Source organism: Rousettus aegyptiacus, unplaced genomic scaffold (assembly GCF_014176215.1).
Source record: "Rousettus aegyptiacus isolate mRouAeg1 unplaced genomic scaffold, mRouAeg1.p scaffold_m13_p_9, whole genome shotgun sequence".
Lineage (NCBI taxonomy): Eukaryota > Metazoa > Chordata > Mammalia > Chiroptera > Pteropodidae > Rousettus > Rousettus aegyptiacus.
The window spans coordinates 27593925-27856292 of record NW_023416312.1 but is presented as its reverse complement, the minus strand read 5'-3'; the positions used below and the strand labels follow the sequence as shown (position 1 = coordinate 27856292).

The 262368-nt window shown below is 36.5% G+C and overlaps 2 protein-coding genes, 1 non-coding gene and 8 pseudogenes across 3 annotated transcripts; 3 read left to right on the top strand and 8 right to left on the bottom strand.

Moving 5' to 3' along the window:
- Window positions 1-19210: 19210 nt before the first annotated feature.
- EFHC2 (EF-hand domain containing 2) lies at window positions 19211-192445 on the top strand. The gene is made up of 15 exons (XM_016166665.2): window positions 19211-19337; window positions 43612-43800; window positions 81777-81927; window positions 96194-96417; window positions 99702-99953; window positions 102133-102246; window positions 102629-102767; window positions 109087-109258; window positions 118009-118151; window positions 120618-120814; window positions 123795-123925; window positions 157210-157407; window positions 159106-159198; window positions 170836-170941; window positions 189339-192445. The coding sequence occupies exons 1-15, from the start codon at window positions 19296-19298 to the stop codon at window positions 189438-189440; spliced, it is 2253 nt and encodes a 750-aa protein (XP_016022151.2). The 5' UTR covers window positions 19211-19295; the 3' UTR covers window positions 189441-192445.
- LOC118608313 lies at window positions 53703-53821 on the bottom strand (annotated as a pseudogene).
- Window positions 63038-66152, bottom strand: LOC118607854 (putative deoxyribonuclease TATDN2). The gene is given in 2 exon segments (XM_036227248.1): window positions 63038-65041; window positions 66147-66152. Coding segments are annotated over 2 exon segments (2010 nt in total).
- On the bottom strand, window positions 66429-66547 carry LOC118608554 (annotated as a pseudogene).
- LOC118607853 lies at window positions 67774-74623 on the bottom strand (annotated as a pseudogene).
- On the bottom strand, window positions 82117-82235 carry LOC118608064 (annotated as a pseudogene).
- On the bottom strand, window positions 85627-85745 carry LOC118608034 (annotated as a pseudogene).
- LOC118608410 lies at window positions 180039-180157 on the top strand (annotated as a pseudogene).
- On the bottom strand, window positions 181117-181433 carry LOC107521707 (annotated as a pseudogene).
- A 56361-nt stretch (window positions 192446-248806) lies between the features above and the next one.
- On the bottom strand, window positions 248807-248925 carry LOC118608072 (annotated as a pseudogene).
- Window positions 248926-262063: 13138 nt separating this feature from the next.
- Window positions 262064-262182, top strand: LOC118608213. Its single transcript, XR_004952974.1, has one exon. It is a non-coding gene; the product is annotated as a 5S ribosomal RNA (ribosomal RNA).
- The last annotated feature ends 186 nt before the right edge of the window (window positions 262183-262368 follow it).

Genomic DNA, 262368 nt, shown 5'->3' with positions numbered 1-262368 from the left:
TTTCTTTGATCCAGTTATTCTTCAGTAGCATGTTGTTTAATATCCACGCATTTTGGTTCTTCCTTGCTTTCTTTTTGCAGTTGATCTCTGATTTCAAAGCATCATGATCAGAGAAGATGGTTGGTATGATTTCAAACCTTTTATATTTGTCAAGGCTATCTCTGTGTCCCAGTATGTGGTCGATTCTTGAGAATGTTCCATGTGCACTAGAGAAGAATGTATAAGCAGCTGTTTTGGGATGGAAGGATTCTGTAAATGTCATTTATGGTCCAGTTGGTCTAATGTGTCATTTAAGGACATCATTTCCTTATTGATTTTCTGTTTGAATGATCCGTACATATCCAACAGTGGGTTTATAGGTCCCCTACTACAATAGTGTTTTGGTCTGTTTCTTCCTTCAGTTCTTTTAGTAATGCTTTACTTATTTCAGGGCTCCTGATTGTGGAGCCTAGATGTTAATAAGTGTTATGTCTTCTTGGTACAATGATTTCCTTTACCATGGTGAAGTATCCTTGGTATCTTTCTTTACCTTTGTATTTTGAAGTCTATTTCATCTGCTATTAGTACCACTACTCACCGCATTTGTCTGAATGCCATTTGCTTGAACATCATTTTCCACCCTTTCACTTTGAGTCCATATTTGTCTTTGAGCTGAGATGCGTCTCCTGGAGGCAGTATATGGCTTGGATTTGTTTTTTGATCCATTCTGCAACTCTGTTCCTTTTTATTGGTGAGTTTCAGTCCATTTAACATTATGGTGGTTGTTGAAATATGAGGTCTTCTTATTGCCATTTTATCTTTTGCTTTCTGATAGCTCGATGTTTTCATCTTTTCCTCGTCCTTGTGTTTCTGTTTTCTTATTTTGGTTGGTTTTTTGGTATTTGCCTCTGATTCTTCTTGTTTTATGTTATATACTCAGTTCTGAATCTTTGGTGTTTTTGTCACCATTACGAATATATAAAGTATAGTTATATATATACACAGTCGCTCATTTTTCTTCTGTGTGTGCCTTATCTCCTTTGCAAATTTGGATCTTTGAATCCTCCCCTTTTCAGTCATTGTTATCTTAATTTGTCCCTATGTATGCTACAAGTTCATTGCTATTTTCCTATAGCAATTCTCTTCTTATCATTTAAGCTTATAATGCCTTGTTCTTAGTAAGGGTTGCACTCCTCTGCTTCCATTTGCCTGATAGTCATCTTACTCTTAATTACGTATTTTTTTTGTCATTTTGTTTTAGGCAAGCTGACCCCTTTCAGTATTTCCTGTAGGGAAGGCCTTATAGTTGAGAATACCTTAAATTTTTGTATGTATGGAAAGGTCTTTATATCTCCTTCATATCAAGTTTTCTACTTTTTAACTAAAAATTATATAGTAACATTGACTGTTTTTCTTTTGATGTATGGTTTTATGACTTTTAATACACGTATGTTTGTCTTATCCTTATCGTAATCAGCATACAGAACAGTTACGACACCCCTAAAACTTTTCATGTACACCTTTATAGTTACACACTACCCCTACCTGTAGCTCCTGATAATCACAGATCTGTTCTCCATCACTACGATTTTATCTTTTTGAAAATGTCATACAAATGGAATCATACAGTATAGAACTTTATGTTGGCTTTACTTACTTAGCAAAAGCATTTCATATTTATTTATAGTGTTGCATGTATAAATAGTTCATTTTTATAGCTGAGTAGTATTCAATTTTATAAATGTATCACAGTTTGCTTATCCATTCACTCAATGAAGGACATTTACGTTGCTTCCTGTTTATGGCTATTATGGCTAAAGCAATTATGAACATTTGCACAGATTTTTGTGTGCATGTAGGTTTTTGAGCATATAAATTTTCATTTCCTTAGGGCAATTACCCAGGAGTGGAATTTCTGGGTCATATGATAAGTGTATAACTTATAAGTAACCCATTCAAACATTTTCTAGAGCAGCTATATCATACTGCATTCACATCAGCAATGTATGGGAGTTCTAACATCACTCAGTTTTTTTCACTTGACTTGTTGTTAGTTATGTTCTCCTATAATATTGATTGGTGGCTTGTTGTTACATAAGTTGATATGTTTTCATGGTGAACTTTTGTGGCCAAAATTCATTTTCATTCATTAGACTGTGATCTGTTGTTTTTCTTGTTACAAAAGATTCGTGTCTTTTAACTATTATGGAAAATCCTTTGAAGTTTGTTTTTTTCCACATTCTCTCTAATTTTTTTTTTCTGGAACTCTATTTAGTATATGTTGGACCTTTTCATGCTTTTATACATGCCTCTTTATTTATATCTCATTCATAATTTCCTGCTTTTAATCTCTTTGTGTTGCATTTTAGGAAATTTCCTGAGAAATGTCTTCTAAGTTACCAATTCTTTCTTCGAATATATCTAATTCCTTAAATTGCATGCTGAGCTTTTAATCTTGTGATAATATTTGTCACTCAAGAAGTCATATTTCAATTATTATTCATATTTTCTGCTACTATAGTGTCCTTTTCTCATTTTTATTTTTAAAATATATTTGAAACATTTATTGTACAGTATTTATTTTGATATAGTTCTCAGAATCTGCTCTATTTTCTTGCTGTCTCACTCTTTGATTCTCTCACCTAGAGAATAAAAGAAAGAAAAAAAGATAAGGGCATCTTAACTTAGAAGGAAATACAAGTGTCTTCCACGATCTGAAAGTAGAGCATTCCTATGAAAACTTTCACAAGCTGAAATGATATAAAACAAAAAAAAGCATTTACTTTAGGACACATCTTCCTAATGGATGCACAAAGATGAAGCAGAGATGTTCACAAACACAGTTCAAACCTTTGGGGCTTGATGCTGAGATGTAGAGTGCAGTTCCTGGAGAAGGAGCTTGGCGGTGCCACTCTCACTGCTCACGATGCGCGCTGCCCCTATGACAGCTCCCTGCAAAACAAACCTGAACGCTATTTTTGGTTTGTGCCTTTTTTTGTTAAAAGTGAAAATTCTCTTCGAATTTCTTGCAGTTAGGGAAAACAGGTACTAATGTAGCTCTCTCATAAAATAGAAATAACATAAAGCAAATGTTTGAAAAGTGGGGGATACACATTGATCAAAGTAAGGAGTAACATGATCCACAATTTGGTAATTGGGAGGCAAGGGAGAGATTTGCCTTGCTCTAGGAAAGGAAAACTTTTATAAAAACATCAGGAAAAATAACATTTCCTTATAGTTTTAATAAATATGTTTATGTGCCTAAATATTAATCTCTCAGCTTCTGTTTCTAATACAAAATTTAAAAATAAATTGGCATTTAGTGAGCACAAATTATGTGCCTGCTACAATACTAAGTGCTTTACATATATTTTTCATATAATTTTCATGACCATCTATTTTACAGATTAAAAACTACAACACAGAGAAGTTAAGTGGTTTATCATAAGATCACCCAACTAGTAAGTAGCAGAGGAGAATTATCTTTTTTTAAATCTTGTCATTTCTATTGAGTTATTTGTCTTTAGTAAATATTAACAGTAATAAAGGAAGCTCTTTCCCAAGGTTTCTTCTTCAGTTCTCTGTTTTGTACCTTTTATAATCTATCAGATAACTTTTTTTTTCAGTTTTAACAGTCATCTCTATGTAATTTACTCCCAAATAGTTTAAGTTCTAACATATTTAAATTCCTTGAAGCACTAATATTAAATATACAGAAAACAAACTGATTGTTGCCACAGAGGAGGGGTATGGGAGAATAAACAGAAAAAGGGAAGGGGATTAAGAAGAATAAATTTTCAGTTATAAAATTAGCCACGGAGATATAAAGTACAACATAGAGAACAGAGTCAATAATATCATAATAACTATGTATGGTGACAGATGGGTACTAGACTTATTGTGGTGAATAGATTTGTAAGGTTTATAAATGTTTATAAATGTTTCAGGTTTTGTACACCTGTAATACTGTAATACTGTATGTTGACTATAATTTAAAAAAAATTTTAATGCTAGAAAACAAAGTAAAATGATGTGGAATTGGACATTGGGGGAAAAATGATGTGAAATTGGACATTGCCTAATAGGCATCAATAGACAGAGCTGTACAGCAGTTAAGCACAAAAGCCTTGGTTGTGGACTGCCAGGATTTGAGTTCTACTTCTGCCACTTGCCAGCTGAGTAACTTGGGGAAGTTGATTAAATTCTCTGTGCCTATATTCTTTTTTATATATATAAAAAAGAATAAAATAAGTTTGCTATTATGTCTCAAAATCATCATTTCTAAAACTGATCTCTTCAACCTCCTCCTAAAAGTACATCTTTCCTCTTTTTACCTCCTTCCTCATTAGATTTGGGCTCCTTCTTGTCTCACCAGACCCTGGAGCCTTGCCATTTTTTTCTTTCTATTCCTTGGCCATCACACTACCCCATGTCTGGATTACTTTAAGAACTTTTTTTTTAATTTTGCTCTCGTTTCAGACTTTTTCTCTTTTAATCCATCCATATAATATACTTTGAATACTTCCTGGCTATCTATGATTCTTTATTAAAATTTTTCATTTTCTTTTTCTTTCTGATGACAAATTACAAAAAATCGAGCTCCTATGTAATAGAGAAAATTAAAGACTGCCAAACTTCTCCTAAGATATAACCACTGCTCATAATTTGGCACACATTTTAATATTATACATGACCATTATTAAAATTAAGCACATATTTTATTTAATATTATACATAACCACTGTTAACATTTTTTGGTGCATGTTTCTACTATTAACAATTCGTGCATGTTCTATGTAATTTATATAACCATTATTAACATTTTGGTACATATTTTATTTGATATCATCTATAAAACTTTTCAAAATTACCACTGAACCATATATGTTGTTGACATATTTCCATAGTAGTGATATAGATGTATATCATTATTTTTAAAAAATTGATTGTATTAAATACTGATTGAGCACAAAAATATTTATGAACATGTGTAAGGTATAAAGAATTTTCATACAATGAACACTCATATTCACACCATTCTGTTTAAGAAGTAGAATATTAGCACTACCTTTGAATTCCTGTTCTCTTCCCCCTCAAATGTAACACTTATCATGTATTTCCATTTATGGTATTCTCGCTTTTCATTATAGTTTGAATATATGTTTGTATACTAAACAGGGTGGTAAAATTTATATAAATAGATCATTTTGTACTTTGTCCTCTGCAATTTCATTTTTTTTCCTTCCTCCACTTTATGACTCTTTTGGGATTGTGAATGGAATGACATTAAAGAAAATTGATATCTTCATAATATTGGGTCTTCCAGCCCATGAATGTAATATATATCTCCATTTATTTAGGTCTTCTTTAATGCCTTTTGATGTAGTTTATCATTTCCTCTATAAATGTCTAGCTCATCTTTTGTTAGATTTATTACTAGATACATATCATTTTTTGATGTTATCCTAAATAGTCTTTTAAAAAGTTAGTTTTCTAGCTGTTTGCTGTTAGCTAGAAATGCAATTGAATTTAAAAAAATAAAACCACTATTTAAAATCTGGAAACATGAAAACAACACATTTGTTGTTTATGGATACATACAGTGGTAGTGAAATTCTATAAATTTGGTTGGGAAAGATGAACACAAACTTCAGGATACTGTTATTTGAAGAGACGGAGGGAATGGAATCAAGGAGAGGCTTAAAGAGGAGGACATTAATGGTATCTATAACATTTTGTTTCTTTTTTTGAAGCAAATATGGAAAAATATTAAGATTTGCAAAGGATGTATAGCAGATATATGATTGATTGTTTTACTATTCTTTGCACCTTTTAAAAATAGGTCATAATTTTAAAAATAAAATATACAGTGTTAACTATCTGCTCAAGATAAATCACTTTTATGGTGGATAACCTCAGAATCCATTCATTCCATCAGTTATTCTAAATTGGATGTTGGAAAGTGGTGTCCATGTGCTGAATCCAACCTCCAGATGCGATTGTTTTTTGTGCCCTGTGATTAAACAAATGAACCAGCAAACATCAAAGATTTTACATTAGAATCTAGATTTATGAATTCTTTTGAAAATTAGAAAATTGGACAATACTGTATTTCCGTGTGGTAATAATCAATTAGATACAAAAGTATTGACTGTCTGTTTTGTGACTGGTGATGATGAAAAATTTCAAACATTTTCAAAGGTAGAGAGGATAGCATAATGAGCTCCCAGTACCTATTGTTGAAATTGACTCATGGCCACTGGAAATGACAAGAGAATTAATATTTTCATGATATTGGGTCTTCCAGCCCAATGTAATATAGACTCATGGCCAATTGTGTTACATCTATTTTCTCTGACCCTTGGATTTCTTTGAAGCAACTCTCAAACACTGTGTCATTTCATCCATAAATATTTTAATATCCATATCTAAAATATAAGTTCTTTAGAAAACATAAGCACAAGATTATTGTCATACCTAAAAAAATTAACAGTAATTCATTAATATAACCAAATAGCCAGTCAATATTCAAAATGTTTCCATTTTCTCAACTATGTCATAGTTTGTTCAAATAGGAATTTGAATAAGGCCCTTATCTTACATGTGCGTGAAAAACTTCTAAAATCCCTTGGATTTGGTAGTGAGATCTAGACCAGCACTATCCAATAAAATTGTGATAAATAAATGTTCTATATTTATGCTATCCAATGTGGTAGCTACTAGCCATATATGGCTATTGAGCTCTTGAAATGTGATCGCTACAACTGAAGAAATGACTTTTAAATTTTATTAATTTTAATCAATTAAAAAATGTTTGCTAATAGCTTTAATAGGATAAAATTCACATAACACAAAGTTTATCTTTTAAAATGTACAGCTCAGTAGCTCTTAATCTATTTCTCATTTAGAAAAAAAGTGCAAGTCTCTGCCAGCATTAATTTAATTTTACATAAACACGATCTTTGAGGCTGAAGCAAATATGACTGGTTTACAATGTGAAAATAAAATATAAAAATTGTTCTTGGAATTATTTCTAAACAGAACTTGTCTCTAATCCTAATGTAACAGAAATGCATGTGATGATCAGTATTTAATAATTTTTTTTCATGTGGTTAATTTCAAAGTATGGAAAAACTCAAAGAAAAACATCTAGGATTTGACATTTTCAACAATAGAGAATTATTATATTTTGTAAATGGAAATACCACTACTAAAAACAGAATATTCTAAATAGAATGATGTCATTTGTTTCCAAAGACTATCAGTATACTAGAACAATGCAAAAATAATAATAAAAGAGAGATATTTCATAGCAAACTTTGAGGGTAAGGTTAGAACTATAATCTGTGAATTATCTCAAGGTAAATGCTGCAGCCCAAGCATCACCTGCGAGTATTTTCGGGGTAAACTGGAAATGGGTTAATATAGTCACAAGTTATACATCGGTCACCATTTATTCCAGAACATTTACAACACTCCTTAAAAGGACCCTGCCCCCAACCCCCAGCAACCTCTAATCTACTGTCTTTATGGATTTGCTTATTTTGGATATTTCATATGAGGAAATCATATCATATGTAGCCTTTTATGTGTGGCATTTTTGACTCTCATAATGTTTTCAAGGTTCAACTGATACATTAGTATCAGTTAATTCATTCCATTTTATGGCTAAATAATGCTCCATTATATGCTTATACCATAGTTTGCTTACCTGTTCATCAGTTGTTTAGGTTATTTCTACTTTTTGACTGTTATGAAAGTGACTATGAACATTCATGTACAAGTTTTTGTTTAGAAATATGTTTTGAATTTTCTTGAGTATATATACAGAGAATACATTTGCGAGTCATATGGTAACTCTCTGTTTAACATTTGAGAAACTATCAAATGGTTTTCCAAAGCAGATGTAACATTTTACATTCCCATCAGCAATGCAAATTCTCCACATCCTCACCAATACTTGTTATTGCCCATCTTTCTGAGTATAAGCAATCTAGTGAATGTGAAGTGGTACCAATTGTGGTTTTGATTTGCATTTCTCTAATGACTAATGAATAATATTGAGCATCTCTTCATGTGTTTACCGGCCATTTTTATATCTTCTTTGGAGAAATGTTTATTCAAATTCTTTATCCATTTTTAATTTGGGTTGTCTTTTTGTTGAATTGTAAGAGTTCTGTTTATATTCTAGATAAAAGTCCCTTATCAGATATGGGATTTGCAAACATTTTCTCCTTTTTTTCTGAGTTGCCTTTTCACTTTCTTGATGTCTTCTAAAACACAAAAGTTTGAAATTTTGATAAAGTCCAATTTATCTTCTTTTGTTGCTGTTGTAGTTTGTGATTTAGGTGTCATACCAAAAAAAACAAAAACAAAAACAAAACCCAGTGCCTAAAACAAATTCAAGATTTACTCCTATATTTTACTCCAAGAGTTTTATAGTTTCAGCTCTTATTTTTAGGTCTTTGGTCCATTTCAACTTAATTTTTGTATGTAGTGTGATGACCGTGTATCAGTGTGTAGCATGGATACAATTTCATTCTTTTCCATATAGATGTCCAATTGTTTCAGTACCATTTGTTGAAAAGACTATTCTTTTCCCCATTTAATTATATTGGCACTTTTATCAAAAATAAATTGACCATAAATTTGAGAGTTTATTTCTGGACTTTCAATTTTATTCCATAGACCTGTATGTGTATCCTCATATTGTTGTGGCTGCAAGCCCCCGAAAAACACATAGACCACCAGAACTCAGTGAGTGAGTTATGGGAAACACTCTTTATTCAGCCAGCTGGGTCTGCCAGGGGTACGTAGACCCCAAATTAAGCAGCCCTGAAATGTAGAGGTACAGGGTTTTTAAAACCAAAATCCCATTATTCATTCTGTCTAAACACAACGGGCTATCTTTCTTCTATTCACTACCTGTCAACTCACAGGTCAGGTGCATAAGCGGGGTTACAGAAGCAGAAAGCTTGTTTAGAATGTTATGTTCCTATGAGTAACAGTCTATGTTCCCATGGACATAGCCGTGCTCTCATGGACACAGCCAAGCAGTAATTTTCCTGCAAATAATAAATTTCTAGCAGTCATTTTTCAGTCATTACAATATCAGTACCACACTGTTTTGATTATTGTATCTTTGTAGTAAGTTTTGAAATTAGGAAGTGTGAGTCCTCCAACTTTGTTTTTCCTTTTTAACATGGTTTTGGTTATTCTGGATCCCTAACATTTCTATATGAATTTTCAAGTCAACTTGACCATTTCTGCAAAAAAAGAGAAAGCATTTAGAATTATGATAGTGATTGTACTGAATTTTTAAATCAATTTGAAGAGTATTGCAATCTTAACAATATTGTTTTCTGATCCATGAAATAAATATATTTCCATTTATTTAGGTCTTCTTTAGTTTTTTTCTCTGATATTTTCTAGTTTTCAGTGTTGAAGTCTCCCAATTCTTTTGTTAATTTTCCCTAAGTACCATAGCAATCAGACAAGAAAGAGAAATAAAAGGCATCCGAATTGGAAAGGAAGAAGTAAAACTCTTGTTATTTGCCCATGACATGATACTATATATAGAGAACTATAAAGATTCCACCCAAAAACTGTTAGAACTGATCAATGAATTCAGGAAAGTAGCAGGTTACAAAATAAATATTCAGAAATCAGTGGCATTTTTATACACCAATGATGGACTTTCAGAAAGAGAAATTAAAACAATTCCATTTACAGTTGCATCGAAAACAATAAAATGCCTTTGAATCAAATTAACCAAGTAGATAGAAGACCTGTTCTTGGAAAATTATAAGTCATTGAAAAAAGAAATTGAAGAAAATATGAATAAATGGAAGCATATACCCTGTTCATGAATAGGAAGTATCAACATTGTTAAAATGGCCATACTACCCAAAGCAATCGATAGATTCAATGCAATCTCTATCAAAATACCAACGGCATTTTTCAAAGAGCTAGAACAAATAATTCTAAAATTTATATAGAGCCATAAAAAACCCCTAATAGCCATGGCAATCTTGAGAAAGAAGAACAAAGTTGGAGGTATCACGCTACCTGATATCAAAATATGTTACAATGCTACAGTAATCAAAAAGCATAGTAGTGGCATAAAAACAGATACATTGATAAATGGAACAGAATAGAGAGTCCAGAAATACATCCACACCTATACGCTCACTTAATATATGACAAAGGAGGTAAAAATATACAATGGAGTAAAGACAGTCTCTCCAATAAATGATGTTGGGAAAATTGGACAGATACATGCAAAAAACAAAAAAGAAAAAGAAGTTGGATCATCTTACACTGTATACAAGAATAAACTCAAAATGGATCAAAGACTTAAAAGTAAGACCTGAAACTATACAAGTTCTAGAAGAAAACATAGGCAGTAAACTCTCTGATATTACTAACAGGAATTTTTTTTTAGAGATATCTCCTTGGGCAATGGAAAAAAACAAACAAAAATAAACAAATGGGACTACATCAAACTAAAAAGTTTCTGTACAGCAAAGGAAGCCATCAACAGAACAAAAAGACAACTGACTGTTTGGGAGAAGATATTAGCTAATGATACATCTGATAAGGGGTTAATATCCAAAATATACAAAGAACTTATACAACTCAACAAAAAACCAAACAATCCAATTTAAAAATGGGCAGAAGACCTGAACATATACTTCTCCAAAGAAGAAATACAGATGGCTACTAAACATATGAAAAGATGCTCAAGGTTGGTCACCATCAGAATGGCTATCATCAATAAATCAAAAAATAACAAATGTTGACAAGGATGCAGAGAAAAGGGAACCTTCATACATTGTCGGTGGGATAGCAAATTGGTACAGCCATTATGGAAAACAGTATTGAGGTTTCTCAAAAAAATTAAAAATGGATATCTTTTGACCCAGCAATTGCACTTCTGGGTATTTATCCAAAGAAAACCCAAACAATAATTTGTAAATATCTATGCACACTAATATTCATGGCAGCATAATTTACAATAGCCGAGATATGGAAGCAACCTAAGTGCCCATCAACAGATGATTGGATAAAGAAATTATGGTTCATATATACAATGGAATATTACTCAGCCATTAAAAAAATGAAATCCTACCATTTGCAATAACATGGATGGACCTCAAGGTTATTATGCTGAGTGAAATAAGTCAGACAGAGAAAGATAAATACAATATGATTTCACTTATATGAAGAATCTAAGAAATAAAAAGAACAAACTAATCAAAAACAGACTCACAAATATAGTGGACAATTTGGTGATGGACAGAGGGGAGGAGGATTAGGGGACTGGGAGAATGGGGTGAAGTGTTAAAGAAGTACAAATTAGTAGTTGATAAGTGATCACGGGGATGGGAACACGGCATAGGGAATGCAGTTAGCATTAATATGATAGCTAGATGGAGGACCAGGGGATAGAGGGAGCAATTGGGGGATCATTTTATGAATTATATAAGTGTTTAACCAATGTACTATATACTTGAAACTAATTTAAATAAATAAATTTTTAAAAATAAAAAAATAAAAAATAAAAATTTTCTTTAAGTATTTAATTCTTTTTGACACTATTGTAAATAAAATTGTTGTCTTCATTTCATTTTCAAATTGTTCATTGTTAATGTATAGAAATACAATTAATTTCTGTATATTGATTATATGCCTTGTAACCTTATTAAACTTGTTTGTTATTTTTAGTGTGTGCGTGTGCGTGCGTGTGTGTGTGTGTGTGTGTGTGTGTGTGTATTCTTTGGGATTTTCTGTACACAAGATCACATCCTCAGTGAATAGAGATAATTTTACTTTTTATTTCCAATTTGGGTGCCATTTTATTCATTCATTATTCATTCATTAATTTGTTCATTTATGTATGCTTAAATGCCTTGGCTAAAACCTCCAGAAAAATGTTGAACAGAAGTGGCAAAAGGAAACATCTTTGGTTGTTTTTTTTTCTTTTTTTTTTGATCTCAGGGAGAAAGCATTCAATATTTCACTATCAGGTGTGCTGTTAGTTGTGGTTTTTCATATATGGCTTCTATTATGTTGAAGAAGTTCCCTTCTATTTCTAGTTTGTTGGTTTTTTTTAAGTCAAGAAAAGTGTGCTGGATTTTGTCAAATACTTATTCTATTTCTGTTTAGATGATCATATGATTTTATCTTTTAATCTATTAATATGGTGGTATATTGCATTGATTTTCAGATGGTAAGCCAACTTTGCATTCTTGGAAGATATCCCACTTGATCATGATATATAATCTTTTTTTATATATTGCTGGATTTGTTTTGCTGGTATTTTGTTGAGGATTTCTGTGTCTCTATTCATAAGGGTCATATATAACTTTTCTTTTTTGTGCGTGTGATGTCTTTCTCTGATTTTGGTATAAGGGTAATATCAGCCTAATGGAATGAGTTTGGAAGTGTTCCTTTCTCTTCTAATTTTTTTGGAAGAGTTTATGAGGGATTGGTGCTAATTCTTCTTTTAAATGCTCAGGATCAAGACTTGAAATATGGATGTAACCCAAGTAAGCACAAAATAATAAAGAGTGTCAGTTTTCAAGAGCTCAGAGAAATGGGGCAGTGATATTTATGAGGCTATCAAGACAAGGGAAAGGAGAGGTAATGCTTCAATGGAGGTAAAAAGGAAGTTCCCGCAGAAATACTGTCAGAGGCACTCCCTTTTGCTGCCAGGGTCTCTCACGTCTTGTAGAAAGGTTCTAGATTGCTGGATGACTTCATTTCTCAAAAGAAATTTTCCCATGGGGCAAATATTTCCTTTCCTATAGACCAGTCTGAGCTTATTCAGAAGTGCTAGCTCTGCCGACCTCTCCAGCATTTTCTTCATTCGTGGGTATGTGTAACACAGATTCTCTGAAAATCAATAACAGTGTTTCCCAGTGTTGGTCCTTACATGCCCCAAAGTGTCTTCAGTTATTTCAGGGGATGTCTTGTAATTCTTGGAACTAGTTTACTTTCAATTTATCTTAAAAAGAGATACATGCCATTTTAGATGTTTCTTTGTGGTAGATGTGTCAGGGGAGACAGAATGGGAAGATAGATGTCGTTGAAAGAAAACACAGCAAAGATAAGTTGCAAGTTACAAAAGACTAAGATCTCAGATCCCGGTGTTTAGAAGTGTTCACTCTGACTGAAATCATTGATTTATCCCTATGTTTGGAAGAGGTCCTGCTACATCAGAGTATATGCTCAATAAATTTGTTAAATAAAAAATAAAAATAAAACTTTATATGTGTATGGGAGAATAGACAATACATAGGGAGTAGCTACAGAAGTACCAAGGTAGAGGTATCAGTATGCTTAAAGGGGTAACATGTATGAATAGGCAGGGCAATAGATGGATATGTTGTGGCAGCCTCAGGTCCTAGATTTTTCAGTCAGCTCTAATTTAAGTGTTTTTTTTTCTGTTACTCCCTTAAGAAAGTAATTCTTATTAGAACTGCTTTTCTGTTTGGAAAATATCCTCTCTGTGGAAGGCAGAGGCCTTGTGTAGGTAGAAGTGGCAGTGATTTGGCAGTGGTTGGTATGTGATTGTGCCATCACAGAGAGGACACTGGACTTGGAATCAGAGGGTGGGAGGCCCAGCTCTACAATTTTCCACTGAGGCAGGATCACCAGAAACATTTATAAACAAATGAGGGAACAACTTGCCATGAAAGAGAGTCAGGCAACACAGAAAAGTGAAGTGGCACTCCACAAATATAAAAGAGAATTGTTGGTTAAGGACTTTAAGTATGTTTAAAATGATTAAAGAGATAAAATAAGCAAGAAATATTGCAAGTAAAGAGCAGGATCCCATTTAAAAGAAAGAACATGTAGATTTAAAAAGAACAAATAAAACTTCTAGAAATGAAAAGTAAGTTTTTAGATTTAAAATTTCAACATATCGGCTATAATCATTTTTTAAAAATGTAATATTACATGGTAAAATTAAAAATGTTCAATTCTTTCCAAGATGTTATAAGTACAAAAACACTAGAACAAAAATATAAGCCCTCCTAAATATTAAGTGATTTATAAATTACAATAGGAAAGAAAACATATTATGAAGAAAAAGAATCAGTAAATATATGTAAACACTAAATATACACATGGTGATTATAATTTAAAAATATATCAGAGTTGAGACCAACAATATTTATCTTACCAATGAGTGTGAATGGGCTTAACTCACCTACTAAAGGAAAAATATTTTAATATGGCTCACAAAGCAAGACCCAACTAACTATATGTGGTGTGAAGGAGATATATCTAAAGATGATTCAGACAGGCCAAAAATAAAGGCATGTGTAAATGGAAATAATAAGTGAGGGCTTTGATCTTTCATATCAGACAAAGTAGAGTTCAGGCCATAAATAATTGAATGTGACAAAAAAGGATATTTTATAATGCTAAATGCCAATTTCACAATGTAGATATAACAATTATGGGAATCTGTGCATCAAATTACTGTCTTTAAAAAGCAGAAACTACAGATGCAAGGAGATACAGATAGAAATACAATGATAACAGAAGATTTTAATACTCCACTCCCAGTGTAGAATAGATCAAGTGGCAGAAATATAATTAAGGATATTGAAGAAGTAAATAACATAATCAATAAAGTAGATCTCATTGCTCTATACTGAACTTAGAACCTAATAATGGAGAATGTACCTTCTTTCTTAACTGCACATGCAATAACCACAAAAACTGATTGAATATTAGGTCACAAAGAAAGCATCAGTAGGTTCTAGACAATGGAAAAATTACAAACAATACTGTCTTATCATGGTGCAATAAAACTAGAATTAAAAACAAAACCCGAAAAGCTCTTCCAACTAAGAAATTTAAAATCTTAAAGAATTCTTGGATGAAAGGGAAAATACAAGTCAAAGTTATGGAATATCTAAACAAAACAAAACAAAACAAAAACAAGTAATGAAAACACTATATTCAGAAACTATTGGATATATTCAAAGTAGATATCAGAGGAAAATTCATAGCCTTAAACACATCAATAAAAATAAAATAATGAAAACGGCTGAATTGTAGCAACTTGAAAAGTGAAAGAACAACAAATGAGCCCAAAGAAAACCCAAGGAAGAAAATAATAAAAGTAAAAGCAGAAAAATAATGAAGGTTAGGAATATAAAACAGTAGGTCCGAGGGACAAATAAAAATCCTGGTTCTTTGAAAAAGGTAACAAAATATATAAACCACTAGCTAAATTAATAAAACAAAAAAGGGAAAAACACAATTACAAAATATGAGAGAAAGAAGAAATAAACAAGGATGGAGCAAAAAGATTAATGTGAGATATAAATGGGAACGGAATGAACCAGACTGTTTTTCGAATGAGTAAAGTGAGTAGCATAAGCACTCTAAACAAGTGAGGGAGGAGAGGAGGGAGGAAACAGACCTAAGTCATTTGGGAACACAGTATTTTGACTAAACACATTAAGACTAAAGAAAAAAACCTGAAAACAAATACTGAACTTTAGTTAACAGGTCTGTTTTTCACAGTGACATGAGTGAGATATTCTGCAACTGCTTTTGCGGTCTTTTAGTATGAACAAATAAGTCAATATTTTGAGGGTACCTGGAATCAGATTTCTAATTGTTTTGAGAAGGGCGGTACAGATGTGGAAAGGGGAATTTGAGCATGTACTCTATCGTGTTGATTGGAATTTGATGTGTCAGTATAAACTCGGGGTTTTACTATATCTATTTCTACATATGTCTATATCTATATCTATCTATAGACAGAAATGAAATCTATATAGCTATATCTGCATATCTATATCTACCTATATCTATAGATATCTCTAATATCTTGTAGTGACAGAGCACAGGAAATGCTTGGAAAATGGTGGGAACAATCAAAAGGAGAGAAGAGTCAGCTTAGAGGGACTCCCACTAACTAAATGTGGGACAATTTTAGTATCAAAATGAATAATAATAGTAACATGATAATCCAGTGAATAAAATAAGAATCTATAGACCATTCTGAATGAATAATGAATGAATGAATGAATGAATGAATAGAGAGGAAGAAAAAAAACTCTTCCTTGTAGTAGAATGCCAGCTAATATATGTAGAAGGAATGACAACCATCATGGTAATAAATGATCCGTGCAAATTCTTCAATTGATGCTAGTAGTTTAATGAGGAACTTGGTATGACAAGTGCCAAAATATTTTCTCACAAAACTCTTATTAATTGGAAAGGAAAAATAGTAACTTTACAGTGGACAAACTTGACATACGCCACCACCTTTACTGAGTAATTAAAGTTACCCTCACCCTTGATGGTAAAAATACATGTTATGCACCTGTTCCTTTGATGAATGAGAAGGACGTAACATTTCTCTTATGGTATTTCTGCCGAAAAGCCATAAACGAAGAGCCATTTAAAAAACCATGAATCTATGCATCAAACTGAAACTGAAGAACATTCTGTCAAATATCTGGCCTATTCTCTTCAACAATATCAAGGTCAGAAAAGACAAAGAAAGATAGAACTGTTTCAGATGAAAGGCAAATGAAGAGACTTGACAACTAATGTGTGATGTTGAATCAGATTCTGGACCAGGTTTTTAAAATTATTATTACCTTTTTTTTTTGCTGAAAAGGACATTTTTAGGATACTTGACCAAATTTGAGAATTTAAGATTAGAAAATACTATTTCATTAATACTAACTTTCTAATTTTGGTTATTGTATTTCAGTTATGTAAGAGACTGTCTTTGTTATTAGTAAATATACACTTAACTATTTAGGGGTAAGGGGACATGATGTCTGCTATTTCCTATAAAATGGAAAAAAATGTGTATAGAGAGGAATGATAAAACAAATATGGAAGAATATAAAACAATTAGGAGAATCTGGGTGAAGGGTAAACAAGAGTTCTTTGTACCATTCTTGAAACTTTTCTATGGTTTGAAATTGTTTCAATTTAAGAAGTAATGAAAAAGAAATATTTTAAAAACATTTGTAAGAACATGTAGAATAATTTTGTTCTATGGATTTTTTGAATTCACATACAAAGTACAAATCATAATGGGAAAGAATGATCTATTTGAGTAGAGTAAAAGGACACATTCATATACAATAAAGAACTCTACAAATGGAATTAAAAGACAAACCACAACCATGAGAAGACATTTGCTCTGCCTAGCATTAGTATCCAGGATATATTACAAAAATTCCAAGTGATCAAACAGAAAAATTAGCAAAAGATATGAATAATGAGTCACAGAAGAAGGTAACAAGCATACGAAAAGATGACCAACTGCACTAGGAATTCGGGAGAAACAAATTAACAATGGTATACCATTTCACATTTATTTAGATGATTGTTTGGAATTATACAATTTAATAATATCCATGCTGAAAGGATGAAGGCAAAAGGGAACTTGCTTCTTTGGTTCAATGATTCTGGAGATTGTTTAGCAGGATCTAGTGAAGTTGAAGGTGTGAACAATTCCATCTTTGGGAATGTAGCCTAGATAATCTTGATAGGAACAGGAGAGGGTTATTCACTGAAGCATTGCTGGTAACTAGTGAAAATTGGAAACAATCTAATTGCTATCAACAGATGACATCAACAGATGACAACAGATGGGTTGTTAATTTGTAGTATAATCGTACAATGCATTTAAAATGAATTGAATATATCTACATGTGTTAATATATAGAAATCTCAAAAACAAAATTTTAGGTGAAAAAAGCAGGTAGCAGAAATTTATAGTGTAAAATTTATAAACACAGAAAACAATAATGTATGTTGTTTATGAATAAAAATGAGATAGAGTCCCTGTCCTGGAGGAATTTGGGGGCACATGAAGAGAGGCATGTAAACACATTATTATAATGCAGTACCACAAAAGTCACAATTCGAGTGGATATCAAATACAGACTGGGAGTGGTGGTAGTGGAGGTGAAGGAACACTTCCTAGAAAAAACCTTCCATGCCTCTCTCCCACACTGAATCAAGCTGTGAAAGACAAGAAGGTGTTACCCAGTTGAAAGATAGAAAAGAAGGGTGTTTTTACTTATTTATTTTATTTTTTATTTTCAAAATCCCAAAGGGAAGAAACCTCAGAGCCTGGTTTGGAAACTGCCAGTGGTTTCTTAGAGCTGGAGTGGAGGAGGGGGGGCAAAAAAAGGGATGGAGGGCATTGGAAGATGCCCCCTGACATAGGCTTTGACAGGGCTAAGGAGTTTGCCTACCTCCTAAAGCAGAGGTTGGGTGAAAGGCTAGAAGAATACTGAAGTAGAAGTGTTACAGGCGTATCATGAATTATCAGAGGATGGCTGTGGAGGAAAGATCAATTAGTGGTTATATTTAATATATGTTTTTTTTAAAAAAGAAAACTACACAAGAAATAATAGAGCCTCAACTGAGACAGAGGAGGTGGTGACTGAGAGATATCAACCCGTCTGTCCAACAAATAGGACTCCAGGAAGGATTAGCTGTAGGTGTGGGGAGATGAATCATGGAGGCTCCTGGCCTGGGCACCTTGGGTGCATGACAGAAGGACAGGGGTCACATTTTGTGCCACCTGCCCCCACCCTTGGCCACCATGATTGGACCAGGAGTGAACACCTTACAAATTTTAGTTCAAATATAAAAATGTGCAGTGGACTGAGGATGGTGGTTACTGCTGAATGGGTTTTCATGGGTGTGGAGGAAGACGGATGAGGTCCATGTGGCTTTGGATTCATCTGGAGTGCTTTAATTATGAAATAAAAACTGATGTAAATGTAAATTACCTGGTATTAATTTCTGTGAGCACATGGGTGTCGTGTTGTTTTCTGCACTTTTCAGGGTATTTGGACTAAATTTAATAACCAAATGGCAAAAAATGTGGTAAGAATCGGAGGAGTTGAAATCTACGAAAGGCTTTTTGAGCTCTGTAAGGGGGTTAAAACAAAGTGGCGGGGTGTGGGGAACGGTTAGTCTGTAGTTAGTCTTTGTATTTGCACAAAGCGTGTGGAGAGAAAAGCCCTGAGATGCCTGCACCCGGCTGAGTGGGTGGGAGCGCGCTGGATTGGAGGTGCGCGTGGGAAGCTACCCGCCTAGCCCCGCCCCTACCCGGTCACGTCTCCACTTCGGCTCTGCGCAGAGCACCTCCCCCACCCCGTCGCAGCCCCTCCCTCTTCGGTGACGTAGTCTCCCGTCTCTAGGTAACGTGGTAAAGGGGGGTGGTCAAACAATGCTGCCGCCGGGCGGCTACTACCTGAGGACCCCTTTCCTCTAGGACGGTTGACCCTCGGACGCTCAGAGCCATGGCTCTGCCTCTACTTCCCGGCTACAGCCTCAACCGCAATGTGAGTAGTGAGATCAGAGCTCGCGACCGGGGTCTAAGGTCCAGGCATGGCCACCTCCCTGGACACAAGTTGAGGCCTCTTGCCGCTGCTTCGCCTTCTGTGAATTGGGTGCAACTTGGATCAACCTTTGTTGGCTGGTGGAACCCTTTTTCTCTGCTTCCTCTTCTTCCTGTCTCTCCAACTGCATCTGGATGCTTTCCTATACATTAGATATATAAGTACAGTCCTTGGAGGTAGCAGTACCCTTGAAGGTGGCAGGACCCTAGAAGGTAGCAGGTGGTAGTGATGGTAACAGTCATCATTGAGCGTTTAAGGTGTGTGAGGCGCTTTACTTTAATCGCCTTACATGGCATTTAATGCTAATAGCCCTTTGTATTAAGTACTGTTTTTATTCCCATTTTACAGTTGAGGAAACTGAGTCACAGAGCAACTCACTGGCCAGAGATACACAGTTTCAGTGGTGAAGCTGGGTTTCTTCCTGGAAAGCTGATTCCATAGCCCAGGAGGTTTTTCATTATCCTTATAACCCTGTGTGAAAGAGAGAAATACAGTTTCTGTTATTAAATTGAAGAAACCTGACGCTTTAAAGGTTGGTAGAGGGCAGATAGGTAAGGGTTCCTTTATTGAGAGAAGCACTCAAACTTGGAGTTTTTTTTAAATTTAGAATTTGGAGGGGTTCATTTCAAGACAAGAGGAAGGTACAAAACAACACAACACAACTATAAAAAACACTTGCGCATGAAAGGACTTTTGCCAATAAATAGCATCTTATTTAAACAACAGCAGAAAAATGATTCAGGCTTTTGTTCACACTGGTTACTGCTCTTTATTTGGGTTTTCCAGTTGTGTCTGTAGGAAGAAGGTAAGTAGTATACCAATGGGAGGGACATAGGTGGAGCCACCTCAAGTTTTTGTATCAACCTCTGATAAGTTTAGAAATGCAGCAGATTGAAGCATTTGCTTTTATGGATTCTGAACAGTGTCTTTGTCTAAGTTATGGGCCTTAAAGTATCAGTTTTCTTTGTAGCTTTGGTCCACTGCATTTTGACCCCTACAGGCAGGCTGATCAGTCCAATTTGCTTCTAGAACACTGGTTTTGTGCATTTCTTGGCTGATGGGTAGGGACTGCCTTCCAACCTAGCATTGCCCTTTGTAAGATTAAGCAAGCTGCACAAATAAGAAAGACCCCTGAGATGCAGCACATAAAAAATTATTCCAGAAGAAGCGTGCCATATAAAAGTAATTGTAATAAAAATGGAAAGTAGAGCCCACAGCTTTGGGCCCAGCAACACTTTAGATTACTGATGCCTACCTCCTGCAGAAGTACCACAGCTCTCACATGCAGTGATTAAGGGTGGTTAGGAAAAACAGTGGTTGGATGTGATATTTTTAAATCTGCAAGGCTATACGGAGCGTACTTTTCCCTTTTTTTTAAAAAAAACTTTTATTGTGAAGTACAACACATATAGAAAAATGCACAATGGATGATCATCGAATGAATATCAAGAAATAAAATATTACTCGCACTTCAAAAGCATCCCCCTTGACTACAGTTGCCAGATTCAGTCTTAAATAAAAACATGTATCCCACATACTGGATGGGACTTATACTGCAAGAGTATTTGTTGTTTATCTGAAATTCAAATTTAATTGAGCATCTTGTATTCTATATGGCAACCCTTCCCTGCTCTCCAAAGGTAATTACTATCCTGGCTGCTATCACTATAGTTAGGTTTTGCTTGCTTTTGAAATTTGTATCAGTGGAAATCTCCTGTGTTTATTCTATTGTAACTGGCTTTTTTTTTAGCTCAACATTATGTTTATTAGGTTTGTTAATGTGGTTTGTACATTTCCATTGCTCTGTAGTATTCTATTGTATGAATATGACTTTTATATACACATTTAATCTTGACAGAGATTTAGTTTGGGTTTATTAAAAAGAGTTTTCTAAAAGCAGATTGGTTATTGCAAGGTTACTTTCTTACAGGAGTTGGCAAGGGCTTATCAGGCAGATTACCAAACTAATGCTGACCAGGAGATTTGAGATTGGCTAGTTTTAGATTCTATTTCTGGGAGAGCTGAAACTGTAAGTTTTATATATTGGATATCATAGTATGTGCCCAAATCAGGTGGCTGCATTTAAAAAATTGTGGCACCAATCTTGGGACTAAATGTGCTTTGTGTTACCATAAAATTAATACTATTTTAAGAATTTAAGAACTTGTACTTGGTTAAAAGATTGAATGCTGTCGGGCATAGAATGGTCAGAAAGTCAGTAAAGCCAAATCTGGCCTTTGTATCACTCCCCTCCCTTCCCCACCCCAGTTACAGAGCCTTGCTTGCTGAATTAAATTATCAAGTGAAAAGCCTTGGCTTCCTGGAGATAGCATAATTACTGGCTGTTTGGGTTTAAAATTATAACACAAGCTTACTTTTACTGCTTTTTCTCAGAAATTAAAAAGGAACTTGTTCCCCCTTAATTTGCTGCTGGTAGTCTTGAACAATAGATTGGTTTCTGCCCCTAGCTAGGTGATGTGTAACCTATACTTCTATCTCTGAAATACAAGAAGTATTGTGCTTTCTATAATATAAGCATTTGTGCCACTGATGACATTAAATTTGATGTGAATTAATTGAAAACATTCGAGAAAGATCACAACTGAATTCCAGATACATAGTATCTCTTTCCAACAATTATATGCTGGATTTGTATTGAGCTAAGAGAATCTCAAGCATATTGTCAAAAATGGTAGGATATTAAAATTAAAAGGGACACTTCCAGCCAAAGCCGAAAATCCTTTCTCCAGCATTTTGGACAGATGGTTATGTAGCTGATCCTGAAAGCCTCTAATGAATAATGAGGAGCACATCTTTAGAGGGTTTATTATAAATAGTCCATTAAGAAGAAAAAAATTGAATTCACAACAGTAAAATAAAACAAATTCAGAGTCTCTGTCTTTCTTACAAAAAGGTGTGGATAATACCTTTACGTTTATTTTGATCTAGACTAATATAAGCCTACGTATTAATATATAGGGAAAATCATTCTTTGGGAAATTTACCAGCGATTTAAATGATAAACAACTGAAAGAGAAAAACACTGAGTAATACATAGTACACATATTGAGTTCATTATGTGATGTTAGATTAATCAATTGAAATTTAGCTCAACGACAAATATAATCATAAAACAATCACTTTCTCTACAAGATGGAGGGTTTTCCCAATCTAAAATTCTACCTACAGATTCCTGGTTATGTTCTTAGTGTCTAATTTCATTGCCTTAAAATGACCTGCCTTAACCTGACACCTGAGGTCATTAGAGTTTGCCACTCACTTCGTGAGATCAATTTAATAAATCATGACCAACATTTTTTTTAAAGGAATAGAATAGAATGAAAATCAGAGTATATTATGTTTGGGAAGGGTAAGTAAGCATTGGTCCATGAAACTTTTGTTTGCGTTGCATGCGTGTATGTGAACTGGGTTGCACCTAAATCTGTTCGTTATTGTGGTTGCAGTCAGTTTGAAAACCAGTCTCAATAGAGCCATCCTACAAATTCTTGCCTGTTTTAAATTTCAGATCTTCAACTTCATTCAAGACCAGTTTAGTCTCTCACTGTTCAAGAAACCTCAACAGATCTTATTAACTATTAACCACTTAAAAGTGTACAATGCAGTGGCATTTAGTACATTCACAGTGTTTTGCGACTATCACCTCTAACGAGTTCCAAGACATTTATGTCACCCCAAATCTCAATCTTTTTACTCCAGAAGAAACTTTGAAATGGTTTACAGGTCTCAGGGAACTCCTGAATAAAAATGGTTTCTGTAGACCATGATATGTTTGTATAATCCATGAGTTGTGGATATAATGATCCAATGATAATGTCTCATTTAGTAAAGAGTAATAGTTTTCTGTAGATTTGTTGATTTTTGCCAACTTATTTGTCCACTCTGTGTGGCTTCCCTTTGCCACAAAGGATATCAACCCTAATGCAAGTGAGAGTGTAGTAGAAGAAAACTTAGGATTTTTTTCTTATGGTAAAATTTCCTGCTTGATTTTTTTCCTTTTTCCCTTATACATGTATGCGCAAGAGTAGTTTTCTCCCCTATTTAAAACTAAAAATGGGTTATAGTTTGCTTTTCTTGAGAAGCAAACAGGTAGGTAAGCTTAGCTTACTTCTCTTTTCATCCATTTAAAAAATTTATAGAGCAGCATAATACATTAAAACAGTTACATAACTGTTTTAATCCAAGATGGGATTAACTTTTTCAAAAAGCAGGCTCAGTTTATTTAATTTAATAAAGGTTGTAAATTCATTTTAATTAATGCTGCTTACAACATGAAAATATATTGACAATGTTAAATAAGTAAAGCTACCAAAACCATATGACAAAGCAATATGAATAAAAATATAGCCTAATACACATTATGATATGAGCCTTAAAAATTAAGTTTTTTAATGACTGATATGATCAGGCTCAAATATAGGCTGTTAAAAAATTATTGTAATCTTGATATCCTTATAGGTCTGTATATACATAAGAATATTCTTTTTTAACACTAAAAATAATTTATTATTCCTTATTATAAATTAATAAATTACCTCTTTGTGATACCTATGCTTATATTTCGCCACATAAATACTCAGTTCTAGGTCATAATTGAAATAAGCCTATGTAGATTTCACTTTCAACTGAAATGAGATTTCTGGCTTTCCTTTTGAAACCTGTTAAACAAGGGAAGCTTTGCTTATACATGTAAGAAGTTGAAAACTGCAGCAAAATGGTCACTGCTTTCCTATGAATGGCAGGATACTTGACTTTCACATAAATTTGGAACTGGCCATAGGTGTATATTTAACTTTAAAGAAATTGCCAAACTGTCTCCTAAAGTGACTGTACCATTTTGCATTCCTACCAGTAGTGAATGAGAGTTTCTGTTACTTCCAATCTTTGTGAACAGTTGGCATTGTTGGTGTTTTAGGTTTTAGCTATTCTAATAGGTGTGTAGTAGCATCTCGTCCTGATTTAAATTTTTATTTCCGTAATGGCTAACAATGTTGAACATCTTTTCATGTGAGTATTTGCCATCAATATATCCTCTTAGGTGAAATGAAATGTCTGTTCATATCTTTTGCCCACCTTTAATCGGGTTATTTCCTTACTGTTGAGTTTTGAGAGTTCTTTATGTGTTTTGGATACAAGTCCATTATTGGATATGTGATTTGCTAATATTTTTTTCCCAGTCTGTGGCTTGAATTTTCATTCTCTTAAAACAAGTCTAGAAAATATGTATACATATTTAAAGATAAAATACAACATGAATCCAAACTGATATTTCCAATGCAAATTAAGGCTCATAGGTTTTTATTTAACTTCTTTGATTCTATACTTTTCTTATATTGAAAATCTTGATTCATAGGATGTTAGTATAATTACTTACTTGTTTTAGCCTATTTGTTGGGGAGCGGAAAATTTCCCCTTACTATTTTTGGTTATTTTTGACTGGTCCAATAATTAAATTGATACAAGACAGATTAATGGGAGAAAAAAAACAAATTTAATTTTGATCATTTGGAGGTCCCATAGATGTGGGACCTAAAGAAATAACCAAAAGCAGGCAGTTTTTAGACAGAAACAATAAATTTGTGAAGAATTAAGAAAAACAAAGAAGCTTTGGTTTAGATACTGATTAGTGAAAAAAGTAAGCAGAGTTTTGTTCACATAGCCTTCTTGGTCCTGAATTTCCTGTCTCTGGTGGGAAGGATATCTTTCTGCCTCCTGACGAAGGGAGAGAACCTTTCACATGGGAGATTTGTTACCTGCTTTCAGGTAGACAGAGAAAAGGGTCAGAGTGTCTTTGTACTGGTGGTTTCTCAAGTAACTTTAATTTAAAATAATCAATATGCCATATTGGCATATTTTAGGACAGCCTTCCCTGAGTCCCATCATACCATAAATAAAAATATATATCCATATACTAGTGTCAATCAACAATAACAACATTATTACTAATAATTTGAGTTTTGAAAATAGTTTGAGATTTCCTTGTAGTTCTTTAGTTTTTAGACTATATCCCACTAGGAACGTACAGTCAAATTAGTAGGCTTTAATTTCATTTAAGTAATTACTGATAGTATGGTTAAGTCACAGTTCAATACCTAGTTAGGTTCATTTTTTTCATTTTGCATTTTGATTTTTAACCTAAAAAATTTATTATAAGGTAAAAATAAAACACTTATGTGGCTTCAGAGTTAAATTTACAAAATGAGGTGCATTCAGACAAGTATGGCTTTTACCCCTGTCTCTTTAATCTTGTTCCCTCCTTCTATAAGTAACTTAAAAAAAAACCCTATTTATTTGGTTTTGGGTTATACTTCCTGTTTTTTTTTAATAGCAAATTCTTAAATATATTGACTTGGTCTCTTATTAAATGGTAGCACACTCTACACATTCTCTTGTACCTTCCATTTTTCCTTTTAGCAGTATATCTTGGAGATCTCTCCACAGTAGTATATAGAGCTGTTGTCCTCATTCCATCAGAATGTGTTCCATTCACAGCTGCATAAGTACTCCATTGTGTGGACATACCATGGTTTATATAACCCATCCCCTTTTGATGTGTAAATGTGTTATTTCCAGTCTTTTGCTATTAGAAATAATACTATAATAAATAGCCAAAGTTGTGCTTCAAAAGAAATCATCAAAAAAGTAAAAAAGCAACTGACATTATGTGAAAAAATATTTGCAAAGCATATATCTGAATAGGCCCAAAGTAGAAACAACCCAAATGTCCATCATCTGATGATTAGATAAACAAAATGTGCTATGTCTATACAATGGAATATTATTGGTCATAATAAGGAATGAAATACTGATGATAAATGCTACAATGTGGATAAACCTCAAGAACATTATACTACAAATAAGATGCAAAAAAGTACATAGTGTATGATCCCATTTATGTGAAATGTGCAGAATAAGTAAATTTATAGAGACAGAAAGTAGATTAATGGTTACCAAGACCTGTGTGGAGGAAGGGAGGAAATAGAAAGTGACTCCTAATGGGTATAGGTTTTCTTTTTGGAATACTGAAAGTGTTCTAAAACTAGATTATGGTGATCATACAACTTTGATGTTATAGTAAAATCCATTTAACAGTGTCTTTTAAATGGGTGAACTTTATGATATATAAGTTATACCATAATAAAACTGTTAAAAAATAAATAACTAAAGAAGAAAACAGTCCAATCAAAAAATGGGCAGAGGACCTGAACAGACACTTCTCCCTAGAGGAGATACAAATGGCCAACAAATATTCGAAAAGATGCTCAACATTGCTAGCTATTAGGGAAATGCAAATCAAAGCCATAATGAGATACCATCTTACAGTTGTTAGAATAGCTAGAATCAACAGGACAAATAATAACAAATGTTGGAGAGGATGTGGAGAAAAAGGAACTATTATACAATTTGCTGGTGGGACTGCAAATTGTTATAGCCACTATGGAAAACAGTATGGAGGTTCCTCAAAAAACTAAGAATTGATCTACTATATGATCCAGCAATCCCTCTACTGGGCATTTATCCCAAAGACTTGAAAAGGCATATCTGAAAAGAAAATTTGCACACCAATGTTCATAGCAGCATTATTCACAGTAGCCAGGACATGGAAGCAACCAAAGTGTCCTATGATAGATGATTGGCTAAAGAAGCTGTGGTACATATATACAATGGAATATTACTCAGCCATAAGAAGAGATGAAATACTTCCATTTGCAACAATGTGTATGGACCTCGAGATAATCATGCTAAGCGAAATAAGCCAGACAGAAAAAGTGAAAATCATGTGATATCACTTATATGTGGGATATAAACCTAAAAGCAACAAATCAACAGGACAAACAGAGACTCATGGACATGGACAATAGGCTAGTGATTACCAGAGGGTAGGGGGAAATGGGTGGGGGGAGTTAGATGGGGTAAAAGGGGTCAAATATGTGTTGACAGAAAGAAATCTAACTATGGGAGGTGAACACAGTGTAAACATATATATGCCTTACTGTTAAGGTGTACAGCTGAAACTTATTGGATTTCATTAACCAGTGTCACCATAAAAAAAAAGAATATAAGCCCTTAAAAAGAAAAGAAAAGAAAGGATTTTGTGGTAAGAAAGTGCTGGGCAAACAAACAGTAGGTGTCTACTGTGCCAGATCACAGGATGGTTTTGATTTAAATATTTTGCCACTTGTTCCCAGTAAGTATTGAAATATCCTTGAATTCACATTTCAGACTGGGCCACTTCTTGAAGCTGCCATTCATATTTTGGCAATGACATACTATTCCAGTGCTATTCCTAAATGTTAATTTGGAGTTCAGAAATTAGAGTAACTCCCTATTTAGGGATTAAACACCTAACTTTGCTTACTTTTATATTTTGTCCTGAACTTTATAACTGTGTCACTTAAGATACTTTTGGCTATAAGTAACAGAGTATCTGATTAACAGTGGCTTAAGCCAAATTAATTATATCATAAAAACTCTAGAGGTGTGGTAGCTTTGGGTTTAGGCAGTGGCTGATGAATGTCATAAAAGTCTCAGATCCTTTTTATCTCTTCATTCTGCCATCTTCAGAACAGACTTTTCTTCTTTCTTAGGCTTGTGTCCTCACGGTTATTAAGATGGTTGCCTCAGTTCCAGATATCACAACTTCTCAAAACCATGTTCAAGGCAAGCAGGAAGGAGGGAGAGGGAAAAGTCTCTTGTCAGAAGACAGTGTTTGCCACTCCCCCAGTAGGCTTGCCCCTTGTATCTTATTAGTTTCTTTGCTACAAGGGAAGTTAGGAATTTGGTTTTTCACCATCTAGTTTTGAAACTTGGAAAGAGAAAAGATAGTAATTAATGGGTGTTGAAAGCTAGCAAACTTTGTCTGCCACAACAGCCACAGACTGAATATCTGTATATCTGTGAGTCTAGATGTTTTCCTCAGCCTTAGCATCCCTTTCTTTAATTTTTTTTGTTTCTGTTTTTTAATTATACAAGTAACACAAGAGTACATTATTATTGTAAAAAATTCAATACCATTCTTTCTTGACAATCTTCTTTTTCATAATGCAAAACAAACCTAATATTCTAGTTAAACTGTCATGATCCTTGTTCTTTGAATGGATTTTACTCTTTCCCATTCCTTTGTTTTTTTTTACTTGTTCCAAGTCCTGACAGCATTCTCATGCCTCTTCCTCTTCCCATCCAGATTTTAGCCTTCTCTGGAAAATACTCCCCCCCCCCGGCAATTAAAACCTTCCCTGAAAAACAACAACAACAACAACAAAACCCTTCCCTGATCATCTCAGCATAAGCCATCTCTCTACATAACCCCGAACATTCATATTGTCCAAACCATTCATTTACTGCCCTCTTGTCTGTATTGTATTTTTTTGTTCTTTATGTGTGATCGTGATGTTCCTCAGCTGGCTGAGAAGCTGTGATCCAGTTGTTCTTTGGGTTGCCCTTCTTTTATCTAGGGCAAGCACCCCTAATAGTGCCTGTCCATTGCCCCTGTCTACCTGTAGCAGCCATGCCTAAAAACTACAGGGGATAACACAGCTTGGGAGAATCACCTCTGGAATTAGCTTCTTGCGGTGCCATCCACAGCTGCTGTGCAACAAAATTTGTATTTCTTATTTTAGCAACAGTGCTTTTGTGGCTTAAATAGGTTATAAGTTTCTCGGGACATGTGGTTTTTACAAAGTGGCCAGGGCAGCATGAAGATGTCACCATGCAAGTTGTGACTCAGCATCTCTGTGGCCCATTGGGAGAGCAGTCTCCCAACAACAGGATTCCAGATATGAACTAGTGTAAATGTAAAGGGATTTTTTGGGCCATTTTCTGAGGAGTTTATCCTGTTCTTACAGTTGTAGAAAGGTCAGAGGCAACTTTGCGTGTAGATGGGGGTGGGGGTTGGCGGGGGTCGGATTCCCCATAGCAAAAGGAAGGGAGAGTTGGGCATTTTCAGTGCTCATTAATCAGGCCCCAGGATGCCTGAATTTGATCTGGCAACTCCACTGCGACAAAGTGACCAGCTTGGCTAGTTGAAGGCCAAACAAATTCTTTGCTTTCCTAACCAAATATTTGGCATCCCAAAGGAGGGATGGTCACAACTGCTAGAGTTTTGCGTGAAATCAGGTCAATTTACATGGCTTAACGATTAATTTAGATTGCCTTTTCTTCACATGAGCTTAGTAATTGAAACAGAGATGTTTGTTTTATTATTTATAGAATCATTTCCATCTCATTTCTGTGAGACTTTAGTCATTTATTGCTCATCTTTGTTCATACTCATACTTAATACTTTATAAAAGGCACCTGAGTGGAACCTCTCCTAGTGACCAAGGAGAATGGACCCTCTCTCTCCTTTTATTGTTAATTGAAATTTTTACTGAGATCATTGTAGATTTACATGCAGTTATAAGAAATAATACAGAGAGATCCTGCGTGCCTTTTACCCAGTTTCCCATTTTGTAACACTGTAGTATAATAGTATAACCAGGATATGAACATTAATATAATCCACCAATTTTATTCAGATTTCCCAAGTTTTACTGGTAATTGTGTGTATATATTTAGTCTATACATTTCATCACATGTATAGGTTACTGTGACTACCATGATAGTGAAGATACAGAATAGTTTCATCATCACAAGGATCCCTCCTATTGCCCTTTTATAATTACACCCACCTCCTCATCCCTCCTCTACCTAAGCATCCCTAACTCCTGGTAACCACTAACGTATTCTTCATTTCTAAAATTTTATCAATTTGAAAATGTTACTTAAATAGACTCGTAAAGTATGTATGTACCTCTTGGGATTATTTTTTCTACTTGGCATAATTCTCTGGGGATTTATCCAGGTAGTTGTGTGTATTGTTTGTTCATCTTTATTGCTGAGTAGTATTCTATGTGTGTACCACAGTTTCTTTAACCATTTACCTGTAAAGGACAGCTGGGCCTTTTCCAGTTGGGCTGTTGTGAATAAAGCTCCTACGAACAACTATGTACAGATTTTTGTGTGGACATGTGTTTTCATTTTCTGGGATAAAAGCCCAGAAATGCAGTTGCTAGATCACATAATAATTGCATATTTAGTTCTTTAAGGAACTACCAAACTATTTTTGTGAGCAAACATACCATTTTACATTCCCAGGAGCAGCGTTTGAATGATCTAGTTTCTCTGCATCCTAGTCAGCATTTAGTGTTGTCACTATTTTTTATTTTAGCTATCTGATAGGTATGTAGCGATAGCTCATTGTGGGTTTAATCAACATTTCTCTGTTGGCTAATGAGTTGAATATCTTTTCATGTGTTTATTTACCATCTGTATATCCACCTTGATGAAATGTCTGTTTATGTCTTTTGCTGGATTCTAATTGAATTTTTTTTTCCCGTTTGAGAATTCTTTATACATTCTAGATACAAGCCCTTTGCCTAAGATGTGGTTTGCATGTTTCTTCTCAGTCTGTAACTGTCTTTTGCAGAACAAAAACATTTCAAATTTTGATGAAGTCCAATTTATCAATGTTCCTTTCTAAGGATTGTGCTTTTGGTGTTAAGCCTAAGAATTCTCTGCCTAGCCCTTGATCCTGAAGATTTTCTCTGTGTTTTTTCCTAAAATTTTTATAGTTTTACATTTTATGTTTAGATCTGTGATCCATTTTGAGTTAATTTTTGTATAAGTTGTGAGATTTAGCTCATGATTCATTTTATTTTGCCTATGGATATCCAATGACTCCAGCACAATTTGTTGAAAAGGCTCTCCTTTCTCCACTGAATTGCTTTTGTACTTTTGTAAGAACCCATTTGAGCATATTTGGGTCTCATTTTGTGTTCTCTGTTCTGTTCCACTGATCTGTGTCCATCCCTCTGCCATTGCCACACTGTGTTTACTACTCTACTAATATCGTAAATCTTAACATTAGGTATAGTGATTCCTCACACATTTTTCTTTGTCAAGATTCTTCTTTGTTTAGGGCCTGTACCTTTCCATATGAATTTTAGAATAAGCTTGTCTATGATTACAAATATCTTTGCTGGAATTGTGATAGGAATTGCATTAAACCTCTAGATCAATTTGGGGAGAATTGACGTCTTCCAATTTATGAACATAATGTCTCTCCATTTCTTTAGGTCATCTTTGATATTTTTCATCAACATTTTGTAATTTTCAGTTTACAGATCTTGTACATGTTTTGTATTTCTTTTTCCTTAGAGTGATTGTAATGACATTGTGTTTTAAATTTTAGTTTCTCATGTTCATTTTTAATGTATAGAAATGTGATTGATTTTTGTGTGTTGATTTTGTATCCTGTGACCCTCCTAAACTCACTTATTAGTTTTAGGAAATTTTCAATGTAAATTCTGTGGGATTTTTTTTTTATATAGATGATTTTATCATCTACAAATAGAGATAGTTATATTTCTTCCTTTTCAATATCAATCCCTTTTATTTTCTATCCTTTTCATAAGGGGTAGAACTTTCAGTAATCTGTTAAATAAGAATTATGAGGGCAGACATTCTTGCCTTGTTTCTGATCTTAGGGGAAAACATTTAGTATCTTGTTGTTAAGTATGATGTTAGATGTAGGTTTTTTGTAGATGCCCTTTAACAAGTAATTTCCATCTATTCCTAATGTGCTGAGAGTTTTTATCAAGAGTGAGTGTTGGAGTTTGTCCAATGAGTTAACTTGTATCAATTGATATGATCATTTCAATTTTCTTTACTCCGTAATTACATTGATTGATTTTTGAATGTTGATCCAGCCTTACATAATAAATCCTATTTGGTCATAGTATATAATTAATTCTTTTTGTACATTGGTGGACTCAGTCTGCTAATTTGTGTGTGTGTGTGTGTGTGTGTGTGTGTGTGAGTGTGTGTGTGTGGAGGATTTTTGCTTCTATGTTCATAAGAGATATTATTTATCTATAGTTTTTTTGAACTGTGGTATCTGGTTTTGTATCAAGCTAATACTGATCTAGTGAAATGAGTTGGGAAGAGTTTCCTCCTTTTTTATTTTGTGAAAGAGAGTGCATAAAATTTGTGTTAGTTCTTGTTTAAATATTTGGTAAAATTTTTCTTTAAAGCCAGCTGGGCATGGGAGTTTCCTTTTGGCTTTTAGTTAAAGATTTAGGTACTTTAAAGATTGTAGGACTAGTCAAATTATTTCCTCTTGACCGAGTTTTGATAGATTGTGGTTTTGAGACATTGGTCCACATTTTCTAAGTTGTTGAATTTATGTACATAAAGTTGGTCAGAGTGTTCCTTCTATCTTTTATTGGCTATATAATCTGTGAAGATATCCTCTATTTCATTTCTGATATTGGTGATTTTTATCTTATATTATTTAAACAAATTTTAAAATTTCACTCTAATTGATTTATTGATTTTATTGATATTTGTAAAGAAAAAGCTTTGTATTTGATTGATTTTCTCTTTTCCTGTTTTATCAATTTCATTGATTTCTGCTCTGCTGTTTAATATTTATTTCTTACACTTGGCTTTCAGTTTATTTTACTCTTTTTAAAATAATTTCTTGAAGTAGGAACTTAGGTTTTTGATTTGAGACCTTTCCTCATTTCTAATGTATTTAGTGATATCAATTTCTCAGCACTGTATTAACTGTATCTCACATGATTTGAAATGTTTTATTTTCATTTTCTTTTAGTTCTATTTAAAAAAAATTCTTTTGAGGTTTTCTCTTTGACACATAGACTGTTTAGAAGTGTGTTTACTTTGCAAGCATTTGGAGATATTGCTGTTGTCTTTCTGTTACTGATTTCTAGTTTGACTCTATTCTTATCAGAGAATATAACCTGTATGATTTTAATTCTTTTAGATTTCTTGAAATTTCTTTTATGGTCCAGAGTATGGTCTCTCTTGGCAAATGTTCCATACACACTTGAAAAGAATATGTATTCTGCTGTTGTTGGGTGGGGCTGTATATAGTTTAGTTCAGTTCTGTTGATGGCCGAGAGGATTGTTGAAGTCCCCAGCCATAATTGTGGATTTGTCTATTTCTCCTTTCAGCTTTATAGGTTTTGCTTCATATATTTTGAGGTTCTGTTGTTTGGTGCATACGCATTTAAGTTTGTGGTATTTTCCTAGTGGATTGATTCTTTTATCATTATGTAATATCCCTCTTTTCTCAAATAATTTTTGCTCTGAAATATAGTTTATCATATACCAGTGGTCCCCAACCTTTTTGGCACCAGGTACCGGTGCTCCAGTGAGAATCTAATGCCTGATGATCTGAGGTGGAGCTGAGGTGGTGATGCTGGTGGTGGGGACAAGCTTCAAATACAGATGCTTGCTTGCCTGCTGCTCACCTCCTGCTGTGTGGCCCGGTTCCTAACAGGCCATGGACCAGTACCAGTCTGCAGCTCAGGGGTTGGGAACCCCTGATCTAGCCTTTTTTAATAGTAGTGTTTGGTATATCTTTTTCCATCCCTTTACTTTCAACTGACCTATGTCACTGAATTTGAAGTGAGTTTCTTGTGAACAGCATGTATTTGGTCATGCTTTTTAAATCCACCCTGAAAATCTGCCTTTTCGATGAATGTATTTAGATCATTTAAATTTCAGGTGATTATTGATATATTAATGCTTATGTCTGATATATTATGTTTTCTATTTTTGCCTCTGTTTTTCATTTCTTGGTTTCCTGTGGGTTACTGGAATATTTTTTTTAGGATTCCATCTTGATTTATGTATAGTGTTTGTCAGTGTGTCTCTTAGGGTAGTTTTCAAAGTAATTGTTCTGTATGTTACAGTATATATATGTGGCTATATTATATAGACTGTGGTCTATTGCTATTAGTGTTTTACCACTTGAAATGATGTGTGGAAACCTCACTTCCACTTAGGTCCCTATACCTTTCCTATTTTGAAATATGATTTTCATGGGTATCTGATTGTTATAAATTTTGTTTCAGTCCTTGCTCTTTTGGGATCAGAGACTGTGGATGAATACATTCAGATTCCAGTCCTAAAACACACTCAGCACAATTACACAATTACCACCCCCTCTCACCCTTGGGTTTCTATCATCCTCTGACCTCACAGCTATGGGACAAGGCTGCCTCTGTCCTCAAAAGTCTTTAGCAATTCACTAAGTATAGTTGGAAGATGTGTTGCCCTTGTATTCTACCTTTCCACTCTGACCCAGGATTTTTGAATCCATAAGTCTTACACTGAGTGTCCATGATCCCTAAAGCCAACAGACTTTGCTGGGTTGGGGGAGAGGGAAGTCAGATGTGATGTGGTTCTGTGTTGTAAGTACTTTGTTTTCTAGTGCCACCTTCTTTGACCATCAATTTGCATCAGATGCTGCTAAAGCCAGTATGTTATTACAGGTGTAATGATCTTGAGTGTTATGAGGAGCTCACTTCAGCCTACCTACCCCTGAAACACACACACACTCATGAACTTCCATCTCATCAACAACTCCCAGTTTCACTTTGAGGTAGACTTTCCTTCATAATATCCATAAAGAAGGTACTGGACCAGATCATGAACTCCTGGTTTTCATCTCCAGATACACTGCCCATGTGTATACAACTCATAACTGCCTCTAGCCTTTCTGTTCTAGTCTTATCAGCGGAACCAGTTGCTCTTCTCTATAAATTCTAGAATTAATCTCAAATAGATCCCTTAAGTCAGTGAGAGTGATAAATTTTACTAATATTTGTTTTACTCAAATTTTGAGAAGAGATTTATTTTTCTCAGTATATAAAGAAAACTACCCTTTAGAATAGTTAATAATATTATTCTGTTTAAAAAAACCATTAAAGCACAGCTTTTAGAAACTAAATTCATTAGTTTGTAATGCTTTCTACTGCAAGTAATGGCATACCTGACCAGTAGAGGTTTAAATAAGCAGGGATTTATTTTTTTCACTAAGCAGGGAGTTTGGAGGTAAGTGGCTTCTCACATATATTTAAAGGCTCAACTGTACCTGAGCCAGAATCTCTAAAATGCTCCCCACCTTCCTGCCCATGATCCCAAGGTAGCTGGCTGCTGCATGTCTAGGCATCATGTATACATTTCAAGATAAGAAGAGGTGAGCTAGGGGCTACATCACCTGCATTTTCCTTTGGTTCAAGAGAACAGGAGCCTTTTCCAGAATCCTAGAACAGACTTCTGAAAAGGAGGCTGAGGAAACAAGTTTAGAGTTTGGTCTTTTTCTGGATTTTAAATTGAGACCGACAAGGGAGAAGGAATTTGGGAGTGGATGTACTAATTAGCTACATCGAGTAGGTGATTTTAACTGACTCAGGGAAATCTTTAGAATTCTTTTTATTGGTTATTGCTTTGAGTTGTATTTTTTAGAGAGAAAAAGTCAGTGTCTTCTGAGGAAGGGGCTACATATCTCTCTAGATCTTATTAATTTAAATTTTACTTTCTACTCTACAGATTTAAATACATTATTAAATATATAACACCAATTTTATTGTTATATTGAGTTGATAGCTAAAAATCATTAGCTCAACACTTTTCCAAGTTAGATTTGGAAAGAGAAAAAATTAGCTTAAAAATATTTGATGTTTTCTTTGACATGGCTTTTTTTATTTTTACATTTGGGGTTTCATTTTGAGTAATTTAGCTTTAGAAAAGAAGAAAAGAGAAAATGAATTTCTGAAATAAATATGATATGAAAAGAGAGAAAAAAGCTATTCATGGAACAGAAGCAAACTAGTCCTAAACCTGATCAGGCGAGAATATCTAAATGATAGTTTTAGGTACTTCTATGTAATAATTCCCATTAGCCTCAAAAAGTAGTTAGAAAAGTATTGTTAATGTTCATTGAAATATTAAATATTAACTGGCTTTCTCCAGTCCCCAAATTTCCAGTAACTGCTGGTGGTCATAAAAGAGTTTCTATTGCACTCTCTAATGTGTCCTGTTTTTAAGGGATTGAGTCTAGGTAGAATGATTTGATCTAATCCCTCCCTTCCAGGTCGTGGTGGTCATTTTCATTATTATCTTTGTCAAAAGCAAAAGTATTTATTCAATGTTGATGACTGAAACAAGGGGAGGCCTATTACTTTTCTCAGCAAGAGCACACACCCACACAAAAACGCAAGGCTTAAGGCGTAAGGGCTCAAGCATGGAGTTTACATCCTATATTCATTGGTTATACTAGTCGAATGAGCTTGGGAATATTACTTAAACTCTGTGCATGAAGTCTCTCCGTAAAATGGGGATAATGATGAAGCATATTTAGAGATTTTCTCTGAGAATTAAAAGAATTTAATTACTTCTAAGGTACTTAGAACAGTGCTATACATGTTAGCAATTATGGCTTCAGGAATGATATTAACATCTCATCTGAAAAGATAGACTTCTAACTCCTGGTGGCCCTAATGAGCTGTCAGATTCTTACCAAGCACCTCACTCTTCCTACCTTTGTCATATAGTTGTTAAGCATCTAGGCTTGGAGTGTAGCCTAGAAAGAAACAAAGATACTCTGATGTGCTCGAAAAGAGAGATTGTAAATGGATAAACAAATCATGCTCATAACTATAGCCTGCTACTCAGTTTAGGTTAGCTTTATGGTTTCTATAGTGACCCTGACAACTTATTGATTATTCATTAATCAATCCAAGCCTGTCATAAAATTGATCTTCCAATCTTTAGCAACACAGAAGGAGTGGTGATATTAGAGTCTAGAATTGGCTGATTTTTTTTTCCAATAGCAGTGTCATAAGTGGGATGGGACAAAGGATGTTGAGATACTAAGGAGCACTGGATCTGTGATCATATATTCCTGATTTTTATCATTTGCTAAGACATTTGCCTAATTTTTTTTTGGACTGAGACTGAGCATCATTTCATAGTCACTAGGGCAAAGGGCAGATTGACATGTGATCCTAAGAAATTGTGATGGCAAACCTCACTTGTATGTGTGTGTTGGGAGGGGCAAACAGTTGAAACTGGTGCCTTGTAGACTTTTACATCATACTGAACAAATCCTTAGGCAATTAGTTTCTAAAGTATTGGATTTTGAATCGAAATTTCAAGTTAATACTCCAGTAGTACAGAAATGGAATTTTGCATTCTATGCTGATTAGAATAACAATAGAAATTGGCATTACTGAACTTTACAGACGTGTGTATGTGTGTGCGTGTGTATGTGTGTGTGTGTGTGTGTGTTGTTGGTTTTGGTTTGAATGTGTAGATTCATAACTCACAAGTCAAGAGTTTTGGAAAGGTTTTAGTAATAGTTTCTTTCATGCTACAGTATTCTTTTTAAGAATTAGGTCTGGCTAATTTTATTTTATTTAGCAAAATAATTGGGAATATTTAGCAAACATCTAGCTAATACTCTTTGGATAGAGAAATTGCTCATCCTTTTAGCAAGAACTTAAACTACTTTCTGAATTTTATATATTGTGGTTTCTCCTTAATTTTCATAGTACTGGTGGACCTTTAAAATAAAAAGGCCCTGTTGTATGGTATTCTTAGTCATTGTGACTAGCTGGACAAAAATGTGCTGACAAGAACTCATAGCATTCATGTATATGCATGAATGGGTTGACAAGTACATCTCATTTGCCCTTTGCTTCTTCCAGTCCCTCTCTTCCCCTTGCTGTTGTGATGTTAACCAAGAAAGGAAGGGCTAGTCTTGCTGAGGGTGCTTCAGACTCAATCCACTGCCTTAGTCTCCTTCAGATATTTCAGAATGAGAAACTCAACCTGTGCTGGTAGAAGCATGTTTGGGAGCTGCAACAAAATATGTAGGCTAAGGAGCCAGGTTGTGGAAGTACTTCATCCTCCTCATTGTTTTTCTTCCTCCCCCCACCCACTTTCAAAGTGAAAGTGAAGCTGACATGAAACTTTCAAGTTATCCACCCACATCTTGCCATCACTCTTTTTTGATACATTCAATCATAGATATTGATTTCTTTACCTGATGTCCACTGTAGCAGTACTGCTCAAAGTGTGATGTGCGTTTGTGGTATTGGGAGTCTTTAGAAACTTATTTAGCAATGTGACATTGCCATGATATCCAAGAGTATGATCAGTGGGCTTGCAAGTTTTTATGTCTTTGTTTTTATTTTAATTCTTGTAATTAATTTTGTTGCATATTACAAAAGTATCAGTCTAAAATGATTTGGGAAAAAAACTGTCAGACTTGCCTGCTCTTCCTTAAACACAATTTGAGGGTCCTTGTTTTATAGAGATTTGTTGCTTTCCATTTCCATTGTCTTCACCCTTGTGCATGCCTTTCTCACATTGTACCTACTCAGCTGTGCTAGCAGCTTGCCTAGTCTGCCTACCTCTAACCTCTCATTCTAATCCATTATTTTTGTAAAATGTCAAGCGCAAAGAAGTGAATTAATTATCTTCCTCTGTTTCTGGCACAATATCATCAGCAATCTGTGCAAGGTCTCTCTCATGTTTTATGTAATTTTATTCCTCATCATTCTTGACCCTCTCATTCCCTCTCCACTTTTATGTGGGCTTTCATTCACATGTCTTTGGTACACATTCTCGAATCTGTATGTGTCCTTGTAAAATATGTATTACATATTGCGTTTTTTTAAAAAAATATAAATAATACTGTGGGCTATAGATTTCCTACCCAATAATATATTTTAAGGATCTGTCTATATTGCCATATGCACATCTGATGCTATGGAATGAATTATGTTTGCACAAAACTTATATGTTGAAGTCCTAATCCCCCAGTGTGAGGGGATTTGGACATGGGGCCTTGGGAGGTAATTAGGTTTTAAATGAGGTCGTGAGGATGGGGCCCCAATGATGAGATTAGTGTTCTTATTACGAAAAGATACCAGAGAACTTTCTCTCTTTCTTTCATGGCCATGTGAGGACACAATGATAAATTAGGAGTCTTCAAGCCAAGAAGAGAGCCCTCACTGGGCAGCCAAATTGACTACTACCCTTATCATGGACATCCAAGTCTCTAGAACTGTGAGAAATAAATTCCTGTTGTTTAAGCTACACAATCTATGGAATTTTGTTACGTCAGCCTGAGTTAATACATGTAATTTATTGTTTCTAAGCAGTGAGGTGAAGTTAACATCCACCATAGTGTACTTATCCATTAAGTCATATTTTCTTATTCATTCCATCAACATGGATAAGTAGGTTGCCTCTAACTCCCCCCAAATACCAACACGTTCTCATACATATCCATTTATTGGCTACTGTCAGAATTTTTCTAAGGTATGTATCCAGGAGTGAGATTCTTGAATCATAGGGAACACACATCCCTAATTTTGCCAAGTAGTACTATATTGCTTCCCAGAATGACAGTTAACTTGCCCATCAACAAAGTATTAGGGTTTTTGCTTCCCCATGTTCTATCCAACCTTTCATATTATCTAGCTTTCTAATTCTTGCCATTCCAAGGCTATAAAATGGTTTTCAGTCCATCTATAACATGGCCATCTCCAACACTCTTTCATTATATTTCATCCTTGCTTAAGGAGAGTTTCAGATGTATATAGTATTTAAATGTGAGGCTTTCTGTAATATAGACCTACTCACATATTCTATTCTATCTCATCCTCCTTCCAAATTTGAACTTATCCTTTTTATTAGTCTCACTCCTCTCTTGCCTCTCACACTAGATGCTGTCAGTTCAGCTACAGTGTATCACTCATAACCCTTGATGGAACACCCTTGCCTTTCCCCCTTGCCTTTTTTCTCATGTTTAATTAATCCCATTCCTCCAGGCCCAAGACAGTATCCAGTTATCCATAGGACCTTAACACTACTACTCCAGACTGGCTGCAAATGTCTATGGGTGGATAAATTTATCAGAGTTTAGGATTACATGAATTTAGGTTCAGATGCAGGCTTCATTAGTTACTGTGTAACTGTGGGTGTGGTAGTCTACCTTAGTCTGCCTGTTTCCTTATCAGTAAAATGTCAGTAATAACATCTATGAGATGATTTCGTGATGGTGAAATTCAATAATATACATAAAGCCCTTAGTAAAGGGTCCAGCTCATAGTAAGTGGTAAAAAATGGTAGCTATATTGTTATTTTATATATCTACATTTTGCCTAATCAGCAAGATCATGGGTTTCTTCTTCAGGGCAGGGGCTAAGTCTTATGCTTATTTTAACTAGTATATCTGGCACAAAGCGAGGAATATAGTAAATGCTTAGGAAACATTTACTGGTTTGACCTGAGATGAGTTTGTGTTTACCTGAAATTACTTGCTTTAAAAGAGGGAATTTGCTTATAAAATTCTATTATTATTCCACCATTCATTTTAACCAGCCCAACTTTTGCTTTGCTATATTGATTTTGGACTGACTTATGGTAACCTGAGTGTGTGTGTGAATGTGTGTGAGTAAGTAGGTATTTGGTGGGGTTGGAAGAGGTGTTGGCAATGGATTCTCAAAGGAAGAGAGCCAGGCTGCAGCTCACCATTCTAACCACTGCTTTTACCTTTTCTCCTGAACCTTTTAAGCTGGGCTGTTAATCTTATCTGCTTAGGGTGGCTTTTGTGGCCCAGCTACCCTGGGCAGGGCTGCTCAGGCTTTTCCCTATTCTTCTGGGCTGCCTTAACTATAAGAGGAAATGAAGTCTTTTCTTTTTAATATTGGGCATTTTATTGAGGTGTTATTGACATATAACATCATGTTAGTTTCAAGTATACAATGTAATGATTTAATATTTATATGCATTGCAAAATGATTAGTACAATAAATCTAGTTAACATCCATCACCATACATCAGCAGTCCTCAACCTTTTTGGCACCAGAGACCGGTGCTCCTATGAGAATCTAATGCCTGATGAGCTGAGGCAGTGATATTAGTACTGGAGAGCAGCTGAAAATACAAATGAAGCTTAGCTCTTGCTGTGAGGCTCGGTTCCTAACAGGTCATGCATCAGCAGCCTGGGGATTGGGGACACCAGTTACAAAATTTTTTTTTATTATGATGAGAACTTTTAATAATTATTCTCTTAGCAACTTTCAAATATACAATACAGTATTATTAACTATAGTCACCATGCTATACAATAACATCCCATGACTTATTTATTTTATACCTGGAAATTTGTACCTTTTGACCCCCTTTAGTCATTTCATCCCCAGCCTCCATGTTCCACTTCTGGTAACCACCAATCTGTTTTCTGTGTCTATGAGCTTTGTTTTTTTTTCATATTCCACTTATAAATGAGATCATACAATATTTGTCTTTCTCTGACTTATTTCACTTAGATAATGCCCTCAAGGTCCATCCATGCTTTCTCAAATTGCGAGATTTCATGATTTTTATCGCTGAATAATATTCCATTATATATACCACTTTTTCTTTATCCAGTCATCATTGATGAACACTTGGATTATTTCCATGTCTTGGCTATTGTAAATAATGCTGCAATGAACATAGGGGGTGCATGTATCTTTTCAAATTAGTGTTTTCACTTTCAGATAAATATCTAGAAGTGGAATTTATAGGTCATCTGGCAGCTCTATTTTTAGTTTTTTGAAGAACCTCTATCCTGTTTTCCATAGTGGCTGCACCAGTTTACATTCCTACCACCAGTGCATGAGGATTCCCTTTTTTCCACATCTTCACCAACACTTGTTATTTTTTGATAACTATTTTAACTGGTGAGAAGTGATATCTCAATTTTGTTTTGATTTGCATTTTTCTGATGATTAGTGATGTTGAACATCTTTTCATATGTCTTGGCCATTCGTATGCCTTCTTTGGAAAAAATGTCTACTCAGATTCTCTGCCTATTTTTTAAATCGGGTTTCTTTTTGCTATTAAGTTGCATGTGTTCTTTGTATATTTTAGAGATTAGCCCCTTATTAGATATATGATCTGCAAATATTTTCTCATTCAGTAGGTTGTCTTGAAATAAGAAAAGGTAAACAAACAAAGGTCTTTTTTGAACTTCCCTTCATACTTCCCTGCCAGTGCATCATGCTTTGCAAGAGGCCATTGCTTTGGCTGTAGATAGGTCCTGCCTAAGTGTTAAGTTTAAGCAACAAATAAAGATAACGATTACTTGCAGAGAAGGAGGCAAGGGCATGAACTCAGAGAGAGCTTCAGTAGTACCTGAAGTGTTTTTTTTTGCATGGCTGTGGGGTACACAAATTTCATCATGATATATATGATATTTATTGTCATATATCATATATTATGGGTATTATATTATCTTGAATTTGCTACTTATCATCTCCATGCTTATATTGTCTATAAATAACACTGTATTTTGAATATTTTCAGGCTTTATATATGTGGAATTATCAAATCTTATGTACCCTTCTACTATACCTACTTTTTTTGCTTGACATCTTTTGAGATTTGTCTATATTGACACATGTGATTTTAGACTTATCTATTAATATTCCATTTTATAAAAAAACACAATCGAGGTATGCTTTCTGCTACTGATGGACATTTAGATTGTTTCCTACTTTTCACTCATACAAACACTGCTTTAACAAATCATCTGATATATAGCTCCTCGTGCACAGCGCAAAAGATATTTCAGGGTGGACTTACTAGGCCATAGGGTACATACACTTTTCACTTTGCTAGGTATTGCCATCTCTCTCCTTAGAGGGATTCTTCTGTTTTACTTTCTTACTAGCAGTGCATGTGAGTTGATGCTGGTCCACAATTTTTCCAACTCTTGATAGCATTATTCAGGCTTTCCCCTCTGCCCAGACCCCTAGAAAAGATGGGAGGCAATTGAGGAAGAGAGAGGGCAAAGTTCTACAATTAGGACAAGAATGTCAGCTCTGGGGAACTTCTTGTTACATTTATTTTAATGAGAAAAAAGATTTTATTCCCTGTTTTGGTGAAAATAGTGTTTAGACTTCTGTGGGGAAACTTAGATTTTTACTCTGAAGTAGAGGAGTTTTTTCCCCTATTTGCATATTTGGCAAATAGGGAGACTAGACTAGTTAGCAAGCTTATGTTCTAAATGTTCACTTGTGGTAATAGTTATTTTTAAATGTTTTAAATAGCATGGAGCATTGAGTTTATTCTTATTGCTTTTCAAAGTTTTGAATTTGTTAAAATGAATCAAATTTGAAATGTGACATAACTTTATGGATAGAGATTGATCATAATTATTTGCCACTCTAATATGCATTTTGTAATGGGAAAATAAGTGATGAGAAATGTGTTTACCTTTTAAAACAAATAAGAAAAGCCATAAAGAGTAACTTTGGTCATTTAATGTTATCTCTTGTGTTCATAGGTGGGAAAGGAGAAGTTCCACAAATCTCAGCATTTGAGCTATTTAAATAATGTTAGGATGCTGCTGAGTGAAGGCAAACCTGGAATAGGTGGAGAACCCCTTCTCGGGGAAAAGATGAAGCCTAAATACAGTGTATTTACTAAAGAAATTGGAAGTGACGTACCGTCCTGGGTAGCTTTTGATAGACAGGTAAGTCACATGACATTGGGAGAAATGCAATCTTAAAATGTTACATGTACTAAATATTAAGTATATTTGAGAAAATAAGAGGCCTCAATATAAATGTTAAAGCTATAAGTCTGAAAAGACACATTTGAGAACAAAAGTACCCTAAACAAAGAGAAGTTATCGCGGCTCCTGTTTCTGACCAGGCACATTGGTTGCAGGAGGCCAAATGTTCACCTTTGTTGATTAATGCTTATCAACCTTTCTCGCATCTTCTCCCCCCAACAGGATAAGCTATCCTTCTATAGATACTGAGAGTCTGGCCAGGTTGGTCAGAGGACCAAAGGGTGACTTGGCAAGCATTCTAAAAGTGAAGGAAGGAAGTATCATTATTAGATAAGAGTCTGATCTTAATGTGTGTGTTTGTACACATAACACACACATATACTGGCATATTGACATTTGCAAAAGGTAATTCATTTGAATATCTTTAAAAGGGTACTGAGGTCAAAGGGGAAAATACCAAGGTGATCAATTATTTCCCATAAGGCAGTTATGTGGATATGCTGTGTTTACTGACAATCCTGTATCACTGTCCTCTGTTCTCTTCTCCAAAAAAGAACCTGTTATTAGATTATTTAGGCTCTGTAATTAAAAAATAATTCAGGATTGGACAAGAATTTAAACCTTAGCATACTATTTATCAGGTGGTTTTTAGTAGCTTTAACATAGATTGATTGACAATACTTTGATTCTAATTAAAATGTTTTCCAGTTTGGTAGAAGTGACATATCCTATGTAATCAGTGTTAGGGACAATCAGTTAGAGCACATATTTTTTTGAAGCCCGGTGCTGACACTTATGGAGATCTTAACAGACTGCAGGGAAGCTTCTTTTCCAGGAAACCATCTCTATATCGAACATGGACCATTACTCTCTCTCTCTCTCTCTCTCTCTCTCTCTCTCTCTCTCTCTCTCTCTCTCCCTCCCTCTCTCTATTATTTTCAGTACCTGGCTCAGTGCTGACCCAGAGTTCAGAATTAATTTATGGGCTGACTTATTTGGATGGATCATGCATGGTTTCCTGTTAATATCAATCTTATAGGTGTTTGGATATCACCATTCTATAATATTTGATTTGGCTAGGGCCAAAGAAAAGATTTCACTTTTACTTCTTGTGTCAAAAAAGAAAATTGAAACTAATCCACTGCTGACTAAGCAATGTTGTAGGCCACAATATATTAAACTATTCTCTTGCATTTAAAGTTGAAAATTCCTTTCAGTTCATGTTTTTCTCAATATGCAATATGTACCTTTCAAGCCTATTTTAGAGCCCTTTAATTACTTCTAAAATTATGTAGAATATTTTATGAAGTTGGAATAATTTTAGCTTTCAACTACTTTAGAAAATGAAGAGCTTCTCATTTTAGGCCTAACTAAATGGAACATAATTCTTTCAGTTATATTATTGGTCAACTTCAATTAAATATTCATTGAGCTTTAAACAAGATGCTAAGACTATGAAATATTTACATGTTCTGATGAGATTGTGAACTACAGGTTGGATCCTGGTTAATATCCATAACAAATTATAAAGTGCTTTCTAGATTCATAGTTCAACAAAACAAGTCAGTACCTGTTAACCATTTTTCTTAAAAATGAGACATTTTCAATTCATTGTCAATTTTTCCAATAGCTTTTAATCATAATAATATATCTAGCGTTACATTCTCAAACAATGCAAAGTAGAAGTAAAGGCAGTTCCTTAAAAAGTATATCAAAATTAATATTTGTAGTAGATGTTCTTGGTGCCCATCCAGATCCACATTTAGGGCCATCCTATCCCAGCTGTAGCAAGTTCTCACATCTATAACCCCTTATGAATGTCACTCTTAGCCATTGGGCATTGATTGCATTATGCAGAGAAACCTGAGAGGTTACACTATCCCCTTCACCACAAGAGTTGGCAGCAAAAGCTTAACCGATTTGTCAAGAGTAAAAAGCTGAGCTTCTTCAAGGCAAGCACCTCTGTATTCCGATATAGGCTCATAGCCCCTGTGCATCTGGCCAAGGCAGATCTTCATGTGAGAATGCATCCTTGCTTGGTTCATTTCCCTTCCTTTAGCTGTTCAATTTGCTCCCTTCCAGTTTCTCCTATGAGTGTGCTGGTGACAAATCACATACATCTAAATCCATTTCAGGCTATGCTTCTGTGTAGCCTAGCCTAAGACAACATCCCATTTTTTTTCCATAATTCTAAAAGTGACCATCAAAATGCTCTGCTGAGGCCAATCATCAAATTACAAGCAGAGAAGATGATAATTGTAGTCACCAAAAAGAGCCAGCATTTATTATCCTATATAGCCTCCATTGCAGACATTTCTAGCTGTTTTATTCTCTACTCCCCTGCCCTTCATTCTTACAGAGAGAACACCAGTTTTATTCAGGCCGGAGAGGTGACCACTTAAAAGCATTCACTTTCCCAGGCTCCCAGGCTCCTTGCTACTAGAGCTGCCACATGACTCATCTGGCCAATGATACATGAGTTAAGGTTTATTGTGTGTGGCTCCTGGGAAAGTTATTTTCCTCAGGAGTCAGGCTCAGCTGACATGTTTTTCCTGCCCACAACTAGGACATAATTTCTAAGGGCACAGCAGACATCTTGTGAGCACAGCAGAAATAAAGAGGACTTAGAGCCCTGCTGACATCATGGAGCTACCGTTTTCAGGCCTGGGCTGTCTCTCTTTGAACTTCTTGCTATATGAGAAAAATCAGCCCCTATTTTAGAGATTCTCAACCCAAGGAGGCCTTTGGAAATGTGTGGAGATGTTTTGGGTTATCACAATGACTGGGGGTATCACTGGGCTAGGTTGAGGCAAGCGAGGCACTTGTCTTGGGTGCAAAATTTAAGGATCCCCCAAAACTCAGTAATCAAGCTAGATAACATGTTACTGTTTTAATGAAATATCTTAAAAATTGAAGGGAAAAATTCATGATCAGTAAAATGTCAACATTTTAAATACAGAATCAGTAACTGCCATGCTGAGCCATATTGGAGCCTGAGGCAAAAAAGGAAGAATCAGTAATACTGATTCTATCTTATTTAACATTTTGACATATCGTGTCCATCCTGAATTTTTGCATTAATTTTGATGTTTTAAATTGCTTGCCCCGGAGCCAGCAGTGACCAGGATGTGCTGCTGCTATTGAGTAGCTGGGGGTCAACCATGTATTTTACATCCTGCAGTGTGGGAAGGGCAACCCCACAGTGGAGACAATGTTCTACCTGAAATGCCAGTACTGCTGCCGTTGAGAAACACACCCTAATTGCTTAAAATCCCTAGTATTGGGAGGATTTATGCAAACAGCCAGGCATAATTTTGCCTCATATTGCATCCACCCCCAAAGACTAGTTTATTTATTTTTTTACTGAATTCCTTAAAATACAAACAAGCACATATTCACTCACACTAATTATCTTTAGTCATCATCCCAGTGCCTCCATGAGGAAGAAGCAAATGTGGATGATTGTTCTCTATAAATGAGGAATCATTTATAAGAAGTGGGGCGGGAGCCAGGGTTGAAGGCACTGGAACTGTCATGTAATGCTAACCTTAAAAATCAAATAGTCATTTATTTTACCAGTAAAAATGAGTTTATTCAGGAATAGCAGAGGAATTGCAATTTGGGACTTGCAAACTATGGCAAACCATAGGCAAGTCCAGAGAATAAAGGAGGGGAGTGTTACTTTATAAGGAAAAGGAGGAAGTTGGGAGGGGTGGTTGTGAGCGAAAGTCCATTGGAGGAGATTGAGAGTTCGTGGTGGTGATGGCTTCTCATTGGCTGAATTGTTACTAGGCAAGGAGAAAATCTTCCTTCCTCCTACTGGAGTAGTAAAGAAAGCCTCTTCCTATTGGGAAGTACAGGTATGTTTCTTCCTGTTGGAGTCTGCAGATGGCAGTGGCCTTAGTATATGAGAGCTATCTGTTCAGGTTTCCTGACTCTGATGATTTTAAATGAGGTTTCCTTTATTCACTTTCACGTAACTCTCTTTGTGATTGTAGTTTAGTCACTTTACCTCTCTGAGCCTCAATTTTCTTGACTGTAATGTAGGGCTTGTCTAGCAGATCTCTAATGTCATTTTACCATACCCAATACTTTAGTCTTGGTTTGTGACATTTAGTCTATGACTAAAGGCAGATTCAGCTTGTTCATCCTAGAACTGAACCCAGACCCTGGATCTCCTGGCATAGGTCTTTCTAATTATACCAGGCACCTTATTGCTTCATTATTAATTGAAATTTGACATTTAGTAGTTTATGCTATGCTTCTGTTGCTATCGTATATGATCTATTATTAGCTGCTGTTATCCAAAAGTCAGACTAGTTAGAAATTTTCAAATGACTGAAGGTTTTTTCGTGACTTTTGCCTGGATGTTAAACACCATTTACATCAACTCTACAATTATGCTCTTATTTTTTTTATTTGTCAGTGGCTTCTAGTTAGCCTAATTTGTTTGCTATTTTGCAAATGACTATTATAGTTAAGTGGCAAGATAAAGGTCGATCCTATGGGTTATGTGTGCCTTTAAAAATGTTATTTCATTTTTCCATGTATTGTAAACATAATAATTATAACCAAAATAACTGACCACAGAATTAGAATTTTAATAACTTTGCATTTGACAGTGGGTTTGTGGTGAGCTGATTATGTAGTACTGTGTGAATTTTGAATTTATTTTGAACAAAATAAAAATAAATTTATAAAATATAATTTGATCTCTTAGGTCACCTTGATTTTTTTAATTGAACAGGTTGATTTATTACTCATTACAGTGAGGGAAAACACCCTGAATCACCAGGGGATGTCTAAGTAAGCATGAGTTAGAAAAGACTTATTATAGGATTTGGGCTTGTGTTAGGTGATTTTGGGGAAGGCTTAAGGAAGTGGGGCCTTGCTCTGGATTGGTTGCTATCAAGAAGCTGAGATGCTTTTACGATTGTGTGTCTTAATCTCACTTATAGTGAGAGAAGACTAGAGCAAAGCTACAGCTCTAATTGGGAGAGAAGCAGCCATCACTCTTGTGAGCTAGGAGAGTGGGACGTTTGACATTTCAAGGCTTGGACAATGTTCATATTCTGTCTGTGTTCAGACACGGTTATGGAATTGTCTTGGTTTTATCTTGATCTATCACAGTCACAGACTGATCTTGTCTGAGATAGGTGTTCTCTGAAAGTGTTCATAAACAATAGGAGAACACCAAGGCCTTGCTGTGGCTGCCACCCCAGCTTGTAGGAGCACCAACGCCAACTGATAATGCCAGACTGGCTCCTGGATATCGGGTTGCTTTTCTCTTTCTCACCCAATGCTAGCCAAAATTTTTAATTTTCCTATAGGGGGATCAAGGAGCAATCAAGTACATTAGAATTTCATATGATTAGCAAAGAACAATACATGAATATAGATTCTTGAAGTTTTGCCTAAAGCCAATTGGGAATGTTATAAAATATAATCAGAGTATATAAAAATAAAATACAATTACAATTTTAAAAATAACTGAAATATGTGTCAGATATTATACATTTAAACCATACTCGAATTTTCAAATGAAAAATTTTCCATAGATTTATGTAATTTCCAAATTGTCTGAATTCTTTAGAATCATTTCATAAAAGACATCAATAATGTATAATTATAACACAATGCAATTGCAATGCACTGCAGTTTAAATCTCATGTTTTACATCACAATTCCATAAATCTTGAGCTATTTAGTTCTAAAGGAGAAATCAAAGGGGTTGCCTGAAATCAAACACGTCATACCCCAAATTTCCAACTATGCATTCTGCATTTATCACTAGGATTAAAACTCAAAATTCTTTAAATTTATGTTAAAATGTTAAAGTTTAAAATCTTGTCATACGATATGGGTTTCTCTGATCTTTTGAAATTCTAAAGGCATTTAATAAAAAATCCCAAAATTTGGAATAAATGTTTTTGGAATAAAAAGAAAGATTTGCAAATGAGTCTCTTATTAAAGAAGAGAGAGTTCTTCTCTCTTTTCTAATACCTAGATTTTATTTATTAGACAAAATTTTAAGACTCCCCCCTCAGGCCTAAACTTTTTATCAATAACTAGGCCTGTGGCTTATTCGCATTAGCTTAAAGTTAAAATTGTCTTTTTGAGCTTAAACTTGAGTAGATACCACTACATACCCATTAGGATGGCTACAATTTAAAAAGACTGACAAATACTTAGTGTTGGCAAGAATGTGGAGAATCTAGAACTTTCAAACATTCCTGGTAGGAATGTAAAGTGATACTACTATTTTGGAGGACAGTTTGGCACTTTCTTAAACAGGTAAAATTACCACATGACTCAGTAATTCCAGTCCTATCAATCTTTCTAAGAGAAATTAAAACATATGTTCACATAAAAATTTATATGTGAATGATATAGCATTGTTATTCATAATAGCCCAAAACAGGTAACAACCCAAATGCCCAACCGATGAATGGATAAATAAAATGTGGTATGCAATGGGAACTATTGAGCAATGTACAGAAATTACTGAGATTATATATACATATACACATACATGTGTATAACAACATGGATGAGCCTCAAAAACATACTAAGTGAAGGAAAGCAGACATAGAAGACTTCATATTGTATGATTCCATCTATCTGAAATCCTAGATAAGGCAATTACATCAGAGAAAGTAGATCAGTAGTTGTTTGGGGCTGGCAGTGGGAGTGGGAACTTTTGGGGGCTGATGGAAATGTTCTAAACTGGAGTGTGGGGATGATTATACAACTGTATAAATTTATGAAAAGTTGTTGAACTATATACTTATAAGAGGCAAATTTTAAAGTGTATAAATTATAGTTATATATATTAGTTTGCTAGGACTGCCATAACAAAATACTTTCACTGGGTGCCTTAAACCACAGAAATTTATTTTCTCACAGTTCTGGAGCTTGGAAGTCTAGGTGTTGACAGGGTTGATTTCTCTTAAGGTCTCTCTCATGTGCTTGCAGATAGCCACCGTCTTGCTGCCTCTTTACATAGTTGTCTTCTGTGCACACTGATTTTTTTTTAACATGAAATCTTTGTCATGTGTGACATTTCAGTTCACAAATTAGGAAGTAGTAGTTGCTATTTGTTTTGTTGACTTATAGTTTAGGCTGATTTATATTCTGTTCTGAATTTTTAATCTATAATGTTTTTGTACTTTCCCCTTCTAAATTTAGACCAGCTGCAAGTTTATTGGAAACATTTAAACATTTATTTACCTTCCTCAATTTTGTATTTTCAGGATTCTACCCTATAATAAACTCATCACTTTGTAACATTGATGGTGGGTGATAGTACAAATACTAACTGTACAATCTGTGTTCTTTTTAAAAAAATATTTTTGAAATCACAAAAATGGTCCAAGACAGTTCCTGTGTACTCTTTCCTCAGCTTTCCTCAATGATGACATCTTACATAACCATAGTACATTATCAAAACCAGGAAATTGACATTGGTGTCATATTAAACTTGCAGACCTTATTTGAATTTCACCAGTTTTTAGATGCACTCATATTTTCTCCTTAGTTTATGGTTCTATGAAATTTTATCACATGTATAGATTTATGTAACAAACATCATAATAAGGATACATAATAACTGTATTTCTTTGGATTTTTATCGAGTCTTTATTTTAATCAACTTTTTCGAGGTAAACCTTATTTTAATATTTCAAATCAACTTTATTGAGGTGTAATTTATATATAGTAAAATATGCCCATTTTAAGCATACAGTTCCACAAATCCCGACAACTGTATGCATCTGTGTGACTACCACCCCAGACAACATATAGAATACCTCTACCACCCCAGAAAGTTCTCTCATGCCCCCTTTCATTCAGCCCTCTGCCATTGCTCTGACTTCCCTTACTGTAGATTAGTTTTGCCGATTCTTGAACTTCATATAAGTAGAATCTTACAGTGTGTCCTCTTTGGCATCTGGCTCACTGTTTGGGATTTAAGACTTGAGGCACAGCTTTGATAATATGTATGTATGTAAACAAGTGCAGCCAATTCATGTAATAAAATACACCATGGCAGATTTCTGGGTATTTGTATAATTGGTTTTCATCCTTTGGATTCATATCCCTGTATTTTTGAATATGCTAGTTCTATTTTTTTTCAAATACATTACTCTCCCAACCCCTTTCAGAGGTTTTTAAACATTTTAAGATGTTGGAATTGTTCATATCCTTATTTTAATTATGCTCCTCTTTAAATACCTTTTTTGACTATGAAATTCATTGTACTGTTTAGTGTGGTAATAGTTCTTTTAATAAAGAATATTCTCCAGTGACACATGTCATTATCATAAAACTTTATCAGAAGTATAAATAATTGAAGGAGCATGGTAGTTTATTCTAGGACATCAGAAATGGGAGGTAGCAGGGAGGGCATGAATGCCACATAATTCAAAGGGAGGCAGAAATGCTTATCTCTTTTCAAAGTTGTCCCATTTCTTTTTCTTAAGCCCCATCTCTCAATCTCCTTACCCTTTTACCTTTCATTCTTTTGACATTTTCTCTATTTCTTTTTCTCTTTCGTTGGCCTTTGCCAGTCTCTTCATCCTCATTCTCTTTACTTTCATCAATTTCTATTCATCTTACATTGTGAGTGCCTTATTTACCTTTTTTCCCTTTCCCTACTTCATCTTCCTCTGCTTCAGGCCTTGCAATTACTGACTTCTCCTGTTTCCTTTTCAGAGAGTACCACCACCACCACCATCAGGGGCTTTTCCCTTCCCTTTGACCCTGCAGTTGGACCCAGGGTTCATGTCTCTCCAAATGGAGTGTTGTTTGAAATGAATTCTATGTACAGTGGTCAGGGTATTCCTTGGGAATATGATCTTCCCGCAATTTCCCCCTACAGGGAAGCTCTGGGTGTAATGGGGGAGAGCAAGGCTTTTCAGTTAAACAGATGGATCTAGAACCTGGATTTACTATTTATTACCTATTTCATCTTTTAATCAACTTTATTGAGGTAACCCTTATGTTTCGAATCAATTTTATTGAGGTGTAATTTATATGTGATAAAATGTCCATTTTAAGTATACAGTTTTTAACCTCTCTTGGTCTTAATTCCTTCATCTGTCAAGTAAGATTAATAAACCCATCTCAGAATTCCTGTGAGCATCAGATGGACAATGCATGTCAAGTACCCTGCTTATTGTTGGTAGTCATGAAGAATTAACTCTCCTCCTTTGCCTAATACTTGGTTTATTTTCTTACATGGGGTAGGGGGGGTGGTGTTCCTAGGAAAAGTTAAGCATAAACTGGGACTATCCCAGTCCTCACCTGCGCTGCAGGATTTTTGCATTTTTCTTTGGCATGAATTCCAGCACATTCCAGAAGAATAAGTTTGGAGATGCCGCCCACAATTGAGACCAGTGAGTTATAAAATGTAGCCATTAAGCTATTGATACTTTGCTCTTCCCAATTGTTCTCCAGTGTTGCATTTGTGCAGTGGATATTAGGGTAGTTTAAAAAGTCTTATTTAAATAAATTTTGTCATGTCTTTTGTTTTTGCAAATTCACTTAATGGCTTTTTAGGAGGAAAGGTGATACATAACTACCTTTATTATTTTATTTTTTTATTATTTGGGACTAATAGAAGTGAGTAATAGACTGCTACAACTGTGTGTACATTCTAATTATTCTGAACTTGTTCTCAAAGATTTTACACTATCATCATCTAGGTTCTAGAAACTCCATGTAGGCCCTTTTATGTTTAATTAAAATGTTACTTCCTTTGAAGTTTGCCCTGTTCTTCCCTCCTTTTTAGCTTAAAATGTAAAATCTGTTTTGAGTGTTTTTTATTTTCCGTCTGGTTCTACTTGCTGATTTTTTAAAAATGCCTATAGCACCTGGTATTCCTAGGTGGTCTCCCATTCAAGAATTAATCAGGCCCAACCCTGCTTAGCTTCCAAGATCAGATGAGATCCGGCACATTCAGGGTGGCATGGCTGTAGACGTGTTGATTTTTAAATCTAGCTTTTCAGGGCATTTATTTTTGCATTTGTGTTTGAATATCAAAAATAAAACTCTGTTTTCAGTTCTGGTCTCATCGGCTTTTAACAGTTAGCTTTATTAATTGATGCTTTGGTTCTTACTGTTATCCTCATTCCATAACAGTAATGTTCTGTGTGTTTCCAGCTTTCTCCTTTTCTCTATGCCCTGCTTGCTGCCAGATTCTTGGGCTTTGGGGAACATAGGAAAAGGAGAAGAGCTGGAGAGAAGTGGAGGGAGGAAGAAGGAGAGAGATACCGTAGACTAAGCTGATGGTGAGGAAATGTGGGACATATGAGAATCAAAAAAGAAGAGAAAGGCATTTTTTTTGAGGGGAAGTGTAGATATGGAGCATAAATTGGATCATCTTTAGAGTTTCTTCAGAGGTCTAAGATGAGACAGACTTTTCAATTGGTGTCGAATTGTCTGGCCTTTTCTTTGAACATACTACCAAGCTGAGACTTGTCCACATTGGCTCATTATTTGAGTTATATCAACATGTTGTCACTAAATTATATATTCGTATGTTCAAACAAGAGAACCACCGTTACCCTCTCTTTGTCACTGATCAGTTGATCCCAAGTCCTCTTTCATCTCCCTCTGAAATCCCCCTTTCGTCAGTCTCCAAGACTTCTGCTGTCATCCTAGTTTGTATCTTTTATCTAGATAGTAGCCTTTTCAATGACATCTCTGCCTTCAATCTGATTCCCTTTATCAGCTACCCACTCTGCTACAGAATTAACTTTCTAAAATGTTTAGAATCCTTTTACCTAACTTTGCACAGCCCAGGGACCTATCTTTTGGCTCTTGAACTTTGCTACTCTCATCTCTTCTGCTCTCTCTTCCCCACTCAGCCCTCAGCCACACAGAACAACTTGCAGGACCCTATGTTCCATATGCTACCATGCTGCTGTAACTTTGCACATGCTGTTCCCCCTCTATAGAGAATGCCCTTCCTCTCTGGTCCCTGTGTGCAGTTCTTCCTCCATCTCTCAGTCTTGAAGATCCATTTTAGAAGTCATCTCCTCGTAATGGCCCAGGTGATTTGGCCCTTCTTCCTACTGAGCATTTTCAAAACTGTTACAATAGCCTGTTTACTCTTCTGTGTGTCCTCCACTGAGCTGGAGTTTGGTGGGGATTTTGTGCTAGTTCAGGAAATAATGGTTAACTTCTGGCCTCTGAAGTTAGGCAGCTTGAGTTCTAATCCCAGCTGTCACATTCGCTTACCTGAGACCTTGGGTAAATTACTTAACCCCCTAAAACAAAGATCACAATATTATCTACTTTATAGATGTCTTTTGAGGAGTAAATGAGTTAGTGTGTGAAAGCACTTAACACACTGCCTGACCCATTATAACTTAGTATTAGCCATTTTTATTAATCTTTGGCTTCTCAGAGCCTAGCACAGTGCCTGACACATAGCAGGTGCTCAGTAATGTATCCTGCATGGATTTTAAAAACATTATTGAGTCTTTCCAAATGTTTTTTAGCTTTATCTCTAATGCAGTATAATTATTTGGCAGTACCATACTTTGTTTTGCAATTATTTGCATGTAGTTAAATCTCTTACTTGACTGTACAATCCTTGTAGCTGGAGAGATTGACTTATTGTGTTATACCCTCCACATAGATCTTTGAACTTAGCAGATGCTCTGTAAATGGGTTGGTCTGTATTAGTTTGGTTTTGATAAAGGAGCCTTTCCATATCAAGTATCCATTTTATGATCTCAGCTATTGATGCACTTGTAGGAATTAAATAATATACTTTGAAACCAGTAGGATAATCCAATATACTGGGTAGCCTAGTTTATTAATCATTACTAGAATCACGGATTGTATTGGAGAATGTAAAAGATATCTAAGCATCTTTCTTCTGACTCTTTGGGGTAGAATCCAGCCTTTTAATATATCTCAAAATGATGGTATGAAGGAGTATTTTTGCCCCAGTTGTCATATTATTTCCTCCGAATATATGTATATACTATTTGGTAAATTTCATATATATATTTTGTACTATTTTTCTTTATATTTTATATTCTAAGTACTATTTTTCTTTTGTATCTTTAACATTGAATATTTGAATATTTGTTTTTCGCTATTATGAAGCTCCATGATTAGCAATGTGATTTCCATTGGATAGGGTGACTCCCTTGTTCTAGTCCAAATTATTTTTCTAGGAAGTCTTATTTTAAACAGTGGATCTGAACTTCTCTTAGTAATATCAAGTATTTTTTAATTGCTTTGCTCAATAGATTCCATAAGGATGTGAAAAGACTAGTTTAAATGTGGTTTTGACAGTGTTTTTAAGCTTCCAGCTTTGCATCCTACACTGATTTATATATTATTCAGTATTTTTATACATTCATTTTCTCTCTAAAGCTCTGTTATATATACATCATTTTCTTACTCCTTTAAATAGTACTGCCCTGCCCTGTGGTTATCAAGTGTTGATTTTCTAATTTTGAAGCAAAGGTTAACCAACAAACAAAGAGTTTAAGTGGTTTGCACCAGTTATATGGTTGATTAGTGATGAAGCTAAAATAAGAATATTTTAACATTCTAGTTGCATCTCTTCTCCCTTTTATGCATTATAAAATCAGGTCTGAAGAAGAAGCAGACAAGTAAAAATAAATTTGATGAATGCTTATGCTGTCCATATAGGTACATTTCATTTTAAACCCTATTTAGTCATGAATATTTGAGCATAAATTATACATTTATGATATTTTTGTAATACATAGGATTATTTTAGAAGTCATCTTTCTATAATTTGTATTTTTTGTCATTCATTTATCCAACTTTACCTTATTGACCATCTCTTGTGTTCAAACTAAATGAGATTCAGATTCGTATAACTTAAATTTTCTTAAAATAAGATATGCCTATTTAAACACAGTATCCATAGGAACATAAATTTATCAAAAAAGAGACGTGAGAGGAAAAAAAGGGAATTTGGAGTGAGTTGAAATCTTGGGTATTGATATTTAGTTGAATCTCTCTACCTTCACAGTCCCAATTAAAATGACTGCAAAAATTTAAAATATGGAGAATAATATTTTTTTTGTGTGTGTGCATGTGTGTTGGAGGCCAGGAGTTCCATCTTCATGCTGCAAACTTTGATGAAGAATTTCCACTAGATACAGTGCAGATGGGATCATATTAAAGAAATATACCAAAACCAATGTTCAATTTCACTTCCTTAGAAAGTGACAAGAATTGAGTTGGGGGTTAGGACAATCTGTAGGGGCTTCTACTTGGTTTACTTCTACAACTATTGATGGATTAAGAGTGTCACTAGGAGGCCTAGAAATTGTCACACTGAGGGAAAAGCAGACTCTGAATTGACTCTGATGTAATAGGTGATACACATGAAGGACTGGCTACACATGTTCTATTTCAGGAGTGACAGATCAATTTATAAAATGTTGATATGGAAAAATTTCAAATTTTTCCTGCAGGGGACTATCCATAGCCCTTGTTCTCTCCCTACTTCTCTTAACATGCTATATATGAATTTCTATCAACCAGCCTCCCACCAAGAGGAGTCAGAACATTAGAATAGATAGTGAAGGATGGGGAAGAGAACCTACCCATCCTATTTTGGGGAAAACACCTGTCTGTATAGACTGCTCTTTGTTTAAGAGTGAACAAAGAAACCCAACAAAAGGTTTCTGAAAAGACTACAACATAAATGGAGGGGAACATAGTATTTAACAGGCAGAGGAAGAAAAATATTTATTTAAAAATATGTTTTCTATAGGGAAATGAATATTTTTAACTTTGATTTGTGCTTTCTGTTGAGTGCAAGTAAATAATAAAATAAAATAAGCAGTTAAAGTAGACTCCGTGAAGTGAAGGCTGGAAGGCTAAAATAGAACAAGAGAATACATTTAAAATATTGCTGAATGAGACTGTAGGCCAAAAAGCAAAGGGAGCTCACAGAAGGAGGAATAAGTGTGAGAAAACAAAAAAATACATTATATGTAGTAAAGAAAAAAATTGATACTGGAGAAAATGGGATGAATGGTGGAAAAGGCAAACTTGAGAAATTCTCCCAAAATGCAGAGAAAAAGGTCAGATATAATAAAAATGAGATAGGTATTGAAAGGTTGGACAGAGCACGGAATGGAGTTCTAATATACAGACAGTTGTTCCTAAAGAACTTGAAGTTAGATTAAAAGCAACTGAGTCAATTTCACATACCATAAGAAATTAATAAAAACAAGACTGACTTTGTGAATTATTAAAAGACATAGGTTTGTAGATAGAATGCCTATTGTGTACTACAGAAAACAACAAAAGAGAGACCAATAATTTGAAATATCCTGGCAATTTTGTGTTAATTTCAAGGATAAAGTAAAGAAATTACCAAGCATCCTGACAGAAAAAGTAGTTTATTCTCAAAGAAGGAGAAGTTGACATCAGTTTCTTTACACTATTAAATGCCAGAAGACAATGAAGCAATGCCTATAATTTTTAGGGTAAATGTTTGTGACCCAGAAATTCTAGACTCAGCCAAGGTATTATTCATTAGTGAAAGCAACAGAAAGATGTTCTCAGATATATAATTTCTCACAAATATTCCATCCACATACTTTTCCTGAGAAAGTGGCTTAAAGATGTACTTCAGCCAATTATAAAGCAGATTAAACAGTTCAACCATGGGAAATTCACGAAATAAAAGGATTAGTGGTAAGCAATAGAAACAGACTTATAATTATAAAATATAAAGTTCAAAACAGAATGTGAACATTTTAAATGTTTAATGGAAGATAAAAGAGTAATAAACAATAATACATTGAGTCTCAAATGCAAGATAAAGATATAAAAAAGAACAATATATTTCTTTTGTAAGGTGAGTTTCAGTATATATTTTTAGAATCAGTACTTGAACTGACAGTTCTCCAAAAAAATAAAGATAACAATGAATAGAGTTAAAATCTCTCAGTAAAGAGGGAAAAAAGCTTATATTTGTATCTTTTTCTCAGACCTGCAAACTCTGCTTAATAAACATATATACTTTGTGTTTTTAACTGTTTTTTAAAAAAAGACTAAGTAAAAATACAGCAGAACATGAATATTTTTTATAGGTTCATGATGGGATCTTGTGGTATGTTAATCTTCAGAGAGTATTGGAGGGAAAACATGCATTTTTAAAAGAAATATGTATATATATATAATTTGGCATAGCTATATAATTACAATTTCATTAGCTAAGATAGTAACAAAATAATGAGTTCAAGGTAGAAATATCCTGCATTTCTTTCTGTTCCTATTTTCATATTTTTGTAATACATATGCATTAATTTTTATGATGGGAAATTAAACTTCATTAAAATAATAATTCCTATAGATACAGCAGAATTACAATTACAGGCAAATTTATGGCATTGAAGGCTTTGTTCTCCTTCCTTCCCAAATTAAAAATAAACTAAGCATTTAACTTAAGGCATTAGAAAAAGCGCGTGCGCACACACACACACCCCTCCAGACATCTGAGAACGGAAGGAAAAAAAAGTCATAAACTTAAAGCAGAATATTATAAATCAGTAATAAGAGCTGATTCTTTAAAACAACTGAATTAAACTTCTAGCTTGTTTGCTCGAGAAAGCAAACAAAAGTACACAAAATAATGTATTTAAATCACAAATTCAGAGGCAGTAAAGTGTATAGCTTATGCTAATTATGAAGTGAAGTGAATATTATAGTAAACATTAACTAGCGAAATTGACTCAAAGATAACAATGCTGGAATTGGCCAATAATATTAGAAAAACTGCCAAAGAGGTACTCCAGTTGTCAGAGTGAGTATCTCTAAATAGTAGGGTTATAGACTATTTTTTCTCACTTTGTGCTCTTTAGTAGTCTCAAAAATTCTATAATAAGCAGGTATTAATTCCGAAGTCAGATATGAATAAAGGCCAACTGACAAAAAAATAATCCCCTATCTCCTGAGACAAAGTGGACAATTTATTCCTTTTTTAGTTTTAAAGGTAGAAGTAGCTGCCTTTCTAAAATTTAAGTGAAGCAAAATACTGACGTGCAGTGAAGACTGCCAAGGTTCAGAGAGCCCGTTAATGGGCCTGAGAGGCCCTGTGACTCTGGGATGACTGATGGCCCAGGGACCACTAACTACAAATTGAATTCCTAGGTCACCAGCTGCCTTCATGGCTAATGCCACCAGAACAGGTGAGTAGACACACCACGTGCCATACAAACATACGAATGCTAAATAATCATTCGTTTGAGGTTCAATGGAATATCCATCATTTTAGTAGAAAGCTGTTTACAAAGTGCCCCAAATTTTGCACATCCGAATTAGAAGATTTTTTTTGAGTGGGTTTTTGTTTTGTTTTGTTTTGTTTTGTTTTACTAGTAACATGAATAGGTGAAATGTTCTGTACTTCATTTATGAAATAAGGAAGATTGCGATTCTTGACTTAGGTCACCTTAGATATACTATACTCAAAAAAAAATTACCCACTCCCATTCCTGAAGAAATAAAACTGAATTATGCAAGGCTCTTTCCTGGATATTAGAAACACTGCAGAGTTTTGCCATAACAAATGTAGAGAAAGAGGAGCAGGTAAGAAGTATTTTCTCCATAGGAAAAGATCTTTTTTTTTTTGAAAAGGAAAATTAATTATATGTATATCCTCTTTATCTTGTTAGATGTGTACTTATAAGTGCAACCATTTATTCACATCCATTTTTAAAATGCCCTCTTAGTAATGTCGCTTTTCTAACACCAGGTAGATAACATTTTGTTCTCCACAGATCTTATGTAATGAGACAGGTAAATGAAAGAGGATTTAGGATACGAGTAGAAATATGAGTAGAAATATGCAACAGCAAGTGTGTGACTGACGTATTTAAGCATTTCCTAATCATTTCCTAAAGAACTTGAGCTCACCGATTTATACCTCAAAATAATCTAGAAATAACTTCGAGAAACACACTCTTGGGTGTTTGTGACTCATGTTAACTATCAAAAGACTTGCAAGATCCTGAAATAAAAAATAATCTGTGGAACTTTGTACAACTCAGTATTCCCCCAAAATGTATGTCCATGGAACCCTCTTTTCTGCAATCCTTTATAGAAAGCTCAGGGCTCCTGTGGGTTGAAGACACACTTTCAGCAATGTCTGTTGAAGGTATACATTAAATGGGAAAAAAACCCTTAATTCAAAACATTGGCTTAGGTTTTGAAGGTTTTCTGTCTTGAAAAATAGAATCAAACTGCACCTTTAACATTACATCAACTTCTTTTGTTCTGCTAAAGGGAAGTGAAGAACTCCAGCTACAGCTTTCTAATACTTCATCTTAAAAGACTGGATTCTTTATAGAGGGGAAAATATGACATACTTAGTGTTATTCACAGGGACTATGAATTGTCAAGTGCCTGGTAAGGCCTGACCTTATTTATTTCTTTTATTATGGATGACATCTAACAGCTGAATATAGGTGGCCTTTAATCTTTGCCTTGCCTTTTGAATTAAAGCGGGGTGCTAGAAATATGGTGGTTTATTTCTCTGTTCTTTTCCTAATATCTGTCCCCTTGTCCAAATAGTCATTAACTCCCAGGTGTTAAGTCTTATTCATTCATATGTTAATTTGTGAGATCTTTGCTGAGTGCCTGCTCTGTTCCAGGCACTATACTAACACTGGGTATATGAACAATGTGAATGGGACTGACAAGCTCGTAAACTTACAACCTAGTAGGAAAAGGTAACCAATGAGCATATAAATTAACCACAGAATCTCAAACAGTGCTGAGTGCTATGATTAAATAAAAACAATAAGCCAAGAATTTTGTTCTGTCAGGTGAGGTGAGTACTCTAGATTGGTGGCCAGGGAGAGAGAGCTTCTCTGTGGACGAGACTTTTGAGCTGAGAACCAAATAGTAAGGAGCCAGCTGATTTCCTTGGATCCAGATAAATGGGTACAAAGGAAAATAGAGAAGTCTGGAGTATTCTGGGCCTTTTTTTATTGATTTAGTTTGAGAATAAAAGAGGCTTTCCATTTTTAAAATGGCATTTCTCAAATCTAATAATGGGACTTCTGAATTTAGGTGTTGCTTTGCCTGGCAAAGTTAAATTTCTTAACTCAAATATTTTAAAATGTGGGTTCATTTTAATTTCCCAGAAAGGACAGCTGTTTGCCAAGTGTGCGGCTGAAACTCTTCTCTGTTTCTGTCTTTCTGGAGAACAGTATTTCTAAGTGGTATACATTTGGGCCTTGTAAAGAATAAGAGCAATTTGAATGAACGCTTGCTGTTAAATTCTGTTTCTCTGAAGAGCTTTGGAAGTATATAACTGTTGGGAGTTCAGTTCAGATTCAAAACTCATCTCAGTGGTGGTCTAAGATTCAACTGACTTAGCCCCCATCACTTCAAGCTCCTCCACAGCCCCCCTTGGCACATTATGACTATTAACTGACAAATTTTTATCTACATCAATTTCCTTTTAGATGAAATATTAGTGTTGGTTTATCTTTGGAGATAAGAAATTGCCAATTGAACAGTATCTGAATTTATGAATTTAACAACCATATGGATTATAGAATTCTTATAATAAATACATTTAGAGAATAAACAGAATAAATCACCTAGCTCACTTTTAAAATTCAACATTCCCTGCTTTTTTTTTAAGACAAGTAGGAGGGTGACTTTTTTTCATCAACCGCTCAAAAACACAGGCTGCAGAAGATAGGAATTTGGATTGGCAAACTCATTGTACCCCATGGTACTCTTTCTTCTTTACTGACTATGCTAGCACAATCTGGTTGGTAGGAAAAACTCTGATAAAGTCAAGATCCCCTTACCTCTCCTCTCATCCCATTGTACCTCACCCTACCATCCGGAAGCAGAAGTCTTATGAAGAGGTTTTGAAGAAAACATCTTGTCCTTGTGTTTTCCATGCCAATGGGTTTGCTGAACACATCCTTGACCTGGGATACAAGGAGAGTTCAAACCATGTCTCTGTTGTCAGGCTGCTGGTCTTTTTTTGGAAGACACCTGACTTGTTCTCTTTCTATTTAAATACTGTAGAAGCAACTAGTGTTCTCACACAAGGTGACCAAAGTCTAGTAGAGTGGCTGATCTTTGATTCTAGCTATCTCTAAACCAAATTTCTGTTGTCAGGCCACTAGTCTTTTTTGGAAGACTCTTGACTGTACACTATTTAAATACTGTAAAGGCGACTAGTGTTCTCACGCAAGGTGGCCAAGATCTGGTAGAGTGACTGATCTTTGATTCTGGCAATCTCTTGAATGGTATGCAGGGCCAGGCCTGGGTGGGCATACTGGCAAAGGCTTTTGGGAACCCCACGAGGAAGGAAGTAGGGAGCATCAGTTTCCACAACAATTCTCTCCAGTGGGATCTTTTTCAGAGCATCTTGGGCTGCCCAGGCAGAAGCATAAGTCAGGACTGCTGTGAAGCCCACATACATGTTGGGAAAGTACTCCAAAAGGGGCTCGATAACTGGGTAACTGTTAGTGAAGCAATGCCTATGGATCTTGTAGTCAGAGGGCACATTTTTTTTCATGATGTCCAGCAGATCTTTGTCAGCTTCTCGGCAGTGGATCACCAAGGGCTTTTTTAGAGACACGGCCAGCTGCAACTGTCTCTCAAATATCTTGTGCTGCTGTGGGATAGGTGTAGTGCACTTATAAGAATAATCCAATCCTATTTCTCCAAATGCTACAGCTTTGGGGTGCCTTAAGGCTCGCAAAAGATTTCTTTCTTGATACTCATTGTAGTAATGTGCAAAATGGGGGTGACAGCCAAAGGCTCCCCAGACCAGATCATCTTTCAACAGATTCTCCCATAGGCCATCCCTTAATGTGCGAGGGTCACAGAAATCAGAAATGCAGCCCTGAAATTCCTTAGGGAAGGAATGGCTGTAAATTTTTCTGAACTTGGTAAAGGTCCCATTGAAAGACAACTTGGCATAGAGCATGTCCAAGTGACAGTGGGTATCAATGAAACCATCCTTTAGCCTTTGCTCCCAGTAGCTCCTTGGAAGGGAACTAGATGCATGTCTTCCCCAAGAAAATGATGGTGTCTCCTTCATCTTTGCTTCTGAACTTCTGGGGAAATTAAGCGAATGAGAATTCTTGGAATGACCTACTTCTGATACCTTCAGGTCTCTGGCCCAGTTTTGGGAGCACTCTGTAGAGTTAGAGGAATAATTACTGAAAAAGCTCCAGCTGCTCTTCCTAGCCTTGGATGTATTGTTGCTTCTGTTGCCCAGGGAGTGACAGAGAGATGGCTTGGGACTGCTGGTCCAGTAGCTGGCATAATCTTGCGAAGGACCACTGTACAAAAGAGGCTGATACTTGACACAGTCAGTGGTGAAGGTTGAAGGCTTTAAAACTGAGAAACCCAGTGAGACTGGCTCCTCTGGAGAGAATCTGACTGTGGAAATCTCATCCACATTAGACCAGTCACTTCCTGAAGAGGGGTGCTTAATCACCACATCCCTTTTACACTTTTGTATTTCCGAATGAGAGTCACATTTGTCTAGAAATTTTAGGGCCGGAGAGTCTTTTTCAAAAATTTCTTCTCTTTGGTTACCAAGTGGCTTCTCACTGGGTTTCTCCTGAGGCTCTATAAACACTCTCCGGTCTTGCAAGTTGCTGATCTTTATCACTATCTTTCCCTTCTCTGCTTTGAACTCTGGAATAGAGAAGGTGAAAGCCCTAGCTGGTCTTTCTCCAGGTTTGGGATGCTCTCTTGTGCTTGGTTTTGCACCAGTGGCAGTCTCTCCCTTTCTTTTTGGCATCGATTTTACCAAGATGCCTCTCATAGCCGTCTCATAGGTTTCTGAAGAGCGTTGGTCTCTCTGTCTATCGCTCTTTCTCTGGACTGTGTTAGGTTCCTCATTGTTACCATTCTGACCCTCAGTTTTGGCTGTAAATTCAGAGTTCATAGAATTGTGGGAACTGTGTTTGGAATTAACTTTAAAGTTGTAGGCATCCTCTAGAGAAGCCATTTCTTCTCGAAAGGGGCTGGCAGAGCACGTAAGGGATGGTGCAGAGGGGATTCCAGAGACAAAAGGAACCCAAAGTACTCTGAATTAGGCAGAGGCTGCTTTGAAGGCTGCTCCACCCACACCTGGGCCTGACAAATGGAAGGAGGAGGAGGAGGAATAACTTTGGTGGAATGGGACCCAGGAAAACTTCGCCTTGAAAGTTACAAGGTACCCCTCTTGGGTTTTCAGGCACCCAGGGCTCCTTGCCTCTCCTTAACAGGATATAGAACTATGAGCTGGCCGGCCAGGGTCACATCAGTGGGTCCCCAGAGGCAATTGTGTTTACTGAGGACCCTACCTGTGTGTCGCTCCTGTGGTATTTGACCTTGTGCCGGTCTGCGACCTTGTGGTGCTCTGCGACCTTGCCGCTCTGCCGCCCTGCAGGCTTATCGACCGTTCCCCTTTCTTTCACTTGCCCTTCACAGTTCTCAGTGTTCCAGAGATGTCAAAGGCTTTCCACTGAGTTTGTGATTCCAAAGTGCTTTAGAAAAGTCACAAAGATGCAAAATTTACCGAAGGCTCGGTTTGGTGTTCAAGCCTACAGTGTGCTTCCGAGATTGTGAAGCACTTTTTTTATATATACAAAGCAACTTCCCGTATATCAAAGCACTTCCGGGATATTAAGGCACGTCCGGAGGGTGGAGGGCGGAGGGCGGAGGGCTGGTGGCGGGTGGTGGACTGTAAAGCTCCTCTATTTGGTTTGGAATAAGCTTGAGATGTCAAAAATCCTTTAAAAGACTGCAAGGTGCTTTAGAGACCACACATATGGACCCCCGAGCTGGGCTTCTGGTCTCCAAAGGCATGTAGGAGGGTGGAATAGAACCCAGTACCCAAGCGGAGGAGTTGAATGCTAGGCACTCAGCATAGCTCGCCCCACCTACCGGTCTGGCCGCCGGAAGCACTCCACCAACCAGTGACCCCACTTCCACCTCAGGTCACTCCACTGCTCTTCGCAGCCAGCTTTTCCCGGCTGCCTCTGGCTCAGAGGCTCACCCTAGATCCACCCTACTTCTGCGGCCCAGCCCGGCCCCCACCAGAGCTGCTGCTGTTGGTTGCCTTTTGTTCCTTTTTCCCCCGCCCCACCCCCATTTTACAAAAACATAGTTATAGTTTTTAAAACATAGTTTAAGTATAAATGCTTTCAAAAACACAGTTATAATCGTATGTTACCATTTTCAGTCGTGTTTTTTTTTTCACTCAACGTTTCTACATATAAGTATTTTTCTTGCTGCAGTTTTCAAAAACACCATATTAGTACCGTCATCATAATCCAAGAGTATATAGATGTGCCATAATTGACCACTTTCTTTTAGGTTCCTACTTTATAGTTTTTTCTGTAATAAAAGAGAATGCTGCAAAGAACAGCTTTGCACATATGTTTCTACATATTTTGGTTTGTTTCTTTGGGTAATATGCCCAGAAATGGAGTTCCTGAGAAGTAGTATAGGAATTTTAAAATGGCTCCTCATAGCACCACATTGCCCCAGAAGAATTGTAGTAATTTATTTATTTATTTATTTACTTATTTTATTATTTTTAATGCCTACAGCACCTGGTATTCCTAGGTGGTCTCTCATCCAAGTACTAAACAGGCCTTACCCTGTTTAGCTTCCGAGAGCAGACAAGATTGGGCACGTTCAGGGTGACATGGCTGTAGGCTAGAATTGTAGTAATTTGACATCCTATGCATGATGAATAATCCTACCAGGTCCATTTAATAGGAGAAACAAACAGAAGGAGTGCTTCATTGTTATTTTAATTTACTCTTACCTGATAAATTTTTAGAGCAAATACTTTTAGTTATTGACATAGGCCCGAATTCTAAGGCATTTTTCATTTTTTAAGGGTATTTTAAGCATTAATTGAAAAATTGTAAAGTAAATTCAATGTCATATTTTCTAAAATTTTGTTAATATTATTAATGTACAAAAATTCAACCTAGTAAATTTAAAGATCTAATTGGCTTTATTGAATAAGTCATGAATTAGACAGCATCCCACCTAGTAAATAGAGAGGTGCTTCAAAAAATTGTGCAAAATAGAAGGTTTTTATAGGCAGAAACTGGGTGGGACAAGAAAGTTGTTAGCAAAAGAAAAGAAAGGATTGATTCAGGCAAGGTAACCTTTCTTTAGGAGAAAAGCTACAAGAATCTTATCAGACAGATTATTTCACTAGTAGTGTTGATCAGAGAATTACAGACTGAATGGTTTAAGGTCACATTTCCTGGGAGGGGCTCAAACTGCAATTAAGTCTTGGTTTGCTGTTTTGGAGGTGACTCCACTTTGGGTCTGTTGTTATTTTTTAATAGTATTTTGTTGCTTTTTTTGTTTATATTTTGGTCTATTGAAGTTATAACTTGTGTTTGTAATCAAATTTTAATTTTTTTCTTCCATAATTGTATTTTTCTCCTATGCCTAGAATGGTTATTCTGTCTTTCAAGGCTTTGACACATTTATAATTGTGTTTTCGAGGGTATAAGGGGTTGATTTATTACATTTAAATTGATAATTTTTCTGGTATTTATCTTGGGTTATACTTTATTTTAGGTGGGGATATACACTGATGCTTTTCCAAGTTAGTGCTTTTTTCACTTATTGATGTGTAACTCCTCCATCATGTGTTAAATTCCTATATGTAATAGAGTCTATTTCCAGACTTTCTATTCTTTTCCACATACGAGTATGTCTCTTGGTGTAGCACTATTTTTTTTTCTTTTCTTCTTTTTTAAAAATTGGTTTCAGGTATACAGCACAATGGTTAGACATTTATATAATTTACGAAATGATCCCTTAGATTAGCCTAGTATCTATCTAGCATTACACATTGCCATTACAATGTTATTGCCTATATTCCCTGTGCTGTACTCTACAGCTCTATGACTGTGACTACTGACTTGTACTTCTTCCCTTCGCTTTTTTAAAAAATATAATTTCTATTTTATTTTTTCCAGAGAATAGTTCTTCAGAGTTAGCTCCCCACATGGGCTTTGGTGGGGGTCGTGGGGCAGCATCTGAAGGTCTAAATTGGGGTAGGGATGTTTGGTCCTCTGGGCCTCATGAGAGCGATTCCTGACTACCTTGCTGTGAAAGGCACAACTCACATGGTAATATAGTTTTACATACAGCTTGGGAAGTACATAAGCATCGAAGACACTTGCTTTGGAAATGACCCTCACAGCTGTGGCCTCTACTATGTTTCAGATGACAAACGTCTTAATGGCCTTGTCTGGGGCATGCATCGGGCACAGTTGGTGCAGTGAATAGGCTGCACATGGCTCCGGCCCTTTTTGGAACGACCATTGTTCCTTAGTTTTCGGGTTATCTTGAAAGCGAGGAGCTGAAAAAAGCTCTTCTTGTCACTTTTTTCACCTTGCACCTCAATCCCTCACCCCTATGGCAACCACCATTTGATTTTCTGTATATGTGAGTCTTTTTGTTTTCTTTGTTTGTTTTGTTTGTTCCTTAGATTCAGCATATAAGTGAAATCATATGCTATTTTTCTTTCTCTGTCACTCAGCATAATACCCTCTAGGTCCACCCATGTCATTGCAAATGGTAAGATTTCATTTTTTTAATGGATGAGTAATATTCCATTGAATATGTGTACCATAACTTCTTTATCAAGTCATCTATTGATGGGCACTTAGGTTGCTTCCATACCTCGGCTATTGTAAATAGCGCTGCAGTGAACATTGGGGTGCATGCATCTTTACGAATTAGTGGGGTTTTTTTTTGGTAAATACCTAGAATTGGAATTGCTGGGCCAAAAGATAGTTCTAGTTGGAATTTTTTGAGGAACCTTCAAACTGTTTTCCACAGTTGCCATACCAATTCGCAATCCCACCAACAGTGCATAGAGTGCCTTTCTCCACATCCTTGCCAACACTTCGTGTTTGTTGATTTATTAGTGATAGACATCTGATAAGTGTGAGGTGAAAGCATATTGTGGTTTTAATTACAATTTCTCTGATGATTAGTGACCTTGAACATCTTTTCATAAGTCAATTAGCCATCTGTATTTCCCCTTGGGAGAAATACCTATTTAGGTGTTCTGTCCATTTTTTAATTGGATTGTTTATTGTTGTTGTTGTTGTTGAGTTGTATAAGTTCTTTATAAATTTTGGATATCAGCCCCTTATACGATGTATCATAGGTGAATATCTACTCCCATTATGCAGGTTGTCTTTTCGTTTTGTTGATGATTTCCTTTGCTGTGCCAAAACTTTTTTTGATGTAGTCTCACTTGTTTATTTTTCCTTTTGTTTCCATTGCCTGAGGAGATAATCAGAAAAAAATTTATTAAGTGCAATGTCAGAGAGTTTACTGCTTATGTTTTCTTCTAGGAGTTTTATGGTTTCTGGTCTTACTGTAAGTCTTTAATCCATTTTGAGTCTGTCCTTGTATATGGTGTAAGAAGGTGGTCCAATTTCATTTTTGCATGTGTCCAGTTTTCCAAACACCATTTATTGAATAGACTGTTTTTACCCCATTGTATATTCTTGCCTCCTTTGTCATATATTGAATGAATATATAGGAATAGATTTATTTCTGGGTTCTCTATTCTGTTCCATTATCCATGCATTTGATGCCAATATCATGCTATTTTGGTTACTATAGCCTTGTTATATAGTTTGATATCAGATAGTGTGATACCTCCAACTTTGTTGTTCTTTTTTTAAGATTACTGTGGCTATTTGAGATCTTTTACAATTTTATATACATTTTAGGATTATTTGTTCTAGTTCTCTGAAAAATGCCATTGGTATTTTACTAGGGATTGCATTGGATCTACAGATTGCTTTAGGTAGTATGGGCATTTTACCAATGTTGATTCTTTCTATCCATGAACATGGTATATGCTTTCATTTATTTGTATCATCTTCAATTTCTTTCTTCAGTGACTTATAATTTTCTTAGTACACTGATTTCTGAATATTAATTTTGTGTCTTGCTACTTTACTGAATTCATTTATTAGTTCTAATAGTTTTTTTTTGGAATCTTTAGGGTTCTCTCTATATAGTATCATATTATCTGCACGTAAAGACAGTTTTACTTCTTCCTTTCCAATTTGGATGCCTTTTATTTCTCTATCTTGTCTGAATGCTGTGGCTAGGACTTCCACTACTATGGTGAATAAAAGTAGTGAAAGCGAACATTCTTGTCTTGATGATCTTAAAGAAAATGCTTTTATCTTTTCTCCTTTGAGTATGATGTTAGCTGTAGGCTCGTCGTATATGGCCTTTATTTTCTTGGGGTATGTCCCCTCAGTTCCCACTTTGCTGAGAGTTTTTAACATAAATGGATGCTGAATTTTGTGAAATGCTTTTTCTGCATCTATTGATATGATCATATGACTTTTGTCTTTTAATTTGTTAATGTGGTGTATCACATTAATTGATTTGTGGATATTGAACCAATCTTGTATCCCAGGAATAAAACCCACTTGATCATAGTGTATGGTGATTCTTTTAATGTATTGCTGGATTGGGTTTGCTAATATTTTGTTGACAATTTTTGCATCTATGTTCATCAGGGATATTGACCTATTTTTTTTTTTTTTGGTAATGTCTGTCTAGTTTTGGAATTGGGGTGATGGTGGCTTCTTAAAATGAACTTGGGAGCCTTCTCTCCTCTTGAATTTTTTGAAATAGCTTGAGAAGAAAAATGTTAATTCTTATTTGAATGTTTAGTAAAATTTACCTGTGAAGCCATCCGGTCTAGGATTGTTGTTTTTTTGGAGGTTTTTGATTATTGATTCAATTTCATTGGTGGTAATTGGTCAGTTCAGAGTTTCTATTTCTTCTTGACTCAGTCTTGGGAGAGTGTATATTTCTGGGACTGTAACCATTTCTTCCAGATTGTCCAATTCATCGGCGCATACTTGCTATTTGTACTTTCTTATAATCTTTTGTATTCCTATGGAATTTGTTGTTATGTCTCTCTGATTTCTGATTTTATTTATTTGGTGCCTATCTCCTTTTTTCTTGATGAGACTAAAAGTTTATCGATTTTATTTATCCTTTTGAAGAACCAGCTCTTGGTTTCATTGATTTTTTTTGTGTGTTGTTTTTTATAGATTATGTTTCATTTACTTCTTCTCTGATCATTATTATTTCCTTTCTTTTATTCACTTTGGGTTTTGTTTGCTGTTCTTTTTCTAGTTCTTTTAAGTGTTAAGATTAGATTGTTTATTTGAGATTTTCATTGCTAACCCATTCACTGTTTAGTAGCATGTTATTTAGCCTTTGTATATTTTTCAGTTTTTTTCTTATAATTGATTTCTAATTTCATACCATTGTGGTTGGAGAAGATGCTTGATATGATTTCAGTCTTCTTAAATTCAGTGAAACTTATTTTGTGGCCTAACATGTGGTCTGTCTTGGAAAATGTTCCATGTTCGCTGTCTATTTTGCTGCTTTGGCGTAAAACACTCTGAAAGTTTCATGAAATCTCTCTGGTCTGGTGTGCCATTTAAGGATGCTATTTCCTTGTTGATTTTCTGTCTGGAACATCTGTCCATTGGGGTCAATGGGATGTTAAAGTCTCCTACTGTGGGTGTCTTAATATCAATCTCTCCCTTTCTGTTGGTCAATATTTGCTTTATACATGTAGGTGCCCCTATGTTGGGTGTATATATGTTTACTAGGGTTATGTTGTCTTTTTGTATTAATCTCTCTATCATTATGTAATGCCCTTCTTTGCCCCTTATTATTGCCTTTATTTTAAAGCCTTTTTTGTTTTATATAAGTATTGCTACTCCAACTTATTTTTTTCATTTCCATTTACATGAAATATCTTTCCATTCCTTTACTTTTAGTCTTTGTGTGTCATTTGTTCTGAAGTGGGTTTCTTGTAGACAGCATATGTATGGATCTTTTTTTTAAATCCATTCAGCTATGTCTTTTGTTTGGGGCATTTAATCCATTTATAGTTAACATGATTATTGATAGGTCCATATTTATTGCCATGTTATTAGTCATGTTTATTTATTTTTGTTTTCCCTGTCATTTTAAAGAATTCTCTTTAACATTTCTTATAATATTGGCTTGTTCATGATGAAGTTTTTCAGCTCTTCTCTGGAAGCTCTTGATCTCACCTTCTATTTTAATTGATAGCTTACTAGAGTAGTCTTTATTGTAGGTTCAGACTTTTCATCACTGTGAATATTTCATGCTAATCCCTTCTGGTGAGCAATGTTTCTGATGAGAAATTAGCTGACATTTTTATGGGAGTACCCTTAAAAGTAACTACCTGCCTTTCTCTTGTTGCTTTTGGGATTCTCTCTTTGTCTTTAACCTTTAGAATTTTAATTATGATGTGTCTTGCTTGGTTTGGGTCCATTTGAGTTCCTTTTGTTTGGGACTCTGCACTTCTGGACTTGTATGTCTATTTCCTTCATCAGGTTAGGGAAGTTTTCTGTCATTATTTCTTCAAATAGGTTCTCAATACCTTGCTCTCTTCTCTTCTTGGTACCCCTATGATGCAAATGTTAGTGTGCTTGATGTTTGTCCCAGAGGTCTCTTAGACTTTCCTTATTTTTTTTGATTCTTTTTTCTTTTTGCTGTTCTGATTGGGTGTTTTCTGCTACCTGGTCTTCTAAATCACTGATTTGATCTTCCGCTTCATCACATCTGTTGGTTCCTTTTGGTATAGTCTTCATTTCAGTTATCATAGTATTCATTTTTATGTTCTCTGCATCTTTTTTTATGCTTACTATCTCTATGTTTCAGTTCTCACTGAGCTCATCTCCTAAATTCATTTAGCATCCTTATAACCAGTGTTTTGAACTCTATCTGGTAGGTTGCTTGCCTCTATTTCATTTAGTTTTTTTTTTCTGGAGTTTTATTCTGTTGTTTCATTTGTATCATGTTTCTTCTTTTTCTCATTTTAGTTGTGTTTCTGTGTTCATTTCAATGTATTAGGTAGACTTGTTATATTCTCAGTCTTGGCTAGGTGGCCCTATGTAATAGGTGCGCTATGTGGCCCAGTGGTTCAGTCTCTCTGATCGCCTACGCCAGGAGCTCCAGGAATGTTGCTTGTGTGGGTTATGTGTGCCTTCCTGTTATAGTTGAGCTTTGATTGCTGTTGGCATGTCAGTGAGTGGGATTGACTCTTGGGCCACCTGGTTGTGAGGATTGGTCATGCCCACAGGGTATGATTTGAGCTGCTGTGTGGGGGCTGGTCCCATATAGTGGGATTGGCCCCAGGAGGCCAGGAGGCTCATGTACCTGTTGAGACCACTTTTTGGGTGTGTTGTTTGTGGGACTAGTTAGGTGGTGTCCTGTTGTGGTCTGATGCCAGCCTCTAGGTGTATTGGTTTTGTGGCCTTTTGGGAGGGACTTCATGCAGGCCAAAGTCAGCCTCTGCTGGTGTAGCACTATTTAACAATTGAACCATTATAGTAAGCTATAAAATCTGGGAGAGTTAGGTCTCCTACATTACCCATAATTTTCATAGTTATATTTAATAGGCTGGCATGTTTATTTTATCAGGTCGACTTAGAATTATTGTTTTTAGTACCGCTAACATGCCGATGAAATATCCACTTGAAATGTGGATATTTATTCTGCTTATCCAGAATATACTTCACTTATCCTCATAGTCAAGTTATTCTATATTTTCTAGTAAATATTTTTAGAGTTTTATCAGGGTCACAGAGTTTTAATTAAAACTAATTTTAAGTATTAAGTTATTTTTTAATTATACTGTGAACATAGTTTTTCCTCTCACTGTATTTTCAGCTGGTTATTGATAGTACATAAGAATATTTTGATTTAGTTGTGGTAGCGCTGAAATATTTTATTTATTCTTAGTTTTTCAGTCTTTGACTATGCCATTATTTTGTCTGCCTATAATGATACTTTTGTCTCTTTCTAATATTTTTACTTCGTACCTTCTTACATTGTCTAGAAAAACATTGTCCTTAGAAACAGTATTAAATAAATGATGTTGGCATGGACATTTTTGTTATGTTTCTGGTTATAGTAGACACATAGTTTAATTAAGTATAATGCTGGATATTTAGGCTGTCGTTTTAAAGCAGATGCTTTTTTAAAACATAAATTTATTCATTTAAATTAGTTTCAAGTATACAGTACATTGGTTAGACATCTGTATTGTTCATAAAATGATTCCCCCAATTGCTGCCTCCCTCCCTTGGCCCTCCACTTAGCCATCATATTAATGTTTACTGCATTCCCTATGCCGTGCTCCCCAACCCTGGGATCATCTATTAACTCTAATTTGTACTTCTTTAACCCTTCACCCCATTCTCCCAAGCTCCCCAACTCCTCTCCCCTTTGGCCATCACCAGATTGTCATCTATATTTGTGAGTCTATTTTTGATTAGTTTATTCTTTTTGTTCCATAGATTCCACAGATAAGTGAAATAATATTGTGTTTATTTTTCTCTGTCTGACTTATTCACTCAGCATAATAACCTCTAGGTCCATTCATGTCACTGCAAATGGTAGGATTTCATTTTTTTTAATGGTTGAGTAATATTCCATTGTATATATGAACCATAATTTCTTTATCCAATTGTCTCTTGATGGGCATTTAGGTTGCTTCTATATCTTGGCTATTGTAAATTGTGCTGCCATGAATATTGGGGTGCATAGATCTTTGTGAATTATTGTTTTGGTTTTCTTTGGATAAATACCCGTAAGTGCAATTGCTGGGTCATAAGGTATATCCATTTTTAATTTTTTGAGAAATCTCCATACTGTTTTCCATAGTGGCGGTACCAATTTGCCATCACATCAACAATGTATGAGGGTTCCCTTTTCTCCACATCCTCGCCAACACTTGTTTTTTGATTTATTAATGATAGCCATTCTGACAGGTGCGAGGTAATATCTCATTGTGGTTTTAATTTTAAAGCAGATACTTTTTAATCTTGTTAAGGATTTACTCACATTTAAAAATTTATGTGGTAGGAAGTAATATGAATTATTACATGTTTGCCTTTATTTCTTAATTTGGAAACATCTTTGCATCTGTGAGGAAAATTCTGCTTTTTGTGTATGTTGGTAGCTTATATCTGTTACTGACTATTGAATTCTGTTTGCTTGTGTTTTAGTTGTGATATTTGATCTGTAAATCCTAAGTAGTGCAATTGCTCTAAAGCAGTAGTTCTCAATCTTGGCTTGTACATTGTAATCATCTGGGGGGGCCTTAAAAATCATAGATGCTTAGGCCCGCTCTGAGAGATTCTGATTTCATTGTATGCGTATGTATGCGTGTATGCTGTGTGTGTGTGTGTGTGTCCATGTCCCAAGTATTAAGAGTTTAAAAAGCTCTACAGGTGGTTGTAATGTGCATCTAGGGTGAGAATTATTGCTCTATGGTTTACTTTTTTATGGTATGTTTATCAGGCATTGGAATTCACCTTTGTAGCTTTCCATTATTTTTGGTATTCTGGGAGAGTTATATAGCATGGTAATTTTCTTTTCCTTGATGGTTTGAGAGAATCCATTAGTCATTGTTGTTAGTCTTTGTTGGGGCAATTTTTTTGGTATCTTTTTTCATATCTTACTTGGTTATTTATGCATTGTGTTTTGATAGTTCACAATTCTTACAGAAAATAACTTTTTAAATTTCTTTTAAATTTTATTTTTATTGAAGTTTAAATAATTTATCATAATAATTTTTATGTAAATTATTATAATTTATAATTTATTATATCTCTCATACACTGTTTTATTTCTGATTTTATTTATATTCTTTTTTGATCATAGCTAGAATCTTATCTATTTTATTTATTAAAAAGTTTTAGATTTATTTATTTTAGTTTTTCTCCTTTCAAATTCATCTGTTTGTGCTTTTACCCTTTTTGAAAATTTTTATTCAGTTCAAAACTCTGACTGCATTTCAAAATTACTTGGGAAGCTTTTAAAAAATACTAATGCCACTTTTACCCACTTCAAGATTCTGATATAATTGATTTAGGTTCGGCTCTGGTCTTTTTAAGTTCCCAATTTGAAGTCCGGGCTGAGAATTGCTGAGCTAGCTCATTTAACTAAGTTAATTCTCTTTAACTCTAAATCTCTTATTTAATAGTCTAAATCCAATAATTTACCCTAAGTTGTAGATTTACTTGTGTCTTATAGGCTTGTACATCTTTAAATTTTATTAGTTTCTATACTTATTTTCGTATTTTAAATTTATTGTCAGCACAATAATTATGTAACCCAAAATTAATTTTAGACTGTAATAAAGAATTTTAAAAAACCCTTTATTTGAGCAGAAAGAGCTGCAGCCTGGGAGACACATATTGTGATCCACAGAGGCAAAGGGAGGCTGTCTTTTACAGAGAAAGTTCCTGCCCAAGCTCCCAATTTGCTCTCTTTTATGCAGTTCTGATTGGACAGGGCAGGTCTCAGTCTATTGGCTAAAAGATGAAACCAAAGAACTTCCTTGCAGTGGTTGACTTAGAGGGTATAAACAGGCAGGAACATAGTACAGGGGGTTGAAAGCTCACTCTGTGGCTTTTCCTGAAATGCAGAGTACTTGAGAAGCTTTTTTCAGAAATGGCTGCTAAACTCTGGTTATGAATTTGGGACCAGTTAGCAAGAAAAGTCCATTTTGATAGATATATTTCATCTTGGGATTCACGTTTATTAGAAGTGACAGTTTTTGTTTATAGTTACATGACACATTTCTAGTTGTACTACTTTCTGATCAATGACTGTAATTTGAATAATTTCTCTACTTTAAATTAAGATTTTTTAAGTTAGCCTATGTAGGAGAAGAAAAATATTTTTCCCTTTATCATTTTAGGTTCTTGGCTTGGTTGCCCCCTGTAATAAAGGGCAGATTACAGAAGAAAAACAGAAGTTTAATAACAATGTACACCTCCTTTATACCTTGGAAATACCCAAGAAAACTGAATAACTCCCAGAAATGGCCCAAGCCATGACCTTAAATACCATTTTTAGCTAAGGACAAAAGAAGATGTGGGATTGGGGCTTCTGAGAGACCAGCTACGGGAGGCTATCGGGCAAAGCACAGTAAACTCGAGTTATTGGCTTTGCACTGCATATCCCAAATATCTGCATAATATAGTTATTAGGCAGATTTAGGTCCATGCATTCTCCATTGACAAGTTTCTAGATCTTCGGTCATCCTACTTTTCCTGGTACAGAGAGGGAGACACCCTTACAAATGGAGATTTCCCTTATAAATATAAATGTCTCTTACAAGAGGGCAACTTTTAGTTGAATTTCAAAGCTTCTTCTTTATCTTCTGTTTTATAAAAATTATCAGCTCAAGATAGTTCTTATGCCAAAGAAGCATATTTTGGGGTTTCATATTCTGCTCCCCATTACATATGATAAATTTCTATAAATATACCATTGGCATGTATAAAGGAGCAATCCTCTATATGCAATACAAAATTTATTGTGGCTTATTCCTTAATTCTAAGACTCTATAATTATAAGAGAAACCATTGATTTAATAATAGCTTTTCAGGAAGAATTAACAATACATTAAATGTATATAAATTTTTATTATTTACTAATTTATAAAAGCATGTATTTATCCTTACTGTTATATACCTTCTTCTTCTTTAGTGCCTCATAATTTAAGTCTGAGCCGTTTGTATCAAATACAACCTAAATATTTTTAACTTAGATTTGTAATGCTGATCTTGTCATAAAATGTTGAGCCTTATCGAACATTACTGGTGTTTTATCTTTCCTAACATCTTCTCTAGAAATTCAGCTGTAAGTTTTTGACTCTTAGATGTTTGGTTCCTGATTCTTTTTGCATTGGTCACACCAGCCTTATCATCTCTATAGAGTCTGTGATTTATTCTGAGAGATTAGGCTTTTGCATTGCCTAGCTTACGATGGACAATCTTCACATAACTATTTTTTGTGTCAGTGCTTCATCAGACAGTAGTCATTTTGAAACATTTTAAATGAAAATTAAGAATGTAAATCGATGTTAAAAACCCAGCTATTTGGGATATGCAGTACAAAGCCAATAACTCAATTGACATGAAAATAAAATTTACTCTTTCCCCACAAGGCTAAATTTACACCTTGCATCGAGTTAAAGTATGTGCCTGTTAAAACCCACTCCTGACTGCTTTGAGTTTCTTTTGGCATTAATTGTAAGAACATTCTGATTTCAGAAATAGTAACATTAAAAAATTTTCCTTTATAATGAGGAAATATCATGTATCTATTACTCAAAGCTAATTCATTTCAGATTTTATGCCCTCTAGGCTATCATCAAATCCAAATGCCTCAAGGTAACCTAATATAATGCAGTAGGGCTTACAGAGGTCTGTGAGGGGACTAAAGATCACATGCCCTGCCAAATGACATTTACATTCCATTTTTAAGAAAATTACAGTAATTATATCCTTTAGGATCTTATTTTATCTAGTCTCTGCTTGACATAAATTATAATGAAAACTTGTATCATAATTATGTTTCTATAAATTTTCTTTTCTAGCAATTTTTATTTCAGATCAGAGCTGGATTCTCTGGTATATCATGTGCCATTGCAATTGGGTCTTTTATCTTTGTGAGATCACTTTTAATTTGTTTGGTGTCTCTTGCCTTGCATTCTACTTTGCTACATTTTACAGTCCCTCTCCCTCATCCTTTTCTATCTTTCCACTTCTACCACTACGATTTTCTCTCTACCTTTTGTCTTCGGGGGAGGTGATTTTCCTTCTGCCTTTCTAGATTCTTGGTTGAGATATCCATGTAGTAAAAAACAGATTAATAGGAAAAACAAACAAAAGTTTAATAAATAACATGTATTCCTCCTGTATACATGGGAGAGACCCGGGAAAACTGAATAATTCCCTGGATTGGTGCAAACCACCACTTTAAATATCATAACTAAAGACATAAGATGTGGTAGGCAGGGGAAAGCTAGTTATGGGAGATTATTAGGAAGGGAACAGTAAAAAGGGTTATAGTTGTTAATACAGATTTAAGTCCTTGCCTTCTCTATTGATAAGAGTTTCTAGAGATTTAGAGCCATCTTTCTCTTCCTGGTACAGAGAGGAGGTTATCCTTCCAAATGTAGATTTCCCTTATGAATGTAAATGTCTCTTGCCAAAAGGTAACTTACTCAATTTTCAGAGCTTCTCCTGTGTCTGCAGTTTCTTAAAAATAACTAGTCTAAAATAATTCTTATGCCAAATAGGCATATTTTGGGGTGACAAATTCTACTCCCATTCACTTTCATGATGGAGTTCTGTAGCGCTGTATTCTCAAGAAACCAGAACATGAAATATCAGTATATACCTCTTCTAGAAATATTGAAGTCCAGCTTCAAATAATGTCTTTTTTCACTTTTTATTTTCATTTAGCATCCTTTATTCTCTTTTAATTCATCACTGGATTGATAAATATTTAATGGTTACATACATACAGTGTTATCAATTGATCTATGCCAGTTTGGTCATTTACGAATATACATTAGTAACATTCAATACGTAGGGACAGATGAGAGCTCTGAATGATCTCTCTACACTTTCCTACCTGATTACAAAGAAAAGAAGTTTCAGGTTGAATACTATTGTAGGGGTGGAAAACTTTCCTCTTATTCCTTTTTAGGTTCTTTGGCTGGTCTAATAATTAAATTGACATAAGACAGATTAACATGAGAGAAACAAATTTTGTACATATGGGAGCCCCATAAAAATATTAGACTCTGTGGCAGTCAGGTAATTGAGGCTTATCATCCTGAGCTAAAGGGGTAGCAGAAAGGGGTAGGTTTCTGGGGCTTCAAAGGGGGAGGACAATTCACAGGAAGATGTGAAGAGCAAATGTTTGGTAAACAAATATTTGCCATGCCATGCAGATAAGTCTTTCTGATATAAAAGCTTTCTCTAGTAATAGCTCTCTTCCTGGTATGGGGCCCTATTCTAAATTATTTTAATCAGTTAAGGGGGAGATAAAAAGTTTTTCTTGAGTCTGCTGGGCCCTGATTGTCTTCAGCTTGAAATAATCTGTATTTCAAAGTGGCACATTCTGGCGTGGCAAATTCTGCTCCCCATCACTACCTTTACTGAAAGCTTGATAAAACCCCAGCTCTGTTGTCCTTTTAGGTGTTCCAGCAACATCTTTTTACCCTCTGTTTTCTTACTGGGATATAATTCATGTAACAAAATTCACAATTTTAATGTGTCCAACACAGTTTGGTGTTCAATTACCTTTTTTAAAACTGAGGTAAAATTTACATAATGTAAATTAATCATTAGCCATTTTAAAGTGTGCAATTTAGTGGCATCCGGTATATTCATAATGTCGTACAACCATCGCCTCAATCCAGTTCCCTAGACATTTTCATCACTCCAGAAGGAAACCCTGTATCCATCTAACAGCATCTTACCAGAAATGTTCAGTCAACACAAATGTGGCAACGTTTTGGTCGTGGATTTAGCTAATTTGTAACTGAAATCAGACTAGACGAATTCCCAGAGAGAGCAGCTGAACATAGGACCATTTCAGAATGAAGCCAAAGGTACCATTTTAGAGGGGATAGACCCCTGCGCTTACTAGATTCTTAGAATCTAATCCAGTAAAGACAGTGACTGGTCAGTATTTACAACTGATCCATTCATTTCGAATACAATCATTTTACTAACTAAAACTTTTTTCTACAATCCTTTATGGTAATTAACAAGGCTTCTTGCATTGATCAGAGATAAACTTCAGAAAGGGCATTTTGTCAGCCCTTTCTGAGGCATGGGCTTCCAATAGAAATTTGCTAAACACTACCAGAGCATATATTCTTAATTTGGGTAAGCGACCACACTTAGAGGGTAGATCGTATTTAACAAACTCACTCATATATATCATACTGTCCATGTTGAATGACCCTAGTCTTATGTCTATGCACAATTAAATTTTGTAACTTTAATTATGATTTTAAAAAATGAGAACAAAGGGAATATTAAAATGGGGCTCTTGGGAAGCCTGTGCCCCAGTCAAGCTTGAAATGGCAACCTAAATCTACTGTTCCCTTAGTTTTTCTCAATTATGATGTCATTCTCAGTGTGTGAGCATGTTGCCATGTTGAGAGTAATTCCGTTGTTTAAAGATACATTTTTTTATACAATATGGCACCTAAACCAAAGGAACTTGTTTCAGCTGATCTTCAACTGAAGAGGGAGTCAGGCCTCTGTTTCAACATGGGAGAAAATGGGCTGTGTTGTATTCACAGTGAGGTACAATTTTACAAAGTGGTTAAGGAATTTTCAAGAGTATTTTTGACTATCTGATTTTTACTATAACTACTTTAGAATCTACCTCTCTTATCTGAGCACCCCCTCACCTCCCCCAGCCTTCCCCACCCCAACACAAACACAATGTGAGACTGGGTCTGGCATTGAGCTAAGCTCTTTGAGGTTCTTGAAGAAATATAAGGTGGGGATCTCTGGAGCACTGGAAGAATTTCAGATCTGCCTGTATTAATTGGTATAAGCAAGCAATCAGCAGAACCAGAAATCAATAAATTTTTTTTCTAGAACCAGGGTAGCTTGGTGTTATTTTTAATGGGTAAATGTGACAAAACTTACATTCTCCTTGTGAGAAAGAATATTATTTTGTTTGTGACACAAACATATATCTCACTGCGAAATTCCAAAGGCAGATGCTAGTGTAGTTTATGGTAGAGCTGAATGAGGATTTATTGCTTGAATATCATTTCTTCATTCTAATAAGATGGTAATGAAAATATAAAATCTTTATATACCGAAAGCTAAATTGTGTACCCATTCTTATAGCTGATGTGTAGAATGGCTTGCAAAAATCTCAACTTTTTTTTACAGTAACAAAAAGCATATAGGCTTTATTGATTTTAAGTTTGCTTATTTTTTAAATCATTTCTTAGTTTCCAATTATGATTCCAACAGGTATTGTCTTTTGATGCTTATGTAGAAGATGAAGTACCTGATAAAAGTCAAGAAAAGTATAGAATAAGATTCTATAAAATCTTCTTCTACCTTGAAGATGACACAATTCAAGTAACTGAACCAGTGGTGAAAAATAGTGGACTGCGTCAAGGTATCTATTTAAAGTAGAGTTACTGTTCTTCCACTTTAAATTTTTGCCTTTAGATCCTGTCTTGCTCTAGCTTTTTAATTAATTAATTAATTAATTAATTAAAAAATTTTTTAGGTGAGGCAACCCTTGGTTGACCTAACAGATTGCAAGGGCCTTGTCAGCTTACAATCCCTTATTTTTTATTTTTTACACCTACAGTACTTGGTCTTCCTAGGTGGTCTCCCATCCAAGTACTAACCAGGCCCAACCCTGCTTAGCTTCCAAGATCAGATGGGATCAGGCTTTTTCAGGGTGGCATGGCCATAGACACTCTAGCTTTTTAAAAAGACCTCATGCTACTGCTTAGGTATCTTACTTATTGGCAGTAGTGAACATAAATATGCTCTTAGTTTATAGTGATTAATAGTGACTTATCAGCATTCTACCCCCCTTTGTACCTCCCTCAATATTGGCCATTTCTTTCATTCTTCTATTACATACTTGTATTCTTTCAGGTGCTACTGTAGTATGAGCAAACTCTCCCATTTCTGACGTTTTTCTTCAAACTATTTTTTTTTTTTTGCTATAACCACATCACTTCCTTCGCAACACCCTCAGGGAAAGAGAGAAGACTGTTCTACTGCCAATTCCAGATTGGTGTTCTCTTTTCTTTCTTGAGTTCACTGCCGTTTGCTTCAACCACCCTCACCTCATCCTCATACCTGTTAACTACAGAATTTGATGGTACTTCAACAGAGGGTCATTGTTCCTTCACCTCACATATGCCAGTCATCTTTATCTATATTCCACTTAGCCAGACAAGTGTTAACTCTGTGATGTGGCCACCAGAGAGGCTAATCCTAGGTTGTATTATTAGAAGCAGGGAGAGGTCAAGGGAGGTGACTGATTTCTTCTGTTTGTGTTATGTATGTATGTCATGTATAAGGCAAAATAATGAAAAGAGATATTTGTCTATAAATGGAAAACTTGGGTATGCCTGATAAATGTCTTCAGGAATCCAAAGATATGTCATGTGGAGAAGGAGTGACCTAGTTTTCTGTATCCTCAAGGGCAGGACCAAGGAGGTCAGAATTTAGGTCAGAAAGAGGAATAATTTTCTGGAAAAGAGCCACCGGAAGTTGTAGTGGATGGCTGTGTATGAGCATGGTCAGGGTTGGGTGGAGAGGTGAAGGAGAGGGGAATCATATGTTTGTTTGGTCATTGATATAGATGGATGACCCTGGGGGCAGATCAGGGGTCATTTTTCACAGACAGATTAGTAGAAGTGTAGGAAGGGAGTTGTGTGTGTGTTTGGTGTTTGGTGTAGATGACCTTCCAAGGCCCCTTTGATCTCTGACAAGCTGTGATTCTTTGGTACATTGTTGTCTCTTTGTCTTTTGGAGTATTGCTATCTCCAGTATTTTAGGCTCTGAAATTGCCTTCTTTGACTATAGTCTCTACTTCTTTTACTTCCTTTATTTGTTCATTCCCATGGCCCTTGTTCTTCATTCTCCTAGCAAAACATATCCTGAATCTGTCCATGTCTCCCTCCTTTTCTACCATCCTAACCCAAGCTACCCTCATTTCTTGACTTAGAGGAATGGAATAGCCGCCTAATAGGTCTCTCTGCTTACATTTTTGCTCTTCCTACAATCTGTTTTCTATGAAGCAGCCACAGTGTCATTTGGGATATTACCTTGGAGCAGTGGTGGCCTCCAAGATGCATGCATGGAGGCTTTCCCAAAGACCACAGAACAGAAGTCTCATGGACCAGATTAAAAATGTATGAATCACACAATGCATTAAAACATTTTAAAATACATAGCAAGAAGCAATGGGAAGGAGATGGCGTAGGTTCACTCACTTAGGACAGGGTAGAAGTGGGTGGAAGGACTATTGTACCTGAATCCTGGGGTAGGGAATAGTCCTGCCTCTCTTTTTCTGCTGCATTAGCCATTCCTGCGAATAGTGTTGTTTGGAAACCAGAGTTGAAGTTTAAGGACCACAGACAGAAGGGTCCTTGGGCTAATGGTACACACTCTATTAGAGAGATGCAGGGATGGTTGGGCCTAGTCATAGCTATAGCTCACCAGTAAGCCTGCTGAATAGTCATGGGTTTTGTTTGTGTTTTTTGGGCAAAGGACAAATGGGGCCAGAATAGGTGTCACCAATGAATGGTTGGCCAAATTAAGGCCCCATGAATATTGAGGACTCATGAATATTTACTACCTTTTGTAGATGAGTATATCATGAATATTTATAGCCCAGGTGCCTCATGTATATTTAATGCATACTGAAAATTAGTTATCTCTTGGTCCTTCCATCCCTTTCTTCCTATGTTTAACATATACATGCTCTACTTACTATTTACTTATTGTTATTTAACATGTCTTATGATTTTCAGCCTATGTTGAATAAACTTTTTACTTACTGACTACTTATCTGGACCCAGTGGTTCCATATTGATATACTACAATGGATTCCAGGGGGAGAAACAGAGGAATTTTGGGACTGCACTTCTCTGAGAATAAGGTTGTGATGAGTCAGTATGCAAAGGATTTCCTTCAGTACTCATGAGATTGAGGTTTTTCTTAGAGCATAGCTTCATTGTGTCTGGATGATGGATGAATTTGGAGCCAGCCAGCATTATCAAGTGTTTTTTGAATGCATATTCTGTGCCATGCACTGTGCTGGGTTTTGAGAAAATGGACAAAAGGAATAAGATATGTCATACTCCTATGTTGTGGAGCTTATAGACAAGCAGGTTAGAGAAGAAAGGGAGTCAGGTGACTAGTCCAAGAGTTTTAGAATTGTTCAGGTTAGAAATGCTGAGTGTCCAAATCAGGACAGTGATGCCAAGAATAAAAAATAAGGGTAAGATTTTAGAGACATTTGGTTGGCAGAGTTGATAGGCCTTGACCAGCTATTAAATATAGAGAGTGAAGAAGGGGAATATCTAATGATAAATTGCCTACTTTGTCATTATCTTATTTAATTCTGCAGCAACCACCATTAGCTTTGACAGGAAAGGAAACAGGCCCAGAGAGGTAATTTGCTCCATCTGAATCTTAACTGATTGCCTGGGAGCTCACTCTGTGGTTGAGAGGATGGTGGTGCTTTAATAAAACCCAGGAGCATGGAGTAAGGACCAGCATTGGAGTTGGAGCTGAGATGTGTTTGTTTGGGTCATGAGGCCTTTGAAGGCGTGTTGGGACATTTGTATAGTAATGCCCACCTGGCAGTTGGAATCTTGGTATGTGTTTTCAGGAAAAAAGTCAAGACTATAGATGTGGACTGGGAATTGGAGGTGTCTAGATCAGGCTCATTTTACATTGTTGGAAGACGGCTGCTGTTGATGTGGAGGTGATTCAATTTTGTGTCTGTACTTGGTTTTGCTAGTGGAGGGAAAAGGTGAGGATTGGTTTGAGGAGGCAATATGAGCTGTCCTCATTAGTCTTTGTGTTCTACCACAAAGACTAATCTTTTCATTTGGAAAACTTATAACTTAATGGTAAATCTTTTAGGAAATATGGAAATGTCTTGATATTTTTAAAGAAGCATTCACAGACTTTTAAGGTTGGAAGTATGACATTTTATTTTATAAAGGGACAAGAGGTCTTTAGACTCTTTTAATTTTTTTTTTAGGTGAGGCAACCCTTAGTTGACCTCACAGACTGCAAGGACCTTGTCAGCTTACAATCCCTTATTTTTTTATTTTTATGCTTACAGCACCTGGTCTTCCTAGATGGTCTTCCATCCAAGCACTAACCAGGCCCAACCCTGCTTAGCTTCTGAGATCAGATGGGATCAGGCTTGTTCAGGGTGGCATGGCCATAGGTCTTTAGACTCTAGAGTCATTTTAAACATGTATAAGGCAATTTTTAGAGACTGAAAATGATGTATTAGAAAAAGTTTGAAGAATTATTTCAGAAAAGAAAGAAAATTTACAACTTTTAATTTGTATGATCATCTCTTTTACCTAAGTGTGTATATTAGGTGACAGTATTACTTTAGCAAAAATATTTTTACATCGGTTTTCACTTAAATGCTTTACTCTGATATTCTCTAAGTTTTATTTATTTATTTTTTTAATTACCTTCCCCACATGGCACCAAATTTACACAAATGTTGGGCTGAAGGTCGGGATGTTCTGAACCTGTGTTAGCGACTTACATTGTTTTTATTATTATTACTTTTTAAAGTGAGAGTTCATGTTCCTTCAGCTCACTGGAATCTGTCCAGTGAGTCTTAGTTTTGTTAAACTGTCCAAGAAGAGAAATGAAATGCAACCTCTATGAGGATCTTGGAAAGGCAAATGGAAGATAGTTATAATGATTTATTTGAAAATAATTTTTATGTAAGTAGTGGGGAATATTATTTATAAAGACTTGGGAAAACCCAAATAAAAGACAATTCTAAAGTCTGTTGAAAATTTCAGAATTTCTGATTGGCTCATTCTGATCAAGACATTTCCCTGCATGAAGACACAGCTCAGGGATCTGTACAGAATACACAGTAATCATGATATGTAACAAGACTATTTGTCAGCAGAGTAGAGATACCTGGTTTTAGTAAGTCTTGCGGAAAGTAAACACAGGTAACTACTCTATCATCAAGCTTTGTTTAGTGATAAACCAGTCTCTCTTGAAATATTTAATATGATAATTTTTGTTAAGAAAGGTTTTTTTTTGGACTCAACACCCTAGAAAATCATTTAAATGCCTTCTTCATGCTCTCCTAAATTAAATGATTGGAAAAAAGAAAACAAGCTTAATGAATTAGTGACTTAGACTTCAGAGAGACTAGTAATAATTGTCCCTTTCAGTTGTATCTTGAGAGGTCTGGGCCTGCTTTTCCTGTGCCTGTTAGTCATTTAGGTGTCACACACTCACTGATGATATTCCTGTCACTTCCATAGGGTTTAGACATTTTTCAAATGAACTCAGAGATCAGATGCACCTGTTTCTTTTTGTGGTGCTGACCATGCAGAAATTAGTGCACTTGTGTGAATTAGCCTCTTTTTAAGTTGCTTCTCCTATCATGTATTTTTTTGGGGGAGAGGGAGAACTTTGGAATAAGCCAGAGACAAAGAGGCATCCCTTAGCATGGTGCCAAAAATAGACATTCAGTTACATTCAGCTTCTAATCAGAACAACATATTTTTAACGTTCATGAATCCTTGTTGGCAGAGATGTATGTGTGTGTTAAAAGTCAAGTCACTGTCATGCTTCAAGGCTTGCTTTCATTTCTTGCCAGAACATCACTCTCTTTTTGGTTAAATGTGTTATATTTATAGAATTTGTTGCTGTTCTATTGGAATGTAGTTAAAACATTTCATTAAGCCAAGAATGTCAGAGGTTAATCACAGTAGTTTTACTTCCAATGTTTAACAGAATAATTGTCAAATATGACCAAGTTTAAACTAATCTATGTTAAAGAAAGGATAATGATTAGAAACATGTCATGATTTTCTGGTAAGGTCTGTACCAGTTGTTCTCAGTTGAGAGTAATCATCAGAATCTTCTGGCCCACCCCAAGAATTTCTGATTCTATAGGTGTGAGGTCAAGAACTGGTTTCCACTTGGTTCTTAGTGTATCCTGGTTAAGAACATTGATTTCCACTAGTGACTTGTTTCATCCTTCATCGAGATAGTATTTCTTATTTTAATTTTTTGTACTGTAAGATAATCTATCTTAAGCAAATGTAATCATAAAATAGAAGTCAGTCATTCATATGTTGTTCATAGTGGGCATATACCATATTTAAGTATTGCATTCCATAAAGTGGATGAGAGGTGTGGTGGTAGGACTGTGAGGTGAAATATGAGATGCCCAGTTAAATTTGAATTTCAGATAAGCAATGAAGAAGTTTTTAGTATAACTGTATCCCAAATATTGCATGGAACACACTTATACTAAAAATTATTCATTGTTTATTTGGAATTCAAATTTAACTAGGCATCCTATATTTCAGTATTCTAAATATGGCAACCCCAGAAGGAGGATCTTGGGGAGAGAATTGTCACTGAATGGAGTGGAGAATTTAAGAGTGGAGGCAAGTCACTGACCTGTGAAGATAGGTGTTTGGTGCATGGTGGCTGCTTGATAAATATTTGCTGAAGAAAGGAAGAAAGGAAGGAAAGGACAGAGAGAAGAGAGAAAAAGGAAAGGAAAAGTAATAGACAAAGCCCATAACAGAATGCAGGCATCAAAAACAGTACCAGATCCTTTGAGGGATCAAAGGAGGAAATACCAGTATCCACTAGAGAAGAAAGCATTTGAGTGGTACCTCAAAAGTTGCTCCAAATAAAGATGCAAGAGGAATGCATATTAGTCAAAAGGAACAGCATGAGATAAAGAACTGAGAAAATGGTGAGGTGAGGAGTTGGGAGGTATTTGTTAGAAGAACAAAGAGTATATAAGGAAAACCAGGTAGGAAGACAGTAATCAAGAGGACATTAGCGCACCTAACATGCTAACATTTGGGGGCTCTAGACTTTGATGTACCCTTTGGTCTGCAACATTACCAAAATGAACTTAAGAATACTTTAAGATAGAAGTAAGAGGTCAGAGTCTTAATTTTGGAAGGTGAATTATTTAAAAGCTGAATTTAGTGGCATGAGCAAAGTCTCAACTGAATGAAATGAAAACGCATTAAACATAAATGGATATATCATCATTTTGATCTAAACCACAGGGAAATGTTATAAAGTTACAATTTGCAGAGTATAATCAGATAGCTGGGACTTAAAAAGGAAGATGTAAAAATGAAGATAAGGTAGTGCTTAAAAGCAGGCATCTGATGCCTGGATATCTATCCAAGTGGTTTTTATGGGGCAGTTAAAAAGGTAAATATTTAAAAATTTAAAGGACAGATATGGAGCTTTTGCTGTTGCTTTTCCCTTTTATAGTGTTATTTTTATTTATATACCTTGATGATCTCAGACACTCTTTAGTGTGTGCCAAAAACACGACATCCTGCCCATTTCTTTTATAATCCAGAACAAATTTCTTTTGGTGAAGTTTCTGCCACTTATCATGGAAGACTATAATCACATAAATACCATTAGAAATTTCAGTCCCTAAAGGATACATTTGAGAGACCCCACAAATATGTTATTGAGAGCTTTCATGTGAAACTATAGATTTCAAATGACCCATGTTAGTTTTATGATTAACATGGAATTGTGACTTTGGATTTCTTGTTATTAAAATTTTCTCATTTAATGTTAGACCTGCCTTTTCTTTCCAACCTATGGATGGTCAGGACTCTTTTGTTGTTACCATAAAGAACTTCCCTGCCCTCTTCTGAGAACCATCTCATGAGAGGAGTGTGGGAGCTAAGATAAGAATGTGGCGGTCTGAGGTATGCAGGCTTCTAAAGGCGGTTGGGGGGGACAGGCAGTGCAGTGATGTTAGCCCTGGAGCAGGGATTGCTGCAGCTGGCAAGTGGGACCTTTCCAGAAATTTTCCCTTAGAGAAGAGACAGGCTATTCTTTTGTAAAAGCAGCTTCATCATTTTCCTTTCCTTTTCATGATGACTGGCAGCTCTTCCTATTTCTATCCTGTTTTACCTGTAACACTCCCCACTCTCTTTCACTTATGTAACTTGTGGCAGTAGTACTATGAGATACAGTTCAGTGCAAACTGTAGTAAGTAAAAGTATTTACTTCTTAGCTTGAAAACCCAGGTTAAAGATCTTTTTCTGCCATTTGTTAGGGTGTGACCTTGGGCGTGTCACTTAACCACTCTGAGCTTTGGTTTTCTCATCCATAAACAATATTTATATTCATTCTTTATCTTCCTCATGGGATTAATGAAGATTAAAGGAGAAAATGTATATGAAAGCATATCATAGGCTGTGATGATTATGATGATGATCATTATTTAAAAGCTCAGTAGGTGGGCCAGTTCTTCCCACCTAGAAAAAATATATAAGTTTTCTATTCAAAGTATTACTGAACAGAAATCAGCACTAACTTGCTTATTTAAATTTTTATAATGAAGTGCAAGATAAGATGGAATTTCTGAAGAAGCTCCTGGCTATTGAATAAATCTTACATATTTTAAAAACCGTGACAATATAAATATTTTTTAAAGTGATACATCATAGTTTCTGAAAATACCTGAAATGCCCATGCTTTTATAGATGTGTAAGTATGCAATTTGTTTTAAATGTCTACTCTTGAATGATTAAATAATTTGCATACTGTTTTCGGTGGCATGAATTAAAAGCTAATTGAAGTATAATTTTTTTGCAGTAAAATTATATCATCTTTTATGTAGTACATTTAAAAATATTCTAGGCCAGCTCTAATTTTATAGTTTTATTATTTTAATTTAATGTACCAAGTAATTAAGAGTTGCTGCAAAGAAAAGAAGATGAAAATGATTTTAGTTAATTTCTCTCAACAGAGTGAAATGATGATTAGAAGAATAATGGAACAGAGCTTAACACAGTTCCTGGCACATAAAGATATTCATTAAATGTTCACTAATGAATAGGAAGGAATAATAAGTATTTTTAGACTTAGGGAAAAGACACCATTCTCAGTGTTATATAAAATATAAAGAAGATTACTTGACATCTTCATACTAAAATACTTCCATACAGTAGTCACATAAGCCAATTTTATTTGAGCCATTAGACCTCAGTTTGCTCTGCTTGTTATTTTTTTTTATTTTATAAATCTTATTTATGTTTTTAGTTTTCAAGTACAGTAGACATTCAATATTATGTTAGTTTAAAGTGTACAGCATAGTGGTTAGACATTAATTTATGAAGCGATTGCCTCGGTTAGTCTAATACCCACCTGGCACTATACATAGTTATTACAATATTATTGACTATATTCCCTATGCTGTACTTTACACCCCTGTGACTATTTTGTAAATGCCATTTGTATTTCTCCTTTCACCTTTTTCACCCAACTCCCAAACCCTTCTCCCATCTGGCAATCACCAGTTTGTTCTCTCTATCTTATGAATCTGTTTCTGTTTTGTTCTTTAGATTCCACATATAAGTGAGATCATATGTTATTTGTCTTTCTCTGTTTGACTTATTTCATTTAGCATAATATCCTCAAAAATGGTAAAATTTATTTTATTTTTTATGGCCGAGTAAAATTCCATCGTATATATGTACCACATCATTTTTACCTAGCACTTAGGTTGCTTCTGTATCTCGGCTATTGTAAATAATGCTGCAATGAACATAAGAGTGCATATATCTGTTTGAATTAGTGTTTGGATTTCTTTGGATAAATACCCAGAAGTAGAATTGTTTGGGTCATATATCATTCCTTTTTTACTTTTTTATTTTATATTTTTCTATTTTATATTAGTTTCATATATATAGTACAATGGCTAGTAATTTATATAATTTATGAATTAATCCCCCCGATTACTCTAGTCATGACACACAATAATATTGACTGTATACCCTATACTGTAATATACATCCCTGTGACTATTTTTTAACTACTAATTTGTGCTTCTTTATCACTTTACCTTTTTCATCCACTCCCCTAACTCCCTTTCCTCTGGCAATTACCATTTTGTTCTCTGTATCTGGGAGTTGTTTTTTGTTTAGTTTGTTTCTTTTTTTTTCAGTTGGCATACAATATTATATTAGTTTCAGGTGTACAACATAGTGATTATACAGCTATATTACTGTGATCACTCCAATAAATCTAGTGCCCCTCCAATATCATACATAGTTATTACAATATTATTGACTATATTCCTTATGCTATACTTACTATCTCTATGATGATTTTGTAACTACCAATTTGTACTTCTTAATCCCCTCCCCCCTTTTCAGTAACCCCTCAATCCTCCTCCCATATGGTAACCATCAAAATGTTCTCTGTATCTATGAATTTGTTTGTTTTGTTTGTTCATTTATTTGTTCCTTCGATTCCACATATAAGTGAAATCATGCAGCATTTGTCTTCCTCTATCTGACTTACTCCATTCAGCACACTACCCTCAAGGTCCATCATGAAATATCTTTTTCTATCCCATTACTTTTAGTTTGTGTGTGTCTTTAAATCTGAAGTGAGTCTCTTGTAGGCAGCCAATGTAAGAGTCTTATTTTTTTTATCCATTCAGCTATCCTATCTTTTGACTGGAGCATTTAATTCTTTTTCATTTGAAGTACTTGTTGGTATGTGTTATTGCCAATCTTTATTTAGACTTTTGATACAAAGTTTTTTCTTCTTCTTAAAGAACATTTCCTTTAATACTGGCTTGGTGATAATGAACTCTAGCTTTTTCTTGTTTGGGAAGCTCTTTATCTGTCCAATTCTAAATGATAATTTTGGTGGGTAAAGTAATCTTGGTTGTAGGTCCTGGGTTTTCATCACTTTGAATAATTAATGCTAATCCCTTCTTGCCTGAAAAGTTTCTGTTGAGAAATCAACTGACAGTCTTATGGGAGATCCCTTGTAGGTAACTAACAGCTTTTCTCTTGCCACTTTTATGATTCTTTGTCTTTAACCTTTTGTATTTTAATTATGTTGAGTTCTGTGTGGGCCTCTTTGGGATCATCTTTTTTGGGACTCTCTGAGTTTCTTGGGGTTGTATGTTTATTTTCTTTACCAAGTTAGGGAGTTTTCCATCATTATTTCTTTAAATAGGTTCTTAAGTCCCTACTCTCTCCTCTCTTCTTATGGTACCAACATTGCAAATGTTGTTAAGCTTGATGATGTCCCAGAGGTCCCTTAAACTATCTTCATTTTTAAAAATTCTTTTTTCTGTTTGCTGTTTTTATTGGGTGTTTTCTGTTACCTTGTCTTCCAAATCTCTGATTCATTCTACTACTTCATCTCATCTACTGTTGTTTCCTTCTAGTATATTCTTTATTTCAGTTATTGTATCCTTCATTTCTGACTGGTTCATTTTATGGTTTCTAAGCCCTTTTTTGTGCTTACTATCTCTTTGTTTATGTTCTCACTAAGTTTCTTGAGTGTCCTTATAACCAGTGTTTTGAACTCTGTATCTATTAGATTGCTTGCATCCATTTTGTTTAGTTTTTTTTTCCTTGAATTTTCTTCTGTTCTTTCATCAGGTACACGTTTTTTTTTTTGTCTCCTTATTGTGGCTGCCTTTCTGTGTTTGTTTTATGTTTTAGGTACATCTACAACATCTCCCAGCCTTGGCTGGGTGACCTTATGTAGTAGGCATCTGTGCAGCCCAGTGACGCAGTTTCCCTGATCGCCGGACCTGGGTGCTTCAGAATTGTCCCTTGTGTGAATTATGTGTGCCTTCCTGTTATAGTTGAGCTTTGATTGCTGTTGGCATGTCAGTGAGTGGGATTGACTCTTAGGTTGATTAGCTGTGAGTACTAGCCATATCCACAGCCTACAAACTGCACTGCAGGGGCTGACCATATGGAGCAAGATTCACCTCAGAGGGCTCTGGTGCCTGCTGAGACCACCCTTTGGTTGTGCTACTTTTTGGAGTAATTGGGTGGTGCTTTGTTGTGGTCTCAAGCTAGCCACTGAGTGTGTTGGTTTTGGGGCCTCTTGGGAGGGGCTCCCTTGCAGCCCAAGTTCAGCTGCTGCTGTGACTGGTATAGGGCTACCTGGTAGGAGCTACAGAGCGATCCTTGTTAGGTCACTGCCTAGCATTGGACCTGGAGGTGCATGGGAGAGGCTATGCTGCAAACCAAGGCTGGTTGCCACCAGTACAGGGCCTGAGGCAGCTCAGCAAAATGCCCAGGTACCTTAAGCCCTGCTACCACCTCCACCCAGCTGCCCATAAGGCTTAGTCACTGAAAGAGCCTCTGGTGATAGGTGAGTTGGTTGATGCAGCATCTCAGGGAGTCCCAGGGTGGGGTAAGTGGTGTTCATCAGGCTAATGCAGGTTCATATTTGACCTCAGTACTGACCCTGGGCTCATTCTGCAAATGTTTCAGTGTACATGGAGGCCAGGTACTGCCTACTGGGCCTACAGTCCCCTGCTAGTTGTCCACAAAAGACTGCAGGGTAGGTTGGGGCTAGCTGCAAGCCACTGAAGCTGCCTTTGTCATTGTAAGCCAGAGCCAGAGTTTTGCTGGTGAAAGAGCCTCCTGTGATGCATGAGTTGGGGTGAGGTCCCAGGGAGTCACCAGGGTGGAGTAAGCAGAATTCACCAGGCCAATCTAGATTCATATTTGGCTATGTGCAGGGAGAGCTCAACACAGGAAAGACGGCACCTGCCTGTAGGCTTGCACAGGAGGAGGGCTCAATGCAAGGACAATATCCGCTGCCCCTCCAGCCTCTGCCCTGAATCCACATAACCCAGTCTCTTCCTGCATGTCTTAGGGCCACAGTCCCTCAGCCAGTGTCCAGGGTGAGTGCCTGGGAGTGCCTGAATCTGTGTGTAGGCCCTTTATGAGTATGCCTGGGTTTCCAACAGCCTGTCTCACCCAGGCAGATGGAACCCCTGCTGGTTTTCACAGCCAGATGTTTTAGGGACTCCTCTTCCCAGCACTTGTACTCTGGGCTGGGGAGTCTGGTATGGGGTTGGGATCCTTTGCTCCTCAGAGAGGACCTCTACAGCTGAGATAACCCCCTGATTCTCAACCATCACACATGGGTATGGGGCCAGTCCATTTTGCATCTCTGCCCCTTCTACAAGTCTTGGCTTCTTCTTTATATCCTTAGTTACAGGACTTCTATTCAGCTAGTCTTCAAGTAGTTCTCTGGGTTGATTGTTCTATAGTTTAGGTGTAATTTTAATGTTGTCATGGGAGGAGGCAAACACAGTGTCTACCTACTCCACAATCTTGACTGGAACCTCCCTTTTATCTCTACCCTTGAGTAGATTCTCAAGCCTAAGTTAGTCACAGATGTTGAGAGACAGTTCTCTATGGTATCTTGCATTTCTGTAGATCTTATAAGCAGAGATGCAGACTGCTTTTTGTTCTGGACTACTTCAAGGATGTTTAGGTAGCGATCAGCTTTGGAAGACAGAGTCTCTTCTTCTGGAACAAATTACAGGTTTGCTCATAGCCTTGGAAGATAGAGGTGGTATCTCCTTCCAGAGCGAGAGACAGACATGCTTACTGTTTGGTCTAATAAAGGTACTGTCTCCTTCTGAAGCAAAAGGCAGGAATGCTTATTGCCCATCATAAAAGATTTGAGTTTCCTAAGCTCAGGTTTCCTCTCCTGTAATGTAGCCCACTGCATGTGCAGGAGTTACCTGGATCTTGTTGTTAACTGTGGAAATTTAGGCGTAGGAAACTGGTGCAAAAAAATACTGATATTCTGGCTACTGGTATTGCTGCAAGTAATAAACTTTTACTTCTAACCAAAGTATCTTGTGTCTTCTGCTAGACTCCATGAAACCATGGCAGGCTAACTCATTAGCTTGTAAATAGGGTAAAATCTCAAACTGTAAACAATTCTTGACAACAGGTTTTAGCAGTGTTTGGGTAAGTTGGTTCGTATGGTGTGGTATGGTTAGCATACTCATCTATGAAGGTAATCCTTTTACTTCTAGTGGCTAACCACCATTTTGGGTATACATTGGGACCCTGGGTCCGTATTCTCAAGAGAAGAAATGAATGGGCATCACAGGGTCAGAAGTAAAAGATGGGATGAGATCCATAAAATTTGGTCCAGAGCATTGGCTACAACTGTGAAGCCTCTTATAACCCTCACTTCGTGTATCTGTGTCAGGGGGCATTGGGTGAAGATAGACAGAGGCTATGGAAGAAGGAGGGTGAAGAGGTTGGTAGAGGAAAGAAGATTCCACAAGGCATCAAAGCAGCATGAAGTCATTCATGTTTAAAGGAGCTATAAATCATTGTGTTGGCACTTATATTGAAGTGTGTTATTTTATTTTTTGAGCCAGGAGTATGAATTTTTGTGAGCACTCTTCCTTGGGGTCTTAGTGCCTTGTTTAGTGTGCTCGCATTGAGTGCTAGTAGGTGAAAGTGAGTGTGCTTGGTCTGGGAAAATACATGATGACAGTGTCTGGGGCATTAGGTCTCATGCTGTTTATGTCCCCTGTCTCTCCCATCCAATTCTTTGTGGTTTGTTAAAGTAAAGTACTTTCCTAGTACCACTTAGGCAACTCTAATAACATGTAAGACTGGTCGAATAACTTTTGACCTCAGAAGTCTCAGCTCCGTCTGGCACCCTCAGAGTTTGAACATTACTAATGCTGCTTCCAAGAACCAGCCCCTTGCCCAGGTAAGTGTTGTGGGAAAGCATATGGGGCTGTTGGCAGAAATGTGCTATGACTTCTTCTTTGTTAGCCATACAATGAAACAATTGTATTTTATTTCACACCACAGGGACTTTTATCCGGCGTCGTCGGATTTCTCTCCCACCTCCTGATGATGATCAGTTTTATACTGTGTATCATTTCAATATCAACATAGACATTGTCTTTTATGGCTGGACATTCAAGATTTATGACTGTGATGTATTCACAAAAAACTTTTTGAAGAAAATAGGAATCAAATTAAACCCCCCGGGAGAGTGTCCAGAAGATCCCTACATGAAGACATGGAGACAGGTAAGAAGTTGATATGCCCCTGAATTCTTGTCTTCAGGATGAGAATCACTTCAGAGAGTTAGTAGATGGTATTGGTACTTCTGATGCAGATGTGAAAGAACTTTTGGGGCCATAGTCACTGGAGTTGCCCTCTCCTCCTTTGGGATGGAGAGAAGGCTGGGTGTTGGCCTTAGTGCAGGAAAGTCTCACTTACTGCCCCCATCCCCGCTTCTCTCCATGGAGAGTTTCTCTTCCAGTCATAGGAGTCTTTAGTGAGCTGCCCACATGGGACAATTTCTAAGAGCTCGTGATTGGTTTTGTGGTCACTGATAGTGTAAGAGTTGGGCCCACACTTACTTAGTTTGTCTTTTCCCATTTAGTTGCCTAACTCTAGAAAAATCTTGGCTTCTGTACTACTCATTTACTGAACTGAGCCCTGAGTACAGCTTGTATCTATTTCTTTCTTCCATGGGATTCCCAGCTCCCTTATAGTGGCATCAGATGCAGAGATGTTCTGGAGGAATGACAAGGGCCATGATTCTGATATACCACCATTATGAAAAGTTGATTGTCTCCAAAGTCTGACCCCAGTTAGTATAGGGAGGAAAGAATCAGTGTTAGTATTATTGTTATCTTTCTGAAGTTATTAAAATTATCCCTTGGCCCAAATTTTATGTTTTTTTTCCTTCAGCTTTATTGAAATATAAGAGTTAGTTGCTCATATTTACATTGTACAATTCAATTATTTTTTTTCAATTATAGTTGGCATACAATAATATATTAGTTTTAGTTGTACAACATAGTGATTAGAGATCTGTATAACTCGCAAAGTGGTCACCCTACTAAATTTAGTACCCCTCTTCCCCCTTACATATTTTTTACATTGTTAACTACTTTTCTTATGCTACACTTTATATATCCATGTCTATTTTGTAACTATTCATTTGTACTTCTTAACGCCTTTGCCCTTTTTTGCTGTTCCCCCAACCCCCTCCTATATAGTAGCCCTCAAAATATTCTCTGTATCTATGAGTTTGTTTCTGTTCCAAATTTTTATGTTTTATAGAAGGATCTGAACACCCAAAAGGGCAAGTATCATGTGGAATGTCATATAACTAATTAATCTTCTTGCTGGGACTTGAACTCAAATTTCTTGCTTCTTACCCTGATTTTTATTATTGTCATTTGTCTTTCTTTTCTCTTTAAATCAAAGTATGATTATACATAGTAAAATACACAGAAATTAAGTATACAGTCAGAGGAGTATTAACAGATGCGTACACCCATGTAATTCACATCCAAATCAATATATAGAATATTTTGATCCTCATCCCTCCAGAAAGCTTCCTTATGCTTTTTCCCCAATCAGTTCCTTTCCCTACCCAGGAATAACCACTGTTCTCATTTCTGTCCTTATAGATAAATTTAATCTCATTTTTATTGTTTCTAAAATTTGTAATTTATTTTCTTGCAGAAAGATAACATAAAATTTAGAATAAAGTTCTCCTTTGGTTTTTCTTTGATCTTTTGTTAAAAGCTGCATGTAGGATCATTCATCTATTCCTGCCCCCTGGCCCCAGAAGAATTATTCTTTAATGTTGTAGGCATACAACCATCCCGAGAAATATATATTTTTGATCCTGGAATATCTAAGGTGAAATCCTTGTGGCATTATACATGTGTGTATTGGTGTGCAAGAAGATTAATGGTTTGGGTTCTTTTTTTTTTCTAAATGCCTTAAATCAAAGAGTCTAGATAAATGCAGTCTTTAGAACCAACAGAGAAAACCTAAAAGAAATGGATCCATATGAATAACCAGCCTTTGCACATGGCTGCACTCATTCACTAACAGTTGGTATTATATGATGTTGATTGTGAATAATGATGCATTATATGCAATACATAGAGCACTGTGCAATTTCATAGGTTTATAAAGAAAAAATCATTTGTGCCAAGAATTGAGAATAAATACCAAGAACAGCCAATAAATGTTTTAAATAATATCCTTTTAGATTGGGAGATTCATTTTAGCATTTATTCCCTCAGGGAGAAAGCTCCTCAATAAATATAGAAATCTGTGGAAAATTAGGAGTTTAATAAGAGGCTTTTATATTGAGTTTAGTGCTTTTACTTCTCCAGTGCTTACTGTCTTGAAATGCAAAGTTAAAATTAAACAATTTAACAAAAACTGAAAAGAGTAAATGGTATGCAATCAATAATGCATTTATTAGAGACCTTATAATGCCAAAGAAATATTTTTCAATTGACGAAAGTAGAGGTCCCATAATTTCCTTAAAATATCAAGGATAAGACTAAAGAGCCTCTGGAAGGCCATTGTATAGCCTCCTGTCTTGGGGTAAGCCTGCACCTAGACTGCCCTGGGCAGATTCAAAATTCTGAGAATTTACAATCAGATTACATAACATGATGTAGGACTACATCTCCTTTGCCACCAAACAGTTTCTTATATAACTATCCTATTTGGCTACATCACATATATTGGGGGCAGTTTTGCTCCAGGACAGGGCTGAGAACATGCAAATAGAGAAGAGTTGCACCAAGAAGACTGCGTAGCTAGTGATTCCTAGGTTGAGAGAGCACAAGCAGTGGTTCTGTGTCAACAGGGGAGTTCTCTATTTGTTCTGTTTCTATTTCTGTGGCCTTTCAGGTTCTTGATATCTAAAGCTTTTAAGCAAAATAAAACCATGAATATATTTCTTTCCTTTTTCCTCCATAGAAATCTTTGGGTGAATAAGAAAGATACATAGACAGGAATTTTCAGTGGAAAGACAAACAAATTTTTTTGACTGAGGTATAATTAACATAGACTGAGATGTACAAATCTTAAGTGTACAGATCAAGTTTGAAAAATATGTACAACTTAGTAAACAACATGAAGATCAAGATACAGCATATTTTCATCACCCCAGAAAGTCCCTTTGTGCCCCTTTCTGGTCAATCTCTTACCAAGGGGCAATTGCTGTTCTAATTTCTGTCACCATACATTAGTTTTGTCTTTTCTTAAACATGAATTTTAAGTCTTTGAGAAAAGTCAGTTTTCAAAATCATTTCAGAAATACATTTTAATGCATTAAAATAATATTTAATATGAAAAACTTAATGATTTAATTTTTAAGGTTAAAACTGGTTATATGTGCATGTAAATTAATGTTGTTAGTTGAAATTTTAAAAAAATATCACAGAATAGCCAATGGAAAAGGTATGTTTATGTTCTTTGATTGTTTGCAACCCAGAAGTGCTTACACCCAGACCACAACTATTACTGACCTTTTCTCTATTTTCAGAAGCTAGACTGCATACAGCCCTTACGTCCTTATGAGTCCTTCGACACCCTGAAACAGTTCCTCGAGTATGATAGGAAGGTTTTGCGTTTCTTCTGTCTGTGGGATGACTCAGCCTCCTTGTTCGGAGACCGTAGAGAACTCATCTTGCTTTACTTTCTGTCTGATGATACTATCGAAATCAAAGAATTGCTACCACACAACACAGGCCGGGATGCTATGCCATTCTTCCTCCAGAGGAGAAAGCTGCCGAAGGTGAGCAATAGACACAGAACCATTTTCCCAGTTCGCTTGTGGTCTGAAAGACTCTAGTCACTCACTGGAATGTCATGTGTTATGACTATGTGATGACAGTTATGTATTATTGCAAGTATTTAGAATGTTTTCATGTTGTTCCCTGAATTAATATACATCTTTGAAAGTAATAAAGAAGGTATGACAAATTGAGGTTGGAATAATCTGGGTTTAAGGCAAGTAAAGGGAAAAAGTTAGATGTAAGAGAAAGTACCTATTTATCATTGAGTTCACAATCAGTCTTATGAATGTAAATGAATAACAAAAGAATTGCTCATGGCCTTGGATGGAGCACTGGCCTCTTGCCTCTGTAGCCTACTGAGGAGATTCCTATGGTGTTGTTCTGGGTTGTGAATATACACACACAAACATGTATATGCACAGGAGTGACTCTTATGAGAGTAGCTACTGGTCACCAACTAGCCACTGGCTAGTGGCAATGATAACTTTTTCATTTCATTTACTATTAAAAATAGTTGTCAGACTGATTTCTATGCATATTTATGGCCAATTGAGAGCTAACTTAACTTGGATACAGCCAGAAACATCACAGAAACAGAATACCTGCGTTAGAATTGTGGTTCTGAACTTAATAGCTGTGTCATCTTTGGCAAGTCACCTAACCTGAGTGTATTTCCTTATCTCTAAAATATAGTTAACAAGGCCTCCATCCTGAGGTAACTGTAAAGATTGAATGAGATAACACAGCATAAAACACTAAAGACATATAAATACCTATAAGGACACACAAAAACATAAAGGCTTTTTCACAGTTCTATGTAATGTTTTATTTCTTATTTAGATAAAGTATTTTTAAACTTATTTCTTAGTGCTGTGGAAGAGGTTTCTGTAACACTCATTTCTAATGCAAACAACCACTGGTTATGTGGTCTACACAGGAGGCTCTCCCAGATTCTCTGAGCCCATTGCTGAAAGCCCTGCTGTATTGCTGGGAGGTGAACTTGTGGGGGAGGTAGGCAGGATTTGTCCCAGAGGGAGCTCTAGGGTATGCATAGCAGGTGGCCAGTAGGCACTAGGGAAGCCTGTTTTTAGAATGGCTTTGAAAAGTTGGCTGAATATAAAATAATAATGATACATCTAACATTCACAATGTGCCTAGCCATCAGTTGCTTCATTTATTCATTCGTTCAACTTGTATTTATTGAGTGTCAACTATATGTCAGCTCTGGGGTTACAGTGAAAAAGAAAATGGATTAAGTCCTGCTTCATGGAGTTTAGATCCTCATGGGGGAGAGATACAGTAGTTGTGGGTATTTCCATGACACTCTCGACATCCTTTGAGGAAGTAAGGAATAAGTACTGTTGTTACTATTGATGACAGAACTGAAGTTCTAGAAAAATACCTGGCCCCAAGGCCTATAGCTAGTAAGTAGTGAAGAGAGAATTTGTGTCCAAATGTCCTGTTTTTCTATGTGACATGGCTTACTTATACCCCATACATCATAAATTCACATGTTTGAATGCATATGTTATGTCACACGTATCAGAACTGATTCAGATTTCTCATCTGTATGCGATAAACTGACCACTGTCAATTATAAGTTAGTTAAAGTATTTCTTGCAGCTCACACAACTGCTCGGACCACCTCCAGTGCATGTGGAACTGAGGAGCATAGTTTCTGTTAGAGGCTGACTACACTCTGTTGTTCTTGCCACCTTACCACCGTGCTTTTCTCAGCCAGCAAATGTCTCCTAATCTCAGGATTAGGCAATGTGCTAAGCAGAGTAAAGAAAAGAAGGCAAAGCATAGTTTCTTCCTCAGGGTAGTTTGTAGTTGAGTGAAGAGAAAAGATGACTGCTGATGAAGCAATTAGAGAACCATAAAAAGTAGTTTAATCCTCTGGTAGGTGCTATGGAGCTTTGGATCAGGGACAGGTCAGTAGGATAGGAGAGGTTACAGGGAAAGATGGAGCTGTATCAGGGCCTTAATGGATGGGTGGAGTATAGACCAGCCTGCAGGAGATAAGGAAGCATGGGGAGAGGTGAATAGAGAGTAAGTTGTCTTGTTTTCCTGCAGAGAAGAACTATATAATGCACATTTCCCACTTGAGCCCCTCAAGAGGACCATATTTTTATTTAGAGGCCATCCACTATACCTTGTTTTGCTTTTGTCTTCCAGTATGGCCCACCTGGAATCTATCAACCAGGTGCGATAACAGATCGAGTAGTTCTCAATTTGTATAGTGGCTTGGCAGAGAACCCAGTGTATGGCTACCTGCTAGATAAATGCAAGGTAAGGAACCTCATATTTTATTGATTTTGCCAATGTGGCATCCCTAGAATCTGAAATGTAGGGTAAGTTACATATTATTCTCTTGTGAGATTGATCATGAATGAAATCGATGAATATATGTGCGTGCATTGTATTGCTATTTATTGATAATAAACATGCTTAAGTGCATATGTAAATATATGCATTGCATTACTATTATTGGGTAGCACTACATTGCTAAAAATGTTTTAAAATATTAATTTTGACTAGTTGTCTTCTGATTTGATTTTTAAAATTTGGTTATAAATGATATAATTGTTTTTTAAAAATTTCTTTCCTTTGAGAAGGGTTATATCTTTGGAGGGTCTGTGGTGCTAATGTTGTGTTCCTTTGTTTTTATTAGCTAGGAAAATCAGAACAAGAGTTTTACAAAGATAGCGACCTGTCCATAGGAACCACCATCAATGTGTGGGGAAGGAAAGTGCTCCTTTGTGACTGTGATGAATTTACGAAGACTTATTATAAGACTAAATATGGAATTGGTAAGTGATACATCTGTCAATTAGAAAATATTATAAACTTAGAATCTTTGTTCCATAGTTAAGATTTTACTTTTGAATTTCAAATGTTAAGCTCATAATAGCTACCATTTATTGAGTATTTGCTATCTGCCAGGCATTTGTCATCTTATTTCTTCCTAACATAAGTTCTAGAAGGATAGGCTTTATCCCCATTTTAGAGGTGAAGAAACTGAGACTTAAAGTGGGCAAACTTGTTAAAGGTCATGCAGCAAGTAAAGGGAGAAGCAAGATTTCAACGTGTTTCCTTGATAACAGAGACTTCTGTTTTCCTTTATAGCCCTTGGCCTCACTATAATATGGATAAATGTTTTGGTCAAGCAATTGAAATGGGAATCTGGATGCTTTTCTTTTCACTGAATTCTTGCCTACACAATGGCTATACTTATTTGCATTCTCTGGAGAATTCTATTGTGCTCATTTGTTCTACCTTTCCTGGGTTTCCAGCTTCTGTCTTCTTTAATGTATCAATTTCATTAAGGTTAGTTCAGTTAAGAATGAAAAACAGTGATTTATTAAACAGCTACTACGTGCAGGTCATTGCAGCAGTCTTTGATGCTACAGAGTTTTTAGGCTGGAAGGGGAGCAGGGACCTACAACATATTACATGGTATTCTGAGAGTCATAGAAACAGATGGAGGACTTGGTGTGAAGCTGAAAAAAACAAACCCCTTATTTGTTAAACCTGCCAGCCAGCTCTGCTCCTTTCCTGGGCCCTCTACCCCAGGTTCCAGACATATGCTGGTGCTAGGCTAAGTAGGGATGGTAGGAGTTGTCAACCCCCCAGATTGAGGTGTGGAGCTGGAGTTGTGGAATGCTTACTCTTCTACTCCTCTCTCAACCTTGGAATAGTCATGCGAGTACAGTTCCCTGAGGGATGAAGTGGAAGCCGGAAGCAACCACAGCTTCCTAAAAGATAAGGTGCTTGTCTCTAGAATGAAATGAGGCCCACCTATGTGCCTTGGTGTCCCCATTGTGTAGTATTCCTGGCCTCCTGGGAATCTTTACATTGTGAGAGAAGGCATACTGAGTGCACCAAGGGGTTGGCATAAAAAAGGCTTTTAATTTCACTCTTTGGTTCATTAAAAGAATTTGTTCCACTGCATCTGCCTGCCAGATTAGTGAAGAGGTGTAGGCATTATGAGGTCATATTGGTGGCCTCTTCTTATTTTATTTTCTAACATTGGTTCTCCTTAGTGGACACAGTTGGGTATATTTGTTTTGGTGACTGTGTTCAAGAGGCAGCCAGGAATGTGCAGATGGTGGCTGTCGTCGAGAAGCTGCTAGTGACCCCTAGATCACCGGAAGAAGAATTCGGTCTTTAATAAATGTAGATGCCTAATTATAATCAATAGGTCTTCAGTGCAGACTTGAAAATTTGCAAAAAAAAATATATAAAATATGAATCACGAAAACATTTACTTGTGTCCTACTGACAGATTACCTTAATATAAAGGATGTGGTGAAGGTTCCAAAATATCATATGATCCTTTAAACATAAAGTCTAACATTTGGTTGAGGCCTGTCAGCTTGATTTTGAGACTATAAAGGTTGCACTTGGGAAAACGAATGTAGTGCTGGAGAGACATGGTTCATTGTTCATTTCTTAATGGATTTGCAGGGATCTTTGAGAGACAGGGTGAATTCACTGGTATACTCCAAATTTAGTTGTCTTCAGCAAATATATCAGCTTCAAATGCCCTATGGTTCTTTTCAGTTGAGCCCTAGTGCTTAATTTCTTTCTGTTCACTTCTTTTGTTCACTCTATAGACTTACTGTATTATATACTTTGTGCCTTCAAAGCTAATATAACATTAGCATTATGCATTTAAACAGAAAATTATGCGAATGCAAAATTATGATGCATTTTATAGTCACGCTGACTTTTTATATTCCCATAATATGTTAAAATATCCCATTTAGCAAACACTGTTATTACACAACATTTCTTGAGTAACAACAGTGTACTTAATGTAACTAATGACTAGAAATTATATCTACTGTGCAGGGTAGACAGGGAGTGAATAAATATTCTCTCATAATCTTTACATTTGCTTTTCCTGACTTTTTGGTAAGGTTAAATTAATATATTTAATGTTACTTAGATAGTTATTTCTGCCATTTTAATTTTGTTTATAATTTGTATTGTTCTAAAATTCATAAGACTGACCAAATTATATGCATTATATTTTGGTATCCCTGATGCCCAAACCAGGAAAAAGTCCCGTCAGTAATTGTGGTCACATTTCTTCCCTTGTCAATAAAGTAGTCAGTAGAATGCCTGGCATCTCTACTCTGCAGCACCATAGGAGCTGACGAGTGGAAATAACATAGCTAGGGAACTCTCTAAGAGGAAGCTAGGGGAACATTCCTAATGCAGTATATAGCCTTGGTGCTTTAGTACTTTCTCTTAAGTAATGATACCCCAACATTTTTGGGGAAGAAAAAAAATGGCAGATAGCCTAAGAGAAGGAGCTGGCTACAGTCCCAGGAAAGGCACATGAGTAAGCTTTCTATTTATATAGAAGCAGAGGGCCTGATAGAATTCCAAGAAATATCTGTACTCCTGTTTAAAACCAATTTGACTCCTAAAAAAGATGAGATTCTTTCATGTATTTAAGGTTTCTAAGAAGAAGGTGGTTCCATAAAATTCTTCCACAAAGCAGCCCAATATGACTTCCCCATTAGGCAGCTTGGCCATCCTGCTGGTCTGGGCTTGCCTGCCATGCTGTAGCATGTTATTTCCTCATATTTCATGTAGATGAACACAGACTGGCAGATGAAGGCCTGTTGGACTTTTCTGTAGCCTGAAGGTTGGAAAATGCTCCAGGGTCTCCAGTAGGTGTTTCTTTCACTGAAGGGTCACAGATTTGAATGTAAACTGTTTGTACTTAGAACTCCTGCCATGGGTTATTATTTCTTTGTCTATAAGAGACTTTCTTATTATTGATTCTCAGTGGCTGGGCCAATCAAACTAGTAACAAGACCATTCATTCCCATTGCCCTTGAACACTTATTAGGTTGTACTGATATCAAGAATGAACAAAAAACTTAAAACACCTTTAATTTTGTGGAGTAATTTTTAACCATTTCTGTATACTTGGTACTAGAAGAAGCAGGACATCCAAAATGAAAGGTTTATTAATCATCATTTGAGCAAATTAGCCATCCCAAGGTACAGTGATAGGGATGGAATTCACTTCTAGTCTTAACCATATGGCCTAACGAACCTGACAATTTTGTCTCTTTTTCCTCCCATATGAAGAGGGTTGAGAATTAGATGATTTCTAAGGATTTTCTAGCTAGAGCTAGAAAATGATGTGATTCACTAATTATTTGATCCAAAAATGAGCATCCCACCAAAATCATTCAACTTGAGTATTGAGTACAAGCAGAGATGGATTTACCTTGAAGCTAATAAAGATAATGAAAATTAAGCTTTAGGGTTCTTCCTTTGCAAGGACCCTAGTCCAAAGCCCTGGGCCTAATTTCTTCTTACTCATTTGGCATTCTTTATTTTGAAGAGCTTCTCCAAAATTATATAAGCTTCAGGCCTCCAAAAACCTGGGTCCATATCTAGGTTACTAGAACATACAAGATGAACTTTGGGGTAATTAAAGGCTTTTCCCAGCATTATTTCCAAATGAGATGACAAATAGTAAATCACTGTGAAGGAACATAAAAACTTTAAAAAATAATTTCAGCTCCATAAATTTGTTTGAACTCAATTAATTGTGGATAGACATTCAATATGTATGTTTTTACAAGTCACTTGGAATTAGAGGAATCAGACTGTTTGAAAGACAGATGTGTCTCAGGATCCAGCAGAATGTCAATATAAGAAGATATTTGGGAAGATGCTTTGTACAAATATGTATACTTTTCCATTTATTCACCAAATATTTTTTAACACTTGAAACATGAAGGATACTGGGATGATGGAAACCAAAGACAGGAAACTTACTCAGGTGCAAGTCCAAAGCTTTGTTAATGCAAGCAGTTACCAGAAAAATGATATCTTTAGTTAGAGTATCCAGAAAGATATATGTGGGGTTATAACAGTCAGGAGTGATGGAATGAAAAACTTCTTGGCTTTTATACACTAGATGGCACTGTGGGTGCAGAGGAACACTAAATTGGTTCTTTTGTTACTTAAATCTCGCAAAAATGATGTTACTTGAGAAAATACGGTTATGAAATCTATAATTTTGTGGAGAAGTATAGAATGTATTTTTAATTATTTTGCAATTCAGTGTATCTTCTTTTAGTTAGACTGCTCAGATTAGTGTGTAGAATTATGCGTGTGTGTATATGTCCCATTAGAAGAAACTGATTATTCCCCAAGAAGAAAGCTATTATTACCCAGTTTTCTAATAATCACATAGAGTCCTTTCTCTGAAGTGAAGGTACTAATTGGTGATGTGTTTCATGTAACAGTTAGCAATGATAGAGTCGGCTGCAATTTTGCCTAATTCTAAGATTTGAACTTTCTTCTTTATTACCAAAGCTTCTCTTTAATTGCCACAAATATAGCAATAGGAGAGGCTCATGAGTCACTTCTCTATCTTTGTTCTGGCCACCCCCTTTCATTGACCCAATGAGAAATTTATTATGACATTCTCTTTGCCAGTAGGTCTTCTGTGAACAGTTTTTGTTAGGATGAAACAATACTCTTTGGGGATTCTGCTTGAGAGGATTTCACACACAGGCTCTCAGGAAGTCTAAAGGAATGTGAACATTGAAACTTTTTTCAAATTAGAATTAGAAATAACATCAGACCCTAAACCTTTTGATTAATCAGTAAAAACAAAAAGTTTCTCAATTTTAAGAATTAGGTTGCCTTGGAATACAAATTGATGCACATTTTATATTTACTTTTTTAATTTTTCAATTACACTTGATATTCAATATTATTTTATATTAGTTTCAGATGAACAGCATAGTGGTGAGAGACATTTATATGATTTATGAAGTGACCCCTTGATCAGTCTAGTACCCACGTGGCACTATATATAGTTATTACAATATTATTGACTATATTCCCTATGCTGTACTTCACATCCCCATGACTACTTTATAATGACCAATTTTTACTTCTTAGGCCTTTTACCTTTTTCAGTTATAGAGGTGTGCACTAAATCTGTACTCTTCCTGATATTAGAACTTTGACAATGGAAAAGGAAGTCTTTGCTTATGTGGAATTCCTTTCAGTCACCAAAGGCAACACCTGTGGATACTCAAGTTTGAGGAAGAAGTAGAAATTAGATTCCATGGGTTGTATTGTTCTGGTTCTGTTTTGTTTTAGGAAAGATTCTGGCATCTGTTTTGCCATTTTTGTGGGACAAACAAGTGATTTGGATCTATTGGGTCAGTGTGTTCTTTGCTGTGGAGAGCACACTTGCTTCTCAGAGATTATACAGCTTTAAAAATGAGTACTTAATTACGAATATGTATGTTCTCAGGTCTTTCTTCTCTCCTTCCTTACAGATGATAAATAAATTAAGAAAACCAATAGTATTTGCCACTTCACACTCCTTTTGAGTAAGCCATGGCTGTTCTAAAAGTTTTATTGTTTGCTTGGTTTGAGTTTTATTTATTTATTTATTTATTTATTTATTTATTTATTTCATCACATTTTAGTACAAATGTATTCTTTGGGGGGTGGCAGTAAGAAGAGCAACATGGAGCAGGGGTTGGTGACATAAAGTTTTGTTTTTGTTTTTTAACTAGCAAGTGAAGTCCCATGGCCTAGAATTGGGTTGGAGGAAAGAGAGAGGGCTGAAAAAGTAGGCACAGGAGGAGGGGATAGTGAGTAGGGAAGGTTAAGGCAAAATAGTCAGGAGTTAGTGTTGTTCGGAAAGGAATTTGATTAGTGAGTGTTGACTAAAGAGAGGAGAGGACTAAATTACAAGTTAAAATATGGAATGCGTGGCATGAAGTTCCAAGTTTGAATTTTCATATCATTGGAAAAATTAGGGATGAGCAAAAAATATTCAGAAATGGGATGTGATGACAAAAGTTAAATGTTTACTTATTTGACATAGACAGCTTCTCCCCCCCCCCTTTCTTTTGAACCAGTGATGATTAATGAGAGAGTTCTGTGGTTTTTGTAAACATGTTTGAAACCTACCCTCACAGGATTTTCTATGTTTTGTTTGAAAGAGTTTAAAATAGTCTACAAAGATCTCTATGTTCATCTTGAAAATATAACAAATCTTTCAAAACAGCCATAATCAGGACAAAAAAAATATTGATGTTTCATTTGCCTTTGTTTTTGCTCTAGAGAACTTTACCTCGATTCCATGGAAGGCTACATCTCCTCCAAAAATAGAAAGGAAATTTCCACCTTATACCGGCTTTGGTTCTGAAGAGGATTCTCTCCGCTCTTGCATAGGCCTCGTGCCCATGCCTCGTCCTAATCTGGGGAACTTCAGGAAGTTCATGGAAAAAGACAGGTGCTTGAAGGAACCATGAATTTGGTTGATCTTTTCCAAATGTGTTTGAGACTTATAATATAGTCCTCATGATGAAACATCAAGGGTAGAGGTCCCCAAGCCCCAGGCCATTGACTGGTACTAGTCCATGGTCTATTAGGAACTAGGTCACACAGCAGGAGGTGAGCATTGAGTGGGAGAGTGAGCTCAGCTTCATCTGTATTTGCAGCAGTTCCTCAGCCTCAGTTCCATCTCAGATCATTAGACATTAGATTCTAATAGGAGTACTGCCAAAAAGGTTGGGGACTGCTGTTCTACATGACCCTCAGCTCATCTAATTTCAAGACCAGGGACATATTGTTATAGCTTTTTAATGAAATTGATTACCATGCAAGTATTAATAGGTTCTTACTCAAGTGATCATTTTATTTTATGTTTTATGAGTTTACTGAGATAGAATTGACATTGTATAAATTTATGATGTACAACATGATGATTATATGTATATATATATATATATATATATATATATATATATATATATATAAATGGTTACCACAATAAGATTAGTTAATGTCCAGCACCTCACATAGTTATGATTTTTTTCCCTTGTGATGAAAACCTTTAATATTCACTCTCTTAGCAACTTTTAAATGTACAATATAGTATTGTGAACTATAGCCATAATGTTGTACATTACATCCCCGAACTTATTTATCTTATAACTGAAAGTATGTACCTTTTGATCACCTTTATCTAATTCCTCCATCTCCTACTCCCTGCCTCTGGAAACCACCAATCTGATCTCTATTTCTATGAGTTAGTTTTTTTTTTTTAGATTCCACATATAAGTGAAATCATACAGTATTTATTTCTCTGTCTGACTTATTTCACTTAGCATAATATCCTATAGGCTCATCCATGTTGTCATGAATGTCAGGATTTCTTTATTTTTTATGGCTTAATAGTATTCCATTGTTTATATATGCATCACATTTTCTTCATCCATTCATCTATCAGTGGACATTTAGGTTGTTTTCATGTCTTGGCTATTGTGAATAATGCTGCAGTGAACATGGGGTGCAGATATTTCTTTGGGACAGTGGCTTCAGTTCCTTCAGATATACTCAGAAGTGGGATTGCTGGATCAGATGGTAGTTTTATTTTTAATTTATTTGAGGAACCTCCAAACTGTTTTCCATAGTGGCTGCATCAATTTACATTCCCACCAACAGTGCACAAACAAGGGTTTCCTTTTCTACACATCTTTGCCATTGAGTAGTTATTTTAATAAGTGTCATCTGGATGTACCTGAAGTCCTATAGTCAGTGGGATGGCCAAGCTGCTTTAATTATGTATCTTTCTCTCTCCTCAAGGTGGTCCCTAGGAAATGGTGTAGAGTAAGTGTCAGCAAACTTTTTCTTAAAGGGTCAGATAATAAATATTTTTGGCTTTGCATGCTGTATGGCTTCTGTCACAGCTGCTCAGCTCTGCCATTGTAGTGTGAAAGCAACCACAGATAGTCCATAAAGAAATGTGTGACTGTGTTCCAATAAAATGTTGTTTATGGACACCGATAATTTGAATTTCATATAATTTTACCTATCACAAAATAGTATGCTTTTGATTTTTTTCCACTGATTTAAAAAATGTAAAAACCATTCCTAGCTCACAGGCCATACAAAAATGGATGGATGGCTGTATTCGGCCCATAGGCTATAGTTCGACTACCGTTGGCATAGAGGCTTCAGGGGTTTGTGTTTTTCAGAATGTTACTTGGCAATTAATATGGTTATTTTTTTCCATCACAGTTGACATGCAGTATTAGTTTCAGGTGTACAACATAGTGGTTAGATATTTATACAACTTATGATCAACCAGATAAGTCTAATACCCACATGACACTATTCCTAGTTATTACAATATTATTGACTATATTCTCTGTGCTGTACTTTACATTCCTGTGATTGTTTTTAATAACTTCCAATTTGTACACCTTAATACCTTCCCCTTTTTCAGTCATCCCATCAACCACCTTCCCAGCTGGCAACTATCAAAATGTTCTCTGTGTCTATGAGTTTGTTTCTGTTGCAATTAATGTGGTTTTAATTTGAGAGGTTTGATTGAGTTCAGTAACCATAGATTCTCATATGGCTGAATATAATTTCAAAAGATTGACTTTCAAAAGTATTCCTGATATATATCAGGAAAAATCTTCCACTGAGTCATATGTATAGAATGTAGGTACTGGCCATGGCTACTTTTTGCTTTTGCAGGGAAAGCAGTCCCTGGAAAAAGAAGTCGGGGGAAAAAGTGGTGGGAAAATGTTGCATATGCTTGACTAGGATGGAAGCTAAACGTTGAAGTCCTGTGTGAGTGAAATAAAGGGTCAGGAGAACCCATGGAGAAAAATGATGAAGGGAACATGTAGTCAGACCAAGAGAAGAAGAAGAAAAAGACAGTATCTTAAATTTGATAAAATTCATTGGGTCAGATGCTGTTGTAGAACATTTTGAAGTAGAGAGAACAATAGATTTGCTATAATTGTAAATATGGTAAAATATATTACTATGAGTTGTATAGAATGTTTAAAAGGCTACCTTTGCTATGACATGATGTCTTTTGTCTTTCAAGAAATAATCCTTTATTTTTAAGGATTTTTAGAGTTTTAGTTTTTAAGTTTTAAAATCGATGCTATTCAAAATGTGGCATCCACACTTGTTAGAAATGCTAATTCTTGTGCCATGCCCCAGACCTACTGAGCATAAGCCCTGGGGATGGGGCTGGTCCTGTGTTTAACCAGATTTCCAGGATTTCTGATGTGCACTAGGCTTTGAGAAACACTGATTTTAATCACATAAGAGAGATACCAGCTCATACTCCATCATCCTCCTGTAGATAGCAGTGTTTACAGTGAGGTTCCAGGGCAGAATTTTTGATGAATACTTTTCACTAACTGCTGTTTTTAAGGGCAGCCACCCAAAGGAGGTGGACAGAAAGACTGTTCCTGTTGTAAAAGGAGAGGGATTTTTCTTACAAGTAAACAAGATGAAACATGATCCAGAGTGTTGCTTTTGGAATCCGGGGAAAACAGTTTCTTGTGGGTAGTTGTCTTAGTCTCTTCTTCTGTCTACACTGCGTCAACTTGCCCACAGAACACTGACTGTAGACAGCATTCCATGTTATTGTCGTTCTGTTGTGGGTAGAGGATGGTGATACAGGAAGAGATGTCTTTAATTATGTTTCTTTCTGTCCACTGCTCATTTTGTGTCAGGAATACACTTCCCTTAAGCTCCTTCCACAGAGTGACCTTGTTTCCATAGTACCTGGCACATTCAGCTGGAGACTTATACATGAGTTTGAATAACCCAAAGTTTTAAAATTGTCAGAACCTAAAGAGGATGATCTCACAAAGCATACAAAACAGTTCCTTAATGCAAATAAATAAACTTTGAATTGAGATGTGCAATTATATATGACATATATTGGTAATATGTATTGCTATTATAATTTTATTGGGTGCTAATTGTTGTATGAGGTTAATGGTGATCCATTATGAGTTGTTGGAAGAAATAGTTTCAAATTAAAACATCTAAGGTTTTTGATGGAATGAAGACCCTTATTGTCTGGGTAAAAATTCACTGTGGCGGCCTGATGGGCAGATTGTCCAGTCTGACTTGGGAGAACCAGAATAATGTTTTTCTTGCTGCACCAGAGTGAATTAGTTATTTTGTGCTCTGTGTGCCCACCATGCTCTAATAATCATGCCTGTAATGATAATATTACTACTAATATAAAGCAATTTGTGGTTATGACATGCTAACTACTTTATAGTACTCAATCTCATTTAATCCTAAAAACAATCTCATAAAGTAGATAATATTAGTGTGCCTATCCTTCACACGAGGAAACTGAGGCTCAGAGAGTCTATACAATTTTCCAACGCTCACACAGCTAATTTTTAGTTGAACTAGGATTTGCATCCAGGGAAGTCTGACTTCTAGAGTTCACCTTTCTTGCCACAGAACCTGTACTTACCACAGTGTGTGGCAATTACTTGTGTAGGTAATGTGGTCTTCCTCCTTGAGGACAGGGACTGGCTTTGTTGCTTCCCTCAGAGTTAGAGTAGTGTTGGTTATATACTTGGGGCTGAATAGATATTTGTTACATAAGGGAAGAAATGAGTGAATAAATGAGTAAATAGAATAAACATTCATCCTTCCAGTTGTTAATGCTGGATAGAAGAGACAGATGTACTTTCCACCAGGAAGGCTATTATCCCAGACTTATGCTATTCATAACCATATAGCTTCCAAAAATTCATGGTTTAATCTTAATCTATGACTTTTTTCAGATATTGTCTATCTGCTGTCATTTTTTTCCTCTTTAAAATTTTTTCCCTCAATAAAAATAAGCCTTTAGGTCTCTCCCAACCACACACATATATAGCACTAGCTGTTTTTGAGGTTTTCAGTAGGTATGTAGCCCTGGATGAGCAATTCATTTTTTTAGTCAACAGATATTTACTGAGTACTGGCTATATGCCAAGCACTGATTTAGAGGCTTGGGACACATCAGTGAACAAAACAGAACAAAAAGCCTTACCCTTATAGAACTTACATTCTAGCTTAGGGAGGTAGAAAATAAATAAAGATAATATGTAAGTATATTCTGTAGTATATGGGAAATATTAAGTACCATGGAAAAAATAAAGAATGTAGTAAGTTGCCATGAAAAGAATAAAGGGGAACTGAGAGTATGGCATTGAAGAGCGCCCATGGTTTCAATTTTAAATAGTATGGTCTGGATGTGCCTTACTGAGGAAATATGTTCTAGGTAGAAGGAACAGTCAGTGTAAAGATCCTGAGCAAGGAGCAGGCTTGGGCCATCCAAGGAACAGCCAGGAGGCTGATACCAGTAGAGTAGATGATTAAAAGTCAGAGTAGACAAATAAAGAAAGGTAATGGTGGATCAGATGACATAGGGCCTTGTAGACTATCATAAGGATTCTTTTAACTTTGAGTGATAAGGGGAGCCTTTGGGACATCTGAACAGAGGAGTGCCTAGATCTGATTTACATATTAAAAGAATCTTTCCAAATGCTTTGTTGAGAGTAAACTATAGAAGGGCAATGATAGAAGTAAAGACCAAGCAAGAGGCTACTGCACTAGTCCCAAGAGAAAAGTTGTTATTGATCTGGGTAGGTGCCACAGAAGTGATGAGAAATAGCAGATTCTGGAACTATTTTGAAGGTTGAACCAATAGTATTTCCTGACTGGGTATGAAGTGTGAAAGAAGAGAGAAGTTAAGGATGACTCCCAAGGTTTTGGCCTGGACACCTAGAAAGATGGAGTTGCTATCTATTGAGATGAAAAATGACTTTCAGTAGAGTAGGTTTGGGGCAAAAGCACAAATCCAGTTTTGAAATAAGTTAAATCTAAATCTATTAGATATCAAGTGGAGATACTGAATAACCAGTTGAATATATGATTTTGGGGTTTGGGAGAAAGTTCTGCGCTAGAGATAGAAATTTGGAAGTCATCAATGTGTGGATGCTATTTAAAGCCTTGATACTAGAAGAAATCACCAAGGGAGTGAACATACATAGAGAAGTAGATAACAAAGTTATTCTTTGTTATCTCCAGGACACCCCAAATTAAGAGGTTGAGGCAAAGAGTAAGAACCAGCAAAGGAGACTGAAAAATAGTAAACAAGGAGGTAGGAGCAAAACCAAGAGAATATAGGATCCTGGAATCCAAGTGAAGTAAGAGTATCACAGGAGTGAACATTTGTACCAATTGCTGCTGATTGGTCAAATTGGACACAAAAATGAACCATTGGTATTGGGGAGATCTTTGTGGACCTTGACAAGAGCAGTTTAGGTAGAACAAACCTGATGGAAATGTATTTAAGAGAGAATGAGAAAAGTCAAGACAGTGATGATGGATAACTCCAAGCTGTCTGTAGAAAAAGTTAATACATAGCTACTGGACCTAGGAATTTATAAGTTGTTTAGGGACAATAGGAATAAATACATTTAAAAAAATCAGCCAAGATTACAAGCCTATACAGTGCTAAATTGAGTACCACAGATTATGATCTGTGCAGGATGTGTGAGTAGACGCTCAAGGAGAGTTCTACTGATTGAGCCCAAATGAATGGACGGTACTCTGGGAAGGCATAGGAAAGAATGAGGGTATGCTCTGGGATGACACCAAGTGAATGCCTAGAAGCAGAAACGAGCACAAAATGGAGCAGTAAATGAAATGGCTTGTGTGACTTGAGTAAAAGAATATGTTATAGGTGGTTATGACAAATAGCTGTTAAGCAGAGTAGGTGGTACAATAGGAAGCAGTGAAAATACTAAAGTTTTTAGAGTGCTGGGAATATTGTGATAGTGTTCAGAGAAGTTTGATAAATTAGCCTAATAGTCAAGAAAATATCTGAAGATACTTGCAAGTGTTTTTCAAAGTGTGCTCTGGGACCACTTCATTAGAATCCCTTGGGGAGCTTATTAAAAATGCAGGTTTCTTGAGATTAAGCTAACTAGTGAGTCCATATCTCTGAGAGTGGGACTCTGGATTCTGTATATTTAACAAGCTCTCCAGGTGACTTATACACAGTAAAGTTTGTGAACTGCTGGTCTAAACAGTTTGTTTGAGTACATTGTACTCCTGATTGATGAGCTCTCTAGAACACTAGAATTAGATGAAAAAATGACATATTAAAATGAAAAATCCACACTTACCATATATACTTATAAATTTATGTGAGTGCTAAGAAGCTATATTTACAATAGCATTCATTTGGCCTGACATTTGGCCTTATTCAGTTGTTTCAATGATATTTCAGGCATCCGTAAAAGTTATGGGTATTTTATTAGAGAGGGTTACCAAATCTATTTGTTACTTATAAATTCAATTATGTACTAGAGAAGAAGATTGACAAGGTATAGCTTCCCCCATGTACCATATGAAGTCTGTCTAAAGTCTGGGAAACTAGGACCTAAGGAAACAGAGCTATGGAGATCTATCTGTTTTTCCCAGACTGCCCTGGGGCTACCCTTCCAAATTGCTGGTTATCATCTCATATGAGGATTCAAACTGGGAATTGTGGCACCATGTTTTTTCAGTCCTGTACCCTTGGAAAATCTGAGAAAGGGGCAGAGAAAAGCACTTTTTGTTTCTGCAAATCGGAAATGTTTTTCGTTTTTTCTTTTCTGTTTCTTTTTGTTGTTGTTGTTAAATCGCTGTAACCACATGGAAAGAATTAATATCAGCACATGAGAATTCGAAAGTGACGACTTCACTGCTTAGAGTTATGACAGAGAAGTGATGAAGTACATGGTTTATTTTATTCTCTGCCTCCTTGGAGTAATGATTTTGATTATCAAAGACCTCCCAAAGAGTTTAGGATTTGTTAAGTAGTCTACATTTTACTAGCTGATATTTACAGATATGCTTCTGCTGAAAGAACATTAATTTCTTCAATGACAAGGCAATCAGCTTTGGGAACTTTTGATTTTTTGGGGAACTTTTGACTTCAATCTCATTTTTAGCCAACTAGACTATTCTATTCATGCATAGAATTCTAAGTGCAAATTCCAATTTATATGATTTTATAACAACTTTCTACAAACATTAATTGAGTTGTTACAATGTAAAAAGGGTTACATTAGACAACAGGTAGTAAGATGTAGTCATTGCCCTCAGAAAACAGACTCATAATGGCTACTTACAATATGAGTGATAAGTGAAATAATATTTAATATAGCATTTGACAGGGAAAAGGTGAGTTTTCCATTGAAGTGAGTTTGGGGATACTTGGGAACTGAGGGATTGGCTCAAGGAAGGAGACGATGTGAGGCTAGAAGAAAGAATAGAAATGGGCATGAGAAAGTAGGAGGTGAAATAGGGAAATGGCTCCAGGCACCTGTGAAGCACACATGCTGGCATGCACGTGCTCAGGAAATGAAGGCCAGGTGCTGTTCTTCTTGCTGACATGATTGTTGTGATTAGGGAACAAGCTTTGTAAGTAGGCAACTACCGTTTAATGCAACTGGTTGCATAGTATGTTTATGGTACATTTTCCCAATGTGTTACCCTGGACATCTAAAGAATAAGTGATACTTCAATACATTGAGAAAATTCCTCTGCATATAGATTTAGAGCCTAAGTAAGAATATGGTTGAACATTTTCAGCTTCAGAGAGTTTATTCTACTCTCTTAAAATCATAACACACTTGGGGGTAGAGGGTGGGTGATATGGGCAAAGGGGGTCAAAAGTACAAACTTCCACTTACAGAATAAGTCATGGGGATATAATAGCTGGTGACTATAGTTAATACTATGATATTATGTATTTGAAAGTTGCTAAGAGAGGAGCTCTTAAAAGTTCTCATCACTAGAAAAAAATTAAGTCTAAGTATGGGAGGTGAATATACAATGTAAATATATATATATGCCTTACTATTAAAATGTACAGCTGAAACTTATTGGATTTTGTTAACCAATGTTACCATAAAAATAAATTAATTAAAAAAATTTTGTAACTATATATGATGACAGATGTTAACTAGACTTATTGTGATGATCACTACACAGTATATACAGATATTGCATCATGTACACCTGAACTTATATAATGTTATATGTCAATTATAACTCAATTTTAAAAATCCATGGTGCACGTTTTGCAGGTTTTATTTCACATACATAATATATGGAAGATTACTTGTATAATGCTGTAACCCTCATTTCTGTTTCATTTAGCTATGGCAACATAAGCAACATACTCCGTTTTTTTGCAAAACTAATCACACATAAATGTGCAGACGTGGACAGGCTGTTTATTATTTCATATTTTCTCAGTGATGACACAATTTCAGTGTTTGAACCCATAGAGAGGAATTCAGGTAAGAGACATCCTTTCATAGCAATTTCCTTAGAACAATTAACTGTCTCTTCATTTTGAAAATTAGGGGGTATAATCTGATTTTATAGCCTAGACAATCTAAGATAGTGACTTTCATTTTTTTTAACCACTAAAATTTATTTGATAAAGATCTCTAAATGGGAACCCAGACATATAAAATTAAAAAAAAAAATGGAACAGTTTTGGTTGGATCAAGACTGGGGAACTTGGTATGCCTCGTTTTGAACATTATCGTCCCTTCCTCTGCAGCCTCTGAGGCACCTCTGTGGAATCCAAGGGCTTCAGAATCATGAGCTGGCTACTGCCAATTCCACTCACATCCAGCAAGGGGGAATCTGTATTCTTCATAGTACCACTTACAAGACTTGCTTAACTATAAGACAAGAATCCCAGATTCACAAATTTAATCTTCAGAGTCCATCTTCCTTTGGTTTTTCTGTCTGTTGAGGCTGTTGCCAAGGTTCTGGCACCCAGGCCTGTGAATGTCTCTCCACTGTGTACTGATACTGTGGCCCTTGCCAAGGCAAGCCATTGATTTTGACTTACCCAATTATGGAATTTCAAGGCTCTGTTCTTGTCCCATCATGTTTAAAACTTTTACTTGTGCTGAAGACACATGTTTGGGAAGAATAATCAGTGTCATGCTGGTAAACAGGCCCTATGAAAAATTTTAAAGGCCCTAAAATTTGTACCATTTTCCCATTTCTGTGGTGTAAATATCCTAACAATGGCTATTTTCAATTTCAAGCAACTAAAGTTTAGCCACTGCCTTGCAAAATCTCTGAAAATTGAACAATCAGCCCTGATGAACTGGTATGAGCCACTTAACACACCAGTGAATAATGAATCATTTGTACAATTAAGTCAGGTTCCACAGTGATTCGAGTAATGGATCAAATCTTAAAATATGAAACAAATAGAGATTAATATAAAATCATGCTCTTAGAGATCAAAAACTCAACTCTATACATCTAGAATGGGGAAGATATGGCCAAGCCAATTACAGCACATATAAAGCAGAAAGGGTGCTGGTAGTCATCTACATGCTTACCAGTTATAATAGCAGCCATGATTGAGTAATTACTGTTGTCTTTACAAGAAATTTACAAGAGGAAAACCCCAAGATGAGGATTTAAAGTACAAGAGATTTATTAGGGGAAATGCTGGTGAAGGAAATTGTGGAAGGAGCTAGAAGACAACCAGAATAGCCATCAGACTGCACTGCATGTCTGATTCCTACAAAGGACAGAGAGAAGAATGAAAGTCTTAGACTGCAGTGAAATTCTAAGAAAGTTTCAGTAAGGCCGACGGGGAGTCCTAGAGCCAAAGCCAAGATGGGAGGAAACTGCATCTTGCAGAAATGGACCTGCCTTCATATCTCTACCTTATTTAGTCATTTACTAGTAGCAACCTGTGGGAAACATGACTTCAGCACAAACTGAGGATAGATTTAAGAACATCGCAGCTGGGACCTTACGTCTTCTATGTTCCCCATCAGTAGCCAACCTAAGAAATACATTTTTATGACCCCCACAAATTTTCCCATTTTATAAGTGAGAATTCAGAGAGGTTCAGAGAGATTAAATAACTTCTAAAGATCATTGAGCAAGCAAGTGACAGAGCCAGGATGGACTCCAGCTGTATTTGGCTCCAAAGCCTAGTCTTTCCATCACCTGTGGTTTCTAAATATGGTAGGAGGAGTGTGATGAAGCTGACTCTACAGGCTCATCTGGTCTCAAGTCGTAGTCATAGGTCTGAAGATTTCAGTTCACTATCAATTAAAAGATACCATTGTCCTCATGTTCACCTCTGCTTGCTGATTTCCAAAAGATCAAAAACCAGATAATGCCCAGAAGAGAGGAAGTGAAATGGTGAGAATTCTGGAAAGCAAGAAATATGAGGCATTGCTTAAAGAAGCAAAGATATTTTGCCTATAGAAAAAAAATAATTAAGGGGACTCCTATTGTTATCCTTAAACAATGAAGTAAGCTCCTTTCCAGAAGCGGAACATTTTACACTTAATCTGCATGTCAGAGTAAGTGTAGGACATCATCTTGGCCAAATGGGTGGAAATAAAATCAAGTACCTAGTCCTATTCAAAAATATTCACAGATGATTACCCTTCTGATGTCCCAGTTCCCAGTATGCTGCTGAGCATATAGCAGGAAATTGCAAAGTGTTTGTTAAAGTGTTTAGATTGGGAATGGAACAGAGAGAGGAAAGAAAAGGTTGGAATGCCATATCACTTTTATCTTTACACATTCACCTAGGAAATCTAATTTCTTCACCCGCTGCCTCATTCTTCCCTTCGGTCTGGGAATAATAGGCAATATGAGTTCACAGCTAAGTTGTATGGTTTGTGCTTGAGTTGAAGTAACTCTAAAGGCAAGTTTTATGGTTCTTTTAAGAATAAAGGCTACTTACCAACTTTTCTCTTTTTCTATAGGGAATGCTGGTGGGAAATTCTTGAAAAGAATGCGTGTTAAGAAACCTGGACAAGAAGTCTTTAAAAGTGAACTATCAGAATATATCAAGGTCGAGGAGCTGTATATTGGAGCCACAGTGAATGTGAATGGCTACCTGTTTCTTTTGCTCAATGCTGATGAGTACACTTTAAAATTCATGGAGAAGAATTCAGAGAAGGTGAGCTTACTTTGTATAATCTTTGACTTGCCTCTCAGCACTTTGCAATCTGTGTTTTTCTTTCTCTAGGCCTTTTCTTCTTTATCTCGCTACCCATTTTACATTGTGCATTCACACATGTGGGCATGAATAATGGATCCGAGTGACTTGGCTAAAGGTCCTGTCACAGAGGCCAGGTCCTGGTCTACTCCGTTTACACGCTGGGTCCTTTGCTGCCTAGCACCACAGATGCCAGGCACAGGCAGGAAGCAGGCCCAGAGTTGAATCAAGTTTCGTGGGTTTTCTGCTGACACCAACAATGTTTTCAGAAAGAAATTCATTAACTATAGGAAAGGAAGAAAATCCGGTGCCACACACTGTGCTGTCCCAGTTAATTGGCACAGGCTTATAAGGAAGGCTAAGACCTGAACAAACAGAAACCTCGAGGGAATTCAATAGTTGCTGGGGTTGCAACTTTCCATAATAGGAGCCACCTGAGGCCTAAATAAGATTTCAAGGACAAATGGGCAACAGTAAGCTCAGAATTTTCTTTTATTTGAATTAAGATGGTAGATGGGACCGTTACTAAAAGTATTATGGCAGTGCTGTTTAGTAAAAATAATATGTTGACAAAATCTTGATTTTAAGTGTGGAATAACTTGGTACATAAACAACGTATATTTGAGAGTCATTGCCTAATATTGAAAAATCTATCTAGAAAAATTTTAAAAACTGCCTATAAGAAATAATAATTATGTGCTAATTATATATACACACACATGGTATTCATTCTCTTTCATTTAAATATAAAATGCTCAAGGGTAAGTTGCTAATATCAGTCTTTCTGTGTATGTCACATCACCCATGTCAGTTTGGTCTTCTGAGAAGCATATGCCAAGACAAAATTAGACATGTAAGAGATATATTGGAAGAAATGTGTATGAAAGATAAAGGCAGAGAGAGCAGGAGTAGGTAGGCAGGCAGATGTGAAGGTCTGAGCCCTAAGGAGGAGAGGGAAGGAAGGAGGACAGGGTAGGAAGAGCCTCAAATGTAGCACAGTTCTGACAAAGTTTTGGCCAGGCCAGCGGGGAGCCCAGAATAAAGACTGCCCATCAGAGAAGTTCTGTGTCAGACAGAATGACCCAGCTCTGGTGCCCTCACCATGCTGCCATGGGTGGGAATAGCCCAGGGAGAGTGTGGTCTTGGTAAGAACACTGCACAGATCCTGAAGTTATAGCACCTGGCGTATGTCAGGTAAAAGTGCTCTTCTCTGCACAGTCTCTCTGATGGTAGGCCTGCCAAATTATCTCTACATTTAAAGTATTAGGAATTTGGATTATTGTCAAATCATGAACCAGTTTCTCTTGAAAAGTTCTGAATTCAGGTGAGAAGCTCAATAATAGGGTAGTTAGATTTCTGGAGACCAGCAGGTTTACCAGGGAAATCTGACTCCACACTTAGAAGTTGAGAAAACTTAGACATGTAATTTCCCTGAGCTTCACTTTCCTCATCTTTGAAATAGTAGTAACAACAATGCCTCTTTCATAAACTTGCTATGAATATTAGATGGGATAATGTGTGTGAAGTGCTTTAGCTCATAACAAGCCCATAACAAGCTCAGTCAGTGTACAATTTACAATAGCTAATACAGGGCAGGTCTATACCTTTATGTAAAATACAGTTGACCCTTGAACAACATGATAGTTAGGGGTGCCAAACCCCTACACAATAAAAAATCCAAGTATAACTCTTGACTCCCCAAAAACTTAACTACAAATAGCTTGCTGCTGACTGGAAACCTTACTGATCCATAACATAAATAAACAGATATTTTGTATGTTATATGTATTATATCCTATAGTCTTACAATATAGTAAGCTAGAGAAAAGAAAATATTAAGAAAATTATAAGAAAAAATACATTTGCAGTATTTATTGAAAAAAGTTCACATATAGTTGGAGCCATGTAGTTCAAACCTATGTTGTTCGAGGGTCAACTGTATATAGCTCATGGATGTATATGTATTTTATTTTGTTTTATTTTTTAATTATAGTTGACATACAATAATGAATATGTATTTTTTTAAGATATAAAGGGCTTTTCTAGTTTTAGAAGATAAAAAGCTAGGACATTACCTGATATCAACATTCCAAGTGAAAAACTGCATTATTTTAAAACTGCCCTTAACAAGGAGATTCTAAGCAGAGAAAGGTTATTATACTCTGAGGAATCTTTTCAAAAGAACTAATAGATCCTATCATGGAAATAGATGAAAGGAAATATGAAAAAGGGAAGGAATGGGAGTTTGTATTAGGTGCCAAATCTCCTGGTGGAAGAGAGGGAGCTTTATGCTAAATTGCCATCAGAGTTCTAATTTTCATATTTAGTCTTCTCATTTTTTAGCTTCTCGCTATAATTATTTGCAACCTTATGCTTTATTGGATTGAATAAAGAGTATTATAGAGTCAAAAACCAAATCACAGAGTAGGAGACACGAACTGGGGGCTGTCTGGAGAGTAGATATAAGGAGATTACAGTGTATGTGAAGCTTTGACACCCAGCCTTGCTCTGCTAAGTGTGTCACCTGGTGGCCAACAGTTCTGGGAGCCCACTCTAAAGATCTGGAGAAAATGAGGGTCCACTCTTTCAATTGTGAATACCCATTCTCTCCATTAGGGTCACCCAACATACTGGGCCAATGTCCAAGAGTTAAAGGGAAGAAGCTACTAAGGGGGAAGCAGGCATTGTTTTCTGATTCCTGTGGCCTGCTGTCCCTTAAGTTTATTTTTCTTAGATCTGGGCCTATGCTAATGTTACTCGATCTGAAGCTTTAACTGAAAATAAATCTAGTCATGTCTTCTCTGTGCTGATCTCTATGGAAAGACATGGCCAGCTAACTTTAGGTTCCTAATGTGAAATCTTTTTCCTGGCCATCAGAAAGATTGGGCACCCTATGTCTCAGGCATGTTTAAATATCTTTACTTTCTTTTCACCCTTCTAGTTTCCTTTCAGCAACCTTGAACTTGCTCTACAAAAGCTGAAAGATGAAAAATCAAAATCCAGAGAGATCAAGCAGGTATTTAGGGACGCTGATCCTGCGTTCACGAAGATGGTCGATTATAATACATTCAGGTAAGCCATTTTCTGCTAGCAATAGTCTGTTTTCACCTCAAGATTGTTGAAAGACCAAAAAGAACAATTTCTTCTCTAATGCTTTCTAAAGACTATATACTTTTTATTAGAAATTGGCATTTTTTTCCATTTCCATATTACTTCGTAGTCAAGTTTTGTTTATTTCTAGTAAATCTCATGTATTTGCATATTAAAGAAGTTTATAGGTGAGAACAGAGGGGCAAAAGCATAGAAAGTCAGTTGGTCACATTGTCTTGTAAATCATGGCATTGAAGGATTTGGGACATGCGGGGAGGGGTGCATCTGAGTGAGAAAGGCAGAAAAAAAATGTAACTAAGATCTGGGCAACAAAGGAAGAATATCTCCCTAGGAATGTGATCCAGTTGGAAAAGATAATGGAAACTTTACTGAGGATCAGAGAAAAGATGATAATATATGAGTCTGTGTGTATGTATGCTTACACATATATGTGTATTTTGAAAGAGATAAGAATATAGAAATCGAGGGAAAAATATGACAGTAGTTAGAAATATTATAAGAAATTATGAATAATAAAGCTTTTCTTTAAGGTAAAGCTGAATTCTAGGACAGTCCAGTGGCTGACGTAGGCAAATTTCCAAACAGCAGATACACAGGGAAATTCAAATTCAGGGTCTTAGTACAACTGTGAGACTTCTCTTAGCCTGAGAACAAAGTGAATGGAGCGTTCAGGAGAATATAAATTAAATCGTAGATGGAGGTCAAAGGGGACTTTCTCTTTAGGCTGAGAATTCTGGCTTCTGAAAACAATAGTGGCTGAAAGCTATATAGGAAACTCAGCTTGATGCAGTCAAGATGTGGGCTAAGAAATGAGGAAGTCAGCCCAGGAGAGGGTGGAAGGGAGATCTTTCCAACTTTGTGCCCGAAGTTGCCTATTGCACTAATATCTAGTGACCTGAGTCCACCATGAGGCACAAGTGTCCCAAAAGCTCATTTGTTGTTTTAGCAAAGCTCTTATTTTTCCAAAATGTTCTTTTGAGAGAAGCAGTCAGAGGACATATTTTTATTGTTTAAAATTGCCAACCTCCTGGGATCAATAAGAATTTATAGTTCTTTGTGATTGTTCATAGTAGTACACATGTCCATGGCCTTTTGCAAAATAAGTGGAGACAGAGTAAAGAACAAAGACAATAGCTCAGGGCATGGACTAATGGCAAGCAGTGGAGGAGAAAACAAATTTCCATCAGAAATGAGGAAGTGGTTTTATTTTATTATTTTGTGTCCTTTTACTAAAGCACCCATTCTCCCAACACTCTAGTAAAGTCTATTGGAAACACTTTACAGAATTTATGGGGCTTTTGGAGAAGGACTTCAGTCAAGTAGGAGATCCAAGCAGGAAAAGTTGTTCTGTAGATGTAGGTCTGACCCCTAACCCTAATTACAGGTGGAATAAAGCAGTGATCCCCAACCTTTTTGGCACCAGGGACCCCTATACTTCTATGAAAATCTTCCGGCACTATCAATCCATGGCCTGAGTATGGGGACTCCTGGAATAAAGGACCATTGCATTATGTGATTGGAGGATGGCCACAGGCATTGCATACTCCGAAATAACAAGCTCCTGATCTTTAGGCCCTCTCCTGATCAAAAATTACTTAAGATGAAAATCAGATCAGGTCATGTCTGGCTTGAGAAACCCTTTAGCGGTTTACCATTGTCCTTACAATAGGAGCCAAACATTTTATTGCAGCTGTCAGGGCCTTGAGTGATGGGACTCTCTGTTTATATTTCCAGTGTCATCACTTTTTCTCCAGCCCTGTCCTCTGGCCTTGCTGGCTGTCACTCAGTTTCTCAAACACATCAAGCTTTTTTCTGTTTCTAAGCCTTTGCAGTTCTCTCTGCTTGGAATGTCCACACCATCATCCTTTTCATGGCAAACTGGTACTCATCTTATCATCACTTTCTCAGATGGACTTACTTTCTGACTCTTACCTAAAATAGTTCACTCACTTATTCTTAACCCCTTGTTAATATTTATCATAATACAACTTGCAATTACTTTACTTAGATATCTGTACTTGGTGTATGTATGCTCGTGTGTGTCCTATCCTATTAGAATATGAGCTTTCTAAGGGACAAGGACCTCAATAGCTTTTTTCACTGCCCTTCCCCCAGCGCTTGGTGCTGGGCTCAGTACATACTATAGTTCCCGAATGGAATAATAAACTACTAGAATTATTCTTGGGGCTTCTAGTTTGGAGGTGGTGGCATTGTCCCCGGATGAGAGTGTAGGCCAGGAGTCAAGATGACCTGCAGGGTCCATATGACATGGTCGGTATTGGGTACTGTGCCTTCTGTGGTTATCCCACAGCTGTAGGTTCCTAGTTTATGGTCTTCATCCCTCTCTTTTGCTCCTCATGCTGACTCCTGGGCAAAGGAACCACATAGTTAGTTGCTATCACACCACACCCTATAATTTAGTGCCTGGCACCTTTACAAGCTAATATTTTTCTTTTATTTATATGTGTATGTATGTGTGTATTTTTTGGCTCTCATCACCAGAACATAACCTCATTGAAGGCAGTGACCTTCTCTTTCTTGTCTTCTGCCTTAGCCTTATTACTTTTCACAGTACCTGGAACTTTATCCAACCCTTACTGCTCTGACTGTCAGTCAAAGGCTGAGTTCTCCACATTAGCTCTTCAAGCTCAGACCATTCTCCTGAACTATAAACCTGGAAATATGAATGCCTCTGGGACATCTCTCCCTTAGGTGTCCCTTAGGCATCCCAAATTAACTCACCCTAAATTGACCTCATTTTTTCTCCAATGAAGTTGCATCTGGGGACACTATCTTGGTAAAGGCCGCCATACTTGTCCCCAGGGCGTAGGCCAAGGTGCCTTTTTTCTCCCTTCTCTCCTATCTTGACTTCTCCCAATCTCTTGTAATTGCACTTCTTAAACTACCCCTCACCATCCCCAGCTTCATTGTTGCAATTCAGCTTTTCATCACTGTTCACTAGTTTTGCCAGAGTGACCTTCCTAAATTTTGATTATGTCATTCCTCTGCTCTAAACTCTACAGCAGTTCTTCATTGCTTTCAGGGTAAATCCCACCCTCTCAGTGTTTCATTTGAGTTTGGTCATGATCTGACCCTCGCCTATACCTCTCCTTGTTTCCATCTCACTAGATTACTTTTGTAGATGTCACCATTTATCGAACATTTATGTTGGGCCAGACATCATGTTAAATGCTTTTCATCTTTTATCAATTGGTAGCCCCCGTTATTTGTTTATTTTCTTGCCTCTGCAGTTGGCTCTTGCCAAGTACAATAGATGTTTGTTGAATAATTTAATGAATGGTCTGATTTCTCAAGGAACATTCAGTCTACAGTTTGCAGCAAACAAGTAAATAATTGATTACCTTGCACTGGGGAAGGGCAATCTGTCTCTAACTATAGGAGAGTCATGGAGAGCTAGGCCTCACACACACAAACCAAGTGATTTGGACAACTCACTCCACCTACCTGTACCTCACTCTTTGTCTATCTAATAGTCTCCAAGGCATGTTCCAGGTGTTAACATTCTGAAACTCTTAAAATGTAGGTTTGTAAACACACTTGTAAAATATTCCCTTTTCAAATTCGTGCGTTGAAGTAGTAGAGTAGGCAGACAGAGACAGGATTGTGGTGTAGGCCTCTGGACTCCATTTCTCTAGCCCCGACTCTCTCCCCTGCTTACATATATCACACTCTTAGTATACACATGAGGACTCAGCCCGGACCTGCTGCTCTGGGCAGTGGTCCAAGCCCTGGGCATTTTTCTTCTCAGAGATTTGCCCCACTTCTCAGGGATACCTTGCGGGTAGTTGCTAATAAACTACCTCTGCATAAGGTGCCAGGGTCGATAATGGATTAATAGGTTAACATGTGGGCCTTCCTGAGATATTTGCCTCAAAATGGACCAGAAATAATGCAGGGACAGGAGAGAAAAGGAGGCACTTTGAGGAGGGAATGTTTCTTTTGCCTTGTGGGGGTTACTAGTTCTGCCTTTAGGCTGGACCTAGTTCTCTGGGACCCTTTTTTCATGGTCTGTCAGATTGGCCTATGAAAGTTGCTGATCATTAGCAAAGAGCATACAGAGACCCTTTCTCAGAGCCTCGATATCTGATGGCAAATTTCAGCAGGGCGTGGGGAAGGGACTAGGCCTGGCAGGGTTAGTGTTTCCAGCAATTGGGAACATGGGCAGGGCAAGGCTTCCCAATGTGGGCCATAAACTCTGAACCACAGGTAGCAGCAGTAACAGTGAGGACCCCATGCCAGGGAAGATGTCCATGCCAGGGAAGATGTGGCTAGTCCCGCCTTGGCCACCTCCTGGAGCCTTGATCTGCGCATCAGAGATGACACCCACTCCATGTAGCCTGTGTGTATTTTGAGTTTCTTTGTACTTCCCTATTCTCCCTACTTGGGCGGAATTCTTTGAAGTCAGGGCACATGCCCAGTTCACCCTTGTGTCTTCCCCAGATACTTCTAGTACTGTTTCTCAGGCCTCAGTGAATGTATTGAATTATTACCCAGTTCCTCCACAGACCCCCATTATCAACTGCAGGGTCAGGAGATTTCCTGTGAACATCCACCTAATAAATTCCTAAGATTTAGAGCCTCAAGAAAATTTTCTTTGTTGTAAAACTAAAATTCTTCCTGAGGGAGGTAGTATAACAAATAGATCTGATTTTGGACTTGTAAATCTGAATCCAAGTCTCAGCTCTGCCATTTGTTAGCATGGTAGCCTGGAATAAGTTGCTCAACAATGTTTTCACCTATAAAATGAGGATAATAATACATCCTTTGTGATTGAATAACTTTGATAATGTGTGTAAAGTTCATATTTTAGCACACTGTAGTACATAGTGGACACTAGAAAACTAAGCCCTTTTATCAATAGTTACAACTTGGTGTCACTGAAAATAGAAATAGGAATCTATGTTCTGTTTTTGGTATTTCAATGAGTTAATGTATTTACCCATGATGAGGTCATTGAAAACATTCTTTAATAAATGAGGTTGAAAGAAACTCTTTAAAAACTTGTAGGCCACAAAGGTGGAAAATAAACATCTTTGGTGGACCAAGGTTGAGAAACATTAATTTAATCCACCCTATTACTGTCCTTTGCTTCAAGGAAGAAGATTGTAATGATCTCATCCTGATTTATCTAGGACAATTAATCTCTTCTTTTATGTGGTTTTGCTTTATCTTTATTTGAACAACTCTGTGTACATTATTTTTGGTGTTTTTATTGTAAGCTATCTAACATCTTTTAAGAAAGCCACTAAGTCATGAATATATATGAAACAAATAAAAAAAGACAAATTCCAAAAGCATTCATTTACTCTCATCAAGAACCAAATAGACACTGACAGTGTTCATAGCATATCTTTGAGATGGGAGCTTCAGTATACATTTTTGAAAACAGCATTTTGAACCTTCCTAAAGGCATTAAATATAAATAATGTGATGTCATAAAAAGAATGCTGGCTTGGGAATCTAAAAGACTGAGATCTTTGATTTGATTTTGTCACTGCCTGATGGTGTTTGTATTGGTGAGGGCTTAGTTTTAAAAAGCAGAATCCTCTCTGGCTAGTTAAGCAGAAAAGGAATTTATTAAAAGGATCCTGGGAGGTTCACAGTATCTTTGGAGAAATAAGCTTGAGGCTAAATTCTAGGAACAGTGCCCAGAAATGGGCTGTAGAACTTGTCCGATGAGAAAATGGCCTCTGTTACCTCTGCACCACCCACAACTCAATGCTACATTTGCTCTTCTGCCAAGAACTTGATTTTACTGCAGCCATCACTACCACCACTATTGGCAACCTTGCATCCGTTGCCACCCCGGAAAGCTGAACTCTTCTGACACTAAGTGTGGCCCATACCTAGCTGGTTTTGTCTGTTAATCCCTTCCAAGTCAAAGTTTTATGTAGACTTCCATGGGCCACCTGGGCTCCTTATGTAAGGATCCTGGGTCACCTGCATGTTTCCAATGCAAGGAAGGCCGGGAAATTGAGGTCTGACTTCCATGTTGGGGTGACAGGGAACATAATGTGGGAATTTCTCCAAATATAGAAGAGTGGTTTCAAAGGTACTCTCTTCATTTGCTGTGATAGCAAATCCAAGCCAAGATGAAGTGAACAGGGAACATAAAATATCAACATTAGGGACTAAATTCCTTGTTTATAACCAAACCAAGTAAAACACTTGCCTAATTTTAGAATTTTGAAAATACTGTTCTGACCCACCAAGCAGCTAAACAAAATACAAAGCCCTCCCCTCCCCTCTGCTGCTTTGGCAATCTATAACACACCTTTCTGAGTTTAAATTGCCTTAAATGAAGGTATTGGATTAGATTCAAATTCCTAGATTGAAAGCTGGCAATTGTATTCATTTGGCTTTCGTTCAATATTTTTAAAATTAGGAGTTTAAATGTAAAAATCTATGTATCTGGTACCTCTTGAAAAATAAAAAAACTGGACCTACATTTCCCCATGATAACAACCAGTTAGGGGTGAGTGGCAGCTACTCAACTGTATTTCTTCCTAGTTTTTTCAATTGCTTATTGTCTTATACCTTCTCCAAGTTATTTTACCTGTATTCTCTAGGTATATACTTGACTAGATAACCCTTGGATTAGATCATCATAAGGTCCCTTCCAGCCATAAAATCCTATTATTTTCTTACCTCAGGGATAGTGTAAATAGGCATTTAGGAATCACCGATTAAAGAGCCCAAAATGGAGCTGAAGACTGATTTTTAAATTAGAACCCGAATATAATTGTGTATCTAAAAATCCAAGATTCCATTTAAAAATGGTTAGAACTATTAAGAGTATTCAGGAAAGTAGCTAAATATAAGAAAAATGTATAAAAAGCAGTAGTTTTAATTTATACCAGTAATAACCACTTAGGAAATGTTACGTAATAGGGGATACTGTTCTCTATAGCAACAAAAATCATGAAATACCTGGGAATAAATTGGATAAGAAATGTATAAGACTAAAATAAACACAATTTCAAAACTATTATATCTGTGAATGGGAATGTACTATTTTAAAAATTCTGATCTGTCCAAATTAATCTAGATTTGAAACAATTCCAATCAGAATTACAGTGTGGATTTTTGTTGTTGCTGTTGTTAGATTTAGTTTTGTTTTGTGGGTTTAGGAGAAGAAAAATTAGCCCATTGATTATGAGGTCCCTCAAGAAAAATAAGGGATTGAGAAATGTTGAAAAAGAGGCATATTAAAGCTTAGATACTAGAATTTATATAGTTTGTAGATATTTGAAAACTGTACAATGAGAGGAATAAACCAACATCAGTGAATTAGAGTATAAAGTCCATAAAAGACCCATTTTTTATGGAATCCATTGTTAGGTATATAGAACATTTCAAATCAGTGGAGAAAGAATGGATTATCAATAAAGGTTTTAGTGACAATTAATTGAGAAACATTTAACACATTTTTAATTTGTAGTAGGGCAATTTCCAAAAACCATAAAGGAAAAGTTGACGGTACTATGGGAAATTTTTATATTTCTCTATGGAAAAAGATACCATAAACAAACTTAAAGACAAAGGATAAATTAAGAGAAATATTAGAACCAATATAAGAACCAGGGGGTTAACATTAAGGATTTATTAAAAACTCCTTTAAAATCAACAGACAAAAACAGGTTAAGGATAAGGATAGACAATTCTCAGAAGAAATATAAATAGCCTTTAAATCTATGAAAAGAAGCCCAATAATGGTGCAAGCTGAAACAACAATAAAATATAATTTTCATGGAATATTATGTTGGCAGCATCTTAAAAGAATAATATAACTAACTGACTGTAGGTGAGCATGTAGGATAACAGGTACACTTATTTTTTCTTAACAGAAATTTAAAATGGTTCAGCATTTTGGAGGGCAATTGATAGTATCATGTATAATGTTTAGACTCCTTTACTTAGTAATTGCACTTTTAAAAACTTTTGTATTCAGAAAATTTTTGACAAGTAGATTGTAATAGTTGTGTGTATGTGTGCACGCACACAATATTTATTGCAACAAACTTTATAATAGAAAACATTTGGAAAAATCCATTACCCAATAGTAGGGGAATAGTTAGATATATTCTATTGAATTAGTTTAAGACGATACTATTTAGCCATGAGAAAGAATGAGATGGACAAAATATGCATACCTGAAGAAATATTCAACATATTAGCCAGGGTTACAAGTAGCCCCAACATCTCAGGGAATTAAATCAACAAAGGATTATTTCTTGCTTACTCTCTATATCTATTGTTGTTGTAAGGGAGCATTTTATTCATAGGAGTCACTCAGAGATTGAAGTTAACAGAACACCCACTACCTTGAATGTACCAATCACTGTGCCAGAGAAAGAAGAGAACTTTGGAGGGTCAAGCTCAACAGATTCTTATCTGGGAAGAAATGCATATCATTTGCATTCTTAATTCATTGAGGAGTACTAGTCACATGGCCCCATCCATATGTTCAGAAGAAAGAGGGAAGCCAGATGTTGGTGAATAGCACTAATGGCTACTATATGTGTGTGTGTGTGTGATGCTGTTTTATATATAAAGAAAAATTCAGAAGTCTGTATAATGTGACCCTATTTATGCCAAAAATCTAAAGGTTATATGTGCATGTATATTTATTCAATATTTCAAGGATTGTATATCCTTTGAAGAAATCCTAGCAGACTATACACGAAGCTGTTAATAGAGTATGCCTCAATCTTTAACTTTTTCTTTTTTTTTAACAATGAAGTAATTGTTAAAAAAAGTTAAAAACAAATAAAACCCAAACAAATAAAACCAAAAAGCCTGGGCAAAGAGCACTAAACATTTTTTATTTCTTGCTTCAGTTTCCAGAATGATCTAATGGAAAATGCTGGCAGAATGTTCTGAGCAAAAGTTAAGTCTCAGAATCATAGAGCAGGGTATAAGTTATTTCACTTGAAGGTCTACTCTGATTATTGTTTAGAGTCAAATAATTTCAATGTGTTCATTAAAATTCTTATGTTATTGGCCAGAATATTTTATCTTAATGTGACAAAATTCTAGAGCTTTAAAATTAAATTTTGGGGTCAAATAGTTTTTATAATTTTCAGATTCTTACCAAATTAGCAGCAAAGTCTTGCCCATTCATTTTCCCCCAATATCTTATGAAAAATGTAAAACATTCAGAAAATGTTATCATTAACATTTTACTATATAGGCATACCTCGGAGATATTGCAGGTTAATTCCAGACTACAGAAATAATGCGAGTATTGCTATAAAGGGAGTCACATGAATTTTTTGGCTTCCCAATGCTTATAAAAGGTATGTTTAAACTATACTGTAGTTTACGTAGTATCATTATGTCTAAAAAAGCAACATACTGTATATACCTTAGTTAAATAATACTTTATTGCTAAAATATGGTAACCATCACCTGAGACTTTATGTATGTATGTATGTATGTATGTATGTATTTCTTGGCGAGGCAACTCTTGGTTGACCTCACAAATTGCAAGGACCTTATCAGCTCACAATCCCCATTATCTGAGACTTAGTCATGATCTTTTTGCTGGTGCAGGGAGGTTCTTTCCTTGATGTTGATGGCTGCTGACTGATCAGGCTGGTGATTGATGAAATTTGGGGTGGCTGTGGCAATTTCTTAAAATGAAACCACAATGAAGTTTGCCACATCGGTTGACTTTTCCTTTCATGAATGATTTCTCTGTAGCACATGATGCTCTTTAATAGCTTTTTATTCGTGGTAGAACTTCTTTCAAAATTGGAGTTAATCTTCTCAAACTCTACTGCTGCTTAATCAACTAAGTTTATGTAACATTCTAAATCTTTTGCTGCTTTACCTTGCGCTGTTATGTTATAGAGATGGCTTCTTCCCTAAACCTCATGAACCAACCTCTGTCAGCTTCAAACTTTTCTTCTATATCTTCCTCACCTCTCTCAGCCTTAATAGAATTGAAGAGTTAGGGCCTTGCTCTAGATTAGGCTTTGATTTAGGGGACTGTTGTAGCTGGTTTGGTTTTCTATCCAAACCACTGAAACTTTTCCATATCAACAATAAGGCTGTTAAGCTTTCTTATCATTTGTGTGTTCACTGGAGCAGCACATTGTATTTCCTTCAAGAACTTTTCCTTTGCATTCACAACTTGGCCATTGTAAGAGGCCTAGCATTTGGCCTGTTTTGGCTTCCTCACTAAGCTTAATTCTTTCTAGCTTTTGATTTAAAGTGAGTGTGACCCTTCCTTTCACTCGAACACTTAGAGGCCATTGTAGGGTTATTAATTGGCTTAATTTTAGTATTGCTGTACCTCAGAGAATAGGGAGACTAAAGGAGAGAGAGATGGGGGAATGGCTGGTTGGTAGAGGAGTCAGAGCACACACATTATTTAAGTTCACTGTCTTATATGGGCACGGTTCATAGTGTCCCAAACAGTTACAATAGTAACATCGAATATCACTGAGCACAGATCACCATAACAAATATAATAATAATGAAAATTTTTGAAATATTATGAATATTACTAAAATGTGACAGAGATATGAAGTGAGCAAATGCTGTTGGAAAAGTGGCGCCATTGACTTGCTCAATGCATGGTTGCCACAAACCTTCAATTTTGAAAAAATGCAGTGTCTGGAAAGCACAATAAATAAAAGCACAATAAAATGAGGTATGCCCGTATTTGCGTTATTAGGAATTTCTCCATTCATATATCCTTCTGCCAATCCATTAATCCATATTAATTTTGATCCATTTCAAAGAAAAATCACAGCCATCCGTTATTTCCCTCTAAATATTTCAACATGCTTACCATTTATTTAGATCTTTAATTTGCTATAAAATTTATGTTCAATAAAATGCACAAACCTTAAGTATATATTTGCTGTTTTGACAAATCCATTTACTTGTGCAACCCAAATCCCTATTAAGACATAGAATATTACCATCACCACAGAAAGTTCACTCACACCTCATCCCAGTCAGTCCTGGCACACATCCTCCATTAAATAAGCTACCACTATTATTTTTTTACACTGTAGATGGTGTTTTCTTGTGCTAGAATTTCATATAAATGGAATTATACATAATATATCCTTTTTTTCCTCCATTTCCTTTTCTTTTTATTTATTTTTTTTCTGGGATTTATTTATTTGTTTGTTTGTTTGCAACATTTTACTTATTTTTCCCCCTATCCACTCCCTTCTGGCAACCACTAGTTCATTGTGCATGATCATGAATCTTTGTCCTGTTCATAAAAGCATTAGGTTTATATCCCACATATAATTGATATCATATGATTTTCAAACTTTTCTGTCTGGCTTATTTCACTTAGCATGATTATCTCGAGGTCCATCCATGTTGTCGCAAATGACAGTATTTCATCTCTTCTTATGACTGAGTAACATCCCATTGTATATATGTACCACAGCTTCTTTAGCCAATCATCTATCGTAGGACACTTCGGTTGCTTCCATGTCCTAGCCACTGTGAATAATGCTGCTATGAACATTGGTGTGCAAATATATTTATGGATATGAGTTTTCAAGTCTTTGGGGTAAATACCCCGTAGAGGGGATTGCTGGATCATATGGTATATCAATTCTTAGTTTTTTTGAGGAACCTCCATACTGTTTTCCATAGTGGCTGTACCAATTTGCAGTCCCACCAGCAGTGGATGAGGATACCTATTTCTCCATATCCTCTCCAACATTTGTTATTACTTGTCCCGTTGATTATAGCTATTCTAACAGGTGTGAGATGGTATCTCATTGTGGTTTTGAATTGCATTTCCTAATAGCTAGTGATTTTGAGCATCTTTTCATATATTTGTTGGCAATTTGTATGTTATCTAGGGAGAAATGTCTGTTCAGATCCTCTGCCCGTTTTTTGATAGGATCATTTTTTTTTTGTTATTGAGTCATATGAGTTCTTTGTATATTTTGGATATTAGGCCGTTATCGGAGGTATTGCTTGCAATTATATTTTCCAATTCAGATGGTTTTCTCTTTACTTTGTTGATGGCTTCTTTTGCTGAGCAGAAGCTTTTTAGTTTGATGTAGTCCCATTCATTTATTTTTGCTTTTACTTCCCCTGCCTTTGAGGTCAAATTCACAAAATCCTCTTTCAGTCCAAGGTCCTTGAGTTTAGTTCCTATGTTTTCTTCTATACATTGTATTGTTTCAGGTCTTATATTCAGGTCCTTAATGCATTTTGAGTTAATTTTTGTTTGTAGTTCTAGACAACAGTCTAGTTTCATTCTTTTGCAGGTGGCTTTCCAGTTTTCCCAGCACTATTTATTGAAGAGGATTTCCTTTCACCACTGTATGTTTTGGCTTGTTTATTGAAAATTATTTGCCCATATAAATATGGGTTGACTTCTGGACTTTCGATTCTATTCTACTGGTCTGTGTGTCTGTTTTGCTGCCAGTACTATACCATTTCGATTAATGTTGCTTTGTAGTATAACTTGAAGATGGGGAGAGTGATGCCTCCAGCCTCATTCTTTTTTCTCAGGATGGCTTCAGCAATTCGCGGTTTTTTGTGCTTCCATACAAATCTGATGACTCTTTGTTCTATTTCTTTAAAAAATGCCAATAGGATTTTAATGGAGATTGCATTAAATCTGTATAATGCTTTAGGTAATACGGTCATTTTAACTATGTTGATTCTTCCAACCCAAGAACATGGAATATCTTTCCATTTCTTTATATCTTCTTCAATTTTTTTTAATGGAGTCTTGTAGTTTTCATTATATAGGGCCTTCCCATGTTTTGTTAAATTTATTCCTAGGTATTTTATTCTTTTTGTTGCAATTGTAAAATAAGTTATTTATTTTTTCTACTTCTTTTTCTGATGCTTTGTTATTAGACTATAGGAACGCTATGGATTTTTGAACATTGATTTTGTATCCAGAAACTTTACTGTATTTGCTTATTGTTTCTAATAGTGTTCTTGTGGAGTTCTTAGGGTATTCTATATAGAGAATCATGTCATCCACAAATAGTGACCATTTGACTTCTTCGTCTCCTATTTGGATGCCTTTTATGTCCTTGTCTGATTGCACTTGCTAGGACCTCCAATGTTATATTGAATAAGAGTGGCGATAGTGGACACTCTTCCCTTGTTCCTGATCATGGAAAATTAAGTTTTTCACAATTAAGTATAATGTTGGCTGAGGCTTTGTTATGGCCTTTATTATGTTAAGGTACTTTCCTTCTATACTGATTTTGTTAGGTGTTGTAATCATTAATGGATGCTGTATCTTGTTGAAGGCGTTTTTCTGCATCTATTGATATGATCATATGATTCTTATTTTTAAATTTGTTTATGTGGTGTATCACATTAATCGATTTGCATGTGTTGAACCATCCCTGTGCCACTGGGATGAAGCCCACTGGATCGTGGTGTATAATCCTTTTAACATGTTGCTATATTCAGTTCGCTAGTATCTTATTTAGTATTTTTGCATCTGTGTTAATGAGAGATATTGGTCTGTAGTTTTCTTTTTTTGTATGTTATCCTTACCAGGTTTTGATATCAGGGTGATATTGGCCTCATAAAATACATTGGGAAGTATTGCTTCCTCTTCGATGTTTTGGAAGAGTTTGAGGAGAATAGGTATTAAATCTTCTTTGAATGTTTGGTAGAATTCACTGGAGAAGCCATCTGGTCGTGGACTTTTACTTTTTGGTAGGTTTTTGATGATCGTTTCAATTTACATTCTGCTGATCAGTCTTTTCAGATTTTGCAGTTCTTCTTGATTCAGTCCAGGAAGGTTGTATCTAAGTACTGGTCCATTCCTTCTAGGTTGTTAAATTTGTTGTTGTATACTTTTTCATACTATAGTTGTATGATGCTTTGTATTTATGTGATGTCAGTCATAATTTCCCCTCTTTTATCCCTGATTTTATTTGTGTCCTTTCTCTTTTTAGTTCAGTGAGTCTAGCCAGGGGTTTCTTAATTTTATTTACCTTCTCAAAGAACCAGCTCTTTGTTGCATTTATTTTTTCTATTTTTTTTTTACTTTTAATTTCATTTATTTCTCCTCTCATTTTGATTATTTCTTTCCTTCTGCGGACTTTAGGCTTCATTTATTCTTCCTTTTCTAGTTTTTTAAGATGAAGCGTTAGGTTGTTTACTTGGGCTTGTTCTTGTTTTTGGAGATAGGCCTGTAATGATATGAACTTTCCTCTTATGACTGCTTCCGCTGTGTCTCAGAAGTTTTGATATGTTGTACTATCATTATCATTCCTTTCTGTATACTTCTTGAGCTCTGTTTTTATTTCTTCTCTGACCTGGTTATTCTTCAGTAGCATGTTGTTCAATCTCCATGTCTTTGTGGTTCTTCCTGCTTTCTTTTTGCAGTTGATCTCTAGTTTCAAAGCATTATGATCAGAGAATGTGGTTGGTGGGATTTCAACCCTCTTATATTTGTTGAGGCTATCTCTGTGTCCCAGTATGTGGTCAATTCTTGAGAAAGTTCCATGTGCACTAGAGAAGAATGTATAAGCAGCTGTTTTGGGATGGAAGTGTCTGTAAAATCAATTTCGCTCAGTTCATCTAATGTGTCATTTAAGGATGTTATTTCCTTATTGATTTTATGTTTAGATGATCTGTCCATATTCGACAGTGGGATATTTTGGTCCCCTACTACAGTAGTGTTTTGGTCTGTTTCCCTTTTTAGTTCTGTTAGTAATTGCTTTAAATATTTCTGTGCTCCCTGATTGGGAGCATAGATATTACTAAGTGTTAAGTCTTCTCATTATGAAGTGTCCCTCAGTATCTTTCTTTACCTTTTCCTTTTTGAAGTCTATCATTTCCAATATTAATACCACTACTCCTGCTTTTCTCCGAATGCCATTTGCTTGAAATATCATTTTCCACCCTTTCTCTTTGAGTCTATATTTGTCTTTGGAGCTGAGATGTGTCTCCTGGAGGCAACATATGGTTGGGTTTTGTTTTTTGATCCAATCTGGAACTCTGTCTTTATTCATGAGTTCAGTCCATTTATATTTAGGGTGATTATTGAAATACGACGTTTTCTTATAGCCATTTTATCTTTTGCTTTCTAGTAGTTTGATGTTTCAATTGTTTCTTTTTTGTGTGTTTCTCTTTTCTTTATTTTGGTTGGCTTTTTTTGGGTTTTGCCTCTGGTCTTGTTTTATGTTATATACTTCAGTTCTGAATCTTTAGTGTGTGATTACCATTATGAATATGTAAAGGATAGTTATATATATAGTTGTCTATTTTCTTCTGTGCGTGTCTTATCTACATTTCCCATTGTGAATTTGGATCTTTCAATCCTCTCCTTTTCAGGCATTGTTATCTCAGTTTGTCTCTATGTATGCTGAATGTTCCGTACTCTCTTGCTATAGCGATTCTCTTCTTATTATTTAACTTCATGATGCCCTGTTCTCAGTTAGGGTTGCACTCTGCTTCTATTTGCCTGATAGTCACTTTACTCCTAATTATATATATTTTTTTGTCATTTTGCTTTGAGCGAGCTGACCCCTTTCAGTATTTCCTGTAGTTCAGGCCTCGTAGTGGAAATTCCCTCAATTTTTGTATGTCTGGAAAGGTCTTTATTTCTTCTTCATATCAAAAGGAGAGCTTAGCTGGATACATAATTCTAGGTTGGTAGTTCTTTTTCACTGAATAGTTTAAATATTTGATTCCATTCCTTTCTGGCGTGTAAGGTTTACGCTGATAAGTCCGAGGATAATCTAATGGATTTTCCTTTTACATAACCATTTTCTTCTCCCTGGATATCCTGAGAATTCTGTCTTTGTCATTGATTTTTGATAATTTTAATACAGTGTGTCTTGGTGAAGGCCTTTTGGGGTTGAGATAATTGGGTGTTCTGTTGACTTCCTGAATTTCAGGCTCTAGCTCATTCCTCAGATTTGGGAAATTCTTGTCAACTATTTGTCTGAAAATGGTTTCTAGTCCCTGCTTCTTTCCCTCACAATCGATAATTCCCATTGTTCTTATGTTTCCTCTCCCGATGGTATCAGTTAGCTCTTGACTTTCTCTTTCATTCTTTTTCATTCTTCGGTTTCTCTCTTCTTCCTTCTGCTTTATTTCTAGATTTCTGTCTTTGATATCACCGATCCTTTCCTTCATTTGGTTGACTCTATTTCCCAAACTCGCTATTTCATTTGTCAACTCTAGCAGTGTATCCTTCACCTCCAGAAGATCTATTCTGTTCTTTTTGAAGGTTTCAGTCTTCTTGCTCTGCTCATCTAGTTGTTTTGATTTTTTCAATTCTTGAAATTGTTGATATGACTCATTTCAGGACTCACCGAGTTTTTTCAGAAGTACCATCCTGAATTCTCTATCATTTAAGTTGCATATTTCTATGTCTGTAAGCTTATTTTCTGGAGATTTTTCTCTTTCTTTCTGAGATTCCTTGTCATCTTGGTTGTCTGTGGTGTTTAATGGACTATTTCTCTGCCTGAGCATTAATAGAAATGTATTCTGCTTTTTTTTCCAGAAAGATTTATTGTATAAAGGTCTCTCTTTAACTTTCTGTGAAGGAGGCGCTTTTCTTCTGGTTTTCATTAGGTGGCGTTAAGCCTCTTGGATCCCTGCTTTATATAAAGCCTTAAAAGTGCCCTTTTATTTTCCGATAGATATTGAATCACACTTGCTACCCTCAGTTTCAGTCCCTGTCAGTGTTAGCAACAGTTTCAGTAGCATTTACTCAGATTCCCCTGGGGCTCCGCAATTATCATCGTTGGAGGATATGTTGGTGGGGCCACTTCTCTACTTTCTGCCCTGATGCCTGAACCCTGCTGCTGGTTGCATGGAACTCTCCCAGGCATGGCTGTTCAGGGAACTCATCACACCTTCTCTTCTCCTCTGCCCCTACAGGGAGCTCTATTGACTGCAAAAGGCAGCTTCTTTGTTCCTCTCAGTCCACTGCCGACACCTGGGGTTCTGATCCATGGTAGCTCTTATGTGCAGATCCCATGCTCAGACATGCTAGTGTGCAGTTTGGCATTTTTTGTTGAGTTTTAGATGTTCAGCTTATTGAAGTTTTAAGGGGAGAGATCTGGGGATGTCTCTCACTCTGCCATGTTTCTCCAAACATCGAAAATGTGTATTTTCTGGAAACTTGCACTTCATCTAATTTTAAAAATTTATCAGCATTTTTAGCTCTATGACTTTTTAGCTCTAAGACTTATTTATTTGATTTGTTTTAAAAAGAACCAGGTTTCCATGTGCTAACTTTTTTTACTTCGGTTTCCATTTCATTAATTTTTACTCTTGCTTTTATTCTTTTTTTCTTTTTTTCTGTGTTTATTTTCTAATTTCTTGAGTTGGGCGTATGTTTTACTAATTATATTTATTTTCTAAGAAATATACTTAAAGCTGTAATTTTCTTCCTAAGTACTACTTTAGCTTTAGTGTGTTTAGCGTTTATTTTCCTTTTATGTAAATATTTCCTAATGTTATTATAATTTTTTTTGGCTAGTTATTTTTCGTTTGTTTTAAAATTTCCAAATGTGTATAGGTTAGCTTTCTTTTAATTCTTGATTTCTGTTTTTAGTTATAGAATATGGTTTGCACAATACTGATTCTTGGATATTTATTGAGACTTGCTTTATGACTCTAGGAATAAACTCTTATTTTCTGAAATGTATTTCAATGTTTAACTGAGTAGGTAAATAATTCTAGATTCATAGTTACTTTCCCTTGACCTCTTGAAGATATCCTATTGTTTTCTACCCTCCACTGTGGTCATTGATAAGTGTTTGTTAATGTACTTGTTCCTCTGTATTTGTATGTCTTTTTTCCTCTGCCTTTCTCTTTGTTTTGAGGGTTTTTCAGTTTCATTACAGTGTATCTTGGGGTTATAATGTAATTCTTTAATTTGTGAATTATTCTGTGCCATTATCCCTTCAGATATTTTCTCTTGTCCATTCTGCTTTCCTTCTCAAACTCTCAGTTTGTTCTCTCTTTTAACTTCTTGTCAGACTTCTCTCTCTTCTCCACATCTTTTAACCTTCCATTCATTCTTTTCATTTATTTTTCATTCTATGCTACATTCTTGGAATTTTCCTTAAGTCCATCAGTTTATTGATTCAATGACTGTGCTTTTTAATTCTTTATGTGCTATTTAGGTTTTTTTTTTTATATTTCTGTTCTTTTACATGACATCTTGTTCTTTTCTTATGCTTTCTCTATGTTTTACCTCCTTGATAATTTTAGATAATAATTTATTTCGTTACTGATTTTTGTTCTATTGTTCCAAATTCATGGCATATGAATCCATCCGTTATATCTGATAACTGTCACTTATAGTGAATTATTTATTTTTATGTTTTCTAAGCTCATCTTAACCTGAAACTTCTTTCTCACTGCAATGTTTCACTGCTTCTTGGGTTGGTCCTTCTGACTAGTTTTTTGTTTGTTTGTTTGTTTTGTTTAAATCCTTTTAATTTGAATTAATTGTAGATTTACAAAAAAATTTCCAACATAGTATAGAGAGTTGCTTTATACTTCTCACTCAGCTCCTCTTAATGTTAGCATCTTACTATAGTGAAATTATCAAAACCAAGAAGTTAACATTGGGCAATACTATTAACAGAACACCTTATTTGAATTTCATCAATTTTTCCACTAATATCCTTTTTCTGTCCCAGGATCCTACCAGGATGGCACATTTAGTTGTTGGTTCTTCTTAGTCTTCTCTAATCTGTAACAATTCCCCAGTCTTCCCTTGTCTCTTTCTTATGACCTTGACACTTTAGAAGAGTATTGGTCAGTTATTTTGTAGAATGTCTCACAATTTGAATTTGTATGATGTTTTCTCCTGGTTGGACTTAGATTGTGCATGGTTGGCAAGAATAATACAAAAACGATGTGTCCTTCTTAGTGCATAATATCAGAGAGTTTATGATGTGAATATGTCTTACAACTGGTGATACTGACCTTGATCACTTAATTAAGGTAGTGTCTGCCTGATTTCTTCATTGTAAAGTTACTTTTATAGTGAATAAATACCTTGACAGAGATACTTTGAGACTATACAAATCCTGCTTTTCTTTAAACTTTTGCCCACTAATTTTGATATTCAGCAATAGAACTTTCAAAGTAGTTTTGATTTTGCCTCTGTAAGTAGGCTTATTACAAACTGGACCTAGTTTATCTTAATTTTGATGTTAGTTTATTGCCTTGGAGTTTTCCACAGTAAGTGGACAAAATAAAGTTGTACTTCAAATTCTTTTTAGGCAAAATATTGGCTCTGAGTTCTATTAGATAAAGTTGTTGTTGTTGTTGTTGTTGTTGTTGTTGTTGTTGTTATTCTTAGAGACTCAGCAGAGAAAAGGTCCATTGTCATCTCTCTTGGCCAAAGGGTAGAATTTATTAATCATTTTACTTTAATTGCAGCCTTTTACAGTTCTAGCTTTGTACACAGGATTCGTGTGTTGAAGTTCCAAATTGCTACCCTTCTTGGCCAGAGGCCTTGTCTCTTGTGCCTGAGTATTAAAGTCCAAGAAGCTCTTACCTGTCAATAGTGTTTGATTTCCACATCCCCCAAGTGCTATCCTATTAGCTTTATACACTTTCCTCTCTGGCTGTCAGCTACCTCTTTGCCTTGGTATTGGAACACTTTCTTTACTTTTTTTACAAGCTCATCCAGGAGTTTGAGTGTTATTTGCTGCCTTGTCTACCATTTTGCCATACACAGTCTTTCTCCCATGCCATATGGAATCTCCAAAATTACACTGGAGAAAATACTGACTAGACACATTATTATTAGGGAATGTCACATTGTCATTAAAACCTATGCTGAAGTGGATTTGGCTTTGCTCATATAGACCTAGTTAAACTCAGTTCCACTATTTAAAAATCTTAATAACGCTCAGACTTTTCTCTTTCTATTTTTGAAGACTATCTGTTCTTATGGCCTTGAGTTTTATGGGATGCTAGAAAAAAAATTCTTGGCATTTTAGAATAAATAAATCATATAATGTCATGCCAAAACAGATAGACTATTTCTTTACATTTCTAAAGAGTGGAAAAAGGACCAACTCTTTTTCTGAGGTTTTGTATATACATATATATTTAAACTGTGTTTCTTTTATTTCTTTTTCCATGATTACATTCTTGTGGGAATAGGTAAATCATTAACAATGAAACTACTATTTCACCCAAAACACAATGTTCTAATGGTTCCTTTTCTAAATGAAGTATTATGCATAAAATCAAGGCAGCTTTGTGGCCATCTAGTTAGTAACAGATGACCAGGTTAATGCCACCCATGTTTTCTTCTTTAATTAGAATCCAAATTTTGTTTTAAAAAATAATAACAGTAACTAAATGCTAATTTTCATTTCCTCAGAAGGAGAATTGTGATGAAAAAATTATGATGTAAAATGAATACTACACAGTAGGAGGGGAATGACAGGCCACCAAAGGGCAAGCCTTTCTTGGTTATTATTCATTATTTGAGTAAATTTTGCAACCCAAAAGTACTGAGTGCAGAAGGCATACCTAATAGTGTAGTGTTTAACCATGTATGTTTATCATTAATTCACTCAATAAACATATATTAGGCACTTACTCTGTGACAGGTCCAATGTGGGTGATGGAGGTTCAGATGAATGAGCTGCCTTGGAGAATGCCAGCCTTATCTCTGAACTTCCATCACCCACCGTGGGACCCAACACCGCTGATTCTGGACTGCTTAATTTGGATCATTCTCTTCACATTCAATTTTGGAGGGTGCTCTCTCCTTTGCAGTCCAACTTTCTCCTACCCCTGAAGACATGGTCCACATTACATTTCTTTTCCTCAGATGTTCCTGATTGCCTAACTCACAGAGATTTCTTCCTCTTTGATCTCATTGCATTTATGGCTGGAGCCACTCAGCAGATATTTTTATTCTTTCATGCATATTAGTTGAAGAATAAGTAGATAAATGAACAGATGAACAAAGGCAGTGCCCTTTGTTTGGATTTAGTTTTCACTCACTTAGTAGTAAGGATTCTATCGAAAGGGATTCCTAAACTGATTTCAGTCTTTCTTGAAGGACTTTTTATTCTGCCACATACTAATGATAATAGTAATAGCTAACACTTTTATGCTGCTTACCATGAGACAGATACTTTACTAAATCTTTTCTATATATTAACTCATTTAATCCTCATAGCAATCCTGAAAAGTGGGTGCTATTATTTTTCAGATGAGGAAGCCGAGGCACAGAAGGGTTAAGGAAGCTACTCAAGCACATATTAAGGTGCAGAACTGGGATTTGTACCAGGCACTTTAGCAGTTTCATAATGAGTTAAGAGTTAGAGTAAAAGTAGCTAAGTTTGACTCCTCATTCTGCCTCTCTAATGCCTTAAGTTCTTCACCTGTGAAATAAGAATAATTCAGGGCACTATTGGAGAGGTTAAGTGAGTTCATATATATTGAACACACAGCCAGTAAATGCCCAGTGACATTAGTTCCATTTACTTCTCACCATCAGCCATGTGGAACTTACACATTCTGAGTTTAGAAAGTATGTATGTGCCCCTGGCTGCCCCAGCAGCTATCTCTACCAACCTTGAGATCTTTGCTCACAATGAAATCTTCTTACTTGACTCTACCATTTCTGAAAGGCTCTCTTCTGGAATGGGGTCAGTTGGAGTAGGATTAAAAACTTCCAGCCCTTCAGTTTTTCTTCTCATTCTTATATGTAGCTTTTAACTTATTTATATTTTTGTCTTATTTTAGAAATGGATTTAAGGTGAGTTACTAAGATGCAAACAATTCTATAGCAAAACATGGATACACAAATAATAAAAGTAGGAAAGAACCATAGATCCAGGGTGAAGCTGACACATAGACAGTATTTACAGACTCTGATGTCATGGGCATTTACTAAAGGCTCTGAACTTCCTATAGGTCAACACAAAATAGGAGACCACGAGTATGAAGCAACAATAAGCCAGTTGCTTAGAAGAAGGAATCCTAATACAAAGCCTAAGAAAGATATTCTCTATTGTCTACTCACAGAGAGGACCCTCTGGTGGCTCTGTGGTGTTCTCAAAAGCATACCCCTAGGACAGCCAGGGGCAGGAGCTCCAGTTGGTTGTTTCTGATAGCATTCCCCAGAATTAAACAATAGCATTCCACCAGACTATTGTTCAGTCAAAGCAGTTCTGTAAGGGCTTCCATCATATGCCCAACTTCCTGAGGTCAAGCTTAACCTGAAGTGTGAAGATACCTCTTGGAAACCTCTAGATGGAGGAGAGAAGAGGAGAATGCAAGAAGATGGAACCTTGGAGAGGGATCAATTATCTATTGCCACAATTTCACTGCATAATAAATCACCTCAAAATTTCAGTGTCACGCAAAAAAGGCATTTATTTAGCTCATACATCTGTGGGTTGTCGGGAGCTCAGTTGATCTGAGCTAGTCCCTGCTGGGGCAGTTCTGTTCCCCATCTCTCATTTTTACCCAAGACTAACCTGGGCATGTCATTCTCATGGAGGTGGCAGAAATGCAGTCAGGGAATGAGAAACATGGAAGATCGCTTAAGCCCTAAACTCAGAACTGACACGCCTTGACTTTGACATCATTTGTATTGGCCAAAGCAAGTCCTGTGGCTGACCCCATTGTCAAGGAACAGGAAAGCAATTGTGCCCTTTTTGAAGGTGGAACAACAAAGTCACATGGAAAGGGATTTGGATATAGTGAGGAGTGAAGAATTGAGGGTAGTGATACAACATCCCACAGAGGGAATGGGAAATGACTGGGAAAAGCTCACTGCCCGCTGATCCCATAGAGCCCCTCTCAGCCCTCCCCAACTCTATTTGTACCTGCTGCCACCATACCGTTTAATTCTGCCTGCAGGAGGCTTGGGCATGAAGTGCTTGTGGCCGTGGCTAGTTATTGCTGCACAGCAGCACCGGGCAAACTGGACCCTGCAAATGACCATTGTGGCTTGGGAAGGTATGTGCTCCAGCACCTGCTAGAGCAGTTCCCTCCCACCCGGAGTGGGGAACATGACCCCTGAAGTGTCAGGGAAGTTAGATTTGTTACTGACAACCAGCTTCCCTATTTTATTTTATTTTATTTTCGCTTATTTTCCCTTTATTTTTTGTAAGCAGGAATGTTAAACTCTTACTATATGAGCATATTTACTTTATTTTTTTGATTTAGAGCCACTGATACTTTATAAATGAAGATATCAGTATTTGGATTTCATGTATTGCTTTTGAAATTGTAATATTTAAGCCTGATGTTCTGTAGTTACACACTAGGATTCATTATATAATATAAGTACAGGGTGTTTAAAATGAGCCAGGAGTAAGTTCTTAGACTGAAAATGATTTCTCTCTGGCGTTGCAACGTTTAAAACTTCTAGCACTGTCAATATTCAGTTGCCTAGGTTGTATCTATTACCTCTGGTGCAGATAAGTGATTTAATCTTTATCCCAGTGCTGCCCTCTCCCAAGCTCAATTCTTTATAGAAGATCAAAACAAATCCCAAAATAGACCACAATAATAAAATGTAAGAAATTTTCCTGCTTCATATTCTGATATGAAAGTGAATCACTGTATTCATTGAAGGGCTTATATGTCTTCCTTTTCTAATTTATTTCCTGGCATAGGAGACCAGTTGCCCCAGTGTCAGTCTGTCAATTGAGCATAAGCCAAATGGCTTACCCTGTGGCCTCTATGTGATTAAGTGGTCCTAGGGAAAGGCCACTGTAAGGGTTGTGCAAATTGCGAACTGCACAACTTGGAACAGCATGCATGAAGAGCCTCTTTTGGAGTCCCTCTGTTGGTAGTTGGCATATTGGGACAAAGCTCCCAGCTTTTACTCTGCCACTTATCCTCTACTTCCCCTATGAGACCCCACCCAAAATTTGACTTGTTAGTGTCCAAATCAAAAGCTTGTCTTCCTCTCTCCCTCCTTCCTTCCCTCTGTCTTTTCATATTGACTTGGCTCATGTATTGAGGATAGACATAGTTGGATTCCTTCTTAACTGCCCTCCCCATCACACATATACACATATATCCATCTGTGACAGAACCTGTGGTATTTGGTGAAGCACAATCACATGCCAGTGCCCAGACTGTTCTAGAAACCTCTTTATAAGGTTGTACAGAGAAAAACTAAACTGTGCAGTATAGTAGAAGCCATGCAAATTCAAGAAGTGATTTTAGTATATGAAAATTTGTTTTTTGTTTATTTTTTTAAGAACTAGTTATGTTATGATCACAGCCAGATGTATGATGGTCTCAGCAAGGGCAGGCCATTTTGAGAAGCAAACAGACCAAAATAGGGAAAGAGTTGTATTAAAATGTACAAAATACATATTTTGCGGATTAAAAATTAAACAGGAGGCACTCATAGGAGACCAGACACTGCAGACAACTTGGGAGTAAACCGGAGAACTATCTTTAGAAACATATCCAGAGAAAAGAAAGGGATTAAAGCAATGAGAAAGAAGACAGCAGAAATGGAAGTTGAGAGGGAACTGGACAAATGGAACCAAAGTAATAATCAAAGATAATTGTTTCAGAAAAATCCTTTTTGAAGCTAAAGAAAATGTGTCTGGAAATTGAGAGGATTCCCTCTGTTCCAAGCAAAATATGTGAAAAGAGATCACTTGGTAAAAATTTAAAGGTCATAGTTAAGGAAACAGTCTTATAAGCATCAAAGCAAAACATACACAAAACAAAGCTTAGAAACACCACCACCAACAGCAGAACCAATGATCTAAAAATCAAAAATCTATAGCCTCAGATAATGCAAGGAGATAATGTATTAAATCATCAGTGCTTTGAGGGTAAATAAATTGAAACAAGTTTTTTTTTGTTTTTGTAGATGGGGATAATATAATTGTTTTTAAATCTTTAAGAAAAAATAAAATACAATTTTAATAAATTCCTCAAAGTAATACATTATTTTATTAAATTGCTCCATAAAATGAAGAGAAAAATAAAAAAATAAAAATTCAAGGGACAACTCCATCTGATCTCAGAAGCTAAGCAGAGTCAGGCCTGGTTAGTACTTGGATGGGAGACCACCTAGGAATACCAGGTGCTGCAGGTGTGAAAAATAAAAAATAAGGGATTGTAAGCTGACAAGGTCCTTCCAATCTGTGAGGTCAACCAAGGGTTGCCTTGCCTAAAAAATAAATAAATAAATAAAAATTCAAGGGAGATATTTATATAAAAGTTTGAGAAAAGCCTATGAAATATCCAATAACAGAAGTATTATTTAGCATTTTGGTTTCAGACGGTTATGTGATAGCACAAAATATATTACTTAAATGAAAAAAGCAAACTATAAAATATATTTACAGCTATTAAGAAAGAAAACACAATTAAATACCCATGCATTAAAAAAAGACTGCAAAGAAGTACACCAGAATGTTTACTTGATTGTATTTTGGTGGTGGGAGTGTATATGGCTTTTCTTTTCTTTTTCCTTGGTTTTTATATATTATCTCAATTCTCTATCATTAGAAACATGTTCCTTTTCTAATGGAGTAAAGCAAATACATTTTATACTTTAAAGTGTGTGTTCAGAAAAAAATAAAAATCTGATTATATTTTTGATATATTTTGATATAAATAAGTCCTGAATTAATAAGTTGATTTTCAGCTCTTGGAGGGCACAGCCCTAATCTTGTGTTCAGCCCATTGTATGATCAGCAAATACCTGTGGGCTTATATGGAGTTGCCCTCCATGCAAGGCACAATTCCACCCTCTCTTGTCACAAGGCTCAGCATGGCCTCTTAAACATCTGGCAACCAGTGAGAAAGTTAAAAACAGAAAGGCTGAGCGAGGTTTGCTTGGAGACAAATAATCCCTGAACACCAGATGGGTGTTAATGAAAAGAAAGGTGATAGAAAGTGAATAACTTTGCTTGTAAATGAAATGAATATTCATTCCTTTCTGCCCACATTACAAGTTAAGCACCATCATCTCGACTTCCATTTGCTGTTACCAAAAATTCTTGATATGATTAAAAAAAAAAACACTGTTGTCTTAGCTTGTTTAAATGCACATTGTACCAAACGGTAGAAGAATTATAGATGAGTGTTTTAACGGGTTTCTAAAATTGTACATCTATGAAGAATATTGTTAATAGCATGCAGAAATCGCTCTTAACTACCTGAAAATATTTAATTTTGTTTGGCTACACTTAAATAGCCCCAAAGTCAAGTACACTAAGACATGCTGGATTTCAAACTAAATAAATCTAAATTACCATGTACTTTCCACTACATGTCAAAACAGGAAAAACCATAGCATTTGATGTGAAATGAAGATTAGAGCTTTAACAGAGAGAAATCTAGAAGCTGTGTGCATTTATTTGGAATAAGAAAACTGGGTCAATGCAAATGTACTTCTCTTTGAGAAGATATATCAAAAAATCAATTTATAAAGCAGATGACTTTGGCAGTAATTATTTATACTGTCAAGATTCTTTAGTTTCCAAAGGACTTATTTCAGGATTCAATGTGCTTGCTTGTCATTAACTTGAGAGAAATTAGAGGAATTTATAGCTAAGGTATTAGGTGCCATTGCCAATTAAAAATGACCAAAATTAAGGTAGGGTATCTTTATATGTAGTAGAGAGTGAAAGGGGGCATCTCATTTGATTTCTAAGAATTAAGTATTTGTGCAGCTTCTCGAATATATCCATTATATAAAGGAAGGCACACCTGGAGTTTATTATTTTATCACTTCAGAGTTAATCCTGGATATTACTATTTAAAACAAGTATACTGTTTTCCTTTTATATTCTTCAGATAAATAATTCCATGATTTCATTCATCAAAAACATTTCACATTTTTTCAAAATTAACTTGCTTAAGAGAAGTAACTTCCAGTTTAATACAACTTGGAAACTATCTCTACTATGGAATGATAAAAATAATTAAAATTGCTATCATTTATTGAGTGTTCATAGTTACAGGCAGTATGCTATAAGCTTTTCATGCCTTGCTAAGTTAACCTTCATTTTCCTCTTATTCAGCAAACTATTTATTATAGAGCGCTTACTGTGTGCCAAAGGCTATTTAAGGTGTTGGGGATTCGACAGTGAACAAAATAGACCAATAGCCCTGACCTTTATTGAACTTCTCTTTCAGCGCAGGGATAAAGACAATGTGCAGAGTAAGAATATAAATGATATACTAGGCTGGAGAATGATGAATGCCACTGAGGAAAAGAAAGCAGAGGAGGGGTTAGGTAATAACAGACTTCTGAAGGATCACACTTTTAAAAGGGATGGTCAGAGAAGGCCTCACAGAGACTATGACACTTGAGCAAATGAGAAGATGCTGTACAGGAGGTGAAGGACCAAGGGAAAGAGCATTCCAGATAGAGGGAACAGCAAGTGCAAATACCCTGAAGTTGGAACATGCCTGGCTTATTTGAGGAAGAGCAAGGAGTGTGGTATGGTGGGTGCAGAGGGAAAGAGAGGGGATGAGGTCCAAGGGATAGCAGAAGAGAAGACATATCATGTCAGGTCTGGTAGGTTATCATGTGGCTTTTCATGAGACTTTGAGAGAGATGGCAAGCCCTCAGAGGGTTTCGAATGGAGACATGACATCTGACTTACATTTTCGTAGGATCGTCCTGGCTCTTTTGGTAAAATAAAATTCTCTGAGGCAAATGGTCTTGGCCAGTTTCACAGAAGAGGAACACAGGCTCAGAGATGTTAAGTAATTTACCAGAGTTCCCATTAGCGAATTAGTGGGATTGGAATTAAATCTAGAACTGTGTAATTTGAAAGCTCACACCTTTCTCACTAAACCATACCACCTCCTAATTGCAAGCAGGTTTGTGACCCAGGCTGGAGTAGATGATTTCCTTAGAGTCTGCAATTACTTCTTTTTCACCTTTTCTCTAGAGTTCCTTGGTTTCTGTGGCGAGGTTACTATGTTGCACAGCCCCAGGGGACACCATTTATACCATAAATATAAAATGTACCCCCTGGAGGTGGGCAGTGCCTAGCTGAAGTAGTCATATGTAACAGCCTTTTTCTCCAGTGAGGTTGAAGAGCTTCGTAAGTGGTTTCGAACTATGATTAGGCTGGTAGCAAAATTTGTTTGGTCATACATTTTTATTGGCCCCACTTTGATGTATTTTTCCATTTCTCCTTCCTCTGACACACATTTCACCAGCTGCCTCTTTCTCACTGTCTGCTGTCTGAGACCACACTAGACTGGGATGTAAGTGATGGTGAGGCAGAGTTTTCTTCTCTGTATGGGCAGCTTAGGCCAACAAGCATAAGAAAAAGCCTGAGAGGGAGTATATAGGATGTGAACAGGGTGCCTGACTTCTGATTAGAGGAAGTGAAACACATTTTATTTGATGAATATAAAATTGAAAGAAATGATAAAGGGCACTATCTAATTGTCATGAAAATTATGACTTGGTTTAATTTAGGTTCAAGCAGATTTTCTTCTAAGCCTTAGATCCCAAGGCTCATACTCTTGAGCCCTTGTTTACATTGAAACTATTTTTTTTCAGTTTGTATGTAAGAAAGTACCTTAAGATTCAGAACTTTAAAATGAAGTTTTGATTTACTATTACTTTACTGGTTGACTTTAATGGAATTACGTTTTCTGAAACTGTTTAGTGCATTTCATATTTTAGAATTCTGAAGTTACCTCAGTATCCTAGAACAGTTGGCATTGTGTTTTGGAGTATTATGACTTTAATTACAAAAAACAGGGAAATCATGGCAGTGTCTTTAAACAAGATTAGCTAAATAATATTGTATAATCTATATAAAACTTTAGTGCCAGGAACATAGTGCAATGTTGGATAAAGGCAAATATGACTTGCCATTTGAATCTTTGAGATTAACAACAGTAATCATAGAACACCAGATAAATAAAATTACAGCAGCTTTTAAAAATGCATTTTCCTTGAATGATTCATCAGGAAGTACTGAGATCAGACTTTGCTCTGAGACCTTAATTCAAATTCACTCTGAAGGTTTAGGTGAGGAAGGGCTATGTTTGATGGAAGCTGGCTTTGTTTTTGTGGCTGCTGCCAAGCAAAAATGGATATGTAGAAAACAAGTTGGTGAGTTAAACATAGAATTAAACACAGAATTACTATATGGCTCAGCAATTCCATTCCTGGGTATATATACCCAAAGAATTAAAAAATAGATGTTCAAACAAAAACTTGTACTTGAATGTTCATAGCAGCACTATTCACAATAGCCAAAATGGAAACAACCCAAATGTCTATTGATGTGTGAATAGATAAGCAAAATGTGGTATATTCATACCATGGAATATTATTCAGCGATAAAAAGGAATCAGGTACTGATACATGCTACAAAATGGATAAACATGAAAATACTATGCTAAGCAAGAGAAGCCAGGCACAAAAGACCATACTGTATGATTCCATTTATATGAAATATCTAGAATTGGCAAATCTTCAGAGATAGAAAATAGATTACTGGTTGCCAAGTGGGGAGAGGGGCTGGGGGAAGGAGTAAGATGGAGTAGCTGCTTCTTCGGAGTGCTGAAATGTTGTGGAATTAGATAGAGGTAGTGATTGCACAACATTGTGTATGTACTAAATACCACTAACGGTAAATTTCATGTGTATTTTACCACAATAAAATAATGGAGTATGCTCCTTTTGAAAGGATTCCTAATTCATGGTGAAGTCCATTAAAAGTTGACAGGGTGGAGTGAGTCCTAAAGAAGGGGCACATAGCAAACAAGGGGGAAAGTAGTGGCAGCCACTTGAATATTAACAATAAAAGGCTTACATTTCCTATTGCGATCCCCAGTGCCAGGACCTGCCTTGCTTGGGCACAGAGGCCATACTGGCAGCTGCTTAAGGGCCCTTGAAGTCCTGCATGACTGAGGACAGTTTTAAGTGTGAGGCAGCTTGTTTGAAACTCTCACATAAAGCCATAGAATATTGAGCTATTTAAAACCCAAGCATATAGAAACCTAGCAGATATAAATTTTAATTGCAGTGAGGCCAGGATAATTTCATTTTATCCAGTGAAAAGGAAAACAAACTTTTATGACCTAGTAGTACTAAAAGAAGTTTAAAGGTGCATGGAAAGTTTCTAGTTATTGCCACACACATTCTTTTCCCTGTTCCTTGGGATTATGCCACTTGTTCTTCTTCACACCATTTTCTACCCTCTAAAGGAAAAAGCTTTTAAGTTTTTTTTCCTCGGATGATGAAAGTAATGTTTGGTTATTACATTTTTTTAAAGTAGATATTTTATATACATATAGAAATCTCAACAATCAGGGATAAAGCTATAGATATTTTGACATGTATTCTTCCAGTCTTTTTTTCTATGAATATACATATACTGGTAGCTTTAGTTTTACTGGAATCATACTGCATTCATCAACATAGCATGGACATCTTTTGCACTAATAAATACAGATCAACTGCACACTTTTCATGGTTGTATAGTGTTCCCTTTATGCATGTGTCATGACTGATTATTCCATGACCAGTGTTCTAAATGAGCTAGGGGCTTTCCTTCGTTTCTCTGTGGTCACTTAGTCTTTTGTCATAGATGGTTGATGACTCAGGGTTTCTGAAATCATTCTCTCTTATTTATGCTGGTTAGTCATAGCCCACAAAACAGAGGTCATGGACAGTAAAGGGAATTAGAGGTCTGTATAAAATCAGCTCCAAACCTACTACCTTTAGGAAATTTTCCCTGACTGAGTCCCACACCATCCAGTCACTCTCTTCTGTATTCCAACAGAAGAGGGACACTATAGAATGCAGGAACATAGGCTTTCATGACATTGGGCATATGCCGTAACATTTCTGGGCCTCAGTATTCTCAACTGTAAAATGGGGATGATATTCAAAATATACAAAGAACTCATACAACTCAATAACAACAAAACAAATGATCCAATCAAAAAATTGGCAGAGGACCTGAACAGACACTTCTCCCAAGAGGACATACAAATAACCTACACACACATGAAAAGATAGATGCTCAGCATTGATAGCTATTAGGGGAATGTAAATAAAAACCACAATGAGATACCATCTCACATCTGTTAGAATAGCTATAATCAACAGAACAATTAATAACAAATTCTGGAGAGGATGTGGAGAAAAAGGAACCCTCATCCACTGCTGGTGGGACTGAAAATTGGTACAGCCACTATGGAAAACAGTATGGGGGTTCCTCACAAAAACTAAGAATTGATATACCATATGATCCAGCAATCCCTCTATGGGGTATTTATCCCAAAGACTTGAAAACTCATATCCATAAAGATATTTGCACGCCAATGTTCATAGCAGCATTACTCACAATGGTCAGGACATGGAAGTAACCTAAGTGTCCTACGATAGATGATTGGCTAAAGAAGCTGTGGTACATACATACAATGGAATATTACTCAGCCATAAGAAGAGATAAAATACTGCCATTTGTGACAACATGGATGGACCTCAAGATAATCATGCTAAGTGAAATAAACCAGACAAAAAGTTGAAAACCACATGATATCACTTTTATGTGGGATATAAATCTAAAACCAACAAACAAACAGGACAAACAAACAGAAACTCATGGACATGGACAATAGACTAGTGGTTACCAGAGAGGAGGGAGAAGAGGGGAGGGGGAAATAGACGGGGTAAAGGGGACAAATATGTGGTGACAGAAAGAAATCTAACTATGGGAGGTGAACACAGTATAAACATATATATGCCTTACTGTTAAAGTTTACAGTTGAAACTTATTGGATTTTGTTAACCAATGTCACCATAATAAATAAATAGTAACATGAACCAATAAAACAAACAAACAAATAATCAAATAGAATGGGGATAATAGTACCTACCTTCTAGGCTAAATAAGATGATCCATGCCAAAAGTATCTGGCAGCACAGGACTGGCACATAGGTAGTAGTACTCAACAAATGGCGAAATTTCTTATTATTACTCAGTTTATTCAAGTGGACCTTCCAGTTTGTGGTTTTGAGAACTCATCTGTATGTTTGGATAGCTCAAATAGATTGTAGACTGAAAAGTTCACATGCCAAAGTGACTTTATAGTGTTTTCCACACCATGAGCTTCCGGCCAATATGACTGATTGGTTGTCTGACCTAAACTGTCTTGCTGCAGTTGTGGGGTCTTCCTGGTTGAATCTGACCTTCATTTCCCATTTAAAAAGGCAAAACAAAGCAAAACAAAACAAAAACTCCAGAAATCCCGTGAAGTGGATGTAGGTGAAATGGAGTTCAACATCATAGTTGTGAGCTTTCCAACACCCTTAAGGACATTCTTGACTAGGAGAACCTAGAATTTAATAACTAGGAGAATTTAATGGTAGTAGTAATGGCAAGAAATATATAAAAGAACTAAAAGCCATTATACTGAAAGACCAGTCTATAGCAGAAGGGAAAATAGAGTCTGGTATTCCCTCATTTATTCATGATTTTCAGAAACTGAATTATTTCCAGTAAGTAAATTTTCTAGATGGTGTAAGCTTATTCATTTAGCTGCTCTAAAACTGCATTTTAACTATTTTAATATAATGATTTCTAATGCGTGTTGCATGGTTTATAGCTTTCATATAGAGAAAATACAATTCAGCCAATTTGTTAGGCTTTGAATCCTTATCATTAATATGTTATTGTTGTCATTTTTTTATGTCTGCCAAATAATCTCAATGTCATTTGCCTTCTAGAGACTCAGGCAACTGTACCCTTACACAGCTCTTTTCACTTTTTTATTTTTTTTCTCTGGCAGGGTGTGTCAGTTTTTACTACAGAAATGTGCATAATTGCTTTTCCCATCTCCAAAATATCTTTCTAATTTACTGACTTATAAATTTTATACCCTAGGAAACCAGAACCCTAAATCTGTTACTATTTTGTGTAAAATAAGATTAATAGGCATCGAATGAAGTCATATATTTAGTGATAGGTTTTTTGACCATTCAAGGACTTAAAAAAATTTACTTCCTCATTGCAGGCTGTTATCTGGTAGAAGTTTGACTCTGCGCAAAATGCCATTTTATTTATAAGCTATATTACTTATAGTTTTCCACTCTAGCACTGGTGTCTTCCTGTTGCTCATAAGTAGAGAAATTAAAAATTATCCTTCTGCTATGCTAATGGAATTTTGGATTTTTTTTTATAAAATGGGATTTGGGGTATTTTTAGTAGAGAGAGAAGTAAAATATTCTTAGATATAATTTCATGAGAACTTTTCCCTTTTCTTTACAGAGACATAGTGATGGCTATAACTGTTGGGAAACTGATAGAACAAGAACTCATAACCATTGCACGTCACTACGGGGTGCTCGAGGACCCATGTCCAGATATTAATAATCTAATTGCAATGGCCCACGAACAACTTAAGAAAAATTTTTTTGAAAATTTTGAAAGACTCATTTATAGCTGTGTGTATCAAGATCGAGAAAAGTACGCTTTTATTTTATTGATTCTAATAAATCATTTAAGTTTCTGTTAACCTGAGTAATGAAGGAATTTAAATTTAATCAAAAAAGGCGAAAATAAAATTGACATTGTCTCATCATACTACACTGTTTAGCAAAGCCACCTTAAATCATTTTTGGAGAATATCTGTGTAAAAATATTTCATAGTAATGGTAAGCTTTGTTTGTTGATGGAATAAGGGAAATCCCTGTATCTTCAAAAGAATAGGATACCCCTTGGCGTTTTCTTTTAATTGGTTTTTAGAAGATTTCAACTTAAACATAGTGAATTAAGATGTTAGAAGGTTTAATTCTGAGATGTCTTCTTACATTAGTTTAGTGATGACTGGGATTTATAAATGTGACTTTTATAATATACAGAACAGGGAATTAGCAAGTAAACTTTCCATAGAATTTCTTTAAAATTATTTCTTGAAAGTAATGAAGCTTAGCATAATCTATTTCTAGTACATTTGTCATGTTTGTACTGAGCTTTATTAAGTCACCATTATAAACAACTGGAGCCCATCTTAATTTTTTGGTGTTCATTTTACTCACAGACCTAATAGTGAGGGTGGGGTGGGGAGTACTCATCTGGAATTAGATAATCTTAGTTCTAACTCTAGCTTCTAATTTTGTTACTATACAACACTGCCATCTCTCTTCTGCATGACCCCTTCTCTTATCCTCAAACTTGAATACCCTAAATATCTTTGAAGGTCCTATAGTTTATCTTAATAGTGAACATGATTTTTTTCCTAATCCATATATATCCTCATGAGTTTTTATAAAGTTAGTATTTTCCCTTGAATCTTTAAGCTTACCTGAGCCTCCTGGAGGATTTGTAACCTCAGCTTTGCTTGATCCTCGCCATTCCTTCTACCCTGGTGGTAACCCTTCCCCAGGGTGAAAAGTGTAGACCTTCTTCATTAAAGGAGTACCTCTTGGGAATAATGGGGCTGCCTGCTCAGACAGCTTTGAGATTCTTCTAGATCATACAAGCTTTAATTCTAGACATAAATATTCTCCCATCATTTTATAACTTCATTGCAAAGAAAGAAGCCCACTTTCTTTCCTGTTGGTTCTAATTTTTCCTGTTGCCTGAAAGAACATTGGCTGGGTGAGAACACTGGACAAACATTTCTGTGTCCCCAGCAGGCTGGGAAAAATGACTGTTGGGCTGCTCTGAAGAAACCATCTGACAAAATTGAGGTGAATGATAAGTCCCAGTTGGAACTTCTAGGTTGTAAGGTTCAGGTCCAAGGAAAAGACTAGAAAAACACTCTCAAGTCATATTATACTTGTGTCGGAGGCTCTAGATGCCTGTCAAATTAAGAGATGTTTTCAAATATCAGAACCATTTTTGACTAAGTGGTCAAGAATGCAGATCGATTGCTTAGAGTGACACTCGTGGCTGCAGCCTTAATAGGCCATACTATCACCAACCAAGAATCTGAATCTTGATGGAAAGGCCTTTGTAAGAACAGAATCTGGTGACTTCTGAAATGCAAAAGTTAATGAAATACAATGTGACTTTTTCTTTACTGTGAATTCCAATACCAATTTTCATGCTTATTTCCATGTACACATTTTTTAACACTATGTATTTTCTTTCCTATAGTATGTAACTATTACTCGAGAGACCCCAAGTATATAAAAGCTCATTCATTTTGTTTTAATCCAGAAAAAATGTATTACCCAGCAAAGACATTAAAAGGCTATGCAAGTCCTCCAGGTTACCTTTGACTGATGATCTTCTAGGAGCCTTACTGTCCAAGTAAGTGAAATCTGCACCTTTCATGGGAATTGTCCTGCATATTTTTGTTTGTGGGACTTCCTGGTTTTACATTTACCTTAAGTTACCTTTGATTTACCCTTGACTGTTTTCATTATATTATTGATAACACACCTTTATTTAACTGTTACAAAAGAAAAAGTTATGATTTTGGATTTTACAGAGTCGATTATGAATTTTTTAGCTTTACAAAAAGTGCTTACTTGAAAGCTTTAAAAATAGGATTTGGTTTAGAGAATTTTTGCACATAAATTTTTTGGAACTGCATAAACCAACTCATGTTATGTAACATTCTTAAAGGAACATTTTTCAATCAGTCATTACAAAGGAATATAGAGGATATATATATATATATATATATATATATATATATATATATACACACACACACACACACACACACACACATATCTATCTTAAAATGACTCTATAACATTTTATCTTTTTAACATTAAGACACAATTGTGTAGACACAGATTCCTGGAATAAAATGAAAATGTACAACTTCAGTTGTTATGAGGATATTAGATGTAAAATTCAGGGCAGATTTTCTGAAGCAGTAGTTCCTGATGGCTAAAGGCATGCTGTGGTAGGACCTAGTGTTATTAGTACAGGACTCTATCCTGCTAGACCACCAGATGTAAAACATAGAGATTATGATGTCACAAAAGGAAAGCATGGTTTACTGCTTTCTAAAACATAGCACTTCTCCTATTGAACCTGACTTTTGACTTCCTGGCACCACCCTCCTTACCACCCAGGCTCTGGTCATGTTTTATGCTTCCTACGGCATTACTCCAGCTCCTCCTCTCATGTACTTACCTTGATAATTATGACATTTTGGGCTGTGTGCTAGCCATTGTTATCTTTGCTTCGAATACATTATCTCAGTTACTTTGTGAGAACAACTTGGTAAGGTGAGAACTATTATCTTCCTCTTTTGCATAAGGATACTGAAATTTAGAGAGATGAGGTAGTTTGCCACAAGTCACATAGTCTAGCAGAAGAAGAGCTGTGACTTAACCCCTGATCCTCTCAAATGCACACCCCACCATTTTGAATTATTGTCCAAAATGACAGTAGATTGGAATATCTTGATAGTTCTACCTCCTTTCTATTGCTTGCATCCCCACTCTCTCCTCTCTATTTCCACAATTTTCACTCTTATTTTGAGCTACATTTCTTCTTGATTATTTCAGGGCCACCACGTTGTTCTTTCTTCCACCAGTCTCTAAATTTTAAAATCCGTCTTTATATACAAAATTTAAATAGCTCTTAAGAGCACAAATGTTGTGGTGTCACTGTTCTACTCACAAACCTTCTGTACCATCTCTGTGCTCAATAAAGAAAGACAAAACTCTTTAGCTTTGAATTACTTCTCTCCCTTCTCCATTGTGGAGCTTAGGGTTGTCAGTTGGAGCAGTGTTCTCAATCAGGGACTAGAATAGGGAGTCTTCACGTGAGACAAAAGGAGAAACCAAAGGAACATGTAAAACTAAATCACATGTGGGAGAACTTAGGATCAAGGTGTCAGGAGGTGAATCAAGAAGAGGGCCAGTTCAGTTGCACGTATGTGTGCATTGGATTGATGTGAGGTTATTTTCTAGACTGTGAGCTCTATTTGCTTTTATTTGCAGCATCGTGAAGGATACCTCAGTTATCCTGATGTAAAGGACCTGAGATAAAGTATGCAGACCTAGAAGTCAGGGTTCTTCAAAGTTACTGCATTCCCAAAGCTCTCCTTCTCATTCCCAATAGTTTAGCCAAATGGGCCAGTTAACATTTCACACGGATACCTCCTGCATTTCCACTTTTTTCACCTTTTCTCTTACTACTTTTTTCAGTAGAAAATAGCTTCCAATTTTCTTCATTTGCCGAAAGCTTGCTTTTCCTTTAGTACTCATTTCAAGTAGCACCACATTTCAAGAAGCTCTCTTGGATTTGCTTGTCTGACAATGATTATCTCCTCCTAAGGAGTCTTATAATACTATGTTTCTCTTTTTGTCCCTCACCTTGTAATCAAGATTTGTGACTTGACGTTTGATCTATTCAGATGCAGAGACCTACTTCTAACCTGTTTTATTTACTGCCTATAAACAAACAGTATATTGTTACATCTTGACAATTTTACCCCTACCTTGTCTCTTATATTCTTTGAATCTACTTTTACTAGCTGTTTGAATGTGTACAAGATTTTTTACCTGCCTGAAGCCCAGATTCCTTACCTCTTGAATGAGATAACAATACATGCTTCCTAGTGGTTCTGAGGATAAGTTGAGATAATATACATAAAGTGCCCAGCACAGCAGCTGGTACTAAGGATTGATTGGGGACTAGGAAAGAAGTTTAAGTCAAGGCACACACTCTGACTAAGAAATGACCTGGAAGGAACCTGTGTCCTCCTAAATAGAGGAAGCCTTATTTGTAACAGTTGGACCTGAATGCCTTTCACATATTAAGCAGTCTTTTAGTCAGGAAGCTGAGGATGTTTATTAGGTTATCTCTCGGTGGCCTTGAGGATGAGTTATCCTAGAAAGTCCAGAATTTGGGAGCCTGGGCTCTGGAGGATCTAGATGTTTCTTATCAAATACTGGGGCCACCAAGTCATCACCCTCTCATTCTCTCAGCAGAGTGTTTTGTCTTTGCCTTTACAATTTGACATTAAAGGCAGAAAGACCAGTCCACAACATGCTTCAAAGTTGTCCCAGTCTCAGAACACATCTGCCACTTAGCCCAGCTTAGCTTCGAAGAGGTCTTCCCTCTGAGCCACTGAGCAGACCGTGTTCAGTCTAACTTTGCCTCTAATTGTGCAGTGACCCTTCTCTACACTCAGGGGAAACTTCAGACTAATCAGATTAGAAAATGTCTCATTCCCATTCTCCTCTCCCTCCAATATGCCCTGACATGATTTGGGTCACATGCTTGGTGTTTTGCATCATTTTCACAGATTCCTTTCACAGACTGCCCTAATTCCTAATGGGCCCATCAGCCTGCATCTTACATTTATATTCTGCATTCTTATTGTTCCCTATAGACCGCATAGGGCTTTCCAGAGCCTTGACCAGACTTTCTTTCTGCACAGCCCTCCTATGGCACACTAAGCCAGAGCCCCTCTGGCGTCTACAGTCTCCCATGGGAGGCAGGCATGGAGTTTTTTGAGGAGTTTGTTGATTTGGTTTAATGCACACCCTGTCCAGGAGCAGTTTTACCTGCCTTGGGATAGGGCTGGACAGCTGTCGAATAGCCGTATAGCCCTGAATTTATATCAGGAGATGAAAAACAACATGGCTAAAGGTTTGAATGCTTCCTTTCACCCAGGGATTGTTACCCATGTTTCTCTTGACCCCGTGTTTTCGTACTATGATTTTTCCTCTACTCCATTTCCATTTCTTGTGATTTTGTAGGCATTTTCCTTATTAGCACAATTCAAGCTGGAATCAGGGTTTCAACATTTTTCTATATCCTGATACCCCAGCCCCCATTACTTTATTCTGTGGTAGCTGGTAGGAGGTCACCTTACTTAGAAATGAAGTCATTTTACTAGTGCATAGAACATCAGATTTAAATGTGCTATATCATGGTACTATTATGCATTAATAATAGGAGTGACACTGTATTGACATAGTGCCAAAGGCCCTAGAATATTTTATAAATCCTTGAGCATATTAAAAGGAACATTTTAGTTGATGGTTGGTATGATTCCTCATTTCATAAGTGCAAACATTGAGGTATAAGGAGGCTCTGTCACTGAAAGAGTGTGCTTCAGGCCAAGATGAGGCTCTAATGGAATTAGAATGACAACTCCCTAAGATACCCTAAATCTTTGTTCCTATCTGAGCTCCTAGGGGTAGGGACTATGTCTTATTCATATTTGCAGCCTCAGGGACTTGTCCTATGCTAGTATGCTGGGCAGGGGAAGAAAAACATGGGTTTAATTTCCACCAGGCCTGCATCTGTAGTCCAACTGCACTGCTGCCTGCCCATATGATCCTTGTAAATTGATTCAACCCCTCTGAGCTTTCCTTTGGATATTAGTATTCCCACAGTACTAATAAGAGATTCTGGTTCTCAAATCATAAGAGTGTAGAGGGTATTCTGAGGTCATTACATTCTGTGTTCCTTGTGGGACTGGGGAGTAGAGGCAGCTTCCTACCCTAATTGCAGCCTTCTGATTTGAGACTTAGAATAGCTGGAAATTCAAGTGTATCTCTTTCCCCAGAAGCTCTGCCCCAAGATAGTTTTTTATGGCTGGCTTTGGGCTCCATGGAATGCCTTAGAATTGGCCTCCCAAGAGCTGGTGCCTCATCCAGAAATATCAGTTAAAATGAAAAAAGTCTACAGGGCTTTAAAATCATCTCATTACACTCTACCCAGTCTTGCCCTCTGCCCCCCTCCCAGAGGCATGGCTTGGGCTCAAGTGATTTCACCCAACAATACCTGGCAGTGAATCTGAGGGTCAAGGGTTGAGCCATGTGGCAGCTATTGTTGCAGTGCTTGGTGTACTGGGAAGTTTTTATAGAGAACCCCCCCACACACACACACACACATACACACATATGCACACACTTTATGTCTTTTAAAATATAAGGTGATTTGTAGTTTAAGAAATTTTTAAAAATCCAAAATTACGCAGACCAATAGAGAACTGACATTGTGTATAGTCCATACTTGGCAGCTATAATCCGCCTCACTGAGGCAATTTGTGCTCGGATCACAATTGGAATGTAGAGGCCTGGCTATTTGAGATAACCAGTTACTCACTGGAATCTTGGCCAATGACATCTTCCCAAGTTCTATGTTTTTATGTCACTATAGTGTAGTGGCCCAGAGCTCCACTTTTTTCTCAAGTGTCTGGTTTTTAAGAATCTCACCAGGTGTTTCAATTTTACCTCTAGGATGGCTGGGTAATGAACTGAAACCAAATACAACTGAGTCAAAAATATGTCTTCATTGTCCTCCTTCCCTTCCAGCCATGGTGATGTAGCTAGCCCATTCCCCAAAGTTAGGAGATGGTCTTTGCAGCAGAGGGAAATGCATGTTGGTATTCAGCAAAATACAGCTGCTGTTGGGCCTTTTCCCTCCACAGATGGTGGAAATAAAAAGATAAGTATTATTCTCCATGGCAAGGAGGTGGGTAGCTTCTGCAGTTTTCAAGCCATTCATCATTTTTGGGAGAGGGAGCAAGAGCACCTGTCAAATGACACATTAGACTCACTTTTAAGAACTCTCACCTATAAGGCATTGGGAAACATGTTTGGGGGTCATTATTATCTAGAGAGGAACCAGAGAAATTGCCTTCCATCTCTCTTCTTCCACAAACACATCCCTTAGTTTGTGCAGGGAAGGAAGTGGTGGCTTGCCCAAGTATCAGAGGGAAAGAAGAATTTATGGAGGTTTTAGGAAAACACTTTGACACTGTAAGCTGAGACTTTAAAGTACGAATTTGGGCTGATGTCTTTAATAAGCATAGAAACACTTAAAAGCCAGGATTAGTGTTGCTCTTTAGGGTGGTCATCCTGGAAGGCTGTGTACTAATTCTAACAATGTTGCCACAGAAAATTCTTTAGAATTGCCTTCACAGCCTTTTCAAAAGAATTTTCTCCAGAGTGGCAAATCATTGTCCTTTGACCATGGATCAGAGTCTTAGAAAGAGCCGAATGTTTGGAGAGGAGCAAAGTAGAGAATTCAAGTGGAGAATCACAATGCTAAAATTTGTGATTAGAAGCACAGTGTGGAGTAAGGTGATAAATTTTCTATACAATTCATAATTTGAAAGGATGGATAGGATTTGGTGCCGGGAGGACTCCATGACGGGTGAATGGGGAGATAATACTCAGAGGGTAAGTATAGGCACTGACTACTTGTTCTCACTCCCCTAACAGTCAAGCCTTTTTCCATTTCTAAACTACTTCCCTTTGTCTCCCTCTCTTCCAACCTGGGCTATTTTTAGACCTGGCGCTCTCCTTTGTTTCCTAGTTTTCTCCCTCTCACAACCCCATCTAACAGTATATATTATAATAGCAAATGAGAACATGAAAAATCTCATATAAGTGGTTCAGGGGAGGAAGCTATGACAGAATTTTGGAGCAGGGAGGAAGACTGGGAGACTAATTGCTCATCAACACGCTCCCAACTCGTAGCTCTCCTTCCTCTTTTCAAGTCTGACTTGTAAGAGTTTACTACCTTGAAAAGCATGTTTCACGATCTCACATCTACTTTTTACAATGAATTTTTTTTATATTAAACTGATAGATGTTCATGGTAAAAAAAAACAGATCATTCTAAAAAGCTTATTCCAACAAAAGTAATTTTAAGCTCACATCTCTCCCCACCTCCCAGACTCATTCACAAGAAGCAGTCACTTTCAGCCCTTCTAGCTGTTTCTTCAAACATTTAAATAGCATGTGTATACCATATTTCTGTGTTTCTCATTTTTAGATACTACAACTAACTTTCTGCTAGGATGCTTGAGAATTTAGCATAAAGTTGATTCCAATTATTGTTGTTTTGAGATACTCTTAGAACATTATTTTTATTCCCGGTGTTCTGGAAGTTCATGATGGGGCCTTATGGTGTGTGTGTGTGTGTGTGTGTGTGTGTGTGTGTGTGTGTCTGTCTGTCTGTCTGTCTATATGGATTCAATGTGCATAACACTTTATGGACTTTTCTGATCTATAGGCCTTTTTCTTTGGTTCTGAGAAATTGTCTATTAATTTCCTCTCCTCCATTTTCATTTTTCTTTTATGACAACTCCTGTCATTAAGATTTTAGATGTCCTGAATTTGGATCTTTTCTCTCCCCAATTTTCTCTTTGTCATTATGATGTAGTTACCAAGGTATTTCCTTAACTTTATATTCCACACTTTGTACTGTATCTATTGACTACTATCATATTTTTGATTCCAAGGACACAGTTTTAGTCTGAATGTTCCTTTTTTGTAGTCTTCTGTTTTTTTTTCATGAATGTAATATATCCTCTTATATCACACCTTTCTTTCTTCTACCTAAATTGTGTTTGTTTCTCTGATCCCCCCTTTTTCCCCTGTTGAAGTTTTAGCTTCTGGCCTTAATGCTTTAGGGGATGAATCTTGTTGAGTGGTGGGTTTCACTGCATGAGTCATCTACTAGCCCTCATTTTCATTAGGTAATCCCCAGAAACTAGAATCTGGAGATCTTTCTGAGACCATTCAGAGTATTGAGAGAAGAATCCTATCTTTTCCTGCTGGAGCAGGAGGTAAGGTGGGATGGGGGGAAAGGAGGAGAATTTAAGCATGGCCATTGGTGTTCTGCAAATAGGAAAAGGGAAGGAAGGGAGCTGAGAAGCCCAGGTTCAATGTGTAATGCTCTCCTCTGATCCTCCATTGTGCTTTATCTCTCCAAGAATGAAAATTATTTAGTTGAATTTATCTGGAGAACAAGCCTTACACACATACAGAGAACAATACAGTGTGGAGGAAGATACCTGAGCTCCAGCTACTCTTTTATTCAGGCTTTCAAACAGTCTTTGTTTTCAGTCCCGCACCTATCTCTTCCTTGGAGTCTGCAAGGGCACCTGGAGTCTGCAGTAGCTGAGCCTCTCAAGAGTTTTGCTGGCCACACTGGTTCATCTCTAAGTGCCCCCTGCCTTAGAGACATTTAGAGTTCAGCTTCCCTTCCTCAGCTCTGCCCTTGGCCTGTTTTCCATCTTGCAAAAGATTTTGATATCTCTTATCCACTCTTGTCTTATTTTCATCTATCTTTGTCATTGTGGATTATTACCCATTTTTATTTATTGTCATTTTGGTGAGATTTTGGTGAAAAAGGGAGATAAATATTTGTGATAAATCTATCATGATTTACTGTAACTCTATCCACTTCCTAAGAGCAAATAATTCTTCCAAGAAGCATCGACTAGTTTTATCCCTTTTAATTGAAAGATTTTTTTTGTTCTTCCTTGCTCCTTTTGGGGTAATTTCCATATCCATGGAGATCCTCTAAAACAGAAATGCAAAGAAAAACTTGGAATATTATACCTCATTAGGCCAACTCTTCCCTGAGGCCTGGCTCTGGGATTTTGGAAAGATTAAATCTGCCAAACACTTTTCCTCAAAAAGATTTTATACATCAATTCTAAGCTGTGTACTCCTTGATTTACAACTTTTAATCTTTCCTGAACATCATTTTATTTGGGAACATCCTTCCCAAATATCCTTTGAAATAAATACATTGAGTCTGACATATCATAAGTTAGGCAAGGAAGAAGGCTGGGGGCCCAGGAGTAACAGGCTAGCATGAATAAATATCGGACTTATTGGTAATATGGTCTGATAATAGGACCTCAAGTAGTGACTTCCAGAAAATTTTCTGTAAGTTCCAGTGCCATCATCCAGGGAAAATGAAGATTCAGGAATGGGGACTCAGATCAGAGGAACTTCAGGGAAGCCTTTCTGAAGAAGCAACATTTGAGTTGAGACTTTTCAGACAAAGGGACCAGAAGGTGCAAATGCCTTTCATTTCTGGGAACAATCTTGGTATTCTCAGATAACAAGAAGGCTAGTGTACCTGGAACATTGTGAACAGGGAGTTTTTAGATGAGATCAGAGAAGTCAAACAGTAGCCAGAATACACAGGGTCTTATAAGACTTGTGTTCTAAGTGGATCAAGAAGTCATTGGAGAGTTGCAAGCAAGGAATTCATTGATGTGATATGTGTTTTAGAAGGATCATTTTGGTGGAGGATGGTCTGCAATAAGGTAAGAATAAAAGCAATGAAAATCAAGATACAAAACTATCACTGTAATGCAAGAGAGATAGTGGCTTTAAATTAGTGAATAGTAGAGGAGTTGGAGAGAAAGATATTTGTGATAGGCTATGGGGTAGAATCCACAGGACTGATTAGTGAATTGTACATGAGGGGTGAGATCTGATGTGATCCTGGATCTGTTTGATAGTTTTTTGTCTAGTTTCCAAATTACTGGAATATTATACTTATGAAACCTCTAGGGTTAAATAAGTGCTTCCTGTAATTGATATAATAGGGATTTACTGACAATTAATTCATACTGTAGGAACAGATAGAGAAACTTACTTCATTGGTGATCTCATCCAATCTCCCAGTCTAGTGACTTTAAATACCATCTATATGCTAATGACTCCTGCATTTCTATTTTCAACTTGAACATTTTCCCTGAACTTCAGACTCATATACCCAACTGCTCATTGTTCATAAGAAAGTAACATATCCAAAACCAAACTGCAGATCTTTTCTCCCAGTCTTTAGCCCCTGCAGTCTTTCCTGTCTCAGTTAGGGCAGCTCTATTTTTCCAGTTGCCCAAGTAAAATCCTTGGAGTTGTCTAGAATTCATTCATTCATTCATTCATTCATTCATGCTCTCTTTTCACCTCCCTCCCCCCTTCCCTCTCTCTCCAATCCTTCAAGAATCCTACACTCAAAATATATTCAGAATTAACCAGTTTTCACTGCCCTCCACTGCCAGCAATATCATCTAAGCTGTCATTATCTTTCATCTGGATTACTGCAAAGGACCGCTAATTGCCTTGCTATTTTGGCCTTGTTCCTACATTCTTTTCTCAGTATATCAGCTGGAGTGATCTTTAGAAAATATAACTTAGATCCTATTACGGTTCTGTACAATGTGCTCAGTGGCTCTTAGTTTTCCTCAGTCTGAAAGTCAAAGGCCCTTCATGATCTCATTTTCTGACCTCAGCTCCTACTAAAGAGTATTAGGGAATACTTTTCTTCAAAGGCTCCATGCTAAATGAAAGTTTCTTACAAAACATCTTTAATTGTTTGAGTTTTAGTTCTTCTCCCAAAACACACACAAAATAAAGGACATAATGGTCCTACATTTTGGCTACAAATATTTCTGTAAACAGAGTATGTTCTTTCAAGGAGTTCATATGACAAGTGAGCCAAAATTTAGAGGATAGACAGTGGTAGTGGGAGCATATTGGAGTTGTATCCCAGAATCCTTGGCCAAAGAAAATGTACACAAAAGAATTACTGAATTCCCTTTCCCCTCTTCCAATCACTGTTTAATTTGTTTAGATTGATGAGTCTGTCACTTTGTCTTATAACATTTAATTTATTGCTCCTAATTTTTATTAGTTTATAAATATGAGTTATTATTTTCTTAATATTTTGAGAAAAAAATGAGAAAAGTCTTTTGACCAATTATGAGTATGTTGTTTTTCTACTTTTATCATCACTGAGTTTTCTTATAATTATCCTCCATTCATCCTCACAATAGTAACTTGTGCATCTCACTTACTAGATGGAGGGGTGTGTTGATTTGGAGGTTTTGAGAGAAAGGCAGAAGCCTAAGGCAGGGTGGAACAGTGCCTTAGTGACCACATTTGTCTTTTTCTTAAAAAAATGGTGTTACATGACCAGTATATATTTAACCTTAAAAATAGGCAGAATGTGGTAAAATTTGGAATAAGTGGCATTGAGGTATTACACAAAGTATTTTGTTTGTGTTTAGGTCATTATAACAATTGTGTTAATATTATTGGGTCTTAACAGCCAAAACTCTATTATGATTAAGGATGAATTTATGTCAATGTACATAATTAGGAAATAGTAGTCAAATAGATTTATTATTTTTTTTAATTTAATATATTTATTTAAAAATCCTCACTTTTTACATGGGATGCTTCTTAGTATTACCAAATGGAAAAATATGAATCACTTGTCATTAATGGAAGGTAACTTTAAAAAAAACCCAAACTAATGTTATTAAAGTCTACCCAAATTCTGTAACCTGAGACATGTTTTATAGATTTATTATTTTTGACCTGTAGTTTAATGGTGCAGGATAATCATTTGTTTATTTTTAATGAAAATAGGCTTAATTTTTTTCTGATTATAAATTTAAAGCCATTCAGATAATACAGGAAAGTCTAGGAAAAAGCAAAAATCTTTCTCTCTCTTCAGAGATAAGTATTGTTCAGTGTATTGTTACTAGACTTTTTTTCTATGCCTTTTTATATAAGTATAAACTTAAAGTAAGATCATAACTCTACTTGCTATTTTATAACCTCCTTTCGACTCAACAATATGTTGTGAACATATATTTCTATTACAGCATGTATAGATCTAAATAACCCCTTTTAATGCCTACATGATAAATGATAAAGATGTCTTTTATTTTTCCTAAAAATATATTAAACGAAGTGAATCTAAGCTTGCCTTAAAGATTTAAAAGGCATGCAATTTAAGAAATATAAGGACATTTTATTTTACTGACATATAGTGTCAACCATATTAGACTTAAAAGACCTTCAAATATTGTTTAAAAAATATAGCAGTAGTCTTAGTTACTGAATAAACTAATTTGTTTCTGTGGCAACTGCAACAGATATTTATTGAACACCTACTAAGGGCCAGCATTGATCTAGGTGCTGGAGATACTTTGGTGAATTAGATGTGTGAGATCTCTGCTTGCAAATAGTTTACATTCTGAAGGGTTGGAAACAGATAAAAACTAAAAATAAATAAGAAAAATATCAAACATTGAAGTACCCCTGATATTATGTTTTTATGGTAGCATTTAAGCTGACATTTTGGTCCTGAATTTTGCAGATTGATTCAAATCATATACAACAATTATATTTTCAGGTTTGAAGACAATAAAAAACAAATCAATTATAAGTCATTTTTCTGTGTCCTGAACTGGAGAAAACATCCAGTGCCTGAATTGGTAGCAATATCGCCCGTGAAAGAGGTAAAATTAACACTTATTTTAAAATCCAGCTGTGGTACCTCCCTTGGACTTTTAATATCTTTTATCTTAAAGTTATTTTTCCATGTAAAATATTAACCAGTGCTTTTGGAAAGAGTGCTTATGTATTTCTGGGTATTTGTGTTAAAGTCTAACTCACTCTCCATGCTGAGTAAACATCTGTTCTATAAGAGCATGACTTTTCTTATGCAGCTGATTTTTTTTAATCTTAGTCACATCCAATTACATGGAAGATAGGATAATAGGTTACAGTTATAAATAGATATAAACACTATTATCAAGGGATTCTGGTAACATCATGAGCCACAAGAGCAAATCTCAAAAGGTAAATATGTCAAGACTCTCTGGTGTATCTGTGGCTATGAACACAGTACAGTATGGGGATGCACATTTCACAGTGGAGCCAAATTTAAAATAAAAATTTAATAGAAAAATGATTGTTTAGGGAAAACAAAGTTCCTATGATCAGATGGTGTTCTCAACGTTGTGGAATTATCTGAATTCTCTAAAATCTCTTTGTACTAATTGCTTTTAAGTAGTGGGTGGGTAGGTGGTGGTTTGTTTATATTTTAACATGCTCCAGAAATTGATTTTATGGGGAAAGTCCCTTGATAAAGCAAATGCATGTAGTTGATACTCCCAGAAAGGAGGCATTTATTCCTCCCCATCAATGCTAACCAGATAGTTTTGGCCTGAATTGGTCTAGTGTCCCTGGGTAGTTCCTTCAGGCATGCAGCTATTCCGAAGTGTCAGGCAGCCTTAGAACTTCCAGATGGTTGGGAGACAGTGGTGGCCTTTGGAGTCGAACAGAGCCGGGGTTGAATGCTGGCTTGGTCACTTATTTAACTCATTTATTTATAAATTTTAATCTTAGACAAATCATGATTAAGTATCCACTCTCAGCAGGTTCCATGCTTTGTGCAGGGGTCCAGAGAGAAAGGTCATTATTGCTTCCTTTGAGGGACCATTGCTGATGGGGAAGTCAATACACTCATGATTTGGCACATGGTGAGATAGAGCCTATACAAGATGTAATGGGATGAAGAAGCTGCTTATAAATTTGATTATGCAGTGGCAGGGGGAAGGCAGGGGCAGGAAGTCTTCTCAGGGGAGGTGATGCTTGAAATTTCAGTGATGAATACTAAGAGTTAACAACGTAGGAAAGTAGAATGATATGGAAAAGGCATTCCCAACAGAGACTCTGGGACAGAGGACAGCATGGCACTTGTGCAGAAACAGAAGGAATTGTGAGGCTGGAATGAAAGCACAAAGTAGAGAAGAATGAGGCTGGAGATAACTACAAGGGTGAAGTTTGAGTATTATCCTGCAGGGTCTGGAGACCATGGACAAATTCCAAGGAAGAAAGTGACATATCAGGAATACACTTTAAAGGGAGCTTGCTCAGGCTGGATAGTGGGTAGATTGGAGAGGGGACATGGAGACAGCTGCCTACATTAGGAGGCATGTGATGTCCCGTCATCACCATAATAATAGTAAAGACTTAAAGCATTTACTATGTGCCAAGTACTGTTCTAAGATCTCAAAATTTATTAGTTCATTTAATCCTCATAGTAACTCTATGAAGTGAGTACTTTTATCATTCCCATTCTAAAGATGGAGAAGTTAGAAAAGCAACAGGGTCTGGTAGAATCAGAAGTTTAACTCGGATTTTTTTCATCGCAAAGAATAAAAAATACATATTTTAATGTAATTATTATTGAAGCTATTGGGTTTAATTAAAATCCAAGATGCCATCACAAAAACAAAATGATACTGTCATTTAGTAACCTTTTAATTCTTATCCATGTAAATGTCTAATTTTTACATATAAAAAGAAAAATGATGGATGGAGTTTATATTCCATCTTTTCATTTATCGTTATAGTATGCTGTGCTGGATATCATCCATTTGTCCCATTAAGATTTTTCTGAAGCCTCCTCTACCCTGCTCTGAGTCCCAGGCAATTGACATTTGTGGCCTGTATCTGTGGGGCCTAGAGCCTTTTGTCCTCCAGTTGGGTTGGCCAATGGGATGCAGTAGTAGGAGAGTGAAGGGTAAGGGGAGGAAAAAACCCATCTTCTTCCCTGCTTCCTCCAACCAGAGTCCACAGCACCTATTTGGAGGTTCTCTCCACAGAGCTACCCACTCCAGGTTCTGGTAACCACTCTCACATGTCCTTTCAGCCTTGGGTGGTGATAATGACTCCCTGATACTACAATGCCTGAGGGATTGAATAATTCCCTGTTGTTTTCCCTAAACATTTCCCACAATTTTGTAAATAGTCACTTTCTTAAACTCTTCTCGAGTTATACAGTTTGCTTATGTCCTCTGTTTCCCATGGGATTCTCAATGATACATGTACTTATTTTTGCTAGTTAGCAACTGCCTTTGTTGTTTCTTTACCTTACTTCCTTCTTTCCTTTTTCATTCCACCCAATCCACCACCCAAATGTTTATTACCTCTATGTTGGGGGTTTCATCATTTATTGCACAGAAGTATAATTATGCCACATGCATTTATCTGCAGGGCGTTTTTCTTATTGAATGATAAATCATGGGAAATTTCTCTAGTTTAATATGTATAAACCTAAGCCATTCTTTATGAAGCATAGTGTGGATAAGGAATAATTTATTCATTTCTATCTGATAGGCATTGAAGTTGTTTTTACATTTTTGCCTCTGAAAACATGTGGTGTCTTATTACTTTAATTTTTATTTTCTTGATGACTATTGAATTTGAATGAAATTTAAGTTCTTTTGATACTACAGCCCACAGTAAGAAAGACATTTTTTCGTATCAACCCAGCATGCATATATACAATGGAACAAAAGTTTTGTGAACCAGTACTATTTTAATTACATGTGGTACAGTATGATCTTTTTTGCTTTCCTTTCTCTCTTTCTTCCTTCTTTTTTTTTCTCCTCTTCCCACTTCTTTCTTTCTTTTGAATGTAGTTTGTTCATGTTTCATTAAGTTGATTTAAGAACTCACAAAACAGTCACCACCCATACTGGAAAAGGAATCACTGCATGGGAAGTTCAGAGATCCACTCTTCCTTTAACTTCCCCTCCCCCATTTCATCTCTTACCTGCTCTGTCGGCTAGGACAGTTAATGAGCTGCAGACTTCAGATGCTTTAGGGAGACAGGTGGAGCAGAAAGTCTGGAACATGAACCTGAGTTTAAATCCTTAGATCTGCAATTGACTAACAGGGTGACTTTGTGTAAATTATCCAACCTTTCAGGTTTCTCCATCTAAAAAATGGAGATAGAATAATATTTCCAGGGTTCCAGTCAAGATGGCAGACCAGGTAAATGCTGTGCTTGCCTCCTCTCATAGCCACATCAAAATTACAACTAAACTACAGAATAGCCATCATTAGGAATTGCCCGAAGTCTAGCTGAGCAGAAGTCCTACAACTGGGGACATATAGACGAGGCCACCTTGAGACTGGTAGGAGGAGCAGAGATGTGAAATGGGCTGATCCCACACCTACCTGTGGCAGTTGAGAATCAGGAGAAATATATTGGCTGTGGATTCCCCCCAGAAGAGTGAGGAGTCCAGGCTCCACACTGAGCTCTCCAGGCCAGGGTTCCTTGGGAAGAAAAGTTCCCACAACTTCTAGCTGTGAAAACCAGCAGAGATTGTGGCTGAGTGAAACGGAGAACTGAGGAAGTCGCAGGTGTTTTTCTTAAGGGGCCTGCTCATGGACTTCTCAGTGACAGACTCCCTTGCTCTGAGCTCCAATACTGGGGAAGCTGCTGAAAAAGTGCCAGGGACAAATGGGGAGGAACTGGGTTGACTGGCTTTAGGGTGAGGGCTGGAGTGGCAACTTTCTCCTGACAGAAGTACTGGCAGAAACTATTGATACTTTATTGAACTCTCCCCTACCTGGTGTACAGATGCAGGTGGACATCATATCTGAGTCTCCATCAATGTAGCTAACACTAATCACCTTGCCCTAGTGATTCCCTGAGACCCCGCCCCTGCCAACTTGTGGGCCCACTCAAGCTGCTTCCAGTAGATTTTCCATACAAACCGCCTATCTTGGCTCATGCTGCAGATTTTCCTAAGATCTCTCAGGGTTCATAAAATGTAAACAAGCAGCATCTAGCCTTTGCATGCCCTGTACCTCTTGCTGAGCAGCCCCAAGCCTGGCACTAGCAGCAGCCAGCATTAGATTATGGCTTGGGCTCTTGAGGCACATCCAGTCCAAACATGGATGACATCCATCTGCAGATTACTTAGTGGCTCATGCCAAGTGGCCCCAGACAGGGCACAGTCTGCAGCTCAACATGGCCTGTGGTAGGGCCCTCTTAGGAGGTCCTGGCTGGCATGCTTGGTGGCCAGCTTCACTCTGAGCCAGAGCACCACTCAGAATTACATACCTAAAGGGCTTACAGGGCAGACACCAGAGCCCTGTTAAAGTGAATTTTGCCCTATAGGGTCAGCCCCTGCAGAACAGCTCCTCCACTGGTCATGGGCAGTCATTACAACCAATCAGCCTGAGGGTCAATCCTTCCCATTAACAAGCAAACAGCAACCAAGGCTCAAGTACTACAGGAGGGCACCCACAACCCATACAGGGAGACATACCTGGAGCACCGGCTTAGGTGACCGGGGAAGGCTGTGCCACTGGGACCCACAGCATACCTACTACATAAGGCTACTCTAGTAAGATCGGGAAACATAGCAGCCCTACCTAATATATATATATATATATATATATATATATATATATATATATATATATATATATGCAAACATAGGGAGGCAGCCAAAATGGGGATACAAAGAAACATGTCCCACATGAAGGAACAGAACAAAGCTCCAAAAAAAGAACTCAACGAAATGGAGACAAGCAATCTACCAGATGCAGAGTTCAAAACACATATTATAAGGATGCTCAATGAATTTAGGGGAAGAGTAGATGAACTGAGCGAAACTTTTAACAAAGTGATAGAAAACATAAGAGTGGAGATAGAAAACATAAAAAAGAGCATCATAAATGAAGAATATAATAACTGAAATGAAGAATACCTTAGGAAGAATTAACAATCAATTAAATGAAGTGGAGGAGCGAATCACTGATTTAGAAGAAAAAGTAGCAGAAAACGCCCAATCAGAACAACAACAATAAAGAAGAATCCAAAAAAATGAATATAGTTTAAGGGGCCTCTGGGACAACACCAAGCATATCAACATGTGCATCATAAGGATACCAGAAAAAGAAGAGGGAGAACAAGGAATTGTTCAAGAAATAATGCCTGAAAAATTCACTAACCTGGTGAAGGAAATAGGCATACAAGCCCAGGAAGCTCAGAGAGTCCCAAACAATTTGAACGCAAAGAGGCCCACAGCAGGACATATCGTCATTAAAATGCCAAATGTTAAAGACAAAGAATCTTAAAAGCAGCAATGAAATTGTCACCTGATTTCTCAACAGAAACTTTGCATGCAGGTCAGAAGGGATTGGCAGGAAATACTCAAAGTGAGGAAAAACAAGAACCTACAACCAAGATTACTCTATACATTTAACCTATCATTTAGAAGGACAGATAAAGAGCTTCTCAGACAAGAAAAAGCTGAGTTCATCACCACCAAGCCAGTGTTACTGGAAGTGTTAGACTTCTTTAAGAAGAAGAAAAAAATGTGAATAATACAATGACAATAACTACATATCTAGCAACAATTATTTTAAATGTAAATAGATTAAATGCTCTAATAAAAAGATAGGATGGCTGGATGAATAAGAAAACAAGACCTTTACTTAATCTACAAGAGACTCACTTTAAATCAAAAAGCCACACAGACTGAAAGTAAAGAGATGAAAAAAGATGTTTCATAAAAATGGAAACACACAAAAAAAGCTGGAGTAGCAATACTTATACCAGACAAAATAGACTTTAAAACAAAGGCTATAACAAGAGACAAAGAAGGACTTAGTTATCCCACTTCTGGGTATTTATCTGAAGAACCCCTAAACACTACTTTGAAGTGACATGTGACTACATATATTCATTGCAGCATTATTTACAATAGCCAAGATATGGAGGCTACTTGGGTGTCCATCAGTGGATGAATGGATAAAGAAGAGGTGATTATACACACACACACACACACACACACACACATACACACATACGCACAATGAAATATTACTCAGCCATAAGAAAGAATGAAATCTTGCCATCTGCAACAACATGGGTGAACCTAGAGGGTATTGTGCTGAGTAGAGGAAGTCAGACAATGATGAATGTCACATATGGAATCTGGAGAACATGATAAACAAACAGTAGAAACAAGCTCATAGATACAGAGAGTATGTTGATGGTTGTCAGATTGGGGGATGGGGGTTAGGTGAAGGGGAAAGGGATTTAAGAGGTACAAATTGGTAGTTACAAAATTGTCATGGAGATAGAGTATAGCATGGGGAATATAGTAAGTTGTATTGTAATAACTATATATGGTGTCAGATGAGTACTGCATTTAGCAGAGTGATCACTTCATAAATTATATAAATGTCTAATCAGTGCGTTGTGCACCTGAAACTAATATAATATTGTATGTTAACTGTAACAGAAACAAAGAATACTACTTTCATCAAGGTGGTTGTGAAGATTTAGTTGATATACGTGAGACACTTATAATACCTATATTATATTTTAAATACCTGTATTATTTTCGTAATACCCGTATCATGTTTGTAATACTTGTATTATTGTTTGTAAAATGGAGATGTCTTCCTCAAGTCAGGGGGCTGAGTCTTGAACAGTTAACTTTTAAGGTGAAGATTAGTGATTCTGTTCCTAAAGATAAGAGAACAGTTACAGGACAGAAATGTAGCATTAAAAAAGGCCTGTGCTTCAGCAGTAGGATCTTCCAATTGTTACTTATTTGTGGTGAGAAGAGCTTTACTCTTAGGGGCTCTTATCAATTCTTCTGACCAAGCCTAGAAGTGGATCAAGCTGTAAAAGACATTTGGAAGGGGCAATTTCTTTTCAGCCACTTGGAAATAAAAGAGCATAGGTATAAAGTATTACCTGATCAATTTAACCAATAATGAGAGCTTAACTAGATTCCAGAGTCTGCAGCACTCTGGTACTCCTAAGCTTGTTATTGGTTCATAACTAGATACAAGATAGCTTGGGAATGTTACCAGTAAGTCTGTAAGCTCACGTGAAAATATTTAATGTAAATAGGTTGAGCATAATATTGCATAGTTTATACAGTAAAATCAGTAGTAAACACTATAGTATTTCTTGAACTATGTAGGTGTGTTTCAATGTTAATATCTAATATATCCTGAGATACTCTGGGTTGGAGCCTAGTCACAGATTAGGTTCTTAGGAAGCAGATGGAGTCTAATGTATAAGTGTTTATTCAGGAGCATCCTTGGGATCAATATTCAAGGGAAGGGAGGGAAAGGACACAGGAGTGATCAGATGGACAAGTTGAGATGTGATGCAGGTCCAAAGACAGCCTTGGCCAGCCCATAGAGCATCAGTCCCCAAAGTTTTTGGCACCAGGGACCAGTGCGCCTATGAGAATCTAATACCTGATGATCTGAGGTGAAGCTGAGGTAGTAATGATAGCACCAGAGAGTGGCTGCAAATTCAGATAAATCTTTGCTCACTGGCTCACCACTTACCTCCCGGTGCAGCCTGGTTCTAAACAGGCCAAAGGCTGGCACCAGTCTGCAGCACAGGGGTTGGGGACCCTTGCCATAGAGAGAACCCTGGAGCTAGAATGGCCTTTCAGAGTTGTCCTGAGTTTGGCCAAAATGGCCTGGCCTTTATCCCTGTGGGTTGGTTTAGGAAGAGGTATAATGTTGGGCAATGTGGCTCTTTGTAGCCAAGACGACTCTTTAGCTGAGGCAGTCCTTGAGGGGGACTCCTATCAACTGGGCCACCAAGACCTTCCTCAAAGGGATTCTGAATGATACATCACAGGTTGGTATCCAACCATTCTTAAAGCCTTCATTGATTTCTTGGTATCAGCTAGGGTCTTGGCAATGTGGCACAGCCTCCTTCTTACCCCTGGTCCTTAGTTATTGTCTGATCTTATATGCATGACAGAGAATTGATAGGGGAGTAGTAATGTCAGAAGAGGCCATGAGAGAGTTGGACCAGTTATATAGATCCATTGGGTCCAGTAAGGCAGAGAAAACCTCTCACTTAGAGCTTTGGTGATTGCCAACATTTGGGAAGTCTTCCATAGCCAAAAGTTACATGTAGGACTTCAGGAGAAGATCCACCAGGTTGTGAAAGTCACCCAGCCCTGAGTATGATGTGATGAGATTTAAGTTCTGTTGAGAACAAGGAATGAGCTCCTGTATGGAGGCCAGGGGTTGGACAGCTGCACTCTTCCTCCAGTGTATGGGCTGGACAGGTTGACTGTAGTTGAAGTTCCAGAGATGATAGGAAAAGCTCTCTAGAAGTTACTGGCACCAGCCACCATTCAGAACCTGGATGTCTTTAATCCTAGGCTGAATGTTATTCTCAAGAGGATCTTTTCCTTGAACTATGGATCTTACAGAGAAGTAGAAAGGGACTTCCTAACTGATGAAAGCTGAGCATGCCTTAATATTAGATTCAACACCAATTCTGTTTGTATCAGTGTTAGTGGATGGGATAGATGGTAGGGGTGGGGATTTAGGACACCTTCCCAGTCTAGCCTGATTACCTGAAGTGCATGAGATGAACAGAGAGGGGGCAAAAAAAAAGAACAGGACCACAGGGATCAGCCAACAGAGGCTGAGTAGGGAGGTGGCCTGGTACAATAGACATGGGATTAGAAGGGCAAGACTTCAGGATATCTCTCCAAAACAGGGATCACAGTGCTGGGGAATCCTGAAGTTAACATTCTTTAGCAGAAGGAGCCAGTCAGCGGCTTCAACCAAGCCTTCGGTCCTGCCCTGGACATAGATCAGGCAAAGTCCATATACCCATGAGGTTCTAGCAGGAAACACACACAGCATACTCAGAAGAGTCAAGGTTATGGATTTAATGAAGGGACTTTTATTCATTTCTTTTTTAAAATTATTTTTCAATTATACTTCACATTAAATTTTATTTTAGTCTACAGCCATGCCACCCTGAACAAGCCTGATCTCATCTCATCTCAAAAGCTAAGCAGGGTCGGGCCTGGTTAGCACTTGGATGGGAGACCACCTAGGAAGACCAGGTGCTTTAGGCCTAAAAAATAAAAAATAAAAAGTAAGGGATTGTAAGCTGACAAGGTCCTTGCAATCTGATTGTGAGGTCAACCAAGGGTTGCCTCACCTAAAAAAAATTTTATTTTGTATTAGTTTCAGATAACAGCATAGTATACATTTATATAACTTTTGAAGTGATTGCCCCAATTAGTCTAGTAACCACCTGGTACTATGCATAGTTATTACGATATCATTGACTATATTCCCTATGTTGTACTTTATACCCTAATTACTATTTTGTAACTTCCAACTTGTACTTTTTAACCCCTTCACCTTTTTCACCCAGTCTCCCAACACCCCTCCCATCTGGCAACCATCAGTTTGTTCTCTGTATCTATGAGTCTGTTTCTTTTTTGTTTGTTTGCTTATTTTGTTATTTAGATTCTACATATAAGTGAGACTCTATTTGTCTTTCTTTGTCTGACTTATTTTGCTCAGCATAATACCTTCTAGTTCCATCCATGTTGTCGCAAATGGTCAGATTTCACTTTTTATGGCTGAGTAATATTCCATTGTATGTATGTACCACCTCTTTATCCAGTTGTCTGTTTATGGGCACTTAGGTTGCTTCCATGTCTTGGCTATTGTAAATAGCACTGCAGGGAACATAGGAGTGGGTGCATATATCTTTTCAAATTAGTGTTTTTAGTTTCTTTGGACAAATATCCAGAAGTAGACTTGCTGGGTCATAAGTTAGTTCTATTATTAATTTTTTGAGGAACCTTCATACTGTTTTCCATAGTGGCTGCACCTATTTGCAATCCTACCACCAGTGCACGAGATCTCTCTTTTCTCCACATCTTGGCCAACACTTATTATTTTTTGATTTATTGATGATAGATATTCTGATAGGTGTGAGATATCTCATTGTGCTTTTTTTCCCTGAAGTGAACATATCCTCAAGATTTTATTGTCTTCATAATAAAACAAAATATGAAGCTTAGAACTGAATCACTTGGTCCTTTCTCTTCGTATCTTCTCCCAGTTTAAAATGCTTGCATCTCTGGATAGCCGGCATTCTCTTAAATCTGCAGATGGGCCCAATGAGTTCAAGCCCAAGACAATCTTCTTGTAGTTTTAGCCTTTTTGCAGAAACTCGGCTTAGTCTGCCCACCACAAACACTCTGCTTCCTGTCATAATGCCACCTTCTCTGTGCATAGAGAGTCCTTGCCCTTTTTGTACTATGTCACTTTGTGGGGTTGATGCTTGCCACATTTTTTACAGAAAGTCTGGCAAGTTTTAGGAATAATCACCATGTTTGTGAGAGCACTATTGGCATGGAAATTCTCACTGTTGTTTTAGTTTGCATCTTCTCATATGTCTATTTGCCATCTGTATGTCCTCTTTGGGGAAATGCCTATTCAGGTACTTCCATTTTTTAATTGGATTATTTGTTTTTGTTTGTTTGTTTGTTTGTTTTTGGTGTTGAGTTGTGTGAGTTCTTCATAAATTTTTGGATATTACCCCTTATTGGATGTATCTTTGGTAAATATCTTCTTCCATTGAGTAGATCATCTTCATTTTGTTGATGGTTTCTTTTGCTGTGAAAAATCGTTTTAGTTTGATATAGTTCCATTTTTTAATTTTTCTTTTGTTTATCTTGCCTGAGGAGATATATCAGAAAAAAAAAACATTTCTAAGAACAATGTCAGACAGTTCGCTGCCTATGTTTTCTTCTTAGATTTTTATGGTCTCGCATTTTCGGGTCTCACATTTCAGTCTTTAGTTCATTTTGAGTTTATTTTTGTACCTGATGTAAGAAAGTGGTCTAGTTTCATTTTTTTTGCATGTAACTGTCCAGTTTTCCCAACACCGTTTATTGAATATTCTTGTGTCCTTTGTCATAGGTTAATTGACCACGTAGAAGTGGATTTATTTCTGGGCTCTCTATTCTGTTCCATCAATCTCTATTTGTTTTTATGTCAATACCATGCTGTTTTGACAACTGTAGCCTTGTAGTATAGTTTGATATCAGGTAACATACTTCTAACTTTGTTCTAGTCTCTCGAAATTGTTGTGGCTATTCAAGGTTTTTTTGTGGTTCCATATAAATTTTAGAATTATTTGTTCTAGTTCTGTGAAAAATCCCATTGGTATTTTGATAGGAATTGTATTGAATCTATAGATTGCTTTGGATAGGTAGTATGGACATTTTAATGATGTTAATTCTTCCTATCAATGAGCAAAGTATATGCTTCCGCTTATTTGTATTTTCTTCAGTTTATTTCTTCAGTGTCTTATGATTTTCCAAGTACAAGTTATTTACCTCCTTAGTTAAATTATTTCTAGGATATTTTTATTTAATTTATTTTTGATGTGATTATAAATGGGATCGTTTTCTTAATTTTTTTGATAGTTCATTATCAGTGTATGAAAATGCAGCTGATTTCTGAATATTAATTTTGTATTTTGCTACTTTACTGAATTCATTGATCAGTTCTAACTGTTTTATTTCTTTTGGTGGAATATTTAGAATTTTCTATATAGTATCGTGTTAACTGCAAATAATGACTATTACTTCTTTTCGAATTTGGATGTCTTTTTTTTCTTTTTTGTCTGATTGCTGTAGCTGGGACTTCCAATACTATGTTGAATGAAAGTTGTGTAAGTGAACATCCTTTTCTTGTTCTTGATCTTAATGAAAATGCTTCTAGCTTTTTGCTATGGAGTATGATATTGGCTCTGGGTTTGTCATATATGGCCTTTAGTATGTTGAGATATGTCCCCTCTTTTCCCACTTTGCTGAGAGTTTTTATCATAAATGGATCTGAAATTTTTTTTATGCCTACAGTACCAGGTCTTCCTAAGTGGTTTCCCATCCAAGTATTAACCAGGCCCAACCCTGCTTAGTTTCTGAGATCAGATGGGATTGGGATGCTGGATTTTTTCAAATTTTTTTTCTGCATTTATTGATGTGATCATATGATGTTTATTCTTCACTTTATTTATGTGCTATATCATGTTAATTGATTCGTGGATGTTGAACCAACCTTGCATCCCAGGAATAAATTCCATTAAAGGTCTATTGGCAGAGGAGTGGGTAAGGTTAAGGGAATCAGTCAGGGCAGTGGAGCACTCAAGGACTAGCAAGAGTGGAAAGCCTTTGCCAACCCGAATTCTGGAAGAGCAGGGAGGGGGACTGGTATTATTGAGGCCCAGTGCAGAAGTTGGAGCAGTGGCAACAGTTAGAGGAGAATAGCCACTGCCAAACCACGGGTAGGCAGGGAGAGAGCAGGGGAAGGGAAAGTAGAATTAATACCCTTATCTCTTGCTGCTTCCCATTACTGGACCCACCCAGAAGCCAGAGAACAAGGTAGTTTGGGGAGTGCTGCAATCCACAGAGGCTGGCCTCTCAGGGTAGTGAGCTCAGTGTAAAAGGCAGAGCAGAAAATTAATCTTGAGGGGAATTACCCAGCACAGTCTATAACCAAAATAGCCTTGGGCTCAGGCGAATAAGCCTCATAGTCATGGTATAAGGCCTGGTCCAGACTAACAGCTCCTGGGGCTTGATATACTGGATATCAGGACTGGTCCCCTGGACTCATGTGCCCTACCCCCAACCTGTGATGGCTAGGTAGCTTCAGCTAATAGTACTGAGGTCCAAGAACAAACAAACAAAATTTACAAAGAGGACTGTCATTGTAGCTAATTCAGTTTTGATTAGTCCTGCTGTATCTTGGTGAGAATTTTTCCTCTATGGATGGATATAAGCTGACTTGTCACCCACTATGACTGTTGACTGTGGCTTGTAGCCTGGATTCTCAGGAACTCCCTTGGCCAGGCCTCTGCCTGCCCCCCACAGCAGCCCATGGTGAGCCACTGGGTCTGTAATTTGATTCTCATTCCATTATGTGATTATCCATGGTCTCGGCATGTTGACCTGGCACTGTTACAGGCCAGAGACCCCATTTCCATTCTATTGTGCTTGCTCACAGATGGTAGCTGTAAAATTGGCAAATAGGTCCTGCCATTTAGAGCAAGTCTGGTCAATCTCAGAAGTCAGGCTTTAAAAAATAACACTAAATTATTTATTATAAAAACTTTATAAGTTGCACTATATGACTAGTATCTTATCTTTTGACCTTTCTGAGAAAAATTGGATGTGGCTTCATTTTATGAGCTCTAAACTGCAGAAGCATTAGCAATTGGCTCTAATCTCCCCTATCACAACAGGCTGATATATAGCCTCGACAGTGGGGAGAAGGGGTCAATTGGGTGCCCCTTGGGATACATCTTTGGACACCCCACTTGTTGAGGTTCTCCGTTTGGCATTTAGAGGATAGAATACCTGTGACATTTTATTGTCCTAACAATCTTGTGAGAACGTCATTCCAAATTTATAGATAGGAAACTAAGACTCAAAGTATTTCTAAAGGTAAGGATTATATAATTAGGGGCCAATGCCAACACTTTAACAAACAGTTATTTCTAATATTTGAGGTTTAATTTAATATTTAAAATAAAATATTATTAATCATTCTCACTAGATTTAAAAAATAACTGGTTAATACATACTGATTACTTAACACAAAGCAATAACCAAGTAGGAAATGATACTGCTGAAATCTACTTTGATTTAAAGGATTGGATGATGCTACTTGAATTGAATGCATAAGTATATCACTAAAACAAAAAAAAATCCATGTCTCCTTGAAAACTTTATTTGACCTGTAATGCAGTTTTTGTTTGTTTTGTTTTGTGTTGTAATGGAGTTCTAAGAAAATATTTCTTGTTTAGAAGCTATACCTGTTTTTTAGCTATACTCACACAAATGGCCACTCTATTGAAGCTTGGTCTGGGGCAAAGGGAAGCAATTGTGAAATATTGTTATTACAGTAAAGACATAAATGGATAAGAATATAAGCCAATCTCTCTGCTTTACCTATGAGCTTTCTCTTATGTCATCAGAATGCCCTTGATTATTTCAACAAGTCTGTGAAATTTCTTCCCAAGATTAATTCTAATTTGATTTATTAAAATTTAACTAGTTTTATGATTTTTTTCAATTTAATTATTTCTAAGGTCATGTTAACCTACTATAAGGAAGAAAGTTCAATAAAACCACAATTTCAATTCCATACACACTACTAGAGTTTTCTGTAAATTCATAGATATTCCCTGTAGAAATGTCCTTTTTTGAGTAAGTGGAAGGAAATAGCAGGGTGAAATCACTAAAATGACTCTATAAACCTTATATTTGGGAGGAATAAAAATAATAATGAAGCATGGAATTTAATTGGCTCCTAACTTTTTTCCCTCATGCATCTGGTGGCCAATACTATAGTAGAAAATTTTAAACTTGGAGGAGAGACAATCCAATTAAATTTCTTTTTAAAAATGTCAAAGCAAATAAATCCAGGGCCCATGAGCTCACACACAGCTTTGCTATTCTCACTGGGCAGCTGTTATTTACTGGGTTTTCATCCAGTGCCATCTTTGCTTCCTCTTTCAAGGGTGTATGACTTTACAGATCAGCAGCTACATTTTGTCACCATTGATGAACAAGTAATTTATTGCCAACTTCTTTGACATCTTAAGTAGCTCTAGTGAGAGTCAGCTTGGAAGATGTCATGGGGCTCTCTTGTAGACAATGATTCTCAGCCATTTTAGAGTCATGATTTTGCACCATTGTTGAATTTCACTCTCCATTTCATATTTCTTCTTTCTTCCAGAAAATGCTATGTGGCACATATTATTTATGGTCCAGATGAAATCGAAATTTATTTATTTGTTTGTTTATTTATTTATTTATTTATTTATTAAATTTACACATTGTCTCTTGAGTTATATGGAAGTCACATGGATCCATCCACAATTTGTCAGGAAATTGCTTTGTTTCAAGCTGTGCTGTGACTTTTACAGATATTCTATTAGTTTTGATAAATGCAAAATTACATAGTATCTTTGGCTTCCTCTAGAAGCTAACTTGGAGACAAGGATTTGAATATAAATAGTTTTTTGAGGGGAAGTGAAAGAAGCAATAGTAGGGGAGTGAAGAAGTAAGAACTGGAAGAAAAAGAGCTTATACAGGGCATATTATCAAACCAGTAACTAGTGTAGATGACTGAAAAACACAAGGATTCACTGGCTAGCATGTACCTCAGAGTTATCCCACCCAAAGTGCAAATGAGCTGTGGTATTGATCCATCAACTCCCGCCAGTCACTGTTTGAAGGCTGTTCCTGAAATGGGGAGAAATAATCACTTGTGGCATATCACAGGGGCAGTCAAAGCAGGCCTCAGATGTCAAAGAATAGTTCTTAGGCAAAGCAACGCATGTGCTGGCAGTTGGAAATCAGGCTAGTGTGTGCCAAGAGGAAAGGGTGAGGGAATCGGAAAGGGCACTGGCAGAGCCTGCTACACAAAGATGTTTAAGATTCCAACATGTACCATCAAAGTGGCTGTTTTATATAAACACGAGTAGGCTCGTTCTCATGGAGAATGGGGAAGTGGTGGACTGCTGTGGATAAACTCTCCTGTTGTAAAATTGCGATGCAGTTATTTCCGCTTAAAATTTACATGTGCTGCTGTGATGACAATATAATCTGGAGTTGTCTTCACATTTTGTAGTGTAGGATAAACAAAGGTCAGTGAAGACAAAGAATATTTCAACTCACTGCTCAGGTTGTCATAAATATTCTGTAATGTTTAGAACATTTGAACAATTAGGCAGTCGTAGTATGGGAATTTCTCATGTCAACAAAGAGATTGGCCATGTGATTCCTTTAGATGGAACCAATTACAGGCAAAAATTATGAAGAAGATATGTTTACCTCTACTTTATTGATGCCCCTCCCCTCACTGAGTTTCTTAAGTCTTATCTCTTGCTTTCTACTCTCCTTTGGATTCCACTTTAATTCCTGTTAGTCCATTTAAACTAGTACTTGTGAAAATCTCCATAAAATTGGGAGTTGGCTACAATTCTGGTACCAGTTCAAATGTATAAGATTTTCTCTCACACCAAGGAATTCTGGACACCAGCTGGATGTCCTACAATTCAACTCAATACTGATACTATCTATGTGGAGAAAGCCTCAAATCCCACAGGTTAAGGGCTCAATCCTACAAGACCACCTCCCTACTTCAGATATCATTCTCATGTCCAGGTTGTCCACCTATACTTCTGACCACTGGCTGTAGACTGGAGGTTCCCATAACCCCCTCCTTGAGTTTGACTAATTTGCTAAAGCAGCTCGCAGAATTCAGAAAAAAAAAACCATTTTACTTACTAGGTTACTGATTTATTATAAAAGAATATAACTCAGGAACAGTCAAATGGAAGAGATGCATAGGGCAAGGTATTGGGAAAAGGTGAGGGACTTCCATGTCCTCTCCTGGAGGGCCACATTCCCTGTGCCTCCATATGTTCACTGAACTAGCAATTAGAAACTAGAAACTTGGAGATTACTGCAATAATAAGACTTCAACATATCTTTTTGAGAGGATGCAATTCAACCCATAATGCTAGCCCTTTCTTTTATGACCACTTCAAACCAGACACCTTCCAGGTATTATGTGTTCTACTGCAGAAAAATCTTTCAGATGTGGCTGTTATTAATCCCAGCTTCAGTTGCCCTGGTTATGGCACAGTCAGTTCTTTCCCAGGATTATAGTAGTAACCTCCACAGTGATTTTCCTCCTTCATTTCATTCTTCATACATCCAATGAGTTATCTAATGTCTGATCAGATTTTTCTGCCTAAGACCAACCAGTGTCTTTCCCTAACCACAACATAAAGTATAAACTAGCACAGAATCCCCATCTTTTCCTTCCAACCACCTTTCTTACTGCTTTGTACTATGTTCCCCAAACCACACTGGGCTACTCACCCTTTCTTGAAAAGGTATTTTTAGGTCTTTAGGCCTTTGCTTATGCTGTTCCTCATGCCTGGAACACCCTTCATCACTTTACTCTCCTGATGAACTGCTCCTCATCCCATAAGGCCCAAATGAAATATCACTTAACTCAGGTGGCTTCCACAATTCCATCACATAGAATTATTGAGCTCTTACCTGTGTTTCTGCGATACCTTTTGACTCCGGATACTAATTTAGCATTAAATATATAGCACCTCTTATAAAACAATCTTGACAATAGAAATATAAGAAGCCACAGTTACGGATTTTCCCCATGTTGATGTTAATTGACTATTGTAGCATAAACAAGAAGTGTGCATGTGCATATGCACATGTGTATAGATTTATATATACAAGACTTTTTGGAATCTATTTGACACATGTTTGTTACCTATGTAATTTTTAATATAAGTTTTTGCAATCTACCTCATCAAAATAATTCTTAAACTTCTCTAGAGTGAGGGTATTTATTTCTGAAATTAGCAAATATATATACACACATATGCATCACATATATAATATATGAAGTATGTGTATATATATTTATACATGCGTGTATGTGTGTGTGTGTGTTTGTGTGTGTGTGTGTGTCTGTGTATAGGGTTACATAAAGTCATTTATCCCCAAGAGCATGCTTTGAATGAGCCAGTGTTCTTTCCATTGTTAGACTGAAGAAACAGTAACCAAGCAACCAGTATAGCTAGGAGTTTGGATTTTTTTAAAAAATGAATTCTTAATAAAGTATAGAAGGATCTATCACTACAATAATGCTGCATAACAAACAAAACCCCCTCCCCAAATTTCAGTGGTTTGTAACAACAGACATTAATTTTTCTTGTCCATGGGCTTCGAGGTCAGCTGGGTTTGACTCTATCTCAGCTTGCTCCACCTGGCATTCTGACCAGTAGCATCTTGGGCCATGTTCTCATGGCAATGGCAGAGGCATAGAAGGGCAAGCCAAATCATGGCAGCACATTAGAACCTCTGTTTGTACTCATCTGCCAATATTACATAGGCCAAAGCCAGTCATATCAAAGGGACAGGAAAATCAACTCTGTGGAAGGCACTGCAAACTCCCATCTCAAAGAGCATGGGTGTATAATTCTAATATAGGGAAGGATGAAGAACTAAGCATAAGAATCCAGTCTACCACAAAGTCCTTGTGATTGAAAAGTGGACAGTAAAAATTTCTGCTTCGAAAATAAACTATTTGCTGAGAGCTTATATAATGACAAAAAAAGTTACATTTACAAAACTACACTTTGAAATGTAGTTCTAATTATATCCAACTTTTTTTTCCTTCTAGAGATGTGAAGATATGTGGCTCGGGATGCCATCACCTATTCCTACAAAATACATTAACTATTTTCAACTTTTAAAGGACGTGTATGGCTTAGAGGAGGAGTAACCATGCCAGTTTTGCTCATCTCCCTTTGATTTCCTGCTCTAATTTTGCCAAGTTTATTTCAGTAGATATAATTTCATTAAAAACAAAAAAAGCATGGTTCATATTGAATTGAAATCCATAGACTACAATTAATCTCCTTTTGTCAATTTAGTTTTTCAGAACATCAATCACATTATATTGCTGATGTACCAGCACTATTAAAAATGTCATTTAAAGGAACATCGAACATTTTTATTATATATATGATTTATTAATACCAAAGAATCCAGTGGTAATTTTGTAACCAACATAATTTGATTTTTTACAACAGAAAAATAAAATGACTTTTGATAGCTATACATGACACTATAAAATCAAATGATATCAGAGCAATAAGTTGTGATTCTATTAAACATTTTTTGAAATCTTTTTGACACAGTTGTTAGTTATATAACTAAACTTTGTAGCACTCATCTTGCCAAAATAATCCTTAAACCTCTCTGGAGTGAAGATATTTATTTTTCTGAAATTAGCAAATCTATAAGAAAAGGACTCCCCCCTCCCTGCAACACACACTTGCACGTGTAAACATTTGGGAGAGAAATTAAAACATATGCAGTGTTTACATTTTAATACCATTTTTATATATAAAGTTAGCTTGTTAATTTAGGAACATATGCATGTGTATATAATTTTAGTATGACCAAAAATTTATTATGTCTAAAATATTTAGGATTGTGATTGCTGAAGATTTTGAGTGATCTTTTTGGTTCACTCTCCACACACATGTATCACCCACTCCAGAAATTTAAATATTCTAAGACTACAACATTTCTCTCCTACATTTCTCTAGTTATATTTTTATTTTTCTTCTAGACCTATACGTTGTGTCTCAGCATAACTTTTGTCATGTAGTATATATTTGGTTACCACTCATAAACATAGACTTCTTGGAATTCATAGTGAGAACTTTGTCCTAATCTACTCCATTCTTCAGTCTTAGGTGCTGTGTATTATAAGGTCAGTTGTCTGGTGTTCTCAGAGACAGTAGAAGCCTATGTAAAAGAGACTTCAACATTTACCTTTTGGGGCCTGCACTGAGGAAAGGAAGAGGAATTGATGATACTTTAAGGACCCTTCTCATTATGCTTTCATTCCACATTTGTGGTGTCTTGTCTAAAAATGAGCTGGCTTCTTGGTACTCAGATGTACCAATCTGCTCAAGAACAATGGCTCTTTTATTTTTAAAAGTTGAAGTTAATCAATAAGCTGTTTCTACATAGAAACCTAGGATAATTCTACATGTGCCATTGTTAGAAGAGACCCCATAGAACTTTTTAATAAATTAAAATACCCAATTTATATACTAAAACCATTTACTCATAAAATCTAATTTTTGACTACTTGATTTTTATCCCAGGTTTTTTTTTAAAGACAACAAACAGTGCCAAGCCACTTTGTCACTTTTATGATTTCCATTCCCCAGAGAGCAAGCTTTTAGAAGGATGACACTTTCCTGGAACTTTTCAGGCTGACATATTTGTTACCTATTCACTCTCAGTCAGTTGTATTTCCCTAAAGATTTTAAATATGTAGATAATTCGGGCCCTGTATAGGCCTGTAATATAATTCATTTGATGAGAAGTAGGAGGATAAAAGGAAAGGAAGCTAACTAATGATATGCTCCTGGGTTTTTAGGATGACAACTGCTCATTCTATTGTGTAGATGTGTGTCATTGCTCTGGCTATATGAAGTTCAGGCCCACAATTAGCAATTAAATGGCCATTATAAGGAATCATGCAGATAAACATGATACATTGCAGCCATAAAGACACTTTAAATAATTATTTTTTTATAACTAATCCATATACTGAAGGAGATTTATAATTTAGAGATAATATCCCTATTAGTAAAGTTTATGACCCAGTAAACAGCTCCCACTAGTTAATAAATGTCAGAGCCATAGAAACAGGGACTATTAATATAATATAATAGAATTTCTGTATCTTCCTCTTTTGCTGGTGGTCTCAAGGCACTGAAGGGAAATTATGTCAGGAAAAACATTTATTCTCGTTATGTAAATGTCAATTAATTGTCTTACAATTAACCTGGAAATCTCCTAGCACCCCCCACCCCTTGGCCCTAGGTAGTTCTGAAATGTTGATGCATTCTGCTTAGGGTTCAAGCAGTAGATAACTGGTTTTCAGCACAAATAAACCCTGTGATTCAAATCTTTGGAGGATGTGAGAAGACTGCTAAAGTTTCTGTCTCTTCTTTTTCCTCTGACAAAGAGAAATCCCAACTATTGTCATTGTTCCAGGGTAATACTTTTTAGAACCTTTGCACATACTTATATTTTTAGCTGCTAATATTGTCTCATTTTGATAGAAAAGCAAGTGCTGCCCGTGGATGTCTGGGTTAATATAGGCAAATCTTTTGTACTAAGAACAAATTATATTTTTTTAGTATTCTTGGAACTGTGGCAATGATTGATAAAGTCATTTGAAAGCCCAAACCAAATTATCTTTTCATAAGAAACTGATTAAAAGCTGTTGTTGAAGTTCACATTAAATGGTTCACTGAATCATTCTTGTAACGTATAGATGTTAGCATATGACTAATTTCCAGTATTTATTTGTCCTTTCCCTCTTTTTAACCCAACCATTTTAACTGTTTGGACCTGTTTGAAAAGTAATGTAAGTCTCTGGGTTGACTTTAGTGCTTACTAAAATAGTTAAAATTTTAGACAATAGAGAGGAAGGAAGTGAAGAGCTCCCTTAACTTTCAAGTATTAGCATAGTTTAAATATTTTGCTACTTTATTCTGTGTATTAATGCCAGACACACCATTCTTGGTGTGGGTGTGTGCACGCGCACGCACGCTATGCTATTTGAAGTTTGGTTATTTGGAGTTGTGGATATAACCAAACAGAAAGAATGTTCATCTCTCCTGGAACACAGTAGAGCCAAACTGAACACTGAGAACTGCAGTAGAGAAATTAGAGTCACTTGATTACTAGGCCACGCAAAAAGAACAGGAAAGCTATTGCTCAAAAGTACAAACAAACTCCCTGATGTCTTACAATCAGAGGTTTTTAAGAAGTTAGGGGTAACAGGTATGTGGAACTGCTAGCAGGGAAAATTTTAATTTGGAAGATCTTAGAACTTGGCCATTTATGGTCAAGGCAGAATTCTTTGTTCTTCCTCAACTAAATTTTTCTCTGGTGTATCCCAGCACAGTGATTGACATAACCATCTACCCAGTTGTCGAAATGACCCAATCTTAATTTTTGTTTCTTATTCCTTAATTCCAGCATTCTCAATATGTCATAATCTACTCACTCCTCACCAGCCTCACAACATTTCATTATTTCAAACCACCCATCACATCTCTGGCAACAGCCTCCCAGTCAGCCTCCTCACTGCCAGACTCACTCTTGTAGTTCACAGAAACAGAGAGCAGCCAGAGATTTTAAAATACAGACATGATATTTTCATTCTCCAGATACAAATCTTTCAGTAACTTCTCATACCCTTAACATGAAGTTTAAACTCTTTAACATGAGTTACGCACACAAAGCGGTCCCTATTCTCATGCTGACTCCACTCTGCAATTGTCATTTCTTGCCACTTAACTTTTTCTCTGCGCTCTGGTCATTGTTAAAGCTGGGAATAGCTGCAGTTTGAAATGGCTTTTCAGTTCCTGTTCTGTATTTAATGAGTGGCCTCAGCAATAATGAACAATGATAGCAAAGAAGACAAAAAGCAGGCAAAAGTGATGTTATCAAGTTTTTATATTGGTCAGATATTCTTATATAGGCTAAGTAGGAAAAAGGAAACACAAAGATGACTTTAGTGAAACTATTTCTAAAGGAGAATGTGTTTTGTGTTTTTCACCAAGCCATCAGCCCCTCTGATTTTAATATTATAACTGGGGTCATAACAAGTATTTCATATATTTTGGCTTCATACAAATGCAATGCTGTGCTCAGGAAGCTGGAAGATTGATTAATAAATATAGTTTGTTTGATGTATTTGAACCATTCACCACTTTTAGTTAAATGTGCATATTCTGTTCAAAATAGACAGTGGGGAGGGGTTGTCTCCTTTTCCCTCTATAACTTGCATAACATCAGGCCTCTGATTAAACTAATGAATATTTAGAAGTGAAGGTTCCTACTGATTACAGCCAGTCATTAATTTTCTACTTGTAGAGCCACCATGGAGTTTTTCATCTGCCACATTTTTCAGCCATTTCCATTTGCTTCTGTGCAGCAGTATTGATCTGTGGGTTCCTGTGCCATGCACCAGTCATACAATGCACTCAGAAGTTCCCTTGGAAGGAATTTCACTGAGGGCCAGAAACCAATGAAAAAATGCACACTCCAGTCTCAAAACTCTCATTTTTGGGGAACTTAATTGACCTGGAATAAAAAAAAAACATTAAACATTTAAACCAATGTATAACCTGGTAGAAAAAGATGAGTAGGGTGAGTTGCAATTTCTCTTAAATTAATTGCACAGTCAGCACTACCCTTTGTAACAGTGTTTGCTCCATTATCACTCCAGGTTTATTTGCTAAACAGCTTCCTTGATCTTGCCTCAATGGCTTTTCCATTTTTACACATTACATTTTCTTCAGAATTGAAAAAGACTGTGTGTCTGAAAATGCTCAGTCAACTAGGAAAAGGCTCATTTTTGAAAAGGTCTTAACCTGCCTTCAACCTGAAGGAATTCAAACTGTGCAAACAAATATTGGAGGGCTCATCACTTGAATATATGTTTAATATCATTTAAAAGCTGTTTGAAAGACCATTCACAGACTAGGAGAGCAAAAATTGCAACCCTAAATTATGTCTATTTGGTGAAAGGATTATTTTAGGCTGATTCTTGTTTAAAAACTGCAGGCACAGGAAAAGCTCTGAGTAGAAGTTGTCCTCTGTGGGAGATAATTTACATTTATAAGGGAAATCTCCATTTGTAAATGTGTCTCCCTCTCTGTACCAGGAAGAGAAGCATAACTCTGTCTAGAAACTCTTATCAATGGAAAAGGCAATCTTAAATCTTAATCTTAAATCTCAATCTTAAATATAAAATGGAGAAGGCAAACAAATCTGGATAATAACTTTATCCTTGTTTATTGTTCTTTTCCTGGTAGGCTCCCATAACTGACTTCTCACCCCACAAATTTTTAGTTTTTAGCTAAAGAAGGTATTGGCTAGGGCCATCTTAGGGAGTTACTGTTTTCTTGAGTCCTTCTCTTATATATAGGAGGTGTACATGTTTGTTTTCTTTTTGTTTTTTTCCCCTGTTTTCTATCATGTCCATTTGATTCTTAGACCATCCAGAAGAACCTAGAATGTTAGAGGAAAAATCTTTCCTCTCTAACAATTGATGTAGTTGTCAGAATTCAACCTTACTGGCTGGACACTACCCACCCAGAGGCTGCTGTAGTTGAGAGATCTTGGACCTTCTGACAGAAGCTGGCAGAAGGAAGGAGTTCTTACCACATCAGCCTCTCTTATCTATGTCTGAAGGGTCCAGTAGAAGTGAGAATGATGAGGTTCTTTTTCCTTTTTAAATTAAAATTAACAGAACAAAATATTTGTGGAACTAGCTCTTTGAGCATAAAAAGGTAAATGATTGCCCTTGGTTTTTATTGATCTTTTTTTTTCTACCAGAAATAGTCACTGTTTTTTCTTTTTGTCTCTGTTATATCTTGAAAGCTTGACTTTGTGACCAGTGAAAATATTCTGTCAGTTTCCACCATCTGAAACGTTGTGTTTACCAGGGTGTGTCTTGGTAGCCAAACAAATAGACCGGGATCTGAGATATTAAGTCACAAGCAATACTCTCTTTGTCCAACCATGGTAGCTCTCAGAAAAATTTTCATAAGGCATTCCAGTCCATAAGGGGCCTTTGTTGTCTTAACCTTCATTGCTTTGTTAGTGCTGGGAAAGTCTCATTCTAATAGTGCCTGCTCAATGCTACAGATTAGTGAGTTTGTGATGGGAGGTGTCTCACATTTTTGTGGCATTGTGGTGCGATTAAATCTAAGACCCACAGAGACAATTGAGATGAATTGTGAGCCTTTATTAGCCCACTGATGACTGACTCTCTACCACCTGGGGTTAGAAGAGACCAGTCCCAAGCTCCCAAAAGAAGCAGTTTATAAAGCCTAGAAGCACTCTGGTTAACATAAAGCAAGCAGATTACAGAAGCAGAAGTTGGCCCACTTGAAAATTTTCCACCCTTAACATTTCCCACTGGTTTTCTAGGGGAATCCAAATCATCGATTTGACAACCTGGAGTGATGAGTAGTGAGTTCTGAGAACCATGAGTTTCACTGCCTACACCCTTTTTTGACATACGTATTTAACAGTAGGTCTAATCCTCTCCTATTCTGTCAGGTTTCACCTAAAGCCATACAAAGACCCCCTTACTTTAGGATGGAGAGAATTAAGATGGTCCAGACTGGACCCTTGATAATTTTATCTTTAGTGGGTCCTCTGTCGGATGCAGGGTCCATTATTCTCATGTCTGTGGTGGATGTGCAGAATCCAGTGATGGCGTCCAGCTACCTTAAAGGTCTGTCCCAGTGAGACTCAAGAGCCAATCACCTAGAGCGTGGTTGTGTGGCTAGACTGGATGCTGAGCGGTTGTTCTGGTGGCAGAGACCAGTTGGTGGGTCTCCTGCCATGCGAGATGGAGGGCCTGCAAAGACTTAACTTCTGTTAACTTTTCTTCTCCTGACTTGGGGAGGAGAGGTGGGGGTCTTCCAAACATTATTTACAATAAAGTGTGCACCGCGCCCTTAACAGGGCAAAGGGGAGGAGACTCATCCAGTTTTCGCCAGTTTCCAGCTTGAACTTAGTTAAGGTTTCTTTCAAGGTTCTATGCATTCTTTCCACTTGTCCTGAACTCTGAGGCTTATAAATGCAATGTAACTTCCAATTGCTGCCTCACACCTTTGCTAGAGATTGGCTGGTCTGGGCAATGAACACTGGGCTGTTGTTGGGCCCCAGTGCTATGGGCAGGCCAAATTGAGGCACTATGTCTGAGACTAATTTCTTTGCTACTACCTGAGTGGTCTCCTGCTTGGTCGGGGAGGCTTCAGTCCATCCTGACAATGAACACAAGCAAGTACTTGAATCCGAAGTTTCCCGGGCTGACCTCAGTGAAATCCAACTCCCAATGTTCCCCCCGGTGCCTGTCCACGCAGATGTGGCACCGGGCTGATACCTACTTGGCCATTTGTTGCAGCCCCGGAATGTAATAGTCTCTTTTTGACAGTTCAATTAACTTGGTTCCTCCCAAGTGAGTGCTTTGGTGAACCTGGGTTATAAGTCTCGGCTCAAGGCCTCAGGTACTACAATGCGGCTGTCCAGGAGCCTAACCCATGCAGTAGATTCCTCTTTGCCTCCCAGCTTGTTGCATAGTTCAACTTCCCCTGAAGTGTAGGTAGGGGTGTCGTTAGCATCCTGGGTGGTAGGGCCACCAGAATGTCAATTGGCCCCACTGGTTTTCGGGCAGCCTCCTTTGCTGTCTGATCAGCAAAGGAGTTGCTTTGTTCTACCTCAAAGCCTGAGTTCTGGTGCCCTGGGTAATGGATGATTGCCACTTTCTTTGGCAGCCAATTTGCTTCAAGAAGGGCTAATTTTTCTTCCTTATTCTTCATTGGTCCTTCTCTAACCCGACTCCCCTGGGTCCATTGTTCACCCTGGGTGCCTGTTCTCAGCCTAGGCCTTTTCCTAGTAGTCCGTTTGGCTGGGCTCCTTGCATGGTTGCAAGCAGGATCTTGGTCATCTTCTTAGTCTGTGCTATATCTATCTCATTTCTATTGTTGAATACTCATTGGGCTATCTTGACCTGCTCAGATAGCTTCTTTCCTTCAAACTCTTCCATCCTCTGCAGTTTCTTTCTAATATCTGGGGCCGACTGACTGACAAAGGCTAAATTCACAGCCTTCCTATTATTAGGGTCCTCCAGGTCAATAGGGATATATAACCAGTACGAATCTAAGAGTTGTTCCAGAAACGCCGCCAGCGACTCATCCTTAGTTTGGATGACCTCGCTTACCTTAGATAAGTTAGTGGGTCATCGGCCGGCAGACCGGAGGCCCTGGAGCAGAAGCTGGCAATACCATCTGAGAGCCTCCTTACCTTGTTCAGTGTTGGGGTCCCAGGGTTGATGGGTATTCAGAAGGACATGATGGACATGGGTAGGATCGGTGGTGGGCTGCCCATTCATCTCTAACATGGCTTTGGCAGCTTCTCGGAGGATCTGCTCTCATTACTCCAAGGTACAAAGGACCTGGAGGAGCTGCTGGCAGTCATCCCAGGTTGGCTGATGAGTAAAGAAGACAGTCTCCAAGGGAGAGATTAGTCCTTGTGGTTTCTCTGAGAAAGAAGGGTTTTGATGTTCCCAGTACAGATCTTTCCTGTTATCCAAAATTCCAATTTCAATATCAAGACCATGTATTCACTCAAATCATAGCTATCTAATTATTGTAATAGTTTTGCTGTCATGGCCCAAATCAGAGCCATGCCCTTTGCTTCTCTATAAGTCCTTTGTTTCTGAATAGTCAGGTCCGTTTTTGATATTCATGACATACAACAATTTATAATAACTGAAATTATGACCAATACCATTATACAAGGACATATGAATAGCAAAGATATTGACAAATTTCTAGGAACTTTATACAATTTCTGAAACACTTGTATTAGTAACATATATTCATAAAAATGTAACCTAAAGAAGGTTAAGCATCATTTATTACTTGACAATGCTTAATATATCAAATAGGCTGAATTAGCTTAACGTTTCTCTTTTACAAAGTGGCAAAACCAAACCTTTGAGCTTTTCCAGGTGCCCTCTGGGAAGTCTCAAAGTTATTTTGAGATAAAACAAAAAGATCTCATTTAGATTTTATGTTGGGAAAATTGTCATAATGTCACAAGGTTTGATCACCTGAATAAATGGGATCACAGGTCACAATGAAACAATACTTAGTTATCTATTTAACCAAAGTGATAATAAAAGATTTCAAAGGTAAATATGACTATATAAAAAAAACCTTAGCACTCTTAATGTTAAGAAGACTCAGTTTTTTGAAGTAATCAAAGACATAATAAAGACTATAAAGCACAATAAATTCTTTTGATAAGATATAGAATCTTTGTTTCCTAAGTGTATTGCTCGCAGGTAAAGAAAAATCTTTTACAATCTCTTATTAGGAACAAACCAATAATCCAAACTCTAATTTTGTGTCAGTACACTGTTGATATTAAAGTTCCTTTTAAAACCTTATGATAAATACATTTCATTTTAGCCAACTTGACCATATAAAACAAGATTTTCCCTTTCTATTTTCCTTTACAACTTCATATATTCACCTATGTTTTTGTCCTTTATTTTCCTCTTTTGTGCCTCAAAAAAACTTTAAATAACCTGAAACTATTCTAGGATAAAATTACTCTCCTTTTTCTTAAAAACACATCCTTCATATCTCAAAACACATTTTATTTTCCTTGCATACTTTGCATACAGAATTTTTTCCTTCTCTTGGATTATTCCTAGTAATTCATTACATATACTAGGATTCATAACTCTTAGTAGTCTTAATTTCTAGAGAAAACAATGAAGTGGGCAAATTGTAAATGTGTTTTATATATCATCATTCAATAGATTAACACATTTATGAATATACCAATTTTATAATTTTTGAAGGTATATGTTTTTTCGTAGTACAATTTTTCAAAAATAATAAAAATATGGTAAACTAAGTATTTTGCCAAAAAATTTTTGGAAACTATTTTTAAACATCAATACTCATTTATAAGCTTTTAAGTTTAATTTATAATTGTATAATCTTAAACAACTAGTAGAAATAGCATAAACTTATTTGACCAATAAACACAGGTTGAATAAAATTGTGTGTCTGACAACTTGAAGACATACCTATTTTTACTTAACCTACAATATTAAACTATCCTTATTACCAAAGATTATCTCAGATCATGTAGACTTGATAAAACAAAAACATTTGGATTAGTTTCTATTTTTCTGACAATTTTAGGAAGACTTAATTTCTCTATAAGTGCTTATTTCTTTCTAAACCAATTAAAACAGAGCTCTTTTACAAATTTATTTTCCTATAAAAATAAATTCTAACCTAAACTGAAGAACTAGTTAGAAAGGAGACTTTATTATTTAGAATTTTGCCTTACAGATACTTTGTGAACCTTTAATCAAATTTATGTTTAGTCACTTTTTAGACCCAAATCTCCAATACAAATGTACATTCATCCCTTCACTAGCTTTCAATAACATTTTCGCTTTTAATCCCTATTTACATAACCATTATCCTACTGCTCTTCCCTGCTCTAATCTAAAATACAAAGAAGGATTAGCCCAACAGGCCCCTATTAGCTTCTTAAACTCTTGTATTTTCAATATCAAAAACAAACTCACTTCCATCACTGGGTAAATTATTTAAACTTCCTGTACCTCAGTTTCCTCATCTGCAAAACAAGAATAAAAAACATGCATCAGGCACATGACAGGTGCTGAACCACTGAACGAAAGAACCTTGTCAAAAGTTAAATGCCGCGGCAACGCAAAGCACCTAGCACACTGCTAGGGACACCGAAAGCGCACATTAATTGGAAGTCACTGCCATCAAAATCTTCAGTGCATCCTCACTGCCCACAAATTCCAATTTAAGACTTTCTGTACTGTTTTAAAAGAAGCCTGTGATTACCATAGATAATATTCCGCACCTGAAAGGCTGTTTGCAGGTCGAGTGACCCCTCTGATGGCCACCCTGTCAAAATTTGGCCAATCTAACTGGCAGAACCTCTGAAGGTCGAAGGGAGTGACACTAGCTCCGTAGGATTAGGCTCGTCTCCTGAAATTATTAAAATGGTTAAGGAGGCATTGAAGGGGGGTAGGACGATTCAAGGAAGAAGCCTGACCCATGTTAGTAAAAATAGGCAAGAAAAGAGAAAATCTCCACAAAAGCCAAATAAGCCAGGGCTAAGATCAGCCGCTGACCCAGAGTCTAGTTGGACGGGGCCATGGAGGCCAGACCTAAGGAAAATAGTACATTCGACCAGTCCAGACAGACAGACACAATACAGACAAGACAAGAACCAGTCCAGACAGACAGACTCAATACAGAATACAAAACGCTAGCATATTCAAAAACCTGAAGTCAAGTCTGACGTCTCAGACCTTGACCGAACTAGGGAAGTATTGCTGTGTCCACCCTTCCACTAGTTCTCTTTAGGGTCCACTGACAGACAGATACCTAAAAACTTGGATACCTGTAGTGCAGTCTGACTCACCAGTGAAGCTGCTCCAGATGGCTCATGCCCAGTCGTTACAGAATTTAATCTTTTGTCCACGTGCCCTCCTGGGCGAGTCTGCCTGGCGTCCAGGGCTGAGGAACATCTCTCACTGGCCATCCCCTGGACAGGGCAGGTCTTCGCCCAAGGTGGCCAGGGTTGTGGGTCTTAGGAGATCCCCCGCTCTGGAGATATTTCGCTGGGGCCTCCAAATGTTGTGGTGCAATCAAATCTAAGACCCACAGAGCCAATTGAGATGAATTCTGAGCCTTTTTTAGCCAATTGACAACTGACTCTCTAACACGCAGAGTTAGAGATCAGTCCCGAGCTCCCAAAAGAAGCAGTTTATGAAGCCTAAAACCACTCTGGTTAACATAAAGCAAGCAGATTACAGAAGCAGAAGTTGGCCCACTTGAAAATTTTCCACCCTTATCAGTGGGAGACTGGAGATAGCATTCCTACTATACTATTCTTGCTTGTAGCAATGAAGGGCTTTTGCTTTCTTAGACTGTCTTTGGGAATGAACTTTTTGGGTCTTGTGAGGGCTGCATTCTTTTGTACCTTCTTTGGGGATGCCTCTTGCATTCATGGTTAAGCCATAAAAATGTTTATTGGTTTGAGTCACTATTGAGAAGATCCTACTCATCAATAGCCAGACAACAACAACAAAATCCTTTGAACTAAAAAACTTGTAAACTGAAAAGAGTTTTATAGAGCTTTCATTTTAAATAATTATTTTATTCGTACCTATAGAAAGCTCACATTAAAAAATAGATAAAAAGATATAACTGCTAGCCTTTAGAGATTCCCTTGGGACTTCTAAGTTTTCGGAAATTAAATTTAGAACAAAATTGAAGTTCACATCCAATGTAAGTTCTCATTCTTAAAACCCAGCCCTATCTCCTCAGCAAATTCTCTTAACTCTTTTCACCTTTCCAGAAAATTCCTTAAACACCAGCTTTCTGTTTAATGTTCCCTTTCCATACAAGTTTACAGAGAGCACTCCAGCATAATCCTTAGGCTTAAAGTTATTCATGTAAATGCTAAAAGGAAATAAATTTACCTGAATCACCCAGGATGGACAATAAAGATTTTGTTGTTGTTGTTATTGTTGTTGTTAGGCTCTAAAATCAGGCTCTGCCAGCTTCAGGCCTTACTATACGCCATCCTTTGTGGGTATATTCTAGACCCCCCATCCCCGCCACCACAGAGAATTCACGTCCCCTATACTGAAGCAAATCTTCTAAATTATAAAGTTTGTTTTACTCCATTTTCCTTAGATCCTATCAAAGTTAGAAAGGAACTGAAAAGATTACCTGGAAAGCTCCCTGGGGAACCCCCACCCCAAATGAATTGGTCTAATGTTAAATTATGCACTCAGCAAGAAGAGCATCAGAAAGCTTTTGTTTAACACTTTAGATAGATTTTTTTTAAAGCATACTGTATTCTAGAATGTAAAAATCTTGTGATTTCTGTCTTACTTGGAAGTCTTCCTGATATACAGAAGCAAGTTTAGTTGATGGGTGGGTAAACTTCTTGATATCCAGGCTATAATTCAATTTATTTGGGGAACTGGAAACAACTCTCTTGTCTTACAAATCTTTGCAAAACCAAACTTGCAACTCTAGAAACAATTAAATATCCCCCTATCTTTATCAATACTCAAACATTGCCTATTCATCTTGAAATGCTTATAAATAATGGGAGGTTAGAAATTGAATTGTCTTGCAGTTAATAAAAAGAAGAAAAAAATTAAATAACAATTTCCCTGGACTTCTGATACTAGGCAAATATACCCATAGAACTTCATCTTGGAGAAAACTTAGATACTTTCTCTGTGCATTTGTGAGGTAGATTTTCTACTCTGTCTTTTCTAGGACCTAAGATTCATTCTTCAACATAAAAATGTTTCTTAACAGAAGAAAAAAAAGGGGAAGGAAATAATAGGAAATTGGGCAAATAAGAAGTTTTAAAAATATTACCTACAAATATTAGTAAAAAAAAAAAGCTCTAGCCATCTGAACAGGTAAACTTAACTTATTACAACTGCTAAAACAAAATTTGAATTCAATGGTTCTCTTATAAATTGAGTTCTCCATTATCATACCAGTCTCAAGGCTAAAAAGTCTCTGCATTTGTCTGTATGTTTGTGTATGTGCCTATATACATTGTAGATGTGTGATATTTTTATGCCTGTGGATAATATTAACAAAATTAATTTTTTAAAGAGCTCTATTAAATTGGCTTAAAAATAAGTACTTATGAATTGAATGTTTTCAAGTTAACATGATCTAAGAGTTTTTGGTGAATAAAAACTAGTTTAAGGTTGTTGGGTTAATTAAATAGGCATATTTTTAAAATTATAAACATTAAACATAATGAAGATGAACAACTTTTATTCTACCTGGGTTCATTTGTTTATTATTTTTTATGGTGACATTGGTTAACGAAATCCAATATGTTTCATCTGTACACTTTAACAGTAAGGCATATATATATATTTACACTGAGTGTTCACCTCCTATAATTGGATTTCTTTCTGTCACCACATATTTGACTCCTTTTGCCCCATCTACCTCCTCTCTGCCCCCACCCCCTACCCTCTGGTAACCACTAGTCTATAGTCCATGTCCATGAGTCTCTGTTTGTTTGTCTTGTTAATCTGTTGCTTTTAGGTTTATATCCCACATATAAGTGATATGTGATTTTCAAATTTTTCTGTCTGGCACATTTCGCTTAACATGATTATCTCAAGGTCCATCCATGTTGTCGCAACTGGCAGTATTTCATCTCCTCTTATGGCTGAGTAATTTTCATTATCTATATCTATATCTATATCTATATCTATATCTATATCTATATCTATATCTATATCTATATCTATATCTATATCTATATCTATATCTATATCTATCTATATCTATCTATCTATATACATATATATATCTATACATATATACACACATATGTATATATCTATACATATATACATACACACACACACACACACACACACACACACACAACCACAGCTTCTTTCGCCAGTCATCTTTAGTAGTACACTTCGGTTGCTTCCATGTCCTGGCCACTGTGAATGATGCTGCTCTGAACATTAGTGTCCAAATATCTTTTCAAATATGAGGTTTCAAGTCTTTTCTACATTGGTTTATTAGTCAAATAAGTTCATGTTATCTCTTTCAAAAATTCAGCCAGAAAAATAATTTAAGATGATTGGCATTGTCTAATGCCTAATTAAATTCTTGTAGGTAATTCAGACATGGCTGTTGGAAACAATTAAATAGATGTAAGTGAGATTAAAAGTTATTAGATGAACTTTCAACAGTATTTTGTTTTATGGTATGTATACTTAAAATTAGTTTTCCAAATCTTTTTGGCAAGTTAAAACTTAAGAGTGTCACTAAGTTAAGTGATGGGAAATTCATTAAATATTATATCATTTACAAATAAAATAAAATAGTGAAACATTAATTACTGAACATAGGTTTATCTATTTTTGGCTTCTCGTGGTAGATAAATTGAAAGATTGTGTTATTAAAAAGGGTATATGTTTCTAGAAATTATTAAATGCATTCATAAATTTTCCAATCTAAAGAATGCTGGCAAAGCAGATAATTTTCAATTGCTTACTATTTAATTTAATTAGAAATTAAAGTTTCTAAGGGTTAAAAATTCTAATATATGTGATTGAAACTTTTATAAATCATAAGGGAAACATCTCTATACTCATGGAAAATAAGATGTGTGTTTTCAGTAAAAGAATGTGTGAGGAAGCATTTTTACTGAAGGAAAAGAAAGGTATAGGTTTATGGAAAAGGAACCTTAGGGAAGGAATTTAATACATGGTTAGAACTGGGTAAGATTTGAATGAATGAGGTTTCATATAAAAAATAAGCTGGTACAAAATTAAAATTTGTTTTTCTCTCTTTTAAAAGGACAAAGTTTTCTTGGACTAATGGTCTACTCTTGGCAATAAGAGATTATAAGAGGTTTTTTTTTCCTTCCTGTAAAATAATCTGTCTAGAAAAGGCCTATGTTTTATCAAAATAACGTGTTGTGCTTCATGCTGTTTTAATAAGATCTTTGAATACTTAAGAAAACTAAATCAACAGTAAACAAAAACCTAAAGTGAGTAGAAGAAGGAAATAATAAAAATCAGAGCAGAAATAAACAAAATGGAATCTAAAAAATTAATACAAAAGATCAATGAAACCAAGAATTGGTTCTTTGAAAAAGTAAATAAAATTGATAAATCTTTAACCAGATTCATCAAGAAAAAAAGAGAGAGGGCTCAAATAAATAAAATTAAAAATGAAAGTGTGGAATTGACATCTAATGCCACAGAAAAACAAAGGCGTAAAAGAAAATACTATGAACAATTATATGCCTATAAATTGGATAATCTGGAAGAAATGGATACATTCCTAGAAAAAATACAACCTTCTAAGACTGAGTCAAGAAGAATCAGAAAATCTGAACTGACTGATTACTACTAACAAAATTAAACCAGTAATAAAAAAATCATCAAAAACAAAAGTCCTGGGCTGCATGGCTTCATAGGTGAATTTTACCAAACATTAAAAGAAGAATTAACACCTATTCTTTTCAAACTATTTCAAAAAAAATTCAACAGGAGAGAAGGCTTCTGAGTTCATTTTATGAGGCCACCATTACCTTCATTCTAAAACCAGACAAAGATATTACAAAAAAAGAAAATTATAGGCCAATTTCCCTGATCAACATATATGCAAAAATCCTCAACAAAGTATTAGCAAATTAAATTCAGCAATACATTAAAAAGATCATATACCACAATAAAGTTGTATTTATTTCTGTATTTATTGGTTCAATATCCACAAACCGATTAATATGATCCACCATATTAGTAAATTGAAAGATAAAAATCATATAATCATATCAATAGATGCAGAAAAATCATTCAATAAAATCCATCATTCATTTATGATAAAAACTCTCAGCAAAGTGGGAATAGGGGGAGTATACCTCAATATAATAAGGGCCATATATGACAAACCTGCAGCTAATATCCTCCTCAATGGAGAAACACTAAAAGACTTTTCCTACGATCAAGTACAAGACAAGGACATCCACTTTCACCACTTTTATTCGACCTAGTCTTGGAAATCCTAGCCACAGCAATCAGACAAGAAAAAGAAATAAATGTCATTCAAATTGGAAAAAAAGAAGTAACACTGTCTTTATTTGCAGATGACATGAGAGAACTATATAAAAAGAACCCTAAAGATTCTACCAAAAAACTATTGGAACTGATAAATGAATTCAGTAAAGTAGCAGGATATAAAATTAATATTCAGAAATCTGTTGCATTTTTATACACCAATAATGAACTATCAGAAAGAGAAATTAAGAAAACAATGTACAATTGCATGAAACAAATACCTGGAAATAAATTTAACCAAAGAGGTTAAAGATTTCTACTTGGAAAATTGTAAGTCATTAAAGAAAGAAATACAATACAAATAGTGGAAGCATATAACATGCTCACGGATAGGAAGAATTAGAAGAATTAACATCTTTAAAACATCCGCTACCCAAAGCAATCTATATTCGGTGCAATCCCTATCAAATTTCCAAAGGTATTTCTCACAGAACTAGAACAAGTAATCTTTAAATTCATAAGCAACCATAAAAGACCCCGAATAGCCATGGCAATCTTGAGAAAGAACCAATTTGGAGGAATCACACTAACTGATATCAAACTATATAACAAGCCTGTAGTAACCAAAACAGCATGCTATTTGTATAAAAACAAATAATAGATAGATCAATGGAACAGAATTGAGAGCCTAGAAATAAATCTACACTTATACGCTCATTTCATATATGACAAAAGAGGCAAGAATATACAATGGGGTAAAGACAGTCTCTTCAATAAATGATGTTGGGAGAACTTGACAGATACATGCATAAAATGAAACTAGACCACCTTCTTATACCATATACAAGAATAAACTCGAAATGGATAAAAGACTTAAATGTAAGGTCTGAAACCATAAAACTCCTAGAAGAAAACATAGGCAGTAAACTTTCCGACAATGCTCTTAGTAATATTTTTCTAATATATCTCCTCAGGCAAGGGAAACAAAAGAAAAACTAAATAAATGGGACTACATCAAACTAAAATGTTTTTGCACAGCAAAGAAAACCATTAACAAAATGAAAAGACAACCTACTGAATGGGAGAAGCTTTTCACCAATGATACATCAGATAAGGGATAATATCCAAAAATTTATAAAGACTTCGTACAGCTCAACAACAAAAAGCAAACAATCCAATTAAAAAATGAGCAGAGGATCTGAATAAACATTTTTCCAAGGAGGAAATAGAAATGGACAATAGACATATGAAAAGATGCTCAAGGTCACTAATGATCAGAGAAATGTAAATTAAAACCACAATGAGATACCACTTCCCACCTATCAGAATGGCTATCATTAATAAATTTAAAAAAAAAAAACATAGGTTGGTGAAGACGTTGAGAAAAAGGAACTTTAGTGCACTGTTGGTGGGATTGCAAATTGGAACAGCTAGTTTAGAGGCTTAGAGTTTCCTCAAAAAATTAAAAATAGAACTACTTCGTGACCCCACAACTCCACCTCTGGGTATTTATCCAAAGAAAATTGACAATATTTACAACAGCCAAGATATGGAAGCAACCTAAGTGCCCATCAATAGACAATTGGATAAAGAAGAGGTAGTACATATATACAATGGAATATTACTCAGCCATAAAAAATAAAAACTTACCATTTGCACAACATGGACCTATAGGGTATTATGCTAATTAAGTCGAATAGAGAAAGACAAATATGATTGCACTTATATATGGAATCTAAGGAATGAAATAAATGAGGAAACAACTTAAAACAGACTCATATAGAGAGAACAAACTGGTGATTGACAGATGAAAGCAGGGGCTAGGGAGCTGGGTGAAAAGGTGAAGTGATTAAGTATATACTGGTCGTTATAAAATAGTCACAAGGATGTAAAGTACAGCCTAGGTGATATAGTCAATAATGTTGTAATAACTATGTATATTATCAGGCTGGTACTAGACTTATTGAGGGGTCACTTTGTAAATTATATAAATGTCTAACCACTATACAGTACACCTGAAAATAATATAAAATAATATTGAATGTCAACTCTAATTGAAAAGTAAAAAAAACCCCTAAATATTCCTAATATTAAAAGACTAATTTTGCTAACAACTATATAACCTTTATTTGCATTTGAAATATTTTATTGTCACTTTGGTTAATTAGATAATTAGGTATTGTTTCAGAATGATCTGTGCCCCTATTTTGTCAAGTGTCCAAACCTTTTGATATTTTTTTAGAAACTTATCAAAATCAAATTCTAAATGAAGTCATTTTGACCTCTCACTAACTTTATGATTTTTTTGATGGGTCCCTGAAACATCTCAAAAGATTTGCTCTCCTTATAAAAAGAGATACATTATACTAATTGGGTTTACTTGATATGTTAAATTACATGGGAAGCATTGTCATATAAGTGATGCTAAACATTCTTAGATTATATTTGTGTGTGTGTGTGTGTGTGTGTGTGTGTGTGTGTGTGTGTGTGTGTATGTTCTGGAAATTGTATGAAATTCCTAGATCTGATGTCTTAGTGTAATGTCATCATTTGTACTTTGAGTTATCTAAAAGTTTTGTATGTCGCAGAAATAAGCAAATTTCCTTGTCAATTGTGTTGCAACGAAATTCTTTACTATGACCATTTTTAAGTATTTTCTCATTTACAGTTACTGTTTCACTATGATAGTTTTTCAAATGTGCCTCATCTTCAAAGAGACTCATGGAATATACTCTAGGATACAGGTTTCTGATAACTTTTTTTAAATAATATATTTTTTTATTTTTTGATTACAGTTGACATACAATATTATATTAGGTTCAGGTGTACAACATAGTGATCTGACATCTATATAACTTATGAAGTGATCACCTCAATAAATCCAGTACCCATCTGACACCATACATTTTTTATTGACTATATTCCCCATGATATACTTTATGTCTCTATGACTGTTTTCTAACTACCAATTTGTACTTCTTAATCCCTTCCCCTTTTTTCACTGACCTCTGTGACACCCCTCCAATCTAGTAACTTTTGAAATGTTCTCTGTATCTATGAGTTTGTGTCAGTTCTTTTTGGTTTATTTTGTTCTTTAGATTCCACATATCTGTGAAATCATATGGCATTTGTCTTCCTCTATCTGACTTATTGCACTCACCACAAAACCCTCTAGGTCCATCATGAAATATCTTTTTCCATCCTTTTACTTTCCATCTGTGTGTATCTTTTAATCTGTAGTAAGTCTCTTGTAGGCAGCCTATATAAGGGTCTCGTTTTCTTATCCATTCAGCCACCTTATCTTTTGATTGGAGCATTTAATTCTTTTTAATTTGAAGTACTCATTGATAGATATGTAGCTATTGCCATTTTATTTAGACTTTTGATAAATATTATTTTCCTCCTCTTAAAGGAGTTCCTCCAATATCTCCTGTAATACTGGCTTGGTGGTGATGAACTCTTTTAGGTTTTTCTCGTCTGGAAAGCTTTTTGTCTGTCCTTCGATTCTAAATGATAGCTTTGCTGGATAGAGCAATCTTGGTTGTAAGTCCTTGCTTGTAATCACTTTGACTATTTTGTTCCTGGCCCTTCTGCCCTACAAAGTTTCTGTTGGGAAATCAGCTGACAGTCTTATAGGAGCTTCTTTGTAAGTAACTAATTGCTTTTACCTTGCTGCTTTGATTCTTTCTTTGTATTTAACTTTTGGCAATTTAATGATGATGTGTCTTGATGATGATGATGAGGAGGAGGAGGAGGAAGAGAAGGAGGAGGAGGAGGAGGAAGAGGAGGTGGTATGGACCTCTTTGGGTTCCTCTTTGGGACTCTCTGAGCTTCCTGGGTTTGTATGTCTGTTTCCTTCACCGGGTTAGGGAAGTTTTCTGTCTTTATTTTTTCAAACAGGTTTTCAATTCCTTGCTCTCTCTCTCTTCTTTTTCTGGTACCCTATGATGCAAATGTTGTTATGCTTGACATTGTCCCAAAGGCTTTTTAAATTGTCTTCATTTTTTTGGATTATTTCTCCTTATTGCTGTTCTGATTGGGTGTCCTCTGCTACCTCATCTTCTAAATCACTGATTTGATCTTCTGTTTCATTCAATCTATTGATTCTCTCTAATGTACTCTTCATTTCATATATTATATTGTTCATTTCTGACTGGTTCCCTTTTATGTTCTCCATTTTTATGTTTTCTATCCATTTTTATGTTTTCTATCTCTTTGTTAAAGTTCTCACTGAGTTCATCCGCCCTTCCCCTAAGTTCATTGAGCATCCTTATAAGCAGTGTTTCGAACTCTGCATCTGGTAGATTGCTTGTCTCCATTTTGTTGAGTTAATTTTCTGGAGCTTTGTTCTGTTCTTTCATGTGGGACATGCTTCTTTGTCTCCCCATTTTGGCTTCTCCCTTGGTCTGTTTCTATGTATTAGATAGGGCTCCTACATCTCCCAGTCTTAATGTAGTAGGTGTCCTATGGGGCCAAGTGGCACAGTCTTCCCTGGTCACTTGAGCAGGGTGCTCGAGGTGTGTCCCTTGTGTGGGTTGTGTGTTCCTTCCTGTTGCAGTTGAGCCTTGGTTGTTGTTTGCACTCAATAGGAGGGTTTGACCCTTAGGCTGATTGGTTGTTGAGAACTGGCTGGCGAAGTGCCGATTAATTTTAGCAGGGCTCTAGTTCCTTCTCAGTCTATCCTTCGAGTGTGTCCTCCTCAGATGCATCCCTGGGTGGTGCTCCGACTCCGGCCCAGGTTGAAGCAGGCCACCAGGTATGGTGGCCCAGGAGCCTCCTGAGAGAGGTCCAGCTGCAGGCCAGTTTCAGCCACAGCCTGTGTACTTCTGGGGCCACCTGGTAAGAGTCACCAAGATAGCTGCCCCCCGTGCTGGACTTATAGGTGCTTCGAGAGGCCAAGCCAGGAACCGAGGCCAGCTGCCACTAGTATGGGGCTTGGGGCTGCTCAGCAAGAGGTACGGGACATTCTGAGGTCAGATGCTGCTTCTTTGGGTTTTGTGAGTTTTTGAAAAATTTTGAGAAAGTCCACAGCGAGAGCCAAGACAGGCCATTTGTATGGAATAAACCACTAGAGGCAGCTTGGGTGGGCCCACCAGTTGGGAGAGGCTGAGTCACAGGGAATCACCAGGGCAGAGTGACCTGTGTTTTCCAGGTTGATGGAGACAGCTGTGGTGGCACGCTGGAAGTGGGGAAGGCTCAACCAAGGAACAATGGATGCTGCGAGCACTTCTCTCTGGGAGAAAGCTGTCCATCCATCCATCACCCTGAAGCCTGACAACTTTGTGTCTCTCTGTTTGCCTTTGGCACTCCGTGAGTAGCTGCACCAGTGCTGGAGATCAGAGTGAGTGAGTCTGGGCACGAGCCCTTTAAAAAGAATGTCTGCAACTCCTGGAGCTCTCCATCTCATTCATCCTCAATTTCTGCTAGTTTTTCACAGTCAGAGGTTATGGAGACTTCTCTTTCCAGCACTAGAAACCTGGGCTTGGGATCTCAATATGGATAACTCTCCAGATCCTACCCATGTTGAGGCGGCCTCTTCTATGTGTCCCTGGTTGTGGGACTGCTGTTCAGCTAGATCTGAGGCAACTCCCTGTAATGGTTGCTTTGTAGCTTCTTTATAATTTTACTATGGGCACAAGAGGAGGCAAGCACAGTCTAACTTCTTTGCCATCTTGACTGGTCCAGGTTTCTGATCATTTTAAGATCATAACACTGAACTAGATAAGAATTTCCAGAACTAATGGAAAAACTGGATTTAAGTAGAATAACAATTAATAACATAGGAAGAAATGAACTGAGGATAATGGTTATATTTTTATGACTTTTTGTTTGAAAAATTGCTGATGTTTTATTTTTCCAGATTTAAGGAATTTTTTGTTACTTTCTTTTAAGCTGTCAATAATTTGGTAAAGTATATCTTTATAGTTTATATCTGAACCTAAGTATATCTGAACAGAAATGAAGCAATAATTTAGTAGGTGTACTGTGGGGCCCAGTGGCACAGTTTTCCCTGGTCACTTGTTCTTTCTACCTGATCCTTTCTACCTGATACTCTTAGTGAGTATTCTCATTTTTCTAGAAATATAGTTATTTTTATAAATTCAATAAGAATCTGTTCTCCTTGTATCAGGACATCATTGAAAACATAGGTTATATTACCAAGGCTTTGACTGGAATGTCATATTTGAGAACATGCATAGAATTTGAAATGACCAGACAACTTTAAGGAACTAAGATCGATTTTATGGGGCCAGTAAAGCCCTTTGGAAAGACTAGCATGGTACCTTGCTTACAGGGTTTCTGGCAGCCTTACCAGGTGAATAAAGAAAGTTACTTCCTGGCAGATACAGAAACCTCAGGATATTTTGAGGACCTCAACAGGAGAGGAATTCACCCAAATATTTAAATATTACAGGCAAGTTTCATGATGGCAAGTCCTTGACTTAGCTTCCTGGTCTCATGAGACCATTTAAAAGTTTAATCTGAGATTCTTTATAAAAAATTATAACAAAGCAGATTAAAAGACCCTATATGGTTAATAGCTCTTTTGCTGCACTTATGAAAATAATTAGACCAAGTTTACTAAGACTTGACTTATTTTACAAATGAATTAGTTTTATTATTTTTGGTAAAAATGGGGATAATCATAGAGAGAAAAATCATGTTAGAGTAGAAACTATGATACTTGTGTGGATATCAGATTCTAGGCCTATTACTTTTAGTCATGTTTTCTACCTATAAACTAGATTGTGTAGACCCCAAGAAGAAAGATTCACTTGATGTGAACCACAACAAGGAATTTATTTGCTGAGATGGACTCCCCGTTGTCAACCAAGGGGCCAAATTTTTTAAATAATAAGAACCTAGTGGCCATCTGCTGAAAGGGGCTTCTCATGCACTCTGTATACAGGGAAGAACCTCAGACTAAACTCTTGACTTCCCATGCTATGTCCTGCTTGTTTACTCTGTGTCAATCACTTCAGGGAAGCCCTGGTTTCATCCTTCGACTAATGTACTGAGACCTACCCCATCCAATCAGAACTATACAAATTCTATTCTAATTTGCATCTATATTAATCGATCAGAAGTGCTTGCTTTGAACCAATCAGAACTGTACAATTTGGAAACTTTAGGTGAAACGGACCAGAATGGGGACTGTGGGTGGGAAAATTCTCTATAAAAGGTGACCTTGCCTTTGTCTCAGTAGAGCATGTAATAGTGAAATACTTAGCCTCTCTGACTCTGTCTTGTTCAAGCCTGCTTTGTTCTTATGGTCTTCACACTAAAAACTCTTGCTGAGTCTTGCATATAGACATGCTAATCATTAGAGGAATTCTGCTTGTGGTTTGAGTTTTACAAAAAAATTCCCTTGCCAGAAAGTGCCTCCCCAATGGAAATAAGGGAAGTATGTACTGCTTATCAAAGATTTGTAAGAACCTTGTGACCAGAATCACATCAGCTAGTACAATCTTCCTTGGACCCCTGCTTGTGCCCAGATGTCTGCCACTGGCCAATCACCTCTTGCCCCTCCCATTTCCCCTACCCTTGGCATAAAAGAAACCTGAACTCTGTACTTTGGGAAGATGGATCTGAGGTTTCTTCTCAGTTAGTGCCTTCTCTATCAATAAATCTTTCCTTTCTCTAAACTCTGGTGTTTTGAATTTTGGCCTTTCCAAGCATTGGGCACAAGGACCTTATACCAATAACAAGCATACTTTTGGATTTTGCTGTAGGCTGCATCTCCCTGTTATGCAAGCTGTTAACTGAATAAAGTCTCTCCTTTTTTACTCCAGTGTCTTCTAGATTTGTTTACAACTAGATCCTAAATTTTTCTTTCTTTCTTTTTTTTTTATATCGGGCTACAAATCTTCAAACTTATGTATCTAATTTTCTCCCATACTTTTGACTTGGAATCATTGAAAAATAAAATTGTCCTTTTCCTAAAGCCTTGCAAATTAAAGCCGGACAACTTAATTTGAACTTCAGAGAAATCCTTACAACATCCCTTGGTTAGACAGTCTTCACACCTATTTACCTGAACTCAGAAAGTTTACTTGAACAACTGATGACATCATCAGAGAAATTTCAAACTGCAAAAGACATTTTGACACCTACATTTAAAATATTATCATGACTGGCTGCCCTCCTGACTCACACTGAGTTTATAGACATTAACCTTTGTTTTTCTTTTGTTTCCATAGAAATGCTTATTAAATACCTGATTGCTTGTACCATCTAGGCCAAACTTTAGGAGCCTAACTACAAGACTGCCTCCTGAAGTGAAAGACAAGACTATTTAACTAAACTGACCTATTTTCAGGACTGAGAGACTGGTTCAGTATGATGGAACAGACCACCGATTTAGCCTCTAGACTATGAAACTTCTTTGGGACTTTCAAAGATGGTGCTACTGCTGGAGTGATGTGAAATCTGGTGTTGCCCCAGCGGCATGGTGGAGGTCCTCAGTTCTTCCCTTCTGATACAGTAAGGAATTACAGGTCAGCAAGGTTTATAAAAAGTAATATTTATTGAAAGTACACTTTTAGGAGATGGGCCGTGCTAAGGAAAGCTGCAGCCCTGTGGAATTTGGGAGGTGAAAAGCTAAAAGATAAAAGACAGAGTATGCTTCAAGGGAGGAGCGGGTTTTCAGTGAAGAGAGCTGTAACTGTGCAAAGATGGGAAGGTCTGTTTGTATTTGAGCCATGACGAGAGATCCTAGATGATCTGCATGTGAGATCACCTTGATTGACAGTTGGCTGTTGTGTAGCTGTTTGCCTCCTGTGCACGTGCTTATCCATAATTCAGTCTGTTATAATTAGATTCATGAACTTCCGGGCATAGGCATGCTATTATAATGATGGTATAATGAGGCGGAGGTTATGGGCAGGTCGGGGTAGCACTTTCTGTGCATGCACTTGTAGCTGATTTAGCCAACAGCTTTTATGGCCTTTGTGCCTTAGGATTTGGGATAATTTGTAACCATAAAAGGGAGGTGTTTCTGGGAGGTCCTTAAGGAAGGTCTTCAAGAGAGGTTTCTATGATTACAGAGCTGGTCCTTTGCTCCTGTTGCTTATGCCTGCTTAACTACCTAACAGTGGGACTCTAGGTGAGCATAATTTGCAGCCCAAAAATATGCCTTTTTGGCAAATTGTTTATTTTAAGGTGGTTACGTTTTTAAAAAGCAGATATAAAAGAAGCTCTGAAAACAGAGAAGTTCTTCTTCTGTAAGAGACATTTACGTTTATAAAGGGAATCTCCATTTGTAAGGGTATCTGCCCCTCTGTACCAGGAAGAGAAGGATGACTCAATTTCTAGAAATTCAAACCAATAAATAAAGCAATGACTTCAATCTGCATAACAATGTTACCCTTGATTACTGGGCTTTTTCTGGTAGCCTTCCATAACTGACTCCCCATCCCCAACATCTTTCATCTTTAGCTAAAAGATGATATTTCAGGTGATGGCTTGTACCATTTCATAAAGCAACTCAGTTTTCCTGGGTCTTTTCCATGTATACTAGAGGTATACATGTTATTAAACTTTTGTTTATTTTTATCTTGTTAATCTAACTTATATCAATTTGATTCTTAGACCAGCCAGAAGAACCCGGAAAGGTACAGAAAAAATTTTTCCTTTCTGGAAAAAATCATCCCAATCAAGATAATGAACTTGCTTCTCTCTAAAATTTTCTCATGCTCCTTTGAAATCCTCCTTGGTTCTACACATACTCATTGTAGAGGAGGAAAAATAATTTTCTCTCTACCCTTCTGAGTTCTTGACTGAGACCTCCTGTAATAAAAGACAGATTAACAAGAAAAAGAAACAAGTTTATTAACATGTATAACTTATGTATGCATGGGAGATATCCAGGAAAAATGAGTAACTCTAAAAGGTGACCTAAAGCATCACCTTAAACACTGTCTTTAGCTAAAGATAAAGGAAAGAAAAGTGTATGGATGGGGAGCAGTAATGGAAGGTATCCAGGAAAAGCACAGTAAATATGGTAAGGTTTTTTATGTAGATTTCTCAGTGTCTTCTCCGCTGATAAGAGTTTCTTGTGATTTAGTCATTCTTCTCTTCTTAGTACAGAGAGGGAGGAGACACCTTTACAAATGGAGATTTTCTTATAAATAAGTAAATTTTTATAGAAACTGAGAAACAGATATAAACCCAATCTCTCAGACACTCTGAAAGACGACCACACTCTAAGGAGTGTTATTTCTTCTCTAATCAACTTTTGTTATCCTGATAATAAAAGAGGTCCATCTTCCTGTGCACGTCTAAGCCAAAGGAAAGATATGTGCAGGTTTTGCAGTGAAAAAAAGTTTATTAGAACTGCAAGTCCCAGAGACACAGGTGGGCTATCACTCAAAGGCCTGGAGCCCTGGGTTTCTTGGGAGTACAGATTCTATAGGGAAAAACTGGTAGTCATGAAAACTAAGGGAGATGTAATTATGAGTGCTGCTGATTGGACTATTGGAGGGGGATGAGGTGATTGATCATTGTGTCCAGTTCTGGAATCAGCCATGGCACCATCCTGTCTGGTCTTGTGACTGGGGGAGTTGTTCTGCCTTGATGGGTCTGGGGCTGAAACACATCTAAGGCCAAAATGTTATCCTTAGTCTAAAGTCCAACTGAAACCTATTGTCCTCATAATTATAGACCTGTGGCTCCTTTAATCTTATGTCCTGAGGGTTAATGATTAAAGGAGCAGGCATGCAGAGGATAAGGGGGGAAAAAGCAAGAGTAACAATGCCATTACCTGGGCAAAACCAGTTTGAAGCAGAGGAAAATAACTATATTAAAGAAATGAAGTTCATGTGTGGTTGCACTTTCCTTCGTCTTTAACTTTGGCTCGCTCTTGAATTCTTTTCTGTGGGGAGCCAACGACCCTCTTTTGGTAGGTATGGGGCTTAAGTGCACACTCGAGGTGGGAGGATTCACCCCATCCTGCATCAAAAATAATCGGCTCAAAATAATCTCTATGCCAAATAGGCATATTTTGTAGTGGCATATTCTGCTGTCTTTCACTATCCCCCAAATTCAGGCAACCACTGAGCTACTTTCTGTCACTACAGAAAAGTTAGCATTCTCTAGAATTTTAATGAGTGGAATTATATACACCATGTACTTTTTTCATCCATATTATTGCATGTACCAATATTGCATTCCATTTTATTGCTGAATAGTGTTCCATAATATACATATACTGCAGTTTAATAATTAATCACATATAGGTGGACATTTGGGTTGTTTCCGGTTGTTACTGATTACAAATAAAGCTGGTATAAGTTTTTATATGGATATATGCTTTCATTTTTCTTAGATAAATGCCTCAGAGTAGAAGGGCTGTTTCTTATTGTTGGTATATGTTTAACTTTTTAAGTAATTGCCGAAGTATTTTCCAAAGCAGTTGTACCATTTTACTTCCTGTCCAGTATTGTATGAAGTCTAAGTTACTCTGCATTTTTGCCAATACTTGGTATATCAATCTTTTTAACTTTAACGATTTTAATCGATGTGTAGTAGTATCTCATTATGGTTTATTTTCTTATTGAGTTTGAAAGTTTTCGTATGATCTAGATACAAGTCCTTTATCTGATATATGATTTCTAAATGTTTTATCCTAAACTGTGGAGGTCTTTTTATTCTCTTAGCTTGGTCTTTTGGGGGGCAAAAGTTTTAAATTTTGATTGTCTATTTTATCAATTACTTTTATGGATTGTGCTGTTGGTGTTATATCTAACAAACCAGGGTTAGAAAGGGTTTCTTCTAGAACTTTTATAATTTTGGGTTTTTCATTAATGTCGATTATTCATTTTAAGTTAATTTTTAGATATAGTGTGAGGCATAGATGCAAGATTTTTTTTGCATGTGGATATACAGTTGTTATAGTATCGTTGATTGAAAAGACTATCATTTCTCCACGGAATTGCCTTTGCATTTTTGCTGAAAGTTAGTGTTGATATATGAGTAGATCTATTTCTGAACTTTCTATTCTGTTCCATTGATTTATATGTCTATCTCTACACCAATACCACACTGTCTTGATTACTGTAGCTTTATAATAAGTCTTGGAGTCAGTAGTGTTAATTTTCTAATTTCACTTTTTTGCATAGTAGCTTTGGCTATTCTAGATCTTTTTCATTTTCGTATGAATTTTGAATAAACTTATCAATTCTAAAATCTTACTAGGTTTTTTTACTGGGACTGTGCTGAATCTGCAAATTTGAGAAGAATTGGCATCTTAATAATATTTAGTCTTCTGACTCAGGAACACAGTGTATCCTTCCATTTAATTTAAGGCTTCTTTTATTTACATCAGCAAAACTTTATATTTTTTAGTGTACAGGTATTGCATATATTTGACATATTTTCCCTAAGTATTTCATACTTGTCAATGCTAATGTAAATGGTATCTTTTTTATTTTAGTTTCTGATTGTTGCTAGAAGATAGAAATACTACTGACTTATATACATTGATCTCATATCCTTCAAACTTAATAAACTCATTTATTAGTCTTGTGGGTTTTTTGTAGGTATAATCAGATTTTTATATACATAATCCACACAGATTATCAAATTTTCCACATAGATGATATTAGTATATGAATAAATAAAGTTTTACTTCTTCATTTCAAGCCTTGATGCCTTGTCTTGTCTTGTCTTGTCTTGTCTTGTCTTGTCTTGTCTTGCTGCATTGGCTACAACTTCCAGTACAATGTTGAATAAAAGTGGTAAGAGTGGACATCCCTTTATTTTTGCTGAACATAGGAGGAAAGCATTCCATTTTTTCATGATTAAATGTAATGTTAGCTGTAGGCAAAGCAGGCAAAGGAAACTCCCTTCTGTTCCTACTTTGCCAATAGATTTTATCAGGAATGGATATGAGATGTTAAATGCTTTTGCTGTGTCTACTGAAAAGATCATACAATTATTAAAAAATTGTTAATTTTATTAATATCTTAATATTTTTATTAAGATAAAAATTCATATAACATGAAATTAACCATTTTTAAGTATAAAATTCAGTGACACAGTACATTCACAATGTTGTTAACCACCACCTGTATATAGTTCCAAAACATTATATCACCCCAAAACAAAACACTGTACTCATTAAGCAATCACTCTCATTTACCCCCTGACCTTGTCCTTGGCAACCACCAGTTTCCTTTCTGTTTCTATGATTGTACCTATTCTAAATATTTCATATAAATGGAATTAAACAACATATGACCTTTTGTGTCTGCCTTCTTTCATTTAGCATAATGTTTTCAAGATTGATCTATGTTATACTGTGTATTGATACTTCGCTTCTTATAGTATAGGTCAGCTGGTGATTAATTATTTTGCTGTTTTTTAATGTAACAAAATGTCTTTATTTTGCCTTCATTTTTGAAGTCACAGACATTTTCACAGGGTATAAATGCCTAAGTTGAAAGTTTTTACTCTATGTACTTTAAATACATTACTCTTCTCACTTTTGGCTTGCATTATTTCATATAAGATGTCTGTCAACTTTATTTTTGTTCCTTTGTACATAATAAGTCTTTTTTCTATGTCTAAGTCAACATTTTCTATTTATCACTGGTTTTAAGAAATATTTTCATGATGATCCTTAAAGCTCATTTATCATGCTTAGGGTTTGTTGAGCTTTTCAGCTCTGTAGACATATAGTTTTCATAACATTTGAGAAATTTTTAACTGTTTGTTCTCAAGATTTTTTTGGTTCCCATCTCTCTCTCTCTTTTATCCATTGCTGACTCTCTTTTTTAGAATTGTCCCACAGCTCACTGATGCTATGTTAATCTTTTTTTTCACTTTTTTTCCTCCTCACGGTTAATTTTGGATACCGCCTTTTGAAAAGTCTTCATGTTTGTTAATAATTTCTTCTACAACATCTAATCTATCATTAATCCTATTCATTATATTTCTCACCTCATATATTGTGGATGATGTTAGATCTAGGTCTTTTTATATCTTCCATGTCTCAACACGTTAAATTTTCCCTCTAACTTCTTGTACTTAAGGAATATAATGATAATAATGTTTTTTATGTCATCATCTACTAATTCTATCACCTATGAAATTTCTTTGTCAGTTTAGATTGATTGATTTCTCTCCCCATTATACATAGTAGTTTCCTGCTTGCTAACATTTTATTCAATGCTAGACATTTCAACTTTCACCTTGTAGATGCTGAATATATTTATGTTCTTATAAACATTCTTGAGCTTTGTTCTGGTATATGATTAAGGTACTTGAAACAATTTTAGCCTTTTGGGTCATACTTTTAATCTTTGTTAGGCAAAACGAGAGCAGCCTGTACGCACAATACTGAAGCAAAACCCTTCTGAGTACTCTACATAATTCCAACTCATTAATGAATTTTTCTACTCTGACTGGTGGAAATGAGAATGTGGTAGCAGAATTCTAATACGACCCCCGATGAATCATACTTTATATTATCCCCCCATTGAGTGTGGCTATGAAATGTAAATATGATGGGATAACTACTACCATGATTAATTTGTTATACTGCACAGTTGATATTAAGAAAAGCTGATTAATTTGGATGTCTGACCTAATCAGATGAGCCTTTAAATAAAGACTAGGTTCTTCTTGACAAAAGAAATTTGGTACATGGAGAGATTCAAAATGAGGGAGATTTTCCCTTGCTGGTTTTGAAGATGGAAAGGGCCATAAGACAATAACCTGAGATCAACCTCTGGAATGAGAGCAGCCCCTGCTGGCAACCAGTGGAAAAAAAATGGTGCTTCAGCCCTAACAAGCACAAGAATCTAAATTCTGGCAAAAAAAAATGAGTTTGAAATTGTATTCTGCCTCACGGCCTCCAGAAGGGAACCCAGATGATCCAACCCTCTGGTGTAATCCTGTGAGACCCGGAGCAGAGGACCCAGGTAAGCCACATTCAGACTTCTGACTTAAAGAACTGTCAACTAGTAATTGGGTATTATTTTAAGCAACTAAGTATGTGGTGATTTGTTATACAAAAGTTGAAAATTAACATAAGAAGTTATTCTTGGCCTTATGTGAACTTTGAAGATTTTTTCCTAAAGTTCTTTTAGCTAATTCTTTCCTTGGTATCAAGTGTTTCCTTCACATGCATATGCTGATCACTATTCAGTGGAAGACTCAAGTGAGACCTTCTACAGATCTTTAGAGTTCTACTTTTGTGTATTTCTCCTTTCCAACACTTACTTCTCCTTGAGAACTCTAGTCTCCTTGATCTCTCTGAAATCCAAGCTCAACTCAGGGAGGCTGCTAGGCCGTGCCTGAGATCTTTCTCCCTGTACTTCTGAAATTCTCTCCAGGTCATAAGCCGGGAAGCAATAGGGTTCACTTCATTTGTTTCCTTTCTCTTAAAGATCACTACCCTTTGTTGGTTGATATTTAGTCTTAAAAATTATAGTTCCACATGTTTTGTCTATTTTGTTTTGTTATTTCAAGACAAAAGTAGAACACGTAGTTTTTTTAGTAGTGTTGTATAGTTTTAGTTGTATATAAAAAATTATATACAACCATAAAAATTATAGTTGCATATAATTTTTAGTTGGTAGTATTCTAATTTTGTATTTTAAAAATAAGCATCCTGCTAAACATTTTTTCTCTTTGGTTCCATATACATCATACTTCTTGCTATTTTCCACAGTGTTTAGCACAATACTTTACATGTAGTAAGCATTCAATAAATGCTTGACATGATTTTTTAAAATTCATTTATTTGCAGCAGTTCTTGAGAAATACTGTGGATAATCTTATCTGATTTCACATTAGTTTTCACTAGCAGCATTGTATAACTACACCAAAACTGGTGATTATGTGTTATATATACATGTAAATGTAAATATATGCTCTATTATCTTAGCCTATCTTCTCCTAAGAGCAGATCCTAAGATTAAGGCTTGTGTGCAGGTGGTTTATTTAGAAGTGTGATTCCAGGAAGTGGAACACAGAAGGATGAAAAGAGGCAATCCAAGCACAGAGGTTGGTCACTATTGTAGAAGACTGATGCTCAGTGCAACTGGGATCTTCTTCAAAGTGTTAAGAAATGAGTCCCATTTTTTATATAGGGGAAATAATTTCTCTATTGTCTTCCATTCCTTATTGGTCAAAAATGGCCCCATGTGTGTTAAATGCCCTCATACTTCCTGGTTGTCTATGTGTGAATGTAGGGGGGATTCCTACTGATAGGATAGAGTAGCCTTAGAGAAGGAAGTAAAATGTATTTGTCACCAGCCAAGGAGTGACACTGTCCAATTGCACCTGTGCAAAGTTAGTCAAAGTCTAAATGCAACTGGTCTCTCTAGCAGTGACTGGAGTAAGAGGAGAGGCCAAGAAGATTTTGGAATGGTATGGAGGGCTAGTCTGATACACATAAAATTATGCAAGTTATTTAAAAATATAATCTGTTACTAATTTTTAACGATATTTTAAATTGATGTCCATACAATTTTGAGTAGCCTAGGAACTCCCAGGAAGTGATGAGAAGGAACCACCAAAGATGAAGACACCCAAGTCAGCAATAATATTATTGGCATAATATTTTTTGCCAGCTTTATTGAGATATAATTGACATATAACATTGTGTAAATTTATTCAATACATTTATATATTGCAAAATGATTACCTCTGTACCATTAGCTGGCACCTCCGTTATGTCACATAACTATTTTTTTTTGTGGTGAGAATATTTAAGATCTCAATTTTCAAGTATAAAATATAATATTGTTAACTATAATCACCACACTGTACATTAGATCCCCAGAACTTATATTTATCTATAACTGGAAGTTTGTACTTTTTGACCAACATCTCCCCATTTACCTCACCCCCATCCCCTGGTAATCACTGCTATACTCTGTTTCTATGAGTTTGTTTTTTTAAAATTCCACATATAAGTGAGATCATACAGTATTTGTCTTTCTCTGTTTGACTTATTTCACTTAGCATAGTGCCTTCAAGTTTTATTCATATTGTCATAAGTGGCAGGATTTCCTTTTTTTCTCATGGCTGAATAATATTCCATTATATATATGTATATCTTTATCCATTGATTCACTGATAGACACTTAGGTTTTATCCATATCTTGGCTATTGTGGACAGTGCTGCAATGAACATGGGAGTGCAGATATTTCTTTGAGATCCTGCTTTCATTTGGAGTAATACTGTTAGAAGTTTGGCTTCTGGCTAAGATGTAGTAACAGGGTCCAGGTTTACTTTCCTACCTGAAACAACTTAAAAACAGGCAAAATATATGAAACAATGCTTTACAAGACACGAGATTTCAGACAGTGAAGGAGAGTGATCCATGAGAGACAGGAAAAAAATGTGGTGAACCCAACTATTGCCCCAGATTACTACCTTGAGAGAGTTTCTGGCCTGTGGCACAGGAAGAGGGATACCAAGTAGAATATGGTGGGCTTCCTGAATAGAGAAGATGGAGCTGAGACTGAAGAAATACCAAGGGATCTAGAGTTTACAAGGAAGATTACTTGAGAGAACTGTACAGAGATGGAAATTTGAAAATTTTCAGAAAGCCCCTTGAGTATTCAGCTGAGTACTGAGCAATGCATGTATTTGAAGAAACTACCTAAGATTAGGGAAAGAATCATCTGAAAGGATTAGAGTAAACAGTACCTAGTGTTCATACAAAACTGGTAATAGTGCTAAGTCTCAACTTAACTGCAAAGTCTCATAATTCATGGAGTATTGTACCCAGAAAGTTCTTACCTCAGTAATGAGGAATAATTAACTCTAGGTTAAACATCGTTTTTATCCTACCTAACAAATTTTAAAAGCAAGACCTAAATGGGTCAAGCTGTTACCAAGTAATTTTGCTATGTCTCCGAAAAAAAAGCGTAAGAATATTTGTAAAAATGCATAAATATTTAGCACCAAAATATGTAAAATTTACAAGGTCTAAATCCAATAAAAAGTTACCAGGCATTCAAAAAGGAAACTTCAGTTCCTAATGAGGAAACCAACAGAACTGATCCAGACTAACACAGATGTTATAATTAGCAGATAATGACAAAAAGCTATTATGACTATTTTTCATATGATCAAATAGTTAAGGAGAGATGTGGACGATTTATAAAAAAAGACCCAACTCAGACTTCTATTGCTAAAAATTACAATGTGTGAGGAGAGATGAAAAATATAATAAATGAGATTAATGGCAGATTAGATTTTGCAGAAGAAAAGATTAGTGAATTTGAAGACATAGCAATAGAAATTATCCAAAATGAAATTATGGATAGCAATTGGAATTATCCAAAATGAGATTATCCACATTTTGGGGGGCAAAATAAATGAGACTTAAGTGAGCTATGGAACAACTTAGTGTACTCTAATATGTAATTATAGTAGTAAGAAAGAGAAATAATGGACTAAAGTTTTTCAAATTTTATGAAAACTAGAAACATATGGATGTAATAATCTCAAAAAACTCAAGCACAAGAAATTTGAAGAAAACTACACCAAGGAGCATCATAAACGGCTCAAAACTAGATATAGAGTGAAAATCTTAAAAGCAGACATAAAAATACGACGTGTTACCCACAGAGAAACAAAAATAAAGATTTTGGCAGATTTTTTTGTCAGGAAAAAAATGCAAGCAAGAAAATAGTGGACCATCATCTTTAAAGTACTGAAATAGTAAAACAGACAATGTAGAATTCTATACCCAGTGAAAATATCTTTTAAAAATGAAGAGAGAACAGGTACTCAAACAAATACTTATATACAAATGTTTATAACATTATTCACAATAGCCAAATAATGGAAATAACCCAAATGTTCATTAACAGAAGAACGAATAAACAAATGATGATATAAACATACAGTGCAATATTATTCACTCATAAAAAGTAATGAAGTAACTGATATATGCTACGACATGGATAAGCCTAAAAAAAGGCTAAGTGAAAAAAGATCACATATGGTATGATTTAATTTATGTGAAATATACAGAATAAGTAAATCTATAGAGGCAGAAAGCAGAGCAGACTTAAGGGAGGGATGAATGAGGAGTGATTGCTTAATGGATATTGGGTTTTCTTTTGGGGTGATTTAGATGTTTTGGAGCTAGGTAGAGGTATTGGTTGTACAACATTGTGAATGTACTAAGTGCCACTGAATTTTACATTTTAAAATTGTCAATTTTATGTTAAGTGAATTTCACCTCAGTAAAAATTTATCAGTTGACCATGGACTGGAAAACTCAATACACTAAAGGTGTGAATTCTCCCAAAGTGATATACAGATTTAATGCAATTTCTATCAAAACTTCAGCAAAAATTTTTGGATATATAGACAAGATTATTCTAAAATCTATATGGAAAAGGAAAGGAACTAGAATAGCTATAGCAATTTTGCAAAAGAAGAATAAGGTGGACAGAGTTTATCTGATTTAAAATTTTATTGTATAGCTACAGTTATCAAGACTTTTTGTCGCTGGTGGAAGGAAAACCCAGAAATACACCTACACAAATGTGACCAGCTGATCTTTGACAAAGATGCTAAAGCAATTCAATGAAGGAAGAATTGCCTTTCAACAAATGGTGCTGAAGTAAATGAACATCCAAAGGCAAAGAAAACAAACCTTGACTCAAACCTCACACTTTATACAAATATCACCTTGAAACAGATCATGGACTTAAATATAAAATGTAAAGCCGTAAAATATTTAGAAAAACATCCAGGAGAAAATATTCAGTATAAGGGGTAAGTGAAGAGTTCTTAGACTTGACATCAAAAGCATGATCCATAAAAGAAAAAAAATATGATAAACTGAACTTCATCAAATTTAAACATTTACTCTGAAAAAGACCCTGTTAAGAGAATGAGAAGACAAGCTACAGACCAAGAGAAAAATCTTTGCAAACCATGTATCTAATAAAGGACTAGGATCTAGAATATACAAAAAAGTCTCAAAACAATAGTAAACAAACAAACCATTAAAAATGGACAAAAGACATGGAGAGAGATTTCACCAAAGGGAATATACAGATAGAAAATAAATACATGAAAAGACATTGAACATCATTTAGCCATTGGGGAAATGCAAACGAAGTTGCAATGCAATATTACTATGCATCTATCGGAGTGTCTAAACAAAGTAGCAACAACAACAAATATTGGCTAGAAGTGGGGAAGCTGGATCACTCATACATTGCTGGTGGGTATATAAAATGGTACAGTCACTCTGTAAAAGAGCTTAGCAGTTTCTTAAGCACTAAACATGTAAGTACTATAGAACCCAGCAATTTCACTTCTGGGCATTTTATTCTAGAAAAAAATAAAAACATATGTTCATACAAAAACCTAAATATGGAAATTTATAGCAGTTTGATTCATAATAGTCCCAAACTGGAAACAACCCAGATGTCCTTCAGTAGGTTAATGGTTAAACTGTAATACCTCAGTGCAGTAAAATGCTATTCAAAAATTTTAAAATGAACTATATATAATGAAATGACTTGAGTAAGTCTACAGAGAATTATGCTGTGTGAAAAAACGATCCCCAAAAGGTTACATATTATTATATTTATATAACATCCTTGAAACTTAAAAAAAAAATGGAAATAAACAGGTTGCCAGGAATTAAAGGGGTAGTATGGAGGATGAGAGAAAGAGAAAGGGATGTGATTACAAAAGAGCAACATGAGGAATCCTTGTGATAATGAAAGTGTTCTGTATCTTGATTTTTATCGATATCAATATCCTTGTTGGGATACAAGTACTCTAGTTTTTCAAGATGTTGCCATTGGTGGAAGTATGTAAAGGATACATGAGGTTTCTCTATATTGTTTTTTACAACTGCATTTGAATTTATCACATAAAAATAAAAAGTTTAATTTGAAAATGTTTTAAAAGGAAGGCAAAATACTTTCAGAAAAGATGAGAGTTTATATGAGCAATTCTCTCCAAATTGTTCTATAGATTCGAGGTGATCCCAATCACAATGTGAGCAGGCATTTTTATAGAAATTGACATATTGATTCTAAAATTCATATTAAATGCAAAGGTTGCCCTGGCAAATGAAAATGGCTTCACTGGGGAATTGTAAATATTTAATAAAGAAATAATACTGGTTACACATAAATGCTTCCAGAAAAGTTGAAGAGAAAGAAATGCTTCTCAACTCATTCTAAGAGTTGAGCATTACTCTGATACAAAAACCAGAAAAGGATAGTTAAAGGAAACTAAACTACAAATCAATATTCTGCATGAACACAGATGCAAAATTTCTTAACAAACTTTTACAAAAATAAGTCTAATAATGTACAAAAATGAAAGCACATCATGACAAAGTAGTGTTTAGCTTAGGAATGTAAAGTTGGTTTAACATTAAAAAACCATCAATACCATTAATGTAACAAATTATACAAGAAAAATCAGATGATCATTTCAATAGATTTAGAAAAAGAATTTCACAAAAATCAAGATCTAGCCCCGATTTAATAACTCCCAGCAAAGTAGGAGTAGAAGGGATCTTCTTCAGCGCCTACAAGAAAAAGCACCTACAATAACCTACATCTTATATTATACTTAAAGGTAAAGGATTGAATGTTTTCCCTCTAAAGTCAGGAAAATGCTAGACTGTACACTCACCACTTTTGTTTAACATAATAATGCAGGTATAGAGATGACAAATAAGCACATGAATGGATGCTCAACATGAATAGTTTAGGGAAACGAAAACTAAAACCATAACAGGATATTTATACATACCTCATGGAACATCTAAAATTACATCAAAGCTAACACCTCACACCTGTTAGAATGACTATCATCAAGAAGACAAGAGATTAACGGATGCTGAAAAGGGAACATTTATACATTGTTGATGGGAATATAAATTGGTCCAACCACTGTGGAAAACAATATGCAGTTTTTCTCAAAAACTTAAAAATAGATCTACCATATGATTGAGGAATTCCACTTCTGGATATATATCTAAAGGAAAGGCAAACAGGATTTTGATGTGATGTATGCACTGCCATGTTTATAGCAGCATTATTCATAATAGCCAAGATATGGAAACAACTCAAATGCTCAACAGATGAATTGAAAAAAAATGTGAAACACATAGGAATATATTCATCCATAAAAAAGAATGAAATATTGCCATTTGCAACAATATGGATGATCTTGAGGATATTGTGCTGAGTATAATAAGTCAGACAGAAAAGGACAAAAGCTACACAATTTCACTCATATGCGGAATATAAAACAGAAAAGAAAGAAACAAACAAAGAAAACAAACCAAAAAAAACCCCTTAAAGACATAGACAACAGATTGGTGGTTACCAAGAAGGAAGGGGTGGGGAGAGGGTGAAATGGGTAAAGGAGGTCGAATGTATGATGATGGATGAAAACTAGAGTTTTCCTGGTGAGCACACTATAGTGTATACAGATATCAAATTATAATGTTGTACACCTGAAACTTATATTTTATTAACCAATTAACCTCAGTAAAAAAGAAATGTGGTACATATACACAATTAAATATTACTCAGCAATGAGAAAGGAAGATATCCTTCCATTTGTGACTATATGGATGGATCTTAAGCATAGTATGTTAAGTGAGATAAGTCAGATAGGGAAAGACAAATACTGTATGATTTTAGTTACATGTGGAATCTATAAAACTGGAAAAACAGTAAATGGTGATTATCAGGGGATGAAGAAAGGAGGGATAAGAGTAATGGTGTTTAAGAGTACAAACTTTTTATGAGTAGTAAATAAGCCATAGAGATCTAACGCACAATATAATGAATATAAACAATAATATTCTTCTATAATTTTGTAATATGATTAATATCACTACACTGGCAATCATACTACAATATATAAATGTATTAAAGTAAAAAATAAAATTACATCATAGCAGGTGTTGGCAAGGATGTGAGCAACTTGAGCACTGCTGCTGGAAATGTAAACTGATATAACCATTTTGGGAAATAATTTTGCAGTTTTTAAATAAGTTAAACATACATGCTCATAACCATTCTACTCCTAGGTATTTATCCAAGAGAAATGAAAGCACATATTTATACAAGGGCTTGCACACAAATGTCACAGCTGCAAACATGAAACTAAGGAGAGGGGGAGAAGAAGGGAGAATAGATAAAGCATTAAAGAAAGCATGCCAAAATATTAACAATTGGTGAATGTAGGTGGAGGGTATATGGGTATTCATTGTATTATTATTTTATTTTTCTCAACTTCTTAAGTTGAGAAAAAATTTGATTTAAGATTTCAAAATAACTTGTTGCAAGTTTTAAATCAGGATTTGATCAAATGATGCATATGCAGCCATATGCTGTCACTAGAAATATTGACAAACTTTTAGAGAGCAAAGTATTTTTGTACGTCTAATAAACAAAAGTTTTAAGTGTAAAAAATTTCAGTGGGAGAAGATAAACATTATTCAATACATTGAATACAAAAACAACTCTTCAAAAAGAAACCTGTATAGCATGCCTAAACATTAATTATAAGTGGCTTAACATTCACTGTCAAAATCCAAACCATAAAAGTTGAACATTTATTAAGTGTACTCTGAAGAGAGAAGAACTTTCCAAGTACAAAAGAAATTAGAGGCAGCAGGAAAAGATGAATGGATTCAGCAATGAAATTAAAACTTTGGAACATCAAAAATATAAAAGTAGACAGTAAATATTTTAAACAGATACAATAAATGATGGCTTATTAGGCTTATCTTCAATATGTAAAAAGTATGTCATGCACATTTGATAAGGAATATTCTAGGACTAATGGAAAATAAGTAAAGAATATAGTCAAAACAGAAATAAAAATGGTTGACAAACCTAAAATTGTATTTAACTTTGAGTATAATCAAAGAAACATGAGTGAAATACTATAATAAATTTCTATTGCCATGAAATCAATGTCATAAGATTTTAAAGGTGGTAATTTCTCTATTGCTGAGGAAAATGGGGAATCTATACTTTTATTTCTGGTTGGAATGTAAATTGGTATAACCTTTCTGAAAAGCAATGGGGGAATATCTATTTAGAGCCTTGCAGTATCTATACTCTAGTAAGGCATCCTAAGGAAATAATCAGAGATGCAGAACAAGATTTATGCAGTAAGATAATTGTAACAAGATGAGAAATAGTGAACTTATGGAAAGAGCAGAAATGGCCCACAATAAGAGATTGGTTAAATCCATTTCAGTACACATAAAGAAACAATGTGATGCTGCCATTAAGAAGCACTGTGAGGAGAGAGAAAAAATGGCATAGATGATAGAGGCTCTGTTCATCCCTCTGGCAACCAAATCAAAGTTGTGACAGAAACAAGGAGCAGTAGCAAGGACAAATCGCCTGGGATCTAGATGAACAAGCCATACATACAACTATGGAGAAATCCAAGAAAGCACCCTGCAATGGCAGAAGGTAGGACAGAGCGAGGATATGGGGCTGCCCAGTCCCAGCAGCTAAGTGAGATGGAAGCTGAGGCAGCACAGAGGCAGACGCCTCTTTAAAGGGGCTGTGTCCATGAGCAGATTTTCATGATGATGGACCTCCTCTCTCTGAGCAGCAGTGCTGATTCAGTTGTGTGCAGGGGGCACCAGGGACTTACAAGGAGACATTGTCGGAGTGACGGCTAAGGCAACACTTGCTCAGTACAGAGGAGCTGGCGTTATCCATTGTTCCCTGTTGAGCCCTCACCCCTCCCAGTGCTCTGGACACAGCACTGCCATAGCTGTGACGTCATCAAATGGTTGCTCCACCCAGGTGATAATAAAGGTCGTTCCACCCAGATGATTCCCTGAAACCCTGCCTACCCCAACTTGGGCCCCACCCAAGCCATATACAGGTGTATCCTCAGCGAGTCAGGTGCTCCTTGCTGAGACTCACATTGGTGGAGGCAGCTGGCATTGGTTTCTGGTGTGGCCTTTTGAGGCAACTATAAGCACAGCATCTGTGGATTGCTTGCTGAATCTTAACAGGTGGCCCCAGAGGCATAGAGGCTTGGGCTAAATTTGGCCTATGGCTGAACCCTTCTTAAGACTGTGCCACTGGACATCTACTTCACGAATCCACACTAATAAGACTGGGGGACTTAGGAGCTTTGCTTAGTACATAGAAACAGACATGGAAAGGCAGCCAAAATGGGAAAACAAAAAACCATATGAGAGAACAGAACAGAGATCCAGGTATAATGGAGTCAAGTAATCTAACAGATGCAGAGTTCAATACACTATTTATAAAGATGCTCAATGAACTTTAGAGAAATGTAGAGAACTCCAACAAAGAGATAAAAATGGAAATGGAAATTATAAAAGGGAACCAGTCTGAACTGGAGAACACATTATCTGAGATGAGAAGTATATTAAATGGAATAAACAAAGGAATAAAAAAAGTGAATAAAGAAGAGGTTCACATGCCCTATCTAGAGGACAAGAAAGCCAATCAGGACACTCAGGATGGCAAGAAAAAAAGATGTCAAGGCTATAAAAATAATTTCAGGATGATATGGGACACTATTAAGACTCCAAATATTTGTCTGATTGGTGTAACTGAAGAAAATTGAGATGTTGAACAGCTGTTTGAAGAAATAATGATGGAAAACTTCCCTAACCTAGTTAAGGAAATGGACATAAAACCCCAGGAAGCTCAGAGAATTCCAAAAATCAGGGATCCAAAGAGGCCCACACCAAGACACGTCATAATTAAAATGCCAAAAGTTAAAAACAAAGAAAATATTAAAAGCAGCAAGAGAAAAACAAATAATTACTTATAAGGGAACACCCATATGACTGGCGACTGATTTCTCAAAAGAAACTATGCAGGACAGAAGGGCTTGGCAAAAAATATTCGACAGCACAAAGACCCCAGATGTACAACCAGGAATAATTTATCCAGCAAAGCTATCATTTATAGTTGAAGGACAGAAAAAGAGCTTCCAAGACAAAAATAAACTAAAGGAATTTATCACCACCAAGCCAGAATTACAGGAAATATTGGAGGGACTTCTTTAAGAAGAAAAAACATGTATCAAAAACAGGAATAAAGAATGGTAACAAATACATTTCTATCAATGAGTACCTTAAATGGAAAAGAATTAAGTGCTGCAAGCAAAGATAGAGAGGCTGATAGGATAAGAAAACAAGACCTCTACATATGAAAAGGAAGGGAATGGAAAAAGATATTGCTTTGATGAACCTAGAAGGTATTTAAGACAGAGAAAGATAAACACTATATGATTTCACTTATATGTGGAATTTAAGGAATAAAAAGAACAAACTAATCAAAAAACAGACTCACAAATATAGTGGACAATTTGGTGACAGACAGAAGGGAGGGGTTTTTGGGGTCTGGGAGAATGGGATGAAGGGTTAAAGAAGTATGAATTAGTAGCCGATGGATGGTTATGGGGATAGTGAGTATAGGGAATGCAATTAGCATTAATACATTGGCTAGGTGGAGAGTCAGGGGAGGGAGGGAGCAATTGGGTGGGATCAATTTATTAACTATATAGTTATCTAACCAATGTACTGTATACTTGAAATTAATTAAAATTTAAAAAATAATTTAAAAAGCATCGTGAAACATTTTTAATGACATGAATAATTACTTAAGATATAAATACTATGGGAAAAATCAGAGTTCAAAATTCAATATCAAGAAAATTCAAGTGTTTAAAAATACATGCTTAGAAAAAGGCTTGAAGTAAATAATCTAAAATATTCACAGTAATTATCTCTGGGTAATAGAATTTAACTAACTGGTTTTCACTTTTTTCTTTACACTTTCCCCTTCTCTATCCCTGGATAATAGAATTTAACTGATTTTCACTTTTCCTTTAAAAATGTGTATGACATACTTTTTACATATAAATATAAATTCATATTTCTTCAGAATATATGTCTTACCTATATTCAGAATGTTGACAGTATTTTTAATAAGAACGAGATGTGGTCTCTGCTCTTAGGTGGGGAAGGAAAGAACTGTACTTAATTAAATCTTGCTAGGCTGGCCCTGAGACCAACTCATCCAATTTGTCCCATTTGAGATTTCATCCTGTGATACTTCTGCCCAGTGGTACCTCATCTGTAGCAACACTTCCAAAGTGCACAGACATTTTGTAGTAGTCCATTTACTTGTGTAGATGATTCTGCTTGTTCAGAAGTTCTCTGTTGAGCTGAAATTGGAATCTTAATGTAATGTAGCTTCCCCTCACTCTTCTTGGGCCAGCTACTTCTGTACTACTGGTGAATGTACTACTTCTTACCTTCAGATATCCAGAGCCAGCCACATAGGTCCCCACCTCAACTATTCTTCTTGTGTTACAGTTGTCAGACCCTTTGAAATCATGAGCCCTCTAACCACGCTACTCAAAGTGTGATTTCTGGACCAGCAACATGGATGTCACCTGGGAGCTTACAGGAATTTAGATTCCTGAACGAAATCTGCTTTTTAACAAAATTCTCAGATAGTTTGTGTGCACATTAGAATTTAAGAAGCACTGGCCTTGATGAGGAAGTATTCTCATTTATCAGCATTTTATTTAATAGGTGCTCTCCATACCAAAGAATATTCCAATATTCTTGTGGTATACAAAGCAATTGTTAGAGCTTCTGATATATCCATTCATCATGGAAATGAATAATTATGAAGGTCGTTGCTTTATTCAAGTCACTGTTGTCAGGCACTGTTAAGTGGAAAACAAATGTGAAAAATGAAATCACTGCAAAGGTCTAACTTTTAGGCCCCAGTGGAAGAGTTGTCAAAAGACATATATGATAAATTGGCAAAAGGGTTGTATAGACGATGGCAGCTATTCAGGCTAAGAAGAGGGTGGTTACAGAGGAGTGAGCTTGTATCTGGGCTTGTAATGAATAAATACCCCTGGTAGGGGCCAAGTTGTGGTTAACACATCCTTGGATATGATCATGGTGAATTTGTGATTCAGGACAAGGTTTCTGAAACTTTAAGAAGCATCAGCATCACCTGGAGGGCTTGTTAAGACACAAATTTCTGAGCTTCTGAAATTGCGTTTCTCATGCAGTAGATCTGGAGAAAGGCCTGAGAATGTGCATTTCTGACAAGTTCCTAGGTGATGCTGCTGCTGCTGGTTTGGAGACTCATACCCTGAGAACAACTAATGTAGAGGTAATAGCATGGGTCATGGAGCCAGTTTTAGTTCTACCACTTAATTTAGGTGGTAAATAAGTTTTTTAGGTTTGTCTTTGAGAAGTAGAGAATTACAATACCGATCTTACAAATGTTTGCAACAAGTAAAGGGAATAAAGATCTACAAAAGTACCTTAGTATACCACCTGGTACACTTCAGGTACTCCTAGTTTAACTTAGTTTTCCTTCCGTTCCCAAAACTAATCCTACTTGACAATGTTAGCTGCAACATCTTCTTCAGGAGCGAAAGAATATGTTGTTATTGTTTGCTTTGTTTGTTTTGTTGTAAAGGTCACTTGAAAGTGGGTATAAACCCTCTTTGGAGAACCTGGGCTGAGCCTTCCATACCATCAGCACCATCTGGTTAGTGTCTTTTGTGTGGCTGTTTTGGCTATATTTTACTCTGAGAAGAATTCGTATTTCCTGGCAGTGAATAAAAACAAAGTTACCTGAAGACTTAAAGAGTCCAGTAGCATTCTAGGTATACTGACTAAAAGAATCATTTGAGAAATGGATACTAGAACTCACATTCTACAAGGAAAAGATATAAATTTATTTTTAATTTATTAGAACTGAAAATTCTAAGGTAACTCCCTTAGACTTTTTATTTTTGAGAAAATTACACAAGCCTATACATTTGTAAGAATGTGAATATAGACCTTTCTCATTTCTCTGTCTAAAAAGGGTCCTCTAATTTTAACACTGTGAACAAAATGATTTAGCAACTGAACCTATTCATCCTATCACATTTTCTTTGGGAACTACTAGAATCCTTAAAACATTATGTTTTTATTCGTGTGTATTTTATTCACTTCAATTTTAGTGTTCACACTAACAAGCTCCATTAAGAAAAACAAGACCTTCCTCTGTGATACACAGATTGAAATGGGAAATTGATGGGTTATCCTCATACCACCATTACTTCTTGACTCTTTATAGGAATTTGTTTATTAGATTATAAACAACAGCTAATTAATCACATAGCAAACTTTTGAAGGTTAAGACATAGCACAGATACGTTTTGGTTTATGTGGAGGAAAGAAAGGATTGTTCTGGATCAGGAGTCATTGCCCAGCTGAGTTTGAGACACTTAGTGGGTGATCCTTAGGACATTGGCATCTGAGAGAAGGATATCAAAGAGGAGAATGAGATAAGAAAGGGGACAAGGTGTTCCCACTCTTCAGTCTTACTTGAGGTTTCTAAACTAAGGGCCTTTTCTTGTTTCCTTACCTTCTCAATAGCTGAACTTTAATAGAGAAAAAAATCACCTCCCATATTATGTGTATTTACTGGCCCCACTGGTTGCCTTCTGGGTTAAATTTAAACTATTTCAAGAGCAGCCAGCATCCCTTCACTCTAGTGGTGCATTATATAAATAGCCATCATGGGCAATTAAGTGTCTCTGATTTTATTCTTTCTAAATAATGTTGTTGAGTGACATTTAATATATTTCGGATTTTTTTCTCCCCAAATCATGTCAAGTAAATTATGTTTTCTTATGCCTTGCAAAGTTCATGCATATGTGACCATTTCTGAGGCTCAGTGCCTGAGGCAAAGACTGACTGAGAAGGAGGGGGTTTCTAACAGCACTTGGGAGGGGCAGCACTTCGCCTAAGTGTCAGTACAGTTGTAGTGACCACACTCATGAGTGATGTGCAGGCCTTTCGTTTATAGCCTACATTCTTTAAGACTTCCCATTTGGGCAATAGGATGATCTAATTCTACTATTTTATCTTATATTCCAGTATATTTCATAATCACCAGACTTAAAGAAGGCAAGTGGACTTAAAATTTGTTCCAAATAATGACTTCAAACGATTGCACCAGCAGACACTCCCTTAGCTACTTTGTCAGTACCCCAAGCCACCACTCCTCCCTCCAGCATCTTTCCCTAGTACTCGGGGTCCTTTCTTGGTGTTGCTGTTTCTACTCACCACCTGCCCCTGGGATCCTTAACTTCATCTGGTCACACAAATTTCCATGTGTTGAGCCAAGGATCACCCAGGCTGTTGCCCACCCAAACCTCAAGGAATCACCTCAGCCCAGTCCAAAGCTCTGTCTTCCAGAGAGCCAGTGCAGAAGAAGGCAGGTTTGGGTCCTTCCATGCTGAAGAGCAAATGTGTGAAAGAGCTTGGTTTTAACAGCATGAGTGGGCTTGTAGAGCAGAAGCTGATGGTATTCCATCAAGGAATCCTTAGCACTCACTATTCCCATGTATTTTGACATGATGGCTTCCTCCTTCAAGGACTTAAAGCTCTGTCTGAGGGCTTTCTCTGGTTTCTGGAGTGAGTTAGACTTGTACAGAGGCACACTGAAATGATGGGCAGTTAATAGGTCTAAAAGTAGCCCTCAACCAGTGACTGACAGAAATTGGTGGATGAGACCCAGATCCCTTAATCCTCAGGCAGGATAACTCTGAGGTGTATTCACTGTAGTCCTCCAGAGGCCCGCAGTGATACTGAGCCCCAGTTGCCAACAGCAGTGATCTTCTCATTAACTCAACCTGTATTGATTTCCTTTCTCTCCATATCTCATTTACTATCTTATATTATTGCTTCTTGGCATTACCCTACAAATCTTTATCTCAGGATTTGCTTCTGAGGGAATCAAATTTTAGAGCTAGAACATAGGGTGTATGAGGTTGTGGCTGCACATACCAGTTGGGATGACATTGAGGAGGCCCTAAATGCCATATTGAGGTGAGACTATTTTATGGTACTGGCTGGTGAGTACTTGATCACCATAGGTGACTACTATGCTAGGGAATCATACCGGAAACAGAGAGGAGAATGGATTAGAGCAGTGGTTCTCAAAGTGTAGTCCCTGCACCATGAACATAAGCATTACCTAGAAAATTTTAATAATGAAAATTCTTGCCTCCACTCCAGACCCACTACATCACAGTCTGAGAGAATAGCCCAGAAACCTGTGTTTTAATAAGCTGTGCAGGTAAATCTGATGTCTTTAAAATTTGAGAACCACCGGATTAGAGATTGAAGAAGCTGGCAACATGGAGACCAGTTATCAGGCTATAGTGAGAGCCCTAATGAGAGACAATAAAGGACTGAGCTATCAGTTTTGATTTCCTTTTTCTCCTTCTTTTTGGCTCGGACTGTCTTCTATATGCAGAATGTGCTTAATAAATATTTTGGCTTGATATCTCACATCTCATTATCAAGCAAATGAGAGTAGTAATGACAGGGGCAGGGATGGAGATGTTCATATGAGGTTCAGCCACCACTTACCACATGGCATCTTGAGCATTATCATTTTCTCCATTCCAGGGCCATGTCTTCTCCTAAAGAAACTGAGGCATTGGCCAAATCTGATGCCTTCTTTAGAAAATGTCAGCAGCTACTCCCTCTTCAGAAATCAAGATCCCATGGCTTATGTGTATGGAGCCTGAGAAGTATTGTAAATCTGAGAATGAAGTCCCTATAAACTGGGCAATAAAAGCTTTTTACAGAAATTACTTCCTGAGGAAGGGAACGCTACATGTGGACAAGGGAGAAGGATAGAGTCTGGGAAGATGGATAGGAAGTTTCCTGCTAAGTAGTCTAAAATCCCAAATTAGTTTGTGTAGTCTGAGACCTAATCCATATTATTATTATTTGCTGTTGCTTGAAAATCTTTTTTATTTTAACAGTCAGCTTGACCAGGGTCTTTATAAGTCAGGAGTTTCAGAACCCCATAATTATTCCCTGTAATGTTGTTCAGTGGCACCCTAGACCCTCAATGCCTGCTTATGGGGATGTGGGAACTCAAAGTCCCCTAATGGTCCCCAGGGCTAATGTAGATGAGGGAGACATGTTGGTAACATCCTATCCCACTGGGGTACCAGCTTCCAGAACAACAATGCCTTTGACTGAGTCCTTCACTGAAAATTGGATGAGATTCTCTTGGCCAAAAGGAACAATTGGAAAGGTAGTTTTGTGGGTTGGCTTCCAAGCCAGAGTTGAAACTGGGCTGTAGCAAGTCTGAAAGAAACCTGGCAGAGGAGGAAAAGGCCCCTGTGCCAGGAACTGCATAAACCCATGACCAAACAGAACTGCTGTGGTTAGGAAATATTTCTGACTGGCAAAGATGGTTCCACCATCTAGTGATACTGTAAGTGGTGACAGGGCCAACGTCCTGCTTGGTGGAGTGTGGCCTGTTGAAGGAGAGCTTGGCTGGAATAATTGCTGTGTAATTTCTCTTCGACCTGGAAAATAGTATGCCTTTTTAAGAGGAACTAAAGAGGGGAAATCTTTTGTGATTGCAAAACCTTAAAGGGGCATTCTATGCCCTTCTTAACCAGACAGATTGAATTATTGCTTAAGCTATGTTGCATAAAATTAATGAAAATAAAAATGTACATGGATAAGAATTTACTAAGCATATGGATATTTTTATAAACAAAGAGAAATAATTAGCTTGAAGAGCAGACTATGGTTGGCTGCACCAATGGGCTTTTCAAGTCAACCAGGGTTGCTCTGTAGATTAAATACAAAGCTGTTGTAAAATGAGTAAGCCTAAAACCTTGTACTACAGAGAAAGACTAATGGGGCCAGTATTGGCCCAGGGCTGGAGAGAACAAATCCACAGGGCCAACTCAGCCCCTTTAAAGCTCCAATAGCAAAGGGGCTTCTGGTTGTGTCCATTTCTCCCCACTGAATCCTTGTCTTTTGCAGCAATACTTCTGGTTGTCATAACAACCAGCTGTGAAATAATCAGTCTCGATACTGAATGGACTACTCAGTTCAGTTGTTAAAAACCAACATAGATTTTAACTATTTCAGTGAGTTTCATGATTGATGTGCACAAATCTGGCAGTGATTTTGATTGCTTAGTTATCAACCTGAGGGTGGCCAAAGAACCAGGGAAAGGGCCCTAGAGATTGACTAGTCCTACTTCTTATTTTCCGGAAAGTAACACCCAAGTCACCTGGTTAGTATGTGGTAGAACTGGAACGAGACTCTCAGCCAGAGTTTCCCACCTCTCTCTACCATCTGGTCAATCTACAGCATGTATTATTATCAACAGAAATAAAACAAAGCTATTTTTTAAAATTATGCTTCTTCCCTGAGAGAAATGAATCCCCCAAAGACATTTCTTAATTAAGGCAGCGTAAGAAAAATAGCAGCAATAACTATAAAAATGGTGCAAGAGAAATACTGTCATTCTTTGCAGTTTAATTTATTATGACTTTAAAAGGGTTTTGAGAGCTCCTTGCTTCTGTGAAACATAGTGTGTTTTTCAATTCCCCTCGGTTATAAATTAATATATACCATTAGGGATGGGGCTAATGGTAGATGAAGAATATCTCATGGGGAGTATGCAGCACCTGAGAAAATGAACAGCTGTGGTGTATGGACTCCCAACTAGTCCTACAAATGATACAACTTGTCACAAAACTAGTCCCTACAGAGGCATATTAATTTATGATAAATAAATCAACTCACTTTAAAAATATTTTGTTTTCCTTTATAAGCATGTTCCTGTGTTGCTGTACCCAGAAGAGTTCTGGTATAGGTATCAAGGAGCTGTGTAAGCTCATCTTAAACCAACCGGCATGAATGCTCTATGCTGATACTTGGCTCTTTCCTCTTGGGAAATCTAAACTCACAATTGAGACTATGTGCTAATGAGAAGGAAAGCTAACATATTTACAGTCTGGTTAGTCATTAGCAGCATACTCAAAAGTTTTCCTTTCAGAAATATAAGAAAGCCTCAAAATCTTTCTAATTCCCAGTACAACAAAGTAAAATCTAAGGAGCTTTAGGAAAAATAGGGATTAGAAAAAAATAATATGTTGAATTTTTTTCCATTTTATACAGTCTTACAAAGTTGCTGAGAGAGGTATGAGGGAGATTTGCAACTCACTGGGGGCAGGCTTGAGATAAAAGACAAACTTTATACCCCTATAGATTTCTAGTTGGAAATGTAGTCACTTTGAAATTGAAAAAAAAAAAAACAATGCCAAGTCTCAGACTTGCAATGGCCTTATGGACTAGGAAAAGCAAGGTGGTATGTCTGAGGAGTGAAGATATGTGCTGTTTTCCTATGAACTGAATCAATCTCTAGGCAAGCCTTACCTGCGTTTGCTGCTGACTTCAAAGCCTCCATCCCTCCCCCTCCCACCCCGCCCCTCAGTGTGGCTTCCTTAGTACTTCTTCCTTAGTACTTCTGTTCTGGAGACTTAAATGTCCAGTCCTGCTTTTCCTTGCCCAGGAAAATAAATGTAGCCTCTCTTTGTGTGAATAATAATAATAAAGCCCCACAATAAATTAATGTAGAAGGAGGGATGTGCATCTGATTTTGATTTATTGTAGCAGCCCTAGGCGCCCCCCCCCCCCAAAAAAAAAATCAGGCTCCCTGTATGTGCGTATACACACACAGCCAAAGAGAAGTGCTTGGAGGTGGATGGGCCCTTGGAAAACAGCGTTGTGCTGTCTAGGCAGCTGTGGGTATCACACCACATCAGATGATCATCTGGGCTATACAGAATCTCTGAGCATGAAGGAAACTACCATTTGGAATACTTTCCATTAAATAGAAGGTTAGTTTGATTGTTCTCACTTAATTTCAGTAAGGGAGCAATTGACCAGGTAATTAGCTCATGACAAATTACAGTAATTGTCAATGTACCCAAGCTCTCTTCAATCCAGAGATGAGGCAGATGTAGTACAGAAACAAAACATATAATAAGTTTACTATAAATTCATTTTCTCCCCAAAAAGGTTAATGTCTCCCTGAAGGAGTCTACCTCTTAATAGGACAACCATAAACAGCTTTCAGAAAATGGAATCAGGGTATAAGCTAACAAGTCACCATTTACAATCCCAAGAAACACAGGATGGTGTGTTCCAGAGGTAATTCAACATGGAGTGTGGTTTTCTCTAAGTGAGAGGAAGTATAGGTCAGAAGGAATCAAATTCATTGCAGTTTTGCATTAGTCATGCAGGAAATTGGTTATTATAAGAGCAATGGTTTAAATAGGAAACAATCTTGACTGATTGTTGGTTTCCTTATATTAATTGAGAAAATATAATATATGGCTTCATAAGGAGAGAAAAAAATTTTCTTTCTACCCTTTTAGGCTTTTGGCTAAGACCCCTCTCCCTTTAATAAAAGACAGATTAAAAGGAGAAAAATAAACAGAAGTTTAATAATATATATATATCTCTTGTATACATGGGGAAGACCCAGGAAAACAGAGTAACTCTCCAAATGGCCCAAGATATCACCTTAAATACAATTTCTAGCTAAAGATAAAAGATGTTTTATATTCCACATACAGTTGAAGTCATGATTTTGTCCTTTTCCATCTGATTTTTTTACTTAGCATAATACTTTCAAGATCTATCAATGTCACAAATGGTAATATTTCATCTTTTATATTGCTGAGTAGCATTCCATTGTGTATATGGATATATATTTGTCTCACTTCTTTATCCAATCATCCCTCAGTGGGAATTTAGGTTGTTTTTGTTAAGGGTGGAAAATTTTCCAGTAAGCCAGCATTAAGGATTTCCTCTGCTTCTGTAATCTGCTCAAAGATATGCTGACAGCCAACTTCTGATTCTGTAATCTTCTTACTTGTTTGATGTTAACCAGGGTGCGGTAATCTGCTTACTTGTTTAATGTTAACCAGGGTGTGGTTCTAGGGTTTATAAACTGCCTCTTTTGGGAGCTCTGGACTGATCTACTCTAACCCTGCATGGTAGAGAGTCAGTCGCCGGCCGGCTAATAAAGGCTCACAATTCATTTCAATTGGCTCTGTGGGTCTTAGATTTGATTGAACCACAACAGTTTTCATGTCTTGGCTATTGTAAATAATATTGCAAAAGTAAGAAACAAATTAACAAAACACATAAAAACAAACTGATAGGTACAGATAACAGAATAGTGGTTAGTTACCAGAAGAGAAAGAGTGTAGGGGGAGGGTGAAGTGGGTAAAAGGGCCAAATATATGGTAATGAAAAGAAACTAGACTTCCGGTGGGGAGCACAAAATAGGGTACACAGATGTTTAATTATAATCTGTACACTTTAAAATTATATGTTATTAACCAATGTTGCACCAATAAATTTAATTAAAAAGAGATGTTGGCAGGAGGGCAGAGCCAGGTATGGGAAATTATCAGGCAAAGCACAGTAAACGAGGGTAAAGTTGTTAATGCGGATTTAAATCAGTTGCCTTTTCAATTGATAAGAATTTCTAAACATTTAGTCATCCTTCAATTCCTGGTACAGAGAGGGAGACACCCTTACAAATGGAGATATCCCTTATAAATGTAAATGTCTCTTACAAAAGGGTAACTTCTACTTGGTTTTCAGAGTTTTTCCCTAGTCTACTGTTTTACTTTTAAACAACCAGCTCAAAATAATCTTTATGCCAAAGAGATATATTTTGTGGTGGCAAATTTTACTCCCCTTCAAAAGTCAGTATATTCATGATATACCCTCAGAACAATGACTACTGCCATCTCATAATTTTCTTCTCTGCATTCCCAGTGTCTTTTTCAGTACCAAACACATAGGAGACTTTAATGAATGTGTGTTGAATGAATGGGTCTTTAAATTGAAAGGGAGCTCAGAGATAATGCATGTAGGCCCTTGTTTCCTTATTTCAGAGGAGAAGTGATCAATGTGTGTATATTGAGGAGTTGGAGGTGGTTTATTGACTCAGTCAAAGCCACCCAAGTGGTAGGGGCAAAACTAACATCAGAACCAGTTCATCTGATTGTTTACCCAGAACTCTTTTCAGCCATTCATAATGTAACCACAAAACCAGCTTAGAATGCTCCTATCCTGTTTCTAACAAGATACTGAGTTGATTTTCAGAGACAACAGACTAAAACCACAAGTCATGCAGTAGAAGCATTCACAGAAGAGAGAACTTTGATCTCCTGCTACACCTGGAATCAGTCTCAAGCCCCCTTCCATGGGACAAAAGGACCAGTGTTACCAGAGAGTGGGGATCTTATCCCAGTGCAATGTCCAAGATTTTGATGCCTCAAACAAAGAATTGCGCAAGACACTGAAATACAGTAGAAAAGAAAAGTTTTATTAGAAAGGAAAGTACACTTCCAGATGTGGAAGCAAGCCTGAGCAAGAGAAGAGTGGCTCAAAAGGCCTAGGAACAAAGCCTTCGGGGATTTTTATCCCTTTCTGCTGTGGGTGGTTACTTTTCTTAAAGGGGTGGGCTTCCTTTATTGACAACTAAGATTGATAGGACTCAGTGATTCATCATTTTGCTTTCTGTGCATGTTTGTTCCCAGAATTCAGCCTGTTATGATATTAATGAACTTCTGAGTATATACATCATATTATAATGATGGTATAATGAGGCTCAGGTGAGTTGAAGGTCGTTGGGGTCTTCATTGCTCAGGTATGAGTGACTGGCTTAAACTGGTACCTAATTCTCTGCTTACTGGTTTCTTTGTGTGAGTTTAAAAAAATGCCTTCTGGCTTGCTTAATTGTGGGCGGATTAGGGTGGACCTCTTCTAGGATAGGATGACCTCAGTGTCTTTGCAGGCAGACCTGAAACCCCCTAACTAACTTTCCTGCCTAACTCTTTTCTAAGAGTCATGAACCCCCTTATTAGTATGGATGTTGAGGGATGGGAGGTCTCTTCTTCTGTATCTGCTTCCTGCTGAGAATGGCCATAGTCCCTGCCTACAGGGGTTTCATGGAGCTCTTTCCTTTTCTGCCTCAGTCAGGGTGAGGTCTTGGGTTTCTTGCTGAAGTGCCACCACAGGCCCTAGACAAGGAAAAGAAGATGCAAACTCATTATTTAAATTATATATCTATTAATTTTTATTATTGATTTGCCTATTAAATGAGTAAAGGGAAACAAGCTTGGTTAATATATTTCTTAAAGAGTAAAAATGACCTTTGGCCTAAAGTCCTCTCTTCCTCAGAATCTAAGGGCCCTGCTGACTTAACACCATTTCTGCTTAACAATGGGCCGATGACCCTTATCAATAGCCAGAGGATCTGAGTTGCCAGGGCAATTATCAGGATTTGAGGGAGAAGGCCTTTTTCCATAGGAAGGAGGGAAGAAAACTTAACTAAGTTTACTTAAAAGATCAACTCTGCAAGAGACGTCCTGTTTCATTTCCTACTAAAAGATTAAGAATTTTACAAGTGATGTCCTGTCTCGCCAGGACATAACCAGAACTTGACTACCACAACCCTTTAGCAAAGGGTCTATTGTCTAGGAAGAGCTGGTGCTGGTGCTGAAGCCCTGTATCATAAATAGTCAAGTTCCAAGCTCCCCCAATTAAAACTTGCCCTGCCAATGTTTTCCATACCTGTTCCATTAACTCCTTAAAAATCCGCCCAGAACCCTGGATTGGGGAGGCAGATTTGGGCTTGCTCCCCATCTCCTTGTTTGGCTGCCTCTTGAAATAAACTCTTTCCTTGTTACATACTCGATGCTGTAGTGATTAGTCTTATTGTGCGTCAGGCACACAAACTAGGGTTCAATTATAATAATGCCTTAGCCACCATGTTTTGTCATCCCTTCAAATCTGCTTGCTTTGCTGCAATTAGTTAATTCTCTATTAATCTGCCTACTTTATGTCTTCTGTTTCCTTGCTATCTCAAATTTCATAGTTCATAACTGTCATCATAAAAACAAGAGTCAAGCTTTCCTTGGATGACAGATGCATACCTATATAGGAATATATTCCATTTCAGGAATTCTCTGTGAGATAGCCCAAACAGGCCAAGCATGCCTCATGGCTTGCCACCTGCAAACCAGACACTACAGCTGTGTGTTTCATTATGACATGCTATAATTCATACTCTGGGGTGGAAGATACTTCTGATGCCAAGCAAGAGCTTGTGGAACCCATTAACATGCTCAATGCATTAGTGAATAGAAATTGCATACTGAGGCATAACCCCCTTCCTGCAAAAAGCTTAAAAGGTCATTGTAAGATAAGACTAGCATATGAAACAATGCTAAGTTGTTCAGGAGAAAAAAATAGAAAGAACCACTATCTGTGCACCCCAAAGGTTTTTATATGATCTAATTTATTCCTCACGAAAATGCAGATGTGGTGTTATGCCCCGACTCATATCTCCACGAACCACCAAGAAGCTGACACCGATGCAAGAGCAAGAGGGAGTTTATTTCAGACTCGAGTCCGGACCGCAGTCCGCACACTGACGCAGCAGTGAGTAGGAGGCGGTCCTGAACATGGGGCTTCAGGGGTATTTGAAGGGAAAAATCGTAAGCATGGGGAATAATGTCTTGGCGTTACAGGATTGGTACAACGAGCTTGTCGCTTAGCAGGATTGGCTGGGTGATGGCGCCAAGGAACAAGGCGGGGAATTTGGAGAGTTACTTTCCGTAGTTGCTCTGATTGGCTGAGTCTAGGGTGGGGTGATCGTCTCGCTATCTGCAGCTTTTCCGGGAACTGGCCTGTGCTTAAGATGGAGTCTTATACCTAAGATGGAGTCACTTTGGTTCTTCAGTGGTAGTTGTGTTTATCTTGATTTTAAAGATGAGGAAATGGGGGCTCAGAGGGGTAAAGTAGCTTCCTTAAGTTCACCCAGCTAGTAAGTGCTAGATCTGGAATTCAAGTTCAGGGAGTCTTGCTCTGGAGACTAGGCAAATGTCGCCATGCCACATTGCCTTCTGTAGTTCTGCAACATAGGCCACATGAGTCAGGGGACCCTAGAGGGGGTGGGAAGTCTCTGATATTTAGAGTACTATATTCAGGAAAGTTTTCAGATAACAGATGAGATTCAAGTTGATTTCTAATGTGGGTAAGCAGAGGAGAAAATACCAAGTGAAGAGACAAAATGGGCAAAAGGAGGGATGAGGGACACTCAGGAACTTCATAATGCTTTTTACTTTGTGGACACTTGCTGAGCTGTTCTATCTAGCATCTCAATTCCTCCCACAGCCATCAGAATCATATAAAGGCAAATTCTCTGTCTTTGTATTACTTATTGGTAGCATTTGACCCAGTGGATCATCTCTCCTTCTTGGAATACTCTTCTTGGCATCTAGGACACTTGATCTTTGACTTTTCATCCTATCTCTGGTCTTCTCATTCTTTCTCATTTCCTTGACGTCAAATTGTTGGAGTGCCCCAAACTTCAGTTCTTGGACCTCTTCTCTTTTCTATCTAAACCTACTCCTTTGGTGATTTTATTTAGTCAGAATAATTGTTTCAGTATTATAACTGTCCAATCTAACTGGTTGAAATATAAATATCACACATGCACGCATACATGTCTAAAATTTCCAGAACTTCCAGGGCCAGCCAAGATAGGATAAGCTTATTTATTCTATCTCTCCCACTGATATAACCGGAAAACCTGAACAGAATACACAAACTACCTTGGGACTCTGGTAAGTAAACAATAACAAGTGGATGATTTTGGGAGTAGGGGAGTGTGTAGTCAAAACTAGAAGAATGACCAGTACCAGTGAGATTCCTGTTTCTTTTATCCCTCTTTTGCTTCCTGACTAGATGTGATGGTGGCCTAGAGACCTACGTTACAGAACTTTGAAGTGGGGGTGGGCATTTAAATCTCCAATAAAAATCCTACTGTTTCTGGCCAGAGAACTGGGGAAACAAACCTCTGAGGATGAGAATATGCAGGAATTTTCTTTTTTCTTCCTTTTTTCCCTCTGAGGCCAGCTCTAGCTGCAGATCTGCACTGCTGTGGTGAAATGTCAGTGGTAGTGTAAGCACTTGAACCTTGTCTCTCTGACTAGTGGAACTGGGAAAAGGGATCCCTGTCTATAAAGAGTGTGGGAGGAATCCCCATTATTTTTTTTTCTTGCTGCTTCAGTGACACGGAAATATATGACAGAGTAGTGATGTGTGTGTAGGGGGATAAAAGCCTGAGAAGAATTCATTTTTCTGACCAAATAAATTGGGAAAAGGGTACCTTAGGAGCCAGAGAATATGGAGAACATTCCAGAGATAAGAGAGTTGGAAAAGGGAATCCCTCTAAGTCCTGGGCCCGCCCTCAAGTTGTGCATGAGCAGCACAAACCCCAAAGAAGCAAAGTAAAATCTTTGGGAACTGAATCACAATATAAATCATTCCCAAGTCCAAAACACACTGCTGAGTGTCACACATACTAGGACAATACAAACAATGACATTGAATCTTGAAATAATATTTGAACCACTGCCATAGAAAGTGGGACAAAACCTGTGGCTTTAACCTAGCTATGTTGATTTCCTACTAAAACAATAACAACCTACTGACATTCCATTCTCAAGAAGATTTCAATAGGACTCAGTCTTATAACATAATAGTCAGTATATCCAGTGTGCAATCTAAATTGGTTCAACATACAAAGAACCAGAAAATCTGACCAATTCTCAAGGGAAGGAACAATAAACAAATGTTAACACCACAGTGTTCTAAATGTTAGAATTAGCAAAGAGTTTAAAGCAGTTATCATAATCATGTTCCATGAAGTAAGGGTGAACATTCTTGAATGGAAAGTTAGAAACTTTCAAGATTAAAAATAAACTATAAAAAATTAAGATTTAAGAACATCTTAATTTAAAAAAAAAATCACAGCAAAATGGAAATGCTAAAGAAAAAAGTGAGTGAACTTACAAATAGACAGATATTATTCAATCCAAAAACTAAGAGAAAAAAAAGAGTTAAAAAAGTACAAATCCAAAAAAGAACAGCACTTCAACAAATTGTGCTGGGACAATTGTCCACCCAATACGCAAAAAAAAAAAAATACCTTGACTATACCTCAATCCTTACACAAAAATTAACTCAAAATGGTTCCTAGACCTGAATGTAAAACATAAGTCCATAAGAATTTTAAAAGGGGATGAAGCAGAATATCTTTGTGACCTTGAATTAGGCAATGAGTTCTTAGATATGAAATCAAACTCATGATCTGTAAAATAAAAAAAAATGATAAACTAGGCTTTATCAAAATTTAAAACTTTTGCTTTGCCAAAAACTCTTTTAAGAGAATAAAAAGATAAGCTACCAACTTGGAAAATATTTTTCCAAATCGCATATTTGACAAAGGACTTGTAAACAGACTATACAAAGAATTTTCCATACTCAACAATAAGAAAACAAAGAACCCAAATAAAAATAGGCAAAGCTTTTAATGAATCTCACCAAAGACGATATTTAGATGGAAAATAAGCACATGATAAAACATTGAACATCATTAGTCATTAGGGAAAGACAAATGAAAACCACAATGAGATGCTATTACACACCTATTAGAATGGTTAAAAAAATAAATTTAAAAATAATTTAAAATCTGATATTGCTGGTGGAAACAAAATGGTACAGCCATTTTGAAAAACAGTTTGGCAGTTTCTTATAAAGCAAAAACACATTTATTGTATGACCCAGAAATCCTACTCCTCATTACATGCTCAAGAAAACTGAACATTTTTGTTCATATGACCAAAAAAATGTATGTTTATATCAGCATTAATATAATTGTTAATAAGGAGAGACAACCCAGACGTCCTTCAATGGGTTAATGGGTTAACAAACTATGGTACATCAGTTTAGTGGAATACTACTCAGCAATAAAAGGTAATGGACTATTGATAAACACGACAGGAATGAATCTTTTTTTTTAAGTGAGGCAACCCTTGGTTGACCTCACAGATTGCAAGGACCTTGTCAGTTTATAATCCTTTATTTTTTACTTTTTATTTTTTATGCCTATAACACCTGGTCTTCCTAGGTGGTCACTCATTCAAGTACTAACCAGGCCCAACCCTGCTTAGCTTCCGAGATCAGATGGGATCAGGCTTGTTCAGGATGGCATGGCCGTAGACCAACAGGGATGAATTTTAAATATATTATACTGAGCCAAAGAAACCAGATTCACAATGCTACATACTGTATGCTTTTACATGACATTCTGGGAAAAGCAAAACTATAGAGTTGGAGGACAGATCAGTGGTTACCAAGGGTGAGAATGAGGGGTGGGTTTGATAGCAGAGGATAACAGAGGTTGTTCTGCCAAGAGGATTCCCTGAAACTCTGCCTCCCCAAATCATGGTCCCACCCAAGCCACATCCAATTGTGTCCTTGGCGAGTCCTATGCAACTTGATTTCTTGCGTGGTTTCTTGAGGCGACTATAAGCACAGCACAGGCTGGGGCTAAAACTGGTCTACAGCTGAATCCCTCAAAGCACTGTGCCACTGGACATCTACTACACAAAGGCATGCTGATAAGAGCAGATGATTTAGGAGCTTTGCTTAGTACATAGAAACAGACACAGAAAGGCAGCAAAACTGGGAAGACAAAGAAGCAGAAACTATATGAGAGAACAGAACAGAGATCCAGGAATAATGGAGTCAAGCAATCTAACATATGCTGTGTTCAAAACACTGGTTAGAAAGATGCTCAATGAACTTAGGGGAAGTACAGATGAACTCAGTAAGAACTTTAACCAAGAGATAAAAAAAAACATAAAAATGGAAATGGAAATTATAAAAGGGAACCAGTCAGAAATGAAAAACACTTTATCTAAGAGAGTGGAAGAAGAAGATTGAACAATCAACATAGAGGATTGGGAAGTCAAGGTCACCCGATCAGAACAGCAAGAAAAAAGAAGCCAAGAATATTATTATAATTTAAGGAGACTTTGAGACAAAATTAAGTGTATAAACATCCATGTCGTATGGGTCTCCGAAGGAGGAGAAGGAGAACAAGAATTTGAAAACCTATTTGAAGAAACAATGATGGAAAACTTTCATCACATGGTGAAGGAAATAAGCATACAACCCCAGGAAGCTCAGAGAGTCCCAAGAAAGAGGAACCCAAAGAGGTCCACACTAAGACATATCACAACAAAAATGCCAACAGTTAAAGACAAAGATTCAATCTTAAAAGCAGCAAAAGAAAAGCAGTTAGTTACCTACTAGAGAACACCCATATGACTGGCAGCTGATTTCTCAAACGAAATTATTCAGGACAGAAGGGCTTGTCACAAAGTATTCAAAGTGATGAAAACATAGAATGTACAACCAAAAATACTTTATTTAGCAAAGCTATCATTTTTAGAGTTGAAGGATCAAGAGCTTCCCAGACAAATATAAGCTAAAGAAATTTATCATCAGCAAGCCAATATTATAGAAAATGTTGGAGGGACTTCTTTAAGAAGGAAAAACATGTAAAACATGTATCAAAGTCACGAATAAAAATGGTAATAACTTCATATCTATCAAAAACTACCTCAAATTGAAATGAATTAAGTTCTCCAACCAAAGGATAGAGTAGCTGAATGGATGAGAAAACAAGACCTCTATAAATACTGCCTACAAGAGACTCACTTCAAATTAAAAGGCACACACAGACTAAAGGGAAGGGGATGGAAAAAGATATTGACTTGATGGATCTAGAGGATATTATGCTAAATCAAGTAAGTCAGACAGAGAAAGACAAATACTACATGATTTCTCATACATGCAGCATCTAAAGAGTAAAACAAACAACAATAACAACAAAAAAGGAAACAAACTCATACACATAGAATATTTCGAAGGCTACTAGACAGAAGAGGATGTGGAGGATGGTGAAAAAAGCAAAGGGATTAAGACATGTCAATAGATAGTTACAAAACAGTCATGGAGATATATAGTTTAGCATAAGGAAAATAGTCAACAATGTTGTAATAAATATGTAAGGGGAAGAAAAGTACTAGATTTAGTAGGGTGATCTCTTGAGCTATACAACTGAAACTAATACATTATTGTATGCCAACTATAATTTAAAAAACTTATTTAGTGGTACAATGTAAATATGAACAGCTAATTGTTTCCTATATTTCAATACAGCTGGGGAAAGAAACTCATATAGCTGTACAACAAAAAGGAAGACTTTTGCTTTAAGTTAAAAAACAAATTAGAAAATTCTTCTAAATGTATATCTCCAGATCAGATATCTTCCCTTCAGTCATATATCTGGTATCTGCATTGGATATTTCATAAGCATCTTAAACCTAACCTGTCAAACAAAACTCATGATCTTTCCCCCAAAACTTGTCCCATATACAGCCTTCCCCATTTCAGTTGATGGCAACTCCATTCTTGTAGTTGCTCAGCCATTCTTGACCTCCATCTTTATCTTATAACCCACATCCAACCTCCCATTAATCCAGTGTCTCTATCCTTCATGAAGTTATTCAGAATCTCATTGTTTCCACTCTTATCAATTTGATTTAAACTATCATTCTTTTACAGTGACATTTTTACTAGACTCACTTTTGTTGGGTGTGGAGATGTGCCACCCAGCTGTGGGAAGTACCATTAGCAGAGAGCCTTCAGCTATTAACTCCTTTGGAGTCTGCTTCAGCTGCAGAGAGCCCATTCACTCCATCATTCAAAAGACACAGGCCTCCTTGCTTTTTCTCAAGCAGACAGGTGAAAAAAACTGTCTCAAAGTCTTTGTACCTGGCTGTTCTCTTTGCTTAACCACTTTTCCCTTAGATACCATCTGTATTAGTTTCTCAGGGCTGCCATGAAAAACACCACAAATTTGGTGGTTGTGGCACGATCAATTCTAAGACCCAAGGAGCCAATCGAGATGAATTATGAGCCTTTATTAGCTAGCCGGCGACTGACTCTCTACCACATAGGGTTAGAGGAGATCAGCCCTGAGCTCCCAAAAGAGGCAGTTTATAAAGCCTAGAAGCACACCCTGGTTAACATCAGACAAGCAAGCAGATTACAGAAGCAGAAGTTGGCCATTAGCATATCTTTGCCTAGAACCACACCCTTAACAGTGGCTCAGAACAAAAAGAATGGATTGTCTAATAGTTATGGAGGCCAGAAGTCTGAAGTCCAGGGCCATGTCTCTGAAGTCTCTAGAGGAGAATCTTTCCTTTCCTCTTCCAGCTTCTGGTGACTCCGGGCATTTCTTGGCTTGTGGCTGCATTACTGCAATTTCTCCCTCCATCCTTAGGTGGCCTTCTCTGCTGTGTCTATCTTTCCTTGTCTCTCCATTGGATATAAGGACCACCCAGATAATCCAGGATGATCTCAGCTCAAGATCTTTATCTTAATCAAATCCGCAAAGGCCCTTTTCCCAAATAAAGTTGCTTTCACAGGTTCCAGGAATTAGGACATGTACATAACCTTTTGGAGGCCACCACTCAGCCCACTACACTGTTAGCTCACTCTTTCACTTCCTTCAAATCTTTCCTCAGAAGATATCATCTCATGACGTATGCTCACCACCCTACTTAAAATGAAAACTTTCCTGCCCTCCTCCCTTTCCCTTTCCCTGCTTAATTCATCTTCACAGCATTTACCACCATCTGATATGCTGTATATTTTACTTATTTATTTACTTATTTAATATTTATCATTACAATAAATCTGTCTTCCCCATTAGAATGGCCAAGGTTTTTTTTTGGGTCTATTGTGTCCACTGCTGTAGCCCCATCTATTAGAACAATGCCTGGAGCAGTCATGGTGTTGGATAACTGAATATCCCCATTTGATGAATGCTTCAGCAGGCACAGAGAGGTCAAGTAATTTGCCCAACTGCAGCATTCAAAACAAGGTTTCTCACACCAAAACCCATGTTGCTAATGTGATGACAAACTGTCTGGACCAAGACACTTTCCTGTAATGGCAATGACCTCTGGAGATGTCTGTTGTCTTAGGTTTGAGGAAACATTGAATTGACTATTTATCCTTAGACTATCTGTAACACAAGAAACACTTGCCTTATCTAAAAGTCTTTCCCTGATGTCAATTTCTCTTGATTATATTCCCTGTTAAAGAAGTTTTTCCTTCTGAGTAGCCTAAATCTTTCATGCTACAGTGGAGGTTCATTTCTTCTTCTGCCCTGAGTGGCAAGAGAGAGTAGCTGCTCTCCAGTCTTCTTGCATTTGGAGATTATTATCAAGTCACCCTGTGGGCATTACTGGTCCAGACAAAACATGCCAGGCAAGTTACTTTAGCTTTTCCAGAAATCTCATTTTATTGTTTCCCTCCGTCCCCCTTCTCCTCTTCCCTGCAATGGATTTCTGGGGAAAAAATGCAGGATGAGATTTTTGGCTTGTAGCATGCACTGCCCTTAGGTGATGTTCTATAAATAATGAATGGAACAGAACAACATTTTTTAGAATGCATATTTTGGCACAAATTCAATTAGTGGTATTGGCACTTTGCTAACTTAGCAAATAAATGCATTTTCCCTGGCAACCAACGGCAGACTCCAGCTCTTAATGCCTATTTTCTGGGAGTCCTATTTGCAAATCATATTTTCATAAACAGCAGATAATGCTCAGAGGGAGAGGGGAGAGGCAGGTAATAGTCCCACCCAATTAACAGGCAGGGAGTTGGATGGGAAAGGACTGTGCCCCTCCAGGATGGACAGCCTGGGGCTTCATATACTGGGTCACACTGATTCATAGAGCTCCAGAGGCCAAAGGCATTTGCTCATTTCATCATATAAGCTGCTCTGGAAAGCGAGACAAAATCCAAGCTGACGTTTAGATGGACATTATTCTGTGCTCTGTCAGCCAGATTCTCAGCCTACAAAGCTTTGTGGCAATGTTTGGAGCCTCATCTCAAGCTAGTTGATGGGAATTTCTATAAGGGAAGCTGAAGCCAAATTCTCAACGAATATAACTGTGAATTCCCATAGAATTATGTAAGTAGAGAATCTGGCCTGTGTGTACATGCATGTATATAACTCACATTATTTTATGAGGTCAATCATAAAGATGACCATAAAAGTAGAGATGACCATAAAAGGTTCTTCATTACATTAGTATTTTTTTTGGAGGGGTTGTGATCTTAGACTGGTATTCCATAGTGAAATAAATGGGAAATTATATATGTGTGTAATATATGTATAATAAAAATATATTATACATGTTCATATATACTGGATTCTGTACAAGAATAAGAAAGCTCCATGTCATTCGAATCTATCAGATGCAATTGTGATTTTGTTTTATTTTGTTTCTGTTTTTCCAGGAAATTTTGTTTTCTTCAATTTTTTTGATTGAAGTATGGTAACCCTATTTTGGACAGTTCTAATCAAGTATGGACAGATGAGCTCTTTAAATTGTTCAGAAAACACTTGAGAATTCCGTTCAGGAAGTTCTAAACACAAGAGTAATGTAGAGTTGTCTATTGGTGCTTCCCTCAGTGCATATGGCTTTTATCTTTATTACGGATTGTCCAATGAAAAATTTTGGTCATTTGAGTTTATTTTCAATGTAACATTTAAACCTGTTAAGAATAAATCCCATATGTGCAGCAGAGAATAACAGAAAAGGAGACATGGAAACTTTTACCTTCCCCCTCTAGCCATTGGTTTAGGGCCAGCCTGGGTCTGCATTGGCAGAACATATCAGCCTTTCAATAAATGCCATTTCTTGTGCTATATAAAAAGGTTGGTGGTCTTGGACTGCTGAGCCTATGTGGGTAACTGCCTATATCACTGGTTTGAGCCCAACAGTCGACGCTGATCCATGGCACAAAAGCTAGAATGTTTGAGCTCAGTGGAGAATATCTCTCATTTCCCTGGGTCGAGGCTGATATGAGGCATTTGAGGACAGTGTTTGATGACTCCTCACTGCTTTCTGTGTATAGACAGGGTTTCTTGCCGGGGGTGTGAATATTGTCTTTCCTCTATGGTTTCAAGCTTCTTTCACATTTAAAAGGTATTTAATTCAACCAATTACTGAGAAGATTCTACATTCTCCAGGCTTCTGGTTGGGCTCTAATCTGAAAGAGAGAATCCAAGCCTTAAGGAGCTCACAGCTTGGCAGGGAAATGGGTGGTTAAGGCCATGCCCCGCTCTTGAGATGTAGTGAACCATGGTTTAGTGGGCAGGGAGGAACCCAACAGAGAGGGAATAGACATGATTAAGACCTTGAAAAGTAAGTAGGACTTTGTCAGGAAGAGATGGTGGAGCAGGGCAGAATGTTCCAGGCTGAGGAAACACCATGTGTAAAGTCACGAAATAGTTAAATATGTGTATGGTTTTGGGAATCCCTTCAGTGGCTCCCCTTAGCAGTTATGCTACAAGGCAAACAATGCAACGTGCTTACAAAGCCCTTCACTTGGATGACCTTTCTGCCTCCGAGATTCTTCTTTTGTGTCTCCCTTCCTCTTACCTTCACCCACAGCATTCTTAACTCCATGAGCCAAGCCTTCTTACATTCCTGCTTATTTACATTTGCTACCTTAATCACTTTTTTCCTGCTCCTTTCTTGGGTTAACTCTCTCTCATCCTCCTAAGCTCTTCCAGGATTCCCACCCTGATTCCATCTCTTCTCTCCAGAGGTGACATTTGATGTCCCTCATGGTATTTTCATGGCCTCTCGTACACAACTATAGTATTGTCATTGCTGAGCCCCTTGTGGCAGAGACTGGGCCTCTCAGCTCTGTGTTCAAAGTAACCAAAATACTACCTAGTTCTGGGAAGAAAATAAACTTTTCCTCTACCCTCTTAAGTTAAATAATTAGGGTCCTGCAAGTTAAACTGACAAAAGACAGATTAGCAAGAGGGAAAAAAAACAGAGTTAGTTAAGTACCTATGCTCAGGAGTTTGCCAAGTGCTGTGACTCAAGGAATTAGTACTTTTGTACACCATTTTAATAGGAGATGGAGAGGGGCAGAAAGGTATTTCTGGGAGAACAAATGACTTTGAGGAAAAAACAGGCACTTAGGAGAATAGATGGGAGATATGATAGTTTTTTGATAATGTCTGTTTAAGTGATTTCTTATCTAGATGCTGACTTATGCTGACTTCTCTTCAGTGGTAAGAGTCAATATTCCCTGGTTTTGAAACTTTGAGGAAGGGTATTTATGACAGTTGAATTATTTTGGGAGGCTATGCTTTTAGGAAGTTAAGGGAATTTAGAAAATCTTCAGCTGAAAACAGTCCTTATGCCACTGTGTTATGTTCTTGACCCCTTCACTACCATATAGTAGATGCTCCAAAAACATTTGATGAACAAATAAAGTATTTCAAACCTGCTCTTTTTCCAGTGTTCACCTCTCAGTAAAAGACACCATCATTGGCTAGTTTCATAGGCTATAAACCTAGGAATCAACCTTGATTTCTCTCTTGTGCCCCATCTAAACCATTAGCTATTCTTTTTGGCTCTGTCTCCAAGATATATCATGGGTGTGCCCACTCCTCAATCTCCACTAACATCCCCTCATCTCAGGAACCATCATATTTTGCTTGGATAACTGCAAGAAGCCCTTAATGTGTCTCTCCTGACTTCCACACTTGACCCTGCATAATTAACCACCCATACAGAAGCTAGGGTGATCTTTTTATTTATTTATTATTTTTTAAATTAAATTAAATTATTTTAAGTTTTTTAATTTTTATTTTTCAGTTAAAATGGACATTCAATATTATTTTATATTAGTTTCAGGTATACAGCATGGTGGTTAGACATTTATGTAATTTACAAAGTGATTCCCCCCTAGTCTAGTACCCATCTGACACCCTATATAGTTATTACAATATTATTGACTATATTCAGTATGCTGTACTTCACATTCCTTTGACTATTTTGCTACTACCAAATGTGCTTCTTAATCTGTCTACCATTTTCTTCTAGCCCCCTAAGCCCCCTTCCCTCTAGCAATCACCAATTTTTTCTCTGTATCTATGAGTCTGTTTTCATTTTGTTGTTCATTTATTTTGTTCCTTAGATTCCACATAAAAGTGAAATTATATGGTATTTGTCTATCTCTGACTTATTTCACTTAGCATAATACTCTCTAGGTCTATACATGTTATTGCAAATGGTAAGATTTCCATTCTTCATGGCTGAATAATATTCCATTGGATTTATGTACCATAACTTCTTTATCCAATCTTCTGTTGATGAGCACTCAGGTTGCTTCCATATCTGCAGTGAACCTAGGGGTTCATATATCTTTCCAAATTAATGTTCTTCATATAATTACCCAGAAGTGGAATTGTGGGTCATAAGGTAGTTCTCTCTCTCTCTTTTTTTTTAAATCTTTCAAAGAACCTCCAAACAGTTTTCCATAGTGGCTGCACCAACTTGTGATACACCAAAAGAGCGCAAGAGGTCCCTTTCTTCTAAATCATTATTAGCACTTGTTTTTTGATTTATTGATCTTAGCCATTCTGGTAAAAGTAAGGTGATATCTCACTCATTGTGGTTTTAATTTGCATTTCTCTGATGATTAGTGACACTGAGCATCTTTTCATATGTCTATTGGACACCTGTATATCCACTTTGGAGAAATGCCTATTCAGGTCCTCTGCCCATTTTTTTCTTCCATTTTTCCTTGGCTCCTTTGTTTCCCATCCCCCTCAGTTTTGTTGAAACATAAGACAATTAGTTGCTCACACTTACATTGTACAATTCAATGAGTTTTTAAAATTATAGTTGGCATACAATAATATATTAGTTTCAGTTGTACAGCATAGTAATTAGAGATCTATATAATTCACAAAGTGATCATCCCACTAAATCTAGTACCCTTCTTCCTTCTTCCATTTTTATTACATTATTCACTATTTTCCTTAAGCTACACTTTATAACTCCATGACTATTTTCTAACTATCCATTTGTATTTCTTAATCCCTCTGCCTTTTTCCAACTTTCCCCCAACCCCTCTCTCATTTAGTAGCTCTCAAAATATTCTCTATCTATGAGTTTGTTTCCATTTTGGTTGTTGTTGTTATTTCATCCTTTAGATTCCACATGTATGTGAAATCATGTGGTATTTGTCTTTATTGGACTTACTTCATTCAGTGCAATCCCCTCTAGGTCCATCAAGGCAATATCTTTTTCCATCCTTTTCCTTTTGGTTTGTGTGTGTCTTTAAATTTTAAGTGAGTTTCTTGCAGGCAGCAAATGTAGGGGTTTTGTTTTTTATCCATTCAGCCGCCCTATCTTTTGGTTGAAGCACTTAATTCTTTTCCATTTGAGGTACTTGTTGATAGGAATGTAGTCATTACCATTCTTTATTTGTGTTTTTGATACATGTTTTTTCCTTCCTAAAGAAGTCTCTCTGATATTTCCTGTAATACTGGCTTGGTGTTGATAAATTCTTTTATCTTCTTTTTGTCTTGGAAGCTCTTTATTTGTCCTTTGACTCTAAATGATAGTTTTGCTGGATAAAGTATTCTTGGTTGTAGATCCTAGATTTTCATCACTTTGAATATGTGGCAACAAGCCTTTCTGTCTCCATAGTTCCTTTTTAAAAATCAGCTGCCAGTCTTATGGGAGCTCCCTTGTAGATAATTAACTGCTTTTCTCTTGCTGCTTTTAAGATTGTCTCTTTGTCTTTAACCTTTGGCATTTTCATTATGATGTGTCTTGGTGTGGGCCTCTTTGGGTTCCTCTTTCTTGAGACTCTCTGAGCTTACTGGGGTTGTATGTTTATTTCCTTCACCAGGAGATGAAAGTTTTCCATCATCGTTTCTTCAAATAGATTTTCGAATTCTTGTTCTCCCTCTCCTCTTTCAGGTACCCTTATGACACAGATGTTATTACATTTAATTTTGTCTTACAAACTCCTTAAATTATCATATTCTTGGCTTCTTTTTACTTGCCATTCTGATTGAGTGTCCTTGGCTTCCTCATCCTCTATACTGGTGGTTTGATCCTCTTCTTCATTCACTCTGCTGATTCATTCTAATATACTCTTCATCTGAGATAATATATTCTTCCTTTCTGACTGATTCCCTTTTATAATTTCCATTTCCATTTTTATGTTTTTTTTTTTAAATCTCTCTGTTAAAGTTCTCACTGAGTTCATCTACACTTCCCCTAAGTTTATTGGGAATCTTTATAACCAGTGTTTTGAACTCTGCCTCTGTTAGATTACTTGATTCCATTATTCCTGCATCTCTGTTCTGTTCTCTCATAGTTTCTGCTTCTTTGTCTTCCCAGTTGTGCTTCCTTTCCATGTCCGTTTCTATGTATTCAGCAAAGCTCCCAAATCTTCTGGTCTTATCAGCGTGCCTTTGTGTCCAGTGGCACAGTGCTTTGAGGATTTCAGCTGCAGGCCAATTTTAGCTCTAGCCTATGCCCCTCTGGGACCTCCTCTTAAGATTCAGCAAGCAGTCTACAGATGCTGTGCTTCTAGTTGCTTCAAGAAACCACACCAGAAACCAAGGCCAGCTGCCGCCAGTGTGAGTCGTGGCGCTGCTCGGTAAGGGGCACAGGACTCACTGAGGATACAACTGAATGTAGCTTGGGTTGAGCCATGAGTTGAAAGAGGAGGGGTTTCAGGGAATCCTCTAGGTGGAGCAACTTCTGTTACCAGTTTGATGACGTCTCAGCTATGGAGGCGCTGCATTCACACACTTGAAATTGGAGAGGATTCAACAGAGGAACAGTGGATACTGCCAGCACTTTTGTCCAGGAGAGTGCCTCATTTCTGGCCCTTGCTCCAACAACTCAGCATCCCCATGTAAGTCTCTGGTGCCCTTTGAACCTCTCACCCAGTGCTTGTGCTCAGAGCTGGTGAGTATGTCACCATAGACATCCAGTGGTGGACACAGCCCTTTAAGAGGAATGTCCACTGCTGCTGGTTGCAGCTACAGCAGCCTCTGTACCACTCAGCCACTTGGAACCAGGCAGCCTCGCATCTTCACCCTTTCCTATCTCCTACCATTGCAGGGTGACTTCTTATTTCTCTCCCTAGTTGTAGGGCTTCTGTTCATTCAGACCCCAGGCAACTCTGTTTGATGTTTGCTCCGTGTTTCTGTCACACCTTGTTGTGGTTGCAAGAGTGGATGAACAAAGCCTCTATCATCTACGCCATTTTTCCAGTCTCTCCTCTGCCCATTTTTTAATTGGATTGTTTTTTGTTGTTGTTGAGTTCTATGAGTTCTTTATTAATTTTGGATATTAACCCCTTTTCAGATATATTGTAGGTGAATATCTTCTCCCATTCTGTAGGCCATCTTTTTATTTTGTTGATAGTTTCTTTTGTGGTGCCAAAACTTTTTAGTTTGATGTAGTCCCATTCAGGATGGTATTCTTGTAGGACAAATCTGCATGTATCCGTGTTAGCCCCAGATCTGCCCAGAAAATAGAATCTGTGGTAAAGCTTACATAGTACTATGATATCAGGATGTACAATCCTAAGAAGTTAGAGTGAGGTACAAAGGAAATAAAGCAGGCAAGAATGGCACCCTGGAGAGTGTGTTACTTATCTGGCCACTCTTTAGTATCAAATGAAACTGATTACTCAAGCTGACTTCCAAGAGGCTGTGTACGGACAGCATCTCCAGATACTCTCCAAGGGAAGGAAGGGTGATGAATCTATCAACTTCTATCTCCTGAGGGTCAAAAGACATTAACTTCCCATGAGACATCAACTTCCTGCATTTACAGATTGCACATGTATAGGTTCTGTATATGCCTTCTTGTCAGTGGAGGAAATCTTGAGGGGAGGTAAGAGGCACTTTAAAAGAGGCATAAGGTGGGGTTATGTTGGATTGTGTCTACGTGGAGTTGATCACAGTGCTCATACAGAGCTAGTCTCCATTATAACCAGAACATACAAACCAGCCAAAGGCCTAGCTGACTAGTGAAGCTGAGAAGATTTTGAGTGATATATGAGAGATGTCACATATAATATCACCTCCCTTCCTCAAACCATCCAGTGGCTTCTTATTGATTTCATCTAAAATGCCTGGTTACAAGACTCCTGCTTATCTCCCAACTTGTTTCCTCCTATCCCCTATTTGACATCTATTTCAGCCACACTGACCTTCCTGCTGTTTCTTGAATATACCAACCTAGTTTCCACATTTACTGGTCTCCCTCTCTGCAAAACTTTCCTGTCAGATTTGCATAATTGCTGTCTCCTTGTCAATAGAGGTCGCACTCCAAAAGTCCCTTCCTCAGACAGCCCTTCCCCAATGACCTACCCTTACTCAGACCACTTGGTTTTATTTTCTCCACAGCACTTACCTTTATCGATAACTATCCTAGTCATTCCTTTGTTTGAATATTGTCTTTTTCACATGACTAGACTGTAAATGCCACAGAGGCTTAGAGGGCTGGCTGGTGAAGGTTCTGAATGCTGGGCTCAGGAGGAAAATGGGCCTGTTTTCATCTCCCCTCAGGACCAGGCCTTCTGAGGCACCTGTATTTCCATTAATAATAGTAATTTATGAATTTGGATTCCCTTCTTTCTCATTGTCTCCAGGATAAATTCCTAGACCTCAAGATTTTCTAGCAGACTCTCCGTGACCTGAGCTCTTACAACCCAGTTGCTGAGCATTTATTCCTTCTTTCTTCCTTACTTGTTTCTTTTTCCCCTCAGGACTGTTGAATGTGGATGAGCAGGTTATGCACAACACCATTCTAGAAGGCACCATTGTCATTTATGAGTGACAGTCCCTCGATCTCAGAGTGCACAACCTGAACCAGACAGCCCTACTCTACCCTTTATGGCAGCTTGCTCTTGCCTCCAGGGACCTTATGTTTCCTGTTAGCTCTGCCTTGGAAAGCACAGTTCACAACATCTGCCATATCCCAAACTGATCACATCTCCCAGGAAGCCTTTCCCTCTCCTCTGTGATCTCTGTCATCACAATACTCACCCCTCTGTGCTCTATGTTGATTGGTGTCTGTTCAACTCTAGTATGGTAGATTTTATCGGAAATGTCCACAACAGTTGGTATATCCATAAAATGGAATATACATTCTATACAATGGAATATTATTCAGCTTTATAAAGGAAGGAAATTCTGACACATGCTACAACATGAATGAACATTGATGACATTATGTTAAGTGAAATAAGCCAGACACAAAAAGACAGAGACTATATGATTCCACTTATATGAGGTCCCTAGAGTAGTCAAATTAATAGAAATAAAAAGTAAATTTGTGATTGTCAGGAGCTGAGGGGAAGAGGAATGGTGAGTTAATGTTTACTTGGTGCAGAACTTCAATTTTGAAAGATAAAAAGAAAAGCGTCTATGGCCATGCCACCCTGAACATGCCCAATCTCATCTGATCTTGGAAGCTAAGCAGGGTCGGGCCTGGTTAGTACTTGAATAGGAGACCACCTAGGAATACCAGGTGCTGTAGGCATTAAGAAAAAAGAATTAAAAGGCAATAAAAATAGATATTAAAATAAAATAATCAATTTTGAGGTTCACCAATCTTTAAAGTGAACCATTGTACACTTTAATTTATATCATTTTACACTTATTATGTACTTCACTAAAATTAAAATTTAGTATCAAATAAACAGATGTGGCTTAAGAAAATAACATT

What these genes read in the sequence shown, in the direction of transcription:
- EFHC2 (XM_016166665.2), top strand. Translation starts at nt 19,296, where the DNA reads ATGGCTCTGCCTCTACTTCCCGGCTACAGCCTCAACCGCAAT. An exon ending in GCTACAGCCTCAACCGCAAT is followed by an intron (nt 19,338 to 43,611) that starts GTGAGTAGTGAG and finishes TTGTGTTCATAG; the next exon opens with GTGGGAAAGGAGAAGTTCCA. An exon ending in CAATATCGCCCGTGAAAGAG is followed by an intron (nt 170,942 to 189,338) that starts GTAAAATTAACA and finishes TTTTCCTTCTAG; the next exon opens with AGATGTGAAGATATGTGGCT.